Source organism: Pomacea canaliculata, linkage group LG7, assembly GCF_003073045.1.
Source record: "Pomacea canaliculata isolate SZHN2017 linkage group LG7, ASM307304v1, whole genome shotgun sequence".
Taxonomy (NCBI): Eukaryota; Metazoa; Mollusca; class Gastropoda; order Architaenioglossa; family Ampullariidae; genus Pomacea; species Pomacea canaliculata.
In genome coordinates this window covers 14,517,710-14,801,948 of record NC_037596.1, presented here as the reverse complement: position 1 = coordinate 14,801,948, position 284,239 = coordinate 14,517,710, and the positions used below count along the sequence as shown (strand labels likewise).

The 284,239-nt window shown below is 37.9% G+C and overlaps 23 protein-coding genes, 6 long non-coding RNA genes, 1 other non-coding gene and 2 pseudogenes across 48 annotated transcripts; 16 read left to right on the top strand and 16 right to left on the bottom strand.

Moving 5' to 3' along the window:
* Window positions 1–2,954: 2,954 nt before the first annotated feature.
* Window positions 2,955–10,286, bottom strand: LOC112568485. 2 transcript variants are annotated; one of them, XR_003100109.1, is made up of 7 exons: window positions 10,032–10,286; window positions 9,739–9,859; window positions 8,543–8,719; window positions 8,158–8,260; window positions 7,233–7,517; window positions 5,296–5,370; window positions 2,955–4,928 (listed from the first exon to the last, which is right to left on the bottom strand). It is a non-coding gene; the product is annotated as an uncharacterized LOC112568485 (long non-coding RNA). The 2 variants fall into 2 exon arrangements; XR_003100108.1 differs by lacking the exons at window positions 9,739–9,859; window positions 10,032–10,286 and having other exon boundaries at window positions 8,543–8,801.
* LOC112568483 (ornithine decarboxylase-like) lies at window positions 8,813–12,218 on the top strand. Its single transcript, XM_025245791.1, has 4 exons — window positions 8,813–9,137; window positions 9,248–9,375; window positions 9,651–9,862; window positions 11,759–12,218. Exons 2-4 carry the CDS (start codon window positions 9,262–9,264, stop codon window positions 11,847–11,849), a joined length of 417 nt encoding a protein of 138 aa, XP_025101576.1. The 5' UTR covers window positions 8,813–9,137; window positions 9,248–9,261; the 3' UTR covers window positions 11,850–12,218.
* A 7,711-nt stretch (window positions 12,219–19,929) lies between these two features.
* Window positions 19,930–29,469, top strand: LOC112568480 (ornithine decarboxylase-like). Its single transcript, XM_025245788.1, has 11 exons — window positions 19,930–19,974; window positions 20,781–20,972; window positions 21,715–21,811; window positions 22,147–22,223; window positions 22,373–22,545; window positions 23,122–23,259; window positions 23,586–23,751; window positions 24,002–24,155; window positions 24,276–24,403; window positions 24,673–24,884; window positions 28,401–29,469. The coding sequence occupies exons 2-11, from the start codon at window positions 20,832–20,834 to the stop codon at window positions 28,456–28,458; spliced, it is 1,344 nt and encodes a 447-aa protein (XP_025101573.1). The 5' UTR covers window positions 19,930–19,974; window positions 20,781–20,831; the 3' UTR covers window positions 28,459–29,469.
* An 8,110-nt stretch (window positions 29,470–37,579) lies between these two features.
* On the bottom strand, window positions 37,580–42,909 carry LOC112569216. Its single transcript, XM_025246940.1, has 5 exons — window positions 42,865–42,909; window positions 42,366–42,410; window positions 41,953–42,204; window positions 38,365–38,398; window positions 37,580–38,194 (listed from the first exon to the last, which is right to left on the bottom strand). Exons 2-5 carry the CDS (start codon window positions 42,385–42,387, stop codon window positions 38,092–38,094), a joined length of 411 nt encoding a protein of 136 aa, XP_025102725.1. The 5' UTR covers window positions 42,388–42,410; window positions 42,865–42,909; the 3' UTR covers window positions 37,580–38,091.
* Window positions 42,910–51,752: 8,843 nt separating this feature from the next.
* LOC112568600 lies at window positions 51,753–53,071 on the bottom strand. Its single transcript, XM_025245975.1, has 3 exons — window positions 52,907–53,071; window positions 51,981–52,334; window positions 51,753–51,820 (listed from the first exon to the last, which is right to left on the bottom strand). The coding sequence occupies exons 1-3, from the start codon at window positions 52,983–52,985 to the stop codon at window positions 51,753–51,755; spliced, it is 501 nt and encodes a 166-aa protein (XP_025101760.1). The 5' UTR covers window positions 52,986–53,071.
* Window positions 53,072–54,167: 1,096 nt separating this feature from the next.
* LOC112568437 lies at window positions 54,168–57,332 on the bottom strand. Its single transcript, XM_025245738.1, has 4 exons — window positions 56,818–57,332; window positions 56,138–56,482; window positions 55,861–55,911; window positions 54,168–55,384 (listed from the first exon to the last, which is right to left on the bottom strand). Exons 1-4 carry the CDS (start codon window positions 56,879–56,881, stop codon window positions 54,993–54,995), a joined length of 852 nt encoding a protein of 283 aa, XP_025101523.1. The 5' UTR covers window positions 56,882–57,332; the 3' UTR covers window positions 54,168–54,992.
* A 4,954-nt stretch (window positions 57,333–62,286) lies between these two features.
* LOC112568658 lies at window positions 62,287–63,900 on the bottom strand. The gene is made up of 3 exons (XR_003100136.1): window positions 63,760–63,900; window positions 63,093–63,227; window positions 62,287–62,690 (listed from the first exon to the last, which is right to left on the bottom strand). It is a non-coding gene; the product is annotated as an uncharacterized LOC112568658 (long non-coding RNA).
* Window positions 63,901–65,506: 1,606 nt separating this feature from the next.
* Window positions 65,507–70,815, top strand: LOC112569435. Of its 4 annotated transcripts, none has more exons than XM_025247200.1 (6): window positions 65,507–65,715; window positions 65,970–66,305; window positions 67,583–67,921; window positions 68,544–68,905; window positions 69,273–69,306; window positions 69,558–69,601. In XM_025247200.1, the coding sequence occupies exons 1-4, from the start codon at window positions 65,619–65,621 to the stop codon at window positions 68,735–68,737; spliced, it is 966 nt and encodes a 321-aa protein (XP_025102985.1). In that variant the 5' UTR covers window positions 65,507–65,618; the 3' UTR covers window positions 68,738–68,905; window positions 69,273–69,306; window positions 69,558–69,601. The 4 variants fall into 4 exon arrangements, 3 of the variants coding, with proteins under 3 accessions (XP_025102985.1, XP_025102987.1, XP_025102988.1); XM_025247202.1 differs by having other exon boundaries at window positions 65,511–65,715; window positions 67,583–67,636; XR_003100431.1 differs by lacking the exon at window positions 67,583–67,921 and adding an exon at window positions 70,298–70,815 and having other exon boundaries at window positions 65,515–65,715.
* Window positions 70,816–73,762: 2,947 nt separating this feature from the next.
* Window positions 73,763–76,791, top strand: LOC112569191. Its single transcript, XM_025246917.1, has 6 exons — window positions 73,763–73,941; window positions 74,299–74,418; window positions 74,928–75,015; window positions 75,162–75,329; window positions 75,787–75,900; window positions 76,182–76,791. The coding sequence occupies exons 1-5, from the start codon at window positions 73,918–73,920 to the stop codon at window positions 75,852–75,854; spliced, it is 468 nt and encodes a 155-aa protein (XP_025102702.1). The 5' UTR covers window positions 73,763–73,917; the 3' UTR covers window positions 75,855–75,900; window positions 76,182–76,791.
* Window positions 76,792–77,815: 1,024 nt separating this feature from the next.
* On the top strand, window positions 77,816–121,485 carry LOC112569661 (mammalian ependymin-related protein 1-like). Of its 2 annotated transcripts, none has more exons than XM_025247529.1 (7): window positions 77,816–77,847; window positions 114,277–114,445; window positions 114,645–114,767; window positions 118,951–119,038; window positions 119,546–119,713; window positions 120,498–120,610; window positions 121,114–121,485. In XM_025247529.1, the coding sequence occupies exons 2-7, from the start codon at window positions 114,293–114,295 to the stop codon at window positions 121,168–121,170; spliced, it is 702 nt and encodes a 233-aa protein (XP_025103314.1). In that variant the 5' UTR covers window positions 77,816–77,847; window positions 114,277–114,292; the 3' UTR covers window positions 121,171–121,485. The 2 variants fall into 2 exon arrangements, with proteins under 2 accessions (XP_025103314.1, XP_025103312.1); XM_025247527.1 differs by lacking the exon at window positions 77,816–77,847 and adding an exon at window positions 113,330–113,486.
* On the top strand, window positions 78,317–86,333 carry LOC112568599 (mammalian ependymin-related protein 1-like). The gene is made up of 7 exons (XM_025245974.1): window positions 78,317–78,478; window positions 78,742–78,861; window positions 79,389–79,476; window positions 80,031–80,195; window positions 81,321–81,433; window positions 85,654–85,773; window positions 86,316–86,333. Exons 1-7 carry the CDS (start codon window positions 78,338–78,340, stop codon window positions 86,331–86,333), a joined length of 765 nt encoding a protein of 254 aa, XP_025101759.1. The 5' UTR covers window positions 78,317–78,337.
* LOC112568598 (mammalian ependymin-related protein 1-like) lies at window positions 92,594–95,361 on the top strand. Its single transcript, XM_025245973.1, has 5 exons — window positions 92,594–92,734; window positions 92,964–93,083; window positions 93,547–93,634; window positions 94,094–94,225; window positions 95,180–95,361. Exons 1-5 carry the CDS (start codon window positions 92,594–92,596, stop codon window positions 95,359–95,361), a joined length of 663 nt encoding a protein of 220 aa, XP_025101758.1.
* Window positions 106,141–111,681, bottom strand: LOC112569658 (piggyBac transposable element-derived protein 4-like). Its single transcript, XM_025247518.1, has 2 exons — window positions 110,064–111,681; window positions 106,141–108,000 (listed from the first exon to the last, which is right to left on the bottom strand). The coding sequence occupies exons 1-2, from the start codon at window positions 111,027–111,029 to the stop codon at window positions 106,966–106,968; spliced, it is 2,001 nt and encodes a 666-aa protein (XP_025103303.1). The 5' UTR covers window positions 111,030–111,681; the 3' UTR covers window positions 106,141–106,965.
* Window positions 121,486–123,811: 2,326 nt separating the features above from the next.
* LOC112569659 (transcription factor A, mitochondrial-like) lies at window positions 123,812–156,073 on the top strand. 8 transcript variants are annotated; one of them, XM_025247526.1, is made up of 8 exons: window positions 150,292–150,410; window positions 150,558–150,620; window positions 151,753–151,886; window positions 152,142–152,212; window positions 152,515–152,664; window positions 153,466–153,561; window positions 153,888–153,944; window positions 155,229–156,073. In XM_025247526.1, the coding sequence occupies exons 3-8, from the start codon at window positions 151,784–151,786 to the stop codon at window positions 155,379–155,381; spliced, it is 630 nt and encodes a 209-aa protein (XP_025103311.1). In that variant the 5' UTR covers window positions 150,292–150,410; window positions 150,558–150,620; window positions 151,753–151,783; the 3' UTR covers window positions 155,382–156,073. The 8 variants fall into 8 exon arrangements, with proteins under 8 accessions (XP_025103304.1, XP_025103306.1, XP_025103307.1 ...); XM_025247524.1 differs by having other exon boundaries at window positions 150,558–150,634; XM_025247525.1 differs by having other exon boundaries at window positions 150,558–150,664.
* LOC112569663 (transcription factor A, mitochondrial-like) lies at window positions 132,259–139,029 on the top strand. Of its 4 annotated transcripts, none has more exons than XR_003100497.1 (7): window positions 132,275–132,467; window positions 135,115–135,248; window positions 135,490–135,654; window positions 135,851–135,897; window positions 136,765–136,860; window positions 137,174–137,230; window positions 138,764–139,029. XR_003100497.1 is itself a non-coding variant. In XM_025247533.1 (6 exons), exons 2-6 carry the CDS (start codon window positions 135,146–135,148, stop codon window positions 138,896–138,898), a joined length of 462 nt encoding a protein of 153 aa, XP_025103318.1. In that variant the 5' UTR covers window positions 132,366–132,467; window positions 135,115–135,145; the 3' UTR covers window positions 138,899–139,029. The 4 variants fall into 4 exon arrangements, 1 of the variants encoding a protein (XP_025103318.1); XR_003100498.1 differs by having other exon boundaries at window positions 132,366–132,467; window positions 135,490–135,560; XR_003100496.1 differs by having other exon boundaries at window positions 132,259–132,467; window positions 135,851–136,860.
* On the top strand, window positions 139,958–148,103 carry LOC112569662 (transcription factor A, mitochondrial-like). Of its 3 annotated transcripts, none has more exons than XM_025247530.1 (7): window positions 139,958–140,073; window positions 143,367–143,488; window positions 143,741–143,811; window positions 144,113–144,259; window positions 145,559–145,654; window positions 145,995–146,051; window positions 147,124–148,103. In XM_025247530.1, exons 1-7 carry the CDS (start codon window positions 140,000–140,002, stop codon window positions 147,256–147,258), a joined length of 702 nt encoding a protein of 233 aa, XP_025103315.1. In that variant the 5' UTR covers window positions 139,958–139,999; the 3' UTR covers window positions 147,259–148,103. The 3 variants fall into 3 exon arrangements, with proteins under 3 accessions (XP_025103315.1, XP_025103316.1, XP_025103317.1); XM_025247531.1 differs by lacking the exon at window positions 139,958–140,073 and adding an exon at window positions 141,398–141,833; XM_025247532.1 differs by lacking the exon at window positions 139,958–140,073 and adding an exon at window positions 141,398–141,917.
* A 375-nt stretch (window positions 156,074–156,448) lies between the features above and the next one.
* LOC112568832 lies at window positions 156,449–158,639 on the bottom strand. Its single transcript, XR_003100201.1, has 2 exons — window positions 158,480–158,639; window positions 156,449–158,250 (listed from the first exon to the last, which is right to left on the bottom strand). It is a non-coding gene; the product is annotated as an uncharacterized LOC112568832 (long non-coding RNA).
* Window positions 158,640–158,747: 108 nt separating this feature from the next.
* On the top strand, window positions 158,748–164,440 carry LOC112568831. Its single transcript, XR_003100200.1, has 7 exons — window positions 158,748–158,883; window positions 160,684–160,862; window positions 161,093–161,213; window positions 161,786–161,873; window positions 162,060–162,233; window positions 162,739–162,848; window positions 163,187–164,440. It is a non-coding gene; the product is annotated as an uncharacterized LOC112568831 (long non-coding RNA).
* An 896-nt stretch (window positions 164,441–165,336) lies between these two features.
* LOC112568804 lies at window positions 165,337–169,599 on the top strand. Of its 2 annotated transcripts, XR_003100188.1 has the most exons (8): window positions 165,337–165,351; window positions 165,605–165,712; window positions 165,952–166,124; window positions 166,795–166,915; window positions 167,315–167,405; window positions 167,830–167,991; window positions 168,294–168,416; window positions 168,698–169,599. It is a non-coding gene; the product is annotated as an uncharacterized LOC112568804 (long non-coding RNA). The 2 variants fall into 2 exon arrangements; XR_003100187.1 differs by lacking the exon at window positions 165,337–165,351 and having other exon boundaries at window positions 165,696–165,838.
* A 3,707-nt stretch (window positions 169,600–173,306) lies between these two features.
* Window positions 173,307–176,103, top strand: LOC112568670 (arylsulfatase J-like). Its single transcript, XM_025246077.1, has 3 exons — window positions 173,307–174,408; window positions 174,654–174,850; window positions 175,027–176,103. The coding sequence occupies exons 1-3, from the start codon at window positions 173,408–173,410 to the stop codon at window positions 175,290–175,292; spliced, it is 1,464 nt and encodes a 487-aa protein (XP_025101862.1). The 5' UTR covers window positions 173,307–173,407; the 3' UTR covers window positions 175,293–176,103.
* Window positions 176,104–177,168: 1,065 nt separating this feature from the next.
* On the top strand, window positions 177,169–178,578 carry LOC112568669. The gene is made up of 3 exons (XR_003100141.1): window positions 177,169–177,332; window positions 177,969–178,088; window positions 178,345–178,578. It is a non-coding gene; the product is annotated as an uncharacterized LOC112568669 (long non-coding RNA).
* Window positions 178,579–180,427: 1,849 nt separating this feature from the next.
* LOC112568668 (lysosomal protective protein-like) lies at window positions 180,428–189,718 on the bottom strand. The gene is made up of 14 exons (XM_025246074.1): window positions 189,630–189,718; window positions 187,189–187,383; window positions 186,769–186,880; window positions 186,423–186,473; window positions 185,937–186,023; window positions 185,015–185,170; window positions 184,506–184,597; window positions 184,001–184,097; window positions 183,572–183,754; window positions 183,127–183,278; window positions 182,742–182,811; window positions 182,304–182,390; window positions 181,737–181,841; window positions 180,428–181,248 (listed from the first exon to the last, which is right to left on the bottom strand). The coding sequence occupies exons 2-14, from the start codon at window positions 187,350–187,352 to the stop codon at window positions 181,165–181,167; spliced, it is 1,440 nt and encodes a 479-aa protein (XP_025101859.1). The 5' UTR covers window positions 187,353–187,383; window positions 189,630–189,718; the 3' UTR covers window positions 180,428–181,164.
* A 2,204-nt stretch (window positions 189,719–191,922) lies between these two features.
* LOC112568597 (deleted in malignant brain tumors 1 protein-like) lies at window positions 191,923–200,211 on the bottom strand. The gene is made up of 8 exons (XM_025245972.1): window positions 200,058–200,211; window positions 199,670–199,776; window positions 198,982–199,269; window positions 198,430–198,571; window positions 197,842–198,023; window positions 193,522–193,809; window positions 192,727–192,868; window positions 191,923–192,151 (listed from the first exon to the last, which is right to left on the bottom strand). The coding sequence occupies exons 2-8, from the start codon at window positions 199,731–199,733 to the stop codon at window positions 191,971–191,973; spliced, it is 1,287 nt and encodes a 428-aa protein (XP_025101757.1). The 5' UTR covers window positions 199,734–199,776; window positions 200,058–200,211; the 3' UTR covers window positions 191,923–191,970.
* A 1,890-nt stretch (window positions 200,212–202,101) lies between these two features.
* Window positions 202,102–204,246, bottom strand: LOC112568663 (deleted in malignant brain tumors 1 protein-like). The gene is made up of 5 exons (XM_025246071.1): window positions 204,069–204,246; window positions 203,724–203,830; window positions 203,023–203,310; window positions 202,702–202,843; window positions 202,102–202,311 (listed from the first exon to the last, which is right to left on the bottom strand). Exons 2-5 carry the CDS (start codon window positions 203,785–203,787, stop codon window positions 202,128–202,130), a joined length of 678 nt encoding a protein of 225 aa, XP_025101856.1. The 5' UTR covers window positions 203,788–203,830; window positions 204,069–204,246; the 3' UTR covers window positions 202,102–202,127.
* Window positions 204,247–210,143: 5,897 nt separating this feature from the next.
* On the bottom strand, window positions 210,144–214,027 carry LOC112569426 (arylsulfatase J-like). The gene is made up of 4 exons (XM_025247190.1): window positions 213,807–214,027; window positions 211,480–212,484; window positions 210,777–210,973; window positions 210,144–210,599 (listed from the first exon to the last, which is right to left on the bottom strand). Exons 2-4 carry the CDS (start codon window positions 212,442–212,444, stop codon window positions 210,334–210,336), a joined length of 1,428 nt encoding a protein of 475 aa, XP_025102975.1. The 5' UTR covers window positions 212,445–212,484; window positions 213,807–214,027; the 3' UTR covers window positions 210,144–210,333.
* A 646-nt stretch (window positions 214,028–214,673) lies between these two features.
* Trnan-guu lies at window positions 214,674–214,747 on the bottom strand. Its single transcript has one exon. It is a non-coding gene; the product is annotated as a tRNA-Asn (tRNA).
* A 1,187-nt stretch (window positions 214,748–215,934) lies between these two features.
* On the top strand, window positions 215,935–219,038 carry LOC112568596 (annotated as a pseudogene).
* Window positions 219,039–222,208: 3,170 nt separating this feature from the next.
* Window positions 222,209–223,524, bottom strand: LOC112568310 (annotated as a pseudogene).
* Window positions 223,525–233,338: 9,814 nt separating this feature from the next.
* Window positions 233,339–239,516, bottom strand: LOC112568595 (arylsulfatase I-like). Its single transcript, XM_025245970.1, has 8 exons — window positions 239,338–239,516; window positions 237,146–237,208; window positions 236,294–236,638; window positions 235,832–236,032; window positions 235,157–235,313; window positions 234,193–234,380; window positions 233,809–234,036; window positions 233,339–233,534 (listed from the first exon to the last, which is right to left on the bottom strand). The coding sequence occupies exons 3-8, from the start codon at window positions 236,596–236,598 to the stop codon at window positions 233,339–233,341; spliced, it is 1,275 nt and encodes a 424-aa protein (XP_025101755.1). The 5' UTR covers window positions 236,599–236,638; window positions 237,146–237,208; window positions 239,338–239,516.
* A 5,164-nt stretch (window positions 239,517–244,680) lies between these two features.
* Window positions 244,681–245,734, bottom strand: LOC112569579 (arylsulfatase B-like). Its single transcript, XM_025247401.1, has 2 exons — window positions 245,512–245,734; window positions 244,681–245,237 (listed from the first exon to the last, which is right to left on the bottom strand). Exons 1-2 carry the CDS (start codon window positions 245,667–245,669, stop codon window positions 244,847–244,849), a joined length of 549 nt encoding a protein of 182 aa, XP_025103186.1. The 5' UTR covers window positions 245,670–245,734; the 3' UTR covers window positions 244,681–244,846.
* Window positions 245,735–245,931: 197 nt separating this feature from the next.
* Window positions 245,932–251,230, bottom strand: LOC112568594 (arylsulfatase J-like). The gene is made up of 6 exons (XM_025245969.1): window positions 251,016–251,230; window positions 248,843–248,905; window positions 247,991–248,335; window positions 247,533–247,733; window positions 246,858–247,014; window positions 245,932–246,081 (listed from the first exon to the last, which is right to left on the bottom strand). Exons 3-6 carry the CDS (start codon window positions 248,293–248,295, stop codon window positions 245,932–245,934), a joined length of 813 nt encoding a protein of 270 aa, XP_025101754.1. The 5' UTR covers window positions 248,296–248,335; window positions 248,843–248,905; window positions 251,016–251,230.
* Window positions 251,231–257,999: 6,769 nt separating this feature from the next.
* On the top strand, window positions 258,000–260,691 carry LOC112568426 (arylsulfatase J-like). Its single transcript, XM_025245727.1, has 3 exons — window positions 258,000–258,027; window positions 258,806–259,791; window positions 260,029–260,691. The coding sequence occupies exons 2-3, from the start codon at window positions 258,827–258,829 to the stop codon at window positions 260,288–260,290; spliced, it is 1,227 nt and encodes a 408-aa protein (XP_025101512.1). The 5' UTR covers window positions 258,000–258,027; window positions 258,806–258,826; the 3' UTR covers window positions 260,291–260,691.
* Window positions 260,692–284,239: the final 23,548 nt, after the last annotated feature.

Below are 284,239 nucleotides of genomic sequence, written 5' to 3'. Positions count from 1 at the left end.
AGGTCTTAACGTACATGTGTTTATCTATGCATGTCTACTTCAACTCACACAGTAATGCACACGTTGTCTGAGTATTCTCACTTTTTGTTTCAAGTACACGCACAAAGTCGCACACATACATTCATTTATATATGTAAACAAAACACGGATGGATGAATGGAACTTTACCGCACCTTGGCAGGCACCTCCAAGCCGCCTGAGGTTTCAATGCAGCCTGTGGGGGCCCACGTGTACCGGACTGGATCTGATCCGTGACCAGGTGGACCTACCTGAGATGAAGGTGGGCGACTACCTGTGTGTCCGTAACATGGGTTACTACACCACCAGCTTGTACTGCGGCTTCAACGGCATGCCCTTGCCTGAGGTCTTCCTTTACTGTGCTGAAGACATCTGGTGAGATGTTCTATGGTTTTCTTTTCTAGTCCTTTGCCTTTTTTAATTTCTTTCGCATTTATTAGTATTTACACCTGGTTGCGTTAATGACATTAGTTTTAAAGAATATCATCCTTATTGTATGATTTGATGTGTCCGCTGCAAATTAAATATATTTGTATATATATGTATACTTCCTTTTTTTGCCTCTAAGTACATGAGTCGCTTAATCCATATCTAAATTTGAAATGTTGGTGCCTAATGACATCATTGTTTTAATAGAGTACAGATCAGAAACCAAATGTACATTTCAGACATTTTAAACAATAAAAAATTAAAACCATTTATTTAATATTAGTTTAAAGCAATACAGCACACAACACAGCTTTAGAACATTTTGTAATTTAAAAGAAAGAGGTGGACTGGAAAAGTCATATTTTGTTCCTGTCGGAAAAAAAATTCATTAGTTTATAATAGGCGTAAGAGCGATTTTTAATTTTTTTTTAAATTTAACCCTGACATTTTAAAAATGTGTCGTGCAACCAGCCCCTGAACGATAAATCTAGCACCTTGCTCCGAAAAAGGGACACAAGACGGAGCAGAAATCTCTGAGCATCCCTTCCCCTCTCACTCCACAGGACGGCCCATCCACCTTTCCCCATGTCATATCTCTAAGCCAGGGGTGGGCAATTAATTTACCCAAGGGGCCGCATGAGAAATTGGGATGGTTTTAGAGGGCCGGACTAATATAGTTAACTCAGTTTTACCCAATGCTGTGTATATAGAAATACTGACGGGCGGGCCAGCGGGCGGGCCGGTCAGAGACAGGAGGCGGGCCGCCCCTTGCCAAGGTCTGCTATAAACTCTACTCATTCACCTCTCCCCATGTCATATCTCTAAGCTCTACTCATCCACCTCTCCCCATGTCATATCTCTAAGCTCTACTCATCCACCTTTCCCCATGTCATATCTCTAAGTTTCACTACTTTTTAAACCCATTGTGCTTGCAGACAAGGGAAGTAACAGGCTGATGAGGTGTTCATAACAATAACACATTAGTGAATATAATTTTGTGTCTAAAGTCTTTTTCTTGTATTTTTGCAGGCTGCGCGTTTTTCCTGAGAAGAAGAGTCCCCATCCCACAGGTTCTCTGTGTCTGCTGACGTAATTTACAATCACAAACTTTATTTGAATGGAGATGAATAAAGCCCGGTGATGGATTCATAGACAGATGACCACTGTAAACACACTCAGCAAAATTATCCATACAAACTTTTTCTTAAAAACCAGTTTCTAGATATGACATGATTTTATTAATTGCTTTGAACAAATAAACTATGTGGCTAAGCTTGCATTGTAAATGTTTGCCTCGATCATCGTTTTCGATGTTTTTAGAGACCTTATACTTGTTGGGACACAACTCCTTATTTTGTTTCGTATCTGTAATTTAATAAAATAAAAATAAAAAGGGGGGGGGAAAGCTTTGTTGTATTTATTATATTTTACTTGTCTTTGATTTTCATGATACCCATCTAAGTAAAATGTGTGAAACTCTGTAATACAATTGTTGTTAATATTAATGTTTAAATGAAGCTTTTGTTTGGGTGGAGTGAATAACTACCTCTATATTTTGTTAAGGAACCGTAAATTTTCTTTACAGGCTTTGGGTGTGTGGCACGGGGAAAAAAATAAGATTTAATATATTTCACTATAGGAACATGGTAAAAGAGTTTCTTTGTAGGAGTCTGTTGTGAATTCAAATATATTGTCTTATTTTGTGTTGTGTTTTATGATGTACTTTATTTTGTCTCATTTTATTTGTTCCCTTTTGTATTGTAAGGCTTTTGTACTTTGTACTCCAGTTTTTGCTTTGCATTGTCGTGATATTGTAGTTGGTATTATATTTTTATTATTTATTTATATTTTTATATTTGTATTATATTTCATTATGTATTTTGAGAACTCTCTTCAGAAGGTATGTGCTTTTAAGTTTTTACCTGTTTTTGAAATTAAATTTATGCACATAAAAAGCTGTTTTCCTTTGCTAAACAAACGTGATAAAATCAGCTACATTACTGCTAAAATAGACTGTTCTATAAAGTAATAAATGCATAATGGACGGAAACACAACACAAAATATTAGATAGAAGGATGAAACTGAAGAAAAGATGAAAAATGAATGAGAATAAATGACATTCTAAATCTCAGACAAAATCTTTCTGGCACTTAAGAAAGAAGAATCCTATGTAGTAATCAACTGTTTGAACACAATGTTAGTAAAATACTAAATATGTGTACTTAGCAATAGAAATAGGTTAAATCAATTTTACCAATGGTCATCAATTTCGTTTCAAATAATCCTTCTTTTTAAAGTTTGAAAGAAAAAAAATTAGTTTTTCACTTCCATCTGTTTATAAACGTATTTACGAATATAATATAAACTACTGTCATTTGAAGAAAATATTTTTTTTAACTAATCTGTGCCAGATCCTTTATACTCACACTTCATGCTAAACCTAGCGTCACATATATCTGGGGTAGACAGCTAGCGGTCACACAAACCTTGTGTATGCAGCTGGAGGTCACATATATCTTGTGTATAGAGCTCTTGTCACACAAACCTTGTGTATACAGCTAGTGAACAGTCTATGATTTTTGTCTCCAGTACTCCCGTCCGAAATTCCTGAATAGAATCTGGCTATATCTTAGTGATTGTAAACTATCCTGAGAATCTTACTGCTAGAATTCTCTCTTTCAGTATTATTATTATATGACAACTTCTGTAGAATGTGCTGCAAAGAATTTTGTTTATTATTTTGTGAAGCGCTTTAAGCTTAGGGTCGATATACGAGGCTATAGAAGCCACTTCTATTGTTATTTACGTTTTCACTCGCATTGTTGTCCTGCTGTCATTTCGAATTCTACAGTTTGTGTGTGTTTGTATGTGTTTGGAGGTGCTAAACGTACTTTCGTCGGTGCTAGTTTTCTTTTTTTTCTTTACTTCGGTTGTCATTTTAATGACCATTTGTCTTTGTTAAAAGCAAAAGAGCACAGAAAACACAAACGTACCACCGCCACAGAACAACACAGTTCAGCCGCTTTCTACAAAAGTGATTACATGAGAATTTATAGTAGAGCCCTCACCAGTTGTTTTGGCTTAGAGCCATTTTTATTACAATTGTATTGAAGATTTAAGGAAAAAATTGAAAACTCAAGCTATAATCAATGTCTCACAAAAAGTTTTAATCCACCCGCACAGACAGGAGAAAGTGTTTTTTTAAACAGACACAACCTCTCGTTCATCCAACTCCTGTTCAGAAATTCTAACCCTTGCAGAGTTTTAGAATGATAACAAAAACAAGTTTTAGGAACCTTGAAGTTATGCTTCAGCGAACCTCACAGCCTCTAATTAGCCTGACCTCATTTTAAATGTGAGGTTAACTTGACACAAAAGAACAGCAAAAAGATCGTGACATGACCTTTTTTTTCCTCGTCATTATTCAGCGCTTGCTATTTGTACTTTTATTTTATTTATTTATTTTTTTTTTATTTTTTTTTTTTTTGTTGGCAGACTGGTGGAAAGTGTCTCCTTGACACAATTTTCTGAAAACGGTTGTAGACATTGGTCCTAATTTATCCCCTCTGTAGCCTGTCCTATATTACACTCACCCAAGTAAGAAAAAGCAATTGCGCTTAAATGTTTCCCGTCTAGTAACCCTGTTAATCCCGTTGAATTCTTTACCTTAGCGACAGCATAGATATACAACTCAGATAAAACATATTTAGTGTGTGCTTTTATATATGAGTTGAAATTGCAGATAGAAATAACCCTTAGGGTCAGGTTTGTATTATCAGAGTAAATGTGATCATAATCTCCTTGTTCACTTGTGTTCAGTCATTTTACTGACCAGCATTCCACAATTTAAACAGTAAAGTTGCATAATAAACATAGGCTTACATATTATCACTAGTCATGTTTGTCGTGGCCTTTCTCAGGACTCAGCAGATTTGCATTCGTTAGCGCACATGCAGTCAAAACAATTAGCAGTCATTCGACAAGTCCACAGACAATGCCAGTCGATCCGTAAAGAACGATTTTTGGTGACGAAGGAACATTATAACTTAGGTGAATGTGCATCACGTGTAGCATTCTTCCTTTCACACCTATAGCAGAGGCTTAGTCAGATTTTTTTCCCCGTCGCCTTCTCGTCTACAGACGTCACCAGGCGTGATTGTGACATGATTAATACTAAAGATTATTATATACAACTTTAACGGATCCCCTCGCCCAATGGAATGTTTTGGTAAGCTTTACAGTCACTAACTCAGCCACTCTTTACCACTTGTATCAATACAAGCCAAAAAGACAATATAACTGAGGAACTTCTTCCCACTCAGTACAGAAGAGAGAAAGATGAGGTTGGTATTCATCCTAGGTACTCACCCCAACCAGTCCCGTCCCGTCCACCAAAGCCACCCTCCCCGTGTCCTGAAACTCTTCCCTTCTACTTCCTGCTTGTTAGCTGGTCACTGTGCCCTCGACTGATGGGGCTTACCTGCAATACAGGTACAGAAAAACTAGAGTGATTAAGTTAAGAAAGTGTCCTCAAAATGTCACTCTATAAAAATATTTTTTCTAACATTATTTTTCATTAAAAATAAAACAGTATGCCATTGTTGCGCAACTCCATCAGTGACTGCGCCCTATTTATCTGTCTAGTTCACTTTATAGCAAAACTGGACTTGGGTCATATATAAGTGGGTGTCTCTTGTTATTGCCTTGTGATACATCAGACACATGCACATACTCATATGCAGCACGCACAGACTCTCCACACACACACATCGATCCTTTAAACACACACAATTTGCGGATTGCTAGTATCGTTAGATAATATCTATATTATGCTGATGTCATCTCACCTTCGTCGTTAGGTGAGGCATTTGGTGCACAGAGTTCACTTTCTTTCAGTGTTACTCCGTCTTCCGTGTGCAGAGCTGCTGAAAGGTAGGCTTCACATCACCACAGGAATTCACTGCTTTTGTAAAGCTAGTAGTCAACTGAACGCTTGATCGAGTTTGGTGGTCATTTTCTCTACTAAGGTGTTCACTCAATGGTTAGAGAGTAGAATATATCTTGGTCTGCGCATTGTAAGTACTTATTATTATTTTCTCTCATTCCCTCTATCTCACACACACACACAGACACACACTTCTATTTCACTCTATACACACGTCCTCCTCCTTTCTCTATCACACATACACAAAAGCATCCACGCAAGCACAAATTATGAATATGTCTCAAAATTGTAACTATCAAGATGATAATGATTGCCCTCGGTAACGCAGTAACAGTGACGTCACGAGATGTTCATAAAGGTGTTGCAGTCAGACGTAGTCACACCTGTCGTACACCTGTAGAGAAGTACCATGGACTGGGTTACCCTGGGTGACAGGCCCGACGAGAGACTATGTCAGGCCAGAAATACCTACAAGGTGAAGCTGGTCCCTGGTCACACGCTGCCTACCACGGAGGTGCTGCGGGCAAAGGCTGAGGAGATGCTACAGCAGGTGAGACAGGAACAAGGCTTAATATTTGTCACAATATTTGTGTTTTCTCCTCAAACAGGAAAAGTGGCCACGAGCAAGGAGGAGGGGGAACTGGGTAGATGAGTAACAGTTATGACGAAACAAAATGGTAAGAAAGTCTTGTACTTACAGTTGCAGAAATTTTGCTCCTAAATTCAATTTTTATAGATAAACGTAAAAGATAGCTATTTTAGATACCAGTATAATCCAACCTCATATAAGTCTCCCCTCCCTCAGGGTTGAAATACATGTAGAAGTCAGTATGTGTCCAGTCTAATCTTTACAAATAAAATAAAAAAAAAGAATGGATACACAGAAGGATTGTTACCGTTACAGAACAAAACGAGCTTCGAATCCCTAAACTTCTCTCAGAAATCGAATGCACTAAATACTCGACTGTCACAAAAAGCTGTCTCGATGGTTATTCTTTATTATTGCTCAATCGACACACCTAGCGATGTATACTTCTAATATTTATTTACGCACATACTCGAAAAATTTGATGTATAAAACTAAGGTTTATTTGACTATTTGAGACATTGTCTGATAATCTCTGTTTATTCTGTCTTTTAATAGCATTTTCTCTTTATTTTTTTGATGCTATTTAATATCCTTTTACTAAGACTTAAGCATGTAAAATATAAAAGTTATGAAAGTGCTGCCTATCTTAAAAAAAAGTTAAGTATATTTGCGTGTTATTGATAGCACTCAAACCTGTGTTACAGAAAAAAGAAGATGCTTTTTATGTCTTTGATCTTGGGATGTGGTAAAAAAGTACGAGAAATGGCTGAGACTGATACCCCGGGTACAACCTTTCTATGGTAACAATCAACTCTTATCTGTTTGCTCGCTTTCGGCTTTGAACTCATGTATCGTGTCGATGCTCGATCTTTTAGTCATAGGAAAAAACTACGAGTCAATTTTTTTAAAACTAAGATTCATTAGTTTATTTTGCGGGAGCCTTGTGGTTGTGAAAGTGTTGTATTATTACTGTTGTGACCTTTCGGCATGCACAAATTAATCAAACTTGTTATCTCTGTCTGCAAAGCCGTCAAGTGCAACCCTTCTCCACTTGTGGTCAAGCTGTTGGCGCATCTCGGAGCAGGTTTTGACTGCGCCAGCCAGGTACTATTATGATGGATTGATCGATTGATTGAAAACAATCTTTTGTTGTTTCGCGGCTGATTTGAAAGAAGTAACATGTCGATGACGACGACGACTACGATTATGATGATAATAATTTTTTTTCCAGAAAGAAATAGACCTCGTACTTGCGATGGGTGTTGAACCTTCCCGTATCGTGTTTGCCAATCCATGCAAACAAACCTCCTTCATCCATTTCGCTAACTCTAAAGGTGTGGAGATGATGACTTTTGACAACGAGGCTGAGCTGCAGAAAATCCAAGAAGCTTTCCCACGATCTCGGTTAGTAGTAGACACCACGTGACCTCACTAACCTCCTCAAATGTGCATCGATACTAAACAGAAGTGGCTTCACTGAAAATGCGACCACACTTTCACACACTTCGTACTGCACACAAGTAAACATACAATATCTAGTACACGTGTACACATATACACACATTTATGCACATATATACATGAACACATACACATCAATACACTTAAACTCATTATGCACATATAGATGCAGTTATACACAATATCTAAGATTTATACATATTTCTACACAAATACGCATTTATACACACATATTCACACATATCTATTATCATACATATACCCTAAAACAATGGGTATAAGCGACAGGGCATGTTTCTGAGTAAAATGCGAGTTTTGGGTTTTAAATTTATTCATTCATTAACCTCTTTACTGGAGCTACTTTGCTAGCCTTCTTATACTTTTCGGAAGTAAATAAACAAATGAAGCGGTTGACCAGGCTCGCTATTCAGACTTGTCTTGAGCGGTGGTCGTCATGTCCGTGTCGGTTTATTCTTCTATGCCATAGAACTCTCTGGATAAGGGTAGATACCCGATCTCATGTTCTCGTTGACCAATTTTCATATTGTATATGCTTGATTTCGTCATAGTTTATTCTAGTTCGAGATAACAAATAGTCTGCAGTGTTTACTGACTAAAGTATTTTGTGTCCTGCGACCAAGTCTGCTCCTGAGAATTCTGCCCAAGTCCGGATTCAAGCATCATGGGGAACTAGGCAACAAATATGGCTGTCACCTTGAGGATGTTCCACACCTGCTTCTGAAGGCACAGCAACTACAACTCGACGTCATCGGCATCAGGTGAGCGGTCCTTAGGAGAGAGGTGATCAAGTGTGGGCCTATCAAGCGATCTATAGAAAATGCAGTTAATTTACTCGAGGTATTGCCACTAGACACTTTAGACATGTGTGTTTGAAACTAAGAAAAAGACAGACAGCGAGTTTGACGAATGTTTGCTAGACAGACAGATAAAAAGACGTGACTTACGGGTTGCAGTATCTTGTTATCTATACGAAAAGACACGGGTGAACGATCAGAGAAAAAAGTATTAAAAAATATACACATCATGACAAACATACAGACAGAAATGGTAGCAGAACCATAGACTGAAAAAATAATACCCAGACACTTTTGTTTTACAGCTTCAACGTCGGAACCGGTGTGATGGAGCCTGAGGCCTACTCAGCCGCAATCACAATGGCAGCAAAAGCCTTTGACATGGCAGAAGAGCTCGGCTTCTGTTTCGAGCTGCTCGATATCGGTGGAGGATTCCTGGGGTGCTCAGATGAAGCAGAACACTTTAAAAGGGTAAGAAACAAATAAAAATTGTTACCAAAACAATGTCAAAGTGGAATCTTCTACATATGTAATACCACCACCACCACCTACTTCATGATCGCACTACTGTAAGGTTATATATATATATCTATGTGCATTTTCTAATTATTATTCTGATGTGTTAACGTGATTGGAGTGACACGAAACACCAGACAATCACACGTTCTTTCTTCCGATGTTTATTACATATACATTTTTTCAGTCATTAGTTCTTTTAATTTACAGACGCAAAGATCGTAAACGAGGCTCTACAGAAAGTATTTCCCTCAGAAAGAAACATCCGCCTCATCGCAGAGCCAGGAACATACTTTGTTGCTTCTGCCTTCACCCTCGCCGTCAACGTCATAGGGAAACGTCTCGAGTCACGTGACACACCAGGTAGGCTGATTTTTTGTATTTATTTCTTACATGCTATCAATCTTTCGTTTTTTTCTTTTTATTATATTTGTTCGTTTATTTATTTGTTTGCTTATTTTCCTATTTTGCAGACCAACAAAACCACATGGTAGAGAACGGTAACAAAAAATTCAGATATTTCCTGAACGATGGTGTTTTGGGGTCGTTCCTGATGTATGTCATCCTTCCGACAGTAAAGCTGACTGTAGAGCCTCTTCATGTGAGTTTAGAGCAGTGCGTATCATCGTTGCGGTTACAGCGGACAATATTAAATCATACATGAATGACCTTACACAAGTAAATTAACTGAATTCATTGCATATGTTTTAACGTACATGACATGTGTGTATCTATGCATATATGCTTAACGCACACCATAATGCCCCATTCTCTCCCTATTTTTTATTTCTGTTTCACACACACAGAGAGACATATAAATATATATGTTTATATATAAAAAAAAACGATGGATGGATCTTAATCTCACCTTGGCAGGCACCTACAAGCCCCCAGAAGTATAAATGCAGCCTGTGGGGACCCACGTGTGCCGGCATAGATTTGATCCGTGACCAGGTGGACCTACCTGAAATGAAGGTCGGTGACTACCTGTGTTTCCGTAACATGGGTTACTACACCATCAGCTTGTACAACGGCTTCAATGGCATGCCCATGCCAGAGGTTTTCCTTTACTGTGCTGAAGACATCTGGTGAGAAAATGTTCTTATGGTCTTTATGGTTGCTTTGTTTTGTTTTTAATTTCTTTTGGTTTTTTTTTTATATTTACACTTGGTAAAGCCGATGACTTTGTTTAAATGAATGCGTGATTGCTATTCATTTTAGATTTAGTTACCATAAATATTGGTCTGTTGAGCGCACCTGTACATAAGCCGCATCCACTTTTTTTTTTACATCTGTCTTTTTTTCATCAATTAGCCACACTGTAAAACTGCATATTAATCATTTTGTCTCGTTTTGGCATGATAAGAGTGTGTACTTCAGCAACTGATTTTGATGCTTGAAATTGTCTGTGAACAGGTAACACATGGAGCTCAGGGTTTAAAGCTTGGAAGAAATTCGCGACTTTAAACCGAAATTTACTGTAATCTTTGTGTCAAAACTCAGCACACCACATCATAGCACACAGACTTAGGCATCGGCACTGACAAGTATTCTTTCATTCTACAGACAATAAATATATGTCAGTTGGTTAGCTGTAGATATTTTAAAAGTTATCCTAGTCTAATACCGACTTAATACTTCTTATGTTTCCTTAGTTTCTTCCTTGTTTATTAAATTTTTACTGTGAATGGTTCAAACAAAAGCATGCTATTAACGACATATGACACTGTTATATATATATCTTCCCTACATTTGTGCAAATAAAATTTAAACATTACTACTATAATTCAAACTGGGGGCCGGCATGTTGACTGACAGGGGAGACAATCCTAGACGATGTCTAGATCTACCGTTGATCAGATCAAACGGTGTCAGCGCCTCTCGCCAAAGGCAGCTTGGATTGCAGCAACTCCTCATTCCTCCCCCTAAAAAATTCCTAAGAAATTTATCTGTAATCATTTTTCTTCGCGCTACATTTAACTGCCTCGATCTCAAGCGCCAGTTAGTCAACTACGTCTTATCGCTTCACGGATTTCTCCACACATTAAATCTTTGAAAAAGACAAAAAAAACAACACAGGAGTAGAATAAAATAAATAACAAATAAGTTTACAAATTTTACCTGATCTAGGCAAGGATTCACTGCTTAATCGCTGATTTCTGAACTTCTCTAAACATACGCCAGCTTCCTTCAGTCGTCATGTCAGCCAGTGTCGTCTGCGTTGTTTTTATTTTGATAGAGTGAACTCCCCTTGACCGATGTTATTTCTACTTCCACGCTTATTACCTTAGTGACAAGTGCTCTCATACGCACCTAAACTGCATCCCTGATAGTTTGTGTGTCTCTCTCCCGATGTTGGGAGATATATATACCGATATATCTATATTTTCTTCTTTTTCTTTTTTTCTCGCGTATCAAGAAATATAAGCATGTATACTTCTGCTCTTTGTCAGTATTTTAAACAAAATTTGTATTCTTTCAGATGTAAATCTTGTTAAAAGGTAGTTCGTGGACTATTTAGGTTTTTTTTTCTAACTTTAGTTTCTAAATAACAGTTTCATAATTTTATGATTTCATATGTGTGCAAGTTGAAGTATATATTTTAACACTTTCCTTTTCAGCCATTAGTACATTGTCCGTTTAATGCATAAATAAATTTCAAATGTCGGTACCTAATGGCATCGTTATTTTGATGGAGTACAGGTCAGGGGCCAAATTCACATTTTAAACATTGGAAACAAGCTTTAAAAATATTTATAGATCAGTTTTATAGAAACAATGCACAACACAGCTTTAGAACGTTTTAGAAAAAAAGATATTATAAATGAGATAAGCTCTTAAAGCCAGATTTCGTTCCCGTCAGCTCAAGTTTTCATCAGCTCATTATAAGCAGAAGGCCATTTTTGTTTCTAGTCAAGTGTTCATAACAATAACACATTACTGAATATAATGGTCTGTCTTAAATCTTTACTTGTTACTTGCAGGATGCGCGTGTTTCCCGAGAAGAAGAGACTCCATCCCACAAGTTGTCTCAGTCTACTGACAAGAGAAGTTTATTTGAATGGCGTTGAATAAAGCCAGATGAAGGATTCATTGATAGGTGACCACTGTGAACGCACAGAGCAAAAATATCTATTACAAACATTATTCTGGAGAAACTAGTTTCTAGATGTGAAATGCTTTTATTAATCGCTTCAAACAAAGGAAATAATTGTAGCTAAGCTTGCATTGTAAATGTATATCTCGGTGATTGCTTTGGATGTTTATTAGAGACCTTATATATGTTAGGAGAGAAATCTTTATCTGTTTGTTGTGTATTTGTAGTCAAATTCACTGATTACGGATTGGGTTAAAAAGGGAAATCTTTGCTATAGTTATAATATCTGACTGGAGTTTTTCGTTTTGAGGATAATGAAATTTACCCAAAATTTACCTCTAGCTTCTTCTTCAGGTTATAGGAATGTGATCCGATAGTAAATACTGTTTCCATGAGAGCAGCGTTGCAGCCCTATGCTCCACTTCAGGTGAAAAGAAATAATAATAAAAAGATGATGAAAGCAGTGTCTCTTTCGGATTCAACATAATGCCTCGTTTGGAAGTCTGAGAAATTGAGGATATCATTGAGGGTTATTGACGAAATCACTCTACCTGATTTTCAGCAAAGCTTTGTGGACATGTATTTCTTGGTTTTCCACTATGAACTTTAAGTCACAAGTTTCCTGAGGAAAAAAAAACAAACACTAAATGAGAAGGGTCTTGATACATCTCTCTCTCTTCTTATTAATCTTTTTGAATAGACACACATTTTCTTACAAAAATTAAAAAAACCCTATTTTCTCAATTTTTCATAACATCTTAACCTTTATCAAACATTTTTCTAGACATTTATATTTAGATGTATGGTGAACAGATTGAGTCTTTGTTTTTCTCAGTTCAGTAACTCTAGTTATAGAGACCCAGTTTCTCACTCAAAACTTATCCGCGACAAAGGTAAATAGTTGAAGTTCTTAAATATTATTAATCTTTTATTAGCGTGATAAAGACCGGTTTCCGTGGGCATGTTAAGTGCGTTCGTACTTTGACAAATGCTCAGCACACAACCGTATTTCTGGAAATTATTGTGAAAGTGTCAGTAGTTTGTATATGAAGTTGTGGATATCTACACAGAGAGAACGAGGAAGATGTTAAGCTCACGGAAATTAAAACTGATAAGACTTCAGGTACCATGTAGCACTAGTGCCGAGAGATGAAGGGAAGTTGCTTCTATGCTGCATGTCCTACCATGTCTTTGTATGATAAATACTCCTCACTACAGTATTTACGTTTTATTGGTGTATTTGGACATTTTCCTACATTATATACCAACGCTAGTTGCAAATAAGGTTTATTTATTTTAAGAAATTCATGTGTTATTCAATACATATTTGTATATCTATATTATCCTTGCGAATATTTTTCTTCCATTAAAAGATTTCTCTTCCCTTAACTTCGTCTCTATATTTTGTTTTCCGGTTATGCTTTATAAACATTTTAAAATCTTATTTATCTGAGATAACATTATACAGTAAAACATATTTCAAAATGCAGTTCAATATTCAATGCTATTCTTTTTTTAATACTATAAAATGTCAAAGGAGACTAAGCAAAGGTTTTATGTATCACAGAATATTGGTGTGAAAGTAAAATACGAGTCGGCAATGTCAAAGTGAGGTAGACGTGGGACTGTGTGGAAGAGACTGACATGAAGTTGTCGGTGTAGATGTCAAGTTTCCCCTGTTTGCTTTTCTCCTATTATACCAACACATTCATTAGCAGGACTTCTTTCATCGGCCTATCTCAATCTCTCTTCTTACCCTATTTTTGCATCTGCCATCAAGATATGCATTTATTTGTCCATCCATGGTTAGGTCATTCATTTTCTTTATTCCACACTTAAACGTCCCTTTAATGAAGTAAATAATTAAGACCACAAACACTTGCAAATATCTGCCATGTGAACTCCTGGAAATCCTGAAAAAAATGAGAAAAAATTGTGTGTGGGTATTTCTCATCTGGCTAAAAGTCACCTTTGTTAATAGGTCGTTAATAGTTAGTATTACCTTTTATTTACCTTAACTATAAGTACTTGTATATATGAGTAAGACATGAGGACTTTAACCATTAATGTACGTGTAATTTTACTATTTTTATTCACAAGATGAAATATTAAAATGGCTTACACACGAGTATTTCCGAGTTCCATCTCTCCAGATGGACGTAGGCGCACCTCCAGGTTGTGCAGACAACGACAAAGCCAAAGACAGCGATAACGAGGCAGGTGACGAGAACGATGATGGCAATCGCATGACTTCATTACTAAGATTGGTCGAACATCGCCTCTAATAAATTTCTTTTGAAGATAATGAACTTGACACAATGAATGAGAGGTGTATTTGTACGTGTGTGTGTGTGTGTGTGTGTAAAAATGAAATATTTAATTAAATATATCATCTGCTGCCATCAGAAAATGTCCCATTCAAAGTAAGAATGCACTTGTCAGCAGCTTACTTGCAAGTCTTTTAAGGTTTCGTCTCTCCAAGTGAACGTAGGCGCATCTCCAGGTTGTGCAGCCGACGACGAGGCCAAAGACAACGATACCAAGGCAGATGACGAGAACGATGATGACGAAGGGCCAGACGTTCGGAGATCCACTTGCTGGAGGGCTGGAAGAACTACCTGTTGTATTTATATCTGTCGGCATCGCATTTTGCGTCTTTACTGCTGCAGGTGTAAAGGTGGTCTGGCGAGATTTTTGTGAACCTGTTTCTGTAAAAACTTAAAGATTGTTATGCAGTACTATTCAATCAACAATATTGAGATCAATATAAAATGATAAATACATTTATTGATACCTTCATACCTACATACATTCTACTTAACAAGTAACACACAATACATCGCAGCAATCACTGATAGTATTAATAGCCATCCGCTATTGAATACATTATACTCACTACTCTTTGTCGTTTCCGTTATAGAAGACGGAGCAGAAATCTCTGAACATCCCTTGCCCTTCCCTCCACAGGATGGCTCATCCACATTTCCCCATGTCATATCTCTAAGCTCTACTCCTCCACCTCTCCCCATGTCATATCTCTAAGTTTCACTACTTTTTAAACCCATTGTGCTTGCAGCCAAGGGGAGTAACAGGCTGATGAGGTGTTCATAACAATAACACGTTAGTGAATATAATTTTGTGTCTTAAATCTTTACTTGTTTTTTGCAGGCTGCGCGTGTTTCCCGAGAAGAAGAGTCCCCATCCCACAGGTTCTCTGTGTCTGCTGACTTAATTTAAAATCACAAACTTTATTTGAATGGAGGGGAATAAAGCCCGGTGATGCATTCATAGACAGATGACCACTGAGAACCCACACAGCAAAACTATCCATACAAATTTTTTCTTAAAAACCAGTTTCTAGATATGAAATTATTTTATTAATTGCTTTAAACAAATAAACTATGTGACTGAGCTTGCATTATAAATGTTTGCCTCGATCATCGTTTTCAATGTTTTTAGAGATCTTATACTTAGCTGTAGACTGCAGCTAAAATAGACTGTTCTATAAAGTAACAAAGGCATAATGGACGGACGGAAACACAACACAAAATATTAGATAGAAGGATGAAACTGAAGAAAAGATGAAAAATGAATAGGAGTAAATGAAACGAAAGACATTCTAAATCTCAGACAAAATCTTTATATATCTATGGGCACTTAATGAAGAAGAATCCTAAGCAGTAATCAACAGTTTGAACAAAATGTTAGTAAAAATACTCAACATTTGTACTTAGCAATAGAAAAAAATGATAGCGCTTTAAAATAGATACTTGGATATTAGAAATTTCTCCAAAGTCGGCTCTAAGAAGAAATTTTCAAACAACTATGACATACAGTTATCTTTTTTTAAAATGTTTTCTGTATTGTAGATTGTTTGCTTTGCTTTTAGTCAAACTACGCATGCGCAGTCTCATCCATGTTGGAAGATTCCTGTTATGTTTGTCGGTTAAGGGACTTCTCTTCGTAACTTATTCAGGAAATGGAAGTTTGTCTTTTGGATTCAGTTTTCCTATTCAGGTTAAATCAATTTTACCCAATAGTCATCAATTTTGTTTCTAAATAAATTTTTCTTTTTAAAGTTTGAAAGAAAAAAATTGTGTTTTTCACTTCCATCTGTTTATAAACTTATTTACGAATGTAATATAAACTACTTTCATTTGAAGATAATTTTTTTTTAAATCTAAGTCAGATCCTTTATACTCACACTTCATGCTAAACCTAGCGGTCACATATATCTGGTGTATACAGTTAGCGGTCACACCTACATTATGGATATAGCTAGTGGTCACACATACCTTGTGTATAGAGATAGCGGTCACATATATCTTGTGTATAGAGCTAGTGGTAGCATATATCTGGTGTATACAGCTAGCGGTCACACACATTGTGTATATAGCTAGCGGTCACCTTCATATGGTGTATATAGTTAGCGGTCACATATATCTTGTGTATACAGCAAATGGTCACATACATCTTGTGTATAGGGCTAGCGGTCACATACTTTGTGTATATAGCTAGCGGTCACCTACATCTGATGTATCTATTGTTTAGAGCTAGCTGTCACATATATTTGGTGGATAGAGCTAGTGGTCACTTATTTGTGTATAGGGCTAGCGGTCACATGTATCTTTAGTATAGAGCTAGCGGTCACATATTTCTGGTCATAGAACTATGGGTCACATATTATTATATCTTGTGCATAGAGCTAGAAGTCACACAAACGTTGTGTATAGAGCTAGTGGTCACATATATCTTGCGGGGTGTACTAAATGCTTTGGAATACTTGCCTAACAAAGATGTCATACATATGAGTGTGAAGGGTAGCCATCATTTAGTAGCGGACAGGTGTCTCTCATTGACCTCTACAACTCTCTCTACAGTCGTAGGAGTCCAGCGCTTGTAGTCTAAGACTACCCCGACATGCTGTTACTTGGAATTCTACAAATTTTGTGTTTGTGAGTGTGTTTGGAGGTGCTAAATGTACGTTCGTCGGTGCTAGTTTAAATTTTTCTCTTTGCTTCGGTTTTCATTTTAGTGACCATTTGTCTTTGTTAAAAGCATAAGAGCACAATCAACACTAACGTACCACCGCCAGGGCACAACACAGTTCAGCCGCTTTCTACAAAAGTGATTACATAGCAATGTATAATAGGGCCCTCACTAGTTGTTTTGACTTAGGGCCATTTTTCACGACAATTGCATTGAGAAAAATAGAAAAAAAATTGAAAACTCATGATAACAATAATATCTGCTCGGTCTCGACTGTCTCGAGAAACATTAGATCCACTAACTTAACTGGTTCTGTTTCCTCTCCTGACCAATCAGGTCATTCGCGACCAGGTAACTAGGACGACCACTTCACAGCCTTTCTTGGAGACTGTGCCGACCAATCATAAGTACAATGTTGCAGGGTCAGCATGGCTTCTCCCTCCATTGACAACCGTCGTCATAGTTACGCTGTGCCAAGCTCACTTACGTCAACTTCATAAATGACGTAAAAGACCCCGCGCGCGACTGCCCTCCCCTGACATCAAAGGGAATTAAAAACAATAGGAATCTAATTAGATTCAGATAAGATAAGAGATAAGAGATAAGAGAATACTTTATTGATCCCTAGAGGGCAATTCAGTTGCAGCTCGATGATATATATTAAACCCACAGGCATTCGTGTTGCAGTCATTCATACCAGCTCGATTAAAGTCATACATGGTTGCATGCACAGCACATTCATAATCCATCAAAAGTCTGACGGCTGAAGCAACAAAAGACAGCCGCAGTCGGTTTGTCCTGCATGTAGGCACACTATATCGGCGACCTGATGGGAGCTGGACAAGTTCACCCGACAGAGCATGCCTGTCATCACGAAGGATGGCAGACACTTTCAGAAGAGTCCTCCTGTTATACAGATCCTGAAGAGAACTCTGGGTGGATCCAACGACTTTGGAGCAGGTGGATACCACACGATGTAGGCTGCTCTTGTCCTTCACCGATAAACTATTATAGAAACAGATGAACGAGAAGGACAGTACGCTCTCTATATGTGATCTGTAAAAAAGCTGAAGAAATTGGGGGGAGACAGAGAAAGACCACAGCTTCCGTAGGAGGAAGAGGCGTTGTTGAGCCTTCTTCACGACAGATTGAGTGTTGACATCCCAGCAAAGTCGCCTATCGAAGATGGTGCCCAGGTATTTAAAAGCAGAAACAATTTCCACCTCCATGTCATGGATGACACAGACGGGACATGGTGGAGAATGTCGACGAAAATCAAAGACAATCTCTTTCGTCTTACTCACATTAAGTTCTAGAAAGTTGTCATCGCACCAAACAATGAATTCATCCAAAGCAACACCGTGGGTGTGCACCGGCCCGCTAAGGAGAGACAGCAGTGCAGTGTCATCAGAGAATTTGACAAGATAGTGACCCTCATGACTACTGCGACAACTGTTGGTATACAGGATAAACAGAAGCGGGGATAGAACACATCCCTGAGGTGAGCCGGTGCATGTGGTGGTTAAGTCGGAAAAAGTGCCATTGACAAGAACTAGAATTAGATTCAGATTCGCCTGAGTCGCGAATCGTTACAACCCGCACAGGCAGGAGAAAGTGTTTTTTTTTAACAGACACAACCTCTCTTTCACCCAGCTCCTGTTCAGAAATTCTAACCCTTGCAGAGTTTAGTTGAATGATAACAAAAACAAGTTTTAGAAACCCTTGAAGTTATGCTTCAGCGAACCGCACAACCTGTAAATGTGAGGTAAAATTTGACATAAAAGAACAGCAAAAAGATCGTGAAATGTCCTTTTCTCCACCTCGTCATTATTCAGCGCTTGCTGTTTGTATTTTTTGTGTGTGTGTGTGTGTGCTTCGTGTTTTCAAAATGGTTTCGCCAGTGCGAGGGAAGTTAGGGTTCACGGTGGTGTACCAGCGGTCAGTTTTCCCTAATTGCTACCCTGGCCCCAAAGCAGGATGGCGATCACAGGCAATAAACCGAGCAATAAAACGTCTTTCTCCGGGTACAGTAGTAATTTGAGACGACTGGACACAAATAGTCAGCACCGCGTGTACTCCTACCTTCCCTCGCACGGGCGATACCACTGTCTTCCGTCCGGATGGTAAAGTTCGGCCTGTAAGTTTCCCTTTGGTATTTTGTAAACTATGCAAAGACCCGTCTACACAACGTCCTTTGTAGGAAAATATACTGTAGGTTGGCAGACCTAATGAGCATCACGTGTAACATTCCTTCCTTTCACACCTACAGCAGAGGCTTAGTCACTCAGATTTTTTTTCCCGTCGCCTTCTCGTCTACAGACCTCACCAGGCGTGACTGTGACATGATTAGTACTACAGATTATGTATACAACTTTAACGGATCCCCTTGCCCAATGGAATGTTTTGGTAAGCTTTACAGTCACTAACTCAGCCACTCTTAACCACTTGTATCAATACAAGCCAAAAAGACAATATAACTGAGGAACTTCTTCCCACTCAGGACAGAACAGAGAAAGATGAGGTTGGTATTCATCCTAGGTACCCACCACAACCAGTCCCGTCCCCATCCACCAACGCCGCCCCTCCCTTCTACTTCCTGCTTGTTAGCTGGTCACTGTGCCCTCGACTGATGGGGCTTACCTGCAATACAGGTACAGAAAAATTAGAGTGATTAAATTAACCTAAAAGAAGAGGAAAGTGCCCTCAAAATGTCACTCTATGAAAATAATATTTTTCCTAACATTATTTATCTTTAAAAATAAAGCATTCCATTGATTCGCAGCTCCCTCAGTGACTGCGCCCTATTCATCTGTCTAGTTCGCCTTATAGCGAAACTGGACTCGGGTCATATATAAGTGTGGTGTCTATTGTTATTGCCTTTTCATACATCAGACACATGCACATACAAATATATCCAGCACGCACAGACCCTCCACACACACACACACACACCGACCCTCTAAACACACAATTTGCGGATTGCTAGTATCGTTATCTAATATCTACATTATGCTGATGTCATTTCACTTTCGTCGTCAGGCGAGGCACATTTGGTTCACAGATTTCAGTTTCTTTCAGTGTTACTCCGTCTTCCGTGTGCAGAGCTGCTGAAAGGTAGGCTTCACATTATCACAGGAATTTTCTCATTTTCTCTACTAAGGTGTTCACTCAATGGTCATAGAGTACGATATATCTTGGTCTGCACATTGTAAGTACTCATTATTATTACTAGTAGAAGTATTCGAGAACCCTCGCTACATTTTGAGTAAGCTTTCTTCATACTTAACAGTGAAACATTCAAGCAGAGCTACTATGAGACTAGTTCGCACTTTTTTGTATAGGTGAGAGTAGTTAACTAAAACAAAAAGACTAATTGTTCACAAAGAGATTTCGTTAGTATGTACGTTTGTTGAGTCAAACGCAGATGTTCTTTTGTTGCTGGCTTAACGTGTTTTGTTAGTTTTATAAACTTTAACAATTTATTCCTTTTCTTTTCCTCCGTAATTTCTAATTAACGATCACACCTAGCTTTAGAATTAGGATCATAATGTGTTTGATGTCTAAGGTCTAATTTTAGCAACGGGACAAGAGAATTCCACTAATATTGCTGATAGGTGTTATGGAATTAATTTTGTTGATGTAATATGCGCTGCTAGAAAAAACAAATGAGTTGTGGCATAAAGCAGCTGAGACTGGACTAATCTTTTCTCTCCCTCTCTCTCTCTCACACACACTCACACAGACACACACGTCTATTTCACTCTATACACACCTCCTCCTCCTTTCTCTATCACGCATACACAAAAGCATCCACGCAAAGCACACATTATGAATATGTCTCAAAATTGTAACTATCAAGGTGATAATGATTGGTGATAATAATAATGCAGTAACAGTGAGGTGACGAGATGTTCATAAAGGTGTTGCAGTCAGACGTAGTCACACCTGTCGTACACCTGTAGAGAAGTGCCATGGACTGGGTTACCCTGGGTGACAGGCCCGACGAGAGACTATGTCAGGCCAGAAATACCTACAAGGTAAAGCTGGTCCCTGGTCACACGCTGCCTACCATGGAGGTGCTGCGGGCAAAAGCTGAGGAGATGTTACAGCAGGTGAGACACTAACGAGGCTAATCGTCACAATATTTGTGTGTTTTCTCCTTAAAGGTGAAAACTGACCACGAGTAAAGGGAAGGAGGAGGGAACTGTGTAGGTGAGTAACAGTTATGACGAAACTCAGCTACCTAAATGGTAAGAGGGTCTTGTACTTACAGTTGCAGAAATTTTACTTCTTAATCCAATTTTTATAGGTACACGTAAAAGTTAGCTATTTTAGATACCAGTATAATTTGACCTCATATAAGTCCCCCTCGCATGGGTTGAAATACATGAAGAAGTCATGTGTCCCGTCAAATTTTTGCGAAAAAAAAAAGAAAGAACGCATACAGAGAAGATTTGTTATCGTTACCGGTCAAAACGAGCTTCGATCGAATACCAGAACTTCTGCTTAGAGATCAAACGCACTAAATACTCGACTGTCACAAAAAGCTGCCTCGCTGGTTAATCTTCATTATTGCTTAATCAGTACATCTAGCGATGTATATTTCTAATATTTATTTAAGCACCTATTCGTAAAACTCGATGTTTAAAACTAAGGTTTATTTGACTATCTGAGACATTGATAATCTCTGGGGGGGGGGGGGTTTTTTCCTGTATATTTTTGGTTGCTATTTAAATCTGCTTTGCTAAGACTTAAACATGTAAATATAAAAGTTATGAAACTGCTGCCTGTCTAAGAATGTTTCAAGTTAAGTATATTTGCGTAACATTGATAACACTCTGACCTGTGTTACAGAAAAGAGAAGATGCGTTTTATGTCTTTGACCTCGGTGACGTGGTGGAAAAGTACGAGAAATGGCTGAGACTGATACCCCGGGTAGAACCTTTCTATGGTAACAGTCACCTTATTTCCGTTTGCTCGCTTTCGGCTTTAAACATATGTAACACAGCATTGTGTCAATACTCGATCTTTTAGTTTTAGCACATCAGAGGATAAAGTTCATTAAAGAAACTTTTTTGCTTGCACATTTTTGAACAAAACTTCGTCTCCAAAAGACTGCTTGAAGTAAACAGTTATAGGCAGAAGCTACAAGTCAAAACTTAAAAATAGAAATTAAGATTCATTAGTTTATTTTGCAGTAGCCTTGTTGTTCTTGTGTTGTATTATGACTATGTTGTCCATACAACATGCACAAATTAGTCAAACTTGTTATCTCTGTCTGCAAAGCCGTCAAGTGCAACCCTTCTCCACTTGTGGTCAAGCTGTTGGCGCATCTTGGAGCAGGTTTTGATTGCGCCAGCCAGGTACTATTCTGATTGATTGATCGATTGATTGAAAACAATCTTTTGTTGTTTCGTGGCTGATTTGAAAGAAGTCACATATCGATGACGACGACGACGACGACGACGACGACGACGACGATGGTGATGATGAAAATGATTGCTTTTTCCAGAAAGAAATAGACCTCGTACTCGCGATGTGTGTTGCACCTTCCCGTATCGTGTTTGCCAATCCATGCAAACAAAACTCCTTCATCCATTTCGCCAACTCTAAAGGTGTAGAGATGATGAGTTTTGACAACGAGGTTGAGCTGCAGAAAATCAAAGAAGCTTTCCCACGATCTCGGTTAGTAGTAGACACCACGTGACCTCACTAACCTCCTCAAATGTACATCGATACTAAACAGAGTACGTGGCTTCACTGAAAATGCTACCACACTTTCACACACTCCATACTGCACTCGAGCAAACATACAATATCTAGCACACGTGTACACAAATACACATATTTATTCACATATATGCATAAAGACATAAACATCAATACACTTACACTCATTATGCACATATAGATGCAGTTATACACAATATCTAAGATTTATACATATTTCTACACAAATATGCATTTATACACATATATATACATACATCTATAAACAAGCTCATACATATACCCTAAAGTAAAACAATTGGTATAAGCGACAGGGCATATTTATGAGTAAAAGTAGAGTTTGGGGTTTTAAATTTGTTCATTCATTAATCCCTTTACTGGAACCACTATGCAAGACTACTTATACTTGTCGTCGGAAGTAAAGAAACAAATGAAGCGGTTGACCAGGCTCACTATTCAGACTTGTCTTGTTCTAGATCCAAATAGTCTGCAGGGTTTAATGACTAAAGTATTTTGTGTCATGTGACAAAGTCTTCTACTGCGAATTGTGCCCAAGTCCGGATTCAAGCATCATCGGGAGATAGGCAACAAATATGGCTGTCACCTTGAGGATGTTCCACACCTGCTTTTGAAAGCACAGCAGCTACAACTCAACGTCATTGGCATCAGGTGAGCGGTCCTTAGGAGAGAGGGGATCAGGTATTTGACTCTGAAGTTGATCCATATACAATACAGTTAAACTACCGGACACTAGACATGTGTATTTGAGACTAGTAAAAGACAGACAGCCTGTTGGACGAATGTCGGCTAGACAGATAAAAGACTTCACATACGGGTTACAGTATTCTTGATAACGGTACGATGTGAAAAACACAAGGGTGAAGAAAGGGAGAAAAAAAATATAAAAATAAGATACACATATCACGACAAACATACAGACAGGAAAGGTAGCAGAATCATAGACTGAAGAAATAATACCCACTTTTGCTTTACAGCTTCAACGTCGGCAGTGGTGTGCTGGAGCCTGAGGCCTACTCAGCCGCAATCACAATGGCAGCAAAAGCCTTCGACATGGCAAAAGAGCTCGGCTTCTCTTTCCATCTGCTTGATATCGGTGGAGGATTCCTGGGGTGCTCAGGCGAAGAAGAACACTTTGAAAGGGTAAGAAAAAAATTAAATTTGTTACCAAAGTAAGGTCAAAGTGAAATCTTGGACACATATAGTACCAGCAAGCTACTTCATGAGTAGTTCAAGGTAATATATAGATATTGTGAGTGCATTTTCTTATTATTATTCTGGTGTGTTAACGTGATTAAAGTGATACAAAACACCAGACAATTGCACGTTTGTTCATTCGATGTTTCTTAGACAAATATACATTTTTTTAGTCATTAGTTCTTTTAATTTACAGACGGCTGAGGTCGTGAACGAGGCTCTACAGAAGTATTTCCCTCCAGAAAGAAATATCCGCCTCATAGCCGAGCCAGGAACATACTTTGTTGCTTCTGCCTTCACCCTCGCCGTCAACGTCATAGGGAAACGTCTCGAGTCACGTGATACACCAGGTATTCTTTGATTCTTTGTATTGATTTCTTACATCCGATCGATCTTTTGTTTTTCTTCTCTTTTTTATTTTTCCTTCAGTCATTTAGTTTTTTGCTTATTTTTTTTTTTCTGTTTTGCAGACCAACAAAACTCCATGGTAGAGAGCTGTCACAACACATTCAGATATTTCCTAAACGATGGTGTTTTTGGATCGTTCCTGATGTTTGCCTTACTTCGTACAATAAAGCCGACTGTTGAGCCTCTTTATGTGAGTTTGGAGCCGTGGGTAACGTCGTTGCGGTTACAGCGGACAATATAAGTGATATAAAATTATATATGAGTGACTTTACACAACTAAATTTACTTACTTCATTGCACATCTTTTAAAGTACATCACTTGTGTGCATCTATGCATATATTCTTCAGAGCACACCATAGTGCACCGTTCTCTCACTATTTGATATTTCTGCTTCACACAGACATATTATATCTATATATAAATAAAATGATGAATGGATCTTAATCTCACCTTGTCAGGCACATACAAACCCCAAGAAGTATAAATGTAGCCTGTGGGGACCCACGTGTGCCGGCATAGATTTGATCCTTGACCAGGTGGACCTACCTGAGATGAAAGTCGGCGACTACCTGTGTGTCCGTAACATGGGTTACTACACCATCAGCTTGTACTGCGGCTTCAACGGCATGCTCTTACCTGAGGTTTTCCCTTACTGTGCTGAAGATATCTGGTGAGATGCTGTTCTTATGATCTTTATCGCATGCTTTGTTTTGTTTTTAATTTATTTTGCTTTTGATCATGTTTACACTTTGTCAAGCTGATGACTTTGTTTAGATGAATTTGTGATTGTTATTCATTTTAGATTTAATTACCATAAATGTTGGTCTGTTAAGCGCACCTGTACATAAGCCGCACCCACCATGATTTTTACATCTCTCTTTTTTTCATCAATAAGCCACACTCTAAAACTGCATCGTAATTATTTTGTCTCGTTTTCACCTTGATAAGGGTGTGTACTTCAGCAACAGATCTGGATGCTTCAAATTGTCTGTGAACAGTTAACACTTTAACATGGAGTTCATTGAAAATTCAATTTGAACTGAATGTGACAAATCCGGAAACATGCCGCTGGGTTTAAAGCTGGGCTATGCTCCGAAATGTACGATAGTCTTTGTGTCAAACCTCAGCACACTGCGTCAAGGCACACAGACTTAGGAACAGGCACTGACAAGTGCTCTGTCGTTCCACATACAATAAATATATGTCAGTTTGTTAGCTGTAGATATGTTAAAAGTTGTCCTGGTCTAATACCGACTTAATACTTCTTAAGTTTCCTTAGTTTCTTCCTTTCTTATTAAATAGTTTCTGCAAATGGTTCAACCAAAAACATGCTCTTCTTGTCTTGTTTCCTATTCGCCCCAAGTGGAGCATAGGGCCACAACCACACCCCGCCATCGGACCCGGTCCTGGGCGTCCCTTTCCAGTTGGGACCATGTCATGCCAGGTGTCTCTGCCTCTCTGTGGACTGATCTCCTCCCCGTCTGTCTGGGTCTCCCAACCTTGCGCCTCCCCTGTGGGTTTCAGGCCATAGCTTGTCTCGTTAAATTGTCGGCTGGCTTTCGTAGAGTGTGGCCAATCCAGCCCCACTTACGCTTCTTGATGTCTTGGCTGGCAGGCTTTTGGTTGGCTCTCTCCCACAGGTCTGTATTGGAGATCTTCTCAGACCGTCGGATATTAAGGAGTATCTTTCCTCCGTCAATTTCTCGCTGAAGGTAGTCCGCTGGGGGAAACACCTTGACACCTGCTACTTGGAGATTCCACACGAATCTTCCGATGAGACTACGACTGACCACTGGCGTAGTCTGCACTGACAGCAGCTGGAAACCGGCATGTTGACTGACAGGGGAGACAATCCTTGCGACGAGACGATGTCTAGATCTGCATTTGATCGGCTCAGACGGTGTTAGTGCCTCTCACCAACGGCCTGCACGCCTCGGTTACAACAACTCCTGAAATAATTCCCAAGAAATTTATCTGTAATAATTCTCTATACATACTTTTTCCTTGTCGTTCGCTCTACACTCTGTTCACTTAGTCAACTATACGTCTTATCGATTCAGAGATTTCTCCACACATGAAATCGTTGACAAAGCCTTAAATAAAACATTGGAGTAGAATAAAATAAATAGCGAAGAGGTTAACGAATGTTACCTAGTCTAGACAAGGAATCACTGTTTAATCGCTGACTTCTGAGCTTCTCTAAACACACGTCAGCTTCCTTCAGTTGTCATGTCAGCCATGTGTCGTCTGCGACTTTTATTTTGCTAGAGTGAACTCCCCTTAACCGATGTTTATTTAGAGAGTAGTGACGGAGTTGCGTCCCTTCGCTAAGTGATGCTACGCGCAGTTGCTACTATCAAGCACTACTAAACAAAGTCGTCGCTAGCAGTGTTTATCTTTGGAGTAAATGTCTAGATGTTTGCGATATGAAATGACGTTTATCTAAGAACAGATTTTTGGGTCTTTTATTGATGAGAATTGCTTAGATGAGGGTTGTTTGGGAGAGTTTTAATACAAGTATGACAGCTGACTATATTTAAAAAGGATAACTTTTATAAATTCAAACAGCACATCCATGAGCACAAATTTGCATTTATTTAAAATCCATAAAAATCTAATTTATGAGAATTTAGGAATATGAGAAAAGCAGTAAAACAGACTTACACATGAATATAAACAAACCACATTCAGAAGACTTGCTCACATACTGAGACATATAGATTTCTGTTTACATGCAAGCATGGGCAATAAATTCTCACACAAATCATCATAATCATAATTAATAACAAATCATAATAATACTATTAATAATAATGTATATATTTATATACATTCATATCCCTTATTGTAAGAACATTGGTTGACAATTTAAAGATAACAGCTATGCTTACTATGAAATATACAGCAAATAGATACTCAAAAGGGATCATTCACACATGTACTTTAAATAAAGATTTATAACATTTTCTTTCACACTGTTCTAAAAAAAGTTTAAATTACTTTAGCTTAAAAGCTACAAATGATGTAACTTCAACATTTTTCGATTTTTTTTTGGTTCCTTTTTCAAAGAAGACACAGAGTTATCTTTAAGAGAAAAATGAAGGCAAACATTGATTAATCACACTTCCTTTCAGATCACACGCACCAAGTGGACAACAGAGGTCATTGCTTTTCAGCTCTTCCCACAGAAGTTGAATCAACTGAGATTTAACTTTTTTCCCAGGAATTAACTGGTCAATATTTTTACAATAGGCACACTCCAATATCTTAACAGCCTCTTAAGACTTTTTTGGGGGGTTGGACAGTTGTACTGACTTTCCTCGAAATGATCCGAGCAGAGATAGTATCCTTTTCTATACACATCAAATGGTGTAAGATGGTCAAAATCTTTCCTTCTCGTAAAGTTCATCCATATTTTGGACCTGTTGTAATAATTTTTTCAATATATTAATAACAAATATTTTTATAACACCTCACCCCAGAGACGAATGCCTTAAATGAAAATACTATAACAAATTTAAATAGGTTTCTAATCAGATAAGTGAGAATTCATCACACAGTTTCACAGTATAATCAGTAAAGTCGTTTTAATAATCATAGAAATCGAGCAAACGCGTTGTAGTAGACTGCTCTCAACTACAGTACACTTAGGGATCGTAATTTGAGAATAAATTTGTAGCTTACCTCTCTTCGTCCTTTGGGAAATTGTGGAAACGTTTTTCTTTTGAGGTTAATTTAAATCTGGCAATCTGACAGTTAATTGCAGAACAATTTCCCCACCTTGCCTCAAACGATCGCCTTGTGCCGTGTTGTTTCGTAGCATCCCATTACGAAAGATAACTCTAACCAACGAGTTTTACCCGCCGGTCGCGAGTGCACCCTCTCTGTATCTAATCTCTCTGGTTTATTTCTGCTTCTACATTTTTTTTTTCATAGCGACATACCTTCACATACGCCCCTAAACTGCATCCCTGACATTTTTTCTTTCTCTCCTAATTACTTCATTTACTTGAAGTGAAGGCTAAATGGAAAAAAGCATTTTCTTGCTTATTTTTACCTCTCGTTAATAAAGAATTGTCATTGTCATTGTTATAGTCATTGTCTCCAGATGTTGTTGCTGATGATGTATCTAGACCAATATATCTAATATAAAGGCGTGTCTAAAGTCTTCACTTTTTACTTACAGGTTGCGCGTGTTTCCAGAGAAGAAGATTCCCATCGCACAGGCTGTCTCAGTTAACTGACTCAAGCTTTTACAAGCATAAACAAGCTTTATTTGAATGGAGGTGAATAAGGGAAGGTGAAGGATTCATAGACAGATGTAAGCCCACACAGCAAAAGTATCCATTACAAAAAAAAATTTTTCCAAGAAACCAGTTTCTATATGTAAAATTATTAATCGCCTCAAACAAAAGAAATAATTGTAGCTAAGCTTGCTTTGTAAATTTCTGTCTCTGTCACTGTTTTGGATGTTTATTAGAGATCTTATATTTGTTATGGAAAAATCTTTATCTTTTTGTTGTGTAGTGGTAGTTAAATTCAATGATTAGGGATTGGGTTAAAAAGGAAAATCTTTGCTATAGTTATAATATCTGACTGGAGTTTTTCGTTTCGATGATAAAGAAATCTACCCAAAATGTATCTCACTCTGTTATACATTTTTGTTATATTCATGTTTGGATAAAACTCTTGTTTTTGAGTGGATTGCATAAGTACTTTACCTCTTTGATAAATACCCGTAAATTTCTTTATAGGCTTTTTGTGTGTCGGACAGTGAAGAATATAATATGTAATATATTTCACCCTAAGAACATGGTAAAAAATGTTCTTTATAGTAGCCACTACTTCGTGAGCATAAATACATTATTTTAGCTTTGTATTGTATTTTTATTATATACTTTGTAATATTTCTTTTTTTGCCTTTTGTATTGTAAGGTTATTGTATTGTATTGTAATTTGTACTTTATTTTGCATTTTAGTTAGAAAATTTCTGCTCTTCTGGTAGGTTAGGTCACTTCTTTTACTCACAGTCTCAAAAAATGGGAGATTGTGTTCAATTTAATTACTAGTTTCCTGCACAGGTTATATGAATGTGACCCGATAATAAATACCGTTTTCCTTTATGCAGATTCTCCTACAGATTTAATATAATGCCACGTTTGGAAGTGTTTCTCTATAGTGCTGAAGATGTATGGTGAACTGATCGTGTCTTTGAGTTTTTCTCAGCATTGTAACTTACTTGTTTGTACTTACAAGTCCGCATGGTCTTTACTCGCTGAAAACGCGCGAAATACTGAATTTCTTGCAAATGTTGAGCATTTCTAGTATAACAGCGATTTCTCTTGTTGATCATCTTTTGTCTCTCTCTCTCACACACACACACACGCACTGATACAAACCCAGAGAGATACCCTTGCAATACCCCTTCCCGCAAACACACACAAGTGTATTGGTGGAGTACTCGTTAATTGTGGCTGTCACGATCAGAGTACAACCTGGGGCCTGGTTTGTCAAGGAGCAAGCACCTCGAGACTGGCCGGTAGTTGAGTGCCGAGAAAGAGCACCGAAAATCAGAATCATTAACACTCCGGTAAGGTGAGAAAACTGTGAAGAGCCACTGGACAACTAGCATGACGGAGACCAGGGCAACGGGAAACCAGCCTACAGGTGCAAGGCAAGAGTTTACTACCGTGTGCTGCCAGCGACCACGGAGACACACTAGGGGGGCAACTAGAGCGAAACCTGGGGACAGTCACCGTATGCACCAACTGGAGAAGTTAATTCATTAACGCCCTGCTGTCGCCGGAGACGGCAAAAACGCATCGCCACAGATGTGCGTCTTGAACGGAGTTTTCTCCCAAAACGAAAATCAAGAATGAAATTCATCGAAAGATTGAGAGATACCCCTACGTACGGATAAATACTTCTTCGCCCCTTTTTCTCGCTTTTTTTTTTTATTTTTTTTTTTTAAGGTTTGCTTTATTACTAACATGCCGATTTCATGAACTGTGGGCAGAAGCTTCGCGGGCCGGATATGGCCCGCGGGCCGTAGGTTGGGCATCCCTGGTCTAAAATATTGGAAAGTAGACCGTGACACAAGGCTTACTGGAAAACTCTGAGCATCCCTTGACCTCTTAGTCCACACGGCGATCTCATCCCCCTTTCCCCATGTCATATCTCTGGGTTACTCCTTTGTGAAGCCCATTGCTGCCAAGTAAATTTCTAGTCAGGTGTTTATAATAACAACATATTACTGAATATAATGGTGTTTCTAAAATCTTTACTTGTTACTTGCAGGCTGCGCGTGTTTCCAGAGAAGATTCCCCATCCCACAGGTTGTCTCAGTCTACTAACTTAAATCTTACAAGCGCAAACAAAATTTATTCGAATGTAGGTGAATAAAGCCTGGTGAAGGATTCATAGACAGATGACCAGTGTGAACGCACATAGCAAAAGAATCCATTACAAACATTATTTCAAAAAATCAGTTTCTAGACGTGAAATGATTTCATTTATCGCATCAAACAAAGGAAATAATTGTGGGTTTGCTTACATGTATGTCTCGGTCACTGTATTTGAGGTATATTAAAGATTGTCGTACAGGTTCCATTCAACTTCTAGTTTCTTCTTCAGATTATAGGAATGTGATCCGATAGTAAATACTGTTTCCATGAAAGCAGCGTTGCGGCCCTATGCTCAATTCAGGTAAAAAAAAAATAATAATAAAAAGATGAAGAAAGCAGTGTCTCTTACGGATTCAGCATAATGCCACGTTTGGAAATATTTCTTTGTAGAGCTGAAGATGTATGGTGAACAGACCGTGTCTTTGTGTTGTTTTTCTCAGTATAGTAAGTCTAGTTATAGAGACCCAGAGCAGTAGTTTCTCACTAAAAACTTATCCGCGACGAAGGTTAATAGTTGAAGTTCTTAAATTTAATTAATCTTTTATTAGTGGGATGGAGACAGGTTTCCGTGGGCATGTTAAGTGCGTTCGTACTTTGACCAATGCTCAGTACACAACTGCCGGATTTCTGGAAGTTATTGTGAAAGTATCAGTAGTATGTGTATGTCAAGCTGTGGATATCTTCACAGAAAGAACGAGGAAGATGTTAAGCTCACGGAAATTAAAACCCATAAGACTTCAAGTAGCATGCAGCATGAGTGTCGAGAGACGAGGGGAAGATACTTCTTTGTATATCTATAATTTCTTTGTGAATATTTTTCTTGTGTTATTCAATACATATTTGTATATCTATAATTTCTTCGTGAATATTTTTCTTCCAGGAAAAGATTTCTCTTCCCTTAATTTAGTCTCTATATTTTGCTTTCCCGTTTTGTTTAATAAAACATTTTTTAAATATTATTTAAGATAATATTATACAGTAAAACATACTTCAAAATTTAGTTCAATATTCAATGCTATTCTTTTAAAAAAAAGACTCACAAATGTCAAAGAAGATTAAGCAAAGGTTTTATGCATCACAGAATACTGGTGTGAAAGTAAAATAGGAGGAATAATGGAAAACAGCAAACAAAATTAATTTAAAAGTTTAAAAGTCGGGAATGTCAAAGTGAGGTAGACGTGGGACTGTGTGGAACAGACTGACATGAAGTTGTCGGTGTAGATGTCAAGTTTCCCCTGTTTGCTTTTCTCCTATTATACAAACACATCCATTAGCAGGTCTTCTTTCATCGGCCTGTCTCAATCTCTCTTCTCACCCTATTTTTGCATCTGTCATCAATATATGCATTTATCTGTCCATCCATGGTTAGGTCATTCATTTTCTTTATTCCACACTTAAACTTCCCTTTAATGAAGTAAATAATTAAGACCACAAACACTTGCAAATATCTGCCATGTGAACTCCTGGAAATCCTGAAAAAAATGAGAAAAAATTGTGTGTGGGTATTTCTCATCTGGCTAAAAGTCACCTTTGTTAATAGGTCGTTAATAGTTAGTATTACCTTTTATTTACCTTAACTATAAGTACTTGTATATATGAGTAAGACATGAGGACTTTAACCATTAATGTACGTGTAATTTTACTATTTTTATTCACAAGATGAAATATTAAAATGGCTTACACACGAGTATTTCCGAGTTCCATCTCTCCAGATGGACGTAGGCGCACCTCCAGGTTGTGCAGACAACGACAAAGCCAAAGACAGCGATAACGAGGCAGGTGACGAGAACGATGATGGCAATCGCATGACTTCATTACTAAGATTGGTCGAACATCGCCTCTAATAAATTTCTTTTGAAGATAATGAACTTGACACAATGAATGAGAGGTGTCTTTGTACGTGTGTGTGTGTGTGTAAAATGAAATATTTAATTAAATATATCATCTGCTGCCATCAGAAAATGTCCCATTCAAAGTAAGAATGCACTTGTCAGCAGCTTACTTGCGAGTCTTTTAAGGTTTCGTCTCTCCAAGTGAACTTAGGCGCACCTCCAGGTTGTGCAGCCAACGACGAGGCCAAAGACAGCGATACCAAGGCAGATGACGAGAACGATGACGGCGAAGGGCCAGCCGTTCGGAGATCCACTTGCTGGAGGGCTGGAAGAACTACCTGTTGTATTTATATCTGTTGGCATCGTATTTTGCGTCTTTACTGCTGCAGGTGTAAAGGTGGTCTGGCGAGATTCGTGTGAACCTGCTTCTGTAAAAACTTACAGATTTTTATGCAGTTCTATTCAATCAACAATAATGAGATCAATATAAAATCATCCATACATACATTAATGCCTGCATACTTACATACATTCTACTTAACAAGTAACACACAATACATCGCAACAATCACTGATAGTATTAATAGCCATCCGCTATTGAATACATTATACTCACGACTCTTTGTCGTTTCCGTTATAGAAGTTGTAGAACTGTCTTCAGCTAAAATAAAACAATAGAAAAATGCTTGATGTTTTTTACTTTATAATTTACTATCATTTGTCTTATTTATTCTTTCGCTCTCTCCATCAACTCTCTGGTGTCTTATTCTTTCTTTTGATTACTTTCTTTTTCTTAATTTCAGATTTTCGACAAACATTAAACTTTCTGTTCTAAGGCAACACTTCTTACTAGTGTTGTTTTATTTTACGCAAAAATATTTCTTCAGCACTTATTGTACTTATTGCAGTTATTGTTCAGCACTCAGCATTATTGTAACTGTTCTAAGTTTAAATAAATACCTATCATTGCTTAATCTTACTATTATCCATGTGAGAAAACAACGCATGATTTCATTACTAAGACTGGTCAAACATCGCCGTCTGATAAATTTCTTTTGAGAAAAATTGACAACAGACTAATTAAAAGGCCTATTTGTACTTATTTGTGTGTGAGAGAGAGACAGAGAGAGACAGAGACAGAGTCAGAAACAGTGAACAAAGGCAAGTAGACATTAACAGACAAATATTGAGGGATACTCACGTGATACAACGGTGATATTTATTGATTCATTAACAAAGACTCCTTTACCCAAGGCGACAAAAGTCCAAACTCCACTGTCTGCTACTTGAAACACTTTCTTCAGTCTATACTCATGTCCAGCAGTTTTATTCAAACATTCACAGTCTTGCGAGCTTGAAGTGCAGTTTCTAGTCGTTTTGTTCAAAAGACATTTTAAACGAGACACGTTTGTTCCAAGAGCCTTGTGATTGATAAAGATTGTGTAAGTCAGAATGTCTTTACTAACATCTTCAAGTGAGAAGTAGACTTCAGATGTAGTGTTTTCTTTAAAGGTTACTGGGTCTGAAGCGTTGATAAATATCAGATACGGAGATCCTGAATGTGAAAAAATATTTCCCAACTCAGTCTTTCAATACAGCTTTCAGCAAGCAAATAGCGAATTAACATAAGGAACAAATGTTTGCAGGCGGATTTATATACAAATTGTCACATACTTAACGAAAGTAGGTTCAACATACAGTTACAAGAAAAGGAGAGGGTGAACTGGTGATTTACACAAAGAATGAAATAGTCTCAATATCATAAATAAATATAGATAACAGCACGGATGCTGCATATGAACAGAAGACATAAACAAACACAAAATTCAAAAACATTACACTCTCATTACTCGCCGTGCAACATTTCCTCGGTACATTTAGTTTACACTGTGATAATAAATTTATTATTATAGTTGATTACCTTGTGACATGGCTACATACAGTTGTAAAACTTGGCAAATGACAAAATAGTGACCATGAAGTAGCCCTGTCTGCTCCATGACATGTACACATCTTCAACAATCCGTTAATGTACATCACACACTTGTCATCTGTTGTTGGCGAATGTTCGAAACTCAGCCTCACTTCCTTGGCAGAAACAAACGATGTCAGTGATAGCAGAAGGAAATAAAAACAGGTTTACAAATAACTATTTGCTATAAAAACAGGATAATTTTTTTGTTATTTTTTTATTTAGAAACTAAACATCTCCTTGGGATCCATGATCCGTGTGGTAAGATCCACAAAAGGAACAGTTTTTAATTATTTTGCCCAGCCTATATCGAAAAATTAAAGTGTTTCAGAGCATTTTAAATGACAAGAGTTTGATCACATACATCTGTAATTGATGAATAATTATATAATTGTGCAGAGTGTCTTTCCCAGAGTCTTTTAATTAAAAACTGGCTTCAGATAAAGTGTTTATTCGAATCTTTTCTGAATCGTTGATCAATCGAATGTTTGGAGTCCCTGGTGATAAAAATATTTACTTATGCTCAGACTAGTACAAAAAAGGACGAAACCAAACAGTGTATTTTCTAGATGGCCTATGAACATACATTAATAGTCACATTGATGGTCACGGGTTACTGCTAAATTTTAAAACATAGACACAAGATTCTGTCACATACTCCCAAATGTCAAAACAATATTGTGTATATTTTACAACCATCAAAAGACACACATGGGATAGTTGACAAAAAATTACATTTTCTTATTTAAATTTTCTAAAACTTACAGCAGCTTTGAAGATCACAACAGACTCAGCTTGTGATGTGATGAGGAACATTGATAAAAGATGGCAAACAACAAAATGGTGATCTTGTAATTTCATCTTGTTTTTCTTAACACATAGACTTCTCGACAAAACCTTCAGTGACAACATACATTACATACGTCAATTGTTGGTCGTGCCGGTTCGAAACTAAGGCTTAGTTCCTTGTTTGTGGAAAAAAAAAACAATCATAGCGTTTGTTCTCCCTATTTGTGTGTGAGTGTGTGCTGTTCTCTCTTTGAATTAATATTTCCTTTTATCTCAGTTCCTCCTTCTTTTCTGTAATCCCTCATTTCCTTTGCCAATGTATCTCTCAACTGTCGTTTACATATTCCATTTAGGAGAATATATCTCATTAAGAAGAAGACAAACAAGCTTCTTTTAGAGTGTTTAAGTCAAGGACCAGGCTGACCTCAGAATCAAGCTCACTAATCACCAAGTTTCGGAATGTCACAACTATAGGGAACATAATTGCTTGAGTGGGCACCTTAAATTCATTGCAACTTATTGATATTTATAATTCTGCGTTAATAGTATACAAATATCAAATATGACAAAAATACTAATAGTCTGAGCTGTCGTGAAGTAGTTATGATGGAGTGATGAATGTACGAACATTCTGTGCACTCATAGTTTTGTTATCAACAAACCCGGCTCCTTCGGTGATGTGATGTTATTCTGAATGTTCTGTATAATGTGTACTGATGGTCAAGAGAGTATAAGCATTTAAAAATAAACACAGGTTTATTATGGTTGTTAAGCACACACACACACACAGGCGTGTGTGTGAACCTTGTTGACATTATTGTCAGTATGTGAAGTTCAATAGGTTTAGGATTTTATGTCAAAATATGTTTCGACAGTCCCTGTCTTCTCACCTGTTTTCTTATCTCTTTATATCTGCTTCTCTTCCTGTCTGTAACACCCACACTCACACACACCCATACAAAACTTAAATTATGAATCAATAAATAAAAACAATAAAAAGCAGCACGGAAGAATAGATGAATCAATACAATCACTACCTGTATACATTAACATGGTGGTGTGAAAAGTGTGTTCAATCAATGAAAGAACTCCATTTAAAGGAAGATCACCGTGTACATGCTCACACTCTCTCCCATTTTCCTTTCATTTTAGAAAAAAAGCATATCTTGATTGTATAGATCAATGTGTATCCTTTTGTGTAGCATTAAACAAAAAAGAAATTCAAAGAGACAGAGGGAAAGCTTGCCGGCAGTCTTTAAAAAAATTAAAAAGTGTAAGGAAGACTGACCATAAAACTGGTGCTCAAGAAGAAAAAAAATCTAGCACGGAAGGTATGTCACTGTCAAGTTCAGGACTTGTAGATGGGGGACGGAGGTAGAGCTACCCATATATTTATACCCCTCTGAAGCAAGAAAAGTGTAAAAGTCGTGATTCTCGGATATTTCGTGATTAAGAAACGGCTCCGGCTGTGCTCACCCGTTGTCCAGGTGGATAGTGGTGGGTGTTTAGGCCCTACCGTTAACAGCCAGAGTGTCGCTGCTGTTCTTGTGGAACCTGTTGCTGCTTTTTGGTAGGAAAATTCTTTCTGAGAGGTTGTCATCTGGAAACCGCTTGCTGCTTGTGTGTGGAAGCGTAGCATCTGTTGGAAGCTGAGGACTTGTGCGAGGGCACAGGACCATCGGAGGGAGCCCAAGCGGGAAGCCGGATTCTTTGAAGCTGGGACTGATGCGAGGTACAAGACAGCTGATGGGGTGTAAGGCAGGCAACAAGAGACCAACAACCTGGTGTTGAGGAAACGTGATCCACCGTCTACTGACAGCACACGGAGACGCACCTTGGAACGTCCAGCCACTTACAAACCGAGGGAGGAACTGGAGCAGATCGGACGAGTGCAGGTGCAGTGATTTACAACGAATAAAGCAAACCATTTGGGCGGTGTATGCCACTCTAGTCATATTTATTTGACTAATGTTGTAAGTGAATTATAAATAAATTTTCATGTTTGCAGTTAGTTCCTCTCTTGATGCATTTAAGCTTCTATTCTTCGAGTTTTATGTTTTCAGACAGTTCTCGACTCTTGAAATCCCGTCTCTGAGGTTATCTACACGAAATGGTGTATAGTAACAGTTTCTCCAACATATTTAAATATTGCTTGTTATTAGTGGGATGCGGATACGGTCCCGTGTACATGTTTAGTGCATTTGTACTTCGACAGATGCTCAGCATACAATTGCCGTATTGAAGTAAATAATTTTTCCTTTTTATATCCAATAGGAAATATCAGTAATGTGAAACATCAGGTCAAGTTGTGGATATCTATACAAAGATAAAGAATGAAGAAAATGTTTAGCTCACGGAAATTCAAACCGATTATATTTCAATATGGAAGCCGGAATATCGGGTGTTGGATGGCGGATATCATTTATTCTTCTACTCGAAAATACAGTCAGACTTTCTTACCATACAAATAGATTGGACATTTTCCCGTATTATTATAGTAAATAAAAATAATGTTTATTTATTTCAAGAAATTCATTTGCTGTACAATACATACATTTTTATATCTTCGTGAATTGTTTTCAGGAAAAGTTCCTTCCTTTTTTTCGTCTCAATTTTACATTTTCTTTTTTATTTTATAAATCTTCTTCATTTTTTTTAGATAGAGGTTTGCAGTAATGGATTCTTTAAGACGCTGTTCAACACTCAATGCTACTTTTTGATGAAGAAACGAACTATGGCTCAGATGGCTAAGAAAAAGTTTGATATATGTATATAAGGTGACGATGGAAGATTTTGAACAAAATATGTTCCAACTTCAGAAGTCAGTGGATTGCTGGGATGTTGAGGTGAGACAGACTTTGGACTGTGTTGAACAGACTGTCATGGAGTTGTCGGCGTTGATGTCAAGTGATCTCTGTTTGCTTTTCGCCACCAACGGGAGTTTGTTGGTATGACATCATAGACAGGATCCATTGTCAGTCTCCTATTACACAAACACATTCATTAACAGTTTCTGCTTTAGTAGACTGTCTCTCAGTCTCCTCTCTCCCTATCTTTGCATTTGTCATCCACATAGGCATTTATTCATCCATCCATGGTTATTTCATACATTTTCCTTCTCCTGAAGTATATCATAAGACAAAAGCCACTTACCATTGACTGTCTGCCATATCTACCCCTGCTAAACCTAAACAGAATGAGAAAATATTGTGTTTGAGTATTTTTCATCTGACTAAAAAAAATAATTAAATTTTTTTTAATATTACTTTCTACTGAGTTTTCTGATATGTCACATGTGGCCAAGTGGTGAGGTATTTTTCTAACCACGACAACCGTCCATCAGTAAAAATACAAGCAGGTCTTGTATACAGGTGCAACTCTTTTACTGCGCGGCTAAAACAATCGCCACGGCTGTGCCACCCGCCGATGCTCCCTCACTCATCGCCGTTGTTCGTCGTCTCGTCTTTTTCTAACGTCCTCCGTTTGTCGTCACCTTTTTGTCGTCACCCTTATCTTGACGTCATATTTTATGACGTCATACTCCAGCCCATCACATCCCCGCCGACTCTTTCTCCAACAGCGTCCTCGCTGATGAGCTTTAGCTAGCAAGACTAGGGCTGAAATACAAGTTCACCTAATTATGCTTGCCTTGGGGGGGGGGGTGCTCCAATATTTAAACCTCGAAAACCTCGAAAGAAGATCTGTTGCTGCCGCAAGCAACGCCTAGTCATACCAGCAGCTGGTACTATTTACCTAACAGAGTACAGAGTTGCCTTGTAGAACAAACATCTGTACTTCGCCTAACAGCTAAATCTAACCGACTGATTATTCTTCTCCCTGAATAACTGCTACATGGGCATTCCGTCCATCTGTCCTGTGTGTAATTGTCCAGTCAGAATAACATTTCGTAGGCACAGCCGTGGCAAAGCAAAAGGCATATGGATAAAATAATAGATAAACAAACTAATCAGTGATACAACATATTGCTCGTTATCCACAGTGTCAATCATTACCGCGAGCTAAAATATGTCCATCGTATTCATATGGTCCTTAGACAAGATGACCGTAACTTGTTTCTTCTTTTCCTCTTTCCTTTTCCCAAGTCGACATCTCAGATACACTTTCCTTGCTTTTCTCTCATCGTATGTTTCTTCAAGTTCCGTGATTTGTTTTATCAAATCTTTCTCTGTCCCATGGGTGTCACGAACGCGGTTTTGTGTCTGTCATCTGGGTGCATCGCTATCTGGTGGTAGCCGCTGGCAAGGTCAAGTGTTGAAAAATACTGAGCCCCCACCAGCGCGTCAAAGGACTCCTGGATGCGTGGTAGAGGGTAGGCATCTTTGACTGTCTTTTCATTGAGCCGTCTGTAGTCTACACATAGGCGCACACTGCCGTCCTTCTTCCGCACAATGACGATGGGTGCAGCGTATGCACTGTGGCTCTCCACAATCACCTTCTGGTCTAGCAAGTCTTTTTATATGATCTTGCACTTCCTTTAGCTGGTGCGGAGCGATACGACGGTAGGGCAACGCTACCGGCACCTCGTCCGTGGTACGCAGACGATGGAAGACAGCGTCCGTGTATCCGAGGTCCGTCGAGTCCTAGCAAAACCAGACACATGCTTGTTCAACAGCGCCTGCAGTCGCTGATGCTGACTGACGGTGCCATCAAAGTCTGGACACGTGACGACAGGTGTGTCAGTGACCTTAACCTTAGGGGAGCTGCTGGACTGATTGCAGATGATTAACTCGTTCACACCGACATCCACCGTGACACCTTGTTGGCAAACAACATTGTCCACAACTTGTAAAGTTGCGACGACAGTAGCGCCGGCAACGTAACGCTGCTGCTGGTCAGGTTTGCCAGACGCACATAGCGGCTGGTGTGATGTGCTCCTGTGAGGGTGGGGACTAGCACCAGCCCCCCTGGTAATGGTTGTGCTACGGGGGCGGCGAGCAGAGGGCGATGGTACGGCACGCTCGTCACTTTAATTGTGACCATTGAAAATGCAGGAACATACGTGTTGACAGCGGCCCTAGCCAGTCCTTTTGTTGACACTGTCCTCTCAAGGTGAGCCTCACGCACTGCTACCTGTACTGCATGCGGCACATCTGCGGTGGCGTCAGGTATCCGATCAAGGACGTTCATCCCTAGTAGAAGTGGTACACGCCTCCTGCGCTCTCTTGTGCCCGCATCGACAGGATCATTGACAATTAGGATAGGAATGTCTTTCAGACACTGGTCAAAAACTTTAATATCCACCAGCGCTACTCCTGAATATGGCACTTCCGCTCCGCCGGTCCCTCTCAAGGTGATGGGGAGATGATTTAATTGTAAATTCTGTATATGCCCTCGGGCCCATTCATCAGTGACTGTCGTCACCTCACTGCCGGTGTCGAGCAGCGCCAGTACTCGAATTCCTTGAATTTCCGCCTCCACCGTCGGACACTTTCCAGTCAGTCCTGCTACACCTCCTTTCCCCGTCATCCTGTTACAGACGACGGGGACAGTCAGTTTTTCCTGACCGGTTGGGCTGCTGTCCTCCGAGATGTTGTTAATCGCTGCCGCTTGGACGCCGCGCCGCCTCTCTCCTCGCCTGTAAAAGCTGTTTGTGATAGGGCTGAATCTTTGACCATCTCGTTGTCTCGCCTGCTGTCGTCGCAGGTATCTCTGTTTATGCTGACAATCAGCCTCCCGGTGCCCCTCTCGTTCGCACCAATAGCACACAAGTGCCTCCGGTCGTGCGGTGCGGGTGGAGAGGATATTACTTTGTTGGATCCTATGAGGCTGGGAGGCCGTTTCCATTTCCAGCTGCCTGACTCGTGCAGTCAGGCGATCTATCTCGTCCTCCCTGTCTTCATTGCCCTCCTCCTCTCTCTCTACACGCTTTGCCGTCTTCAGTAGGTCGGCAAAAGAAGAGGACTCATTGTCAGCCAGGTGCCTGGACGTTTCCCGTCGAACATGGCAATTCTTCAGCCCCTTCACCAACTGGGCCGCCAGATGGATATTTGAAATAGCGCCGCTCTGCAGGCTGTTTGCTTTTGCCTGCAAATTGCGAAGCGTCGTGGCATACTCATCAACGGATTCTTCACGCCGCTGTCGGCGGTTATAAAAACTGGCGATTACATCGATGACATCTTTCCGTTCGCCGTACGCCTCGACCAACACATCCAAGATTTTTTGGGTGTGTCGACAGCGTCATGTGGTAGCATCAATACTCGCCGTCTAGCCGGTCCCTCCAGCGCGTTCAAGATATACCCGCACGCTGCGTTCGGCGGCATCGGGTTCATGGTGAGAGCCACGAAACTTCTCTTTGGAACTCCTCACATTCGGTGTGGGTCCGCCGGCAAACTTTTGGAGGCGAAGCAACTGATATGTTCGTAAAGCTCTACTGGGCTGTCTCCCTCTTCAGCCATTGGACAAATACCTGCTCGCAAGCGCCAAATGTGGCCAAGTGGTGAGGTATCTTTCTAACCACGACAACCGTCCATCAGTAAAAATACAAGCAGGTCTTGTATACAGGTGCAACTCTTTTACTGCGCGGCTAAAACAATCGCCACGGCTGTGCCACCCGCCGATGCTCCCTCACTCATCGCCGTTGTTCGTCGTCTCGTCTTTTTCTAACGTCCTCCGTTTGTCGTCACCTTTTTGTCGTCACCCTTATCTTGACGTCATATTTTATGACGTCATACTCCAGCCCATCACACACATTTGAAATAAAATCACTTGTTAGCAGCTTACACGCCAGTCTTTCCGAGTTCCGCCTCTCCAGGTGGACGTAGGCGCACCTCCAGGTTGTGCAGGCAACGACAAGGCCAAAGACAGCGATAACGAGGCAGGTGACGAGAACGATGATGGTAATGTGCCAGCCGTTAGGAGATTCACTAGCTGGAGAGTTGATAGAATTACCTGGAGTATTTACTTTTGTTGAAACTGTGCTTTGCTTGTTTACTACTCCGGGTGAAAAGGTCATCTGGCTAGATTCTTGTGAACCTGTGTGTGTAAGAACATTGACTGTTATGCAATGCTATTAAATTAACAACCTTGAGATCATTATAAATAAAGTCTACTCCAGCAAACAAGACATAAAATGTTAGCAGCTATCACTAATCATATTATTACTAATCATGAGTCACTGAGTAGTATATACTCACTACTTTTTGTCATTTCCGTCATGGAAGTGGTAGAATCGTCTTCAGCTAAAAGAAGACAATATAAAAATGTTTGTTTTTGGTTAATGGTTAACAATTTATCATCATTCATCTTATTTACTCTTTGGCTCTCTGCTTTAACTCTCCTCTCCCATTCATCCTTTTGAGTATTTTTATTCTCTGATTTTCGGCAATAATTCTTTTTATTTTTAACAGTGTTCCTTTTTTACACAAAACTATTTATTTAGCACATACGTTTTATCGCGATTAAGGTTACTCTACTGTAATACATATTAATCATCGGCGAATATTAATTTGACAAAACAACGCATGACAACATTACTATAAAAATTGCAGTATAATAAATTTCTTTGATAAAAAATGGACTTGAAATAATGAAGGAGATGAGTGTTTGTATATAAGTGTGTGTGTGTGAGTGAGAGTCAAAGACAGTGAACAAAGGCAAGTAGACATTAAAAGTCAAATATTATGGGATACTCACGTGATACAACAGTGATATTTATGGATTCATTAACAGAGAATCCTTTACCCGCTGCGACAAAAGTCCAAACTCCACTTTCTGCTACTTGAAAAAATTTCTTCAGTCTATATTCATGTCCAGCAGTTTTATTCAAACAATCACAGTCTTGTGAGCTTGAAGTGCAGTTTCTAGTCGTTTTGTTGAAAACACATTTTAGACGAGACACGTTTGTTCCGAAAGCCTTGTGATTAACAAATATTGTATAAGTCAAAATGTTGTTACTAACATTCTCCAGGGAGAAGTAGACTTCAGATGTAGTGTTTTCTTTAAAGGTTACTGGATCTGAAGCGTTGATAAATATCCGATATAGAGATCCTGAACGTGAAAAATATTTCTCAACTCAATCTTGTGATACAGCATACAGCAAGCAAAATAATGAATGAACATAAGGAACAAGTTTATACAGAGAGGTTTATTCACATATTGTTACCTACTTAACGATGGTGGTTTGTACACACAGTTACAAGAAATGAAGACAGTGAACTGTTGATTTACACAAAGAACTAAATAATTTCCCAGTACACTAGTTGAAAATGGCAACTACATATCGACAACAACACATACTCTACTTACCAACAGAAGACATTGAAAAACACAAAACTCAAAAATATTCCACTCCCATTTCTAGCCACACATCATTTCTCATGTCAAACAGTTTACACCTTGGTAATAAGTCGAATATTACAGTAGATTACCTTGTGACATGGCTACATACAGTGGTAAAAGTTGGCAAATGACAAAATAGTGGCCATGAAGTAGACCTGTCTGCTCCATGACATGTACACATCCCCAACAACCCGTTGATGCACATCACATACTCGTCAACTGTTGTTGGTGCCTGTTCGAAACTCAGCCTCACTTCCTTGGTCAAAGCAAATTATATGAGTGATAGCAGAAGGAAATCAAATCAATCCTACAAATAACAAGTTGTTATAAAAAGTTTATAAAAATTTTAATTTTAAAAATAGAATCCCTATATAATTTATGATCCCCGAGCGGAGATGGGATCCACAAAGATCACAGCAGTTTTAATTTTTTTTTACTCAAATTTGTTTTACTTATGTCGGATGGTTCCGTTATTGCGATGGCAGCAAAAACAACAACTAACAACAGTTTTCCCGAGTAAGATATCGAGACAGGAGGGGTGGAGCGTTTTTGAGAAAATAAGATCATATGTACTTAAATAAAAAGCTCCACTGCTGGGAAAATTATGTTTTCCCTCTTTATTTTGTGTGTGTTTCGGAGTAGGTGTTCAGGAGGGCCTTTCATAAAAACTGTAACAAAAGTCTTATTTCATATATATTTCTCTATCTCTCTCCCTCTCTCTACAAACAGAGTGATTTGGCAAGAAAATGTAAATATAATAGGAGAACATCACTTCAAATTTCTCTTTTTCTTCTACGACTCGTTCATTTTACAAAGATACTGTGTGAAACCTTTATGGATATTTTTAGTGTATGTCTTGTAACAATAGTAAGTATTCATACTTCTAAGGTTTGCCTGACACTGAACACACATCTTGTACATTACTTGTCTCCAAGCCTGGTAAACAATTTCGAGTTTATACTGTCGGCAGTTGTTTTTTCGTTGAGGTGAGGCCTGTGTGCTGTCACTTTAATACCCACGATGTGGTATTGAGATTTAGTTGATTTAATACGGGTGTTTACTGCGGTCATGTAGTGAAATAGTGAAATATTTGCCCTCTTCCACCTACTTGTTGTCCCTAAACATGTGTACTCCTATACTTGCTGTTCCCTACATTTGTACTCTTGCCCTTGCTGTGTAAGTACATTTATATTCTTGTACTTACAGTTTCCGTACTTCTTGTTATCTCCTTGGGTATCCAGCTAATTTTAGATACTTTGTGATTACTGATAAATATCTTGTGTCTTTCTTCCTGCTTCCTTTTGACGAATTGATATTCTCGAAAAGTCTTTTAAGCTTCTGGCTTATTGAAATATGTATTACTTTAAAAATGTTAATTTGAAATTTAAAAGATGAAAAATAAATAAATATGAATCTCTTTTTGTTTCATGAACTTATAATACTAACATTGACATACCTCCCGTCGGTAAACATCATTGAAGACCTGCTGCTTCATGAAGCCAACGACTGGTGTAGTTAAGTCCTGGGTCTGTTTATCCCAGATTGTATTAATAATATTTGAGGATATAGTGGTATTACTTTAGTTGTTAGAACCTAATGTGACCAAACGCCTGTGAGATGGTGAAAGACCTAGCCAGTATCTATGTTCTGAAAGCTATCTGAACGAGAAATAAATAATTTTGTACTTCAGCATCTCAAACTCTGTTAATGTTCCGGTTCCTTTTATTTATTCAATGAATTTATTTTCGACCCTTACACTTAGGTGAATTATTTCTTACTTTCAAGAAAATAAGCGTAGTGAGAGTTTTTATCCAAATACTTTTTTGAAATGGACACAATAACGACCAAGCATCTTTCTGTAGCTAATTGTGTAGTTCATGTGTCAGTCTGAGTGTATGTGCAGTTTGGTCTTTACTTAGCAACATGATACTGATTTTCACATTTCAACACATGCAAATTATCTTGTAAGAGGATATATGTTAAATCGTATTAAGTGTTGAGAGCTAATGAGAGCAATAAGTTGCTGCAGAGGAAGAGATTTCTCCACAAACACGAATTTCAAAAGGAAGCAAATATTTATCCTTGCAGAAAATTTAATCTTTCTGTTCACAATGGCTGGTTTGCTATAATAGCCGTTTGCAACTATTCACGTGAAGTGGAGACATAATAAAACTAAGTGACCACGCTGCATGACAGGCTGACAAACACAAAGTCTAGTAAAATCTTTTCTCTCTTACATAATATACCATGTTGATTAAATGTTGCACAGTATGGTACGTTAAATATTCCATCGATCGAAACCAAGCAGAGTTAACAAAAACAAAATAACTGACATTAATTAGTCTAAACAAACAGAACTTTGAATACATGAATCTGACATGTCATCGTGACAGTAATAACAATATTTACCATGTCAAAACATTAAGATGCTGTACAGTTTTGATTGGCATGTCAAATCTTATCAATAAGTTTACCTTAGGACAGGTCTCTTTTTACATCAGCATCTTTTTTTAGAATATAAAATGGAGAACGACTATGCTGCTAAATTTACAAACAGCTTAATGCAAGCAGGAATAGGGAAGACCCTAAAAATGTCATGGCAAAAAAAAAAAACAATTAGGGAGAAGCATCGAAAAATATTTGAGGAAAATCCAAGGCAACGGGGATGAGATGAGGCTGCTGCAATCCTAGGATGTGGAGGTCTGACTGACATGAGAATAGCAGAAGGTGGTTGCCTTGGAGATTTTGACTCTTTGTTCACTGTCCGTGTCCGCCTTGCTGTAGGACTCCACCCCCGATGGGAGGTCTCCGGTAGGACATCATACACCGGATCCATCGTCAACCTTTCATTGCACAATAGATGTAATTTTTATTTCCTGCTTTATTAATTCTATAACTTTTTTTATCTATGTATCCCTCTCCATTTTTACTGTCTGTAGTTAACCAGTCCATTTATTCATCTGTCCATCATTATCTCATCCATCAGTTATCTGAATACTTATCAACCATCAATTATTCGCTGTTGTGTATTCATCCTTCTCTTTCTCTCACAGTTACCTTCAATTTTATTTCCAGCATGTGTGTAAAATATAAAATCTACTTACAAATAACTCTCTGTCATGTCGGCTCCTTCTAAACCTGAACAGAAAGACTTTAGTATTTTAACTTAAGATGCTCTTTCCTACTTGGAAAGAAATTAAAGACTTGCTTTACTCAGTAACATTGTAGCTTACACGCGTGTCTTTCCGGGTTCTTTCTCTCCAGATGAACGGAAGCACACCTCCAGGTGGTGCAGGCGACGACAAGGCCGAAGACGGCGATGAAAATGCAATATTGAGAACGATAATGGCGATGGGCGATACGTACTACCGCCTGTAATATGATGAACTGGCACTTGGCATCGGCATTAATATTTGTGTATTTGTCCTCGCTGGGTCCTCTTAGACCGTTTGCAGACCGTGGTACAGTAAATAAACGGATATGAATATCAAACATTAAAACGCGCGCGCGTACACACACACACAAACACATGACGCAAAAGACCATTTAATTTTTGTTAAATAAATTTATTTATGCATTCCTAGATTTCCTAAAAACACAATAGAACGCTAATTTTGGTACCAATGGTGCACTTGTAATGATTATTAAAATAAATCAACTTTGCACTCAAAAATTTAGTAACATAACTGTATACACTTTACAACTATGAAAAAAATATTAAATTATTTCTATTCTTCATAAATTCTCCACAAAATCGGTGATTACAACAGACTCACCTTGTGACAGTAAAGAAACAATGATAAAAAATGGAAAACGACAAACTAGGGATACTTTAGTTCCTCATATGTTCCAAACTATGTGTACATCTCGACAAAACAATGAATGGCAACACACATTACTCATGTCATTCGATTGTCATGCCTTTTCGAAAGTCAGCCTCACTTCCTTGATTAGGAGTTTTGAAATGTATGATAGACAAAGAAATTATCATTAAAGACCATCATTAACATTGATGACAAAATTGCTGCAAAGAGTACATCTTCTTCAAGATTCCTTTAGAAAAAGCGTTTGTTCACAGGGTGGGTTTAAAATATTAATTTGGAATTCTTTCTAGCTTAAGGAGTTAAACATTTGTATTTTGGTGTTGGGTGCAACGGCACAACTGTACACATAATACACAAAATGAAAGACACAAAATCAAAGTCCTTGTTGGCTGCATGTTTCCATTCAAGAAATTCTGATTAGTTGATAAATGATTTTCTCGATGGATCACTCACTGGCTCACTCACAGCTTACATCCTTGTATTCTGTGAACATTAGGGAAATGTGGCATTGCGCATGAGCAGCCATAAACGAAACCCACGTGCACTTGATCTCCTTTGACCTCTGACAAAACCTCGATGACAGCGATAATGGATTTCCCATTAAACTTCCGGGGATGAAGTTTTGAGTCCATTTCCACACAAGTACTTCAGGTTAGTGAGACCTCTGGCTACTTCCTCACTTATCCTTCCAAACTAATATTTCCGGTGGGTAATTTGCTGACACTTGACCTCTGGTGTCCCTTCCTCATTGTGTATGACAATGTATGTGAATATGTGTCTGTTAAATTAACACTTCTTTGTATCTCTCCATCAGAGTCGCAGTTTCTATCTCTTTCCCTTTCTCTCGAAGCACCACCCTATCATTTTCTTCATCAATCTTTCTCTCATCTTTTGTTTGCCTTTATCTTCTGTAAACATGTCTCAATAAGAAAAGGACAAGGATATTTTCCTCCGACAGTCAGAGTGTTGTCCTTCTTGTCTTTATCGTTGACAACTCTGATTTTCATCACATTATGTCACGTGACAAATCATCGAGTCAACAAATGTCATGCACAGTCCAAACCTCGCCTGTACTTTAACATTTTATTTAAAAGAGTAGGAGGTGTTTTCCTGTCGAATACCAGGTAGAAGTCGAATTGGTGGCCTTCTGCTTTGATGACGAGCTCGCAAATCACCAGGATTCGCAGTGTTCCAAATATAAGTACATATAACCTATAGCTTTGAAATAGCAAACTGAAACAACTTGTCAATATTTACACTTCTTGTTGATATTTACATTTCTAAGTGTATACTATACAAATATAAAATATTACAAATAAACCAATAACCTGAGCTGTCGTGATAGATTGATGATATAGAAAAGAATGTAACAATATTTTATGCACCCAGAATTTTGTTATCAACATACCTGGCTCCTTACTTGTTTGAAGGTTCGGTGTAGCGGTTGTCACTGACGTTTTCAAGCATTAAAAAAAGAAACATAGATTTTTATATGACTCTTTTAAACACACACGCATATATACACTCAAACACATATACACAGGCGCACCAACTTACACTCACTCAAAACGTCTATTTTTCTTGGTAGATATCACATTCAAATAAAATGTTTTGACAATCAGTCTTCACGTCTCTCTTCTCTACTTCTTTTATCTGGTTTTTTCTCTCTATTTCTCCTTTTCTCTTTATCTTTATCCTTCACCTCTATTTTTCACTAATTTACTCTTTATAACTGATCGTAATTAAGAGGAAAATTTAGACCGTTTGTATAGTATTGCTCTCACCTGTTATCTTAAAACCTTTTTTTAGTGCCAGTTAGTAGCATGTAATTTTTTCTTTAACACAAGATCTATATATAATACTTTTAAAGGTAAACGAAAAAAATAAAGATTTGTTTACAATATTATTTACAGCTGAAACACGCATATTCTTGGTAATGTTTATTATAATTTCCTAAAGCTAAAATATTGCTCTGTTGTTTGTATGTGATAAATAAGTAATTATCAATCATTCTTTTTAAAAGCACAGGATTGGAGTTAATGAATGATACAAACGGCATCACTATACTCACTGGATGTGACAGAGATATTAAGTCTCATTTTATGAGAGACTCCTTTCCCCGGGACGTAGAAAATCCATTCTCCAGTGTCATTTTCTTGAAACACTTTTTTCAGCTTGAACTGATGTCCAGACTTTTCATTCTCACATACACAGTCTTCATTCTTTGAAGAGCAGTTGCCAGATGTTATGTTCAAGGTGCATTTTAAAGCAGAGATGTTTGCTCCAGGATATTTATGATTGATAAAGACTTGGTACCACAAATTGTCATCCTCCACATCTTGTAGTGAGAAATATATTTCAGATGTTGTGTTTGCATCGACAGTCAATGGAGCTGACCCGTTGACCAGTATTACTTTCGGGGCACCTAATAATAAAAACACTGTGTTTTTAACAACTTTGAAAATGTGTACGCATCAATAAATATAAATATAATTACTGGTATAAAGAGACTTAAGTTTATTATTTTGCCAAGGACAAGATGATACAATATACTCTCACCTCCTTACACACTACGTGCATTCAACATTCAGGCAATCAGTTGAAACCCACAGACTCACACACCCATCAAGGCAACCATGTTCTTATTCTCATTTTCCCTGAAATCAGTTCCTCACAAATTCCATGTGCTGCTTACATCTTCTGTAATACATCGCAAAGTTTGCAACAATTTCATTTTCCTTCCATCATACCTACCTTGAGACATCGCAAAGCACAGGGACAAAACTTGGAAAACGATCACATGTCGACTGTGAACAAGTCCTGTTTGGTCCATGGTGTGAGTCCGTGTGTTCAGATGGCACAGACGGTCTTAACAAACTTTACATTGTCCCTGAGGTCTTATTAAAACTATTTCTTATTTCCTTAACCATGCCTAGTGATCTGTAGGAAAGCAAAAGTATTTCGACGCACTTTGATCTTTCACTCAATTAACTGAAGTACAAGGAAAGACATAAGAAAACTGAATAATCAGGTCAGCGTGGTCAAGAAGGTTAGAAGATCTACTATTTATCTGATAAGCTGTTCTCCAATTTCGAAGAGACTACATGCGCACTATTTGTAAGTTCCCAAGTTCTCAAAATCGGTTGCACTGTGCATGCTCGCTCCTTTATTTCACATCGGCAAACGGATTCTTCACAAAGAGCAGACGAAAGCTATGACAAGTTGATTATACTTAAATAATGAAGACCACACCAACACGAAGCAGAACCATTACCAGATGTCGTCCTATAGCAATCAAGGCTAATAGGGACGTTGCGGACAATGGATGACTAAACCCAAAGTTTATTTCTGTGAATCAAGACTTGTATCTCTTGGTCACATTTTTATAGTTAGTTTTCCTATACAAACTTCAGGGAAATTTGCCGTGGGATAATTTTTTCTAATAACACTGATTACAAAAACCATCCAGGAAGTGTCGAAGTTACTAATATCACTAAAAACACAGGGATTTAAAACTTATAATCATAAAACTGCTATAAATGTTTGTCAGCAACTTGGTAAATGAGCAAAGTATTACATAGATATATGTATAGCATATCAGATCAGCATAGTCTTAATCCATAATTTAAGATAGAAGGAGGTCTAGTTGGATATTTTATTGTGTTAGTGAGTCCGTATGTTAGTGAGTAAATTGGAAGAAGGGAAAGGTAAAGAATGATAACTCATGACCTATTATAAAACTTTACACGAGTCTACATTTTTATCTGCATGCACTCAGTTCTGTAATCAGTGACTCAAAGGAATGCGCGTGAGCACCATACACGTGTATCCTTCCACTTCTCAAGCAAGCGCACAAGCAAGTAGAATATTTAATTGAACGAATATACTTCATAAGTTGTACTCTGCCTTTACACGAAATTTTCATTTCTCAACAAGGTTCTGATTAGTAGTGGATGTTCACAAGGCGGCTTTATGATGGAAAATCAAGTATAATTTCTACGCTCCATCTCAGATGAAACGGAAGAACTGTTAGTCACGTGACAGACGTCCTTGTCATGGGACATAAACGGCTTACAGGCTAATTTGTCACATTAATCAAGGAATCAGAATTTTGTCTAATCTTTGCATGTTTGTCAGTCAGTAATCTGCACTTAAATGTGTGTCATATGATCTTGAGAAAAGCGTGGACAAAGTTTTCCCACAGAGAGAGAGAGATTTTCATCTCTATTTCACAAAAAACAAACATTTTTTGTCACTTGGATAACGGAACATGTGTGAATTTAACACGCAGAGTCCTCAGAGTGAGAGGAATCAAAAACAACAAAGAATTAGTTACAATATACTCACCAACCCAGCCACAGAGATTCAAAGTTAGTCGTGTAGTCAAACAGGATGCAAGAAGACATAAAGATAAAAAGGTCATACTGATTCCAACTCACCTTTTCTTGATTTGACGACCTCGGTAGTGTTAATGGCAACTCTTCCTCCTGAAAAATAAAATCGTCTCATTGATATAATGAATTCGTACACACGAGTGCCATTATAAGGTTTTTACATATATATAAGGTTCTCTTTTCATAAATATATTAAAATAAACAGAATTTTGCAGAACTAATATAAGAGATGAGCCAATCATTCGACACTCACGTGACAAGACAGTGATGTTGATAGCAGTCTGCTCTGTCATTCCTTTCCCGTTGAGGACAAAGATCCACTCTCCTCCATCATCCTCCTGCATGTGTTTCTTCAGCTTGTACACATGTTCAGGAGTCTGTTCCAGACACTCACAGTCTGTACTGCTTGAACTACAGGCATCCGGGGTTTTGCTCAAATAACATTTTAAACGCGAGATGTTTCTTCCTACAGGCTTATGATTGATGAAGATTTTGTAAGACAATTTGTCCTTCTCGGCATCCTCTACTGAAAATTGGACCTCAGATTCCGTGTCTTCCTCAAAAACAAAATAATTTGATGAGTTGAGTATTGTCAGTCTCGGTGATCCTGAGAATGAAATAGTTTTGTAATTAAATTTTTATCAGCTTCACAGAAAACAAAGGTCTTAGCCATCGGTAGGGTAGAACTTTATGTCGAGGAGTTTAATGAATATCAAACGTGCCGTCCCATGTTCCATCTCTGTGCATATTTTAGTGAGGGGGCGTATCATCCCCTCTCCCTCTTGTTCCCTTTCTTTCCCCAACCGTGTATGACACAAAGTGCTAACCAAACACCAAGATCAACTTGTGGAAGTCACCTGCGCCACAAGAATGTCAAGCTGGCTGTGTTCCTTGAACCTCAAACCCCACTTCTCTAATAGCTGGGATATCTGATTCGCTAACAAATATTTGATATGGGATTATTCCTTTGTGTATTTCTTGTTAATTGTATTTTTAATGACCCTTTAGGGTGGCAAAATATCTTAAAACTTGAAAGACAAAAGTGAAAGGTCAAATGCATACACACACGTAGATTGACAAACATGTGTAACACCTTATTTTAGCTTATTTCAATTAGTTATATTAATATTTTATGACTTGACTCATAATTGTAAGGTTTGGCTTTATCTTAGCACCCACCTTGTGACAAGAGAAAGTGCAGCGATAAGACCAGGAACTTGGCAAAATGTTGGCCATCTGGTAATCTGGTCTGCTCCATGGAGTCGATAGCGACAGTCTGAAGACATAAAACCAGCTGTTGATAATACTTTATTGAAGTTCACCCACATTTCGTCGACAATGTCAAATGGCAAAAGTGTGCCACAGCGGAACCACTTCTTTGTGAAATCTCATTAACCGACTGTAGAAAGGAAGAGATGGATGTAAGATGCATTTCCCTTGTAGGACATGGGAATAGTTTAACACAGTGTAGTCAGAAGTGACTGTATCCTACGTGACTCCTTTTTCATTAACACACCTGATGTCACGAGGTGTCTGTCTTTTCTTTTTACTTGTTTGTTTGTTTGTTTGTTCGTTTTGGTTACTTTCTTTTTTATTTGCTTCTTTCTATTTATTCCTTTGTCTCTTTTTTTGCTGTTGTTTTTGTTTTGTTTTTACTTTTTTTCTCTTTCTTGTTTATTTATTATTTCTGTATTTATCACTTAGCTTGCAATGCTTTATGAATAAAAATAAATTCACTTGTTTGCAGTACACAAAAACGTATTGACTATTGTGGGTAATTGTGCATTTTTCTAAATTTTAAACAATAAGTCTACAACATAGTGATAACTTACCACTTGTTAGTAAACTTCAGCTGTGTTTCAATTGATTTCTGTCTACAAGAATCGTCGAAATTCTGTAAAAATGCAAATACACACAGATGTAGATACTGTTTGTTCTATTCCTATTTCTTACATAAAATTAGACTAAAAATGCGAACTACTTACATACTTGCATGCCTGGGCCATTTTCTTTGCAGGATTTTCACATCTGCAATGCTGGTGAAACTTGACCAGAAGGTAACGTCCACGGTCATAACTCAAGGAGTGTCACGTGACTTTAACAGACATTCTGTAAGACTCTCCATTGACACAAAGCAATTAGTTACACGACACCACTGGTCATATGACGGACCACATGCCAGAGCATCAATCTAGTCTGATCAACAACAAAATATTCGATGATTTGTCTCAATATAATCTGCGGAGGAGCATTCGCTGTCCTCGGCGACCTTTATAAGGGTCATCGATGTGTTTCTCGCGAGCTACGGAGCGTGTGAAAACGCTACACCCAGGCGCCAACGGTTTGAACACACGGAGAGATGGACCGTTTGAAGGGACAAAAGAAGAGATTATACGGAAAACAAGATAAAAAAACCAGCAAAAACAACATCTTATTTATACTTACTCCCTACTTAATATTCACAAACAGAGAGAGAGAGCGTGTCTGTTGTATTTGTTCTTGCTCTTGCACCCATGTAAACACCACTATGATGTAAGAAAGTTCAAGCAGGTCAACTGCTGAAAGCTAAAAGTATTCTACGAATCTTTTGGTTAATGTAGTGGAAGATGGTAAGACTGTACTTTTCTATGGACCAGATTTATGTAACAGTGTACCCATCTTCTTTCGTTTGTCGCCTTTTCTTCTACAAACTTTTCTAAGGGGTTGAGTTCTGAAGTTGGGTCGGCTGGAAAAATCTTTTGCTGCACTACACTGTCATCCTTAGAGTTCAGAATTAAGGGCTCTAATCAGTTATTAGCTTCCCTGTGTGTATGACACGAGACCACAGACAAACATGTGATGTGTGTAGATTGCGTTAGCAAATCTTACTAATACAAATTAAATTTTAGCGAAAACAAATACAGATAAAATGTCCACATAAGCACGTTGATTGCTCGATCTACTTGGGGCAGATCACCCAAAGGACCATGTGCAAACAAAAGGAATGGGTTAATCTCCCTTGTCAATGTTGTAACTTGATGGATTTCAACATCATTCAACAGTCAGACATTAAAGTTTGTGAGTTTGTCAAAGCAGTGTAACCACGAAAGAAAATTCAAATCTCGCTTCCCTCACAGTTTACCGATGACGTGTAAAAACCGTTTTGAACTAATCGTTTTAGAGAAGACCGTGTGGACTGAGTACAGAGGCATGCCAGTGTTAATCCATTCAAATTACCTACACCTGGTGGTCACTGACTTGTCTGTCCTGCTGCACTTGGAGTCCGTCAGTCATGTAGACAAACATCTACATAATACTCACCTGGAATAACTGTGATGTTTATGGCTCTTTCAAAGGACAGTCCTTGTCCAGATAGAGTGAAGGTCCACTCCCCACTGTCTTCGTAGTCAAAAACTTTCTTCAGTCTGTACTGATGATGCCCAGTTTTTTCCGTCAGGCACTCACAGTCCTCATTATCTGAACTGCATTTTCCAGGTGTTTTGCTCAGGTAACATTTCAACTGAGAAACGTGGGTTCCAAAAGCTTTGTGATTGATAGTGATAGTGTAAGACAAAAGCTTGTTCTCGACATGGTCGACTGAGAAACAAACTTCAGATACTGAGTTGTGTTCAATGACAAAAGGACCTGTTGTGTTGTCAATTGAAAGCTTCAACAAACCTGACCACAGAAGAAAATGCGATTCTTAGTCGAGACCGATTGAAACCAACAAAAATGGTGGAGGAATTATTTCCCAGCCGATGGCCAATACGCGTACATAAACACACGCTTCTATTCTAGTAACGAAAAACTTTGTCAAGACGGTTGTGGTAAAGATCGGAACAGAAGCAGCATTTGACAAAATACTCATATAGCTTGTGAAATACAGCATTCCAATCTCACCATACCTGTTTGACCATTCCTACAAACTCAGAGCTCATCACAGTCCCCACCAAGACGAGTTTAGACAAAGCCTTAAAAAATATATTCGCTTACCTCCATATACTGATAAAGATACATACGTGAACACATTTATTCACAGCCATCCGCACATACACAATTGTGAACTTATCAACTTGCATACATATATGACATATGTACCTGCAATGCATTCACACGTAAAAAAACGCATGCACGTTTGTGCAACATCTACCTACTTCTTTCTGGAAGTTTGCAAAGCTCAACAGACTGATTAGTTTCAGGTGAGTCTGAAAGAAAATTCAAATAATAATTAGTCTCTGTCCTTCAGTGATGTACACCTATTAGCTTTCTTTCTTTTTGTCAGTTTCAGTTAATTGGATTATTATTATTATTATTATTATTATTATTATTATTATTATTATTATTATTATTATTATTATTATTATTATTATTATTATTATTATTATTATTATTATTATTATTATTATTATTATTGGCATTCTCTATACTTACGTGCAACAATAGAGATGTGCACACCATTCTTAACAGAAAATCCTATTCCAGCTACTGAAAAATTCCACTCTCCACAGTCCTCTTCACGAAAAGCTTTCGCCATTTTGTACTGGTGTCCATGGAGACATCGACAGTCTGGAGTGCTTGACTTGCAGGTTTCATCTGTTTTGGTCAAAAAACATTTTAAACGAGAGATGTCCGTTCCTGGAGCTTTGTGGTTGATGAAGAGAGTGTAGCTCAGGATGTAGCTAGCGACGTCCTCCACTGAGAAGCGAATCTCGGATGTTTTGTTTGCCTCGAACTTAAAGTGTCCAATAAGGTTGCCAATAATTAGTTTCGGCGGTCCTGATGAAATAAATAAATAAGTTTGTGTCTGAGGTTTCCTTTTCTTGGTGTTACTTGATTCATCAACAGCAGGTAGCAAACGGAGTTATATTTGGTCTTTAAAGCACGTGTCATCAGCATTATTGAAACATTAATGCACACATCTAACATTGTAACGATTATTTCAAAGCTAAAATAATTAACTCTGAGAAAAATATGAAAAGAATGACATTTGCAAGACATTTATCAAACTGATTTTATGAGGAATATATATTTCTGATGACTGTTTCAAAGTTAAGATAGTATCATGGTGTTTATGTAAATTTTTTCCTTTTTATATTAAAAAAAAAACTCACGTGGGACAACAGAGATATTAACAGTCTTGTTAACAGAGAATCCTTTCCCAGAGATGGTAAACATCCACTCGCCACTGTCGTCTGCTTGAAAATCTTTCCTGAGCCTGAATGTAAGTCCATCATCTTCATCCACACACTGACAATCTGTGTATGTCGCTCGACTGGAGCAGCTTTCTAGCGATTTGTTCAAAAAACATTTTAAACGCGAAATATTCGTTCTTGGAGGCTTATGACTGACTACAGCGATGTAGTTCAGGGTGGTATCTGGGATGTCAGAAAGGGAGAAGTAGACCTCCGAGGTTGAATTTCTTTCCACGACGATAGGATCCGTAGAGTTTTTAATTATTACTTTCAGGGATCCTGGAAAAAAATACGTGTACAACTTTATTTTTATCTAACTCGAATAATATAGTTGTAGATAAGATTTTGTGTATTTACTCTTTATTTTAAAAAAATATAAGATAAGAAAATTTTTTTTAATCGTAAAGAAACATTTTGTTACAATAAATGAACACTCACGTGTCAACTACTTATAATCACAGAGACAGACACACAAACAGACCAGCACATAGACATATCAAATATAACTCAATAAGTACTTAGGCATTGAAAACTAAGAAATAATCCTGTTTATGAACATGAGTACGGTAGTTAAAGAATGGTATAAATTAATTTCTCAGAAACGGCCTAACCTGAGTGTAGACAGAAATACTTGGATAGTTTTTTCAGTAATAATTCACACTTTCTATCTTCGAACTTACCTTGCGAGGTGGCAAGAGACTCCACTAGTATACAGCAAAAAATTAAAGATAAACCAGAAAATAAACCTTTCTGCATCATAGCTTGTTCCTTATTGACAGGAACGATGATTAGAAAAAACTTCAGTTAAAAACTGTGAAGCTGTTGATAAATCTTCGTCTAAATTGATACATTTACCAGAAGGTTTTGTCAAAAGGTGACAGTCACTTGATTTGACACGAGCTGTAAAAATTGTGAAAAGGGAAGATATCAAAGACAGTTATATTATTTCTGTGCTTCCTACCGGAAGTTAACAACCCATGAAACACGTGCTGTCAAGGAAAAGATCACACTGACCTGTACTTATTATTATTATTATTATATCCAATTTAAATAAACTTAATGCCAGTTTAAACTCCGAAGCCATCAAAGTTTTAACACACTTAAATATCGGCGTGGTATTGCAAACACTCTAATCGTTCTCGTATGGTGGTCGACAAATCAAAGAAAAAGAAATATACTTTTTTCTGCATATTTTTTTTTTACTTATTTTATTTGTTTTCTTTCTTTCTTTCAATTTGTTAAAAAGGTATTAATTTTATGGTGTAATAAAACAGAAGATAAGAATGCCGACGGTATTTTTAATTATCTTCTTGTATCTTGAATCTCTAGTCTATAGCTCTCAGCTTCTTCCACTCCTCTTTCTTTTCTTATGAATATACAAAAAGAAGATGGTGTTAAATATTTTTAGTATATGCATGTAGGTGATGTTATTATTGACACATGTATTAGCCAACCCCCAATATAGAGGTAAAGCTGTCGAACTAAAACCTCATTGTTTCTTGGCGATCTTCCTGTTTCGTTTCCTGTTCTTCATTCAATCTTTTTTGGCTTAGAGTTCAAAAACACACAGAACATCAAACAATACGACCCACGGGTGAACATATACATACTTCAGTGAGAATTTGTCAGGAAGTTGTTATTGGGAGGACTTTCCTTAATTTCCTTTATTGCTTCTAGAACTGTTAACAAAATGTTTGAAGATCCGCATAAATATCACTTGTTTATTCAAGATAACACGAAGTTTCCTTAACATACGCGTAAAATAAAACAGTTAGACCTTTGTCAAACTTATATTTTTCATTTTCTTTTTTTCTTTTTTTTTCCTTTTTTTACTTCAAAGTCTTCAAACGTTCTTCGAAGAAATGCATTTCTACCAATGGTGGTTCTGCTATTGTCATGGACAGTGTAATAATATTCTTCTCCGCAAATTATGAGGTATGGATAGTAAATATACAAACCTTGTCCAAGCCTCTTTGACAATCTCATCAATCCACGTATTTATGTGTATATTTAAATATTTCTGTCATCCTGTTTGTCTATTTCCACTGTACAGTGAGACATCACTGTCAAAATCTTTTATTAAACTAGGATTTTAATTACACTCTATTTTTTGTTCTCGTATGGCGACTATAAATCGGTCGACGTAGAAAGTAATTCCAGGAAAAAATGCAGTCAGAGCTAGTGTCGAGCTTTCTAAAAGAAAACGATATTTAGTGTTTTCATAGTACTAGGACAAAACAATCGACTATCTACCCTATGACATATCCATTATGAGGTATATCAGCGCTGAGATTTGAACCCACGACCCCCAAGTGTCACTGTCGTGGTGATACACATGTTTTCCACCAACCACCTCAATATATATATAGAGAGAGAGACAGAATTGTTTTCATCGCTGCAGACAGAACTAAGAGATGGAAAGAACATTAACAGGAAAGGGACAAATCAGAAAGAAACACAAGCAGAAATATTTGTTTACACTGGTGAATAGTCTCTCTCTTTTATTGTTTGTATTTCCACTCGTTTCCGTCATGGAAACAATAGAAAATAACTGTCAATAATCAACAAAACAATACATCAGAAAGCACATTGTTAGAAACACCCTAAACTAATCTTCCTTATTTGCACTAATATTTCCGTACATTGATGATGTTCAAACTGATAATATCAGATGACAGGTAAGTGCATCAGCAACACTGACAAAAGATAATTCTTAAATACATACACTCATCCATCCATACTTACATCTTTGCTTTCATGTATCTGCACATATTCCCAAATATATCGACATAAATGTAGATACAGACAAAAATGTACTCACACGTATACACATATACTTTGTGTACAAACAATCTCATGGTAGTTCATGTTAAAAGCGTTGTGTACAAGAGGTGTTCACGTGCCTTCTGTGTTTTTTTAGAAGATGTAGAGAAATGGAAGTCTGTGCTAGACAATGGTCAACATTTGTTCAACTTTTTATATAAATTTTGTCAAAAGTTTGACGCTTCTTTCCTAGACAAAGTTTTGACTAAATCCTCTTCTACCTTCTTTGACTTTTCCTTCTGAAGACTTGTTCACCCTCTCCTACCTGTAGCAGAAGTAGGTAGTGATTGTGTAGTTTATAGACTGATGACCTTTGCACTGGTGTCAAGAGTCAGTAACGGTGGTTCACACATCCAAGTAAAGATGACTCGACACTCGACACTAGGTGAGTATCGGAGCTTCCTCCCTCTGGTCGTCGTCTGCAGGTGTGAGGTACGTCCCGTGGTCGTCGTCGTTGATGCACATGTAGCTGATGTTGTCGCTGGAGTCGTCGAGGGTAGCCGACCGTCTTCTCTTGCGTGGCCGCGAGTACCTGCCTGATGCACGGTTCAAAAGGATAATTTTATCTGTTTTGATACACATCCCAGGTATGCTTTCATATATATAAAGATAGATGCAATGCATAGAGACGGGGCAATTACCAAGAAAATGAGTTTCATTAATATGAAATAGAGAATCTAAAGATATCAGTGAAAACACAGTTTCAATAGCAGGCGAGAAAATTCGTTATCAGAAAACGCTGGATGGATGGATGGAGGGAAGGATGGATGGATACTCCTTACAAAAACTAACCAAGCAATACCTACTTCTGCTAAAGCTTGTTTCCGATTGGAGACGGTCTGTAAGAAGCTCGCACCTGTTCCAGTAAGCAATCGTCATAAAGCATCTTTAACTACATGTGTGTCTGTATGTCTGTGTGTGCGAGAGAGAGAGAGAGAGAGAGAATTGTGGAAAGTACCTGTAAGAAACTCTATTGTGTAAGAAAAAGAATGCTAATATTTCCTCGATATTCTCTTTTTTACTGATAGTATCCTCGATGTCAAGTAGCAGAAGCTAAACAAAGTGTAACTAATGTCAATATTAATCTAATGAAACCACCAGGGCGACAAACAGAAAGATGAATGAACAGTCAAGCAGGAAGGAAACAGAAAAAACAAGCAGGCCAAAATGGAGTTTGTGTGCTACATCGTATCTCTATTGACTTCTTGTCATTTTAATGTCTGTAGAAACACTAGCGTGTGTTTGTTTGTGTGTTTGTTTGTTTGTTTGTTTGTTTGTTTGTTTGTTTGTTTGGTTGGTTGGTTGGTTGGTTGGTTGGTTGGTTGGTTGGTTGGTTGGTTGGTTGGTTGGTTGGTTGGTTGGTTGGTTGGTTGGTTGGTTGGTTGGTTGGTTGGTTGGTTGGTTGGTTGGTTGGTTGGTTGGTCAACATCCTGCAACTGTTGCATTAGGTTTTACTTACAGACTATCTGCGTGATGTTTGACCCCGTCTCTACCTGCTCACAGAAAAAAAAACAGACATTTTGTGCTAAACGACATGATTACCTATGTAGCTATGTAATAATGTAACGATGTAACATCACTCTATTTAGTTATACCATGGACTGTTTCTCAAAAATCGTGCACCCATATTTTGCAATCTAATTATAAACACTTACTTTGTAGACATTAAGACATTGCTTAATTAAGGGGAACCAGTCTCAGTTGACTGTTGCCTTGTATCGCAATGACAAGCTCACACTGAGCACTACTCACTCAGTAGACAGTGACGATGTTCCCACAGGAACCTGTTGATGAAATAGCGCACGCTGATGATAAGCAGCACGCAGGCCAGCGAGACGACGATAACAACGACGACACAGGTGATGACAATGATGAGGAAAATGTCGTCACAGTCTTTGTTGCTGCAGCATTGCCATCGATGTCATTGGAGTACTTTGTTGTTGTTATTGTTGTTCCTCTCAATTTTTCTAAGAAACCAATTCACGACTATACCAGCCTGTGATACTATCAGAAGTATAGGTAGATTTAAAAAAAAACTGTACATTCTTAAATTGTGTTCAGTAAACCCCACACTAACTCCATGGAGCACAAACATTTAAAACAGTTGTAGTAATGAGGAGTGGATTCTTTATGTAATTATATTTCAGAACATCTTTAATAAATTAAAAGTCATAGAAGTTTATCATGCAAACACAATTGCATTCATAAAAATAGAGAAATGAGAGAGAAAGGGTGGGGATAGAATCAGTTCAGTTCTGAGTGAGACCGAAATCGAGGCTGAGAAAACGGAGAGTATAAGGATTAAACAAACGCACTCATTGTCGAAGTCTGGACATGTGAGAAGAAATCAGTCTTCAGTACCGGCGCTGGAACTAAATACCAACAACAAGTGGGATGAATCGTATATTTGCTACAACAAAATAAATAAAATAATATCCCATCTGCTAGTTCAGTAGATTGACCAGAAACCTTACAAGACTTGGTCCTTGGCTGAAGTGATATGATAGACATAACAATATTTTTTACATAACTCTTCTTCTAATAATTATTTTCTTCATTTTTTTCTTCCTTCCATTGCTCTTCACTCGTACTCTGTCAATATAATATTATACTCACGTGACATGACGATAACATTTATAGTTTAATAATAGATATTCCTTTTCCTGAGACAGAAAAAGTCCATTCTCCGCTATCCTCTTCTTGAAAAACTTTCTTCAGTCTGTACTGGTAGCCAAGTGTTTCGTTCAAACATTCACAGTCCGTGTTGCTTGAACTGCAGCTGTCGTCTGCTTTGTTCACAAAACATTTTAAGCGAGAAACGTTTGAGCCGAGAATTTTATGATTGATGAAGATAGTGTAGGTCAGACTTTCATTCCCAGCATCCTCAAATGAAAAGAAGACTTCAGATGTAGTGTTTGCTTCAAAGATAAAAGGACCTGTGCTGTTGGCAATTATTAGTTCTGGGGACTCTGAGCACAAAAGAAAATTTAAAAATCTTTACTTCCGATGTTGATATGAGCATCAAGTTTAAAAGTAATAACAATAAACATGTGACTACACTTTATTACCTTAAAACTTACTTATGTTAATTTACTACTACTATAATAGCAGAACCAAATATTAGAATGAGTAAAGATGAACAGTCTTATAGTCTAGTAGCTTTAGATGCTGTAAGAGTAAGTGGTCCACTGTGTCTAAAACAGAACCTTTCCTTCTGCTGTTTTTATCTTCCCTAATAGATAAGATACTTGGAGGACATGGGCCTGGATTAGTTTAAATCCCATACCTACTGCAGGACAGACAGTAACCATCATGGAGAGCCGGAATAAAGAAAAAAAGAAAGAACTTGTTAAAAATACCTGCATACCTACCCCTCGTGGTTGCAGACAGTAGCACAATTTGACATACGATGGCAAGAGTTTTCAGTGGCATGGTGTGGAGATCTTTCTAGAAGTTTTTATGAGAGAAACTTTGCAATTGGTCACGTGGATGTCTGGATACCTGCTCTTAAAACCGGAAATTTGTCGGAAGAAGACAATATCGCATTTGCATATTATTTCGTCCAAACATTTGCTATTGTTTTATTTTTATTTTGTTTTCCTGTTTCTCTTCTGTTACTATAAGTAACAGCAGTTGTAGTAATAGAAACAGTAGAGTGAACATTAGTATCAGCAGTGGCGAAGGCCAAAAACCCTTAATAAAAGCCTTTACATTCGATAGAAAGATAATTACAAGAAAGACAGACGATTTTATGGTTGATTCGTTTACTTATTTATTATAAAACATACATGTGAGGCAACCATAAGTATCTTCGGTCCATAGATTTTTAATTAACTTGTTAATCTTCATCTGAATAATTCAAATGTTAGTTCAACTTTAACTTTATGCCCTTAATTAAGTCATTGAGAAACTCGTTCATTAGTTCATTCATTGGTTGTTTAATTCGTCGATTTATTTAATAAATAATATGTAAATAGACAGAGAAGGAAAGCGAAAGAATTAGAGAGACAACAAAGAGGAAGGAATTAAAATACGAACCATGAGTCGTGGTTAAACATTGTAGAAACCTTTGAAGAGGACGGAGACGATGACGAGAGTTTACCTTGACTGATTAATAGACCTTCACCTTTTGCTCTTGCTCTTCATTCTTTTCCTCCTTTAATCTTCGATTAAACTGTTAATAAGGATTCAAGGATTGATGTTGGAACAGTTATCTATGTGAAACAAATGTCCTCCCACTTGGAAAACTAATCCCGCTGCTGAAAAAAAAAAACCGTATTGAAGTTACATCTTCCTGGTAAAAAAACATGATTGTTATAATTAAAGCAAACACACGGGAAAGAGGGAGGGCCAGTATCAGATGATAAGTTTCCGCATGTTAATTTGTTTATAGGCTGAATTTTTTGCAGAAGATGAACCCCTCCCTTATCTGACCATCCGACTGTTAAACCAGGCTCAAGCTAACACACCAAACAAAACGAGTATTCATGAACTTTTTCGACCGGTCTTCGTTGGTCATTAAAATCAAAAACTAAAAAGATCTTGTTTAAAATCGGATTTATCTTCGGTGTGTAGGCCAGGATGATATTCTGACATTGTACAACCCATCCGTTGTCCATGATTTATATGTATGTTTGCAAATATGTCCATAATGGAGTCGCATCTAAAAAATATCACCAATACAATGGAGATCATGGGTTCAAATCTCATCTCGGGCACGCTGTTCTTTCTCTGTATGTTGCATTTGTTTATAAGGCTGGCTGCTTTACGTGGTGTAGCCTTAATTCCTCGTTTGTAGTAAGACACTTCCCTCCCCTCTTCCATCAACTCCCACCTAAACAACAGAACAAAACATTTTCCTGAAGAAAATGATTTAAGGGGATAAAATCAAATGGACATGACACATTAAGATAAAAATCTGATGAGAGCGATCTTAAAAGGAGAGAGGAAAGAGCAAAATGATGGTGCCTTGATGATGACGGTAATGAGGAAGACGATAAGGATAATGACAGGAAGAAATGGAATAGGGATTAGGGCAGGGGTAGTAATGGTGGCGATACCCGCTTGTTTCTCATCCTCTCTGGTACTTGTGCACTTTCTTTTCTGGCGGCAGTTAGCGTGTGACAGTAAAATTAGTTTCTATGATATTGTGCAGATGTGCAGATGTGCAGTTAGCATGCAGTGTAATTGTCTGTAATATGTGATTCTTGTTCCTCAATATGTTTATGATTAAAATGTTTTCAGTAAACGTCTACTTTAAAATAATGTGTTTAGTGCAGGTGACTGATCTGCCAAATTCATATCACGGTGATATAAAGCAGTATGAAGGGTATCAATCATAAAGCTTGTCGCCCTATGCTTCTCGAGAACTTACAGGAGTATAATAAATTAAACTAATAATAAAGCATGGTATATAATGGTCGATGCAATTAGAATAATGACTGGCTGTTCAGGAAGACCAGAGGTGGCATTGTCGGCTTATCTGGTTTCCTCCTCCTTCTTCTTCTCCTCCTCCTCCTTCTCCTCCTCCTCCTTCTTAACCTTCACAGGTAACTCGTCGACTCATTTTTTTAATAAATCATTTTACATTTTTAACACATACATCATGATATTCTACTTCTAAACTAAACACTAAAGTTGTAAATTATACTGTAATGCTTATCTTGCAGTATTATTTAATCGTTACCATTTTTTTGAAGGAAATATTAATTTTATTTTTAAGATAAATTTCAGTAAATATTTCCGTCACGATTTCCTGTTAACTCAAGATGGAGACAAATAAGCAATGTCTCTGTTTTCTAACATTAGTGGTCAGGAAGGTGACTTCTACTTTCGAACAGGCATCAGAGCAGATAAAAAATGACATTGGTGAGTGGAGTTAATTACTAGATCATGTAATGAGATGTATGAGAGCCATGGCTGTGAGAGGGAGGCCTTGTGGAGGATATCTTGTCGTCTGCAAGGTTTTATTCCTATACTTGTCAACATCGCAAGGTGGGTACAGCAGACCATGGTGTTCTTGTAAGATCTTAAGACTGTGAATTCTGTTCTGTTTGAAATTTTCTTTGCCCATATTTTACTGTAAGAGGAAGCAAAGGTTCACAATGCAATGCAAAACGGGCTTTTTCAACTCAAATTACATCCTGTACATTGAATTTAGCGAGTAGAGACCTACTTTCATCTACAATTTTTATCCTGTTTGACTTCAGCTAAAACTAAAAGTTGAAACTTTAACTTTCTATGTCTAGGGTCACCGACACTTACAATACTCAACGCTACAGACCCGTTGGTGCTTGAACCAAACACAACATTGGAAGTCTTGTTCTCCCTAAAGGATGTCGGGAGTGACAATCTTACTTATGCAATCTTCGTCAATCATAAAGCCCCTGGATCGAACATCTCTTTCTTAAAATGCGTCTTGCAAAAAACACCCGAGAACTGCAGCTCAACCAAAAAAGAGTGTAAATGTAGTGGTGGACATGAGTACAGCCTGAAGAAAGGTTTTCAAGAGAAAGACATGGGAGAATGGACTTTTACTACTTCTGTGAAAAAGGTCTCTACTACAGCAACAATAAATATTGCACGTGAGTTTCTCATGGCTCCTTATGACACCAAGTTATCTTCTCTTTCTTTGCTCATTTAACGGGACTTGCAGCTACTGGGAAATACATTTACAATAACAAGAGTAGATTACTGCTCTAAATGACTGATGTTCCATCCATTTTTTCTTAAATCACTAGAATTTACTACAAAGTATATTGCTAATCTTAATTTCTACAATAAAATGCATTTTCAATCTTTTAGAAAAAACAATTTCAAACTATCCATCACCAAATATAGTTTGGGTTCTAGGGGTACCTATGTCGTCGAAATCCCAGGTGTTTGCATTCGGTGTATACTCGTAAAGATGCTGACAGAACCTGTTTAAAATGTACCGGAAACAAATCCACAACGGGAATTAGAAGACATTTGCACTCAGTTAAAGAATTAACAAGCAAACGTAGGTACAAACATCTCCATACATTGCAAGGCATACAGATTGTGACTAATTAACCTTTAGTTTTAGCTCTTCAGCTTGCTAGGGTCTTCAAAGTGAACTTATTCCTGATGGCTTATTAATTCATCCGCCTTCGCACACCCAGGCAAGGCCTGCTTGCTAATCCATATTAAGGCTATGATCAACAGTATGTCAAATGGTCTACAGTGTCATCAGGATTAGGGCAGATAGTCGTGGGAAAATAGTCTAGAGTATGGTGAGAAGCAGGTGGGATATGATGAAAGGAAGGCCAAGCGTATGTCTAATAGTCTGTGGTATAAAGACAAGGCGACGAGGCCAATCGCATTATAAAGTGGACTTTACTCTTGAATATCAGATGGACTTGAATAGATCAGATAATCTTGAGTAGGATGGAGAATAGGTTAGACAGTCTATGATTCAGAAGGTCAGTAGAGGAGATAACCCAGTGTAGATCAGCAAGATGCATGCTCTATTTCTCTTCATGGTAATGATAATCCTTTGACCTCATTGTCAGTCATTTGCTTTGCTCACATAACACCAGCATATTGGATATATTATTATTATTATTATTATTATTATTATTATTATTATTATTATTATTATGCGATTTTTGTTCAGCATCACAGTAGGTGTAGTTTTTCGATTTCCTATTTAAAGGAAAACAAAATTTGAAGAGGCGAATATGTTCTTCCTCATTTCTCTGTGTGTGTTCTTCCCTTCCCTGCATCTTTCTCGTTCACTTGCCTTTTTTCTCAATGCATGTCAAACCAAAACAATCTCATCTCTCATCACATTCCTTCTTTGAAGCACTGGTCTCAATTTCACAAGTCCTTTTCATCACAGGCCAAGGCCACTTGACCATCGACAACCACACGGACCCCATCGTTGTTCAGGAAGGTCAGAAGTTTGACATTCTCTTCTCACTTCACGAGGTTCCACTGCCTTACAGAATAATCATTTTGCACAGAGCTACTAACTCTAACGTGCCCCACCTAACATGTGTGCTGTTTGTGTCACGTGACAACTACACGACCAGTGATAGCGAAACCTGTCGACCTCTGACCCAGGAAGCGCGCCGCCATGTTTACAAGCTGACAAAGACTTTTAGTTTACACGAGAGCGGGGAGTTGATCTTTCAAGTCATGAACAAGCTGAAAAAACAACAAAACATTATTGTAAAGCGTGGGTATTAAATAAATGAAATGTAGGCTTGTATTTACTCCGGAGTACTGACTGTTGCATTGTGGGCTTGTATCTAAATGGCTTCCTGCTTGGCTTAGAGCTTATACCTAACAATATATACTAATTATAGGTTTGTGGGTTGTATATAATAATGAGTGTTGATTATTAACATGTAGATTTTACCTAACCCCAGGGTTACTTTATTTAAACATGAGGAAGTGTACTTCATCCTCAATAATTGAACCCTACGCAAAATTATTTCTATTGTTGGGAACTGCATTGGATAAAAGACAGTAAATACTAGTATTTACAAGTAGTATGCAGTATCTTTGTTTTGGATTTTAAAGGTGAGTACATGGGACTGTCTTGGGCTTGAATTTAATCGCAGGTATTAAATACTGGTTTGTGGATTTTTTTTTATCCTGTTAACTTGTTATTAATTTACGTGCTTATATGTATCAGAGGTACTTGTTAAAAATAATAGATATAATCAGATAAAACATAAGCTCGACACGTTTCTGTATATCCGGTTTCTCTAAAAGTGTTGGGATGTTTGTTATTATGCTCGCATAATATGTGTGTGTGTGTTTGTGTGTTTTGTGTGTGTGTTTTCATTTTACAGGAAGTTTAACAACTCCAGCTGAAGAAGAAATCAGGGAACCCTCAAACGATGTCACCTCACCAGGGAAAGCTAGTATCCAGACCTCACCAGAGGCAACTTTTATTCAGAGTTCACCAGATAAAACTGTTGGCCTAACCTCACCAAGGAATCTCCTGTCCAGACCTCATCGCCCAATAGTTGCAGTCCCACTGTGACAGAAGCTTCTTGCCCTCCGACAACTGCTGCAAATGGTGAATGCCAAGTCATTGTCTTCATCGTCGCCGGCACATGTGGTCTGATGATCGTCTTCAACATCATCTCTTGCTCTTTCTTCTACGCCATAGCCAAGCAAAGTCGCCGTGTCCTGGCTGCGCCTGCTTCTGGTGAGTTGATGCAGTTTATTTTGCATTCTTATATCAACAGCAGCAGGACAAAGAATCCATGTAGCAAGAACACATCTTTCAATGTACATCCGGGATATAGCAGGTCGGGTAAAGCCGGTGTCACCTAATTCTTATTAAAAAAACATTTAAGAAAATCCTCGATCTTGATTTACTACAGGCCTTGTAAAATCTACGCCTCCTTAAACTTTGAAGAGCTCTAATGAATGGCCGACAGTTATATACTCATTTGTGAACTATTAGAAATGTAAAAATTCAACAATTTGATCCTTTCTTCAATCTCTTAACTTTATTTTTCGGATGTCCGTGGGCAGTCTGTGCTATAACAAGGTTCTTTTGTGTCTTCCAGGTCAGTCAGAGAGCAAGACGAGGAGACTTGACATGTATGTATCTTTGCTGCACACCTCATAGTGGTATTTCTTGAAAAAAACTGAAAAGATGAATCGGACAAAAGGGTGCGTGTATGATGTACAGATGGTCGAGGTAGACGTCTGGCTGGCTGCAAGGATGAACATACAATATAAAAAAATATTAAAAAGTATACAAATCTGGACATTTCTATGGCTTGTTATTGTTATTTTGAGTTGTGTTTCTGTTCCGCAATACAAGCGTGATATCATGTGTTGTGTCACAGGGATCCTATACAGAAGCCACAATTCAGCTGTAACTCCTGGAGAGGTGGGTACGATGCTAAGGGTCTAGTGGAATGCAATTTGTCTTCTTATGGCGGGATAAATAAGATAATAAAATTCCTAAATCTGGGTTAATAACTCCTTTTTATTCTTGAGATACACGGAAATAGAAATGTTCATGCGCAGATGCCAAAAATCCTGATGAATTAGTCTATAATGTTCCATTGGCTTAGGTCTTCCCATTTAAACGGTTTTAAGGAAATGGTATCTTTTTTCTAAGTATTGCTAGTTATTAGAAAAATTGACACCTTGCTAGGTCTTTGACTGTTTTTTTAACTTTTCTCAATTTCTCTTCTTTTCTCTTTCTCTCTCTCCCCATCACTCACTCTGGCTCTTGTCGTGGACCTTTAGTTCACACTCTTAAGCCATTTGTCTGTCTCTGTGTATCACTTTGTCTCATTGTCTCACTCTTCCTGTTTCACTGTCTCTTTGATTCTCTCTCTCTCTCTCTTTCTTTCTTTTAATTCATGCATCAGTTTATACTGACACTTCCTCAAAAATTAATATTTTTCTTTTTGTCATTCTTTTCATCCCTCAAATGCTTATATCTCGTTTTATCGATGCTTTAAACATTTTGTCTTTGTGGACATTTGTACATCTTCGCTTTGATGTTCGATCATACAACTTTTCATGTGCTTTTTACCCCCAAGAACTTGTCTTTCCTTTTTTAATCATTTCTCAGAAAAGAAAAAGCTCACAGCCCGCCCTTCGACCTCCAGCTCCGAAGATGACGTCAGCTACGCATGCGTCTACGTCGACACCGGACTCTTCCCGATCTTTGACGAGTAGAGCGACAATCAGAACGAGGCTATTAAATAATACCTGAGCAAAGAGAGTATTTTCATAAACGGGTCGAAAACCAGGTACAATGCGGAGGAGAACAAAGGTTCCCACCTACAGGTAGTTCTGTTTTCCGGGAAACTGTCAGAAAATGTTTTTCTTTTTTTTCTTCCAGGAAGCTGTCTTCTAAACGATTTGTTGTAGTTTTGTTTTGAAGAGTGAAGAGCAAGTGGAACAAGAGCTTTTGCTTTATTATTTGATGTAAAACAGCCACGCCTCTTCCTTGTATTATTGTTCTCTCAGAAGCATTCAAAACTGAAATCAAGTTTTATTACATCATTCTGATTTCACACTTATTGACTTTCATCTGCTGTCGATGGAGCTTTCTTCTTTATTTGCTTTTTTGTTTTGTTTTGTTTTGTTTTGTTTTGTTTTGTTTTCGGTTTGTTTTTAATTAGTAGAAGCAAGCGATGTTGTTTTCAAGTGAAGTTAAGTTCTTGTAGATAATTAGTAAAGGTGTACATAACACAAAAACTAATACCATCGTCTTTCTACCAATTCATGCATTTATGAATACACAGACACGCACGCACACAGGCATGGACACAGGTAAACAGTAAAATACTTTTATAAGACATTTATCGTCAAACTCCTAGAAAAGAGGCAACAGATTTGATACTTATGGAGCATGTACCTCTAGTCACCTATCAGTAAGCCTGTGTCCAAGCCTCTGTGTTGAGCTACACAAGTGACGGTCATGTGACTGCGAGATATGTCAAGGCTCAATCAGTCTCAGTGACTATGTTATGGAGTTTCTGGACCGTCCCCGAGATTAAGACTTGTCCTGTGAAGCCAAAGTGTCCAGAGAGATTGAAAAATCGTCCCCAGACACAGTATTTGATCATTTGTTCTTTTTAAAATGAGGCAAATGTAAATACAGGTGATTTCAATTGTTTGCTTCCTGGGTAAGCCTAGCAATAACCTATCCACGTGACTTTATGCTCTTGCTTCTAGAGCAACAGTAGTTTCTCACATAAAGATAACACACACTTGAATTTCTTTGGAATTCTAGGATATTTGTGTGAAATATTGTAAATGCTGAAAATTTTGTAGGATTCAGCTCACTGTTAGTAGGATTATGACTGCTTACTTCTATTGCTTCTTGTTTATTATATTTGTGGTTTTCTCCAGCACGAAGCTCTATGCGATCTTTAATTTCAATACTTTTTACTACAGAATAAAGATTTCAGTAAACTGAATTTATTTGTGTGTGTGTGTGTGTTTCGCGTGCGGGCATATTCCTGTAAAAAATTGAATAATGCAGATTACCGACATCATGAAAGTTTGATGGGTGAGGTTTCATCTGTGACCCACCCTACCCCCAATCGTTCACACCAATCAACAAAACAACACACACAGATATACATATCACACACACTAGACATTGATACAAGTTATGTTCCTTGAAAAATCAGAACGACCTGTCACACGGAAAACTTAATGTTGATGGAGATGATCACAGGACGAAATGAACGCCAACGTGATGAAGACTGCAGCAATAGATTGACAGTGGACATGGTGATAGGTAACAGAAGTATATTCACAGGGACAGAGTGCAATGTAACAGAGATATATTCACAGTTATGTCCAAAATAAAACATGAGACACAAGGAAACGAAAACTTGTCTTTGTCCTTGCACTGCAGGCTGTGTCCTGTGCTTCGTCCTGTTTACTTTATTTTCTTTTTTGGAAAAGATGGAGGTTGGGGGTGGGATTAATTACTATGGTTCGATGCTACTGTCACGTGTATTATTGCGGAAATTGATTAATTCAAATCACTGACCCCTTGAAACTTTCCTTGTTCATTTTCCTTTTCCGTGTGCCTGGAAGAGAGATAACTGAGGTTAATTTGTATCCACTTGACCCCCTCCCAACACAGACATGCACACTCACAAAACACCACACACACACACACACACAGTTACATAAACATGCATGCACACGAGTGCACACACAAGAGCTGTTAGAAGTTGATATAACATAGGATTCTTGGCTGTACAAGATCGACATTTCAGTTATGTTTGGATTTCAGCTTAATAGTAAACAATATTATGATATTCAATATTAAGCGATTATAAGCGACAATGGTTATGATGGTTATGTCAGTGGTAAAGGAATAGACAGGAGCAATATCGCATACACGCAACCTTATGTTTGATGCGCATACAGACACCAAGCCATTGCAGCTCCATCATTACTAAACTGAGGGGATTGCTCAGAGGGTGCATTATGGGTGTATTCAAAATTTTTGTCAAAAACAAAAACAATGAGACACACAGGGAAACGAAAAATGGTCTCTGCCCTTGCACTTCAGTACAGTGTTCTGTGTTTTATCACGATCTTTTATTTCCTTGTTTTTGATTGGTGGAGGATGGGTGTGGGGTGAATGATGCTCAGTGCTACTTTGTTTGGGGTTTGTATGAGGACAACAAGTCCTTTCTGAGCACGCGAGTGTGTGTGGTGATTAATACTAATTACTCACCCCGTGAAACCTTCCGTGTCTACTTTCCATTTCCGTGTGCATGGAAGTGAGATAGTTCAGGTCAATCTTTGTCCACTTGCCCTCCGACCTAACACACACACACGAACACAAAGCAACACATACACAAGTATCGTTACATAAACACACATGCAAGCGTCCATACGCACATTCGTGTGTGTGTGTATGTGTGTCTATATGTGTGTGTGTGTGTGTATTTGTGTGTAAGTGTGTGTGTGTGTGTGTGCGTGCGCACGTGTCTAATGTGGTGTATCACAGGAAATCCAAGAAGATATCAGTTCCTGATCAGAGTGCATATGCTTTCTTCTGTCAAGGAAGTATCAATGTGGGATTGCATGTAACGTTAGCTTTAAAAGTCTATACTTACATAACCTGCAACAGTTTCGATTCGGTAAGCCTGCTCGCTGTTACAAGGAGCTACTGGGTCTTGGTTGACAAGAGTGAAAAAAGGTGGGTTTGCTTCTTATGAGTGCTTGCGTTTTTCTACTCGCGTAAAAGTGAATATTTTCAATACTTTATATGTCAGTTTTGCTTTATAATTAAGGAGGCATTGTCCCCACTCTTTTACCTGTCTTTAAAAGCGATATTTTTTGAGGCAAGAGTAAGTCGTTGCCATGGAGCAACCTGGGGAAAACAAGGACAAACGTCTTGTTTCCGAAGTTTTAAAGCGGAGTCAAGACCTGGGATGTGTTGTAGCAGTGAAGATGATAAAATGGAACGTTATAAGACTTAATCAAATTTCTAGCAAAAGTTAATAAATGTGTTATAAGCTCTAACATTATTACAAATATTGTTTCCTTCGTTTCAGAAATTCTTTCTACAAAACTCACAAATGGATCGTAGTCAACTCCTTGGCATGGTTCTTGTGGCTGTTCTCGGACTGAACACAGTCCAAACTAAGAACTGTTGTGCCCCTGATCAGTGGCAAGGTTTACTGAGTAAAACTTCTGGTGTTAGCAGAAATGGACCAGGGAGGCTTAACTATGGTATTTATATCCATGAAAACAGAATTACTGATCATGGCTCCATGTTTGAACGAATTTTATTGCTGAATTTGTTCTACTGTAATTGTGAAGAAAGCAATATTACAGCTATTAATTTGCCCACAATGGCCCTACTTTTGTGTTTACATTTACTTAACACTTAAATCATTTCAGTTACATAGACTGCTAACTAATTATTTGCTGCTTCGTATTTCTTAGTCTCAAAGTTTGATAACTTTTTGAAATCTGTCTGCTGTTTTTAGTATTTTAGTAAAAAATATTGATAACTATTTTCTGTCTTTAAAAGTATTTTTAGTCACAAAGATTGCGAACAATTTTGTCTGTTTTCCGACTGACCAGACTGAATCTTACATCTACTACGACTACACCAACCTACGCAACGCTGCTTTTATGAACTTCACCAACCCAGCGGGACAAGTGTTCTCCTATGAAAATCTTCTGCTGTACAACAAACCAAATGTATGTAATCAAAGACAAAGACTTTCAGACTTCCTTCTTTTTATTTCTGCTTTAGATTACTTAAAATACTAATACAAGATCAACAGATATAATTTTAAGATTACATCTCTACAAATGGTGTTGGTTAGCACTGAGTACAAAATATGTTATTTTTTTCTCTAATTCAAACATTTAAAAAGTTGATTACTGTGGCAGTTAAATCTCTTTTATTTAAATTTATGGAAGTACTACAGAGTCAAACTTAACAGTTTATTCATTCTATTGTCATCAAGATGCCTTGAAATGTAGTGTACAGCTTTATCTCTGTGTTTAATAACGATAAACAAGTTTTTAAAAGGTTATTAATTTTAGTGTAGTTGGAGAAAATTCATTTGCAGAATTTCAGAGTAACTGTGGCCAATATTATAAAGCTTTGTGATAATTTTATTGTCAAGCTTCATTAAACTTCTTTTTTGTGATTGACAACTAAATTCAGCATCATTACTGTGTTTGTTTTTTATCACTTGCAGAATGGTACTTTGTATCATTTGGACTTGAAGACCAGGAAGTGCTTGGTGAAGAAAGTGTCTTCTCCTTTTATCAGATATTGTATTCCAGGTAAACTTTCAGAGTAAATTTGAGTCTTATACACATGTCAAATTTTTATGCTAAATTATTCTCTCGAGACACACACACACACACACACACCTAAGATAGAAGTTAGTCATTTAACTGCTCCCACCTATTAAGATATTTTGTTGCAGACACTGCTCAGAAGGTTGCTGACTTGACCTTAGGAGCTGCAACTGAGTCTCTGCCAGTCACTGTATATTCCCTAAAGGAACAAAATGCAACTGTTCACCATTTTATCACAGTCACTCAAAAGCAGTGCATCCCTGTTTCTCAAGTAATCCTTGAGAATTCTAAAGTAGGTAAGTAAATCATGTAAACAAAATTCGTACCGGTATAACTGTCTTTAATCATGGTTCATAAATGTTTGTACAAAACATATCAGTAATTAGAATTTCTGGGCCAATTTTTTTTATATCGATGCCCATTTCTTCTCCCTTATTTTCCCATATCATGTGAAAGTAGTTAGGTAGCCACTGTACACATTAGTCAACTGTAAAAAAAAAACTGCGTCAAGCGGGTATCGAACTGACAGGAGTTCGTTCTTTGAGCTTTCTCATCGTTGCTCTACCTTTAATGTTATTCCCTTCTCTATGTCGAACCTGGAGATCAGAAAATATGGTTTTACAAAAGAGTTCATTTCGTAAACAAAGAAAATGCACATTTGTGACCTACTATTTTTCAAAGAATAAATAAGAACGAAAGTGGATTCGATGCCTAATGATCACCATCATCTAGTTGTTTCTATTGTATGTGCAGAGGAAGCCATGAGTTTCACTGGATATGGCAACATTCAACTTGAAAATATCACAGCCCTCTGTCTTTAATGTGCCTCCAGAGTGTAAAGGTCCAAATCCATTGGATTCAGAAAAGGTACTAACAATAATGACTCGGGAGGGGATGAGAAGAATAAGGGGATGAGCCAAGAAAGGATTTTTATGAGTTTAAAGATCATGCAAAGATATGAAAAGTCGTCAAGCATCATGCTTAAGTATAAAGAAGTTTATAAAATATCATTATATTATATAAAGCATTTAATTAAACATCATGCTGAGATATGAATCAGTTGAAAAGTTTTTTTAATTCATTCTCAGTTGAATTTTAATTGTTTGATATTATGCAGCAATGTCATCATATTTTCTGTTTCAATTCAGATTTTTCCAGAGCTTTTCGTCAAAACGTCCATTACCAGCCATTTTCTTTACATGTAAAGAGGATGTGTCGCAGCCTGGTGTAAGAAGCATATATTCTGAATAATCAAACTGTTGGATTCATCCATAAGATTTGATGTTGGCATATAAAATTTTGGCTAATTTTCTGACTGCGATGTAAATTTCTTTCTCGCAGGCAACAATTATTGTAGACTGTTTAGCGCCATTGTTTGTGTTTTTAAATAATCGTTTTGGACAAAGTTTTTCACTTGTAGATAGTAAAATGACATTACAATACATCAGAGGTTGATAGGGAAATAACCCATGTGATGTGGTAGCCAGTCTGTTATAACCTTATGTTTATTTGTTTCTCATTTTTATCTTATTCTATCAACCACAAATATTTTGATCGGATCGAATGATGAGATATTGGCACACGATTATCATTTAGTACAAAGACAATACTGTACAGATGTACTACAAATCGTTTGTACTTTGGCTGTTTTCATAAATTCTGATCTGAAACTATCAGCCGATTGTCTTTCTTTTGTGAGTTAAATCGGGTAATCATTAACATTTGTTATTTACATTTCTGAAGTTTATTACTTATATTTTGTGTTGAGACAGACAGACAGACAGACAGACAGACAGACAGACAGACAGACAGACAGACAGACAGACAGACGTTTCATGATGTTGCAATTTTTTCAATGTAACTCATATCTGCTTATACACGGATGTTATTTTCATCCTCGTCACCGGTCTCGAAGGATAAAGGCCGAGAAGGAGGAAAATTACAAAGTTATCTCAGATTCGTGTGAAAATAGAAGATGGACTCAGAGAAGGAAATGAATATTGATTATGCCTTTATACTAAACAGTTTGTTCTGTTGTTGATTCAATTTACTTTATTTCCTTGTATTGAACAAATTGGAATAAATGACTAGAATTCTACACTATTGCTCGCCGTGTTATCAGCCTTAGCCGATCCTCCTCACCATCCGGACTTCTGTCGAGTGTGTTCACATTTGACTGCGGAAGAATATTTCTTTACATTCTGCCTTGACCTCTCTTTATGTTTAAGTTGGAGATGCAAGTTTACCATCAATATTTTCCATGCTTCCCAAATGTGAATTCACAGGACACACACACACAGTGGGAAAGAAGAGAAATACATTAACTTATTATAAACTTTATCTAGACTGTGTTCCTGTAGCCTTTTTCTCACACCTTGGGTGGTTTGAACAAAAGAGTGAGTGCGCTTGTTTTTCTGTTCGTTTCTTTGTTTGTTTGTTTGTTTGTTTGTTTGTTTGTTTGCTTGCTTGCTTGTTACCAGCAATATTTGCATCTTCAGGGAGGGGGTTGCGTGTTCATCACCCAGTAATTTTAAGCTGGTTTATATATATGTATAATGTCCTGATGTACCTGTAAATCACAGAGATAGAGAGAGCAATGTGTGCGTGTGTTCGATCACTAATATGTTTTATCTCCGAAAATCCCATATTTAGTATTGTCTTTTCAGGGAAGTAGAATCAAGGTGCTCACACCAACAATCTCTAGGCTGATAACAGTAGCTATAAAAGTGAAGAAGTTTAGTTCCCACAGCAGTTTCGAGTTCTCTTCAGGCTGTTAGAAAAACTGTTGTGTCTTGGCTGAGAACAGTCTGAAAGGTGGGCAGTCCTCTCTTCTCTATTTGTTGGAAGCATTTCAGATGTTTCTTCAATAACTAAATGAGTTAAATCCGATTGTAATTACTCTGTACATCGGTAACAATGATTTCGACAACTCTTTAATTGGTGTTGTAATACACAAGACTTTAAAACGAGAAATCCTCTAACAGCCGAGTGAGACTCATTTCTAGTTACACAGAAGCCTGCTAAGTTGTCCTGTTAAAGCTGAAGCTAGACGATTGCTAATGAGATAAAAGAAAATAAGCAGCCATCTGCAAGTGTCAGTTCATCGGAAACCTTCAGTGTGGTATGTATATTCAACTCACAATGATTAAGTAGACAGTAAATGAGAAGGTCATTAGGTGACAGGCTGTAGAATCCTACAATCCTAAAAGAGATGAATCATGAGTTTTGCAAAAAAACAAATGGCATAGAACTCTGTATTTTTTTATTTTTTCATTTCAGAAATTCTTTTTACAAGAATTACACAATGGATCGTTTTCTACTTTTTGGCATCATTCTTGTAGCGGTTCTGGAACTGACTGCAGGCCAAACCAAAAACTGTTGTTCCCCCGACCAATGGCAAGGTCTTCAGAGTGTCACCATTGAAAGACAATGGGGTCCAGAATATGTATTAAACTTTATATCTCTAGAACAAGTGGTATTCAAAGTACCTAATATACCTGTAGTTTGATGTTTTAATTAGAAATAAATGTAAGTTCTATCTAATTTTATTCTTTAACTTCTGTTTAAAGGGTTTTAGTGAATGCATGAACACTGGTTGTTTGTACGCCTACATGTGCACATGGTTGTTTGTATGTTTACATGTGCACATCCTAAAAGCATCTTTTCAATGATCACTTTTTGTCTCTGGTTTGTTTTGTTGCTACACAGAAAGTCAATTACTTATCTTATGACTACACTAACCAACGTGTGGCTTCTTTTGTGAATTTCACTGACATATCTGGACATGTTTCTTCCTATGAAACTCTTGAGCTGTACAGTGGACCAAACGTGAGTAATCAGGCACATGATTACTGCTTTATATTTACTCCAAGAAACCAATACCAGATCAGCATATGTACTTCTCAGTTTGCATTTCTTAGAAAGACGTGTGTTAGTTGCGACAACGTGCACTCTTCTTGTCTATATTGCAAAAAAAAAACTTTATGACACCTCTTTAAATTTTCCTTAAAGAAGCGCTTACCGGTAGCTAAATGAATTATTATATGCTTATTAATTCCACACTGGTTATAATGACGTGTGTAGTCTTTTATTTATACAGTCTTTTACAATAAATTTCTAACATTGCTGGAAGTGTTTGAGTGAAATTCTTGAGAGTGAATGATTTTTTAGTGTATTTGTGGTGTATGCAACCATTGAGACTTTACCCCATGCAATTTTTATATCTTCACTACACTTGTCTCTTATGCCGAAAATCGATCTTTTTGTTAAACTTCAATAAACCCCTTTTGTGGTTCACTTTGTTCCTTTAAGCCTGAAACTAAAAAATTATTCTTGTCTTTTTCTACTGTTTGCAGAGTTGTACGCTGTATTATCTCGACTTGAAGACCAGGAAGTGCTTTGTAGACAAACTGCCCCTTTCTTTTAGGAGATTCTGTGTTCCAGGTAGACTATCATAATTAGAAGTTATAGATCCCAGATCCCACAAAAACAGCATTAATACAAGCATTTACTTCAACAAAAACACAGTTTAAGATTGAAAAAAATCAGAAAACATCCTTGAAAACAACATGGCAATAAGAATTAATTTCTCCAGTAAGGGAAATAATCAGGAGAGAACAATACCATTTAACCTGTCTGGTACAGTCTTAGTTTCACTACAGGTTTTATTTTGTCTTCTGTTTCATATCGTCTGCATATATGTGTTCATTCGTAGTAAAATTTCTAGCAGTCCACTTATTCCCGAAGGTATTTTATACTTTGGTAATTGATTAGCATTCAAAGCAAACTCCTAGTGTATGCTGTTACATTCCCATTACAATAGGTTCATACATGTCCTTATAGTAGTTGTCTCTTACTAAAGGTGTTAAAATTTAATTTTTAATGCCAAATATGCACTAACATTCGCGTATACACACACAAACACACACACATACCTATGGAGTTGGACTCATGATAATCTACTAGATATTTTCATGGTATATGTGTTTTTTGTGCAGACTTGGTTCAGAAAGTTGGCGATTTTACCTTAGGAACTGCAACTGAGTCTCTCCCAGTCACTGTATATTCTATCACGGGACAAAACACGACATCTCAAGTCTTTATCACAGTCACACGCAACTTGTGCATTCCTGTTTCTCAAGTGAAAGTTTCAGATATTAAAGGTGAGTTTAATATAAATAAATGTTATGTTTGTAACTGTCTTTCCTCCTTGTTCATAAATGTTTAAGTAAATCCTAAACGTGGTCATCATACACTTAAGTTTTATGCTTTGTGCTTTGTTGTTTTAAAGAATAGATAAAGTAACATTGATAGTTTTTATTAATTTCAGACACTAGTGTGTTAAAAAAAAACTTTATTGGCCCATTCTTTTTAAAACAATTTTGAAAGGTTACATTCACATTCATATAAGAAGGATCTTTTGATTTTTTTAAACTTATATACTACTAATATCAGAGATTCATAGAGTGAACACCACACAGACATACACCTAGTCTTTTACACCTGTTTTTTCACTCTACAAACAACAGAACAACTAAGGTTCTCTCACTCACACGTTCTCCATTCTCAAAAGTTCTAGGCCCTGTGAATACAAAATGTCTTTATTTCTTCCCATACGGACAAAGTCTATAAGATATTCGGCCACCGGAACTTGGTACAATATGTTTTGTGATACTGTGAAGTAAATTACAGTTTCTGTTGTCAATACTTGACCTTAGTCTTCAGGCAGGCTTATTTCCCCTTCTACGCTCGGCGGAGAATTATTTCCCCTGACTCGTACACAGAGAAGGAAATTCTTTGGAGGAACAATTTTTACAGAAATTACTTGAAGATTCCACAGCAATCGTCCGAGTGACCTCTGTGGCTGTATTCGGTAAACAACTTCCCAGTCTTACGGTGGGCAGGCGAAACTTCTTCGGGGTAAACTCTCCTCTTGTAAACTCTTGTTCCCGGTTGCACACAGCTTCCCTCAAGCAGACGACATGCTAGTTACCTCTCCTCTCCCTTTTCTCCCATAGTGCGAAATCACCTCAGGGTGGAAGCACTTTCCTCCTGAATCAACCAAGCAACTAACCAACCAACCAACCAACCAACCAACTAACCTGTTAGCAAAGCGTCTGGTTTGGACCGCTGTTATGGCAGGAATGTAGACTTTTGTTCACTCACCCCAGAGCCCAGGAGTAAGCTGCGCTGACAACTACTCACGCTCATATAAATCATGTTTCTTCACTCGTACACACTTAGTACACTTAATTTTTGTTTGTTTTATGTGTTTGTTCTGTGTGCAGATGTTTACATGAGTGTAGATGGATATGCTGACATTCAACTAGGCATAAAGCAGCCATCCGTCTTTGATGTGCCTCCTGAGTGTAAAGGTGCAATACCATTGTATTCAGACAAGGTAATAGCAATGATGACTAGGGTGGGCTTTTGTGGGTGGGGAGGGAGAGGTTTAGCCAGGAAGGGATTTGTACAAGTTGATAAAGGAGTCCATAGCTTGCGGAAAAGCAGTTACGTAGTTAACACATTGACCACAGCTATTGACCATGTGTAATAATAAAACTTTTGGTCAATCTTTAAGTTTTGTGGTCATAATTGTCCAATAAATAAATAAACCTGTTAACTCAGTATATATTGTCTTCTATTTTATCTGGTAGTTATTTTTTCAAGATTTTTCTATTTCATTCAGATGTTTCCAGAGTTTTCAGCCAAAGCATCCTTTACCAGACGTTTCTTTAACCTGTAGCCACTGGTCACAGATATGCTCTGCCGGTGGCAGAAACACATTTTCAATTATCAGTCTATTGGACATCCTTCAGATTTCACATCAGCAGAAGCAATGTTTCTACTAAATCTGTCATTCCAATATGACCTTTTTTATCTGCATCAGTTTAATGTTGAGCTTGTTTTACTATTTTCTACACAAGGTTGATTTTGTACTTTTAAAAGATTCAATTGTCTTCACATGTACATGATTTATTGGATAATATGATCTAAGGATGTTAAGTCAAAGGAAATGAAACATGTGCCTGTATAACCCAGCTGCTGTAAACATGTGGGTTTTTTTCTTATTCTTTTAAAAGAATATAGAGCCTACTTATCTTTGAGAAACGTTGCCAGCATGAAAAGTATGTAGAGTATCCAACCAAGAAGTAGTGGCATAAGATCATTTCTTCAGTTTCATCTTTCGACCAGGCTATTCAAATTACAAAACAAGGGGAAGGAAATTTGTCCTTGTTAGTCACACAACATGAGACCAGAGAAATTATTATAATCCACTGTGTGATCTATGTACAAAACTCATGAGAATAGTCTTTTGGTGCGAATAAACTGTTTTCTGAAGACGAAAATCTGGTTACATAACACAATTAACACATAAGACTACATGACCAGAGTCGATTTCTCACTTGCACATGTCACAGAGAAGAGATAAAATAATGTTGATTACCATAATACTTGAGCCTAGACGAAGGAAACCATGAGTTACATGTGCAAAATATATACAAAATATATTTGTATTAGTATTTTTTTTTTACCCATCTAATCTAATCAAGTTTTTCTTTTAACAAAGACATTTCTCTTTCCTTTAGGCATCGTTTTAATATTAGATACACAGTTTATCTCATCCTCTACATCGAAATCAAAAAGGCCTTCTGTAAACTTTATGAGTTTTATCACTCATTCTAACAAGTTTCAAACAGCAACGAATACATCTAATCACAGAATTGTTATTAATATTGTGTAATTCATAACGATCTATATTATTTTGAGTGCGCCAATAAAAGTTTTATAACACAAACGTGAATTTGTTTACAATTTTGAGATGCTTTATCTAATCCCCATAGTTCTGCACCATATTGTGACATAAGAACATCAAAAGCTTCAAAAATAAGCCTGAAGTCTATTATTATAAAAGCTCATAGTTTTTATTATTCAAAATAAACCTTTTTTCTGTTGTGTGTGTGAGAGAGAGAGAGAGAGAGAGAAAGAGAGAGAGAAGGAGAGAAAATGAGGGGGAACAAAAAAAAGAGTCAATGCATCACATGATGTAAACAATTTGTTAAATGTGACTCAGATGGATTTAGTTTTCCGTCCTCGTTACTGGTTTCGACGGATAAAGGTTAATGCTAAGGAGGGAAAAATCACAGGGTGATACTTAAATTCACGTGAAAACAAAACAGAAAAAAATAACGGAAAATCTCCAACGCCTTTCCACTAAAATGTTTTTCCTGCTGTGTAGACAATTAACTTTATTTCCTTGTATCGAGTGGGTTGGGTTTTATGATAGGAGTTTACACCATTTTTTGCTGTGATTAATCCATTGTTGCTGACTAGGCGTTAAACACTAATTACCTCAGCTTTCTACACCATTGTGACCAGTGGAGCAACTTCAGATTTGTATAGAGGCGTGTTCGCATGCATGCGTGCGTGCGTGTGGGGTAGGGGACACATCCGTGCATGGGCGTGGGTGAGTTTATCTCAAAATTTCTGCCTTGATCTCCCTGTAAGCTCAAACAGGGGATGCAAACTTACGATTGACATTTTTCATACTTCCCAAATGTGCATCTAAAGGACACACACACACAAAGTTAGAGAGAGGGTAGAGACACACCTACTGTACAGTTTATCTGTACTGCCTTCCCAAAGCCTCTGTATCACAGTTTAATAGTTTGACCAAGTCCCTCTTCGACACCGAATTTTTCATTTCACACTCGAAAGTCCCTCATGCTATACCCCTTCCAATCCTTTTTTTATAATAGATGAAACTATGGTTTAGCTCTGTTCCTAATAAATGGTTTTTCAAATGTTTTCATCTGTGCTCATAAACTGTTTGTTCTTCACTTAACATCTCCTCAGCAACAAAGTTGAGGTGATTCTGGATCACCTACATTACCTTGCTGGGTGGCTAATTAAATTTATAGACAGTCATTTTAAAGACAGGTAATTACATTTTTCCTCAAGAAGTGTAATAATATATCATTCGGACACCAACGTCAGACAGAAGCAATGAGCATCGTGGTCCTGGGAAACTGGCAAACACAACAAAATCGTCAACCTCGTGTCTGGTCCAGCATATCTTTTTTTATTTGCTTGCTGATAATAGGTGAGGGTTGGTGTGTGTGTGTGTTGTATGACCGGAAAATTTCAGTTTTGGAAGTGTTTTTGGAGGGCGTAAAGAGAACCAAGGTGCCCCACCAGCAATTGTTTGAAGGTTTAGGTTGCTGACTGTACCTATAAAAGTGTAGATGTTTAGTTCCCACAGTAGTTTCGATCCTGTTCGCCTTCGTGCTTGTAGGCAAAGCTGCTGTCTTGGCTGAGAACAGACTAACAGGTAAGCAGTCCATCATCCTCATTCGCTAGCTTGCTTATGCACAACTGACTGGGCACCTAGGTGTCATTGTGCAAAATGTGCATCAGTTTACTTTTAAATTAAGAAAATTGTGCAATGTCACTTGACAGAAAGCACATATTTGTAATTCCTCTTTTGCCAATTTTGTTTTAGAATTGAGGAGACCAGGGCCTCCAAAGAATATTAAAATATTGAATGAAATATGTTAAATGACGTTTTTTGCCAGCTATGGTATATCAACAATATTAATATCATCATCATCATCCATCATCCATCATCCATCATCATCATAGTACGTGATTTATACATATGCTCGGAAGGAGCGTGCTCTAAACGTTTCAAACAAGAACGAGACATGAACAGCATCCAAAGGACGGAGGATAAGCAACCCTACCACAAACTACGTCCATGACCCAACTGATGACAATAATTAAGACACGAATGTAGAAAATGCAAAGAAAATCCGGGTTACAAGAACTACGACTTTCCTGGTTGTCCAGAGGAAGACGAAACTTATGTATAAGAAGGAACATACAAGGATTAAGCAAACATAGAATATACAAAAGGTCATTAGGTGACAGGCTGTAGAATCCTAGCAATAAAGGAAAAATTAAATCCTGAGTCTTGACATAACAAATAGTGTAGATGTGTAAATATTTTGTTATTTTCTTTTATTTCAGAAATTCCTTTATACAAGGATTCTACAAATGGATCGTGTTGTACTTTTTGGCATGATTCTTGTAGCGAGTCTGGACTGAATGCAGCCCAGAGCTGCTGTTACCCTGACCAGTTTCAAGGTCTGCTGAGCACTACCAGTGGAGACGAATCGGGCCTATCAACTGTACTTGAATTGTATATTATAAGAATAAGCAGAAGACTTGTATACCACACACTCACACTTCGAAGGAACATGCTTGTAGCGATTAAGAACAAGACGAGACATGGACAACATACAAGGGACAGAAAGACAAACAAATAACATATAAAAGACCGGTGGATAAACACCAATACTGATGACCAATAAAAGACAAATACAGAAAAAGTAAAGAGGTACCAAGTAAACAAATTTCATATCCATAGAAATAAGCGATTCATAGTGCTCTATCTGCATTTTGCTGTTTAAACTAAAAGTAACTATATAATGTTATATATATATATCGTAACAATGCACATTGGTTATTTGTATATTTACATGTACACATGTTTCAAGCATCTTTTTCAATGATAATTCTTTGTCTGTGGCTTATGTTGCTTTCTTTTTCACTGAGCAGTATACCATCTACTACTATTATGACTACACTAACCAACGTAGAGCTTTTTTCTGGAATTTCACTTACTCAGACGGCGAGGTTTTGCCTTATGAAATTCTTGTGCTGTACAGTGGACCAAATGTGAGTAATCAGAGACAGAAGATTACATTTACTCCAAGAAACATTTAAAAGATCAACATAAACATGTATGTTTGTATCTCTTTGTGTTGGCAAGAACTCAGAATAAACTCTTTTTTCTCTGCTGCAAAAGGTAAAAGTTGGCGACTCAATCTCCTAAAATTCGTTTTTTAAGAAACTCTTATCTTCATTACACCTTATTTATTTTACATTGTTTATAATGAAGTTGTGTATACTTTGATGTCTAGAACATTTTATAATAAGAATTTGAGTTTCGTGATTTTTTTTTTAAAATATACTTGGAGCTGTACATTCAGAATTTTTGTCATAAAATATCCATATCTTTACAACACTTTTCTTGAATGTTAAAAAGTAACCTGTTAAACTTTAGGAAACTTATTCTGATGCTGAACTGTTTCTTTAATTAAAAAATACTCATTCTTGTGCTCTCCTGCAGAGTGGTATGCGGTACACTTTAAACTTGAAGACCAGGGATTGCTCGGCAGATAAACTGTCCTATCCTTTTACAAAATTCTGTGTTTCAGGTAGGCTATTGCAATTAGAAGATCCCAAAGTCACAAGAACAGCGTTTATACAAGCATTCAATATAAAAACACAATCTAAGATTTTTAAAAAAAAACTCTACCTTTTAAAAAAGACATGGAGTTAAGCAGAGTCACTGTGCCAGCAATGGAAATAATTAGTAAAAAGAGTAAAGCTCTTTAACCTGTCAAGTGCAGCTTCATTTTTATATCTACAGGTTTTTGTTGTTTCTGGTTGTTGTTTCACATCATTTGTAGCTTACATGTGTTTATTTAGTCTACAATGCCTGTATGTTACTAATATAGACACTCACACCTGTGTTCATGCACTTGTGTTAATCACCTAGATATTTTCATGGCATTTAAGTTTGTTTTTTTTTGCAGATGGTTTTCAGAAAGTTGTTGATTTGACCTTAGGAGCTGCAACTGAGTCTCTCCCAGTCACTGTATATTCTATGACGAATCAAAACAGAACCTTTCAATACTTTACTACAGTCACACGAGACCTGTGCATACCTGTTTCTCAAGTGACATTATGAATGACGATGGAGGTGAGTTCATTATTTTAATAATTGTTTATGTTTATAACTACCTTTCCTCCTTGTTCATTAAAAAATTGAACAAAACCTGAAAACAATCTAGTCATCAAACACTTAAGCTTTGTGTTTTGTTGTCTTAAAGAATTGATAAAGTAACAGATATTATTTCAGGCACTACTGATTTTTGAAAATCTGTTTAGGCCCAGTTGTCTTACAAAACATAAAAGGCTACATTCACACTTAGGATAAAAAAATGAGGAAAGGTCTAGAATAGAAAGGATTTCCTAATAATGTTCAGAAGCTGTGTTGTTTCCTTTTCTACATGCAGAAGTTTACACGTCCGTACTTGGATGGGCTGACATTCAACTGGGTATTGCAAATCCCTCAGTCTTTGATGTGCCTTCAGAGTGTAAGGATGCAAAGCCATTGCATTCAGACAAGGTAATGACAATAATGACTAGGGTCGGGATTAGTAGGAGTAGAGGGTTGAGCCAAGGAAAGGTTTTACACAAATTCATGAAGCAGCTTACAGATTTTGACTTTGTGTAGAAATGTAGCTTTTGGTCACTGCATAGTTTTAATAGTGGTCAGAATTATGTAGTAAATAAGCCAGTAAATCAATATATATATACATACATGTCTTCTGTTTACTTTGCTAGTTCCTTTTTCAAGCTTTTAATCACGTTTATTAGAAGAAAATGTTTTTATCTATTTTTAATTGGAATGAATTAGGGTGGAAGTGAAAAGGGTTGGCAGCAAACATCTGGTCCATTTATTTGTCTCTTACTAACATCGATTAAGGTAACTTTACTTAATATCTGAGTGGGGAAATGGTCATAAAAGAGATAAGGCATATTTAATGGACTGGTTTAATTCTTTATTTTCATGGTTTAATATTGGTTATTCGTTTTAATTAATAGCAATTATATTTTTTATTTCAATTCAGAGGTTTCAAAAGTTTTCATCCAAAGCATCATTTACCAGACGCTTCTTTCACCTGTAGCCACTGATCAAATGTGTGCTGTGGCAGGTGCCAGAAACACTTTTTTGATTATGAGTCTATTGGACATCTGTCAGATTTAACATCAGCAGAAAAATTGTTTCTACTGAATCTGTCATTCCAATATGACTTTCTTTTTTATCTGCATCATTTGATGTTAAACTGTTTTACTCTTTGATGCAACGTTGATTTTCTACTTAAAGGCTTAGTCTCTTCATGTTTATCGCTTTTTGTTAATAACATGATCTAAGGATGTGTTGGAAATGTCAAAGGAAATACGTCATGTGTCTATATAAGACAAGTTTTATAAACTTATATTTCCTTACCAAAAATTTATCCAAGAGTATCCAACAATGAATTAGTGGCACATGATTATTTGTTCAGTTTTATTTTTTGGTCTGGATGTTCAGGAAAATTTCAGAACAAGAAACACTATTTGATTTTGGTAGCCAAATAACATAGAGTCTATAGAAAACAATATTATAACCCACTCTGTGATCTACATGCAGAAATTCCTAAAGTCCTTTGGCTCTGGTATTTGCTTTTATAAAGATGAGATACAGAAGTTGTAATGAAGTTCAAACTGTGCTTGTGAATGCCAGAGAATAGAGTTGATTACTAAATATGCATAACGAAATATGCATTGCACATGCAAAATATGTACAGAAGGTATTAGAATATTTCTTTAAAAATAGTTTTGTCTTGAAGCATTTTACCTAATAGATTTTTTACTTCAATGCAAAAATATTTAACTTTTCTTTAAGCACTTCTGAACACCTCTGTAAGGCTTGATTTCTTTTTCTGTTGTTTTCGCATTGAAATTCTTTCTTTACTACTTTAGGACTGATATTTCTGAGGTCTAAAAGTGTTATTTCATTATATGTTTTGACATTTGTAATATTGCCATTTTCTAATAAAAGTGTTGATCTAATCAGATGCAGCTAAAATTAGTTTTGAACTTGGTATTTGAAGTGATCGAGTTGTCTTCATTAACAAAGCTCAAGGTCGTACATCGACATCGACCAAAGGTTTTCATCCTGATTCTTGGAAGGGAACAGAGAATTGAATTATTTATTTGGTGGGTCGACGACCCTTTCAAAGCATGGCGTGATATACATTTCGTCCTCGGCAGTAGAATATACACAGGTAGAATATGTAAGTTACATGAAGTGCAGAAATATGTTCGTATCGTTTCGACCACTCATTACCTAGCACTTACACTCCTACCAACCATTCTTCATTTGCCCTTTCTCTCTCTCATCTTTCACACTTATACCTACGCACGCACCACACACGCACACACCCATGCGCGCTCTCTCTTGGAAGGGAACAGAAATACACAGATGCTTGCTTGAAATGAAGCGAGTCCAGAGGTCAGAGTAGTAAGAAAGAGAGAAACCTGGTTTTTTTTTTAATAAAGCAGACTGTAACGGGCTTATGTAATGGACAGGGAGCCAGTGAGAAATGAGTTTTCCATGATCGAATAAGGGTGAAGTGAGCTTCTTGATGCTGAGTCGATTTAGAGGTGTAGATGTTTATTGACAGGACACAGAGGACACCCGGACATTATGAATGACACCAACTGGGTATTGATAAAATCAAAGGCACAGACAATGGTGTGGGCAGGTTAGAGGTCATTGTGAACGGAACACATTGTCCACAGTCGATACTACTTTCTATAACGACAAAGGACTAGCTTTTTATTTTAAATTGAAATTGTGCAACAAGGACAAAGACTGGAAAAAGTCTGAACACTTGGGTCAGAAAATCTTGATGTAGGAAGCTAGTCAGTGAAAACTGACCATCAGACACACTCACATAGACACACTGTCTTTCTCCCTTATTCTCCATCCCTCACTCTCTTTCACAAAGACTATACACTACCAACAAATACTAAGCATTATCACATTGTCAATACACTACTTGCACACACTATACGCTAACCCACATGGAAATGCACTTCTCACACTACACTACACACATACACTAACCACATTATGCATTACTCACATATACTATGCACTACACACATAAGCCATACACTACTCACACATTTTAGAAATAATCATATTTTGCAGACAGTGCATGAGGGAAAGTGTGGCACCGTCAGAAGATAAAAATAAAGCTGAGGGAAAACTCGCACATTCCCCCTCCCCACAAAAGCAAAAAATTTTTATATTCCCCCTATACACCTTCTGCATTTTCTTACTGAGCTTAAAAGGGCTAAAGGGCACAGGAGACTAATGTGCGAGTATTTTTCTGTGACAAGAGACAATATTCTGTTTATATACCGAAAGGAACAATGCAGTGGCGCAGTAACAGGGAGGAAGGGGAGTGGGGGCAGACGCCCTCTCATTAAGATACCCAGGGTGCACAAATAATTGTTTACCCCGCATTAAAACTAGGAAAATGAAATAGGGAAAGCGTGTATATGTACGAAGATGGGGATGGATGATTTATTTAACAGGAACGTATTACTAGTGAATAATTTCTAATTTACGATTGCGAACATCATTCACTGTCAGCATGAAGTTTATCACCAACCTCCCTACCCCCCAAAAAATGGAACAAAAAAGAAAAAACAGCCAAAGCAGAACATCTTCCTACACTACTACAGGGAAACTGATGTTCACTGTTACAGACTCGGGTGTGGTCCGATCGAAAAATAAAGGATCGCAAATTTTCTCGATCACAAACTGTTTTATTTGTAATTCTGAAAGATATAAATACCTTTTACCAGTTGCTCTCTAGCTTAAACTTAAACTAGCACTGTGTAAAGATTTTTACATTGTGAAACATGAATTTACTCTTTTCAAAAGTTTTACATGAAGCTGACTTGTTATCTTTGTTATCAAAAGATGCTAGCATCTAGCTACATTCTCTGCACCTTGCCCCAGTAGTCAGTGCGACAGAATAATTGGAGTTTCGATGACAAATTTATTTTACACTCGAAAAGAAAAACCATTTATAATGACTTGAAGATTTCTTAGGAAGTCATCGAGTGAGTGAGTTCCATTTTAACTTATCCATCCATTCTGGTGTACAAGTAAGCGAGAAAGCAGGTTCGACGATTCAAATTATAATTCAACATAAAGAATGTACCACTCGTTAGAGATTTTTATTTAATCTGAATTCTTCGTGTCTTTGGCATTCAATTTTCCGTCCGTTTTTAAGAAAGCGTCGAGGTCAGGGGTCACAAGTCTTAAGAAAACCAGTCGCAGGTAAGTTTTTGCGCAAATGCAACCCAAAGCAATGGGTACTGTAATCCGGAAGAGGTACATGTTTGACGGATGACTGGACGTGAAAATACACCGGGTTAATTCACTCTTTCTGTGCTCATAAAATGTACACACGCATTACTAGGTAAATGCACGCAGGCGTGCACACTTACCTACACGCACGCATACATGCACACAAGTTTACACAGAGACAAGTGCATGCATAAAGAGAGGGGAAAAAAGAAGAAAACGATCGGAAAAGGCGCCACTCGATCTCTGCACATCAATCATTCTGTCTTCACAGTTTGTTCATTCACCCAAACTCGTCTTGTCAGCAAGCTGAGCCAACTAAACTGCAGTCACGGTTGGTCGAGGACAAGGAATGTTGATTCAGTTTACTGATCACGTGATATTATGACTAGGGGAGGGGAAAGGTCAAGGCTAATCCACGTACCCGGTAGTTATAAAACAGATTAAGTATACTGTATATTTACTTCTTCTGCTATAGCTTCATCCTGGTTTACCTGCATGCTGTTTTGTTTGGGTGATACACTGAGACAGGTGAGCACTTTCTCTCTCTCTCTGTTTTGCTCTGTTCTGCGAGCTTAAATTAAGAAATAACATTTTTAATGAAAATCGTGATATAGTTAAATAGATAATGGCGACTTCTACAGATTGTTCTAGAAGTTTCGAAATCTTATATAAAAACGTATTTCTTTCATCTGTCTGTTCCTTAATTGTTTATTTTGTATAAGGTACACAAATCTGTTATCGCTTTACGATTGTGTGTTGAAGGTTAGCGGGAGTTGAGAGTGTATACATGTCATTGTTTGTGTGTATGCACTGCCTCTATATAAGAATTAAAGCCTATTACGATTAATTTTTAGTCACACCTGTCAACACGAAAGCACATCGCTACTAGCACAAGAAGCCACAGTAGGACAATCCCTAAAACGTTCGCGGACATTGACCTCTCATACCCAGATTCTACCCTCTGTTGTTGTTGTTGTTGTTGTTGTTGTTGTTGTTGTTGTTGTTGTTGTTGTTGTTGTTATTATTATTATTATTATTATTATTATTATTATTATTATTCACCCCCAGTGAAGCTTAGGGCCGCAACTACCTCCCCACTTGGGACCATGTCATGCCAGTTACCTCCATGTCGCTGTGGACCGATCTCCTCCTCTCCTATAGTTCTTGTTTCCCACCTGCCGCTCCAACTTCCCCTTTGCCTTTTTCAAAATTCACGGTCTGCTGCTGCTTGTTGTATACCTGTCAAACCCTTACATAGCATAACAGTGACATGACCCGGATGGTCGTGCACACAGAAACTGTTTGCATAATTCATAGGCTGCGAACTACAGTGATATCGCCGATCAGAAGGTGTCGAGGTGATTAGTTATAATGCTTTTAGACTTAAGGTAAGAAGCTCCGAAAAAAATAATAAATTTAGCTCTTGCAGTGACAAATGTCATTGAATTTTTTTTCTTTATTTCAGAAATTATTTACACAAGTATTCCAAAAATGGATCATGGTGTTCTTTTTGTCGTGGTTGTCGTGGCCGTGCTGGGACTGAGTACAGCCCAGACGAAGTACTGCTGTACCCCTGACCAGTGGCAAGGCCTGCTGAATCTCACTGTTGAAGGACAAGGGTTTCGAGAATATGTATTTAACTTTATAATTATACAAGTGATAGTGCTTGATATATCTGTACTTTGTTGTTGGAATTAAAAGTAAATACAAGTTCTGTTCCATTGTATTCTTCATAGTGTTATATTTAAAGTGTTTTAGTAAATGCATGCACACTGGCTGTTTTCATAATTACATGTATACATCTTAAAAACATTTTTTTCAATGATACATTTTTGTCTCTGGTTTAATTTGTTGCTAACAGGGAATCAATTACATATCTTATGACTACACTAACCGACGTCTGGCTTTTTTCTGGAATCTCACTGACTCATCAGGACAGGTTTCCACCCATGAAACTCTTGAGCTGTACAGTGGACCAAATGTGAGTGATCAAAGACAAAAGATTTATATTTTACATTTACCCCAAAAAAAGCCATTAACTGATCGGCAGAGTAAACTTTTCTTTTCCCTACTGCAGAAATAAAACTTGATGACATCTCTTCATACTTCTTTTTCCAAATAAAAAACTTTTACGATTATTAAAATACCTTATTAAACGGTTATTAATTCCACGCTGATTTTAATTACTTTGTGTACTCCTGTATATCTATAGTCTTTTACAATGAATGTTGAACATTGCTGGAAGGGAATTATTTTTAAAGTATACTTGGGGTATATTTAACCATTCATAATTCGCACCAGATGATTTCCATATCTTCACAACACTTGCCTCTGCTGCTAAAAGCTGATCTTGTTGCTAAACATTAATAAACTCTTTTTGTGGTTGACTTGTTCTTTTAACCCCAAGTTCAAACCTCATTATTGTATTTTTCTGCTGCTTCCAGAGTGGCATGCGGTACACTTTAGACTTCCAGACCAGGAAGTGCGTGGTTCAAAAAGTGTCCGGTCCTTTTACAAAATTCTGTATTCCAGGTCGGTTATCACAATCAAAAGTTATAAAATCCTAAAGTCACAAAACAGTATTAGTACAAGTAATATAAGTATTCCCTTTAACAAAAAAAAACCCACAAATCACCCTTGAGAAGAACATGGGAACAATAAGTATTATTGCTTCAGAAAGAGGATATCAGTGCTAATTAGCCTGCCATGAACAGTCTTTTTTTCATATTTTCAGGTTTTATTATGGTTGTTTCATATCATCTGTAGCTTACATGTGTTCATTTGAAGTACAGTTTCTACTAGTCCTACTAATCATGTAATTGATTAGCATTCAAAGCATACTCCTAGTGTACACCTGCTGTTATTATTATCGTTGCAGCTTGCCCACACATGTGTGTGCATGCACTTATGTTAATCTCGTAGATATTTTTTCACAGTATATATATATTTCTGTGCAGACATTTGCTCAGAAAGTTGGTGATTTCACCTTAGGAGCTGTGACTGAGTCTCTCCCAGTCACTGTATATTCTCTACCGGGACAAAACACATCTCAAACACTTGTCACAGTCACACACGACCTGTGCGTTATTGTTTCTGAAGTGAGTGTTATAGAGGATAAAGGAGGTGAGTTCATATTATAAATAAATGTTTATGTTTATATTTTGATGCTTCAAGAATTGATAAAGTAACAGACCTATAATTGTATTAATTTAAGACACAAGTGTGTTAAAAAAGCTCTTTTAGTCCAGTTGTTAAAAACAATTTTGAAAGGTTATATTCACATTTAGTATTTAAGAAAATAATGCGGACCTGTTGTTTGTTTTGGGGTTTTTTTGTCTATTCTAATAGTAATCATGTCAAAGACACATTGGGTGCAAACCACACAGACATACGCCTCGTCCCTTACACCTGTTTTTTCACTCTTTCTGCCATCAGAGTAGATACACTACAGCTCAGTTCATCTACCAAAATATCCCTTTGTAGCCTTACCTTCTTCTCTGGTGGTATCTGGACGTGCAGCTGGAATTTTGTAGATGTAGTAGTATCAGTGGAAATATTGTAGTGGTGGCGGTGATGGTGGCAGCAACATACTTATAGCTGTCCATGGAGTTGCATCAACACAATGGCAGTAAAGAAGCAGGAGGAAGGATTGATACCCGGGTATCTTGCGCCCATTCGTCCCAATTTTCACGAGTTTTCGTGATGATAGTCCAGTCGCAGCTTCTTTTACACAAGTTCAGAGGATCAAGTCCACGACTGTTGACTCACGTCCATCCAGAATCTAAAGCAACGGTAAAAAGGTTGCGAGGAAAATGGACCATAGAGCAGACAGCATTAAACAACTGCCGGAGGCAAGAATTAATTCAGCAATGGGGCGAGTTTAGGATTAGGAACAATGTTACAAGAGAAGTATTGGATGACAAAAGTGCACATTACATTTTAAAAGAATTCACATTCTCTGCAGTCTTTCTAGAAGGTGAGAACTAAGAATTCTAGACACGAGGACAGGAAGCTGTGTTCGTATTTTTGTTTGTTTGTTTGTTTGTTTGTTTTAGCTTGTTTTTGTTCTGTGTGCAGATATTTCCACGAGTGTATCTCGATTTACTGACATTCATCTCGGCATCATACAGCCCTCTGTCTTTGATGTACCTCCAGAGTGTAAAGATGCAAAGCCATTGCATTCACAGAAGGTAATGGAAATTGATGACAATGGTGGGGTTTGGGAGAATGGAGTAGAGACAATGAAGGGATTTGCATAAGTTTATGAAATAGCTTACTGGTTTCTGAGAAGCAATTCATGTAGCTAACACATTGATCACAGCTATTGACCATGTGTTATAACAAAGCTTTTCAACAATGTTTATTTTGTGTTTTGATCTCATTTTAACTGGCCCTGGTTAGGATAAACAGGTGGTAGGGTAAAGGGTTCCCAGTGAACATTTGGGGTATTTATTTGTTTGATATTTTTATGTATTAAGTACCTTTAATTAATAGCTTTGTGGTGAAAAAGATTATATGTTTTATAGACCGGTTTAATTTTTTTTGGTGAGTTTAGTTACTTGTTCATATTGATTAATGGCCTCATATTTTTTTCATTCAGATGTTTCCAGAGTTTTCAACCAAAGCATCCTTTACCAGACGTTTCTTTTACCCGTAGCCACTGGTCAAAGATATGCTGCCACAGGTGCCAGAAACATTTTCAATTAAAAGTCTTTTACACATCAATCAGATTTTATATGAGCAGAAACAATGTCCTTCTGCTACGCCACTTGCTATCTCCTGGATTGTTCTTTGACATATAGCTTATGTTATGTTATGTTATGTTATGTTATGTTATGTTATGTTATGTTATGTTATGTTATGTTATGTTATGTTATGTTATGTTATAATGCACATAATTTGGATTTATTTTATCGCTTTCATTAATGTAAGAACAGTTTTGTTATAACCAGTTTACAATAACATATGAATGAAATAAATTTGAGATAGATAATCCATGCAGGTATTGAGACGTAATTGTATTGTGATAGTGCCAGCTAGTATAATTAGTATGAGTATCTCTATAACTGGACTTGCTTGCCCTAAATTAAGGAAAGAATGTGGTCTTGAGTAATTAGGGACTGTCCTTGATTAAGCAGGACACAATGCGTTGTCATTTATGCTTCTCCTGACATCGACACTGCGATGATAAGAGATTGTATACCCCGTGATATGTTAGGCCTTTTGCATTGTTTAGTGAGACTAATTACACTTCTTTCCTCAAGTGTCACGAACGTTTACAATGAGCTAATTAGTCATGATAATAGGGACATACGACGAGGAGATCATGTGACTACCTTGTTTATCACTGATACATATTGTTCCTTTACTGCTCCCTTGTTTTTCTTTCTTTTTTATTGTTTGCCAGATGTCTGCTTTGACGGATTGACGTGCTACTATTGTTTCATAATTTCTTGTTCGAATTATCTTAGTCGATCACAAACTGTATTCTGAAAGCTACAAGTACCTCGCCAATTGCTCTGTAGTGTGAACTTAAATTGGCATTGTTTACTGGCATTGTCATTAATTTTACATTGCACGACATGAACTTACTGTTCGCAAAAGTTTTACACGAAGCTGGCTTCTCCTCCTATCTCTGGATTTTATATTGTGTAAGAATTTACATTAGTATTAAGAAGCATTTATTGATTCTATACAAAACATCTCCAAGGATTTGACTACCAAACTTCGCACTTACACATTATGGCACCAAAAAGATTGGCCATTGCGAAGTATTTTCATAGAGGACTACTCTAGTACATGGCATAGGAAACTACGATTTTTCTAAATTTCATGGGTAATTATACAGACTGTAAGAAGATGAGAACATTACTGTAACTCGTTTCTAACTTCTTGCTTACAAAAAGAAAAAAAGGCCACGAACATCACACACCACACAGGACCTTGGTGCATAAAAATGTCGCTAGGTGCTAGATCGATGTCTGACATGTAAGTGTTATCTTAATTAGTGATAATATTATGTCCTTGAGCCGACTCTCTTGTCTTAGTAGTTCTTCTAGAGCCTAGCTACTGGACTTTGCCCCAATAGGAAGAATGACTGCAGTTTCAAGGACAAAAACATTTTCCAAAACAAAAACCAATTGTACTGACGTGAAGATTACTTCGGAGGTCATCAAGTGAGTCAATATGAGCACGCTTCCATTATAATGTATCCATCCATTCTGGTGCATAAATAGTAAACGAGAAAGCATGTTCGACAGTGCAAACTATAATTCAAGATAAATACGTGTAAGACGGTTGAGATTTTTTGTGATTCTGAACTTTTTGTTGTGTCTTTGCCATTCCATCCGTCCGTTCTTAAGATGGCGTCGAGGTCAGGGGGCGACAAGTCTTATTTTAGTAAGACCTTGATGATCATCTTTTAAACCTTTACCTGTAGCATGTCTTGTAGTAAAGATGGTCAGATTTCGGTAACAAATGGGTTCATCGAGAAGATGTCTTCTCTGGTGTTTTGGTTCTTCTTCTTGCTACACTCAAGAGAACTGTCGTTGTCTTTGGAAAGGTGAATCAAGGCAAGGAAATGTACACTGGTCGGAAGTCTTGTGTACCAACAGGCTCTCTCTAGCATACCTTACGTTAAAGAATCCAATATAAATCCTTGAAAATGAAGCTTTTAGTCAGAAACTCAATAAAGTTCAATAAATTCTTGCAATAAAGACAACAATGTGAACAAACTGTAATAATTCTTTTTAAAATATAACCGGTTTTGTGTTAATTTTCCCATTACATATCATCTGGCAAGATATAGTACAGAGATAAGTAATAAAATTAATAGATGCGATTTATTATCGGACACGTACGTTGGGCGACTGGCATAAACACAGCTGGTACCATGAATGACAAGAACTGTAGTTGTCCTTTCTCTCTCCCTTTGAACTACTGCTATAAAGACATCAGGTACCAGGCGAATACTGACATAAGCGTGCGCACGCATACATGCACACAAGCTTACATAGAAACAAGTGAAAACGATTCCTGACAAAGATTGTCATGTTGGGAGCATGTCTGGAATATTGTGGTCAGTTGTTTCGAAATAATCGTTGATGGGGGTGTGGTGTAGACTAACTGTGTCATGAGGGAATCTAATCGTCATAATATACACCATGATGCAGAGTACCTAATAACAGTCTCTCAAGAATGACTACAACATTAAGTGTTGCATTGATTTATACCGGCTAGTTATGATTTAAATGGATAATGAAAATTTCTACAGACTTTTCTAGCAGATTAAAGCAAATCGTCTGGTTTTTTTCCTTAACTACCCTCATGTTTCTTTAGTATATCGTGGAAAGTTCTCAGGTGTCGCTTTACGAGTGTGTGTGTGTGGAGGGGGAGGTGAGAGTGTATCTACATGGAATTACGCCTGTATGTGTAGCTTGTATGTGTAAATGTTTGTAGGGAGTATGTGTGATATCATCATTGTTTGGAGAGAGAAGCAGTTATAACTTCTTGTTGTTGTTAAAAGACATAACATGTGACATTAAGGCGTCGTCGGCATCCTCATTCCAGTGGTGTCACCTCGCTCTCTATCAACCGTGTCACATTAAGCTGATATGGTTTGCTCGGAATCAGAAGGTGCCACTCGATCTATGAATGGATGTGTAATACAAGTTAGTGATCTTTATACATCGATCATTATGTCCTCACATTTTGTCTACATGTCCATTCAATCAGCTCGTCTTGTCCACATGCTGGGCCAACTAAACTGGTGGTCACGGATGGTAGGTAACAAAGAATGTTGATGACTTCAGCTTTCTGAACACGTGATGTTTTGACTGGGGGAGGGGAAAATTTGTGTCGTCACAACATAGGTCAAGGCTGGTCCATGTCCCCGGTATATATGTACTCACTTCTGCTGCAATAACTTCATCCTGGTTCGCCTGCATGCTGTGTTTTGGCTGATACACTGAGACAGGTGAGCAGTTTCTCTCTCTCTCGCTTGCTAGGTTCTGCGAGCTTGAATTAAGAAATAACATTTTAAATGAAAAGAGTTAACTCGTTGCATAAAGTCATAATTATTATCATAATTATGATGTACCGTCTTTACTAAAGCGATTGCTATGTAACAAAAAAGCCATTGCTTCCTTGTTCCAATTTTTTTTTAATTAGGAAGGCGATGTATTTCATAACCTTGAGACAGAATGAACGACTTTGCTTACAACAGTATTACGAATGAATGCCATGATCTATAAATTGTGTTAAAACTGGTTTGAGTGGAGTGTACTTCGTAAGAGTATTAAGTATTATCACGATATTCTCCATGACAAAGCAGGGGAGGTAATCGACCTTTCAGGAAACGATTGCATTTTCCACAGTCTAAGCACACTTCTAAACGCTGCGTAATAGTTGTTTACATCGCTGATTGTGATTGTGGCAGACTGCACTGGCATTTTCTGGTCATATAAATGCGTATCAGACTATCATAGCTCGCACACTCCATGAAGGTTGATTTTATGCACCTCCGTGACAGAAGAGCTGCGTCGTCTGCTCCCGTCTTTGTGCTGCTCACCGTAGTTCACATAAACTGGCTCGTGATTGACTCGCTCAGCGACCTGACCTACATTGCCATCCATGCATAAATTGTTTGACAACTGTCTGCTTTTGTGTGTGTTTAAGCGTGCGTAGAAACCCTGGGCAAGTGTACATCACGTGGATATGGGTGTGTGTTGGTGTATTACTGGAAAAACCTAGAAACTAGTTTTAACCACTGCGCATGACGTTGACTTGTCAAGGAACTGTTATGTATACAGAGGATATTATGTATACAGAGGATATTATGGGTTCAAGGTGTCTCACTGACAAAGGTCAAGGTTGATCTGTGTACCGGTTGCTATAAGCGTGTATGCAGTACATGTATTTACATTTGCTGCAACAGTTTCTACCCTGTTTATTGTTTTTGTGTCTGCTGTCTGATACACTGTAAAAGGTTAGCAGCTTTAAATCTTTTCACTCCCCAACCCCCTGCTCCCTCCCTACTCGTCTGTGTGCACCTATAATGTTATGTATTGGTGCATTGGGCAGTCGGGTTACTAAAAGGGTTAGTGTAAGAGAGTATTCACAGCATATCATTTGCCATTTTTTTTATACTTTTTTGCAAGTGTATAGCATTGCCTTAAGCCCACACCTATATCATGAGTGAATTTGATAGTCATAGTACACACCATGTTTCAGAGGACATTATTTGTCAGGACTGACAGTTCTAGTACAATATCTTGACTAAAAAGTATATCTTTAGTCTGCCTTTTCCTTAATTATTTTCCTTATTATGTTTAACGTAAACAGTTTTCAGTTCTCGCTTTACTTTTGTGTGTGTGTGTAAAGGGTAGGGGAGGGGGTTAGGGGAGAGTGTTTACATGGTATAGTCTGTGTTGCCATTGTGTGTATGTTTGTTTGTGTGGAGTGTGTAGAGGGCGTTGAAAGAGAAGTGCTTTTTTATTTATCATCTGGAGGAGGGAGGTGAGAGTGTATTCATGGTATAGTTTGTTTTGCTATTATGTGTATGCTTGTTTGTGCAGATTGTGTAGAGGGCATTGAAGGAGAAGTGCTTTTTTATTTATCATCATTTACTCAACTAATACAACCATGTGACTATCACAGCTTGTGACAGTTATAGCCCGTGATGATTAATTTCTAGTCACATCCGTCAACAAGAGAGCTCATCCCCAGCAGCACCACTTGCCTGTCGGGGCGGGTGCAACGGTTAGCGCCTGTCACCAATACAGTGAAGGCTGACTGTCTTGGGTTCAGTTGTCATCTCATTCAAGCTGTTCTTTCTCTGGCATAGGTTTACAGGGCTGGCTGCCTTGCAGTGATATAGCCTTAAAACACCAATTCCCTCCTTTCCCACTTTCTTCTCCAGTTTATAATGTCACTTCACCTTTGCCGTTTTCAGTGTTCACAGTCTGCTGCTGTTTCTGTAAAGAATACCTGTCAAATCCCTACTTAGCACTACAGTGACATGACCCAGATTATCATGCACACAGAAGCTGTGTTACTCATAAGTAGTAAGCAACAGTATGCATATAGTTGATCAGGTCATCAGTCAAGGTGGTAGGGTATAACGCTTTTAGACTCAAGGTAGGAAGTTCCTGAATAAAAATAAATGTTATATTGGAAGATCTTGCAATGATAAAAGTCATAAAAATATCTTTGTGTTTTTCTTCTCTTGATTTCAGAAATTCTTTTCACAAATATTCCAAAAATGGATGGTGGTGTACTTTTTGGCATGGTTGTTGTGGCGGTGCTTGGACTGAGTACAGCCCAGACGAAGTACTGCTGTACCCCTGATCAGTGGCAAGGCCTGATGAGTATTACCACCGGTGTCAGTGAAAGAGAACATGGAAATCTAATTTCGGTATTTAACTTATATCCATAGAATAAGTTATATTAATCATAATGTCAAGTGTGTACTTAGGTATTGCCAATAGAAAAGAAAGAGTTAAGGTGCCTATATTCTGCCTATATATTCTATATGTTTATAGTGTATTAGTAAATTTTTGCACATGGGTTTTGTGTTTATGTTTACATGTGTGCTGTTTTTAAGTATCTTTGTTGCAAATTGACATTTTGTTTAAGGTTTCTAATTTCTTTTTTTTTTTTTTTTTTTTTTGCAATCCAGGCAGTCAGTTACCTATATTATGACTATACTAACCAACGTTTAGCTTCTTTGATAAATGTCACCGATTCAGCTGGGCACGTTTTCTCCTTTAAAAATCTTGTGCTGTACAGTGGACCAAATGTAAGTATTGAAAGACATAAATATGTTGAGGCATACTTTTGTTTTAGATCACCTTTGAAAACCAATTTTAAAAAAGTAACAATTACTATTTGAAGTTTCCATCTCATATAAATGTATGTGTTTGTTGGGTCTGAGTATAAAATACAATCTTTTTTTTCCTGAGAAGCTTTGAAAAGTATTTACCAGTGTCAAACTTAAAAGCTCATTCCTTCAGTGATGGTAAATCTTTCATTGTGACTAAGATGATGTAAACTAAGTTTTGCACATTTTATGCCTTTAGTCTTGTACAGTCAGTGTTTAGTATACTTGGTATTTTTTTTTTTTTTTTTTAGCCCCTCCTTTTCTTAATTCTGGTTTATTGGTGACAGGCGCTAGCGCTAATGCGCCACTTGGAGTATATGCAACCATGCAAAACCTCCTTCATTTGATTTGCGTATCTTCACAACACTTGTACTTAATGAAGCAAAAAACCTTTTTCGTTAAACATTAAACTTTGTGGTTGATTTATTTGCATAATTAAACTCAAGCTTCATTTTATTGCTTTTTAATTTTTTTTTTCACTTGCAGAGTGGTACAGTGTACAAGTTAGATTTAAGGACCAGGGAAGTGCTGGACACAAAAAGTGTCTGCTCCTTTTAACAAATTTTGTGTTCCAGGTAAACTGTTTCAGGTCATTTATGTATTGTATGTGCTTGCTGTTAGCAGTTTACTTTTCACAGAGATGTTTAGTATTAATGCTCATTATAAATTGTACATGTTTTTATCCCTGTACACTCATTTACATATACACTGACACAGAGGTAACTTACACATACAACAGAAGTGAGTCTTCTAAACTTTTCCCAGCGTTTAAGTTTTTATAATTATTATTTTTGCAGACTCTGCTGAGAAGATTGCTGATTTCACCCTAGGAGCTGCAACAGAATCTCTCCCAGTCTCTTTCTATTCTTTCAAGATACAGAACACAAGCTTACAAGTTTCTTTGACCGTCACCCGTGAACTGTGCATTCCTGTTTCTGAACTGGCAGTTGGGGAAATAAAAGAAAGTAAGCCTATGTAACATTTGTAACTGACCATTTTTTTTTTTTTAGTCGAAAAGAGTTTCAACAACATATAAATCATGGTTTATGCATTTATAAAACAAACTTTCCTTGTTTTGTTTTTTTAATGGATCAATAGGTTTATATTTAAAATACTCCTTAATTTTCACTTTTATGTCTTCATTATGAAGTTATTTGTCTCGACTGCAAAGTCCCTACATAAGTAGAAATATCAGATCTTCTTTTCTCCATACTGATACTTAGAAAAAAATTAGAGAAAAGTAAAAAACATATAAAAGCTAGCAATAGTCCTGTGACAATCCTATCACAGGGGAGTGAAGTGTTAGAGCCCTTGTTTATCACAGGTCCTGCTTTTCTGAAGACAGTGTCCATCTTCTCTCCCTCAGAGTCTGACAGTTTACAACCCAGTATTATACCCACTCCACAGCTTGGTCAACTGAGGCAGTTTACACTGCATCAGTCAGATGTCCATGTCCCAAATCTTACGCTAAAACTGTTATTCTATTAGGCTATCCACCCCCGTGAAAATCAACTTGGAAGTACTCAAGAGCCACCCTGTTTAAACATAACAGCTCCATAACATATTGTGACCCCAACAGCGGCAGTGGCTAGATTTGATAGTTTGGTGCAGCTATAACATCAGGTTTACCATGAAGTATGATCTATACAAGCGGCCCTATGCTCCTCAAGGAGTAACAAGAAATAAGCTATGATCTATACAAGTCCCCAGTAGTACCTGTGTTACGGATGTGAAACATGGACTCTGCCGATGCAGACAAGAGAATCCAGGCTTTCGAGAACAAGTGCCTGAGGAGGCTGCTTTGGAAAATGTAAGAGAACATAAAATCAATGACTGTACAAAGCAGGCCTGCCACACACCTATGATGCCAGGAACCCCCAATTGCAACAAGTGGCACAAGTTTGTCTGGTTTGGCCATTAGATCTGGCACAACACTTTGTCAAACACAGTCCTTCAAGATACCTTGGGTGATTTACGATGCAGTGGCCAGAGTAAGAACATAAAGAAATGGACTTGTTGTCCTGTGCAGGACAAGCTCACTCACTCAACGACGGCCCTCTCAATTGCCATGTCTATCCATGAGCTTCCCTCAGCGACTGGTATATTAAGGAGCAAACGACTAACTGAAGATTGAGAAAAATGTCTTTTCCTTTAAATCAAGAGAACACATATTTATGTGTTAAATCTTTCTGTGTAAATATGAGGAAGAAAGCATCCAGAAACGATTCCCTTATGATGATAAGCACCTCGATTTTTTTCTGTGTGCAGAGGGTACCATAATTATCACGGGATTTGTTGACATTCAGCCTGGCATATCAGATCCCTCTGTCTTTGATGTGCCTCCAGAGTGTAAAGGTGCAAAGCCTCAGTATTCACACAAGGTAATGACGGCAATGATTCAGGCAAGGTTGGGGAAGAGGATTACTTGGGAAGATAACACAGGGGTGGGGGAGTTGGGTTAATCCAAAATTTTCATTCTTATGATGCTTGTTTTGGATTTTTTTTTTTTTTTTTTTAATAGTCTTAAAATAAAAGGTTCGATCCACTTTAGAATGGCTCAGATTAGGTGAATGTGTAGATGGAAGCATGGAAGTGCAATTAGATTAACTGGCTTGTTCATCGTCCATTAGCTTAATGGCTGTTAAAAATGAACAGAAACAGAGGCGTGATAGTACTTGTTGGGATTTAATTCCTTTTTTGGTTGGTTAGTTTGGGTGATTATTCCTAATGATCACTGTCATCATATTTTCTGTTTCATTTCAGATGTTTCCAGAGGCTTTAGCATCTTTTTCCAGCAGTTTCTTCAACCTGTAACACCTGAAGGATTTGTTGCAGCCAGGCTTCAGAAACATTTGTCTTGGATCATCATTCTGTTAGGCTCATTAATTAATGTCAGTAGACAAAATGTTTTTCCTAATTTTCTGACAGTGATATGGTAGTCTTTTTTTAAATCTGCACCTAGTTATATTAATTTTTATTTATTAGGGTTTTTGTTTGTTTTAATTGTTGTTGTTTTGTTGTTTTTTTAAAATCACGACTTGACAGGAAGCTCTAAGGGAAATAATTCATATAACTCTATCTTGAAGGGCTATAACTATGTCTAAAGTTCTCTCATACTTGTGATTTGAAATCGATATATTGATCTTAAAGAAATTCTGCCAACATCATATGTCATTTAAGGATTCAGAAATGAAGTAATTGCCAATATTATCAGGTTGAATAACATGGCTGTCCCTAAAACAACAAAAACAATTTTTTATAAAGGTATGGGCACTTGACCTGGCTACATGTTGGCTAAGACATAGCAGACTTAACTTTCTTGGCTATGTACTTAAATGTTCAGAAAATTGTGGCGGTTCTAGCATCTGATTTTCATTAATCATGAAGAAACAATTGTAGTTAAAATACAATGCTTTAGGCACGAATTAATATCTCTGGACTGCTGGCAGACGATTTTTTTTCCTGTTAACTACAAAAATGAGGCTAGTGTATACAAAGCTTCCAGTTTAGCCACATTCATTGTTCAGGCTCGCCTAACAGCGGAGAACTTCGCAAGAGGCTAAGCGTTGGTCTCGGTTGGTCTACCAATACATGTCTGTACTATAAGTGATTGTGAAGATAAGCGAACAAGGCGTGTTACTTACTATGCGAGGAATGCACACTCAAAATTAATTTTTAACTGATGCACATTACGAAACAAAAGAAGAATAATGCTGTTCACCATAGAATTATATACTATGAGGCAAGAAATCTGTTTGTATATATCCTGCTCATACTCAAAATATGTATAGAAGTACTTGTATTATTTTCATAAAATTGTAAATTTTTTTTCCTTTTCAGTCATTTAATTTAGCTGCATTTTCCATTAAATATTTTTAGACATGGCAAAATTGTTTTCTCTACTTTATTACCTGTCATTTTTGTACTTAAAAGTTTTATATATAGCTAGTAATCTCATATATATATATAGTTAGTAATCCCATATATATAGCTAGTATAACTATACTTTAAGGCACAAGCCAAGAGCAGAAATTTGTCTTTGGCCCTCACAAGAACACTTAGAAATAAAGACACGTCACATGGTTATACATACATATAAACACTCGCACATACTCATTTCCCCGACACAGATACAAAACAAAATAATACAACATAATCCTATGACCTCTTATTGAGAAATACCATTAATTCAGAATATTCTATATTGATAATTCTTGTCTAAAATAGTTATTACATTTTGATATTTGTACAATGCGTGATTTAATAAACATTTGATTTAATCTTGTGTGTCTAAAATTTATCTTCAGTACAGCGAGGAAACAATGTTTTTAAGTGCTAAAGGCTAGATATGTTGATAATATCATTGCGACAATGTAAGACAGCATGGGTATATTAAGGTATTCTAGTCCATCACCTTTAACTGGAAATTGATAGAAAAGAACACTGAAAAAAATGTCAGTTTCAGTGGCATTTACTCTTCTCTATCTCACTGTCACACAAATGAACACATTCTTCAGTGATGCTTGTACATGAATGGATGAACCTTTTCTCTCTTTCTTCACACACAAGACATTATTTTAAGTGTGTAAGTAAACCTACCATCCACACGTAAATGAAACCTATGCAAAGTATTATAAAAAACAGTAAAGTATGTAACCAATAAAAATAGCCACCTGGAAACCCCCCAGGTAACCTACTGGTCCCAAGCCCAGATGAAAGAGGAGGGTTGGGCGTAGGGCTAACAACCCCACTATGTAAAAAGACCTCTGCTACAGAAACCACAAATACAACATGAAGTTGCAGCACTATACTTTACTGGAGGTGGTTAAGAATAAGAAGACGTAACAAAAGTGAAAAACCATACATAAATACATCATACATCATCTTTACCTTTCTCGCCCTCTCTTTCATGCACGCACACACACAGTTCTTGAAGCCTCAAGTCATGAAGTTTTTCTACCCTTTGTTTCTTCCACTCTGCATTCTATTTCTTTGCAATATCTTTCTCAGTATGGTAAATTTCCATACAAGGGTAAGGACAAAGTGGTTTTTTGCACTGCCTGCACTGAAATTTTGTGCGCTTAACCATGTTTGTATGGCACTTTGTGTTCACACCTTCAGCATTTGCTTTTGCTGAGCACACAACACAGATTCTGTTCGGACAAGGTTCAATGAAATGTCTCTCAGTCCGGTGAGGGTGGTCTCTGTCAGTAGAGGTTGCAGTTTCTGTGATGTTGCCACCATTTTCCTGACCTGGAAGGTTAGCAAGGTCTTCTCCTACAGACAGTATGAAGTCCTCTAAGCACATCGCTGGTTCTCCAATCTGTTTTTGTACCTTAGTGTACAGGATGTGAGCTTGTGTCACAGCGAGAGTAAGAAGATAAAAGGTGAGCTTTTTCCACCACTTGATGCTTTTGTGCCGCAGAGGAGTGTAAGAATTTAAGTTGATGGAACCAGACATGTTCTTGGCATAATCAACAATTACTGTTGGCTTTTTATGTTCTCCAGCTGCGGTCTTTACAGCCACCATCTGGGGTCGATGAAATGTGGTGATTACTGATACTTTTGACTTATCGTTCCAGTTTAATAGTACAGCATTTTTAAAGCGTCTAAACTGAACTTCCCCTGTGCGAATGAATCCTTCCATAAAGTGTTTGGGGAGGCCCCTTTCATTTGGTTTTACTATACCAACTAGACCTGTGTTTTTTGAAGCCAGGCTTTGTGCCACTTTCAGGCTGCAGCAATGTTCATCAGCATAGAGACAGTACCCTAACGATGTTAGAGGTTGCACCAAACGATATACTATATCAGAGGGTTTGTTGCTGATCCCAGAACGATAACAAAAAACTTCAAAGTTGTATACATAGCCTGATTCACTTTCACACAATTCATATAACTGGATGCCCTGCTTCACAAACTTCTCTTTCAAGTGCACGTCAAAATCAACCCTGTCCTTCCAGGAACACAATACCTTTTCAACACGAATCTGTTGTTTGGGAATGTACACAGACTTGAACAGCTGAAAAATGAATAGCCATTAAATCAGATTATAATCCTTCCATGTAAAATTTCATTACAGGTAATCAGGAACAATAATGAGAAAGGAAACACATTATCAACTGTAAGTAATTATTAAGAAAATGAATGTAATAGAAAAGTAACAAAACAAATACAAATATCAAAGGGGGAGGGGGGTAGGCTGCAGAAGAATGGGGACTTAGAGACCTATATTGATCAGCTTAGTGCAGAGTATTTCTGTGTTATGATAGTGATAGCCAAATATATAACCTGGAAAACTTGATTTGCAATAGCCATCATAGAAGTTATGGTTGATTTACATAAATTTCTCAAAAAAGTGTATGTATGTATATAAAATTAAAAGGTCAATGATACCAATTAGCCCTCTTTTAATAAACCTACATAAAGATTGTTTAAAACATGCTTTGGTATCAGCTCACTGACATATCCTGTAACAGATCTAACAAATGTTTTAAATAAAACCACCAATAGGTTTTATCATTAATTATAATTACATGATGATATAATTTTAACTCTAACACCTATATGGTCTGCAAAATAATGATTCAAAGACACATGTAAACATAAAGCTTACAGGAGATAGTCTAACATAAGTACAGTAACTACAATACTCTATTCCACAGCTGGAACCATTTTACATTGGACCTCAATTAGCCAATCTTTAATTAACCCTATCATTAATTATCCAGTCTTCAATTAACCATGCATTAGGTTTTTCAGGATTCCTGCTGCCCTTTTCCCTCCTACAAAAAAATAAAATAAGTAAAAAAGACTACTCCATATTGCCATGGTCCAAAGGGACCTTTAGCAACATACATGTACTGCAGTACTAATCCAGAAAGCCAAATAGGAATTTAGAATATGGGTTTACTACTACTGGAAAACTCAACCATTTACTAATTTGACCAGGTGGATTTGACCATGACCTTTAGTTGATTCGGCCACAGCTGCAGTTGATTTGACCACAGCCCGCAATCAATTTGACCACTTGCTTCTTCCAGTTCAACCATCATGAACTAAAAGTTACTGTTCAGTATAATGATATATTCATTGTTCATTGTATGTAAATAAAATGAAATGACACTTTTTCTTTACAAATTATTTATGTGTTATACATATTTATATTGACTTGGATCACTTTCTCTCTCTTATATGCACACAGAGCAAATGCACAAGCATCAAGCAAGGACTAAATTCACTTATTTCAATGGCCCTTCTATCCTCCTAGCTTCTAAACAAAGTGTATAAAGAGATAATATGTCTGCAGCTAGAGAGCACTTGAATAATTATAGAGGCCTTGTGTACAAGATTTAGAGAGACAAACGGCCATCAGTCATCAGAGAGTTGTCAAGCAAAAACACCAGCATTGACAGGTGTGAGTGTTGGCTAGAGCAGAGTCAAAAAGCCGAACCTACCGAGAGAGAAATAGTCTACCCTCCCTCCCAACCTCCCTGTTTTAAATAAACGTATAAAATGTTAAAAGTGTGCAAACACTGATTTATATTGACTTGAGCCTTCTCTCTCTCACACACACACCTATGAAATTAGTGAATTTTGTCTATCTCAAAAATGATGATTTAGTCAAATTGACTATAGGCAGGGGTTGAATAAACTATGGGATGCAGTAAAACCAACAACGGAATTTTGAATTGGACTTTAGGATGTGGTCAAATTAACTGATGGCTAAACTGGCAAATGGTCAAATCATATGGTTCCCTGGTTTTCTTAAATGATGGGGGGGGTTGGGTTTTTTTTTTAGAATTTGCTTAAGACAGAGGTGAAAGGGTTGAAGGCAGCACCTGTTCGATTTTTTTTTTCAAGAAAACTTTTTAAAGTCAAACAAAAGAACTTCAGCGTAAAGTACCTACAGAACCATCTGCATTTTAAAAAGTAAATATTTCAGTTATCCATAATTTGTTAATGTCAGGAGTTGGTTTGGTCATTACGAGGTTCTACTGTACTGGACATCTACATTTTTCACAAACAAATAAAATAACTATAATTACCAAGACAAGACATATTGTACATGAACATAAAACTTACATGACTGAGATGGTCGATTAGAGGCCTGACTTTGTACAGAGAGTCATAATCTGGATGTTCCCTTGGCACAGATTTACAGTTGTCGTTCAAGTGAAAGAAGGCTAAGATTTGTCTAAACCGACTGTTAGTCATTAATTTTGACACAAATGAAATCTGAAACATGGGTCGGGTCGACCAGTAATCGTCAACTCTTGGTTTTCTCACAATGCTCATGTGCAGCAAAATAGCAAGGAAATGGCTTATTTCCTGTACAGTCACAACCTTCCAGGTGTTGACATTTGATAGCCTTGACATTGCTGTACTTCCTTCTCTCTCAGTATCCAGCATTTGTTTCGCGTACCTGTTAGTCTCATTCGTGATCAGTTCCAGAAGTTCCTGATCGATAAAAAGTTTGTAAAAGTCTACAGGCCTGCAGGCGTCCCAAGAAGGAAGGTAAAGCGGGCCTTGCATTCCTGGGGTGGCACTGAAGGTTAATGCGGGTGGGAAATCCTCTAGATTTTTGCACCAGTCAGACTTGTAATCACCAAATGCTTCATGTGGAACATCTTCTGCGGCGGCGATATCGATTTCCATCTCGTCATCATCAGTATCATTTACTGCTACATCTCTTCTACCATTATTTTCGTTATCTATGGGAATCGGAGAAGCCTCCCTGAAATTCTCGTTCTCATTGCTGCACACTGGGTCATTAGGATTATCATCATACACATCGTCTTGCCGATCATCATCAAGTACATCGTCGAGACGATCGTTATTATCGAAATCATCATTGTGCACATCTTCTTGCTCGTGACGATTATCATCAACATCGATTCGACTTTCATCACTTTCGGATGTGATATCCCTTTCTTCTTCATCCACTGGTGCTCCAATGTCAAATTCATCGTCTGAGTATGTATCGTGGAAGAATTCTGCCACCTGTCTTGGAAATGTAGGAGCTGCATGCGCTTGATGTTTGGAAAACATCTTTTTTTCAAAACTGGGGATCTTTCCCGCACACCTAGGTAAAGGGAAGCCACTCCATAGTTGAGAAGAACATACTTCCGCTTCCTGCTGTCTGCTATTTTGCTGCCCAGCGATGCGGAGAATTTCAGTCTCTTCCCCATAACCTCTTACATTATTCTTACACAATTACTATTGTAGCGGGAGCGCTTTTTTAATCAGCGTGTACCGCTGAGAGTGCTTGTTCCCTCCACCCCTCTTGGTCCCGCTGGAAAGCGGCTCACGTCACTCAACCATTCCCTCTAAGTAAAACCATACTTAGTACAAGAAAAATACCTATTTGCCACAAGGTGCTTTGGTCCAGCTGGAAAGCGGCTCACGTCACTCAAATAACCCTCTTTCTACACCCCAGAGGTTCCACACTAGTGAGGTTTTAGTAGCTTGTCACGGCACGGGTGGCTTAACAACTCAGCCAGACAAATGTGCGTTCTTTCAAAACACAACAAAACGATTGCCTGAGGCTGCCCAAATCTTCTTCATTTCATTGTCGAGTGGCTCAGGACTTTACAGACTACAACACAAATACGCGTTAATAAAAACTCGCCTCAACACCTCGTTTTAAGGCGACAAACATCTAACTAGAGATGCAATGTTTACATCCTGCATGGGCACTTCCCCGATCAGTCACAACGTGAAGTAAGAATAAAACCTTAATTTTTATTTTTTTCCAAATGGTATACAGATTAGAGTTGACCAGGGCTTAAAGGCAGGCTTATTTTAAAAGCATCAATAGCAACAGCATCCATCGTCGTCGTCATCATCATCGTCATGGAGATTATTTAACGCGAAAACATGCAGTCTCACTGAGCTTTAAAATAATTATTTAATAAGTACTCATTTTAGATTTTTCAAAATTGTAAAGAAGTATGATCAGATTTTGTTTTTGTGTGTGTGTGCCAGACGTCCTCAGCGTAAAATGTACTTCTTTGACTTGAAGACCAGGGAGTGCTTGGTACAAAAAGTGTAAAAAGGGTAAAAATCTTCAAGGGCAGGAATATGTGTTACCGTGTTACCTTATTATTTGTAGAGACACTGCATGACAGCATGGTACATTTATATTTGAGAAATTCTGTCAAGCAGAAATATTTTTATCTGATCAAATGATAAACCAGTGGCGCACGATTTTCAGTTCAGTTTGTTGTCCTAAACTAGATAGCACACACACACACATATATATGACAATTTTTCTTTGAATTCAGCTCTACATTTTCTCTCAAGTATATAGTCAGACATTTTGAAACTGTTTGCTGCCTAAAGGTCCGTGTCATTACTTGACATTTTCATACTTTAATTCTTTTTCCTTGTCGAAGAAAAATCATTCAGATATTATAAACTTAAAATATATTGATATTTCTTTCGTTCTGAGATAGGTACTTTTTGATATTTGTAATATTGCTGTTATCTAATTAAAAGTACGATTTTTTCGTAATTAAAAGTTTAAGCTAATCAAATGCTGCTAATGAAGCACTTCTTATCTATATGTCTGAAATCTATTACTTATTGCGTGTACGTGAGAAAGAGAGAGAGGGAAACATCACATGATGTTGTAAACAATTCTTTAATTGTGACTCGTATCTGTATTATCACGGATGCAGTTTCCATCCTCCTTACAAGAGCACTGACCTCGACGGATAAAGGTTAGCGCTGATCGAGAAGGAAGAAAATCACAAGGCTATCTCAAAGTCATGAGAATATAAAAGATGACACACAAAAGGAACTGAATATCTCATATGACTTTGCACTAAAGAGTTTGTCCTGCTGTTCGTTCAATTTACTTAATGTCCTTGGTTTAAATGACTTGGATTCTATACCATTGTTCGCTATTATTTCCTTTGTTGCTGTTAAACACAGATCCTCCTCGTCCCCACCCCTACTACACCATTGACTTCAGTCGATCAAGAGTGTTCAGATTTGCGTATAAACATAATAATCTCTTTTCTGCGTGAGGGAGAGTTTTTTTTCCCAAATTTGTGCCTCGATCTCTCTTAATGTTCAAGGTGAAGATGCAAGCTTCTGATCGATGTTCTTCAGACTTCCCAAATGTGAATGTAGAAGAAGGACACAAACGCACGCACGCGCGCGCACACACACACCAGAAAGTTTATCTGTACTCTGTTCTAGTAGCCTATTCATCACAGTTCGATAGTTTGAACGAGACCTTTCCAATGTTGAATGTGCGTGCGTGCGTGCGTGCGTGCGTGCGTGCGTTAAAATATTGTATGACCGGAAAATCCCAGATTTGGGACTTGATTTGGAGGTCGGATGTAGCATCAAGGTGCCTCACCATCAATTGTTCAAATCGCTAGGTTGCTGTCAGTAGCTATAAAAGTGTAGATTGTTAGTTCCTACAGTAGTTTCGATCCTGTTCTCTTCGTGCTGTTAGGCAGCGCTGCTGTGTCTTGGCTGAGAACAATCTGAAAGGTGGGCAGTCCTCTCTTCTCTCTTTCTCTCGTCACTCTCTCACTTATGCTCAACTAGCTGAGTATTTATCTGTCCTTGTGCCACAACATGCGTATGTAGTCAACATACTAGTAGTCACATTTTTAAATCAAGAAAATCGTGCGATGTCACTCGATGCAAAGCAAATATTTGTAATCCCTCTTCTATCATTTTTGTCTTAGAATCACTGAGACAATTTAAGATTCTCCTTAGCTGAATTATAATATTGAATGAGATATGATAACTGACATTGTTAACACACGACTGTGTAATAAATAATATTACTATGGTCATCATAGTACACTCCATATATTATTGGATGCATTGCCGGTGTTTCTTAATAACTATAAATGAGTTATATCCGACTATATAATGACTCATCAATTAATTGAACGATTTATACATGCTTTATATTTTTTAGTTTACATCGGTATCGGCGATTTCGACACATCTGTACTTGCTATTGTACTGTACAAAGCTTTAAAACATATATATATAATAGAAGAGTGAGACTCGTTTCTAGGTGCACCAAAGCCTGCTAAGCTGTTTGTTTATTATTTATGCAAGAAGCCCTGTTCTAAGTTGAAACTAAGAGTTATGTATAAGCAAAAAAAAATACGGGGTTTAAGTAGACAGAGTAAATTAGAAGGTCATTAAATGACAGGCTGTAGAATCTTATAATTCCTCCAATTACGAGTCATGATCGAGTTTTGCAAAACCAAATGACATATAAATCTGTCTTCTTTTTTTTTTTTCCTTTTCTTCATTTCAGAAATTCTTTTTTTACAATGATTCTACAAATGGATGGTGTTGTACATTTTGGTATAATACTTGTAGTAGTTCTGGGACTTACTGCAGGCAAGACTCAAAACTGCTGTTTCCCTGACCAGTGGCAAGGTCTTCTGAGTTCTATCGCAGAAGCACAAGGGAATCTAGAACAAGTATTGAACTTTATATTCATAGAACCTAATGGTAGTCATATATAGTGCCTAATATATCTGTATTAAATTGTAACTAAATGTTCCGTTTTCATAGTGCTATGTTTAAAGTGTTTTACTAAATGTACACCTATTGTTTACACGTACACATGTTTTTCAATGATAACTTTTCGTCTGTGGTTTCCGTTTTGTTGCTAAACAGGCAGTCAGTTACTTATCTTATGACTATACTAACCGACGTTGGGCTTCTTTCACGAATCTCACCGACTCAACAGGATCACAGGTTTACTCCTATGAAACTCTTGTGCTGTACAGTGGACCAAATGTAAGTGATCAAAGACACAAGATTTCATATACTTGTTTCATACTTGCTCCAAAAAACCATTAACAGATCAGCAGAGTTCTGACTCTGCATTTCTTAAAGATAAATGTGTTGCTTGGGACTCAGTACAACCACGGACATGCATAGGTGGATTGCTGTCGGACGAAGCCAACACTTACAGCCTTTTGCAAAGTTCTCTGCTGTTAGTCTCCGCGGGCCTATATAAGCAATGAATATGAGTAAAAACCGGAAACTTTGCATACACCAGCCTCTTTTTAGTAGTTATGTCATTACTTTCTCCAAGTGGCATAGGCTGTGTTGCGTGGTGGTGTGGTTATTTCAGAGTGCGCCTTGCGGCCCACCACCTCCGACTTCAGCACTCGTGGACCACTCTTTGTCTGGTCTCTACCCTTCGACCTGTCCGACTTGGGTGACCCTGCTAGGAGCTGATGCTCCTGTCGGCATAGGGTCATCGAGACACGCAAGCCCCCGACCGCGGCAAGGTGGTGATCCAACAGGGGGTAGTTATATATATACAGTGATACCTCGGTTCTCGAACATAATTCGTTCCGGGAGGACGGTCGAGAACCAAATTGTTCGAGAACCGAAGCAATGAAACCCAAAGGAAATAATGGAAACTGGATTAATTCGTTCCAAGCCCCAGAAAATGCCTATTTACTGGCCTAATTTGTATATAATATGTAGAAAAACATGAGTCTCAACAAGAAATAAGAAATAAAAGTGTATTTATTAAAACAAAACAAAAAACAAAACAAAAATGTACTGTACAGTACAGTAAATGGTGTTTCATTTACTGTACCTGTACCAAACTTTATGGCAGGAGGGAATAACAGTGGCGTAGGAAGATGTTCGGCGTTGGGGGGGCAAACTCCCTGCTGACAGTGAACGGCGTTCGCACTCGCACGGTGATGACCGTCTCCTCTCTACGTTCCCCTACCTTTCTTCTGTTCTTTGCTCTTTGTGAGGAATTACGTCTCAAATATTGGGTGGGCAAAAGGATATTCCTGCCCCTCCTGTATTTTCCTTGGAGGGGCGGCTGCCCCCGCTGCCCCCCTGGTTCCTACGCCACTGAATAAATGTGGAGGGAGGAGGGAAGGGGGATGGTTATTGTCACTGATGACGCAAGCAAGGCGCGCTGGGCAGAATGAACGCCATTCGGCTCAACTCGGCTCATCTCGGACGTTCGGATGTTCGAGTTCCAAATATTTGTTCGAATTCCAAGACAAAATTTTCTCGAATTTCCTGGTCGAATACCGATTTGGTCGAAAGTCAAGGCGTTCGAGAACCGAGGTATCACCAGAGAGCTTAGATGTAGAGAGGGTGCACTCCTTCTTTATCCTTACTTGTTAAGAAAAGTAGTGACGGAGTTGCGTCCCTTCGAAAAAAGATGCTACGCCGCAGTTGCTACTATCAACCACTACTAAACAAAGTCGGCGCTAGCAGTGTTTATCTTTGGAGTAAATGTCTAGGTGTTTGCGATATCAAATGACCTTTATCTAAGAACAGATTTTTGTGTCTTTTATTCATGGGAATTGCTTAGATGAGGGTAGTTTGGGAGATTTTAATACATGTATGACAGCTGACTATATTTAAAAAGGATAGCTTTTATAAATTCAAACAGCACATCCATGAGCACAAATTTGCATTTATTTAAAATCCAAAAAAATCTAATTTATGAGAATTTATTAATATGAGAAAAGCAGTTAAAATAGAATTACACATGAATATAAACAAGCCACATTCAGAATACTTGCTCACATACTGAGACATATAGATTTCTGTTTACATACAAGCATGGGCAATAAATTCTCACACAAATCATAATAATCATAATTAATAACAAATCATAATACTACTATTAATAATAATGTATATATTTATATACATTCATATCCCTTGTTGTAAGAACATTGGCTGACAATTTAAAGATAACAGCTATGCTTACTATGAAATATACAGCAAGCAGATACTCAAAAGGGATCATTCACACATGTACTTTGAATAAAGATTTATAACATTTTCTTTCACACTTTTCTATAATAATTTTAAATTACTTAAGCTTAAAAGCTACAAATGATGTAACTTCAACATTTTTTTATTTCTTTTTGCTCCTTTTTCAAAAAAGGACACAGAGCTATCTTTCAAAGAAAAATGAAGGCGAACATTGATAAATAGATTAATCACCCTTCCTTTCAGATCACATGCACCAAGTGGACAACAGAGGTCAATGCTTTTTAGCTCTTCCCACAGAAGTCGAATCAACTGAGATTTAACTTTTTTCCCAGGAAGTAACTGGTCAATATTTTTACAACATGTACACTCTAATATCTTGACTGTCTCACTCAGAATTTTTGTTTTTTTGGTGGTGGTTGTATGGAGAAAATAGTTAGAGGGTCACTACAGTTATCATCAAAATTATTGAAAGTGATATTTACTTTATCAATAATGTCTTTGTCATTTAAACAATCACTGTCATGGTCATAGTCATTCTCATCAATATCTTCATTACATATCATTATGTCCTGCTGTTTGTCAGTGGTCACAGATGTCAGAGTCAATAAAGAGCTGTCATTGTCATTCTGGCAATTAGTTCCACTACTGTGATGAAACAGGTTCTCAATCATGATCTGACGGAAGAATAATCTAAACTGTTCTGCAGTGGGATTATGTAGATGCTCCTGAAAGCAAGAAAAAAAAGTCTTCTAAGCAGTCTTGATTCAGTTTTTCTGTAAGAAGTAATGAAATACCATGATTTGTCTGAAGCTCATCAAAAAGCTCAAGCAGAGCCTGCACAGTCATCTTCCACCCTGTCAGACAAGGTAGTGCATTGGATGAGGGTGTTTCAACAGTGTGCAACCATTGCAAAGTGTCACAGAGAAACTCTTTATGCCCAGATGCAAGCTATGATCATCATTAGCCTTATGTGCCAGTTAGAGTGATCTCTCATGATAAATGTTAATTAAAAAATAAAATATGACAGAAAGAAAGGCCCATGATGGTAAAATGTGGCTTAGTAATATATATTGGAATATATCATTATCTAATAATCATAAGTTATCAACCTTGCATGGTGGATTTGGAATGGAGAAAATTGTGGGGACTGCATTCCAGACAAGACTTTTTTGGGGGTTTGACAGTTGTACTTACTTTCCTCGAAATGATCCGAGCAAAGACAGTATCCTTTTCCATATACATCAGATGGTGTAAGATGGTCAAAATCTTTCCTTCTCGTAAAGTTCATCCATATTTTGCACCTGTTGTAATGATTTTTTCAATATATTAATAACAAATCTTTTTATAACACCTCACCCCAGTGACGAATGCCTTAAATGAAAATACTATAACAAATTTAAATAGGTTTCTAATCAGATAAGTGAGAATTCATCACACAGTTTCACAGTATAATCAGTAAAGTCGTTTTAATAATCATAGAAATCGAGCAAACGCGTTGTAGTAGACTGCTCTCAACTACAGTACACTTATGGATCGTAATTTGAGAATAAATTTGTAGCTTACCTCTCTTCGTCCTTTGGGAAATTGTGGAAACGTTTTTCTTTTGAGGTTGATTTAAATCTGGCGTTCTGACAGTTAATTGCAGAACAATTTGCCCACCTTGCCTCAGACGATCGCCTTGTGCCGTGTTGTTTCGTAGCATCTCATTACGAAAGATAACTCTAACCGACGAGTTTTCCCGCGGTCACGAGTGAACCCTCTCTACATCTAAGCTCTCTGGTATCACTGTATATAAATATCGTCTTCTAGCAGCCTAGAATACAAGTTCGTTCTACAACATACATTTGTCTTTTCTGCAAAAATAGAACTTGACATCTCTTCGGATTTCTCCTTCAAGAAACACTTACCAGCATTAAAATTAAAAGCTTATTAATTTCTTACTGGTTTTAATGACGTTGTGTACTCGTTTGTATCTATAGTCTTTTACAATCAATTTTTAACATTGTTAGAAGTGATTTTTTTTTAAGTACACTTGGGGTGTAATGCAACCATTCCGAGTTTTCTCCATAAGATTTATATTTCTTCACAACATTTGACTTGCCTCTAATCCTAAAAGCTGATCTTGTTAAACTTCAATAAACTCTTGTGGCTGACATGTTTCTTTATGCCTCAAAGTCTAACCTCCTTACTGTGGTTTCTCTCCTGCTTGCAGAGTGGTATGCTGTACAATTTTGACTTGAAGACCAGGGAGTGCTCGGTACAAAAAATGTCCGGTCCTTTTACGAAAATGTGTATTCCAGGTAGACTATCACAATCAGAAGTAAACAGATTCTGAAGTAACAATTAAAAACAGTACTAATGCAAGCATTCACTTCAACAAAAACAAAGTTTATAAGACTAAAAAATCCCAAAACACCCTTGAAAAGAACAGCAATAAGCAATGTCATTGCTCCAGCAAGGGAAAATTTTGGAGAGAACAATGCTATTTATCCTGTCAAGTACAGTTAGTTTCATATCTACAGGTTTTATTTTGACTGTTATTCCATATCGTCAACAGCTTACATGTGTTCGTTCGTAGTACACTTTCTACTAGTCCTATCATTCCTGTAATTGATAAGCATTTAAAGCATACTCCTTGTGTACATCTGCTGTTGTTACTGTCATTAGAGTTTGCTGATAGTTGTTGCCTTTTACAGCGATGTGAAATATTAATGCTTAATGTCTGTTAATGTCAAACTTACACACACCATTCTATCCATTCACCTAATCTCCTAGATATTTTCACAGATATAAGGATTTGTGTGCAGACATTGCTCAGAAAGTTGGTGATTTGACCTTAGGAGCTGCAACTGAGTCTCTCCCAGTCACTGTATATTCTATAACGGGGCAAAACGGAACCTATCAATCCTTCACCACAGTCACACGCCAACTGTGCCTTCCTGTTTCAGAAGTGAACACTGAAGATTTTGAAGGAGGTGAGTGTTATATAAGAAGAAATGTATTTTAAAGCAGCCATTTTTTTCATAAAAGTGTACAAAAATACTAAAATCAGTGTAGTCATCAAACGCCTTATGTTTTGTTGTCTTAAAGAGCTGATAAAATAACAAATGTAATTTTTTTCTAATTTCAGACACTAGTGCGTTAAAAAAGCCCAGTTATTTAAAACAATAGTGAAAGGCTATAAAAAATAATGAGACTCTTTTGATATTTTTTTCATTTATATACTACACTAGTAATTTTAGAGGCACATCAGGTGCATACACAAACATACTACTCGTATCTTACACCTGTTCTTTTACTCTACGAACAACAAAACATCTATATATATATTCAGTTGTATTATGGTTTGTATACATGTATGTTTGTATTATGGTCGCCCACCCGACAACTCCCCAAAAAAGCCAGTTGAGGTATTAAAGCCCTCACTTATCTTACTCCAGTACATGGGTGGTGCCGTGTTCATCTCGCTCCACAGCTTAGGGAAGAACTGTCCAGTACACAAAAATCAAATAATTACCGCATGTGCCTTGGCATTTTTTTACACTGATACTCTAACCATTAAGCTATCCACTCCTACTAGCTTAGACACCAGGAAGTGTTGGATGACAAAAAGTATACATTACATTTTATTTTTAAATGCACATTTGTGATTTGAAGTATTTCATAGAATATACAAAAACTAAGGAGTCTAGACAGGATGATCAGTAGCTTAGTTTATGCAGTTGTTTTGGGGTTGGGGGTGTTGTTCTATGTGTGCAGATGTTTACATGACAGTATCTGGATTTGCTGACATTCAACTAGGCATAACGCAGCCATCTGTCTTTGATGTGCCTCCAGAGTGTAAAGGTGCAAAGCCATTGCATTCAGACAAGGTAATGACAATGATGACTAGTGTGGGGTTGGAGGGGATCAAATTGAACAAAGGAAGGAATCTGCCCAAGTTTATGAAGAAGCATTTCATGTAGTTAACACATTGACCACAGCTATTGACGTGTAATAATGCTTTTGGTCAGTATTTACTTTATGGTCAGAACTATGCAGTAAATAAACCAATTAACACAGTACATATTTGTCTTCTAATTCTTTTGCTAATTATTTTTTAAGCTTGTCCCAATTTTATTTAACAAAAATGATTTGATTTTTTTTTATTGACCTTGATTAGGCGAACGAGTGGAAAGGAAAAAGGCTGGCTTTCAACATTTGGTGTATTTATTTGCATGTTATTCGTACATGCAATGTACCTTTAATGAATAGCTTTGTCAGGAAAATGAACAGAACTATAATGGAATGTTTAAAGGACTGGTTTAATTTTTCCTTTGTGGGGTTTTGTTACTTACTCATATTTAATGGCATTATATTTTCTGTTTCAACTCAGATGTTTCCAGAGTTTTCAGCCAAAGCATCCTTTACCAGACGTTTCTTTTACCTGTAGCCACTGATCAAAGATGTGCTTCTGCAGGTGCCACAAATTATCAGTCAATTAAACATCTGTCAATTATTCAATTATCAGTCGATTAAATATCTGTCAGATTTCATATTGGCAAAAACAATGTTTCTACTAAATCTGTCATTCCAATCTGACTTTATTTCCTTATCTACATCTGTTAATGTTAAACTGTTTTCACTCTTTTATGCAAATTTGATTTTGTGCTTTTAAACGACTTAATTTTCTGCACAAGTATGACTGGTAATAACACGATCTAAGGATGTCAGAAAACTCAAAGGCAATAACTAACATGTCTGTTTAAATAAGGTGACCAGACGTCCCGCTTTAGGCGGGACAGTCCCGCTTTTGACCTCGTGTCCCGCCTGCTCATCGGGCGGGACGCCCAATGTCCCGCTTTCTGGCTTTCTGGCAAGTCCATCAAATGTCCCGGTTGTCTTTAAAAATCACTTTTTTCGGCGTTCTTTGACGGTGACGACACCATCATCGGCACGTGTCCCGCTTTCGCCCCGGAAACGTCTGGTCACCTTAGTTTAAATAAACGTAGTTTCTTTCTTATACTTTTGAGGGAATACAAAGTCTATCTTTGAGAAATTCTGCCATCATGAAAGAAAATGTAGAATATCCAACAAAGAAGTAGTAGGATAAGATTCTATTTCATCTGTTGACCTGGCTCTTTAGAAAAATAGCACAAGATAGTCTATTTGTCCTTGCTAGTCACACAACATGAAACTAGAAAAATTATTATTATAATCCACCCAGTGATCTATGAACAGAACTCATGAAAAAAAGTCCTTTGACTCTGGTATTTTATTTTTTTTTAATTATGGTGAGATACAGTATTTGTAGTAAAATTCAAACTGTGTTGGTGAAGACCAGAGAATGGAGTTGGTTAATAAAGATGCATAACACAGCACAAATCTTAGGACTGCACGGCGAGTCAATTTGTTACTTGCATTTGTCACATAGACGAGAGAAATATAATATGTTGATTACCATAATATTATAACATAGAAGAAGGAAAATGTGCACCACATGTGCAAAATATGTACAAAATGTATTTGCATTATTTTCTAAATAATTAGCTTTTTCTTTACCCATCTAACATAATGGAAGCTTTGTTTTTATGAAGTATATTTACCTTTTCTTTAAGCTCTTTTGAACATTTCGAGACTGTCATCTGATTAGGGCTTCATAACATGTCATTTTCATACTGATATTTCTGGCTAACAGTTTTTATGTTCATTTTATATTTTGACATTTGTAATATGGATATTTTTAATAAACCATTTGATCTAATCACATGCTTCTAAAATTAGTTTTCAGTACTATGAGGAGAGAATGTTCAAAGAGTGCAGTTTTCTAGGTCTTTTTAACTTGAAAGTTCTAAAACAATTTTTTCTTTAATGGACCAGTCTCCTCACACGAAACATGTCTGGAGATAAGCAAACTTTCACTAAGCATCTTAAAACTGTTCCTTGAATCTGAGGAGGTGCATTCTTCTATTGTCACACCTTTCTCCTTATCCATTTCGCAAATAATTTCCATTCTCTCCCAGACAAGCCTGCAATCAATCTTAATCTTTCTTCACCTCTTCGAGCATTTATTCATGCTCATCCATTTTTTAATGCAGGTCCCTAACTTTTAGTGTAATGTAGACTAACAAAGCAATATTCGATCTGCAGGGTGAGCAGTTTACTGAACGGTTAATAAATATGTACCACAACATTTGAGAACATCCTCTAAATTACTATTAATTTCTATCAATAATATGAACGGTAACAATAGCACAACGAACAAACAGTGAAAGCTACGTGTGTTAAGGAACAATAATCGTTTAAGAGCCTGTGGCCTCAACCTTTCTTGAGCAAATGGGTTTTAGGGGAAATTGTTGTAATTATATTTATGAATAGACAACATATGTCTTCACCAGAAATTTTTCTCTTGATTCCTGGAACGGAAAAGAGAAATGCACAAATGCCTGCTCGAAATGAAGTGAGTCAGGAGGTCAGAGGATGAAGAAAGAGCTGAGGATGTAAACATAACACTTGACCTTAGAAGCTGTAACGGAGACTCTCCAGTCACAATTCTACAAAGGGACAAAACACAATTTTTCAACACCTAAGATAACCATCCGTCCCCGTTTCAGGGGTCAGTCCCCCTTTTCGAACAACTGTTTCCACGTAGAAACATGTCCCCGTTTTAAGATTATTCACTGGTTTCAGCTGTGTACCTTATCACCACGATAATTTGAACTCGGCGCGCGTGCGATAAATCACGTGATGAGCTATACTTTCGCTTTGTACTCTACCTGTAGTGTTTAGAGTCCCTTGATTAATTAAAACTCTCATCAAATCTATTTCCGACTGTTTCTATAAACATTCTCAATGCGATTGCAGCTTTTATTCTCGCAGCGTAGGTGACACTTTTAAACTGTGCATTAAAACACTAGTTATTGTGTAAAATATGTTCAGGGAGGTCTCTTAGTTCACCACAAGATAACTCTGTTTAATTTTTGTATATACTTAAATTATGTTTAAGCCTTCAAGGACTCTACTCTGAAACATTCAATACTTTCTTTTAGAAGTGCTTTACTGTTGCTAAATAAAGTTTTGGCCTATTTTTGTTATTTATCATAAAGATAACAACGATTACTCTGTCAAAGCGCGCTCGGTGTTAAAATGGCCGTCGTGTTGCAACGTTGTGGAGCTATTGCTGATGTTTTCGTGAAGCATTTGGCATTAACAACTCTTAGGTATGTTGAATGTGTCATAGCTGATAATTCTAAACTAGTTTTCCGTTTCAGTATTTGATTAATCTCTAGATACTTCATTCGTCACTGGATTAGTGGTAGTAATAATAATAAGCGCGCGCTTGATGATTACGCTCACGAAGGAATATTCTTTCAGTGCATGAGACAAAATCAAGACATGGACAGTAAACGGAGAACGGAAAGATTAGCAGCAATACTGGCAAGCAATTTAAGACAAGCATAAAAGATGCAAACATGCATCAAGTAAAAAACAATAATAAATGACAAGTGAGTTGCGTGACTTAAGAGGAAGGCAAAAAGGCGGACTAGTCAATATACGAAATAAAAAAGACCTAGGGTTGAAAGATGTACTAGCATTAGACGAACTGTCGTTAAGACTATGGTTAGGGAAGCGATCTGTATTTAGTGCACTTTTCAAGGATTCGATGGTAGGTTCAACATGCTTCAAGTTCATTACATATTTTACATCAGGCAAAGATGCAAAGGAGTAAGTGCTATACAGAGAGGATGGCATACAGCATGAACCAATGCCAAGTGAAAGATTTGTTCAGTCGGTTACAACCTTTATAACATTTCTATTTTGCTAGTTTCTGAATGGAGTGTTGTTGAATTTTGAATCCTACCACGGCAGTCTTCTTTTTTGCTTTCTTATGTCAATATTTTTTACATGTATTTTTGCTTTTAGTTCAGATTTTGCTTTAATTGTTAACATTTCTAAGTAAAACTTCTACTTTCTGCATAGAATACAAATGCACAGCTGCATTCAGCATTGCTTTGAAAAGGCTTAGATAAATTTACTGCTGGAGAGGAGGGGGAATAGGTGTTTTATACCGAGTAAGCAAATATGGCTGTATTGTGGCAAGGCAGCCAGTCCTGGAAACAGATGCTACACGCTGAGAAAGAACATTGTGCCCCAGATAAGAGCTGAACCCAGGAGAACCCACTGCATTGGTGACAGGAGCTAACTGTTGTGCTAACTGTCGGACCGCTCTAATGATGGGTAGTTAGGAAGCTTGTGAATAACTTTTTACTTTGCTGTATCTCTGGGTAGTGCTGAAGTACTAATCACCACTCAATGTTTCTGAAGGAACATGGTTGAGAAGACTCTAATTTTGTACTGCATTATGTTACTGTTACAGATAATGATATACTTAACATAATGTGATAAAAGCAAATTATAGATTTGTTTGTATGATTCAGTGCTTAATACCAGGTAGAGTACTTAAAGTGAGTTAACCATTTTAAACATCTTGTGTCCACAGACCAGTTGAAGATGCACGATGCTTGATCAGCATGTCTCGGTCTATCCAATCCCCTGATGCACCCAAGAGGCCACTTCGCCCTTTTGTGAAGTTTATGACTGAAAAAATGTCAGAAATTCGACAAAATAATCCAGGTTTACTATGGGCACATATGTCAACTATTATTTATTTTCATTTTTAAACTTTAGGTATCATTTCAATTCCTTGTTTCCATTACAGTAAGAATTACATCTTTTATGAACAAAACAATAACCTGAGGATATTGCATATTTTTAAGCAATATTAACATTTTTTGTATTACTAGAAATTTGATAATTTTTTATATAAATATTGAGGTATGAGATATAGAACAATTTGCTATAGTTTTCTTTTCCTGCTTTTTATCAAGGTGCCAATGCTCCTAAAATAAGCAAGATTGCAAGTCAGCTGTGGAATGATCTTGGCACAGAAAAGAAAACTGTGAGTTATAAATAGGAACTGGAGGGAACGTATGTTTGAGTAACATGGAATGGCCTCAGTATCTACTTGTTTGAAATCACAAATCTAAACACAGGTAACTGATGTGAACATTGCCTTTCAATTTGTCTACTTATGTCTAGGACAGGATGAAGGAGCCACTTCATCAAAAAACACTCAGATTTTTATAAATTTAATCTTCCAAATTTTATAGCAAGTTACTTTGAAAGAATATAATTTTTAAGTACCTGTACATGCAAGGTGTTACCCCTTTACTGTAGCATATTTTCTTTGGTCTTAACAGGCATACAAGTTACTTGCACAAGAAGAATATTTGGACTACAAACGGAAGTATTTGGTGTTTTTAGATGGACTCAGTGAGCAAGAAAAAGCCCAGCTTCATGATGATAAATCTGCAAAATTGGCATTCCGTAAAAGATTGAGAGACAAAAAAGTTAGTGAAAGATGAGTTTCCCATGGAATCCAAGCGGGATATATTTGGATCAAAAGTCTGTATCTTATAAAATTGTTTGCACCTCAGACAGAGAAATTAGTCAAGCAGCAGAGTTTTGCCACGAGTAAAGTACCCATGAAGAACATTTCCAATTTGTGATCAAAAGTAACGTACAGCTTTTCACAATTTCACATTGAATTAGATCCAGCCAGGAAGGCATTTCAAGTCATCCTAATTCATTGAAAAAGCAGCTTTTTGAACACTGCAAATATGCCTGCCTTTCGAGCATGACAGTTCCCCAAAGAAGAAAGAAACAAAGTAGATGGGTACCCAGAAGTTTGAATGTAGTATTTGATCACATTTATTTAACTCTCATCAAATATCAAATGCAGGTACTTTTTAATGAACTTTTTGGCAGACTTGTCATGTTCACCTGATGAACTTTTCTGATTGTTTAGAGGCTATTTCTATTTTCAGACTCAGAGTTTTGTTCTTGTGGGTGACTTTTACCTATCCTCTTGTTACACGTTTTAAGTCATTTTTAATGGTCTCATCAATAGTTTTTACCATCCTTTTCACAGAATCTCCATTATTGTTTGATTTGTGATCTATCACAGCACAGAGTTTACTTTTTTCTTGTCTTGGTATTTCTGTACAGTGCTGGCATAAAGTAAAACATCAGAATTTTTGTTTTTTCTCTCCCTCTCTTATATCATAATGGATTCATTTGAACAGCTCAATGCTTTACACCCTACACAACCATTCATGTACAGACAAAAAATGCACTAACAGAAATGAGTAATATAATTAAAAGATAAAAATAGATGATAATGTTAATAAACTATATACAACTATGCACAAAGAAACTATGGCATAACTCTTTTTTTAAAAAATCTCTCTTGACGTTCTGGCTGTCTATTCCTGATCCTATGACTCAACTACCCTTAGCACATTTATTACTACTATTCCCTGCTAAGCTATCTGTACTAAGCTGGCACATCTGGTGGCCCCTTTGTCCTGCAGCCTGATAGCAGCAGTGTGCACTTTCAGTAGCACACCTGCGGGTGGTAAAGTGTTTGCTGGGTTCAAATAGAAAACTAGTTTTTTACAATCATATGAAGATCAGCCAGATATGTCTTTCGTTTCAAATTTATATATACGGCACCAGGAACCTTTGAGTTGTTCATTGGTTACATCATATTAAAAGATGCTGAGTTCTTCATCTCAAGATACATTTATGACTTGAGAATAAAATTTGAAGAAATATGTTATCTGAAAAAAAATGTAAATTTGTACAGCAACATTTTTTTATAATAATGATTTAGCTTGAGATTTAAATTATGAAAGATCTGTAATTTAATTATAATCTGTTATCTAATTATAAGAAGATCTGTAAATTATTTTTTTGTACATATTTTCACATATCACATAATCTTTGCACTGCAGGAGTTGCGCGATCTGGGAAAGCCAAAAAGGCCATCAAACCCATACATAGCATTTGTTAGATCATCTCTGCACGAACGGGGTGGCGTACCTCTGAATGTGAGTGGTGAAAAGCAAATAGGATAAGGACCATCTTTTTTAAAAAAAACCCAAAAGTTATGCACTTTAAAAAAAAAATTCTCTCTTTTTGACCATGTTATGCAATGTTCACTTAAAACAGCCTCTGTTGCATTTTGATTTACATACTAAGCAGAAAGTACAATTTATGGTTAAGACTTTAAAATGCTAAGTGTTTATGTATTTACATATTGTTGATGAATTGTGTGTGCATGCAGAATGCTTTTTTATGTACTGATGTATGGTAGTCATTCTGATAAGATCTCGAGAAGACAGCATCTCCAGTATTATATAATTAATATTGTAATCCTAGGGCTTAAATTTTTTTTCAGCAATTTATGAAAGAACTTGCAGACCACTGGCATAATATTCCCAATGAGAAGAAAGAGGTAGTTGAATTTTTATAATTTTCTTTATTCTCATGTTTACATAGTACAGTATGACTTTTGTGGTCTTTTATTCAAACAGCTTCTTGATTTTTTTTTTTTTTTTTTAAATATTTATTTTGATGAAATTTAGAGTAGAGATCTTATGTTTTGATAATTAATAACTTAAGAAGAAAGTAAATATTTTTTGTTTTGTCCTTAGATGAAATGGATACATTTTATGTTATCATTTTAGATAGGGGTTTTGATATTATTCCGTTCACAAGAGCCTCGTGTTTAGTTGTGCACACCCAGTTTTAGATCGTTTAAAAACTTGTGGGATGTAGTTCTGACTACTGCTGAACACACCCCAAAGATGCTTAGCTGTGCAAGAGACAAGCAAAGAAATCTTAGATGTAGCCTATGACTTGATTTTTTTTTTTTTTACAGGCCAGAGGTCAGTTAATATTACCATGCATAATAATTATTGCAGATTATAAAAAAAAAAAAGACTTTAGCCAATTTTGCATTTTGATTGTCATATTTAGGTTGGGCACATAAAAGTAGATAAGAAGTGACTAGTTTTATTTCAGTATTATACTGTTTATGCTAAACAGTAAAAACTGAATGTCCTTCTAAAATGATTGTTAATAAATGTATGTTAAAGAAGTTTGCGCATATTTATTTACAGATATACGAGAAAGATGCCAGGGTAGAAAAAGAAAAGTACAAGAAGGAATTGGAAGAATGGGAGAAGAAAATGATAGACATTGGACGTGAAGATGTTGTTCGCAAATCATCTCTTGCAAAAGCCAAAAGAACTTCTATTTCCAAAGTAGCAAAGAAATCCTCCTCATCAGGCCCAATACAAAAGACGGTCTTGGTATCACCAGCATCCAGAAGGAAAGTCACAAAGAAGTCACACATTTTAGGAGAATAACAGATTTTTGAAATGTTTTGATGCATTTGTTTCATGTAAATGTCCCATTGTTTTCGTGTAGACCTCTTTGACAAATGAGTTTCTTCTTAAATGTTTGCTTTCCAGTGAAGGAATTTTGGTAATTTTACAAGCGCATTGAAATGTGTTTTGCCAAACAACATAAAGCAGAAGACGGAGGGTTTTTTTTTTTTAACAAAATATTTCTTTTTGCCTTTCTTTTTTAAACAGACATCAGCTCTACAAAGAGTTGCGTTTTGGGGTCTTTTTTTCTTTTTTTTTTTTCTTTTTGTAATGAACTGATCAGAGTAGCTTGTCTAAGTGAAAGGTGTCGGCTGGTTGCAGTGTTTCCTCGGAAAGCAATACTTTATTTTTTTTCCCATGTGTTTCTTTGGTTTTATCGGGGAAATGGCAGACGAAAAGATTTTATTAAGCTGGCTAATTTTATATTCCATAAAACTTGAGTGATTCGTTAGTGCCTGTGTGTGCGTGCAGGTGATATGCATGTATTCAAAAAAGGAGAATGTGAACTGGGTCCTTTTATATAATGATTGTAGTGTGTCACTGAAATGTAGAAATGTGTATGAAAAATTTAAAGGACTTTTGACAGCTATTGACATTGAACTTTTTATTGGATGTTATATTGTACAGATATCATATGAGAACTTCTTCCAGCATTATATAAGTAGACGACCCAAGTTTTATTTATGATGAGTAATAAACTGATTAGTTGATTAGGTTGAGTGAAAGCTATGATAAAATAAAAGTATTTACAGTTTTGTGAAGCTTATTGAATTGTGTACTTCACACTTTCCTCTGGATGTAGATGAATAAGATTTGAAGGCAAATTACTATTTTTTACTCCCAAGGAGTGCTGTACATATTAAATTTATTTACTTCCACCCATCCCCTGCTGCAGAAAATTTGGGGACAGGAGCAAGTTCCAGCTGACTGGAAGCTTGGCTACCTCGTAAAGCTACCCAAAAAGATGACCTGACAGAGTGTAGCAATTGGCGTGGTATTATGCTGTTGTCCATTCCCAGCAAGGTGCTGACCAGAATCATCCTGGAGAGACTGATGAATGCCTTAGACAAGAAACTGATGCAAGAACAAGCAGCATCTCGGCAGGGTAAATCATGCACAAACCAAATTGCTACACTACAAAATATTATTGAACAGTCCATCGAATGGCAGTTGCAACTATATATAACTTTTGTGGATTTTGAGAAGGCTTTTCACTCCGTGGTCAGGAAAACCATTGGAAATTGATGCAGCATAACGTATTTCCACCAAAGTTCGTTGCCATCATCCAGTAGCTGTATGAGGACTCGACATGCTAGGTGATCAACAACGGAAAGCTGACTGACCCCTTCGCAGTGAGGACTGGAGTTCAGCAAGGTTGTATGCTCTCACTGACAATCTTCCTGATCGTCATAGACTGGATCATGAGAAGAACAACCTCTAACAGCAACACGGGTGTTCCATGTACCTTCGCCAGGGAACTTGCGGATGATATCAGCCTGTTGTCCCATTAGCAGCAACACACACAAAGCTCATTCGGCTTGCAGAAGAAGCAGCGATGACTGGCCTGACCATCAACATAAAGAAGACATCAAGCAAGAAGCCCCACTACAACTACATGGGGAATATATTACAGAGTCTGACCTTTTCATCCCACCTTTGCAGCATAGTCAGCAAAGATGGAGATGTAAGAAGCCGAATAAACAAAGCCAGGCTTGCATTCCACACCCTGCGACCTATCTGGAACTCCAAGGTTTTTTATCTTTACACACCAAGATACGCATCTTTAACACAAATGTAAAGTCAGTCCTTCTGTGCGGATCTGAGACATGACCAATGCCATCACTAACAAATACAGACTCAACAGATGTCTGCAACAGATCCTCAACATCAGAGAGCCCGAGAAGATCTCAAATATAGACCTGTGGGAGAGGACCAGCCAAACAGCAAGAAGCGGAAGTGGGGCTGGATATGTCATACCTTGCCAAAGCCAGCCGACAATTTAACGAGATTAGCTCTGAGCTGGAACCCACAGGGAAGGCGCAGGGTTGGGAGACCCAGACAGGCATGGAAGAGATCAGTCTACAGAAAGGCGGAGACAGCTGGCATGACAGGCTCCAACTGGAAAGGGACGCCCAGAACCGGGTCCGATGGCGGTGTGTGGTTGCGGCCCTCCCTATACGCCACTGGGGGCGACAAGGATTAAGTAAGAAAAAGAACCCATCTCAATATACCTCACACCCGCCGACCACCCCACACACACACACACGCACACTCGCGCGCGAACAGAGATGTCAATTACATACGTTCGAGACGCTAGCATTCGTTCGGATTGACACGCTTACACAGGTAAATAAGTTCAAAGGCATATATTTATTTACATAATTTAAGCAGACAACTACTATATCTACTCTAACCTACCTAGTCTACTAAAACCTAGCACCTTACTCCCTGGGGTGGGGAGGGCTGTCCGGTGGCGTAACGGTTAACGCCTATCACCAATACACTAAAGGTTGGCTGTCCTGGGTTCAGCTCTCGTCTCGGGCACGCTGTTCTTTCTCTGCAAGTGACACCTGTTTACAGGGCTGGCTGCCTTGCCGTGATATATCCTTAGTTGCTGACTTGGCGTCAAACACCAATTCCCCCCCACACACACACATTAGGGAAAGAGGGGGTTGAGCGATGTGAGCCGTTTTCCAGCGGATCAAAACACCTTGCGGCAAAAATTTAATGGTACTTCTCTCGTACTCAGGGTGGACAGAAGTTTACATAGAAAGTGGATGCTGATCGAGTGACGTAAGCCGCTTTCCAGTGGGACCTTAGCAGCTTGCGGCAGAACTTCACACTTGTTCAGAACCAATGTTTTACTGCTTTTCCAAGCAACACCACCCGCCTTTCGGTAAACAGGAGCAAGCACTGACTTTTGCTATGTGTACTGGACAGTTCGGGTGCTACATCTCCCGCTTTTGTCCGTCTCGCGCGACCAAGAGATGGGGTGGAAGGGGATGAGGGATGGAGGGAACCAGCAATGAAAGCGGTCCCAACACGCTGCCCCAAACAAGCGATTCAGCTATAAACATTATTAAAGAGATTGCGGATTGTATTCTCGCAGCGTAGGTGACACTTTTAAACTTTACATGAAAGCTCTATATAGCCATTGCGTCAAATATGTTCAGGGAGGTCTCTTAGTTCACCTGAAGCTAAATCCGTTTTATTTTTGCTGATACTGATATTAATTTTACGCATTCATAGAATATACTCTAAATATTCTATTTTTCTCTTCAGAAGTGTTTTATTGCTGCTATAACAAGTTTTGGCCTATTTTTGTTATTTATCATAAAGTTAATAACGATTACCCTGTCAACACGCGCTCGGTGTAAACATGGCCGTCGTGTTGCGAACGTTGTAGAGCTACTGCTAATGTTTTCGTGAAGCATTTGATATTAACAACTCATAGGTATGTTGAATGTGTCCTAGCTTACAATTATAAACTAGTTTTCCCTTTCGGTATTTGATTAATCTCTAGATACTTCATTCATTCGTCGCTGGATTGGTTGTTATAGTAATAAACGCGCGATTTATGATTACTCTCACGAAGGAATATTCTCAGTGCATGAGACAAAAACAAGACATGGACAGTATACGGAGAACGGAAGGATTAACAGCAATAATGGCAAGTAATTAAAGACAAGCATAAAAGACGCAAATATGAATCGGATAAGAAACAATAATGAATGAGAAGTGAGTTGCATGACTGCAGAGGAAAAGGGAAAGGCAGACTAGTCAACAGATGAAATAAGAAGTAATAACAACGGCTGAAAGATGTACTAGCATTAGGGCAGTGGTTCTTAACCGGGGTTCGGTGAGTCGGTCTCAGGGGTTTGGCGGAGCCTCCGCCGCGGAGGTCAAGACACACCCGCAATTCATGATGACACTAAAGAAGGGTTTGGTGCATGTGCATATGAAACTTATGGGTTTGGTACCTCAAACAAGGTTTGGCCAACTGTCGGTGGGACTTATACTCAAGGAAGAGATTTGCATTTAGTCACTTTTAAAGAAATTGATGGTGGGTAAGTAACAGATATGGAAGGAGAGTTCCACTGTCTTGTTGCACAGTAACTAAAACTCCTATGCCCATGTGTCAATCTGGTGACAGGAATAGTTGGTATACCGTCGTAAGGGAAAGAGCGGAGCTGCCTGGCTGGGATACAGGGAAAGAGAAGGTTCAGAAAAATCGGCTGGTCAGAAACCATTCCTCATGGGATGTCTCAAAACATCCAGATTTGTAACAGAGATGCATAGACTGCAAAGGTTATTTGAAACAAAACTGCTAGGAAATGTCTGTTCAAGACCCAGAATACATTTTCTTTAAAAAAAAATAGAAGAAGCTATATGTTATATACATATATATAAATATAAATACATAACAATAACAAAAATGGAATAATCCAACAACATTAGAAAAGAGCAGTTATAATCACTATGCTGAAGGACAGATACCCTAAAAAACTTTGTGTACCAGCCTACACAGATAAGCCACAGAATGCAAGAGTAGGACCAGATGTATACATTGAATGTTGAGATGATCAGAGACAGCAGCACTAGGATTCACTGCTGTAACTATCAAACAAGCTGAAGCAATCATTCATGCAGCATTCATTCATTCTCTTGACTGGTACTTGACAATGCCAGCCGCTCAGGTCTGTCTTGAGCAATGGTAAGTAGGTCCATATGGGATGACCAATCCACATTTGTAAACCAATTATTCGTTTGGCCACATTGTTGTTGACCACCTTCCAAGGTAACTTGTGCCAGTTCATATGGTCAAAGCAGACTTACGCCACTTGGCTGTTGTGTGGCAATCATGCTTCCTACAAAGTCATCGATTTTATGTCCCTTCTATGAGATCCAAAGCAGCTTCTAGAATTGTATCAGCAAGTAGAGTCCATGTTTCACATTTATAAAGCAGGATCTGTACTATGAAGGACTTGTGTGGCTTATGCTTGTTATGGCTGTACCAGACCCTCTCCAGTCTAGCCATTACTGCGCTGAATATTTTAGTTACTGTTGTGGAGAGCTTAAAGGGCTGGAGAAAGTCTCAATGATCGCATTCCATTCTAAAATAATCAGTTCACATGTTTTTGATAAGTCAGTCTTGTTTTTTATGTTAATTGTAGCATTGCATTTCTACTATTAGTGTAACATTTTTGTCAGCAAAGTGCATTAAAAGCTACATAAGCCATGCCCAGTTGGAGCCTGGTGCACATCAAAACATGTTGCTTTGGGTTGTCAGTGATGTGCATTTCATCCTTAAAGGACCAGTCAACTATTTCTCAACATGACTGCTTTAAATTCATAACATACTTTACTTTGGGCTAGGATGCAAAGGAGTAAGTGCTATGCAGAGAGGAGAGCACGACATACTGCATGAATCTTGAACCAATGCCTAGTGAAAGATTTGTACCATTGGTGACAACCTTTATAGACCATTGGAAACAGTATAAGTATCGTCAATAACTTAAGCAGTGTGTAGCACAGTCACTACTGAGAACATATTTATTTTGGAGTGGAAAAAAAATCACTTTCTTCCTTTATCTGCCATGTCCTCTTGTGCTAACCATGGCGGTCTCCCTTCTGCTTTTTTAAATGTAAATAATTTTAATGTATTTTTTTTAGTTAAGATTTTGCTTTAAGGGTACACATAAATTTATTGATGGAGAGGAGGGGAATGGGTGTTTTCTGCTGAGCAAACAATTAAGGCTACACTTTGTCAAGGCAGCCATCCCTGAAACAGATGCCACATGCAGAGATAACATTGTCCCCAAGATAAGAGCTGAACCCAAGAGAGCAAATCTTCTCTGTATTGGTGAGAGGAGATAACGTTTGCGCCACCGAACTGTGCTAATGATGGGGAGTTTGGAAGCTTGTGAATAGCTTTATACTTTGTTGTATCTTTGGGTAGTGCTGAAGTGCGAAGCACACTCAATGTTTCTGAAGGAACATGGTTGAGAAGACTCAAATTTTGTACTACATTATGTTACTGTTACAGATAATGATATACTTAACATAATGCGATAAAACATCTAAACATCTTGTGTCCACAGACCAGTTGAAGATGTACGATGCTTGATCAGCATGTCTCGGTCTATCCAATCCCCTGATGCACCAAAGAGGCCACCTCGTCCTTTTGTGAAGTTTATGACTGAAAAAATGTCAGAAATTCGACAAAATAATCCAGGTTTACTTTAGGCACACGTGTCAAATTTTATTTATTTTCATTTTAAAATTTTAGGTATCACTTCAATAGCTTGTTTCCATTACAGTAACAATTAAAAACAATAACCTGAGGATATTGCATATTTTCTAAGCAATATTAACATTTTTTTGTATTACTACAAATTTGGTAATTTTTGATATAAATTTGAGGTATGAGATATAGAACAATTTTATATAGTTTTCTTTTCCCACTTTTTATCAAGGTGCCAGTGCTCCTAAAATAAGCAAGATTGCAAGTCAGCTGTGGAATGAGCTTGGCACAGAAGAGAAAACTGTGAGTTATATATAGGAACTGGAGGAAACGTGTGTTTGAGTAACATGGAATGGCATCAGTATCTACTTGTTTGAAATCACAAATCTAAACACAGGTAATTGATGTGAACATATCCTTTTATTTTGTCTATTTATGTCTAGGACAGTATGAAGGAGCTTGATCAAAAAACATTCAGAGTTTTAGGAATTTAATCTTCCAAATTTTATAGCCTGTTCCTTGAAAGAATATAATTACTGTGCATGCTAGGTGTTACCCGTATAACTGTAGCATGTTTTCTTTGGTCTTAACAGGCATACAAGTTACGTGTACAAGAAGAAAATCGGGACTACAGAAAGAAGTATTTGGTTTTTTTAGATGGACTCAGTGAGCTAGAAAAAGCCAGCTTCATAATAATGAACGTGCCAAAATGTCATACCATAGAAGATTGAGAGACGAACAAGTTAGTGAAAGATCAGTTTACCATGGTATCCAGGGCGGGATATGTTTTGATCAACAGTCTATATCTTATGCCTTTCGAGCATGGCAGTTCCCCAAATAAAAAAGAAACAAAGTAGATGAGTACCTAAAAGTTTGAATGTAGTATTTGATCACATATATATAACTGTCATCAAATATCAGACGCAGGTACTTTTTTATGAGCTCTTTGTCAACTTGTCATTTTCAGCTGATGGACTGATGGACTGACTGTTTACAGGCTATTTCTGTTTTCAGACTCACAGTCTTGTTCTGTGACTTTTACCTATCCTCTTTTTTTTTTTTAGTCATTTTTAATGGCCTCATCCTCAACAGTTTTTACCATCCTTTTCACAGAATCTTCATTATTGTTTGATTGTGATCTTCCACAGACACATATTTTACTTTTTTCTTGCTTTAACGTTTCTATACACAGCTGGAAGAATGAAAAACATCAGAATTCTTGTTCTTTCTCTCCCTCTCTTATTATATCATTATAATGGATCCATTATAATGTGACTCTATCACAACCACTCTTGTACAGACAAGAAATGCACTATATAAATTTATGACAAAAATAAAATTTGAAAAAAGTATGTAATCTGAAAAACAATGTAAATATATACAGCAGCATTTTTCATGATAGTGATTTAGCTTGAGATTTAAGTTATGAAAACATTTTGTGCATAAGAAGATGTACATGTTACTTTATGTACAAATTTTCATATATTACATAATCCTTGCACTGCAGGAGTTGCGCGATCTGGGAAAGCCAAAAAAGCCACCAAACGCATACATGGTGTTTCTGAGATCTTTTCTGCCTGAACAGGGTGGTGTACCTATGAAAGTGAGTGGGGAAAAGCAAAAAGGATAAGGACCATCTTTTGAAAAAAGAAAGAAAACAAATTATGCACTTTAAAAAAACTTCTCTTCATTTTTGATCATGTTATGCAATGTTCACTTAACACAGCCTCTGTTGCATTTTGATTTGCACACTAAGCAGAGAGTACAATTTATGATTTATACTTTAAAATACTAAACATTTATGTATTTACATGTTGATGAATTGTGTGCACATGCAGGATGCCTTTTTATATACTGAGCTATACTCCAGCATTATATAATTAATATTGTAATACTAGGGCTTTGAACTTTTTCAGCTATTTCTCAAACAAGTTGCAGACCACTGGCACAATATTCCCAAAGAGGGGAAAGAGGTAGTTGAATTTTTATAATTTTCTTTATTGGTGTATTCTCATGTTTACATAGTATGACTTTTTTGTGGTGTTTTATTCAAACAGTTTCCTGATCCTAATTTTCTTTTTTGAAATTTTTATTTTATGTTATCTGATTTTAGATAAGGGTTTGGGTATTATCCTGTTCACTAGAGTCTCATGTTTAGTTGTGAACACACATGCACATAGTTTTAGATCGTTTAAAAACTTGTGGGATGTGGTTCTGACAACTGCTGGACACTTCCCAGAGATGCTCAGCTGTACAAGAGACAGGCAAGGAAATCTTAGAGGTAGTCTATGACTTGTAAAAAAATTTTGATCAGTGTTTCTTTTGTCTTGAAACATCGAAAATTTAAGGACAACTTTATTTATCCCAGAGGCCAGTTAAAAAGTTCTGTAAGGAAGCAGTGAAGAACTACACAGCACAACCTCAATGATCAATATCATCACACATTCAAACCCAGCACACCAGGCAGACCTGCATGCAATCACAGTTTACACCCTCACATAATCACAATTCATTCTTTCATGATATATGAGTGTATTGAGTAAATTGTCATTAAATGTTACTAAAATTCACACAGCCAAAACAAAGGACAGCCTCAATCTGTTTGTTCTGCATGCAGACACTCATAATTGATAGCATGATGGAATCTGACAGAACTCTCCTGATAGGACACACCCACCGTCCCATAGAATTGTGTTCTCTCCCAATAACTTCTGAGTAGGTTTGTAAAACTTGATTCAAAATGTTTGTGTTCTTTATTGCTAAGTGTAGTGACAAATAGACAAGAAGATAGCACACTCCTTTATGGTATTTATAGAATAGCTGAAGAAATCTGTGGGAGACTAAGGAAGACATGAGTTTCCAGAGAAGGAAGAGGGCCAGAGGCAGTGAGTGTTGTTATCTCAGACAAGTCTCCTGTCAGAGATGGTGCCCATGTTTTTAAATGTCTCCTCATAATGGATGACAGTTACTGGACTTGGTGGAGAATTCTAACAGAAATTAAAGAGAATCTGAATGGTTTTGCTGGCATTAAGTTGTAAGAAATTGCCATTGCACCAAGTGATAGATTCATCCAAGATTACACCATTAGCATCTGCTGAAGAGAGAGCAGTGTTGGAGAATTTGATGAAATATTTTCCTTCATGGTTACTGCAACAGCTGTTAATATACAGGATGAACAGAAGCAAAGATGAAATTATAGCCTTGGGGTGAGCAGGTGTATGATATGATGTAAGAAAAGGGATCTTTGCAGACTTTTAACCATGAATGATCCATGACACCAGCTCATTGCCTTCAGTTCTTTTATGGTAAACACATGCAGATATAGGATATGGCTTAGTTTTGGAGTTTTAAAATAAGTGTAGGAAGAGTATTGGAATCCAAACTAACCCTTACATCTATTGTCTGTTACACTGTTATGTTAAATAGTAAAAACATGAACTTAATGTCATTTCTAAAATGATTATTAATAAATTATGTTAAAGAAGTTTGCATAAATTTATTTACAGATATACGAGAAAGATGCCAGGGAAGAAAGAGAAAAGTACAAGAAGGAATTAGAAGAATGGGAGAAGAAAATGATAGAAATTGGACGTGAAGATCTTGTTCGCAAATCATTTCTTGCGAAAGCCAAAAGAACTTAAGTTTTCTAAGTAGCATAGAAATCCTCCTCATCAGGCCAAATACAGAAGACAGTCTTGGTATCACCAGCATCAAGAAGGAAAGTCACAAAGGAGTCTTACTTTTCATGAGAATAACAGATTTTTGAAATGTTTTGATGTATTTGTTTTATGTATATGTATCAGGGATCTAGTCAGAATGCTAGGACTGAGCACATGTGTGGATGAAAGGGTGTAAATGATGGACATTTCCTAAATGGTCGAGTGGTCTGTGTGACTCCGCAAGCGCCAGCGCCTTATGCTGGCCTGTAGACAGCTCAAGGAGCTTCATAAATGTCATAAGGTGACGTCAAATGGAGGTGACGAAAGGGAAGGGGGAGAGTGTTAAAGAGAAAGAAAGAACGAAGTGAGGAGAGAGGTAAGAAGACGAAGAAGAGATGGTATTCGGGGAGAGGTGGACGCATCACTAAGATTAGAGAGCCTTCTCCATCTACAGGAGTCTTCCACCATGGAAAAGAGATCACGCACTTTCCTGTGACCAAAAAAAAAAAACCACACAAAGCACCCTGGCATCGTGAATTAGGCACTAAGATATATCTTACAAGAATATATTAGCTATCCTGTATTTGATCTGTAAAACACTTCTAGACGAGGTCACTGATCATTATATAATGAAAACCCCAACCTGTGATTACATCGTCAAACCATGCATGCAGTTGTACAATCATATAGCATAAAGGGAAGGGGGTTGGGAAACCGGGTAGGGAGGGCTATAATTAATAAATTCATCTAATTTATTTATGGCTGAGTTTGTATAAAAATTATAAATGAGATTGCAGATTGTATTCTCGCAGCGTAGGTGACACTTTTAAACTTTACATGAAAGCACTATATAGCCATTGTGCCAAATATGTTCAGGGAGGTCTCTTAGTTCACCTCAAGCTAACTCCGTTTTATTTTTGCTGATACTTACATTAATATTACGCATTCATAGAATATACTCTTAATATTCTGTTTTTCTCTTCAGAAGTGTTTTATTGTTGCTATAACAAGTTTTGACATTTTTTTTGTTATTTATCATAAAGTTAATAACGATTACCCTGTCAACACGCGCTCGGTGTAAACATGGCCGTCGTGTTGCAACGTTGTAGAGCTATTGCTAATGTTTTCGTGAAGCATTTGATATTAACAACTCATAGGTATGCTGAATGTGTCCTAGTTGACAATTCTAAACTGGTTCTCCGTTTCAGTATTTGATTAATCTCTAGATACTTCATTCGTCGCTGGATTGGTTGTTATAGTAATAAACGCGCGATTGATGATTGCGCTCACGAAGGAATATTCTTTCAGTGCACGAGACAAAAACAAGACATGGACAGTATACGGAGAACGGAAGGATTAGCAGCAATAATGGCAAGTAATTAAAGACAAGCATAAAAGTCGCAAATATGAATCCGATAACAAACAATAATGAATGAGAAGTGAGTTGCGTGACTGCTGAGGAAGGGGAAAAGGCAGACTAGCCAATAGGGGAAATAAGAAGTAAGAACAAGGGTTTAAAGATGTACTAGCATTAGGCGAGCTGTCGTTAGGACTCATGCTCAAGGAAAAGATATGTATTGAGTGAACTTTTAAAGAATTCAATGGTAGGTAAGTAACGGATATGGAATGAGAGTTCCACTGCTTAGTTGCACAGTAACTAAATATCCTATGCCCATGTGTTGATCCGGTGACAGAAATAGTTGGTATACCGTCGTGAGGGAAAGAGCGGAGCCCCTGTACCAGGGGAAGAGAAGGTCAGAGAAATATGCATGGCAGGAGCGGCAAAGAAATCAAAACAAATCTTAGCTTGTAATGAATGCAAGCACTGATGGTAGCCAGTGCAGAGAATGAAGGGGAAGAACGACATGGTCCTGTTTCCTAGCCAGACCTGTAGTAAAGTTCTGTAATTTCTGGAGTTTATAAACAAGGTATGTGGGGCAGCCTGTAAGCATGGAGTAACAATAATCAAGCCTAGGTAGAACAAATAGTGAGAATAGGTAGACAAGAGTGCTGGCAGTGTGTGCAGAGAAAACCTGGCCCATTAGACTGATCTTAGGTAGCTCGCAGCAGACTGACAGCTATAACTTGCCTATCAAGGGACCTGTCAGCAGTGATCATGAATCCCAGATTCCTGACAGAGGATGTAAAGGTGTGATTGGTTTTGTCCACCTTGACATATTCAAGTGGACTGATGAGCGATGATCAATTCTTCTTGAGAAACCAAGCACTGAGTAACATCACTTGCCAAAAGAACAACATCATTAGATGGAGCAAACAACAGATATCACCCCACTGAGTAAAAGAAGAGAATGTACAGCACTCATACAAGCTAATAATATAGACATCTGAAAGCCATCTCCTGGGCGCAGAATTCTTCATGGGATATCTCGAAAGATCCAGATTTTTGAAAGAGATACATAGACTGCAAAAATTATTTGAATTAAAATTGCAAGGACATTTCTGAAAGAGATACATAGACTGCAAAAATTATTTGAATTAAAATTGCAAGGAAATTTCTGCTTAAGAACCAGAATAACTTTTCTTTTAAAAGAAAAAAAGTCAGGGTATATTTTATCTCCATATACATAACAGTAATGAAAAAGGGAGAATCGGACAACATACGAAACAAACAGTCATAATCACTATGCTGAAGGACAGATACCATAAAGAACCTTGTGTACCAACCTACATAGATCAAGTACAGAGTGAGAGAGGTGGAGCAGATATATACATTGAATGTTGAGATGATCAGAGACAGCAGCACCAGCATTCACTGTGGTAACTACAAAACTGAATTTGAAGCAATCATTCATGCAGCATTCATTCATTCTTTTGACTGGTATTGGTCATTGGAGGGAGGACATTGATAGACATAGCAGCTGACAATGCCAGTCACTCATGCCTGTCTTGAGCAATGGTGAGAAGGTCCATATTGGATGACCAATCCACATTTGTAAACTAGTTATTCCTCTGGCCACATTGGTGTTGACCACCTTAGAAGGTAATTTGTGCTAGGTCATATGGTCAAACCAGATAAGCTTTTTGCACTTGGCTGTTGTGAGTAGGGGGTTTCTGGCATCCATTCAAGTGTGGCAATCATGCTTCCTACAAAGTCATTGATTTAATGTCCCTTGTATGAGATTCAAAGCAGCCTCTAGAATTGTATCAGCAAGTAGAGTCCATGTTTCACATTTATAAAGCAGGATTGGTATTATGAGCGATTTGTGTGGATTATGCTTGTTATGGCTGTATCAGACCCTCTCTAGTCTAGCCATTACTGCACTGAATGTTTTAGTTACTGTTGTTGAGAGCCAAAAGGGCTGGAGAAAGTCTCATTGATTGCATTCCATTCTAAAATAATCAGTGCACAAGCTTTTTGTGAGTCAATCTTGTTTTCTTATGTTAATTGTAGCACAGGCATTTCTACTATTAATGTAACATTTTTGTCAGCAAAGTGGCGTTAAAAGCTACCTAAGCCGGTTGGAGCCTGGTGCACATCAAAACATGCTGCTTTGAGTTGTCAGTGTTGTGTAGCTCATCCTTAAAGGACCAGTCAGCTATTTCTGAACATGACACTGCTTTAAGTTTATAATAAATTTTATATTGGACAAGGATTTTAAGGAGTAAGTACTATGCAGAGTGCTACTTGAACCAAAGACCAGTGAAAGATTTGTATCATCAGTGACAACCTTTATAGACCATCAGAAACAGTATAAGCATCATCAATAACTTAAGCAGCGTGTAGCACAACAACATCTGAGAACATGTTTATCTTGGAGGGGGAAAAAAAATCCCTTTCCTCCATTTATCTGCCATGTCCTCTTTTGCTTGTGTGTGTTTGAGAATTTGAAACATATTTGTAACATTTCTGTTTTGCTTGTTCGTAAATAGAGTGTTGTTGAATTCTCAACCCTACCATGGCAGTCTTCTTTTTGTTTCTCTTATGTGTTTTGTATATATTTTTTCCTTTTAGTTCAAATTTTACTTTAATTGTTAACATTTGTAAGTGAAACTTGTACTGTCTGCATAGAATAGAAATGCACAGCTTCATTTAGCATGGCTTTGAAAGGGTACACATAAATTTAATGATGGAGAGGAGGGGAATTAGGGGTTTTTTCGCTGAGCAATCAATTAAGGCTATATTTTGTCAAGTCAGCCATCCCTGGAAACAGATGTCACATGCACAGAGAGAACATTGTGCCCAAGATAAGAGTTATACTTTGTTGTATCTTTGGGTAGTGCTGAAGTGCTAAGCTCCATTTCATATTTCTGAAGGAGCATGGTTGAGAAGACTCTAATTTTGTACTGCATTATGTGACTGTTACAGATAATGATATACGTAACATAATGTGATAAAAGCAAATTATAGATTTGTTTGTGTGATACAGTGCTTAATACTAGGTAAAGTTGTTAAAGTGAGTTACCCATTTTAAATATCTTGTGTCCACAGACCAGTTGAAGATGCACGATGCTTGATCAGCATGTCTCGGTCTATCCAATCCCCTGATGCACCAAAGAGGCCACCTCCCCCTTTTGTGAAGTTTAGGAAGGAAATTCAACAAAAATATCCAGGTTTACTATGGGCACACATGTCAAATTTTATTTATTTTCGTTTTTAAATTTCAGTGTCATTTCCATTGCTTGTTTCGATTTCAGTTACAATTAGGTCTTTTATGAACAAAACAATAACCTTAGAATATTGCATATTTTTAAGCTTTATTAACATTTTTTGTATTACTACAAATTTGGTAATTTTTGATATAAATATTGAGGTATGAGATATAGAACACTGTGATATAGTTTTTTTTCCCCTTTTTTGTCAAGATTTCAGTTTTTCTAAAATAAACCAGATTGCAAGTCAGCGTTGGAATGAGCTAGGCCCAGAGGGGAAAAATGTGAGTTATAAATAGGAACTGGAGGAAACGTGTGTTTGAGTAACATGGTATGGTATTCATATTTACTTATTTGAAATCACAAATCTAAACACAGGTAACTGATGTGAACACTTCCTTTCATTTTGTCTATTTATGTTTAGGACAGGATAAAAGAGCCACTTCATCAAAAAACACTCAGATTTTTAGGAATTTAATCTTCCAGATTTTACAATCTGATACCTTGAAAGAATATAATTTTTAAATACCTGTACATGCAAGGTGTTACCCTTTACTTGTAGCATGTTTTCTTTGGTCTTAACAGGCATACAAGTTACTTGCCGAAGAAGAATATCAGGACTACAAACAGAAGTTTTTGGTTTTTTTAGATGGACTCAGTGAGGAAGAAAAAGCTCAGCTTCATGATGAACGTTTAAAAATGGCACGCCATGACAGATTGAGAGACAAACAAGTAAGTGAAAGATGAATTTGCTATAGAATCCAGTGCAGGATACATTGGATTAGATCCAGCCAGGAAGGCATTTCAAGTAATCCTAATTCATTGACAGCAGCTTTTTGAACACTGCAAATATGCCTGCCTTTCGAGCATGGCAGTTCCCCAAAGAAGAAAGAAACAAAGTAGATGGGTACCTAAATGTTTGAATGTAGCATTTGATCACATATATTTAACTCTTCTCCCATATCAGATGCAGGTACTTTTTAATGAGCTCTTTGGCAGACTTGTGATGTTCACCTGATTGGACTTTTTTTTACTCTTTAGAGAATATTTCTGTTTCAGACTCAGTGTTTAGTTCTTGTGGGTGACTTTTACCTATCCTCTTTTTTCTCATTTTTAGTCATTTTTAATGGCCTCATCCTCAACAGTTTTTACCATCCTTTTCACGGAATCTTCATTATTGTTTGATTTGTGATCTTCCACAGCACATATTTTACTTTTTTCTTGCTTTAACGTTTCTATACACAGCTGGCATAATGTAAAACATCAGAATTCTTGTTCTTTCTCTCCCTCTCTTATTATATCATTATAATGGATCCATTCGAACAGCTCTATGTTTTGCACCCTAACACTACCATAAGTGTACAGATAAGAAATGCACTAACAGAAATGAGTAGTATAATTAAAGATAAAAAGAGATAATAGTGTTAACAAATTATATACAGCCATACAACTGTGTTCATAGTGTTAGCAAACTATATACAGCAATACAACTGTGCACAAAGAAGTTATGGTATCACTTTCTTTTTCACAAAGTCTTTACTGACATTGTGGCTGTCTAGTCCTGATCCTCTGACTCAATTACCCATAGCATATTTATTACTACTATTCCCTGCTAAACTATCTGTACTTAACTGGCACATCAGCTGGCCCTTTTCTCGTGCAGCATAATAGCACCAGTGTGTACTTTCAACTAGCACACCTGTGGTTTTCTGGTTTCAAGTAGAAAACTAGTTTCTTACAATCATATGAAGATTAGCCAGATATGTTTTTCATTTCAAATATATACATATGGCACGGGAACCTTTGAGTTGTTAATTGGTTACATCATATTAAAAGATGCTGAGTTGTTCATCTCAAGGTACATTTATGACTTGAGAATAAAATTTGAAGAATTATGTTTTCTGAAAAAATGTAAATTTGTACAGCAACATTTTTTATGATAGTGATTTAGCTTGAGATTTGGTGCATAAGAAGACGTGCAAGTTAATTAATGTACATATTTTCGGACATTACATAATCCTTGCTCTACAGGAGTTGTACGATCTGGGAAAACCAAAAAGGCCACCAAACGGATACATGGCTTTTGTGAGATCTTCTCTGCATGAACGGGGTGATGTACCTATGAAAGTGAGTGATGAAAAGCAAATAGGATAAGGACCATATTTTGAAAAGAAAAGAAAATTTATGGACTTAAAAGATTCTCTCGTTTTGACCATATGCAATATTCACTTAAAACAGCCTCTGTTGCATTTTGATTAACACACTAAGCGGAAAGTACAATTTAAGTTTAAGACTTTAAAATACTAAATGTTTATGTATTTATATGTTGTTGATGAATTGTGTGTGCATGCAGAATGTCTTTTTGTGTACTGAGCTATGGTGCTCATTCTGATAAGATCTAGAGAAGATAGCATCTTAAGGATTATATAATTAATATTGTAATGCTAGGACCTTGAACTTTTTTCAGCAATTTATGAAAGAACTTGCAGACTGCTGGCGCAATATTCCCAAAGAGGAGAAAGAGGTAGTTGAATTTTTATAATTTTCTTTATTGGTGTATTCTCGTGTTTACATTGTATGACTTTTTGTGGTGTTTTATTCAAACAGTTTCTTGATCCAAATTTTTTTTGGGGATATTTTTATTTTGATGAAATGTAGAAATGTTTAGTAAAGAGCTTGTTTTTAGATAATGATTAGTACCTAAAGAAGACAATAAATATTATTTGTTTTGTCCTTTGATGAAATAGATCCATTTTGTGTTATCTCATAAAGGTTTTGGTATTATCCCATTCACTAGAGCAGGGGTGGGCAATTAATTTTCCCAAGGGGCCGCATGAGAAATTGGGATGGTTTTAGAGGGCCGGACTAATATAGTTAACTCAGTTTTACCCAATACTGTATATATAGTATATATACTGGCGGGCAGGCCGGCCTTTGCCCAAGTCTGCACTAGAGCCTCATGTTTAGTTGTGCACACACATGCACACAGTTTTAGATCATTTAAAAACTTGTGGGATATGGTTCTGACTACTGCTGGACACTCCCCAGAGATGCTCAGCTGTACAAGAGACAGGCAAAGAAATCTTAGAGGTAGTCTATGACTTGATTTTTTTTTTTTCACAGGCATTAACCAGAGGTCGGTTAATGTTAGCATGCATGTTGCAATGTACACAATAATTATTGCAGATTGTAAAAAAAGATTAGAGCCAATTTTGCATTTTGATTTACTGCAACAGCTGAAAATATATACAGGATAAACAGAAGCAAGGATGAAATATAACCTTGGGTGAGCAGGTGTATGATGTGATGTAAGAAAAAGTATTCTTTGCTGACTTTAAACCATGAATGATCTAGGACACCGGCTGATGGTGAATAACTTCAGGTCTTTTAAGGGTAAACACATGCTAGATATAGGATATGGCTTAGTTTTGGAGTTTTAAAATAAGTGCAGGAAGAGCATTGAAATCCAAACTAACTTCTTACATCCATTGTCTGTTACAGTGATATGTTAAATAGTAAAAACATGAATTCAATGTCCTTCTAAAATGATTGTTAATAAATGTATGTTAAAGAAGTTTGCATAAATTTATTTACAGATATACGAGGAAGATGCCAGGATAGAAAGAGAAAAGTATAAAAAGGAATTAGAAGAATGGGAGAAGAAAATGATAGAAATTGGACGTGAAGATGTTGTTCGCAAATCATCTTTTGTGAAAGCCAAAAGAACTTAAGTTTTTAAAGTAGCAAAGATATCCTCATCAGACCAAATGCAGGTTTATGTCTGATTCTTTTTGTGTATACCTCTTTGACAAAGGAGTTTCTTCTGAAATACGTGTTTTCCAGTGAAGGAATTTGGGTTATTTTACAAGAGCATTGAAATGTGTTTTGCCAAACAACATAAAGCCAAAGAGGGAGGGGTTTTTAGTCTGTTAATGAAGGATTTCCTTTTACCTTTCTTTTTTAAACAGACATCGGCTCTGCAAACAGTTGCTTTTTTTTTTTTTTTTTTTTTTTTGTAATTAACTGATCAGAGTAGCTTGTCTAAGTGAAAGGTGTCGACTGGTTGTTATCAGAACTTACTGGGAGAGCAATAGCTTTATTTTTTTTCTCCATGTTTCTTTGGTAAAATGGCAGACAAAATGATTTATTAAGCTGGCTAATTTTATGCTGCATGAAACTTGAGTGATTCGTTAGTGCATGTGTGTGCGTGCAGGTACATTTGTATGCATGTATTCAAAAAAGAGAATGTGAACTGGATCTTTTTATATAATGATTGTAGTGTGTCACTGAAAGGTAGAAATGTGTATGAAAAAAATTAAAGGACTTTTGAAATTGACCTTAATATTGGCTGTTTTATTGTACAGGTATCATATGAGAACTTCTACCAGCATGATATAAGTAGACGACCCAAGTCCTTACTGGGTTAGTTTTTATTTATGATGAGTAGGAAGCCGATTAGTTTGAGTGAAAGCTAGAGACTTACTCTTTATAAAAGTCCTGACAGTTTTGTGAAGCTTACTGGATTGTGTGCCTCAGACTTTCCTCTGGGTGTAGATGAATAAAATTTGAAAGCAAATTACTATTTTTTACTCCCCATGAGTGCTATACATATTAACACACTTCCATCCATCCCAATGTTCAATATCTCACACCCGGCCACCCCTCCACACACACATACATACACGTTGTTAATTCCTGTTTGTGTTCTTGCACTTTCTCTTTATCCGTTTTGCAAATGATTTGCATTATCTCCTAGACAAGCCTATCATTCTGTAATGTATTCATAGTGTAATGTAGACCAACGAATCAATAGGCTACAGTTGCGAAGTGAACTTACTGACCAGTTAATAATACATGTACACCACTCTACCACAACATTTTAAGATCATCCTCTAAATGCTTTTTATTACAATAATATGAATGCTAACAATAGCACAACATACGAACAGTGAAAGCTACGGGTGTTAAGGAACAATAATAGTTTGAGCCTGTGACCTAACTGTAGAAGTTTCTTGAGAAAATAGTTTTTAGAATTATCTGCTGTCTTATGATGGCTGAATGGACAAACATGTTCACCAGAGATTTTTCTCCTGCTTCCTGGAACGGAAAAGAGAAATGCCCAAATGCCTGCTCGAAATGAAGTGAGTCAGGAGGTCAGAGGAAGAAGAAAGAACAGAGGCTGTAAAAATAACTTGACCTTAGAAGCTGCAACTGAGACTCTCCAGTCACTGAATATTCTCCAAAGGGCCAAAACAGAACTTTCAACACCTTATCTAAAATGACCATCCCCGTTTGAGTTATAAGCTAAGCTTTCGCTTTGAATTCTACCTGTAGTGTCAGTCCCTACTCGTGATCTGTAGATTCTAAGAAGGGCGAGTCGTGCTCTGCCTTTGCGTGTGGCTTGCTTCTGGATGCGACAGGTGGACGTGTTAAAATTATTATTTTACAGAATTTCGAAACACCACGGTGTCAACTTCGACATTTTTGAAGATGCCAGGGGAAAAAATGTAAATTATCAGTAAAATGATACAGACTGTTTCATGCACTCATATATGCACTGCCAGACGAGCACCACATATGGTGTCAGGAGTGGCATCTACACATTTGGAACAATTCGTTGTGCTGGCAAAACGAAGAATTTATAGTTCCTGACGGTGTTGTGCATAAGACACTGTTATGTCTTAGGGCTGTTTATCTCCACAGTATGCAGACAAATTTACCTGTAAATAACCCATCGTTTAACACACACACAAGGTTATACACATTCTATTGGTGTTAAGAAAGATTGTTTGAAAGTCGACCAGCTGTTTCGTGAGTCACTATCAAGCAGAATCCCACAGCGTCAAAACAGCGCTTTGGTCAATCCTTTACCTAGACCCTGATGGATTACAAGAAAATATAAAAGAAATAATATATATTCGATATCGAACAGCAGCAGCAGCCAAGATACTTTACTGCAAATGTACCTACACCAACAAAATTTGACGTGCAGGGGGATATCGAGCAAAACTGGAGACGATTCCGGCGTCAGTGGGAAGAACATTTGGACACTTTAATTATTATCTGCTGTCGATCAGCAGCTGTGAGAGTGTTGAAGAAGTGGCCGGAACTGTGAAACAGCAAAAAAAGTTATTATGGAATGATCAACGTTGATTATATCACCTACGATACTTGGAAAGTAGATGTACAAGTAAACGAAGGGATGAATTTTAAACTACACACATGTGCAGATGTGACAATATAGTATACCTATAAGAATGTATAGTACTTTGCGCACTCAAACATATCTTAAAATGATGTTGAAGGACTGCTGTACTTGATCTATAAAAAAAAAAACCCACCTCTTTATGAGGTCACTGGTCATTATAAAACGAAAACGCCAAACGTGTGAGTACATCGTCAAACCATGCAGTTGTATAAACTTCATAGTACGAAAGCAGTAATTATATGGGAGGTTATTTTCTCTCAATTTTGGCAGGGAAGGGAAACGGGTAGGATAGATAATTAATACTCTCATCTTATTTATTTCCGACTGCGTTTCTATAAACATTATAAAATGAGATTGCAGATTTTATCCTCGCAGCGAAGGTGACACTTTTAAAGGGAGGTCTCCTGGTTCAACTCAAGCTAACTCAGTTTTATTTTTGCTTTTACTTACATTAATTTTAAGCATCTAAAGAACATACTCTAAATATTCGATTTTATTCTTTAGAAGTGTTTAATTGTTGCTATAAAATGTTTTGGCCTAGTTTCGTTATTTGTCATGAAGTTAATAACGATTACCCTGTCAACACGCGCTCGGTGTAAACATGGCCGTCGTGTTGCAACGTTATGGAGCTATTGGTGATGTTTTCGTGAAGCATTTGGCATTAACAACACACAGGTATGCTGAATGTGTCATAAATGACAATTCTAAACTAGTTTTCCGTTTAATCTCTAGATGCTTCATTCATTCGTCGCTGGATTGGTAGTAATAGTAATAAACGCGCGATTTATGATTACGCTCACAAAGAAATAATTATTCTTTCAGTGCATGAGACAAAAATAAGACATGAACAGTATACGGAGAACGGAAGGATTAGCAGCATTAATGGCAAGTAATTAAAGGCAAGCATAAAAGACGCAAATATGAATCAGGTTACAAACGATAACGAATGAGAAGTGAGTTGCGTGACTGCAGAGGAAGGGGAAAAGGCGGACTATAAGTCAATAGAGGAAATAAGAAGTAAGAACAAGGGTTTAAAGATGTACTAGCATTAGGCGAACTGTCGTTAGGACTAATGGTCAAGGAAAAGATATGTATTGAGTGCTCTTTTAAAGAATTCAATGGTAGGTAAGTAACGGATATGGAATGATAGTTCCACTGTTTTGTTGCACAATAACTAAAAATCCTATGACCATGTGTTGATCTGGTGACAGGAATACTTTGCATACCGTGGTGAAGGAAAGAGTGGTGTTGTCTGGCGGGGATACAGGGGAAGAGAAGTTCAGAGAAATAGGCATGGCAGGAGCCTGCAAAGAAATCAAAACACATCTTAGCTTGTAATGATCGCAAGCACAAATGGTAGCCAAGAGAATGAAGGGGAGGAACAACATTGTCCTGTTTCCTAGCCTGACCTGTAGTGGAGTTCTGTACTTTCCGGATTTTATAAACAAGGTGTGTTTGGCAGCCTGTAAGCATGGAGTAACAGTAATCAAGCTTAGGTAGAAAAATAGTGAGGAATAGGTAGACAAGAGTGCTGGCAGTGTGCGTAGAGAGAACCAGGCAAAGTGGACTGATCTTAGGCAGCTCGCAGCAGACTGACAGACAGCTTTAACTTGCCTATCAAGGGACCTGTCAGCAGTGATCATGAATCCCAGATTCCTGACAGAGGATGTAAAGGTGTGATTGGTTTTGTCCACCTTGACGTATTCAAGTGGACTGATGAGCGATGATCAATTTTTCTGGAGAAACCAAGCACTGAGTAACATCACTTGCCAAAAGAACAACATCATTAGATGGAGCAAACAACAGATATCTTTGAGTAATGCTGAAGTGCTAAGCACCACTCAATATTTCTGAAGGAACATGGTTGAAAAAGACTCTAATTTTGTACTGCATTATGTTACTGTTACAGAGAATGATATACTTAACATAATGTGATAAAAGTAAATTATAGATGTATGATATAGTGCTTAATCTCAGGTAAAGTTGTTAAAGTGAGTTAAACATCTTGTGTCCACAGACCAGTTGAAGATGCACGATGCTTGATCAGCATGTCTCAGTCTATCCAATTTCCTAATGCACCAAAGATGCCACCTCGCCCTTTTGTGATGTTTATGAATGAAAAGCTGTCAAAAATTCGACAAAATAATCCAGGTTTGCCATAGGCACACATGTCCAATTTTAATTATTTTCATTTTTAAATTTTAGGTATCATTTTATTGCATGTATCCATTACAGTGACAATTACATCTTTTATGAACAAAACAAAAACCTGAAAATATTGAATATTTTTAAACTATATTAACAATTTGTTTGTATAACGATAATTTTGGTAATTTTTGATATAAATATTGAGGCATGAGATATAGAACATTGTGATACAATTTTCTTTTCCCCCTTTTTATCAAGGTGCCAGTATTTCTAAAATAAGCAAGATTGCAAGTCAACTGTGGAAGGAGCAAGTCCCAGAAGGGAAAAGTGTGAGTTATAAATAGTAACTGGAGGAAATGTGTGTTTGATTAACATAGTATGGCATAAGCATCGACTTGTTTGAAATTGCAAATTTATACACAGGTAACTGATGTGAACATTGCCTTTCATTTTGTCTGTTTATATCTAGAACATAATGAAGGAGCCACTTCATCAAAAAACACTTAGATTTTTAGGAATTTAATCTTCCAAATTTTATAGCCTGTTACCTTTAAAGAATATAATTTTTAAATACCTTTGCATGTTAGGTGTTACCCCTTTATTTGTAGCATATATTCTTTGGTCTTTACAGGCATACAAGTTACTTGCACATGAAGAATATCAGGACTACAAACGGAAGTATTTGGTTTTTTTAGATGGACTCAGTGAGCAAGAAAAAGCTCAGCTTCATGATGATGAACGTGCAAAAATGGAATTCCATGAACGATTGAGAGACAAACAAGTAAGTGAAAGATGAGTTTACCATGGAATCCAGGTGGGATATGATTTGATGGGCAGTCTAATTCTTATAAAATTGTTTGCACATCAGCACTGAGAAATTAGCCAAGCTGCAGAGTTTTGCCAACAAGTAAAGTACCAGGGAAGAACATTTCTAATTTGTGATCCAAAGTAATGTACGGCTTTTTACAATTTTACATTGGATTAGATCCAGCCAGGAAGCCATTTCAAGTCATCCAAATTCATTGACAAAGCAGCTTTATGAATGCAAATATGCCTGTCTTACGAGCATGACAGTTCCCCCAAAAACAAAGAAAGAAATAAAGTAGATGAGTACCTCATAGTTTAAATGTAGCATTTGATCACATATATTTAACTCTTCTCTTGTATTAGATGTAGGTATTTTTTATGAGCTCATTGGCAGACTTGTCATGTTCACCTGATGGACGTTTTTGAATGTTTTCTGTTTTATTAGACTCACAGTTTAGTTCGTGTGGGTGACTTTTATCTATCCTCTTTTTTCACATTTTTAGTCATTTTTAATGGGACCAGGAAGATTTTGAGTTATTTATTGGTTACATTATATTAAAAAATGATGAATTGTTCATCCCAAGTCAAATTTATGACTTGAAAATAAAATGTGAAAAATTATGTTATCTGAAAAAAATATAAATTTATACAGCAACATTTTTTATGACAGTGATTTAGCTTGAGATTTAAATTATAAAAACATTTGGTGCATAAGAAGACGTGCAAGTCATTTTATGTACATGTTTTCATATATTACATAATCCTTGCACTGCAGGAGTTGCGCGATCTGGGAAAGCCAAAAAAGCCACCAAACGGATATATGGTGTTTGTGAGATCTTCTCTGCATGCACGGGGTGGTGTATCTGTGAATGTGAGTGATGAAAGCAAATAGGATAAGGACCATATTATGAAAAGAAAACAAAATTTATGGACTAAAAAAAATTCTCCTTTCTCACTTAACACAGTCTCTTTTTCATTTTGATTTACACACTAAGTAGAGAGTACAATTTATGGTTTAGACTTTAAAATACTAAATATTTATGTATTTGCATGTTGTTGATGAATTGTGTGTGTGTGCATGCAGAATGCCTTTTTATATACTGACATTTCATGGTCATTCTGATAAGATCTAGGAAGATAGCATCTCCAGGATTATATAATTAATATTGTAATACTAGGACTTTGAACTTTTTTCAGCAATTTTGTAAACATCTTGCAGACCACTGGCGCAATATGTCCAAAGAGGAGAAAGAGGTAGTTGAATTTTATAATTTTCTTTATTGGTGTATTCTCATGTTTACTTAGTATCACGATATTATTTGTTTTGTCCTTAGATGAAATGGATACATTTTATGTTATCTGATTTTATATAAGGGTTTTGGTATGATCCTGTTCACTAGAGCCTCACTATTAGTTGTGTACACACAGTTTTAGATCGTTTAAAAACTTGTGGGAAATGGTTCTGACTACTGATGGACACTCATTACAAGAGACAGGCAAAGAAATCTTAGATGTAGTCTATGACTTGATTTTCTTTTTACAGGCATTAACAGAGGTCAGTAAATATTAGCATGCATTTTGCAATGTACACAATAATTATTGCAGAATTATATTGCAGAAAAAAGACTGGAGCCAATTTTGCATTTTGATTGTCATCTTTGTGTCGAGCTCATAAGAATAGATAAGAAATGACTAATTTTATTTTAGTAACATGACTTGTAAAAAAATTTTGATCAGTGTTTTTTTTTTTTTTTTTTTTGTCTTGAAACATTTAAAAGATAAGGACAACTTTATTTATCCCAGAGGCCAATTAAAAAGTTATGTAAGATAGCAGTGAAGAACTACACAGCACAACCTCAATGATCAACAGTAGCATCACACACATTCATACCCAGCACACCAGGCAGACCCACATACAGTCACAGTTCACACCCACACATAATCACAATTCATTCTTTCATGGTATATGAGTGTTTTGAGTAAATTATCATTGGATGTAACTAAAATGCAGAAGTCACATGGCCAAAACAAAGAGCAGTCTTAATCTGTTAGTCCTGCATGCAGGCACTCAGAATTGGTAGCCTGATGGAAGCTGGCAAAACTCTTCTGATAGGACACACCCGTCATCCCATAGAATTGTGGGCACTTTATACAATGTTTACATGTTACAGAGATTGAAGTTCATGCTGAGCTATACCAAAATTTCTGAGTGTTTGTACAACTTGATTCAAAATGTTTGTGCTCTTTATTGCTAAGTGTAGTGACAAATAGACAAGAAGATAGCACACTCCTTTATGGTATTTATAGAATAGCTAAAGAAATCTGTGGGAGACTAAGGAAGACTTGAGTTTCCAGAGAAGGAAGAGGCAGTGAGTGTTGTTATCTCAGACAAGTCTCCTGTCAGAAATCCAAACTAACCCTTACATCCATTGCCTGTTACACTGTTATGTTAAATAGTAAAAACGTGAACTGAATGTCCTCCTAAATTAATTGTTAATAAATGTATGTTAAAGAAGTTTTGCATAAATTTATTTACAGATATATGAGAAAGATGCCAGGGTAGAAAGAGAAAAATACAAGAAGGAATTAGAAGAATGGGAGCAGAAAATGATAGAAATTGGACGTGAAGATCTTGTTCGCAAATCATCTCTTGCGAAAGCCAAAAGAACTTTTGCTTCCAAAGTAGCATAGAAATCCTCCTCATCAGGCCCAATACAGAAGACAGTCTTGGTATCACCAGCATCCAGAAGAAAAGTCACAAAGAAGTCACACATTGTAGGAGAATAACAGATTCTTGAAATGTTCTGATGCATTTGTTTTATGTATATGTCCAATTCTTTTTGTGTAGACCTCTTTGACAAATGAGACAAATGAGGTTTTTTTTTCTGAAATACGTGTTTTCCAGTGAAGGAATTTTACAAGAGCATTGAAATGTGTTTTGCCAAACATCATAAAGCTGAAGAGGGAGTAGTTTTAAGTTTGTTAATGAAGAATTTCTTTTTACCTTTCTTTTTTAAACAGACATCAGCTCTGCAAAAAGTTGCATTTTTGGGGTTTTTTTTTTAATCAACTGATCAGAGTAGCTCGTCTAAGTGAAAGGTTTCAGCTGGTTGTAATCAGTGCTTTCTGGAAAGCAATAGCTTTATTTTTTTCCCCCGTGACTTTTTTTGGTGTTAAAGGGTGAAATGGCAGACAAAAAGATTTTAAGCTGGCTAATTTTATGCTGCATGAAACTTGAGTGATTTGTTAGTGCATGTGTGTGCATGCAGGTGCATTTGTATGCATGTATTCAAAAAAGAGAATGTGAACTGGATCTTTTTATATAATGATTGTTGTGCATCACTGAAAGGTAGAAATGTGTATGAATAAAATTTGAAAGCAAATTACTATTTTTTACTCCCTTGAGTGCTGTACATATTAACACACTTCCACTTCCCCCAATATACAATATCTCACACCTGTCCCCCCCCACACACACACACACACACATACACATGTTGTCAATTCCTGTTTGTGTTCTTGCACTATCACACCATTTTCTTTATCTGTTTTGCAAGCGATTTGCATTATCTCCTAGAGAAGCCAATCAATCTTCTGTCTTCACTTATTCAAGCATTTATTCACGCTCATCCGTTCTTTTATGCAGGGCATTTGACATTTAGCGTAATGTAGACGAAGCAATAGGCTACTGCTGCGAAGTGAACTTACTGACCAGTTAATAATACATGTACACCACTCTACCACAACATTTTAAGATCTTCCTCTAAATGCTTTTTATTACAATAAAATGAGCGCTAACAATAGCTACGGGTGTTAATGAACATTAATAATTTGAGCCTGTGGCTTGAACCTGTAGATGTTTCTTGCGAATATGGGTTTATGGGAAAATTGTAATTATCTGGTGTCTGATGATGGCTGAATGGACAAACGTGTTCATGAGAGATTTCGTCCTAATTCCTGGAACGGTAAAGAGAAATGCACAAATGCCTGCTCGAAATGAAGTCAGGAGGTCGGAGGAAGAAGAAAGAGCAGAGGCTGTAAAAATAACTTGACCTTAGAAGCTGCAACTGAGATTCTCCAGTCATTGAATATTCTCCAAAGGGATAAAAACATGTACAGCATTTCAACACCTAATCAATCGCGAGAAATCAGTGCATTCATATTTCTCAAGTACCTATTTTGAAGTCTGAAGTTGATAATTAAATCATGTACTAAAAATTATTGGCTTAAATTTTTTTTCCTTATTCATAAAAGTTTGAACCAAAGATGGTGATTCAGCACATACACAGATTTCAGCTGAATCACTCCCAGAAATTGTTCTTGGCAGATTCCAGTGACCGTCTGCCATCTCCGTGTCACAGTTCCCCAAGATACCTCTCTCATCTTATGCTTTGAGCATACAATTCTGCTTGTGCTTGAATGACTGATACAAAGTTAGGATTTGAACCGTGAATCATTACAATAGTGCCTTATATATATTGCCGTTTTGATTGGAAGTAAATATAGGTTCTTTTATATTTAATTCTTCATAGCGCAATGTTTAAAGTGTTTTAGTAAATGTGTGCTCACTGGTTGGTTGTATGATTACAGGTACACACATTTAAAGCACATTTTTCAATGATGACTTTTTGTCTTTAATTTCTGTTTTGTAACATATATTTCTATGACCATAGCTGAATATACTGACATTCAATTAGGCATAACGGAGCCATGTCTTTGATGTGCCTCCAGAGTGTAAAGGTGCAAGGCCATTGCATTCAGACAAGAAAATAGCAATGATGACTATGGTGGAGTCGGGAGAAGGAGGGGTTTGAGCCAAGGAGGGGAGTTGCTGAATTTTGTAAAGCAGCATACAGTTTGCTGAGAAGCAGATCATGTATGTACTTAACACATTGACCACAGCTATTGTCCACATGTAATAACGAAGCTTTCCTCAACCTACCCTAATGCACATTTTCTTTCAGTGAAGGATATTTATCTTTCCTTGAAGTACTTTTCAACATCGAGAGACTGTCAACTGAGTAATGCTCCATTTCTTTTTCTGTCATTTTCAAACTGAAATTTATTCTTTATTTTGCTAGTGTCATGCAAATACTGAATACTTATTGAATGTCTTTCTTTTACTGATGACAGTGGCAGTCTTGCAGACCAGGAAAATAATGATGATGCCTCTAATGAGTTGGTGCAAGGGACAACACAAGATGCCAGGAAATGCGTTCAGACTTTGATCCGCTTTTTTCATACAAGAGGGAAAGGAAGGTAGTCCCATTGCTGCGTTAGATGTTTGTGTTGATTGTGACTGGTGACCAGAAACATCAGATTAAGCGTCATCCAGGTCCCTCGGCACTTCAAACATTTAACACCATCCGGATCCCTCATAACCAAACGTCTCGTTGTACCTGACAAAGGCATCGGTTGTTGCCTTCTCGGCTTCAACAAAGAGGCACAGGAGCTTTTTCTTTTGGCGAAGAAATTTCTTCATCTCGTCCACTTTGGTCGGGTTGAGGTTGCAAGGTTGTAGATCTCCTGGGGGTCTTTTTCGATGTTGAAGAGTAGAACTCTAAAAAATGGAAAATGAAAGCATCGTAACAGTAACAAACTACAATGTTCACGAGAAAACACTGACACGAAAAATCAGCCACCTTAGCTTACTAAAAATTTAAATTGATGGAACCAGACATGTTCTTGGCATACTCAACAATTACTGTTGGCTTTTTACGTTCTCCAGCTATGGTTTTCACAGCCACCGTCTGGGCTCTATCATCACTATATAATTATATATATCTCACCTCTCCTCCTCCTCACCTCACCTTCACCAAAGTGTGTTCTGAATGAACAAAGATGATTCAATAGCACACACATATTTTAAAGTTAGCTTTATTATCATCATTAGCGACATCATTGTCGTCATCATCATGTAGGGATGTGTGTGTGTGTCAGAGAGAGAGAGACATGTATAAAGTACATTACTAAACTGGTGGTCACGGATTGTTGTTGATGACTTCAGCTTTCTGATCACGTGATGTTTTGACTACGGGAGGGGAAAGTTTGTGTCGTCACCAGTAAAGGTCTAGGCTGATCCATGTACCCATCTGTACCCATGTACCCTGTGTACATAACACAGTACATCCTGGTGCAATAGTTTCATCCTGGTTTGCCTACATTATGTGTCTTGGTTGATAAACTGGGACAGGTGAGCAGTCTTTCTCTCTCTGCGCGCTTGAATTAAGAAAATGTCATTGCCTCCTTGTTTCAATTTTTCTTTAAAGTTAGGAGAACAATGTGCTCGATAACCTATAGCATAGCTTGAGACAATATGTATGACGTTGTACACCACAGTATTGTGAATGAATGGCTTCATATACAGATTATGTTATAACCGGTTTGAGACGAGTTCACTTCATTGGAGTATCAATATCATGATAGTCTCCAGGACAAAGAAGGGGTCGTGTACGACCATTCAGGAACAAATTACATTTTCCACGATCTGTTCACACAATTCTAAACGCTGCGTTATATTTACTTACACCTCTAATGATGCTTTCAGAAGGAAATAGGGAAAGAAATACTTGAGTTGTTGATACACAGAGACAAAGAAAAGTATGACTCAGAAATTTCTTTGCACAAGTAATTAACAGTTCGATCAGTCGTATCATTTGTGAATCTGATCGTCACCATGATGAAGAGGACATTACCGCGGGGCATGTGTCTATAACCTGTGGGGCGCGAAGACGGTTATTTAAAAAAAAAGTTTTTTTCATATCTCATATGGGTAAATATAAGTGAAATTGTTTTGCATTGTAAAATTAAGCTTTCACTTATATTGCTAATTTTGCTAGCAAATTATTCCTTGAAACATTGATTAAATTATTCAATTAAGAGACGCATTTTTACCTTCCTTGTCTCCCAGACCCCCCCTACCTGGTTGTGGGGCGCGCGGACCTTTTTTCGTCCTGGGGTGGGGGGTGTCAATGTGAAAGGTTGAGAAACGCAGATCTTTGACATTATGTGTCTCATTGATTTACACTGGGTGCATATAATTATAATTTAAATAGATAAAGGCGATTTCTACAAATTATTTTAACAGTTTGACGGTTATGACAGTTTCAAACGAATCTCAGCTAAAAAAGTATTTCTTTCAACTGTCTTTTCCTTACTTATTCTCATGTTCGTGTTGTATTATCAAGTCCATACTAATGGCAGGCAGACGATCGAGGCATCTGCCTATATAGGGCCCCGCGCCCGCGTTTTTTTGATAGTCGTCGAGGGCCCCGCACATGCCCTATGCCTCGGGCCCCACGGGAGCTAAGAACTGGCCTGAGTATAACATATAAAGTTTTCAGTTTTCACCCGATTTGTGTGTGTGTGTGTGAAGAGGGGAGGTGAGAGTATATATATATGCCATTGTCTATGTGTTGCTTGTATGGCGTTCATTTTTGTGGGGAGTGTGTGTCATCATTGTAGAGAGTATTGATGCTTGGAGGGAGAAGCGCCATTCTTCTATATTATCATCATCTACTCAACTATCACAAACACGCGACGATTAATTTTAGGTAACACACAGAAAGCTCATCCCGAGAAGCACAGGAAGCCAAAGTAACTCTAAAAAAGGTGGCGGAGACAGACTTCTGATACCCTGGTTCTACCTGGTCTCCTTTAGCTCATATTTTCCCACCTGCTGCTCCCATTTGTCATGTCACTTCACTGTTTTCAGTGTTTACGGTCAGCTGCTCTTTGCTGTATACTTGTCACACCCCTACTTTGCATTACAGGGACATGACTCAGATTGACATGCACACAGAAACTGTTTGCATTATTTATAAGCAGGAGCGTCAGGGATATATAGTTGATCAGGTCATCAATCATATAGGTAGGGTATATCGCTTTTAGACTATAGGTAAGAAGTTTCTGAACAAAAATAAACTTTGTATTTTTAGCTATTGCGATGATAAATGTTATAGAAATATCTTTTTTTTCATTTTCTTTATTTCAGAAATTCTTTACACAAAGATTTCATAAATGGATGGTGGTGTTCTTTTTGGCATGGTTGCTGCGGCCGTGCTGGGACTGAGTACAGCCCAGACAAAGCACTGCTGTACCCCTGACCAGTGGCAAGGCCTACTGACGGTTACCACTGGTGTCACAGAAAGAGAACATGGAAAGCTAGCTCAGGTATTAATATCCGTAAGATAAGGCCTATTAAATTAATCATGATGCCAATGATTATTTAGAATAGAAAACGAGTAATGCACCTGCATATTCTGTCTAAATTTTTATAGTGTATTAGTAAATTTTTACAGATTGGTTTTGTTTTAATGTTGACACATACATGAGTGTCATTTTAAGTATCTCTTTGTTACAATAGGCAACATTTTGTTTAAAGTTTCTATTTTTTTTCCTAGGAAGTCACTTACGTATATTATGACTACACTAACCAACGGTCAGCTTTATTTGTAAAGATGACCGGCCCAAACGGGCCACATTGAATCCTATGAGGATCTTGTGCTGTACACTGGACCAAATGTAAGTGTTGAAAGATGTAAATATGTCGAGGCATACTTTTGCTTTATATTGCTTCTGAAAACCAATTTTAAAAATTAACAATTGTTATTTCAAGTTTCCATTTCTTAAGAAGATATGTGTTGGTTGGATATGAATATAAAATTATCTAACCTTTGTTTTTTTCTTGCAAAGTTTTGAAAACTTGATCACTGCAGCTCCTAAAATTTTCAAGTTAGCGGAGGATATGTTTATGAGTGTCAAACTTAAAGGCTCCTTTTTCCAGTGATGGTAAATCTGACTGATTTTGTGACCAAGATGCTGTAAAATAAGTTTTACACACTTTTAAACCTTTAGCATTTTACAGTCAGTGTTTCCTATTCTTGGATGCTATTCATTTTCTTATATTTGGAGCATATGCAGAAATGCAAAACCTCCTTCTTTTGATTTGCAAATCTTCACAACATTTGTACCTTATGAAAAAATGATAACTTTTTCGTTAAATATCATTAAATTTCATTTTGTGGCTGACTTGTTTGTTTAATTAAACTCAAACCTCATTTTTATGCTTCTTGATTTTTTTTTTTTGCTTGCAGAGTGGTACATTTTACAAGTTAGATTTGGAGACCAGGAAGTGCTTTGCAATAAAGCTGTCTGTTCCTTTTATCAAATTTTGTGTTCCAGGTAAACTGTTTCAGCTCATTTATGTATGTACTTCCTGTTGACAGTTTACCTTTTACAGAGATTTTAGTATTAATGCTCATGATAAATTGTACATATATGTCTTCTGTCCATGTACACACATATACACTGACATACAGGTAACAGAAGTTTGTTTTATTATTATTACTGTTGTTGTTGTTGTTGCAGACTCTGCTCAAAAGCTTGCTGATTTCACCCTAGGAGCTGCAACCGAGTCTCTCCCAGTCTCTTTCTATACTTTCAATAAACAGAACACAAGCTTACAAGCTTCTTTGACCGTCACCCGTGACCTGTGCATTCCTGTTTCTGCACTGGAAGTTGGGGAGTTTAACAGAGGTAGAGGTGAGCCTATCATATACTGTTTATAACTGCTCAGTTTTCTCAGTCTAAAAGATTTTCAACAAAATAGAAATCAAGATTTATGCATTTTAAAAACAAACTATTCTTGTTTTCTTTTAATGATCAGGTTTGTGTTTGAAATCCTCCTTAACTTACGCTTTTACACCTTCAGTATGAAGTTATTTTTCTCTTACGGAGGAGGGTATGACACTACAGTGGCCAGAGTAAGAACTGGCTTACGAGCATGAAGGAATGGACTTCCTGTTATGTGCAGGACTTGCTCACTCACCCATCATGTGATTGGAGGGTCTTCTCAGTTACCATGTCTATTCAGAAGCTTACACCAATGAATGGTCAAAGGATAAACGACAGACTGAAGAGACAAAAGTGTCTGTTCCCTTTGATATATATTTATGACTTAAGAATTTCTGAGTAAAAGTCAGGAAGGAAGCATCCAGATTTGATTCCATTATGATGATAAGCAGCTAAATTTTTTTTCTTTGTGCAGATGGTATCATGATGATTATGGGATTTGTTGACATTCAGCCTAAAATATCAGATCCCTCTATCTTTGATGTGCCTCGAGAGTGTAAAGATGCAAAGCCTCACCCAGAGAAGGTAATGACAGCGATGACTCAGGCAAGGCTGGGGAAGAGGATTGATTGGGAAGATGACAGGGGTGGTGGAGGTTGGGTTAATCCAAAATTATACTTTTTTCATTTGTTGTTCATAGTCACAGAATAAAAGGTTTGATCCACTTTAAAATGGTTTGGATTAGGTGAATGTGTGGAAGGAGGCTGGGATGGACGTGCGATTATATTCAGTGACTTGTTTTTGCATTAAGATGGACAGAAAGAGAGGCATGGTGGTACCTTTTGGGGTTTAATTCCTTGCCTAGTGAGTTTGGATGATTATTCATAATGATCATTTTCATCATATTTTCTGTTTCATTTCAGGTGTTTCCAGCGTCTTTAGAGTCTTTATCATTTTTTAACATCATGATCCTTTACAATATCGCTTGAAGAAGGATTTGTTGCAGCCAGGTCTCACAAACATTTGTCTTGAGTCAGGCTCATCGATTAATGTCCACAGATAAAATGTTTTTCCTAATTTTCTGACAGTGATGTGGTTGTCTTTTTTATTTGCAACTAGTTATGTTCAATTTAATTTTTTTATTTGTTTTTTTTAATCATGACTTGTCAGGAGCATATAAGGGAAATGATCAACTTAGCTATGCATGTCCAAGTGCTATAACATTGTCAGTTCTCTCATACTTGTGATCTGAGATACATGTATTGATCATAAAGATATTCTGGCAACATTAAATATCTGTAAAGGATTCCACATTGAGGTGATTGTTAAGATCATCAGTTTGAATAACCAGTTGCAAAAAAAAAAAAAAATATGGGTGCTTGGCATAGTAGACCACACTTTTAAGGTCATGTACTTAAATGTGCACGAACGTTTTGAAGTTATAGCATTTAATTTTCATTAGTTAGGAATAAACAGTGGCATTTAAAATACAGAGGTGTAAGTGATTGTGAAGATCAAAGAGCAGGGCATGTTACTTAATATGAGAGGAAAGCATTCTCAAAACTTAAGTTTTAACTAGTGCACTTCAGGACACAGAAGAAAAATAATGTTCACCATAAAATTTTACACTATGAGACAAGAAATCTGTTTATATATCTCCTACTGATGTTCGAAATATGCGTGGAAGTACTTGTATTATTTTCATGAAAGTGTACCTTTTTTTCTTTTCAGCATTTAACTTCATATTTTAATTAAGTTCAAAATTTTCAATCAAGTACCTTTGGACATTACAAAAATGTTTTCTGTGTAAGACTTTACTACCTGTCACGTCCATATATATATATAGCTAGTAATCAAACTATAAAACTGCATAACTATACCTTAAGGCACAAGCCAAGAACAGAAATTTGTCTTAGGCTCTCAGAAGAACACTTAGAAATAAAGACACCATGTCACATAATTATACATACATATAAACCCACACACACATGCATTTATCTCCCCATCATACATACCCTAATAAACAAAATAATACAATATCATCCCATGACATGTTGTGCCTCTTATTGAAAGATATTTATTCAGAACATTCTTTACTGATTATTCTTGTCTAAAATAGTTATTACATGTATTTTAATATTTGTAGGATGCCTGATTTAATAAAAGTTGGATCTAATCAAATACATCTACAAATGTGTTCAGTGCAGGAAAGGGACAAATGTTTTTAAAGGTATAGTAAAGGCTGTGGCGTGCTGTGTGAGGGAGAGGAAGTGTCGGTCATTGTTAGGATTTGAACTTAAGTGATCAGTGGTGTGTCTTTAGTTTTATTAGCGATATATATTAGGGATAACAATGAAGATGGCTATGAGCAATGTCCAACCACTGTGTGTGTTAAATGTCTGTATGAGTATGTATGCCTGCCCATGTGAGCAAAAGAAAAATTTATGTCTGGGGTCTCCTCGACAGACAATAAAGTCTGATTTGATTTGATTTGATATTATGTCATCAGCTCACACTGGGATCGAGTTGAGGTCATCGAAGGATGAAAGAGACAAAAGAGTCCCGTGTAATTTCTCTTAGTAAACACTTAACATCCTAAAAAACATTCAACTTTTTCCACATGAAGAGACACGAAAATAGACGAGATTCAAACTTATTTCCACTCTTTACGAGATTCTAACAGTTTTATTTTGCCTTTACAATCCCTTTAAGTGCAAAAGCCTATCTATATATATTGAGATATGTAAGACAGAATGCATGTGAAAAGTTTACACCGATACCTGCAGGCAGTTCTATTTATTTGAGTATGAATATTACTTTTAAAAATGTTTTTGGCAGAGGAAGGGTAGAAGTGATGTCCTAAGTTTACCATCCACATGTCTATTTCTGTGCACAGGATGAATGTCGCTAGTGTGGAAAGATTTATTTGCTCACATTTGAATCAGAGATATCTTGTGATGGACTCCCACAAAATGCGTTGAAATAATATTTCACATGGACTTAAAACACCGATAGAAACGGTGATCACAAAAACCCAACAAGGGGTGTTTAGTGTCATTAATTGTGTCTAGACCCAGTGGAATATGGAGTAAGTGTAAGATTATCAAAGGCTAAAATAACTTGGTAGGTTTTTCGTGTGTGAGTAATGTTTGTGAGTGTCTGTGCTCCAGTCTGGACAATCGAACCTTTGATCATCTTTCCCATGTGAAACTGTACTGCGCTTGTCTGGGTTCGAGTGATGTGTGTTCCTTTTTGGACAATAATTAGTACCATTTGGGTGACAGTCGCATGACAGAAACCTTAACCCTGTCCTTTATTGATGGAGTGTCATTGCCATGCAGGACAAGGTCGAGGCTGACAACAGGATCCAAGGTGGCGCCACTCCGGACGTCTTCGTTACTGGACGCCAATTGTGACAAACAGGACAGACTACCACGAGATGCAGCTGGGTATATAAGCATTAGCTTTCTCCTTCTCTTTCTTCTTGACCATCCTGCGTTAATTAAACACATTGATAACATTTTATTTACAGTGTGTAGGAGTGACGGGCAATCAGTGACAGTCATTACAGATCAGTAAGTAAATTATGTCTATTGAAATCTTTTCTAATATATATATATTATGATAAACATTGTCTGGGAGATAGCTACATAGTGACATGAACCGTAAACAATTTTTGTGATTTCAGTTGTTCTCGGAGTGAATTTAAACAAAATGGAATACAATACTCTCTTGGTCCTATTGTTTGCCGCTTCTCTGGGTTCGAGTTCAGCTCAGACTAAGTACTGCTGTGCCCCTGCGCAGTGGGAGGGACTAATGGCCACCACTTCCAACCGTGGAGGCCAGACCGGGCAAATCAGGGTATTTATTTAATATTAAGTCATTATAAGCTGTTATGGTTTGTTTTGATCGTTGAAAGATTATGGTATGTTCTTGTGTTGTTGAAAGGCGATTTGAGTTAGTCTTTGAAATAACCAAGTGGAAACGCTCATAATAAATTGATATATTCAGATATATTATATCTGTTCCACTTTCAGCCTGTTTTCTATGTTACATGCTATGCACATTATATTGTACAAGAGCTTGAAATTTGTAAGAAGGGTTATGTCCACGTGAGAAAAGAACTAAAGAAGTTATTGCAAAAACAAACAAACAACGAACAAACAAACAAAACAAAAAAGAAAAACAAACATGAATAAACTGTTATATCTTTACGATCACATTGTTTTAAGTAATGATAAATGCTGTAAAGTGGTGAAATATAGGACATGTCGAAAGCTTAGTTCTAGATAACACATCTAGTTGCATGCCCAGCAGCAGAAGACGGGTGGGTATGTTAACGTTTCCGCCCAGGAACGTAAAATGAACGTAAAGATTTTTCCTCAACATCTGACGATTGGAAAACACAATTTGGACGTGTACTTAAGCATGCACACACACACATCCTCTCAAGCCTCATTTATAATATTTTCAAAATATACTTTCATTTTATTACGCTGTGGCTGACAATTTTCATTTTTGTCCTTTTCAGACGACCTCGTATGTGTTTAAGTGACTACACAAACCAGCGCACTGTTGTTTTCTTTAATTCCACCGAGTCATCAGGGAAACAATATTTTTATGAAGTTCTGACGATCTTCAACGTGTCGTCTGTATGTAGGCTGAAGTCCTGTTTCGTTAAAGCTCAGCATTTTTATCTTGATATTTAAAAGAGTTTATTTAGAATAATGTAAACTGTGTGTGTGTGTGGGGGCGTTTGATGCATCTTTCTCAGCCTCCTTATGGATGCAACATACTTACTACCTGAATCAACAGTCAGTCCTGTTGTTTCTTCAGCGTATTAAATAGGTTCATTTTTTTTATCCTTAAGTTTTACAAATTCTTTTCTTTCCCTTACTCATTTTTCATACAACGGGAGAAACAAAACCTGTTGCGGAATGAATGAGTGAACTAATTTATTTTATGATGCTACTGTATATTCGAAGGATACGTACAAGTTATTGATAACTGGTACCCTGATTTTTACATACTTTTTTTCTTGCAATATACAGAGTACTGGAAAGCTGTACATTTTAAATTTGATAACGAAAGGCTGCAGCGTTATAAATACAGACGTGCCAATATCTAAATACTGTGTGCCCGGTAAGTTTATTCGACCATCTGATTAATGAAGAAATATTTTGTTTGGTCTCAGAATTTGTGTTTACTTATCTCTTATCCTGGAATAATTTGTTAATGAATATGTCGAGGAATGAGATATCCAGCATCAAACATGTACGCGCACAAACAAACAGAATAAGCGTGAATACTTGCACTATCCCCATACAAACATGCAACTACAAAGACACACACAGACCCCTTCTCTCACTCACTCAGATATACAGAACGGTGACGGAACACAAACAAGGAAACGAAGGAAGGAAAGAAGGAAGCCTTCTCTGACCCTTTTCCTACAACGCAAATATCCGGGTAGAATATGTCAACAGGAAGTTAGCTTATAGTTAGATAACCAAGCTGTCCTAGTTGCTGTCCGTTTGTTCATTACAAACACGTCCTCCTGTTGCAGACACAGCTCAGAAGTTGGGTGATGTCACCCTGGGAGCTAACAGCGAGTCTCTGCCGGCGTCCGTCTTCGCCAACATCTTCGACGATCTGCTAGTGCAGTTTACTTTCACTCAGAAACTATGCATCCCCGTCTCTCAGCTGACGATTGCAAACGAGGGACCAGGTACAAGATTCTCACCTCCCGACATTCACAATAAATTTCACATCCATGTGCTCTGCTTTCAGGTCTGAGGAGCTGTGCTCACTATACCTACTGAGTGTTTTCTGCTGGCTCTACTGACAAATGTTGTATTTACTCTCTGACATACTTTGACTGCTGTACTGTTGATGCAGTTTTTTTTAAAACCATTGTTTTGGGCACAGTTTCTGATACAGAATTGAAATGGGGCTATCTTCAAGTATAATTATTAACAGAAAAGGGGCCCTTGTTATAAACTTTAATATTGCATGTTGGTGTCTGTGCAGCGACTTTGGTGAATGTAGCGGCATTTGCAAACATAAAGACTTCATCTCCCAACCCTCAGTCTTCACTGTACCTCCTGAGTGCAAAAGGCTAATCTGATGTTTGCACCTGAAGCGAGCTTCATGGTAAGTTTGAATTCCCAAATTGTTTAACCTGTAATAAAGCAGTTAACTGTCAGGTTAAATGTGTTTGAGTCATGATATCCGAGGAAGAAAGTAACCGGGGTGTAAGATTATTAGAGAATAGGGCAATAACAGTGTTTGATGGACTGGAGAGATGTGCTGGGTGAATCTGAGAGACTAATAATAAATAAGAATGTGCATATTGATAACTTGGTTGACTGATTATAATTATTGATAACTTGGTTGACGGATTATATTATACGATTTACCATGTCTTGTTTCAGCCGCAGTTTGCATCGATGCCGCCAAACATGTTTTCCATCATAAGGCCTTTTCTCTAGTTTCCACCTGATAACAAGGCACTTGCCAGATTCAATCTGGAACCTGCCAGAATACCTTGGATGAAAGCAGTATTTTAAGGATACAAACGTTATTAAGCTCGAGTTTATAATTTGCTTTGTATTTTTCTTTTTACTTCTTCAATTTAGTCATACTTCATTTTGTTTTATTTATTATCTTCTATACAACATAATATTTATGTAAGGTATGAAACACTTATATACATTTTCAGTTAATGTCTGAGATGCTAATGTAGGGGAGGGGTGTTTTACTCCGAGTCAGCAGCTATGTTATATCACTACATCATGGCAAAGCGACTGACTCTGTACACAGGTATGTGCATGCAAAGGGATGCTAACAAAAGTCTACTCTGTTGTATGCTTCAATATATAACATTGTTGACAATTATTATGAAGTTGCTCAACCCGTGTTTTAAAAAACCGTAAATCGATAAAGTATGGGAATTCTTTAAACCCTGCTCATCTATTAGTTTCTAATTTCCATTTTGTTAAAAGAACAAACTGGCTTGAGATAAAAATGCTTTCTCATGCTTCAGAGCTGAAGAAAATTGATGAATTAATACAAGTTTGGATGTGCTTTCATTATACCGTCTGTTTGGGGGGATTCCTTCGACAGAAAGAAACATTTGATCAGATGGCTTCAGAAAATATCCGCTTTAAGAACCATTACCACCTTCCTCCATCATTATCTCTACCGAGAGTTGTATATATCTGTCCTTACAGACGTAAGTTCACGATATACCAAATATCATTATAATAAATTATAAACATTTGCATACGCATAATGTATGTGGTTTCAACTGAATGAGTCCTTGCTGCTTTCTTAATAAAACCATGATTGTATTTTATCACAAGTGTTTGTAATCAGTGAAGATGATAAACCGAAGTTGTTAAATGCATTTCACGAAATAATAACATACACTCCACACTCACCACACTCTTATTTTTGCAACAGAAACCAGAGCAAAGAGCGGAAGTCGCCGTAGGGAAACATTAGCTATGATTTGATTCATGCCTAGAGTCAAGTCAAAAATTGAAAATTAGTTTTATCTCAAGCTGGATGTGAGTACAGATCAGACAACTACGAACTTGTTGGAGGGTCTGATGAGGTATCACGTATAGGACTGTAATGAATTTCAAACTAGGCAATTTACAGACAACAGAGTTACAAATTCATGATACAAAATAATCAAGACCAGATTGCTCTGGTGATTGCTATAGCAAGCTATAAACACTAGCAACAAAACAAACAAAATTTATAATTTAAAGTTTTGCTGTTAGACAATTAGCTCGAAACAGATATTTGTTTCAATACCTTTTCATTCCCTCCACCTTGTCGAGACGAAAGAAATAGTTTGCAGCCATCTGTTTGAAACTTGCGAGTTACAGACAGATTTTGGTGATGTCGGTTCACCATAGAAGAGACGAGACCGGCGCACGATGTCTGTCTGACGATGATCGACGACCCCGCACGTGCAGCATCTGTTCTCGCACCTTTGTGATAACAGACAACGATAACGACACATCTTCACACCACTCCCTCGTGCAAACTTAACTTCTCTGCCTCTGTATCACACTGAGCAGCTTCTGCAGCTTGAAATGGCCAGGACTGTCAGACTGAGGAGATGAACTACAAACCTGTTTGCGCATACATAAAAATGTCCAAATAATAGTCCACAAGAAATGTTTCTATATAGAAAAGAAAACAAACACTTTTTATGCCTAAGTGCAGATCCACCCCAGAAAGAACTTGACAATTAAAAACCATCGATAAGAGGCAAAAGCAGAAATCATTTCAAGTGCTCTTTCATGAAAAATTCCAAGAGAACTCATGAAGAATAAACTGAAATGTAAATATTCTGCGAAAAGAATAATTTAGTTTTATTTCATAAATAAATGGTGAGACAAAACCAATCAAAACACACAAAATTTTGCTGATGCATTTTTCTTAGTTTTTTTTAAAACCAGAGGTTGTGTAGTGTTAATAAAAAAATAATAACAATAAAATCAGAACGCACTACTAAGTTTCTTAACAACGAAACAGGACAAAAGTTTATTATAGATAAAGTTAGCGTATTTAGTGTGTTTGTGAGTAGATAAGGGTTAGGGTTAGTCGGTCAGTTTAAAAAATCGAACACATTTTGTGTTTCCTTGATGAGGGAGGATCTTTTTCCTGAGTTTTTAGCCAAGCTGTAAGAACATCCGACTGTTTATTAACACAGGAAGGTAATCCTTGAGCCACCTGTGTCAGCATGTTTACATTGCCCACAGAGATTAATCAGGTTGGTTATTGTCAAACTATATCTACACTGTGTTCGACTGACACAGATATTGATGAACCTGTGAGGTGCTGGAGAGGGTAAAAAGAAATAGGTTACGAGGCCTTAATTAATTAATTTATTTAATTAACTTAAATTCATCAAATGGGGAACAGAAATTTAACAGATAATGTTTTAAGCAGCGCAGCTAAATAATATTTCTTCATTTTGTTAGATTTTTCAAGAAGGATTTTATATTTTGAGGAAGGGCAGTTCTAAACAAGAAAATGTCCTAATGTTATATCTTTAGCAACTTTAGCAGGATTAAAAAAAACTTTTTTTATAACTTTTTCAAAATTTTGTTTCTAAATATGTGTTATTATTTACCCACATTATTTGTGCTACTTTATGTCAAGTTTAAAACGCCTAAGAAGCGTTAAAGTAATCAAGTGTAAAGTCAATATGTTCTTTTTTTGCTATTCGGTCAAAATTGGAGTTGAGGTGACTGACAACATTTGATAGTAAAGAACATGTGGCGCCCTTTGCCACATTAATCATCCATCAAGTGCAGGGCAAAGATTTGGGTCGTCTTTTAACAGCTGCAGACTAGTAATTTAGAGGATGAAAATGGCTGAGGACAATACTTGTGTACATGATAATCGTAAAAGGCGCTAGTCAGCTTTAATTAATTGTCTGTTTCTGTCTTGGTTCTTCATCTGTGGTTATATATAACAGCTTCCCTTCAAAAAAGTTCCTTTATCAATAATCTTTATTGGTCGTGACTTGTCAGTGACCTTGCTGATGTACATTTTTATTAACATCCTGTTATCCTAACCTCCAGTAGTGGCTGGGTGGCAAGAGAAACAAAGGTTTGTTCTGTCAAAGATCAAGCAAACTTTATTTTATCTGATTGATTCAAACATAGATGTGGAGCCACCACCACCACCATGTTAGGGGGACTAGCATAACTTAATTAAACTGTGTTGTGTTAAAAAAAAATTTATAATAAGATTATACAGCTGTTACAATGTTGTGAAACTACTGTGGCACAGAGATAAATGACAATTAATTTTTCAGCCAAGTTAATATTTTAGGAAATTAAGGAAAAAAAAAGAAAATTAAGATAAATAAATCAAGGGAAAAATACCTCTGACCCAAAACCACACCTAAGGACCTCATATGAATGTTATGCAAGTGTCTGTGAGAAGATGGACTAGAAAAGTGTCATCTCCACCACCTCGTCCCCCAACGACCTCAAACAGAAGAGGGAATAACCTTTACATTTTGTGACCTTCCACGTGTTATCTAAGACATCTGTCAGTTCGTCGCTTGTTTCCTTTTTTGAGGAGGTGGGCATGGTCTTTGTTTAGTAGCACTCAAGTTCTGACCAATCTGAAAGGACCTCATGATTATTGTCAGTTAATATTTGTGTCACGTGATCCACTGACGTCCAACTTTGCAAACAAATGTTTGTGTATAATGTACGGTTTGTACAGAAATTAAGGCGATCTGAGTGACAATCACCAGGAGAGTGGAGGAAACAAAATAGGTAACCATGTCTTAAATGTTTCACTTGATTCATTAGTATAGACAACATTTTGAAAAAAATGTTATTTCATGTAGAAAAATTTATTGTTTCTTCTTCTTGTGTAATTTCTAAAAAATAAACACTTCAATGTTGAAGAAAACTGTTAACATTAATAATATTATTATCTCCATTGACTGTCGGTAAATGTCATTAAAATGCCGTTACTTCATAGTGCGAGTAGCGCAGAGAAGAAAAAGATCTACAGTATTTTTTTTCTGAAAAATGTTTCTAAGTGTTCTCATTTACATACCTTATTCAAGAAACAGTGCCTCTGAAATCAAAATGCACTTCGGTACGAAAAATTTGAAATACTTCAGAAAGTTTGGATTGATAATATACCCAGAGGGATTTTTATTTCACTGCAAATATTATAGTCTATGATTGTGTGTATACAGTGCAATGAAAAAAGTATAAACGCACTTACACAAGAGTTTAAAATTTGATCAACTGCAAAAATAGTTTGAAGTGAATAATAATCAGAAAATAATACGGATTTTAAGAATACTAAGCAATAAATATGGAGACAATGAAAATAAAGGGTTTCTTTGAACACGTATAGATGGATGAAGAAAACCCTCTCATTCTGTCTTTAATTTTTGTATCTGTCGTTATTGCTCCTCTAATATCATGCACGCGCGCGCATTTGGTGTGTGTGAGTGAGTGTGTGAGTGAGTTAGTGTGTGTGTGTGTGTGTGTGAGAGAGAGAGAGAGAGAGAGAGAGAGATGTTGTAGTGTTTATAAGTTTTGTGTTGACCTTCGCACAGGAAACAACGAATAAACAGAGACAAAATGGTATTAGTGTGGACCGAATCCCGTTCCAATGCCGCCATACTTCTTGCCACGATCATCCTTGCAGTCCTTCCCCAGTCCCGCGCAACCTCCCCTCCTCATATCATTTTCATCGTCGCCGACGATCTGGGCTGGGCCGACGTCGGGTGGAGAGATCCTTCTATGTACACCCCGAACCTGGACCGCCTGAGGGCAGAAGGTGTCGAGCTGACCAACTCCTATGCACAACCGTCCTGCACCCCTTCAAGAGCTGCGTTCCTGACGGGTATCTACCCTTTTCGTATGGGCATTGAAGATTCTGTATTTGTTGCTCCTGAGAACATTTCCGTGCCGTTAGACAAGAAGATGTTGCCGCAGAGTCTGAAGGAGGTCGGTTACGCCACTCACATGGTGGGCAAGTGGCACCTGGGCTTCTGTCGCTGGGACATGACACCCACACGAAGAGGGTTTGACACCTTCTACGGCATGTACAACGGCTACGCCGACTACTTCTCCCACATTGGACACAAAAACGGCTACGACCTGGTCTTCAACGACACACCGGTTTGGTCTGCAAATGGCACCTACTCCACACATTTGTTCACTCAGAGAACCATCGACATCCTTAGGACCCACGACCAATCACAGCCTCTCTTCATCTACCTGGCGTATCAGGCCGTGCACTCCCCGCTCCAAGTGCCAGAGCACTACGTCAGCAATTTCTGTTCTCACGTAGATGCCAGAAACCACCGAAAGAAGCATTGTGGGATGGTGGCGGCTCTGGACGAGGGCATCGGTAACATCACGCGCGTGCTGGAAGAGCTGGGCTACATGGACAACCTGCTCATCGTCTTCACCTCGGACAACGGCGGGCCAGTACACACTGGCTCCAGCAACTGGCCGTTGAGAGGCTCTAAGCTGACTCTGTGGGAAGGAGGAACCAAAGTCACAAGTTTTCTGCACAGCAAGTCACTTCTGAGGGGCAAAACATCGTTTAGTGGACTCATCCACGGTGTTGACTGGTACTTATTATGCCTCGCTTAGAAAGGAATTAGTCCTTTTTAATTTTATTTTTAATTTTGTAGGCCTTCTAAGAAAAGGCTGAGATGTAATTAAGTTTCCATGACACTTATAATTTTGTCGGTCGGCCAGTCGATCTCCGTCACGTCATATAACTACAACCGAAAAGTTTCTTTAAGTCTTGGACAGTTTAAATTCTTCAGCAGCATCTTTTCTTTATAATCATTTTATCATGCTACGCACACAGGTACCCAACTCTCGCACGGATTGCCGGTACCAAGAAGCCCATCAGACAGATAGATGGCATTGACCTGTGGGACAGCATTTCCAATGAGGTCGACAGCCCACGGCAGGAGTTCGTGTACGATATCAATGACATCCAACAGAACGCCGCCATCCGTTTTCAAAATTACAAGCTCACCTGGAAAAAACCAGGCAGACCTGGTAAGGTATTGTGGGAATGTATCTGAACACGTGCATGCGTGGGTGTGGATTGCAATCTTTCTTCTTCCTCCCCCCATCTCTTTCTCTGTCGACATAACTGAGTGTAAGTAATTATACCTTTATGTTTGTTGCTTGCAAGATCCGTAAGTCAACAGCTATCTCTTATGTCTCCTCAGACGGATGGTACAATCCTCCACCCGGAGAGCAGGAACTGGAGTCTACTGATAGATTACAGGAGAATTACCAGTTGTTTGACCTGGACAAGGATCCATGCGAAAAAAATGATGTCAGTGACATAAAGAGCCATGAGGTTCTGATGCGCACGATGATCGCCAAGCTCAAGAAGTACAAACGCCAAGCCATGGCCTCTCTTCAACCTGATAAAGTAGATGAGAGTGAGCCTGCGAACTGGAATGGCGCCTGGACACCTGGGTGGTGCTGAACAAAACCAGTTCATTCATGCCTTCCAAAAGATTACTTGGCTCCTTTATCAAATGCTTCTTAGCGATAAATTTATGATTGGAGTATTACTCCTCTAGAGCCCATGTAATGTCTTCTAACCATATTCCTTCAGGGAGGTAAATATTCTGTACTAAAACTTCCTGTCAAACTTTTTTAAAAAAAAAAGGAGGCTGTAAGTGAATGAAACTGTAATGAAAACTGCTGGAATGGCATTTCATTGATTTACTGGTTTTTTTGTTGCAGATCTTCACTCTGTCTATTGTCATGATGCTTGTGAAGGAATGACATTAAATTGGTCGAGTCTTGAAAGTGTCGGGTCTCTCTCTTATTCACTCCCCTTCATTTGGCTGCGGTTATATTTCTTTGCACATAAGATTAAAAAGAATGTTCTTTTACTGGCTAACTGATGTGATTGTTACTACAACACTAAGAACAAAATACACTCACATTACAAGCGGTAACACCATACTCCATAACTATGTACTGCTCTGCTTAAGATGTAGCACTTTAATTTCTTAATATAAAACAAAAATGAAAGATTTGTTTGACATCATTATTTTCAAATCTCCACATCTTTTTAACCTTGTAGTATTGAGTAAAGTGTAGGTATTCAGATATCAACCTGAGATAATGCGTTTTTTCTTCCTTTTTTATCTTATCATGGCCAGATTCTAGTAAGACCCTCTTGGCGCCACTGACAAGTAAACTGTGGACAGATGACACAGCTTCAGTGACCTACATTAACCAGTACATATAAGAGCAAGGCACATATTTAATGTTTAAAGTTACAGACATGTTCTCATGATTAATAGTTGGTCTAATGAAATAATAATATAAGAGAAGCTTGTCAGCTGACCATTAGATGTGCATTTCATTATTTAACAATAATACAAACTTTCTGACTACTAATCTATTTAACACCAGCATAGTCAAAAGACCAGTCTTCATTAGAAATCATCTACAAAAATATGGATTATTTTGCCTAACAAGTATCAATTCCAAATTGCTAAATTACATTAGTGACATCAGCATCACAGCCATGTTCCATTGCAATCTATTTCTTGTGTGAGATCCATCACCGTGACTGAGCTATATCTATATGTAGACTATCTGATGGCCACAAGGTATGGATGCCATGAAACTAGAAAACACAAACCTAATCCAAACCTTAACCTCTCACTATAAAAACTGAAAATGATTTTAGTAGTTGTAACTGCAGGTAAGTATGTATTTTCTGTCTAAAGCAATTTTTAACTAAAATGTTAAATATAAGAGTAGTCCAAGAGTAAAGGAGATTTATTATACTAAGAATAAGACTACCTTTTGTAATTTCAGCAGAAAATTATGATAAAGTTGTATACAATTTTTTTCTTCTTCATCTCAAGTTGCAAAATTCAGGTCAACAACTGCTTTCAACTGGAATGTTTCAGTGAACATATTTCTGGTGAGGTCAACACGAGTACCACCTAAAAGGAGATAATCCTTAATGTTATACTATTTACTGCAGTTCTGAAGTAAATTCTGATACACGCAAAGCATAGAAGTGTCATAAAATATTATTCCTGACAGCAGCAACTAGCCGTAGTTATCAAGATATACACGGCAAGCAGATCTGGCTAAAAATGAACTTACAAGAGACTAATGGACTGCCTCCCTTTGGCTGTTGTAAAAACTTAGAGGAAGGTGACTACTTGAAGATATATATATATAGAAAGGTATAGGGCACAACAGACATCAGACATAATTTGTTTGTATATTGTTGTGTATCAATGGTTTAAGTCCTGAGACGTGTTGCATAGGCGTAGCGAATCGAGCGAAGCTAGCCAATCTAGCCGGAAGCGTAAAGAGCGCGCCCCTACAAGCTAGCGAACCTAGACCCCTAGCGTAGCAAAGCTAGCGGCCGCTGGAGGTCCTACGCTTGCTATTCAAAATGGCCGACATTGTTGTCGGTTTCAAGTTTGCAGATGAGAGTTTCTTTGATGCTCCCGTGAAAAAGGAATATTGGACCGGATACAAAGTGGTAAGTATCTTTAATGATAAGTAATAAAAATACTCTATTATTTATGTGGAAACATATTTATTTGTGTAGCGGGAGCAATTTTAGACAATGTGTAGTCGGATTGGCGTTTGCCGAGTACGAGCTTTACGATTAAGGCCGTGTACAAAGTGGTGTCTTTTAACGATTGCTATTTAAAATACCCTATTATCAAGGTTGACAAAATATTCACATGTTTAGCGAGAGTAATTTTATAACAACTTGTAGCCCCGACAGTATCCTCCAATCTGCAGTCTCCGCGTGTACCGGCCTCTTGTTTGTGTGTGTGTTTAAAGTTTTAGTTTTCTGCTTTCTAGTTCCAAAATTTATTATCTCAAGTTATTAAAATGCTGAAGGTGGTGATAAAGGTATTTTTTCAGTGTTATAAATTCCATGAAGAACTGTTATAATGGAAGGCTTTAATGATTTTAACAAATAACCCAACTATGAAAATATTGTGCACATTATTGAACTATCCTTCCAACAGAAGAAAATAGTACAATTACCCTATTCTTTGATGTTTAGAATCAAAGTTTGAATCTGATACTGTTGCATTTATTAAACATATCACTATGTTATGCTGGTTTTTATTCCTGATTAATTGATTTCATATTTTAACAGAAACGAATGTGGGAAATCAATGGACTAAGGGGCAGTACTTCTCCTCATGGACAATTATGCCAAGCATAAAGAACAATTTGCAATTCCAACTTGAAAAAATGGAGCAATATGAAAAATATGGTGAGTTCCTACAAAATCATTCGGCTTTCTGTCTTAGAGTGCAACATTTTTCCATAGATCTGAGAAACAAAACATCACAGGTTTTTAAGGTTCTGCAAGTTCTTATTTTATTTGTTACCACAATTCATTCATTTAACCTGTAAACAAGACCTCACCAGTATCAACCAAGCTTGAGTAGAGATTTTTGTAGCTGTGGGAAATTAGTCTGGATACATAATCATATATGCAATCATATTTGGTACTTGTGTCCCAACAGGTACAAAACTATAGTAGATTTCAACAAGAAAACGGGCCAGGGAAGATCACGATGGAATTTCTATTCCAGAATGGCTGAAATCTTGGAAGGAGACCCTTCATTCATCCCACCAGTGACATCATCATCACTGGGGGGTGTAAAAGGTGAGTGAACCATTTATAACATAAATAAGCAAGTAAAGCATACTTTTAGTATAGTCATATTTAGTAAAACATTTGACAGTTCAAGTATTAATTGTTTAATGTTTCTTTTCCTACAGGTATTTGGTGAGGGTAGTGACAAAAGTCTGTTCTGCACAAAGAGATGAGTCTAGATATGTAAAAAGCTCAGTTAGGAACTTTTTTTATGCATGTTCCAGCAAGAGCAGTTACCATGGGCATACAGGCCAGACATATTTGGGTTTCCATGCCCATATATTGGTCATAATTCATTCACTTTTATTTTTCAGTAACACTCTGTCCGAGATCTCCAATAACCAGCAATGTGCCACCCCTACAAAAGCAAGAACAGCAAGGAATGTCTCAGGAGACTCCTCACTCTCCCAATATCAGTTATTAGTACGACCCTACTGAATAAAGGATTGTCACTGTCTTGATTTTTAGTACTAAATAAAAAAACTTACACGCCCTTACAAATGTCTTTTTTTTTTTTTTAATGTGACCGTGAAAAACCAAAAATTCCTGATTTACCTGATAATCATGTACACACTAAAGCACACTTGTTTCTACCATGGATTAGTAAATCAAATGAAAATTTATTACATGATAAACAATTACATGATAATTAATGAGAAATTATAACTGGAAAAGTGTTGCATCAAAGCTAAACACAAAAAGTGACAATCTAGTTCATTTGAAAAGCACAGAACATGACATGCATCTGGTGACAAAGCAAATTATTAAGGATGGTGACAGGAATTAAAGACATGCACACTCCTCAATTTACACGAATAAAAACAAATCATAGTGGTGATGCAAATGCAAGAGATATGTATAAAAAATTCAAGTTATGCAATGGAAATAATAAAGGTTGCTGGGAGAGAACTGAACACAGTGATGAAAAAAATACACAGCCATAATGGTGCATGACAATGCTTTGCTGCTGCTGTGTCAACTTCAGTATGTAGACAACATATAAGCACAATGGCAAAATCACACCAATCATAAATATAAATGGTCATATCATATAATATATGCACATGGTGGACAAATTATTAATGATGGTGACACAAAGACATGTACACCTCAATTTGCATGGGGAAAAAAATTACACATGTTGATACAAATGCAAGAGATATTTAAGCAAAATATTCAAATTATATAATGAAATAATAAATGTTGGTGGATGAGAAAAGCAGACACTGATGATGGATGCTTTGCTATAGACGTGGTATGGCAAATATAGGTGAATATATTCTGGAGGGTGATTTTGGTGCCAGCAACCACAAGGTGGCAAGCAACTTTGTTCTATTGTTGAACCCTCGTTGCTGTGGCAGATGAGGCTCAATCCAACCCTGGAGAGCCTGAAAAATTTCACAAAAGATCTCTATGAAAGTTTGTGTTTATCGTGTGTGTGTGTGAGCATTATTATAGATATGTTTAGTGGATACATTTATGCATATATATATCTTGGACGTTCACATTCCTTAAAATTTGATTTTGGCATTTATATTTATATTTCATTAAGTTTATTACATTTTACTTTATTTTATTACGTTAACTTACATCAAAGGCGTCCGGGAACATTCGAAGTGAGATTTGAACTGGTATGTGGAGTATCCTGGAATGATGACTTCGACGAAACCCATCATGTGGGCATTGGAATTTTCATTATTGTCCTGATTTACTTTCAGTGGACAGGTGGGCCGCAAGCTCGATATTTATTTGCGACGGTTTGGCTACAGCACGGCGGGGTGTAGCTTGCAAAACAAATACTTCACTCAAACCTCGCCTTATGTCGGCCATCTTGAAACTCTGGCTTCCGGCTACACTGCGTTGCACAGGGACCGCTAGCTTTCGCTAACCGCTAGATTCGCTAGGCTAGCTTCGCTCGATTCGCTACGTGCTATGCAACACGCCACTGGTGTCCCTTTCTCAATAAGATTCCCCATCACAATCAAATGTTGCAAAGTTAATTTGTAAAAAATTTTCGATGCAGATTACATAGTAAAAAGAATCACAATTTTATAGAATGCAAAATGCCACAAGAACAGTAAAATGGATTTTATCGCATTTTATAGCAAAAAAAAAAAAGAAAAACAGCCACAAAATGAGAGTGATCTGAATTTTTGTAAGAAATTGTTTTTAAATGTTTGTAAGATCACTATTGAACATACACAGATCATATATTGTGCTGCTTCAATGACAGTATGTTCATATATGTTCACACATGCCTATATATGCTTGTTTTACCAAAGACTGATGAAGGTATGAAAACATACCTATCCATCAGAAAATACACATGAAGGATCAATGAAGTTCTGGATGCATGCATAGTTCTCAAAAGAGAAACTTAATGCTAAAAATCACAATCTCAAAAAAATGTTTTTAAATGAAAGCACTCCCAAAATAGTATATCCAGCTGTGTATTCTATGTACTAAGCAGGTTTTGCATTTTCTGTTTCGGGGGAAATCAACTTTTTTTTTTACGTGGGGAGTTTCTTAAAAATGGCCAGATCTTATTTATCCAGGTTTTGAGTTCATAGGTCGATAAAAAAATTATGGGCTTAAGTTATACTTTATCATAGTTACCAAATCAGTCTTTATATAATCCTCGGTTAGTGAACTGGAAACAATATAGGATCACACAATATGTCAAAAACTAGAATATTTGGTTTAATAAAAATTTGGTAAACATCTCCAAGGCTGGGCGAGGTCTGTCAGTTGGTACCATGTGACCAGCTCCCTAAGGAAAAAAAAAAAGTAGCCATGATCCATGTTCACTTACTAAACATCAGTGATCTACTACATAATTCTGATCATTATTGCTTAAGATGCTGAGATTAAAAAGTTGCATGAAGACTGGTAGCTTGCAGCGAAGATTGTGTTAAGCCCTTTAGATTTTTGCAATGACTAAGGAATGACCCCAGATGTCTGACACAATCCACCAAATCAATTTCAAGCACAAATGTATGCATGTTAATGTACACACATGCTTTTAAGACAGTACCTTAAACATGGATTTACGTTAATGGATAAGATGGAAAATAAAACCAAAGATGAGATAGATTATCTCCCTTTGACTGCGGAGGTGTGTCTCTCAGAGCTAGGTTGTGTGACTAGCTGAAGGAAACTAGTGTGTCTGATATAGACAATTTAAGAATGTCATATAACCAACATGTAAAAACTGCAGGAAAAAACAGATGTCAGACCATAATCCTGTTAACAACTTACTCTCACTGTTAGAAATGTAAGTCTTTCGAACTGCTTCACAAATCCTGCCACTTGCTTTGTCTGATGAGCATCAGTGAAGAACCATTCTGAACGTTCTTTCACAATCTGAGGCAGAAATGTAAGAATGTTTAAGAAATACCAAGAAACTTGCTGGTAGCTGCAAAATTTGATTATAACCATAAGATATCTAAAAATTGTATATATCACTTCTGAAGCTGCACTTTAATCAGACAGTGAAAGATTACATATTACATTTTTAAGTACTTTCATACAAGCTTCATTCCATCTAAAACATGCAGGCAACAAAATTACTAATAAGACAATTGACATATAAGAGACATTATAATTTAAACTGATTTTTTTGGGAGGTGAAATGTCTTCCTCGGAGAGAGGGTGACTAACCTTTAACAGAGAAAACCAGAAAACGATGTGATCCATAACTAATGACAAAACAACATAAAATGCTCCCAAAGAGCTACAAGTTATTTGTCAACTGAAACTTTGCAATATTTGCCATCAATATCCTCATGAGGACAATGGAGAGATGCTTTATAAAAAGTGACTTACAGGTCTGATTAGACGATCAACAAACCACTCATCACCAAGAAAATTGCAGGCCATGTCCACATCCCCATTGTAGACAAGTACACGTTTCTGTACACACATGGATGTATTCATGCACACACTATAAATGCCATCATCACACTATTTAAAAAAAAATTTTCTAACAACATGAATGGTAACAACAGGAGACAAGTATAGGATAGATATGATTACTGATCCAAGACTGTAAATAATAAGATCTGATCAGCTCACATCAAGAAAGCTAGTTGACTTTGCCATGAATAAGTTTTGAAATCCAGAACTGTCACAGAAATATATCCTAGCATAAAAGTTGAGATGGTGTACTTTGCCTATAAATGCTTGCCTTCCAGAGCATTAGAAAGTCTATCCTACAATGCTAATATCTATGAAAGTATGAAAAAGGAAAAATATTGCACTCACTCCACCATCCAGAATCTTTTGATACTGTGGACTTAGGTCATTGTAAATCATTTTGTAATGAAGGATATCACTGCAAGAGAAAAAGGTCCCTATTACTGTGCTAATTTACAAATCTCATTTTTTTTCCCATAGGGTATATGTTGGCCACACCTGCAAAAGTTGAACTTTTGGGTTTTTTACCCCTTCAGATTGAAAATATAAAAATATTGAAAGGCAATGTGAATAAAAGCTGTTTAAAAAAAATTAAAACAAAAGTAAAATGTCATAAATGCCAGCAGACAGCACAGGGAGGACAAATAAATAGAGCCTCTAAATCTCTGAAGAATAGCAAAAACCTCTCTTGTTGTCACCTAGTCCACTTGCTGCAAAAAAGACCATATCTCACCTGCAGACGTCCCACTTTGGCAGCTGAGGAGGAATATGCAGTGCCGTGCGTACATCAGCAGAGTTCATGTACATCAGTGGCCCTGTTGCATTAATGCAAGGAGGTGTCACAGACAGTCTCCCAGTCTCATCTCGGGGAAGATTCTTTATCCACTATCAACCAGAAAAATAAATATTATCAACATAAGAAGTAATAAGTACTTTGTTTTGGGTATCTTTAAAGATAATTGTCATAAGGGTAATGGAAGGAAGATTTTACTCATGCCTGACACAAATCTGTTTATTTTACTGAACAAACCACAAACCAAAGAAGGACAGACAATTTCAACTTCATAGTGTGTTCTAAAATCTTTTAATCTATAAAAAATGTTCAGTTATTGCATTACATTTTGAAGTATTTCAGTTTACAGACTCTTCACGATTTCTACAAAGAGAAAGCAACTCACTTCTCTTTCTTTTTGGACTCTGGGAAGCCAGGGAAAATTCCAGCCAAAATTTGCAGAAACAACACTGGTGCCGGTGATGTTGCTCTTTGAGACCATTGTTCTATCTACACCTCCAGCACAAGAACCATACAGGTTGTAAACATTCAGACCACTTGACCATGCCAGAGCCTGAACTTGCCCTATCTGAGTACACATTAGAACTCTTGAGAGAAAATGGCAGAAATATAAACATACATTTATCTCACACATGGAACCATTATTTGGAATGTACTGGACTTCACGTGTACTATCACACATTTGCTAGAATGCCACACACATATACAAACAAGACAGGTGTTTACTGCGACGATATGTTTACTTAAATAAAAATGTTGCATAAATAAAAAAAATTCACAAAATATGAAACTTGAGAAAAACTTTCATGCTCACAAACTGTGCACAGTCTGGTTTCCCCCGTGCATTTTGGGAAAATGTGCAATTTGTGGAATCTCCATTGCAGCAGATGTCTACAATATTGTCCCAGAGCCTATAAAAACCAAAGTGCAATGACTTTAGAACAAAATTGAAAATGCAAATCTTCCTTAAGCATTACTCTTAATACAATCCATACAGTGCTAGTCCTACTCTCAGTTCTCGTCATGATTCCTTTTTGTGCTTGCTATATTTGTATTTTATTAGTCATCACTACTGCTGTCTATCCTTCCATTGTTCATATGTTGTTTATCCTTCTGTCTCCTGTGTTCTCAGCAATCTTTAGAAGTTAGTCTCAATGATACAAAGGGTGGTTTATGTAAAGTACCTTTTTTAGTGTGCAGGAGCATGATTAATTTGAAAAATTAAATATTAAGATAAAGATGGAAAGAAGAACTGATGTGTGGCTCAGAGGCTGAATTTACAAATAACTTAGAATTTTTTTTTATCTTTCAACACTTACGTTTCCCCAAGTAAACCATGATAGTAAGCAAAATATATTAGTGAGTCATCATTCAGTTCAGCACTTGACAAACCATTTCCAACAGCAAATCCCTGTAAATAATAAAATTTAAGCTTAATTATTTTTGTTTTTTCCAAAATATGCTTTATAAATATTGCAAATTTCATAGATTAACAAACTGCTTTTCTTTTAAAAAGGATTTTGAACTGATAATAAGAAGTATGAAAACATGACAAGAAATTAGGGGCATTAAAAAAAATTATTAAACATTAATACTGGTAAACATGAAAAATAACAAGTGTCTGCATGAAAAAGAATAGGCTGTATGTCGGATCCTTGTAAATCTAGATGAGAATTATGATATAGGCAAAGCAAGTTGAAGATATATCTGTACAAACATTCACCTTCTCAACCATTTGCCCACTTTTGAAAGATTGGTCCACTAAAGATAGACGTTAATGTTACTGACACCAAAATAAATTCTAAATAAAGGTGACCTGAAAACTTACCTGGAAATTAATGTCCTTATCATCAAGCACGAGAACACTAAGGGTAGGTACATAAACACCTCCATAACTTTCACCTGTTATGAAGAACTCATTGGATGCAAATTCTGGGAATTTAGTAAAGAAGTCTTTCAATGCCAGGTAGTTGTCTTTGGCAGTCTGTTGACAATCAGCAATACATTTTAATGTCATAGACTCGAAGATGATCTGAGGGAGAGATATGAGGAGTGTGAGAGTATGAACGAGAAAGATTTTATTTTACTGGTTCAAGAGCATATAGCTCTAGCAAGGGTGTGAACATCTGTCAAAGTAACTACATAACATATTAAAATTGCTGTAAACATACTCCAGTCATAAACAAGGACAGCTACACACACTAACATACATGTATATAAACTTAAAAATACAGCACTTGAAATATTCCCACTCTCACACATGCACAAGACTCCTATATCATTACTGTAAGCATCAACACCTTATATGAACTCTAGAACTATGAGAGCTTTTCTCCACTCAAGTCATCTTACTGCATATGATATATTTGCTGTAGACATTAACCAACAAACTAATCTATTAAAGCTGACTTCTATAATCATATGTACACTAGGCTTTACACCAAAGTTTACATACACATCTATAAGCAGCATATGTGAATAAAAAAATAAAACACACTCAGGCATAAACACCCAAACACAACTTAAGAAACTCTCCACAGCCATAGGTAAGCAAAATGTTTCTACTTTTCCAATAATTTTAATCTTGAATATTACATAACTATTTATGGCCAAAATCAGAATGACATTTTTATTAAGCTTCTTTCGACATTTTATCATAGCTATTAACTTATCATACGATAAAAAGAAGATATTTTTAGACAGCAGCACTTTTTGTCTAAAATAAAGTTTATTGGTAAATTCATTCACACCTGATCATCATTTGTTGAGTAATCTCCATCATCAGAGTATGAATAACCCACGCCAGCAGGTGCTTCAAGATATATCATGTTGGCAACCTGAAAAGTAAGCAGGTTGTAAACAATCTAAACATGTTTTAAAGATTTTTACAGTTTTACTCAATGATAGGTTAAAATATTTAGGTGCTGTAAAAATATAGTCTTAAGTGTACAATCCTTCAAAATTAACATATCTAATTTGTTTAGTGTGCATGTGTGTGTGAATATTCTTAAATGTGTGTGTGAATATTGTATAACACTGTACAACAGGATTCTGAAGGCACAATTAGTCTCTCACTCTCTCTCATATGATTCTCACCACATACTAGATATGTGTCTTTTTGCAAGGATGGATGCATGTGCAACTGTGTTTGTGTAGGGATGCACTCAGGCACAAAACTTCATGTCTGTGCATGCACATGAAAACACACACTGAACAGAAAAATACCTAACACTCACATTGTTCCAGCTGAATGGATTATATAAAAGTGTTGCACCATCATCCTGGACCTGTTAAGAAAATCTCTGTTGCTAAGTTGAGGGTTACATTGTGTGGCTATGACATAAATTGTAAATATAGTAATGAGTAAATGACAATTTCAATGGTAAGATGAGGTGAAATATTCTACAGACAAATATTACTAAAGCAGAATTCAGTACAAAAAAAGGTTCTATTGTCAGATGCCTTTTCTCTTCAGAGCAAAATAACTACTATTTCAGACATCTCTCTATCTCTCTTACAAATACTGGTGAATTCTGACTAAATGAGCAAATCAAAAAGAATAAAGTTCCTAACAAAGCATACCCTAAATGGCCCATGTTCTGTCAGGAGACCTAGATCAGAGCTACATCCTGGACCACCATTAAGCCATAGAACGACAGGATCCTTCTTAGGGTTTTTGGCTGACTCTACAAACCTGAGAAAAACGAAGTACAAAAGTTTTAAACAAATAGCACCATTATAAGCAATAAACATTTGCATTCATTCAATAAATGAAGCTTGATTTGTTTTATACATGATGGCTTAAAATATTAATCTGCTTGTACACAAATATAAAAGTTGTAAAAATATAGTCTTGCTTTGGCAGTTGCACAGAAATTAGTTTGCATGCACATAAAGTCTACTTATTCCATTCAGTTATCTAATTTTGTGCTGAGCAGAAATTAAAGCTCGCAAAAAAGAAAACCAACAAAAGACGTTTATTTCTTTGTATCTTTGACCTACCAGTAGTGAAGCTTTCGTGTTCCACCTGCTGTAAGGTAGCCAGAGTACTGATTCCAGCTAGGTTGCTTGGCAAGGCCCGGTAAAACTTTTATCAGGTCATCTGCTGGTGCAGCCTGCGTTAAAATTAGCAGAAAACTTGCCCCGATTATCAGTGACTGCCACATGATGTATTGTGATGGATTTCTTTGTCTTCAACTGCAAAACCAAAATTCAACAATTGATATTTTATGACTGTCCTTTGTTTTGTTTTTTTTTGTTTTTTAACCCCTGAAATATTTGTTACTAGTAAATTATTACTAGAAGTACAACTTTGTGTATTTCCCTAAAGTAATATTCTGCACAAGGTAGAATATCGTATACATGCAATATATACAACATGCCCATGCTTTGAAGTCTGATTATATATAGGTAAAATTAACCACTGGATAAGTTGAATAATATCCAGCAAAATCAGTTATGCACACAGTGCTTGAATTATTATCCAGAAAAAGTCCTTCACAAAAAAATATATTTGTAAATTTTTAGTTGTTACGATTGTGTACAACATGATAATATTTACAAAACATAATATAGATTCTTCAAAGCTTATCACTGTGTCAGTGGACCTGTTGTCTAAATGTACAGGCCCGACGATAGTCCTTATCATAAATGTCATATACTTGCAAAGGTGGATAAGAGTACGTTCAGCATTCACCAATAGTGCATGACACAGCAAAGTACATGATGCACAACAGACAAAAAGAAAAACTTGAAGAAAAAAAAATCACAGCCTGTTTTGATATTGCTAGACTAATTACAGCTGCAAGTAAATCTCATGATGATGTAGCAGGCTAAAAATGTGGGTGATCTCCCAACCATTCCACAAGAACAAAACACAACACTTTTGTGGGTTCTGGATTGTTTTACTCCAACGCCAGTCGATAGTGCTGGCTATGGCAAAACTCTACACAACACACTCGCACTCTTGATGAAATGTGCTCCCACCTCTGTGCTCTCTCCTCACATTCTGACAACTCGATTTTCTCTTCACCTGACCTTCATGCTCCGCTTCCCTCCAAACACACCCGCACACCTACATCCTGCATCCTGACGCTAGTCGACCCTTCCCGCTCTCCTTTGGTTACCCGGGTTGTCACCCGGCCAGTAATTACCCCCCATTCCCAGCCTATACCTGCCCTGTGTGCATGTGTATGCCTGCCATCTTCCATCCTTCTTATATACAATGTTCTGTCCTACCATAGTGACTGATTCAGTAAAAATCAGTTGTTTAACTGTCTGTGTGTTACAAATACTCTTTCTTTTCTCTTTCCCTCCTCCAGTATCTCTAGATTTATACTTCAATAAGAATGAGTTTAAAAGAAGTGAATATTTTTCTATTTAGAATGCATAAGTTGCTATGCTTGTTGCTTTGTGGCTTTTGACATAAGACAACTGAAATACATTTCGATATATCAATCTTGCCTTTAACAGTCGATATTCTTCATGCTCATAAACATCATTTCATGTGATCTTCTGTGAAGAATAGGTGACATTTTAATCCTGTTTAAGGATGACTGATACAGGAAATTTACATTGTAAAATGTTTGCAAGAATATTTGTTGGAAAGATTCAATTTTGAAAAAAAGTGAAAATTTAGTTAAACAGAAAACAACCTATAGGCAGTAGTGCTATTCAGTTTGTTATGTGAAGCACACGCCAGCATGTTAAATCAATAACCAGCCTAGGTAAATATAGAAGGTCATAAGTAAAGATCGGAGACTTCTTCCAGTAATGTACATGGCTGCCAGATCTGCCTGTTTGTTCAGTGACTGCTAAGCACAATGCAGTTATAAGCAGAAATACCTGCTTCCTGCAGATGTTCAATACCTTGCTGTCCTATGTAAGAAATATATAGTAACATTTTTATATGGACAATATTTTACTATGATAATGCTTATAACTGTTATATATTGACCAACCCTTGCTAACTGTGATGGCCCCTTTCATACACATCACTACCAAGTCACCATTATGACAGTCGGCATCATCATTATACTAGTCTTCATTGGCCTAAACTTTACGGAATCTGTCATCTGCAGGCATGACCAGTATCTTAGTCACGTGTTTCGTCACCGATCGTGCAGACGCCCTGTTCATGTAAGTAGCTGTGATATTCTAACCCTTCCATGGAACTGCTACCGAAAATACTTTCGAATTGGCACATCTCTCATGTCTTATGCACAAACATGATAACAAGTTTCTACTGGTTCTGGTGTAATATACTTACTATAGCTGTTGCTTTAGCGGTAGGCGTTTATAGCAACGATCGTTATGGATTCTTTTCTTTGTTTCAAACACTTAAAGCAAGTGATATTACCTCCAGATTACTCACAAGTGAAATGAGAATGACGTTTTGAGAAAATCTGCGATGTTAGAACAAAACAATCTCTACAACAACTTACTGATCGTAGGTACTCCAGAAACACCTCCAGGCTCTCATGGGCGTACGTTTCGAATGGAGGGAAGAATCAAATCACATGACATTTATCACATGATACACGTGATCACAGTCAGCTGACTGACGCAACATGTCGTCTGCACTTCGATTTCGAGGCAGATCTTGTTATAACTTACCATGTTTTCACCGTAGTTTTTCTTCGAATCGTTTGAGGAGAGGGGTGGGAGAGGAAAGAGCGACATTCTATAAAAAGTATTTCCTTCGATCTCGGGGCGGTAAATTGTATATTTTTATTCAGTTTATATGTTTCATACTTACCATACATTTGATTTCAGCACGCTTTGTGACTACAAGCTGATCGAGGGCGCTTACTGCTTGTATACTGGAAGAACTGGAGACCTCGATTCACTATAGTTCGAAGTAATGTTCTCTACTGTTTTTGCGTTTCCCTGTAGTTTGTGATACTGGGTCAGACTATAATTGTTAAATACCCATCCCTCTCTCGTTCTCTCTCTCTCTGAGCAATTAAAGAATTGTCATTTATTTCTCTTTATTTCTCTCTCTTCCTCGTTGAATAATTCTTGACACATTTACAAACGTGACTACAGTCCCATAATCAAGATACAGTGGAACCTCGGTTAACGAACTTAATCCGTTCTGGAAAGCTGTTCGTTATCCGAAATGTTCGTTATCCGAAACAATTTTTTCCATGAGAAATAAAGGAAATAGATTTAATTGGTTCCCAGCCCCTGTTGACTCGCTAATATTTGAAAGTTACAGGCTATATAAGTATTTGTTTTAATGAGAACAGTTATAATGCAATATAAATGGAGTTAAATAAACATAAAAACATTAACGAAAGCATTTAAACATCAGAAAACTTGTTTTGACGGCGTGGTTGGAAACAGGTGTGGGGAGGAAGGGGTGGAATTACTGATTTGATTCCCCCTCCATGAACACACGTGACATTATAAAATCGGGGTGACTTCCCTTTTCTTTAACTTTGAGGTTAAAGGAAACAAACCTGTCCAGTGTCTGTTCCTTCTGCCTTTTTTGTAAAACTCTTCGATAATACGACATCACATATCCGACAGACGCATGCCACCTTCATACTTTGAAATCATTTCCTTTTTCAATTCATTTGTTGGCCGCTTCCTTGTCATTACCTCACTACTATTAATTGCTCTTAATCTTCTTTGGAGCCATTATTGAGGATTATCTTAATCAAATCAAATCAAAACAGACTTTATTGTCTGTCGAGGAGACTTATTAAAATAAAACACAAAAATCACTAAATAAGAAGGATGCGCATAGATAAGGAACGACCGATCGTAACTGTGTCTCGAGCGCGAATGATGACATGCTGGTCGGTCACGTGTGGTTCACGTACGTGGCTGTTCGTTATCCGAAATTTTGTTCGCTATCCGAGACAAACTTTTAACAAAATTTTTGTTCGTTAACCGAAATATTCGCTATCCGAGGCGTTCGCTAACCGAGGTTTCACTGTATTCTGTAAGAATTGCATTTATTGCGAAGAACGACAGTTATTAATTAACAAATGCATTCTTCTATATAAAATATGACTGAGCAAAGGAAGTTAAAAGTTTTAGAAAATCAGTCACAACTGACAAACACTGATCCGTCCACGACATTCATACAGAAGATAGCGAACATTTTAAAGACAATAAAATACTGGGACATTTTGTAAAAACTTTGGAGAATACTGATTTGTTGGTTGGATTGGCTGCTTGTTGATCAATAGATGAATATGAAAATTTTCTAACTATGGAAATGTCTTCTTTGCATTTTTCTTGTTTGATTGTCGTCACGAGCACAGTGCAATCAAATTGTTATCGAAGATTATATATTGATACACATGTTGCATGTTGTCAACTCGTTGCAGGAATAGCCACGTATATCAGTCTGATACATTGTCCTCTGAATGATCCATCTTTTCACACATGTTTCCATGCTTATAACTTCTTCTGCTGTCGGTTGGTCATTAATTGTCGCAAACACTTGTCTCAGGTAATACAATTGACCTTTCTTCTTTCACGTGAGCACCAGCAGAATCCAGGATGGTAAGAAGCAATATTCGGGAATGTATTAAGAACTGAAAATGTGCCTTTTCATCCGGTAAACCGAGTAGCATTTAGAATCCATTATGATATGCTTAAATGTAATATTTATTAATCACGCTGTATTTAGCTACATTCTTTACTTGATGATTGTCTTCGATATTCGTGGCTTTATGATCTCTTACACGTCCTCTCTAACTCATTCAGATATATATCTTACTGAGTTATATATATATATCTTATATGTAAATCTAATGGCTGTCTGAGCTAGCTCAGAGGACGACATATCACACCAGCATCCTCCGAATGGCTGCAGTCCCCTGTGAAAGGGAGATTCATGGGACAGAGCCTAAGGTCTAGTTCGTTGCCTTGACAGTCCACATTATCGAAGATGATCCGACCAGTGCCCATCCCAAATGATGCACCATGTACAGGCAAGGCGTATTCTCTGAAACATTTACAGTTTTGTACGTAAGTGGCAGCAGACTTTGAAATGTATTATTGCAACGAAAGAAGAGGGGATGGGTAGTGTTGTAAGTTAATGTTATGAGAGTAATTAAGCGACCGGTCGGTTGGTCGTTGGTTTAAAAAAAAAGCTAATTAATTTGAGATGTCTGGGCTTCTGATTTTTCTGCAAGTGAAACCATGAATTGCTTCACCCGTCACTCTCCGATGAGTGAAGAGAAAGAGAGACAAGTGACCAATGACCTAAGCTTCTGGGGACGTGTATTTATATGAGCTTACATTTTCTGAGTGTATATTTTATACATGTGTGTGCAGGGCCGTGCTTAGGGGCAGGCGGACGAGGCATCTGCCTAGGGCCCCGCGCTTCAAGGGGCCCCGCGCTTTTGATTGATATGTGACTTTAGATCCCAACTAAAACCGTGTGATCGTGGCGTGTGGGCCCCGCACATGCCTTTTGCCTCGGGTCCCGCGGGGGCTAAGAACGGGCCTGTGTGTGTGTAAAAGATAGAAAGGAACGAAATAAGAAAGAAAGTTGATGGAAACAAACTCGTCTCTCACCTGCTGTATCCCAGCATGCTGCAGACCACGCCAGCATCTTTTGTGTCCCAGATATCGTCACACACTGTGCCCCAGGCCTGCCCCTCCAGCACCTCCACGCGCCCTTCTAACGGGTTGCTGCCGTTGACAAGTCGGATAAAGGCTGTGAAACGGAATCAGCACGTACGTTTCATATGGCAGTTTGAAACAAAATAGTGCATTAGATAACATATTATAAATAATATGATAGATAGCATAAATGACACACATCTGCTTCAACATTTTCTTATCAATTTTGAGTGCCCTTAACATCTAATAAAAGATTTGGTTTTCTTGCCGATGGAACGAAAATTTACACAGCATGTCCTAGTAACTAAAGATATTCTCCAACACAAAATATGAAGTCAAGGAAACGCCTATAGGTACTTTAACTATTCCAGTCTCTTAATAGCTAATTTTTTTCTTGTTCTCGCGTATATGTCTTCTAGCTTTACGATCTGCATTTCAATAAATGAAAAAAATGTCTTTGGAGTGCCAAGTCATAGCTAAAAAAAAAATTATCCGAATACATACAAAAAATTCCTTTACTTGGATCAAAATAAATACTTGACGAAGAAAGTACAATATGAATGAAATAAAATAAATCCTGAAGCTCACCAAACCCGAGAGAACAATTTCATAAATATTTTAAGAAATTGGAGGTTTTCGCAGCTGACTGCTCAAAGAAGGAAATTGTCAGAGAAGTAGTCTTATTAATTAAAGTCTTTTTTTTTTTTTTTTAATTGGAGGACCGGGAAGATACAAAGGCAGACGTACCGTTGTTGGTTGCAGGTGTCGTAGTGGGAACTGATGGGGTGGTGGGGACGTCGCTGCCTCCTTTCAGGCGGTTCTGAATGTCGGCGATGCCTCTTAGAATTTCCACCTGCTGGGCCTTGACCTGCTCCAGCTGGTCGTACACGCGGTCGCGGAATGTGTTCAGGTTGTAGCCCACCTCGTTAATGAGCCTCAGGGCCAGCAACAACTCTCCTTGTTTCGCCAGTTCTTCCCCTTTGACTGCAGGTCCTGTGGCGTTTGTGTTCCTTCTCACGCGTAGAGGTTCCGAAGCTGTAATAATCAAAAACACAGAGGTTGCGAAGTAATAATAACAATAAAGCAAATGCTCAAATAAGGGGACATGTTTAAAATCGTTATTTTTTTTGGTAAGATGCAGTAAAAATAAATTCATGTCAATCCAAATAAAGTTAGAAACAATTAGAAATGCACTAACGTATCATAATCTTTCAATCCAAAAATTTTATTTCCATTTATTATTATTTTGTATCATAATGTTTACAGAAGTTTTGCTTATTTTATAAAGTAAACAAAAAATTCATATCTCAAATATTTCACCTTTTGTTGTAGACTTTTACATTTTATAGCTAGGTAATTGGTTTTTGTTTGAAATGATTAAATTACTCCGCTAAACACTTTGGCTGCTACTTACCAGCAATCGTGAGAAGAAGACAATACTGCTAACGTTGCAGTAATTGTGTGGTATGTCTCCATTATGTCGAGAAAGATTGAATATTTTGCGTAGAAATCACGTTTCTGCAGCAGGAAAGTTTAAGAAAATAATGTAGACAAAAATCTCGATGAAGTTGAACATCATGTGACCAGAAATACGTTAAACTTAGCAGATTAGATTGAGACAAAGACATTGATGACAATGATTGGATGTTATTGAGGACGGTTTTGATCACGGACAGTGAATACGAGAAGGCGGAGGAGAAGCTCGAGGAAAGCAATGGAGATAAGACAGAGAAAAAAGCAAAAAAAAAAAAAAAAAACCCTGTCTGAAACTGTAGCAAGTCAGCAATTATTGTTGCTTACCTTTCCAAAATAGAAGATACCTGGGAATGATTTTCAGCGTCTCTAAACGAAGGTTGGATGTCCCTATAGCCATGGTTTTATATTAATTTATACTAAAATAACATCTGGAACTTCTGGGACTGTCTTGCTTACCACCCAAGTGCTTGCATCACAAAGGGTTCGGTGAACCAATAAAGAGACGGATGTTTATAAGTCTGAAGACTTACATTGACAGAAGGAAATGTAGGTTATCGTAGCCTATATTTCCAGGGTATTTTGTAGTAAAGTTTTGGGTGGAAACGTAAAGGTGACTTGCCCTGTTGGAATGTGGATATCACAGGACACTTAGTACATTGGGTAGGCTTGGTTATGAGTAGTTCCGATTCTAAACGGAAGTGGACAGTTCCTGGACGTTGTTTGCCGAGCCTCATAAAGTAGAGTGCGTAAATTCCGTCCCGGAATTTTGTGACCTTTGCACCGAAAAACTGTGTTAACTCTCCTGCCAGCTTTAAATAGTACGAATATGATTGCTAAGGAAAACTAGATTTGTGTGCGTGTGTTTGCACGCCGTGCGTGCGTGGGTGTGAGCAGAAGTTCTCTTATTGGAGTGGGTGGGGTACGAGTGTGTTGTGACACAATGCTTGTCGCGGGGATTTATACCGACGCACTTTTATTTTTGTCATTACCTCCGTTGTCTCTAATCTGACTCACCTGTTTACACCTGTGTACCTTGTGCTCATCCCAGAAAGTATTTCTCCACGCAAATGTCAGCCGATTGTTATTGGCTTCCCTAACAATAGTACAGTTTGAGTTCGCGTGCAGGTCGTCAGCTGATAAAAAAAGGAGGTCGATGGCGGCCGCACAAGTTCTAGGACCGACTTCGTTACCAAAAAAAAAAAAAAAAATGTAGCGAGGCCACTGTCTCTGTATATATAAACAATTGTGACCAACTTTCTCGGTTTTAATTAAAAAAATTGTCACTGTCTTTCCTTTTCTCGTTCTTTAACGGTCATTGACTCATTTTTGTCCTCTTTTAACAAATAATTGTTATAGTCTCTCTCTCTCTCTTAATACAATCGTCATTCTCTGCCAATAAATAATGCTCATTTGTATTCTCCCTTTTATTATTGAATTGTCATTGTCCCTATCTTTATAACGATTTGTTTTCATCTTTCTTTTCTTTTATCCCTTTCTCTCTAATATTTATTTTTAAAAGCCCACTTAATTTTGTGACCTGCATTATCTTTCGTTTGCGTATGATCCTGCGATTAGCATGTTCAGTATCCCCGCCCTCTTAAGAAAAGGAAACCACTGCAATTTTGTACTCTGGTATGTGTTCGTGTGCACTTGATTCGTGCCTCACTTCGTGTACTTTGTCCCTCTTTGATTGTGATGATTTAGTCAATAGCTGGCGAACGATGATTTACCTGTTCTGCCACCTATATTTATATGGATGTGTTCCTCTTGCTACGAGAATTACAACAGTGTTTATTTAGTGTACTTTCTTCAAGATTTGTGTGAAATTTTGAGACTTAGCAAACTTAAACTCAGCGGCCTGCGCTATGGGGATCGACACATATCAATATCGTCCTGTACCTGGAGGCTTTGTGTTTACCTGTGCTGCTGCTTTCGTGGTTAGACGCGTTTTTTTTTTTTTTTTTTCACAAATCCTGAAACAAGCGCTGCATGGTAGACTGTCACCACCAGCAGTGTCTATTCAAATCAGTTCAAGGTATTTTCCATACAATACATTCAAGATTCGTATTATTTTAAGCAGCTATCTTGCCTGGCTGAGACACAGAGGCATACTTGACAAAATTAAGAATGGAAATAACTGTCCTGAAATGCCATATAGTGGGTATGTGCAAACAAAGCTATGTTTTCACTGATTAAGAAGTGTAAAAAACTTAATTTTCCTCTAGACACTCAAATTGACTTCTTTGATAGTTGTATAAAACCTATTTGGTTGCATGGAAGTAAAATCTGTTTATAGTTTTGTGATAGGCTGCAACTGGAGTTTCTGAAAATGATGTTAAATGTTAAAACTAGCTCACCATCATGTATGGTGTTGGTTGAAGTAAACATTTTTCCTGTGTAAATTTTTGTAAAATGTAGGTTTCTGTGCTTTTGGTATAGGTCATGTTTGGAACATAGCTCTCAAACTAAAAAATTATCTGTTTTTTTCTTCAACTTGTGCAACTTTCTATTTGATAGTCCTGCATGCAAACTATCCTGGTTTAGTTATGTATGCTCATTAGATTTCTTAGGTCTTTCATTCATCTGGAAATTTGGCTGTAGTTTTTCTCCCACTCATTTAAAAAAAATATTGTAACGCAATGCTTAATGGATAGATTTATTCAAAAATGAAAACAAGACATATATACATATACAAGTAAAATCGGCACCACTTACAGTATGTTTGAAGAATATTTTGGCTTAGAAAATTAATTAATAAATTTTTCCCGATGAATATTAAATACAAAAGTATGGCTATTGATACAAGCAAATTTATTTGAATTGCATTATCATTGTATAAGTAAATCTCCATATATTTTTAGCATCATGTATTCATCTATATATTTTGCCATTTTGTCACCATCTGCTGCACATATGAGATTGTCATTGTGTGACTATTATATAATTTTGTGGCTCAAAATGCCCCCTGGGATTATAGCAAATAAATACAAATAAAATAATAAATGTAAACAACCATAATCTGTTCGTGTAGGGAAAAAAACCTGTCCAATTAGAGTTACTTCAAAATCAATGCTAAAATATACTTGAAATGTTTCTGTTTCTGTTTTTTTTTTTCTTTTTCTTTTTTCTTAATTAGTAAAGTTACACGTTTGAAAAATGTTTTCAAGCTCTATTTTTGGAAAGTATGAAAGCGAGCACGGCTGATGTGTGTGTTGCCAGTATACCATCGCCATAACAAAGGCGAGGCATGACTGCATCTAGCGACGTGCACTCGTCTAAAAGGGACGTAGCCGCGGTCTGACTTCAAGCTCTCACATTGCAGTGGTCGCCCTTGCTATCCTATTTGATTGATATCTCTGTATATAATTATATATGCATGATTGTCATGCTTTGATGCATGATTGTATTTATACCATGCGTATTATGCGTGCAGGAATGAAAGTTTGGTGGTGAGCATGATTAAATGCCTGCATTATATATTTTGTATTATAGAAATATGGGCTAGAAAGAAGCCTGAGTCCTTAAAAATATCATTGTCATATTGCATCACTCTGTGACTTAAGGTAAAAGTGAATGGAACGAAGGAGCTCTATTTCAGAGGACGACATATCACACCAGCATCCTCCCGATGACTGCAGCCACCTTGGAAAGGGCCATATGCCATGGGGCAGTGCCGAAGGTCGACTTCGTTGCCTTCACACTTTGCGCCAGTGAAGGTGATAGGACCAGAGCCCAACCCAAATCCTGCACTTGATACAGGTATGGCGTTTTCTCTGAAAGACAATTTTTTGTACCTTAAGTAGCAATGTACAGTTGCAACCGAAGAAGTATGTGTATTGGTGGTGGGTGTAAGGGGGCAAGTTAATGTCCTGAGAGCGATTAAGCGTCGGGTCTGTTGGACAAGTTGGTTTGTAAGTAAAACCATGAATCGATTCAGAAATCAGTTAATGACACCTATCTACACCTTCGTGAGAACTACTTTTCGATGAGTGAGGCGAGAGAGAAAAATGACAAATGACCTCAGCTTCTTTTTTGAGACCTGTTTTACGCGAGCTCACATTTTACATTGAGTGTATATTTTATACATGTGTGTGAGTGTGTGTAAAAGAAAGGAAAGTTTCGAAGAAAGAAATCACTTAGTTGATCTTATTTTCTCATGGTACAAAGCTCATGTCTCACCTGCTGTATCCCAGCATGCTGCAGGCCACGCCAGCATCTTTTGTGTCCCAGTAATCGTCACACACTGTGCCCCATACCTGCCCCACCAGCACCTCCACGCGCCCTTCTAACGGGTTGCTGCCGTTGACAAGTCGGATAAAAGCTGCGAACATGACAAACCAGACATAGGTGAAGTGATCAGTCTGTATGTATCATTCTGCACAGTTAAAAATAATAACAAACAATGTACACTCGTCTGTTTAGTCATTTTCTCGTGTGGTTTAATTGCCTGAGATTAACGTGCATTAGATTTGATTTTCTTGATGATGTAGTGATAATTAAAATAACATATATTATACATAGCATACATAATAAAGATATATCTGAAGACATTGTCCTACACATTGTCAAAGTCAGTGAAAAGGCCCATAGACACCTGGACTAGTCCAGTCTTTTAACAAAAAATGTCTTTCTTATTCTCCCATATTTATCTTTTATCTCTAATAACTGCTTTTATTCTTTTAAATTGCATCCCTTCTTTTCAATAAATGGAAACCAAAGAGTCAGTCGTACAGTTGTTGGATGCAGGCGTGGTGGTGGGCACTGACGGGGTGATGGGGACGCCGCTCCCTCCTTTCAGGCGGTTCTGAATGTCGGCGATGCCTCTTAGGATTTCCACCTGCTGGGCCTTGACCTGCTCCAGCTGGTCGTACACGCGGTCGCGGAATGTGTTCAGGTTGTAGCCCACCTCGTTAATGAGCCTCAAGGCCAGCAACAACTCTCCTTGTTTTGCCAGTTCTTCCTCTTTGACTGCAGGTTCTGTGGTGTTCGTGGCCCTTCGCACGCGTAGAGGTTCGGAAACTGTAATAATCAAAAACATATAGCTGTTCACAAGTAAAAATAACAATAAAACAAATACGCAAGTAAGGAGACATGTTTAAAATCTTTATTTTTTGGTACGCTGCAGTAAAAAATAAATTCATGTCAATCCAATAAAGTTAGAAGCAATTAGAAATGCATATACGAATAATAAACTTTCAGTCAAGAATTTCTATTTTATTTTCATTTATTATTATTCTGTATAATTTTACTACGTGACCCATACTGTTTACAGAAGTTTTATTTCGTTTATTTTCCAAACTAAACAAATTCACATCCCAAATATTTTACCTTTTGTTGTAGACTTTTACTTTTTCTAGCTAGGTTAATGTTTGTTTTATATTGTTAAATTACTCCGCTAAACACTCTGGCTGCTACTTACCACCAATCGTGAGAAGAAGACAGAATACTGCTAAAGTTGCAGTAATTGTGTGGTATGTCTCCATTATGTCGAGAAAGATTGGAATGTTTTGCGTAGAAATCACGTTTCTGCAGCAGGAAAGTTTAAGAAAATAATGTAGACAAAAATCTCGATGAAGTTAAACATCATGTGACCAGAAATACGTTAAACCTAGGGCTATGGAAGACTAGACTGAGACAAAGACATTGATGACAATGATTGGGTGTTAATGATGACGGCTCTGGTCACAGACAGTGAATACGAGAAGGCTGAGGAGAAGCTCGAGGGGGAAAAAAATAAGAGAAGACAAAAAGAGAAAAAAACAAAACCTGTCTGAAACTCTAGCAAGTCAGCAATTATTGTTGCTTACCTTTCCAAAATAGAAGAAGATCCCTAGGAATGATTGTCAGGGTCTCTATGGCTTTATATTAATATATACTATCGTAACATCCGGGACTTCTGGGACTGTCTTGCTTACCACCCAACTGCGTGCGTCACAAAGGGTTCGGTGAACCAATAAAGAGACGGATGTTTATGAGTCTGAAGACTTTTACACTGACATAAAGGAAAGTAGGTTATCGTAGCCTATCCGATGCTACATGGAAGTGGACGTTTGCGGATGTTGTTTGCCGAGCCTCAATAAGTAGAGTGAGTAAATTCCGTCCCGGAATTGTGTGACCTTTGCACCGAAAAAACTGCGTTAACTCTTCTGCCAGCTTTAAATAGTACGAATATGATTGGTAAGGAAAAGTAGATTTGTGTGTGTGTGTGTTTGCACGTCGTGCGTGCGTGGGTGTGAGGAGAAGTTGGGGTGGGTGGGGTACGACTGTGTTGTGACACAATGCTTGTCACGGCGGTTTATGACGACGAACTTTTATTTTTGCCATTACCCCTGTTTTCTATTGCGTATGATCCATTATCTATGCTATCTTGCTATCGGAAACACAGAGGCAAACTTGATAAAATTAAGAATGGAAATAACTGTACTGAAATGCCATATAGTGGGTATGTGCAAGCAAAGCCATGTTTTCACTGATTAAGAAGTGTAAAAAACTTAATTTGCCTCTAGACACTCAAATTGACTTCTTTGATAGTTGTATAAAACCTATGTTGTTGTATGGAAGTGAAAGCTGTTGATATTTTTGTGATAGGCTGCAACTGGAGTTTCTGAAAATGAGGTTAAATGTTTAAACTAGCTCACCATCATGTATGGTGTTGGTTGAAGAAGACATTCTTCCTGTGTAAATTTTTGTAAAATGTAGGTTACTGTGCTTTTTGTATATGGAACATAACTCTGAAACTAAAACATTATCTGTTTTTCTCTTCAATTTGTGCAACTTTCTATTTGATAGCCCTGAAAGTAAACTATCCTGGCTTAGTTATGTATGCTCATTAGATTTCTTAGGTCTTTCCTTCATCTGGAAATTTGGCTGTAGTTTTTCTCCCACTCATTTAAAAAATATTGTAACGCAATGCTTAAAGGATAGATTTATTCAAAAATGGAAACAAGACATATATACTTATACATATACAAGTAAAATCGGCACCACTTACAGTATGTTTGAAGGATATTTTGGTTTAGAGAATTAATTAATAAATTTGTCCCCTGCTCTTAAATAAAATTTAATAAAATTAAAGTTAATCTGAAACAAATTCCACATTCAACAGTTAAGATATAGTGATATATCGAGATATTTAAGAAAATGTCTGTTGTGTATTCTAGATGAGATAAGTGATGAATCTCATTATGTATTTCTGTGTGTTCCCCTTTTGAATAATGTCACCATCTGTTGCACATATGAGATTGTTATTGTGTAATTATTATATAATTTTGTAGCTCAAAATGCCCCCTGCGATTATAGCCAATAAATAAAAATAAAATAAGGTATGTAAACAACCATAACTGGTTCGTGTGAACAAAAATCTGTCCAATTAGAGTTACTTCAAAATCAATGATAAATATACTTGAAACGTTTCTGTTGTTTTGTTTCCTAATTAAAAAAGTTGCACATTTTCAAAAAAATATTTTCAAGCTCTATTTTTGGAAAGTATGAAAGCGTGCGCGGCTGATTGTGTGTGTTGCCAGTACACCATCACCATAACAAAGGCGAGGCATGACTGCATCTAGCGACGTGCACACGTCTAAAAGGGACGTAACCGCGTTCTGACTTCAAGCTCTCACATTGCAGTGGTCGTTCTTGTTATCCTCTTTGATATCTCTGTATATAATTATATATGCATGATTGTAATGCTTTGATGCATGATTGTATTTATACCATGCGTATTATGCGTGCAGAAATGGAAGTCTGGTAGCGATCATGATTAAATGCATAGATTATGTACTATGTATTATATAGAATTGGGCTAGAAGACTTGAGTCTTTAAAAATATCACTCTGTGACTAAAGGACAAAGGTAAAAGTGAATGGAACGAAGGAGCTCTAGTTCAGAGGACGACATATCACACCAGCATCCTCCCGATGACTGCAGCCACCTTGGAAAGGGCTATTGTTCATGGGGCAGTGCCGAAGGTCGACTTCGTTGCCTTCACACTGTGCGCCAGTGAAGGTGATAGGACCAGATCCCGAACCAAATCCTGCACTTGATACAGCTATGGCGTTTCCTCTGAAAGACAATTTTTTGTACCTTAAGCGGCAATGTGCAGTTTCAACCGAAGAAGTATGTGTATTGGTGGTGGAGCTAGGGGGCAAGTTAATGTCCTGAGGGGGACTAATCGTCGGGTCGGTTGGACAAGTTGGTTTGTAAGTAAAACCATGAATCGATTCAGAAATGAGTTAATTGACACTAGTACTCGATCTATACCTGTCTACACCTATCATCTTCGTGAGAACTACTTTTCGATGAGTGAGGCGAGAGAGAAAAAAGACAAATGACCTCAGCTTTTTTCTTGAGACCTGTTTTACTCGAGCTCACATTTTACATTGAGTGTATATTTTATACATGTGTGTGAGTGTGTGTAAAAGAAAGGAAAGGGTTACAAAGCTTATGTCTCACCTGCTGTATCCCAGCATGCTGCAGACCACGCCAGCATCTTTTGTGTCCCAGTAATCGTCACACACTGTGCCCCATACCTGCCCCACCAGCACCTCCACGCGCCCTTCTAACGGGTTGCTGCCGTTGACAAGTCGGATAAAAGCTGTGAACCAGAAAAACTAGACATAGGTGAAGTAATCAGTTCGTATGTATCATTCTTCGCAGTTAACAAAATGCCTTTCTTATCCTCTCATATTGATCTTTTAGCTCTAACAACTGTTTTTATTCTTTTAAACTGCATCCCTCCTTTTCAATAAACGGAAATCATAGAGTCAGTCGTACAGTTGTTGGATGCCGGCGTGGTGGTGGGAACTGATGGGATGGTGGGGACGCCGCTCCCTCCTTTCAGGCGGTTCTGAATGTCGGCGATGCCTCTTAGGATTTCCACCTGCTGGGCCTTGACCTGCTCCACCTCGCCGTACACGCGGTCGCGGAATGTGTCCAGGTGGAAGCCCACCTCGTTAATGAGCCTCAAAGCCAACAGCATCCCTCGTTGTGTCGCCAGTTCTTCCCCTTTGACTGCAGTGTCTGAGGCGTTTGCGTCCCTTCGCACGCGCTGAGGTTCCGAAACTGTAATGAATATGATGATGATGATAATGATGATGATAATGATGATGATGATGATTATGAAGATGATGATGACAAAAGAAATAAGGGGATACATATTTAAAATTTATTTTTTTGCACAAAATTCATGTCATTCAACAGTAAAGAAACAGAAATGCATATACTATCAAAATGATTCAGTCAAGAATTTATTTTATTATTATTTTTTATTAATTAATATTTTATATTATTTTACAAGTGATCCACACTGTCTTCAGCAGTTTTTGCTTTTTCCATTTTGCCACAGCGAACAAATAATCCATATCCCAAATATTTTAATCTTTTTTGGTCGACTTACCTTTCGTATGTTACTTTTGAAGAAGAGTTTTGTTTGTAATGGTCAAATTACTCTTCTAAACAATTTGCCTGCTACTTACCAGCAATCGTTAGAAGAAGACACAAAACTGCTGAAGCTGTGGTTGTAGTATGGTATAACTCCATTATGCTTAGATCGATTTGACTGTTCCACGTAAAAATCACGTTTCTACAAAGGGAAAGTTGGAGAATATAACGTAGTTTAAAATATGGAGACACACTTCGTGACAGCAGAAATTCTTAAAATTGGTAACATTGTAAACTGAAGATTGCTGATGGTTTTGGTGACAGTGAATATGAAAAAGCAGAGAAGACATATGAAAACAAAGAGAACACAATTCAGAAAAGCTCTGATGCTCAGGCCTGAAGAAAACAGAATGAGCAAAGCACAAATTATTGTTGCCTACTTTTTCAAAGGAGAAGAAAGTCCCTTGACCGGTTGAAATATGGACTGGTCACACGAGGACAGAGTGGGCTGAGCTTGGCGAAGCTGTTAGGAGTAGTTCCAACGCTGGACTGAAGCTGACAGTTCCCGGATGTTGTTTGTCAAGAAGCGCTGAGCATCCTGAATAAATTCCGTCCCGGAACCTTCGCTCGACATATAGCCTTTCCACCATGTGACATGTGACAGGTCACTTCCGTAAAGACCTTTCTTCTAATCTAGAATATCAGCGAATGGTCATTAGCGTAACATATAGTTAAATACTGTCCTGCCATATGAGCAAATAGTCTCTCACAGAAGATTACTTCGTTTTTGTTTTTTGTTTTTTGTGTGTACTGTTTCAGAATAATTAATAAATGATCCTCTTAATGGATCGAATGGTTAAAGTCAAGACATAAACTTTATTAGAATACGAGCGAATGGAACGTCTGACAACACATTAAATCGTTAAATTCAATACATACACTGTCCTAGCATATGAGCGAATGATCATCTCAGTCAATCGCATCGTTAAATTTTAAAAAAGTGCTGTCCTTACTTAGTAGTGAACGAATTGTCGTCGTTCTAGTTTTTCTAAAGATTTGTCATAGTTTTTATCTTTTTTCTTTCCTTCTTACTACTTTAATTTCATGGAGAGGGGTGTGTTGTGACACAATGCTTGTGACAGCGGTTTATGCCGAAGCACTTTTATTTTTGCCATTACCTCCGTTGTCTCTAATCTGACTCACCTGTTTACACCTGTGTATCTTGTGCTCGTACCTGAAAGTATTTCTCCACGCAAATGTCAGCCGATTGTTATTGGTTCCTTAACAATAGTAGTTTGAGTTTGCGTGCAGCTCGTCGGCTGATAAAATTAGGAGGTCGGTGGTGGCCACACAAGTTCTAGGACCGACCTCATTTTTAAAAAAAAAGGTAGCTAGGCCACTCTCTCTGTACATGTAAACAATTGTGACCAACTCTCTCGGTTTTAATAAAGAATTGCCACATGTCTTTCTTTTTCTCGTTCTTTAACAGTCATTGTCATCCTCTTTTCACAAATAATTATTGTATTCTCTCTCTTTTTCTATCTCTCTTTTAATACAATCGTCATTTTCTGTCAATAAAGAATTTTCATTTGTATTCTCCCTTTTATTTTTGAATTAAGGTAAGGGATGAATCTCATGTTTCTGTGTGTTGTCCCTTTGTTAATTTTTTTCATGGAAAGCCCTGCTCCCTGTATATTTTGTGCATTATCCAAATGAATTTAAATTTCACCAGCTAATGAATGTTAAATCCAAAAAATATGCTTGTTAATATAAGCAAATTTATTTGAATTGCATTATTACTGTATAAGTAAATCTACATATATTTTTAGCATCATGTATTCATCTATATATTTTACCATATTGTCACCATCTCCTCCATATATGAGATTGTTATTGTGTGATTATTATATGATATTATAGCTCAAAATGCATCCTGGAATTATAACCAATAAATAAAAATAAAATAAGTTATGTAAGCAACCATAATCTGTTCGTGTGGACAAAACAAAATGTCCAATTAGAGTTACTTCAAAATCAATGCTAAAATATATACTTGAAATGTTTCTGTTGTTTTTTTTTCCTAAATTAGAAAAGTTGCACGTTTAAAAAATGTTTTCAAGCTCTATTTTTGGAAAGTATGAAAGCGTGCGCGGCTGATTGTGTGTGTTGCCAGTACACCATCACCATAACAAAGGCGAGGCATGACTGCATCTAGCGACGTGTACACGTCTAAAAGGGACGTAACCGCGGTCTGACTTCAAGCTCTCACATTGCAGTGGTCGCCCTTGCAATCCTCTTTGGAATCTGTGTATATATACATGATTGTCATGATTTGATGCATGGTTGCGTATTATGCATGAAAGAATGGAAGTTTGGTGGCGATCATGATTAAAAATGGTTGCATTATATATTATGTTTTATCATATAAAATTGGGCCAGAAGCCTGAGTCATTTATAATATCATATCATATTGTATCACTCTGTGACTTAAGGTAAAAGTGAATGGAACGAAGATGTTCTAGCTCAGAGGACGACATATCACACCAGCATCCTGCGAATGACCGCAGGGACCTTGGAAAGGGCTATATAACATGGGGCAGAGCCAAAGGTCGACTTCGTTGCCTTGACATAGTAGTCCAGTGAAGATGACAGGACCAGAACCCGACCCAAATCCTGCACTTGATACAGCCACGGTTTTTTTTCTGAAACACAGTTTTGTTTTTTTTTTACCTTAATTGGCAATGTACAGTTGCAACAGAAGAAGTCTGTGTATTGGTGGTGGGGGAAGGGGGCAAGTTAATGTCCTGAGAGCGATTAATCATCGGGTCGGTTGGACAAGTTGGTTTGAGATGTCTGGGCACTTTTTTCTGTAAGTGAAACCATGAATCGATTCAGAAATCAGTTAATTGACAACAGTAGTGCTAATCAGAAGTCGATCAACATCTGTCTACACCTATCACCTTCGTGAGAACTACTTTTCGATGAGTGAGATGAGAGAAAAAAGACAAATGACCTCAGCTTCTTTTTTGTGACCTGTTTGACGCGAGCTCACATTTTACATTGAGTGTATATTTTATACATGTGTGTGTATGTGTGTAAAAGAAAGGAAAGTTTTGAAGAAAGAAATCAGTTAGTTGATCTTAGTTGATTTTGTCATGGTAGAAAGCTCATGTCTCACCTGCTGTATCCCAGCATGCTGCAGACCACGCCAGCTTCATTTCTGTCCCATCTAAGGTCACACACTGTGCCCCATACCTGCCCAACCAGCACCTCCACGCGCCCTTCTAACGGGTTGCTGCCGTTGACAAGTCGGATAAAAGCTGCGAACATGACAAACCAGACGTAGGTGAAGTAATCAGTTCGTATGTATCATTCTTCGAAGTTAAATATAATAACAAACAACGTACACACGTCTGTTTAGTCATTTTCTCGTGTGGTTTGATTGCCTGAGATTAACGTGCATTAGATTTGATTTTCTTGTTGATGTAATATTTAATATAACAGATCCTATTTAGTAAAGATATAACTGAAGGTATTGTCCAACACATTGTTAAGTCAACGAAAAGGCCTATAGTCGATTAATCCAGTCTTTTCACAGAAATGTCTTTCTTATTCTCCCAGATTTATGTTTTAGCTCTAACAACTGTTTTTATTCCTTTAAACTGCATCCCTCCTGTTCAATAAACGGAAACCAAAGAGTCAGTCGTACAGTTGCTGGATGAAGGCGTGGTGGTGGGAACTGTTGGGATGGTGGGGACGCCGCTCCCTCCTTTCAGGCGGTTCTGAATGTCAGCGATGCCTGTTAGGATTTCCACCTGCTGTGTCTTGACCTGCTCCAGCTCGCCGTACACGCGGTCGCGGAATGCGTCCAGTTGGAAGCTCACCTGGCTAATGAGCCTCAATACCAGCAACAACTCTCGTTGTGTCGCCAGTTCTTCCCCTGTGACTGAAGGTTCTATGACGTTTGTGTCCCCTCGCACGCGCAGAGGTTCCGAAACTGTAATGATGATGACGATGACGACATCAGAAATAAGGGGAAACATATTTAATTTTTTCGCACAAAATTTATGTCAATCAATAGGAAAGAAACAGAAATACATATACATATACTACCAGAATCTTTCAGTCAAGAATTTTAACATTACTTTTAATCAATTAATATTTTGTATTATTTTACAAGTGATCCACACTGTCTTGAGCAGTTTTTGTTTTTTCCATTTTTCCACAGCGAACAAATAATCCACCTCCCAAATATTTTAACCTTTTGGTAGCTTACCTTTCGTAGGTTACTTTTGAAGAAGAACTTTGTTTGAAATGGTCAAATTACTCTTCTAAACAATTTGTCTTCTACTTACCTGCAATCGTTAGAAGAAGACACAACACTGCTAAAGCTGTAATTGTAGTATGGTATATCTCCATCATGTCGAGAAATATTTGACTGTGTGTCGTAAAAATCCCGTTTCTGCGAAAGTTTTGAAGACATAGGAAAACAAAGAGAACACAATTCAGAAAAGCTCTGATACTCAGGCCTAAAGGAAACAGAATGAGCAAAGCAGAAGTTATTGTTGCCTACTTTTTCGTAGGAGAAGAAAGTCCCTTGACCGGTTGAAATTTGGACCGGTCACACGAGAACAGAGTGGGCTGAGCTTGGCGAAGCTGTTAGGAGTAGTTCTAACGCTGGACTGAAGCTGACAGTTCCCGGATGTTGTTTGTCGAGAAGCGCAAAGCATCTTAAGGACGTAAACTCCGTCCCGGCATCACGATTTGAACCTTTGATCGAGATAGAATTTCCACCATGTGACAGACCTTTCTTCTAGAATATCAGCGAACGGTGATTACCTTAACATATCGTTAAATTCAATACATATGATGTCCTGCCATGTGAGAAAATAACCTCTCACAGCAGATGACTTCGTTTGTTTATGTACTGTCCTAGAATAATGAATAAATGATCATGTTAACGGATCAAATCGTTAAAGTCAAGACATAAACTTTATTAGAATACGAGCGAAAGGAACGGCTGACAACATATTAAATCGTGTAATTCAATACATACACTGTCCCAACATATGAGCGAATGATCGTCTGAGTAGGATTTGTGAGGAAAATTAATTTAGCATATGGGTGTGTCTGTGTGTTAGCGCGTGTGTGTGAGTTGAAGTTTTCTCAGGTTGAATGTGTTGTCACACAATCATTGTTACATCGCCTTATCTTGGAGGCAATATCGTCATGCCATTTTTTTCTCTATGTGCCTCTGTCAATGGAAAAAATTCTTTTAATAACGAATTGTCATCGTTCTAGTTTTTCTAAAGATTTCTCATTGTTTTTCTCTCCTTTTTCTTTCTTTCCTTTTTCCTCTTTAATTCAGAGTTGTGAAACTCTGTGAATTTTGTGACCCGCATTAACTTTTGTTTACCATGACCCTGTGATTAGCATGTGCACTCTCCCCAACATTCCCCCGCTACGGATTAGGAAGGTGAGACCACTGTACTCTCGTCTATATGCACGTGCACTGACTCAAGCCTCATTTGCATACAGTGTCTTTTCCCTGATTGCACTGATTGAGTTAATAGCTGTCGAACGTGTGGTTAATGATGTTTTAATCGAGTTATAATAAAGATCATCTTTGATATTAGACATGAAGCTGTGGAAGCGGGAAGTGGTAAATATGCTACAACATTGATATCAACGTTGTCTTTGCTGTTATTATATCAATAGCACTCTCAGTCTCTCTACTTCTATCTCCTTTTCTTTACAAATTTTGCTTATTGCATATATATATATATTTTAAATATTTAATTTCGTTGTTGTGGTGGTGGTAATGCTGCTGGTGTGTTTTGAAAGGAAAAAAGCTTCTACCAAAAGGCGATTTCGAACTGTTAGGGGATGGGGATCTTCAGTTTTCTTTCTCTTCTACGTATTAATTTTTTCTGCCGAATTCTTCTTTAAATTGAAGCAGCTGTCTGTCAGTAGCAAAGTGCGATAGTCTATCCAGCTAAATGCCATTCTCCCACACTTTGTCCACAGCAGCACGTGACCGGTTTCTGTTAATTCCTCATCTTGTGACCTCTTCTTTCGGAGATAATTACCATGCCATCTGAATCATTTATTCCTAAACCTGTAATATCCTTTACACATTCGTGGTCCTTCGGGTTTTGAAAACTTGTTTCACGAATATTCGGAGTGAAAGTTGGTAGATTAGGTGTATCTTACTCCATTTTACATCCTAGCTTCATCTTGTCCATGTGTCTAGTCTCTGGGAGGTGCAATGGTTACTTCCTGTCACTAGTACAGTGAGGATTAGATGTCCTAGGTTCAGATCTTGTCTCGGGCAAACTGTTCTTTTTCTGCCTTTGACATCTGTTCACAGGGGTAGCTGCCTTTGTTGCTGGCTCGGTGCAAAACACCAATCGTCCTCGTCTACTACAGTCTCTATCTCTCTTCACACTCACACCCTTACCAATACCCATATATATATATACCTTAACATCAATATAAATAATAAAACAAAAGTGTATAACCCCAACACTTTATTTTCATGCAGTTGAACGATTTTCGAAAGTTTTTCAAATACTTACACCAGAGAAAGCTCAAGAAAGTCTCTTTATCAGGCTTCTAAAAGTCTGCTCTACTCTAGATATCTGACAAAGTGACTGAATATTGAAGCTAAAGTAATATCCACATACACCTCCGACGTCATCGGGGTCAGCACCATCCGGGTGTCCACGCCCCACCCCAGCGCTGCGGCCTACCCGCGCGAAGAGTACGAGGCCGTAGCGAGGGGGTCACGAGGCGTCTGTAGCCGTCCAGCTTCCGCACCATGGAGGCGTACACGCTGCTGACGTCGGCGCGAGAGCTGATGTCGTTCCTCTCCGTCGGGTCGGCATTGAGGTCGTACAGACTGTACTCCTTTCTCCCTGGTCTCGGCTCCGCGGGTGCGTTCACCCCAGGTGGCGGATTGTACCAGCCCCCTAAGACACACGGAATGTAAGTAGATGTATATATATATTCACATATTTCCAAATAGGGTTCTTCATGACTTCTAAAAAAATGAATATTGTGTTTAAGGTAACATATTTATCTCTCTCTCTCACACATACACACGCACGCTCTCTTTTATTATCTCAACCACTAACGCAAGTTCATACCGGGGTTGCCCGGGTATTTCCACGTCAACTTGTAATTTTGGAAGCGGAGAGCAGCACGGTCCTTGACATCATTGATGTCGTAGACAAACTCCTGCCGAGGGCTGACTTCATTGCGGGAGATGCTGCCCCAAAGGTCAAGGCCGTCAATATTCTCGGGGAGATTCCTGCCACCAGCTGCTCGCACCAAAGTCGGGTACCTGCGCATGTGCATCTTACGTGTCGGTAAGATCAAACACTATAAAAACTACACCTCCAATAAAAACAAAACAAAGCGAATTCTGCAAAAGTGGATGTCACATTGTGATTGGTATTGATGGCTGGCAATGTTGTGGATGGTGTACCAACGTGACGTAGTACACTTTTACCAGCAGTCGTTGATTACAGGTGCTAATCGTAGGGGATAATTAATTAAGGGATGGGTTTTGGAAGCTGAAATTTACAGGTTAGGTTTATATTGCCTGTATCTACCTATATCGGAAAAAAACCAAACAAACAAACAAACAAAGCAAAAAAACAAAAAAACAAAAAATAAAAAAAAAAAACAAAACAAAAACGCAAACCATTCAGGATGGTTTTTAAATCTCAGCTTAAAATAAAAAGTACTGCTTTTGCCTTGTATTCACAAGAATTCCAGGAAGAATAGGAATGGCAGATTATCAAAGCTTCTTCAAAATTTCTCAAAATAAAAAAAATCGTAGCATACCAGTCAACAGCGTGGACAAGACCATTGTAGGATGTGTTGCCCCTCAGCAGTGTGTTGCTGTGTAGGAAACTTGTGACTTTGGTTCCTCCTTCCCACAGAGTCAGCTTGCTCCCCCTCAGCGGCCAGTTGCTGGAGCCAGTGTTCACAGGCCCGCCGTTGTCCGAGGTGAAGAAGATGAGCAGGTTGTCCATGTAACCCAGCTCTTCCAGCACGCGCGTGATGTTACCGATGCCCTCGTCCATGGCCGCCCCCATTCCACAATGCAACTTCCGGTCTTCAGATGTGGTGACGCCAGAGCAGAAATTGTTGACGTAGTGCTCAGGCACTTCAAGTGGCCCATGAACGGCCTGATAAGCCAGGTAGATGAAGAGAGGCTGTGAGCGGTTGTGGGTCCTAAGGATGTCGATGGTTCTCTGTGTGTACAGGTGTGTGGAGTAGGTGCCATTGGCGGACCACACCGGTCTGTCGTTGAAGACCAGGTCGTAGCCGTTCCAGTGTCCAGTGTGGGTGAAGTAGTCGGAGTAGCCGTTGTACATGCCGTAGAAGGAGTCGAACCCTCGTCGTGTGGGTGTCATGTCCCAGCGACAGAAACCCAGGTGCCACTTGCCCACCATGTGAGTGGCGTAACCGACCTCCTTCAGACTCTGCTGCAACATCTTCTTGTCCAGCGGCACGGAGATGTTCTCCAGGGCGCTGAACACGGAGTCTTGAATGCCCATACGAAACGGGTAGATGCCTGTGAGGAAAGCAGCACGAGAAGGGGTGCACGTGGGCTGTGCATACGCGTTAGTCAGCTCCACCCCTTCAGCCTTCAAGCGATCCAGATTTGGAGTGTACATGGAGCGATCCCTCCACCCGACATCGGCCCAGCCGAGGTCATCGGAGACGATCATCATGATGTGAGGAGGCGACGTGGTCATCGACAACGACATTAGTGTCGAAAGGAAAAACGCTTGAAGTAGCATGCTACCGACCGTCTCTACCACAGGCTACCTCTGGTGTACTCTGGTGAAATAAAACAAGATAAACAAAAGATATATACAGGATAGAGTACTTTCTTCGGGGTCATTGTCAAGGCTGGCACTGTGATGACTTAAACCAGAAAGCGGAAAAATAAGGGAATTTTTTTTTTTGGTGGGGAGGAAGGGGATGCAATGCATTTTTAATTTACCCCCATCTTTTATCGTCAACATCTTGAAAGCCACAATATTAGGTTAAGCGAATATTTTCAAAAAACAGCTTAAAGTACGAGACCCCTTAATAGCAATACTAAGTGATCCGCTTGAATGATCAAAGTATTTGCCAGCGGACCTTCAGGGGCGAATCTGATGACAGAGTTGTTATTGTTTGCTTTTTATTCAAGCTCCAGCGTAAACAACTTTTCGATGTCAACTCCGACATGAGTTGTGTTTCCTTCATGTGTCTTCACAGACATGGTAAGGACACTCTTTACACAATAAGACAATAAGTAAAAATATTAGTCATCGTTTTTCTTGATCTACATCGGTTCTAATTGTATTATTTTTGAAAACTGTCGATCTGCTATATGAATGCTGTTAGTCGAGATCAAACTCTCAAGGGCAGTAACAATAATGATGATGTTTTAATTCTCTGGAACACTGACAGGAAGTTGTTATAAACTATTTTCTTTTGGACTCAAAAAATATTGTTGCGAATGAAACAAAGCTTGATCCTGTATCAGAAATTATGACCAGATACTGAGTAATAAAGTCGTTTCCCGAGGGTATATAGATATATCTCCCGAATATTAGAAAAAAAAGATGTCGCCTCTAAAGGAGAGAAGTCGTAAACACTCGCGCTGCCTCTTGGGGACAAGACCAGGCCCCTTCTATCTTGCCAATTCTTGGATCAGCATTTTTTTTTCTTTCTAGGATAAGGGCCAAATACTGCACTGAAATTAATAAGCGGAATCTATATAAAAATCATAAAAATTCAAAAAGAAATTTGTAAAACTAGCTTTTATACACTTATTTGAAATTTTTTTGATTTTTTTACAAACTGTGATGACTGCACATTGCTAGGGAAAATCAGCCTCAGATCCCCCATCATCAGTGTCTCTGAGAAGTCAAGCGCTAGGTGGTGACCGTTAATTATATCGTCTTTCTATTCCATTCTATTATTTTCTAAACTACAATTTTGTTAAGAAAAAAATGACTCGTTATTCATTTAATACGTGCGGTTGGCCTGATGAAAAAGCACGTTGGTAATGATAGTAATTATTTTTTTTTAAAAGAAAGTCCCCAAACAACAGTCTGGTACATTGGTACCTGTCTGACACACCGACACCTTCACACAGTGGTACCTACCTGCAGGTGCTTGCTCTCAAAGTCCGGGGAGATATGGCCGAGGACCAGCCAACTCGACCGTCTTCACAAGCTGAATGCTAACCATACCTCGCACTGTTTTTGTCTCTATATGTCAACCACTCCACCTCTTAAAATGTCATGGCTTCCACGTTAATAATTTATTCGACTGTAATGTGTCAGCTGTTGTATAAAATTATATCCCAGGCCCACTTTCTCCGCCTCGCAACTTCCTATCTCCACTACCCACCCCTTTCTGTCCCCCTCCCTACAACATATCTCTCTGTCTGTCTCTCACACACTCACACATTAAATTAATGTATCCTTGTTAAAACTTAGCCTCTCGGCTGTCAGAAGCTATCTGCAGTTACTTATTCAGGCCAGGAGAAAATAAACCCTGGGGATTTACTTCTGCTTAAGCGGGTATTACATAATAAAGAATTTTCATTGCAGTTTTCATTGTCCTTATACACGTACTCTGAAGACTAAAGACAATCTGGAGATATTCAGTATTGTTTATACGACCATTAAAATAGCTATTACCTATCTAAAGCTAAAAAGGTGTTTTATGGAATAGGATGTGCCGTTCTATCCAAAAAAATGTGCTTCTAATAATTCTTTTAAACAACAATGAGTGCTCGTCTTTGATCGCCCCAGGGCCGCAACCACACCCAGACATCGGACCAGGTACTGGGGTCCTTTCCAAGTTGGGAGCATGTCATGCCAGCTGTCTTCGTCTCTCTGTTGACTCTCCATGTCTGTCTGGGTCTCCCAACCCTGGGCCTCCCCTGTGAGTTCCAGTCCAAAGCTTGTCTTGTTAAATTGTTGGTCGGCTTTCACAAGGCGTGATCGATAAAAAAAATCACTTGTCGTCCCTGGGTGGGCTTGAACCACCAACCTTTCGGTTAACAGCCGAACGCGCTAACCGATTGCGCCACAGAGACTACTTACTTTCCGTAGTTATCAGAACACAGATATTTGACCTCAGGACAATGTGATACAAATCTCCAAAACCAGAGCTAGCATTTCTGTCTCAGACCAAGTTATTGACACACACATTCTAGATACGAGAATATACTGAGAATTACCAGGAATTTAGAAACAGAAATATCTTCGGCCAAACGAGGACTATCACGAGAAAAGATCACCATGAAAAATTTCTCTGTACAGTAATGATGATTTATATAGCTTTACCCTAGAAGTTTCTCCTACAAAATTGCAAATAATTTTGTCTGGTTTTACCTTCTGATGATTATTATTGAGTGTTGTAGTAAAATTTCAAGGTGTACAAGAGCACAGCATTTTTTTTTTTCAAAAGTCTGGGCTGAGCACAGCACAATAATATGCTCCACAATTTCCCAGTATTAACTTGACAACTCCTCAAAATTTGAATGAATAATCTCTACCCTTTCTTAATTCATTTAAGCCTACCTTCATCACCATCACAGAAAAACATGTTTACTACAAAGAATTGTATTAACATCGCGCATGTGTTCAATCAAACATGGAGACTTGTTTATAAAATAATACTCGTGAAATACGCAAATCCTGCCTGCCCACGTGGTCCTCAAAGTTCTACAAACCAGTTGAGAAAGTGGGTAAGTGAGACTGTTCCCCGTGTCTCTGTTTTCCTCCCTACTGTCAGTGATAAACAAACAAGTCAGACCACAACAGACACGCTCTAGGTACTCCACACTCACATCCTGTTTCATTCAGATTTTCATACCTCAGTCGCAAAAATAACCAATCTTTAAACTTGGAAGGTTGACAACACAAAGAGAAATAATGGCCACTTCAATGTGTACTCTAAACAGGAAAACAAGATTGTAAATAAAAACTCTTTGCGGTCTGTCGAGAAATTTGTTGCTCCTAACAAACCGTGAATACGATAATCACAGCAATGTCATCTCACAGTTTTTCTTCCACAAACCTACTGAAATATTTATATAAAATTTCCCTAAGAAAAAATCCAGGAGTAAATTAATCTATGTTCACCCACTTCCGCTTATTTAAACAGGCCACTCCTTCTTACATTATTTATCTGTGGGTGCAAATTCACCGGGGAGAAAAATGAACCAGGGGACAGTCTTTCCTAAACGCAGGTATAAATAGGAAAGAGAAAAGCTGGTGGGAAGGGTGAGTGGGTATCAAAGATATTACTTGATAGAATAATAAACTAACAGGATATTAAGAAAGGATAAAACATCGTTGGTTGGTCAGTTTGGCAAGAGAGAGTGGGAGGAAGGCTCTTTATTTATTCAGCTCCTGCGTTGGTAGTTCTTATTGGAATCGCAAGCTTCTGACAGACCAACAGACACACCAGGTGGGTAGGTATATCTAGCTACCCGGACATTATTACTACATGTTGTTAAGAGTAAGTTTTGTTGAAGTTCTGTTTGTAAAATATATGTTTGTCAGTGAATCCACTGCACATCTATGCTCATTTATACAAAAAACTTAGTTCAATCCAGAGTTTACTTCTTCTCTTAAAATTCATCTATACAAGTTTAAGATAGATAATCTACCCTGATGTTCTAATGTATTTTTTTTCTCCAGACAGCAGCTCGTGAGTTCGGCATGACAGTTCAATCATTTTTCATCTTCATGGTTCTGTCGTCGTTGACGACAGCATCTCCTCCCCACATACTCTTCATGGTTTCCGATGACCTAGGGTGGGCTGACGTCGGGTGGAGAGATCCTTCCATGTACACTCCAAACCTGGATCGTCTGATGGCGGAAGGGGTGGAGCTGACCAACGAGTATACACAACCGTCCTGCACCCCTTCAAGAGCTGCTATGTTAACGGGTATCTACCCGTTTCGGATGGGAATTCAAAATTCCGTGTTTCAGACTCTCCAGAACATCTCCGTGCCGTTAGACAAGAAGATGTTGCCGCAGAGTCTGAAGGAGCTCGGTTACACCACTCACATGGTGGGCAAGTGGCATCTGGGCTTCTGTCGCTGGGACATGACACCCACACGACGAGGGTTCGACTCCTTCTACGGCATGTACAACGGCTACGCCGACTACTTCACCCACACTGGACACTGGGGCGGCTACGACCTGGTCTTCAACGACAGACCGGTTTGGTCCGCCAATGGCACCTACTCCACACACCTGTACACTCAGAGAACCATCGACATCCTTAGGACCCACAACCGCTCACAGCCTCTCTTCATCTACCTGTCCTATCAGGCAGTTCACGGCCCACACCAAGTGCCTGAGCACTACGTCAACAAATTCTGCGCGAACGTCACTGCGTCTGAAGACCGGAAGTTGCGTTGTGGGATGGGGGCGGCCATGGACGAGGGCATCGGTAACATCACGCGCGTGCTGGAAGAGCTTGGCTACATGGACAACCTGCTCATCTTCTTCACCTCGGACAATGGAGGGCCCGTCATGAATGGCTCCAGCAACTGGCCGCTGAGGGGGAGCAAGCTGACTCTGTGGGAAGGAGGAACCAAAGTCACAAGTTTCCTACACAGCAAGACTCTGCTGAGGCCAAACTCTTCATACAGCGGACTTGTCCATGCTGTTGACTGGTAAGTTTTGTGTCCCACTTAGAAAATGAATCTTATCATTTCAATAAAAACTACTCTTGTTTAGTAAATAAAAATAATTTCTAACACGTGTGACAATAAAACCATCACCATATTTTATTACTACATACACTAAAGACAGTTCCCTGAGCTTGGATGGATATTACTGGCGAAAGTATCTATTAAATTATGCTTTTACAGTATTGAAACGGTGTCAAATATCAAAATATCTTCTGAGTATGATGATGATGATTCTACTTCTCAAACATATCTCATTAACTCTTTATATTTATATAAGAGAGTTTCAGGTGTTAGATGTATGATATTTAACTAATTCAAAGTAGCTGGAACTTAAAGAAACAAGAATAAATAAATATCTCTTCAAATAGATCGTGATTTTTACCTGGCAAAAACAGGTACCCGACCCTTGTACGGCTGGCCGGTGGCAACGCAACAATTCCTGATATAGATGGCATTGACCTTTGGGACAGCATCTCAACCAATAAAGTCAGCCCACGGCAGGAGTTTGTCTACGACATCAATGACGTCAAAAACCGATCTGCAATCCGTTACAAAAATTACAAGCTGACCTGGAGGAACCCAGGCTATCCAGGTATGTGAGTGTGTGTGTGAGAGAGAGAGAGAAGAAGAGAGATGCAGGAGGAACCGTTTATGAATGTTAGTGACTATAAAAGAACTGAACAAATAAGATACAAATATTTGTTTCCATATATTTCTCTGTCTGACCGTGTCTACGTTGCGTGCTGTAGGTGGCTGGTACAACCCCCCACCAGGTGTACAGGAGCCTCCGCTGTCGAACTACACCAAGCTGTACAGACTGTATGACCTGGAGGTCGACCCGACAGAGACGACGGACATCAGCCCTCGGGAAGACATGAAGAAAGTCTTCCTGTACATGAAGAACAAACTGGACCACCTGAGACTCAACATGTCCCCGTCACTGCAGGTGACGAACGTAGCGGCCGGAAAGCCGCAGTACTGGGGTGGGGCCTGGACACCCGGATGGTGCTGACTGGAGGCAATCACACGCAGGAACAACCGTACTTCGGGATTCTTAGACATCTGATTAAGCAAACTCATTTAAATTTTAAGTTTGCCATTAATGCGAATGTGAATTATTATATCATTAAAAGGTCTGGTTACCACCAGCCTGCCGTCTAATGTTTAGGAACCTCTCTCTCTGCCAAGTGACTCGGAAATTCTGGAAAATGCCTATCCTTTAATTCTTTGGACACATTAAAAAAACTACAACTATTACAATTAACAAATCTCTAATCAAGTGGATCTCTAATCTACTGTCCTTATTTTACTTAACGGAAAGAAAAGAGTTCGCATCAATTGTTGGCCCTCGTTCTTTGAACAGAGCTGTGAGAATGTCCCATTTGTGAACCATATTGGTTTATGGTGTTTTGGAGAAATTTTTTTACATTTTTAAACTAGTACTTTGATATAAACTGAGAATTATCGAAACTAAGCTAAAACTGCAATTTGTTTTAATAATTGCATCAATCATCAACCATCAATCCTTATCATTCACAAATTGATGAAAAAATATGTACTTCTCGTGATCAGTCAGCTCAAAATAGGCAGAAAATATTGAAAGGTGACAGATAGGTTAACCACGAGTTGCATGTGATGAGTTTTACTGAAACGAAAAAAAAAAAAACATCTCTCAACTTTTATTAATGATATACACGTTGGAGAGTGGCAGGTGTTTGCTTTGTTGGGTTCAAAACTAGGGATGCAGTTTTCAATTTACTGTTCCTGATTTTCATTCGTTTTTAATGTGATATATGAGAGACTGTCTTCTCTGCTTCCTCTGCTAGCTTACTCAGTTTGGTTTGTGCGTGTTGTTGCCGATGAGATAGGAGACTAATGTCATCTGCAAAGTCCAGGTCCACTAGCTGTTTGGTGAAGGTCCACTGGATATTGGTGTTGTTGTCTTGGGTTGTCTTTCGCATAATCCAGTCTTTGACCATCAGATATGAGATAAATTGCTTCTCAGTGGGCTTCATAGAGGATGTACAATTTTTTTTATGGATTTTGTTATACAGCAGTAACGACTGATTCACAGCATCTGTTTGGTCTGACAAGTGACTGGTCATGACACTTATAGTATGGACAATGTTCACGGATAGAAAAGTGAGTTTGCCGTTGTGAATAACTTGGCAGGACGAGTCTTCGTTTATCCCCTGATTAATGTTTATGAGATTAGGCGGAGTGCCATAGTGGATCATCAGCCTCCAGATGACGCCACAGCGTCAAATGCCTTCTCAAAGTCCACAAAAGTTATATATAGGGATGACTGCCACTCGATAGATTGCTCAATGATGATATGAAGGGTGGCAATGTGGTCGACCTTTCCTGGAAAAACCCTGCTTGTTCTGGTGTCAGTCACTTGTCTAGAGAAGCTCTCGTTCTAACTCACATCCCAATCCCACTCCAACATACATTCTACTTCAAAATAATTCTAGAAATACAGGTTACAGATTTTACAAAGATTTTCAAATACCACACCTAGCTATGATACATAAAATTAAGTTTTAAAGAATACTTTTGTGACAATTATATGAAGAACATAATTTCAATGTTTTAAATATTTGTAATACAGTTAGTTAATATTTTTGTTTACAGGATGCGTTTGCAACGTGTACTTTTGTTCAAATGTTATGTTTCCTAAAAAAAATTTGTTTCCAAAATGTTTGAGTTTTAAAATATGTCTTTGGAAAATGTTTGTAAAATTTTTCGTCTAAACATTATTATAAACATTTTAGCGTTTGCGAAACGTTTAAAAATGTATATACAACACCCACACACACGCGCACACACGTTCTATATCTATGAATCATATCTATGAATCACATATCTACGAATACATTGACAATAAGCACGCTTTTTTTGCGAATTTACTGTGATTTTTATTTATTTGCGGTCTGACAATGTAACGGTAGGTCTTCCTGTAGATGCGTCGTTGCTACTCGTACGCATGCGTAGACTGCCGGAAGACCTCATGTTCAGCACCATCCGGTTCTCCAAGCCCCACCCCAGTACTGTGGTTTCCCAGCATCCACTTTGGTCGGCTGCATAGAAGGAGGCATGTTGAGCCTGAGGTCGTACAATTTGTTCTTCATGTACGTGAAGACACTCCTCACGTCTGACCGATTGCTGATGTCCGTCGTCTCCGTGGGGTCAGTGGCGAGGTCAAACAGCATGTACACCTTCGAGGTGTATGTCGGGGTCGGAGGCCAGGCGGAGGATAGTACCAGCCGGCTATGACACGCGAGATATACACACATGTATTAGGTCAAGAACAAGATGATGATGATGATGATGGATGGATGGTGACAGTGGTAATGATAAGGATGTGGAGCATGTTCTTCAGAGGAGGTGGGATGTCAGAGTTTAGAGAAACATCTTGGAGTCATTCGTTTGTCTGATTTTGTAGCTTTCAATCTAACGCCTGGTATAATATCCCTACGCAAGGGTTTGGGTTCTGCGTTGCTGTTCTTCCATTTATTCAATCTAAATGGGAGGCAATAAGAAATTTTTGTAACTGCCCCTTTTCGCTTTTTCCATGTTTCTCTGGCGAACTCTCAATAGATTACTTATTTTAAGACTTCATTTACAGGCGGACACATCATGCACTTATATCATGACACTTTGGATTTTTTTTAACGTACTTGCTTAATCACTTAAACATACATATACTTATACATACATAAACACAAACACATATACCCAGAAAAAGACAACACACACACGAACGCACACACACGCCTGCGTGTTTCCACCTCCCCTTCGAGATACATACAGAGGTCTGGTGCTCCTGGCCTGTTCCAAGTCAGCTTGTAATTTTTGTAACGGATTGCAGAACGATTTGTGATGTCGCTGAGGTCGTAGATAAACTCCTGCCGTGGACTCTCTCTGTTTTCGGAGATGCTGTCCCAAAGGTTAAGACCATCTATACCCTCAATGGTCCCGTTGCCACCAGCCACTCGTTCCATAGTCGGGTACCTATGTTTGTTGTTATACAGACTAATTAACATCAGATGATAGAGAAAAGAACCTGATCTTATGAATTAAAGATATAGCTATTAAAATACAAGTATTGTAATTAAAGGGCCCTCGACACTTTAAGAACGGCTGTCTCGGATATTGTTCATCTTTTAGGATAAGGTTTTGCTATAATTATGCTTGGGACAATCTAGCAAGCATAGGCGATCTGTTTGTCATCATATCCTGTGAAGTCACCACAGAAAGCGAAACGGAGAGAAGAAAAAAAGAGAAACAGAGGTTAATCCTGAAAGTTTTTATGGTTTTTAAATATACACTATAATATTTTATTCCAAACTAGGTAACATTATATTCGTCAAAGTCTTTTCATGTTTATTTAAGTACATGTTCCTAGGTTACATTAACTCATACCTGTAGTGCCGATGTCAGATTGAAAGCGTTTTTAAGTTTTTTTTTGTTTTGTTTTGTTTTTTTACTTTTGAAAGTGTTCCACAAAGTAACATAATTTTGAGGACATTTATGCAACGTGAAATTTGATGTTGTCATCTACCAATGTTAGACATTCTCTGTTGACAGAAATTGTTCTCCGGTGGATCACTTACTTTTCGTTACTGTAAAATATCACCTTTTACATTGAATCATAATGCAGAAAGATTTAAGGGAATCTTTTATCTCACTTAACTCACCGGTATACGGCGATTGAAAGATTTTTTTATGGTAGAATTGTAAGGTTGAATAATGTTCTTGTCCAAGCGTCGACTATGGTGAATATCAAACATGTGGAAATACAAGAATTTTGAAACGGTCTTTTAATAAAGGATCTGAACAAAAATGAACTCACCAGTCAGTAGCGAGAGCAATGCCGTTGTACACTCTGTTGCCCTTCAGCAGGGTCTTGCTGTAGAGAAAGCTTGTGACTTTGGTTCCTCCTTCCCAGATTGTCTTTTTCGAACCCCTCAGCGGCCAGTTGCTGGCGCCTTCGTTGATGGGCCCGCCGTTGTCGGAGGTGAAGATAATCAGCGTGTTGTTCATGTAGCCCAGCTTTTCCAGATTGCGTGTGACGTTACCGATGCCCTCGTCCAAGGCCGCCGCCATTCCACACCGTATCTTTCTTTCTTCTGATATGTTGACGTTTGCACAAAACGTGTTGATATAGTAATCAGGAACCTGTAGCGGATAGTGTATTGCCTGGTAAGCTAGATAGATAAAGAGGGGTTTAGACTGGTCGTGACTCTTTAGAATGTTGATGGCTCTCCGAGTGTGAAGGTATATGGAGTGAGTACCATTAGCGGTCCATACTGGACTTTCGTTGAATGTAAGATCGTAGCCGTTTGAATTAGTGGTGTGTGTGTAATGGTCTGAGGCGCCGCCGTACATGCCGTAGAAGGTGTCGAACCCTCTGCCAAGAGGCGTCATTTCCCTCCGGCAAAATCCCAGGTGCCACTTGCCCACCATGTGCGTGCTGTAATTGTATTCCTTCAGAGTCTGCGGCAACATCTTTTTGTCCAGCGGCACGGAGGCGTTCTCAAGACCGTCAAATCCGTCGTCTTGAATACCCATTTTATACGGGTAGATACCCGTCATGAATGCTGATCGGGACGGAGTACAGGACGGCCCGCATATGCGTTGGTCATCTCCACCCCTTCCTCTCTCAGACGGTTTAAGTTCGGGGTGTACATATCGGGATCTCTCCACTGGACGTCGGCCCAGCCCAGGTCGTCAGCGACGATGAAGAGGATATTTGGAGGCGAGGCTGATGTTAATGACGACATTATCGTCGAGATGAGAAACGCTAGCAATAGCATTTTTGATACAGATCAGGTGCCCTGCAGCAAAAATATATTAGTATTCCATGAACAGAATCCATGTCCTGTGCAAATACACAAGTTCTTTAAAGCGAAGTGTTTGGACAAGAGATTGAAACTTCGAGTTTACGGCCATATGATGGCGCAAAGCCACTTACCATAAGCTAATTTGAAAACCCAGTTGTGACAACTTTTACCTACGTAGGTTATTGTTGTTGATTTAGGCTGACAGTAGGGTACACAGAATGTGTTTACGACTAACAAATAAACCAGAAAGAGAAAATGGTACATAAAATACCATATATACCCATTGGTTAGGTAATTAACCGATCTTCTCACCAGCCAATTAGATGGAATTCTATTGGTTTCAATTAACCAGCTGATTCTATATTTAGGTAAGATAATTTTACCCGAGGGTTAATAGCCGATGTGTAAGAACACAGACCCCCACCAATGAGGGTGTTTTGTGTTTTTGCAACAGTCAACGCGACTGCAGTGCTAACTGATATTTGTACATGATCATCCCGAGAATCAGATTCCGTTTCAATCTTCTTCCATTTCTTAAGAGCAGGAAAATATTTGACTGTAATTACTATTGCATGTAATTAAGAGGTAGAAACAAGCCACATATTATGGTCCTTACTTCTTCGTACCCATGCGAGACGCTGTCCAGACCTAAAGGAGCTGTCAGTAAAATGTCTGTCAATGATTTACAGTTTGTTGTAAAGGGAAGAATAAAATTCTATCACCATTGAACCCAAGACTGCAGCAGGATTCCCTCATATTCAATAATACTTACCTCTTGATTCTCTGTAAGAAGGTCTCGAGTCCTGCAGGAGATGTCAGTCAGGTCGGAATAAATAGTTCTCACGACCCGCCTCTCTGGTCACGTGGACCAATCATCTCTGGTCCTGTCACAGTAATCCATCAGTTGCATTCTCATGAATAATGTATTACATAGGTGACTAGTCACCTACTTCTGCTAGATTGACCTATTAACCCCGTTATAACCCATCTGCTGCTCGATCAATCTTTTGGTTCTCCTCAACTCTCTCTCTTGTAATAAAAGTATTGACAAGATTGCTTACGCGAGAAAACTTGACAGGAAAATATCTACTATGAGTAAATCTAATCATGACCAGAATTGGGAGCAAAACAATAAACAGAAGCAATCATGTCCACGTAGCTCGTAGTAGGTTCTATTCAGACTAAAGAGTTCAGTATACGGGACCAAGAAATTGCTTGGTATACACCGTGTGGTCTCCGCGTGGAGATTACTAATAAACAAGACTGGAAAAAACAGCACCTGTGAAAAGCAATCTGTTACTTATTTTTGTTTTCCTCTTCGTACCAGGATATTGGGACAATGTTTGATGGTCACAGAAGTTTTATTAAAGCAAAATCACAGAGAAAAGTAATTTTCTCCAAACAACCCAGAAACTAACATGGATGGATGGCTCTCTGGTGTCACGTGATCCTTCGAGGTACTGGACTCTGTTTCAGTCTGCGTTTGAGCTGCGATGGTGCGTAAGACCCTCGTAGTTCTCATTATTTCGTTTTATACGTGCGAATTACTACTACTACTACTACTACTACTACTACTACTACTACTACTACTACTACAACACTACTACTACGACTACTTCTACTACTACTGGTAATTATAATAAGAAGAATAAGTGGGAATTTATAAAGCCCGATATCTCAGCCAAATATGGACTCATTGCTCTCATTAAGATAAATAAAACATGTCTACGAGCTGACGCAGATAAAGGTTTTGAGGCATTTAAATGCCTTAAGAAACTTTTGAAAAGTTAGTCGCTTTGTCGCCGCCATTGCTGTGTAGCTAAATTTCGTACCTGGGCTTTGGTCGTCACCTCCTGCTGTTAAACTACCCTAGACGTGCCACCCGAAATAGGGTTGAAAAGGAGTCCTGTGCTACAGGAGTAAAATGTCCACGAATTGTTGTCATGCATGAGTTCAATTTGTAAGATAATGATTAACAATGCATGATGCTGGACTACCAAAGATAAATAAATATCTGACTTATTCTGGGATGTTGGCTACTTTGTTCATACCTTGCTGTCGTTATCAAGGGTGTCCACACTTTACGGCGATATCCAGAAAATCAAACTTTCGATTAAGATTGGGCTTAATATATTTATTTTGGAGACAAATTACTTCTCATAGTACGCTTCATAGAGGATGTACAATTTTTTAAAATGGATTTTGTTATACATCAGTGACGACTGATTCATAGCATTTGGTCAGACAAGTGACTGGTCATGACAGTTATCGTATGGGCAATGTTCATGGAAAAGAACTGCGCACTTGAAAGATTTGTTTTCGTGCTAACCTTAACTTTAGAAAACAAACAACAAAAACTCTATACACCACGTCACACCTGTGGAATATCGTGTTTCTTTTGAAATAGTACCCTCAACATCTGTTTCTCACATGTGCCACATATCTCCACACGGTGCTGTCAGGGTTCACAATCCATACCGTCAGTCAGCTTTCTGTGTTGTTCTCCTGATGACGTATGAGTAAAATGCCTGAAGGAATAGCAAAAGGTATAAAATAATAATCATAATGAATTGTATTACAATCAGCGTATTTCTTTGTACTAATTTTACTAGTGAACTAACGATATCAGAGAGAGAGAGAGAGAGAGCTGACCCCATTGTTGGAGATGCTGTCACAAACATTGAGGTCATCTATTTTAGGATTTGTCGGGTCGTCATCAGCAATGTTGTAAATTCGCAGGTTGTCACACAGTCACCTTTGTGCCCAGGTGAAAATTAAGCTTGTGAATGTTAGTCTCTTGTAATGTTTCTCTTCATTTAAAATAAATCGAAATGACATGAAACTGAAAAATCCCATCACAGTCATTAATTAAATAGCAACAGCTATTGTAGGTTTCAGACTCCATGACAACTTTGTCCATGTTTTGATTAGTTCCCTTCATTAGCCTCGTGTTTGCTCTACTGTTGTGACAGCGTATGACATCATTTTATAAATTTTGATGTCATGAGTTGTGGTGGGTGTCGTCTTGTTTCCTGTATAGTGATGTCTTGCGTCCGACGTCTTGTGTGCGTCATTTGTTCCACGTCACTTGAAGCAGAAAAAGACGTCATATATAATAATCATCATCGCAGTTGCTCTCTAATGTCCAAGTTAGCGGGTGAACAAACATCAATCTTCGTCCGCCATCTTCTCTATATAACTCTCTCAGTGACTTTGAATTTCTGCCTCTTCGACTCGATTCACCAACAAGTCTCTTCATCCTCATCGTCATCAGGGTCAGGGTTGTGTGTTGTGTGTGTGTAATACGTCATGCACTGATACGTAGAACATCCATACATTGTCAGACAACCTACCCATGAGTTAGAATGGTTCAGGGAGGACATTGTGGGTCACATGACCAGACAGCAACGCACGAGGTCCAGAAACTCTGGTATGGTGTTGGACATGCCATTCACGAGCATGGTGATGGCATCCTCGCGTATAGAAAAGTGGTCAGAGCTGTAATCAGCTGTACACTCACATCCGGTTGGGTGATCTATATTGAAATCGTTGCCTGTACTTATAATGTCACCAGTGTCCGTCCCTCCACCCATGCCATGTGACTAACGTCTGTCACACGTTTGATTAACTACAGCTACTGAAGCATGTAACTTCAACAGAGGAAACATACGTCATAGCTGGGGTGTGGTGTATGGCGTGTATGGTATGAGAGCATGAAGCATGAAGAAATAAGAGAAATTCAGTCCCTTTCCCTTGTCAGCGGTATTCGAAAATCTTTAATGTGCACCCAAGGGACCTTCCCCAGAAAAGACCTTTCGCGACAATGCGTTTGTCTGACAGAATATGTTCTGTATACAGACTTCACTCATGAGATGTGGCTGGATGAAGGAGCTGTAAGAGTTGGCCAGTTGAAGCTCGTCTACCATACAAGCGGTCGGTGGTACAATCCTCTTCCAGGCGTTAACACAACTCTCCCCGAAAACGTGGAAGATTGCAGAGGGTATATGTTGTTCGACTTGGACAACGACCCTTACGAAATAAACGATTTGTCTCAAGACCCGCAATACACCCAGCAAATGAGCATCGTGATGAATTATTTTAACAAGGAGAAGGCGAGAAGAATACCTGCTCAGATCTCAGGTATGGATCCCAACATGCCTGGTGGTGGTGAAGACTGGACACCCGGGTGGTGTGATGCAGCCAATGCAGCCTAACAATGTTACTGACCTGACACCCAGGAAGAGTTAATACAACTGTCAATGTACCCATCAGTGTCTAGGCCATGAAATTCGTGATTACAAAATGCTCACTGAAGATAAATTACGATGAATCTGATGTTATATTGAATTGCTTGTGAAAGTAAACATACATCATAGCATCTACCGATTTTCCCTTTGATTTTTCAACTTGTATCTTGGGAATGTAAGGTATCCTCTCTTGCAGTCACAGCGCATGTCTGTCTTGAAAGTGTGATCGAACGTTTGTCTGTTTGTACAAGTGTTTAGGTAGGTGTTTCGAATTAACAATTTTGTTTTCTCCTAACACCCTAAGATGCTGTTTTAATGCAGGCTAAGGGAAGTAACCCCCTTACAGTTACAGATGTTCATTCACAGTAGGTTCCCTTGAGAAATCAAACGTCGATATAAGGAGGAACCCCCCCCCCAAAAAAAAAAAAAAAAAAATAAAAAACGATTATCATCAGAACCTACCAGGTGGAAGTACCGAGAAGTATCAAATAAATTAATGATTTAATTAATTTAATTAATGAATTAATGATACAAGAATACCAGGTGCTTGCGATCCCTTTCTAGCACAAACTCTCGCCCATAGAGATACTAGTTAAATTTCTGAATGCCAAAAATCACAGCCAAACATTCTTTCTCACATGTATCATTCGCTCTCTCAGCCTTACTCAGCTGCCCACCAGCGTACGTTACAAGAGACTAAGGTTAATGTTCACATGGGCACAAAGGTGACTGAGTGACAACCTGTGAATTTACAACATTGCTTATGGCGACCCGACAAATCATCAAATAGATGACCTAATGTTTGTGACAGCATCACCAACAATGGGGACAGCTCTCTCTTTCTCTCTCTGATATCGTTAGTTCACTAATAAAATTAATACACACAAACATAATTCATCACTATTTAATGTAGATCATTAATAAACTCAGTTTTTACTTTCTTCGCAGCAAAGATTTGATAATGACTTCAGTAAAGAGATACGCTGATTGTAATACAATTCATTATGATTGTTATTTTCTACCTTTTGCTATTCCTTCGGCCATTTTACTCGTACGTCAACAGGAGAACAACACAGAAAGCTGACGGACAGTATGGGTTGTGAACCCTGACAGGCTAATTGCTCATTGCACCGTGTGGAGATATATGTCACGTGTGTGAAACAGATGAGGAGGCTATTATTTCTATCGAAAAACGATATCCGACAGGTGGGACGTGGTGTATAGAGTTTTTGTTGTTTGTTTTCTAGAGTAAAGGTTACCACGAAAACAAATCTTTCAAGTTCGCAGTTGTTTTCCGTGAACATTGCTCATACGATAACTGTCATGACCAGTCACTTGTCTGACCAAACTCTGAATCAGTCGTCACTGATGTATAACAAAATCCATTAAAAAGATCTACATCCTCTATGAAGCGTACTATGAGAAGTAATTTATCTCAGAAATAAATATATTAAGCCCAATATTAATCGAAAGTTTCATTTTCTGGAGATCGCCGTAAAGAGAGGACACCCTTGATAACGACAGCAAAGTATGAACAAAGTAGCCAACATCCCAGAATAAGTCAGATATTTATTTATCTTTGGTAGTCCAGCATCATGCACTGTAAATCATTATCTTACAAAGTGAACTCATGCATGACAACAATTGTTTATTCGTGGAACGATCGTGTGCAAACATTAGTTATTTCTGCAGTCGTGTCGACAGACAAAGTTAGCTGTGCGGACTTGTAATGATGAACATTGGCAATTTACTCATGGGTTAAAAAACAACCTGTGCAGCTAGCAACCTAACAACTAAACAAAATCTAAAAATACACTTTAAAAATGATGGTAACATGCGGAACTAGATAACTCGACAATCGACAAAACCTTTATGAGGCACTAAGCAGGTGAAGTAACCAAAGAACACATGATCCTCCCGAATTCATCTGCTGGCCTTAGTTTGAAATATTTACCTTTGACAGGTAGCCAAAGGTCTTTTGAGGAAGTTCTTGGATTTTCCACGACAAAAACTGCATCAACAAACTTTGCATCAAAGTTTTCCAACTCATTATTTCTCCCGAGTCTTTGCCATCCTAGTTCAATCTTCTCAAAGTAGCTACTCGATCTTTTGTTTGTGTTTTTCCTTTCCTTCCTTATTTATCTTTTTAAGTTCTTTCTGCGCTGCCTTCAGTGCTTTCCTGTCCCCCATCCATACAACCTCTTTACATTCCTTAATACACGTCATTATTCAAGAATTATTGTTGGACATTTTACTTCTGTAGCACAGGACTCCCTTTCAACCCTATTTCGGGTGGCACGTCTAGGGTAGTTTAACAGCTGGAGGTGACGACCAACGCCCAAGTACGAAATCTAAGCTACACTGCAATGGCGGCGACAAAGGGTACGGGACACAAATCACAACTGACAACCCACCTGTAGATGGATAAGGTAAGAAAAACAAAAGACACGCAGTCACATTCTCACGTGACCAGTCTTGTATATGACAGGCAAGGCCGCTCCACACTATGTTCTACCCCTGGTGAAAGACATGTGATGACTTACACAACACCCTAGTCCTACACTCATGCACATAACAAATGTCAAGCAATTACAACACATTCATCAATTAATTTATTTATTTTAGTTATCAAACTGATACTTCAAATAAACTTGTATTTTCTTTGCCAGTCCCTCGAAGGATCACGTGACATCAGAGAGCCATCCATCCGTGTTAGTTTCTGGGTTGTATGGAGGAAATTACTGATACGCAAAGAAATGAGGCAGGAAATCCTTTTCCCTGTGATTTTGCTTTAATAAAACTTCTGTGACCATCAAACATTGTCCCAATATCCTGGTACGATGAGGAAAACAAAAATAAGTAACAGATTGCTTTTCACAGGTGCTGTGTTTTTTTCCAGTCTTGTTTATTAGTAATCTCCACGCTGCAGCCACACGGTGTATACCAAGCAATTTCTTGGTCCCGTACATTGAAGTCTGAATAGAACCTACGACGAGCTACATGGACATGTTTGCTTCTGTTTATTGTTTTGCTCCCCATTCTTGTCATGATTTGACTTACTAATCGTAGATATTTTCCTGTAAAGTTTTCTCTCGTAAACAATCTTCTCAATACTTTCATTACAAGAGAGAGAGAGTTGAGGAGAACCAAAAGATTTATTAAACAGCAGATGGGTTCCTGTAAATAAAACACTGGTTAATTAGTCAATCTAGCAGAAGTAGGTAAGTCTGTAGTCACCTATGTAATACATTATTCATAAGAATGCGCAACAGATAGACTATTGTGACAGGACCAGAAGATGACTGGTCCACGTGACAAGAGAGGACGGCTCATGAGAACAGTATTTATTCAGACCTCACTGACATCTGTAGGACTCGAAACCTTCTTACAGACAATAAAGAGTTAAGTGTTAATGTATATGGGAGCATCCTGCTACCGTCTTGGGTTCAATGTTCACAGAATGTTATTCTTCCTTTTACAATAAGCTGTATATTTTCTTACTTCTACAAACCAAGAAAACAATGTGACGGTCAGTCGGTAGGTCCGTCCGTCCGTCCGTCCACCCATATCCTGTGAATAACGTCTGTCACACGTTTGATTAACCACGGCTACTGAAGCGTGTAACTTCATCAGAGGAAACATACGTCACAGCTGGGGTGTATGGTATGAGAAATGAAGCATGAAGAAATAAGAGAAATTCGGTCCCTTTCATTTGTCAGTAGCGTTGGAAAATCGTTTATGGGCACTCCTTCCTTCCAACGGACTTTCCCCAGAGAAAAAAGCTTTAGTGATCACGCGTTTGCCTGACAGAGAATGTGTTGTGTACTGTATGAGAAATGAAGCATGAAGAAGAAAAAACAGTTATGTCCCTTTCACTTGTCAGCAGTAATCGAAAATCTTTAATGTGCAACAAACGGACTTTCCCCAGAAAGAGCTTTCGTGACAATGCGTTTGTCTGACAGAAGGAGTTGTGTATACAGTCTTCACTCAAGCATCAAAAACATTATTCAAGGAACGTATTTACAAAAGTCACATGTGGTGCGCAATCTAACAACAGTTATTTCGCTTACAGATTGGTTGATTACGCACAATATTGTCTTTTATTTTCCAGATATTGACATAAACAGTAAACACCTTTTGTGACGTCAGTGGGATGTCCATTGCTTTTCAAGGATGAAGGAATCATGGGATAAGCACGCCGTATGCACGGTAGGTGCGACTGGTTATTTCAAAAATACAGACATGAAGGTGTGTTACGACTGAGTTTCTAAAGCAGTAAATGTGAGAATAATGATATTAATAAAATATTAGTAGATTAATAAAATAAAGTCACATTAAACAACTCCGCATGTTTGTCCTCTCTAGGTCTGAATGACTTGACATCAAAGTTAACATCTCTTTTATCGCTAAATGACAAAAAACATTTAGCAGAAATTAATGTCCAGCGTTGAGAAACCCGACATGTTGCGTTCGTTAGAGCAAAGTAAAAACCTGAAACATCACTGATTTAACCCAAACCAGTCTGTAAATGTCTGATTTTTAAGAACCTTACACAGGCTAAGTCAGAAAAACCAAAGTTCTTGTTCGAACTTCACTAAAATTCGTAAATGACCTGCTAACAAATTATGGGAAGTGCAATTTGTGAATATTATTTTTGGAAACCACCTGAACTTCTTTAACTTCTCGGTAGATTTAACTGCAACTCGTATAAATAATTTCATTATATTCAAATGCAAGTGTGAATTAATGTAATAATTGGTTCAGATCTCATCTCGGGACACTGATTTATATGAACATTGGACCACTCGAAAATACTTAGGGTCACAAGCAATGTTCTTTTGAAGTTTTGTTAACACAATATTCTACGAAAGAGGAGCTCCCAGAAAAATCATCAGGAGTGTCTCAATTGTTAGGCCTCAAGAGTTTTTGGAATTCTTTGTCCCAACCATCTAGAGGTACTACATTTTGACTGATTTTCAAAATAAATAAGAGAAACAATCCTGACACATCCTACAAATTGTCATTGGCAAGAAGAGAAGGAAAAGTACATTTTTCAACATAAAGATACTTAAACAGCAAAGATGTCAACATTGAGGGTGTTTTTTTTTATCAAGATCAACCTTGTTGTCAGATATTTGTGTTTTGCAAAAGACAAGAACCTTCTGACGCGTTGTTTAATAACATGTAACTATGCTCCTAGTATCCTTCGCTAGAAAATATGCACTCTGCTTTAATTCGTTATTTATTTGTTAATTCTCAATACTTTTTCATGGTAGAATTCAAAGTTGATTATTTATTTTCGTTTCTCATGGGTAGTGGGTTTGCTCTCTTTCACTCGCACACCTTCTTAGGACATTAGGAGAATACAAAACTGTTAATTCGAAACATCTACGTAAACACTTGTACAAACAGACAAACGCTTAGTTCGAGCATACTTTCAAGACAGACATGCGCTGTGACTGCAAGAGAGGATACCTCACATTCACAAGATACAAGTTGAAAAATCAAAGGGAAAATCGATAGATGCGAAGATGTTTGTTTACTTTCACAAGTAATTCAATATAACATCAGATTCATCGTAATTTATCTTCAGTGAGCATTTTGTAATCGCTCGTTTCATGGCCTAGACAATGATGGGTACATTGACAATTGTAATAACTCTTCCTGGGTGTCAGGTCAGTAACATTGTTAGGCTGAATTGGCTGCATCACACCACCCGGGTGTCCAGTCTGCACCAGCACCAGGCATGTTGGGATCCATACCTGAGATCTGAGCAGGTATTCTTCTCGCCTTCTCCTTGTTAAAAATAATTCATCACGATGCTCATTTGCTGGCGTATTGCGGGTCTTCAGACAAATCGTTTATTTCGTAAGGGTCGTTGTTCAAGTCGAACAGCATATACCCTTTGCAATCGTCACGTTTTCGGGGAGAGTTGTGTTAAACGCTGAAAGAGGATTTTGCCACCCGGAACACGGACCTCTTTTATGGTAGACGAGCTTGAACTGGCCAACTCTTACAGCTCCTACATCCAGCCACATCTGATACACCATCTTGTCCCTTTTGCTCGACCCGTTCTGCCTAAGTGACAAAAATATTTAAATTTTCAGTCAAATTATCACAAGATTAATGGGATTATATATATAAATAATGTATTGGACAATATTTGTAGTGTTTATACAATTATTTGTATGGGTATTTTAGTTTTACTATTCTTACCCTTTATGGACACTTGAAACGGAGATGTACTTATTATATATTGTCGACGTATGATACTAAGATGATAATTGTAATGTGTACATGATGGCTGCACGTATTGTGCGGTGTATAAAGCTATGAACAGTGTAGAACTAACTTTATTGCTAGCCATTGATTTTTGCCATCTACGTTGGGGATGACCACTGGTGTGGTTGAGTTGTTTGCCAGGTTGATGATGGTGACAGGTAAGTCTGTGACGTGAAGCAGACCGTTGTAATCCCGCGGAGCATCAGGGAACAGAACTCTGCTGTACATGAAGGCCGGGACCAAGGTGCCTCCCTCAAAAACCGTGGATTTCTTTCCTCTCAGCGGCCAGTTGCTTGCTCTGTTCAAAAATAAAATACATGCACACTTAGACACGTATATATGTCTATGATATATGTATATATAACTAGGCACACAAAGAGCGTTACAGACAAACGCGCACACATGCACACACTGAATATCCACCCTGAATATCCACCCCGAATGAAACTCGCACCCATAGGGTGAGTCGCCGCCGTTGTCGCTCGTCACCATCAACAGCAGTGGCTTGTCCATGTAGCCAAGTTGTTCCAAGGTGTCGGTGATGTTCTTGATGCCATCGTCCACCCCAGCCATGGTGCCACAGCGATCTCTGAGCAGGGTGTCGTTGATGTGGGAACATCTCTTGCTGTAGTACTCCGGCACCTGTACAGAAGTGTCTAAGTACAGTTAGCAAGGTGTGCTTGAGGAATGTCTTCAATCCATGTATGTTACCATTAACTTTATCATTAAAGTGATCAGGCGTTGACACTTCTTTCTTATTAGTTTAAATTTCCTGAAAACCAAAGACGCTACATTTTGTATTTATATAATAAAATTATTTATATGATTTTTAGTTTAATCTACCGAGATGTTAAACAGTCAGGTTGTTTAGAAGAAAACAGTATACACAAATGGTACTTCACATAATTTGTAAGTACATGTACGAATTTTTTTAAGTGCGAACAAGAACTTTGCTTATTCCTGGACCAGACTGAGGCAGTGTACGGTTCTTAAAAGTCACATTGACAGACTGGTTCGGGTTCATTGACAGACTGGTTAAATTGGTGATGTAGTTTCAGGTTTTAACTTAGTTTGCTACAATCATTTTACAGTCTCCTAGACTGTTATTATTTGTTTTGCTTGCTGTTTTCAATTTTCTTCAAAAGTTAAGCACAAGAGCTTAAAGACATTTCGTCGACCCTTTCGACACGAGAGAAAAGTTCATTAAGTGCAGAGATTGATGATCAAACGATAAACAACTACACTGCCTGCTATTAAATATTTTTTTCATTTCAAATTCAGCTTAGTAGACCAAAACAATGGTATCATGTGTGGACCATATAGAACTATACAAAGCCACTCTGGCCAAACTAAAGAAGAAAATAAATCTTATGGTAGCCAGATTAAGTTTAATAATATTAATAATATCCAAGAACTACCGTTATGGGGACGTGTATGGCCTTGTAGGCCAGGTTAATAAAAAAAGGTTGAGTCGTCCTGCTCGTCCTGTGTTCCTTGATGACGTCGATAGTTCGTTGTGTTAGAACCTCGGTGTCGTATTGTCCACTCACTGAACGATCCAATGTTTCGTTCGTCCTGTGTGACGTCCAAAGATTTATATATATATTTATCTATTTATATATTATAAATAACAGACAAAACCATGCATCTTATGATAATAACGCGTGTAACTAATATAATATTGAATCTAATAGAAAAGTCTGCTCGTAATCAGTTGTTGTTAATTATTCTTACACTTCGCACATTTGACTTCCACTTCGTAACGCCGGTATGCCAATCCAACGCAATAGTAGAGTTTACAAGGTAAAGTTTACAGAGATAGGCACCAAATATCTTACTCTGACACTGAGGAATAGTATTTCGCCTATTTCACAGCATAATAGGTGCTGGTAATGAGTACTATGTTCGGGCTAGCGGTTAAAACCCACCTTTTAAACTCTACATCTGCGCAGCAGAAAAAGTAGGTGTGCTAGAGCTAGTCAGGGAAAGCTTAAATAATCTGATGAAAAGAACTGGATTCAGTGCCGTTGTATCTTTCTGCTATCTTTTTCCAGAGAGAGAGAAAAGGGGAGAGAGAAAAGTTATTTACTTACCAAAAATCGTACGGATTACCCTTAAATTGGAAGAAATGATCGCCGTTGCCAAAGAGACAGCCCGAGAAAGCATCAAAACCTCGTCTGGTTGGCGCCATGCTCCAGCTACACATACCTGAATGCCACTTGCCAATCATATATGTCTGGTACCCCGCATCCTTAAGGTACTGTGGAAGTAGCTTGATATCCACAGGTATAGACCTATTGCACAAAAACATCATCTTCACAAAAATATATCTGCTCTTTGCTCACGTGTTCCCAAATGTATATTTATATGATTTGTTTTTAAATTTTCTAAAGTGAATACGACGTCCGGGTAAAGCTGTCATAAATAGGTTTGTTTACCAGTCTCTAGTACAGACTAAGATTGAAAAACTTTCTCGTGTGAGAGTGGTACTGTCATTCCTACTGTGTTTGACACATAGTTTGGTAGCAAGAGAATACGACAATGACCTCCTGTACCTGTTATCATACCCTTGAAAGGGCTGCTCGATGCCCATCGTGTGAGGGTAGCGTCCGGTCATCCAGGCCGCCCGTGACATGCTGCAAGATGGCTGCATGTACATCCGGGTCAGACGCACGCTCTGGGATTCCAGTCTGTCCATGACGGGTGTCCGAAACTCGGGGTTGCGTGAGCTGCGCTCGTTGTAACCCTGATCATCAATCATGATCATGATCACATGAGGCTGAGTCCTTGACGCAACCCGGTGGATGAGGTGACAGGATAAGACTGCTATCCACAGCCACAGCTTCGGTGTTTGGAACATGACTCTGGAAGTCTTTGACTGATTAAAATACCAGGTTTACCTGCAAGGGATTATTTACAATAACACACAAACACTGAATCTCTGCTGGATTGTCTTACATATCTATATCCTCCCTTCTGTACGCATGTCAGTTAGGAAAGACTAGAAAAAAGGCAAAGGGTGGAGAAAAGGGTGGAATGGGCGAAAGGGTAGAAGAGAAGACAAATCCTGCAAGACATTTTAAATAATCCATTCTGCGACCATCAAACGAATAAAATATGGAAAGGAATTGTTCTTTCGTATGATGTTCTCTCAGTTTTGGCAATAAATATTGTTTTTCGCCAACAATCTTTCATACTTCAAGCAAAAACTTTGTATTTTCCATATTGCGGATGATGCATGTTAGGTTTTGATACATGTAATAATAAAAAGGTGAAATAAAAAATTCAAAGCATCTGGTACACAAAATATTCTTTTTCTGTTCGCAGACTGCTTTTGTCTCGGAATGAATCAACAAGAAGAAAACTTAAAGGCATGTTCAAACAGGAGATTAACCATGTACACACACTTTTCCAAACAGTTATAACTTTCTGGCTGTAACTCGAACTGGTGAACATGTGAGTAGAGATGGCTGGAGGGCAGTCATTTTATAGCCAAGCAGAGCAAAGAGAGACATGAGTCAAGTTTTACAACGTATCCGATGGAGAAGTCGTCTGAACTAGTAACCCTGTATCGTCTTATTCATTGTACAAAAATTCAGAACGACTTCAATGATATAAAAACCCGAAACCCTTTAGCCAAGCGTGTACGCTCATGCCCACTTGTACACTAACAATGTTTAGTTTATTAATATTGAAGAGTAAGCTCAGGATCACCCTAGGGATAAGCCAACATTTGAGTAAAATGCCGAGTTTTGTTACATATCGGCGATCAGAAACAAAATTAGCTAGAACTTGGATCAGTACAATTATTGCTATAAGTACTGATTGACTTATTTATTTGTTTGCGTAGTGACTGGTAATGATAAACCTATTGTTTTGTTGTTCCAATATTAAGCCTCGATTCTTTCTTTTGTCAAACTAAGCTTTTTTTTGTTTGTTTCGGTGCAAGAACTGAGGGAGATGGTCTGCAAGCTTTTTTTTTTTTAGCGACAAACGATTTTAGGAAAATATTTTTGTCAATCATATGCTTGCTAATCATAACGAGACCTTTAGGATAAGAGTTTTTCAAGATAAACATTTAATAATATACCTAGGATTATAAAATGACAGGGTACTCAGCTGCGGCTTGGTTTGCGACTATATTCACGCTTTTGTGCCAAATTACAAAATATCCGGTTATTTCTTCAGATACCTGTTATTATAACAAAGTTCACAAATGTTTGATATACCACTAGAAGTCTTTGTCACATTTTACAAACAGCTAAATACCTACGGAGCCATTGCTTTCTCCACTGTTGCCACGTATAATAATAATAATAATAATAATAATAATAAAATAATAATATAATAATAATAATAATAATAATAATAATAATAATAAAATAATAATAATAATATAATAATAATAATAATAATAATAATAATAATAATAATAATAATAATAATAATAATAATAATAATAACAACAACAGCAGCAGCAACAGCAGCAACAGCAGCAACAACAACAGCAGCAACAACAACAACGAACGCTTTTCATAAATCGTACATGGACTAAATCATTAACAGCTGTGCATCCATAATAGCATATAACAGACACACACACTTCTACAACATTCACTCACTCATACACACAGTACATTACAGACACACGTTGTACACACTCGGGGTCAGGACAGGGTCGCAGTGGAGTCGTCCTTATGACAAAAAGAATTTTCGCCTAGCATATGGTAGCCTCTACGGTATTGTGAAGACCGAATTAAAATGGTTTACCTATCGACAATTTATCGAAAACATTGTTCAATTTCACTAAACCATAAAGTCCACTTGGCGAATAACTGTTGACATGATCCTTGTACTTCAACTGATAATAAGCCTAAAATACAAAACGGAATGAGCCATTTAACATCGAACCCTTCGCTTTTCTTCTTTGATGAGAATGATTCTTAACAAACAGAAATTAAGCGTACAATGTTCGAGAACATCATTTGTTTAGAATAAATAACTATGACATGCAACTGATTGCTAATTTTCTATTTTAAAATTATTATTTGAGTTGTAGATTTCTTGCTTCAACCGTTGACCAAATATATCAGAGAAATGACATCTTTTACTGGAATTCCAGCAGTGCAGGCTAGCTAGGTAAGTGAAAGTTTTGTCGCTTGTCAGGTTAATCAGCTGCTTTCGCATATAAACGGATGCATCACAAGATTTGGTTAGGTTTTTAGGTTCACTTTACAGAGAATTTTCTGCACATGTTACGGTAGGTTTTACCCATAAGTAAATTACCGAGGGTTATAATTACAAGCCCGTACAGTTTCCACTGTTTGTCGGTTCGACTCCAAAACAAACAAATAAACAAACAAACAAACAAACAAACAAACAAACAAACAAACAAACAACAACAACAAAAACAAAAACTGATGTTTGCACACAATCATATTTCACGTATCAGCAAAATGTCATGATTGAGTTCAGTTTGTAGAGGATAATGATTTACAGTTTTTCAGAATCAAATTCTTCATATAAAGGGAAGAATGAACTTCTATGACCATTGAGCCCAAGACAGCAGCAGGATGCCCCCATATACAATAATACTTACCTCTTGATTGTCTGTAAGAAGGTCTTGAGTCCTACAGGAGATGGCAGTGAGTTCTGAATAAATACTTTTCTCACGACCCGCCCTCTCTTGTCACGTGGACACGTCATCTTCTGGTCCTGTCACAGAAGTTCATCAGTTGCGCATTCTCATGAATAATGTACTACATAGGTGGCTATAGACTCACCTTATTCTGCTAGATTGACCTATTAACCCTGTGTTTTATTTACCGTAACCCATCTGCTGCTCGATCAATCTTTTGGTTCCCCTCCACACTCTCTCTCTCTTGTAATAAAAGTATTGACAAGATTGTTTACGAGAGAAAACTGTACAGGAAAATATCTACAATGAGTAAGTCTAATCATGACCAGAATTGGGAGCAAAACAATAAACAGAAGCAAACATGTCCACGTAGCTCGTCGTAGGTTCTATTCAGACTACAGGCAGAGTTCAGTATACGGGACCAAGAAATTGCTTGGTATACACCGTGTGGTCGCAGCGTAGATGTTACTAATAAACAAGACTGGAAAAAACACAGCACCTGTGAAAAGCAATCTGTTACTTGTTTTTGTTTTCCTCATCGTACCAGGATATTGGGACAATGTTTGATGGTCACAGAAGTTTTATGAAAGCAAATTCACAGGGAAAAGGATTTCCTGCCTCATTTCTTTCCGTATCAGTGATTTCCTCCAAACAACCCAGAAACTAACACGGATGGATGGCTCACTGGTGTCACGTGATCCTTGGAGGGACTGGACTGTTTCAGTCTGCATTTGAGCTGCGGTGGTGCATAAAACCCTCGTAGTTCTCATTATTTTGTTTTATATGTGCGAATTAGGACTACTACTACTACTAGGGCTACTACTACTAGTAATAATAATAAGAAGAAGTGCGAATTGATAAAGCCCAATATCTCAGCCAAATGTTGACTCATTGCTCTGATCAAGATCACAAAATAAACCAACATGTCTACGAGCTGACGCAGATAAAGGTTTTGAGGCATTTAAATGCCTTAAGAAACTTTTGAAAAGTTTCGTCGTAAAAGACAGGAACAACAACTATGAGATGTGATTAGCTGTCATCTGCGTGGCAGGCCACCCACCCCACGTACAAGAAATTTTTGTAGCGACGGTAAACCGGTGAAAATGATGGATTGATAGAGTTGTAAGCTAAAGGCGCAGAAAATAAAAGTTTATTTGAAGCCTCAGTTTGATAACTAAAATAAATTAATTAATTGCTGAATGTGTTGTATTTGTGTCCCGTACCCTCCTGCTGTTAAACTACCCTAGACGTGCCACCCGAAATAGGGTTGAAAAGGAGTCCTGTGCTACAGAATTGTGCTACACCAATTGTTGTCATGCATGAGTTCAGTTTGTAAGATAATGATTTACAGCACAGGATGCTGGACTACCAAAGATAAATAAATATCGGACTTATTCTGGGATGTTGGCTACTTTGTTCATACCTTGCTGTCGTTATCAAGGGTGTCCACTGTTTCGGGAAATCTCAAGAAAATCAAACTTTCGATTAAGATTGGGCTTGATATATTTATTTCAGAGATAAATTACTTCTCTTAGTCCGCTTCATAGAGGATGCACAATTTTTTTAATGGAGTTTGTTATACATCAGTAACGACTGATTCACAGCATCTGGTCAGACAAGGGACTGGTCATGACAGTTATAGTATGGACAATGTTCAGGGAAAAGAACTGCGCACTTGAAAGATTTGTTTTCGTGCTAACCTTACCTCTAGACAACAAACAACAAAAACTCTATACACCACGTCGCACCTGTGGGATATCGTGTTTCTATTGAAAAAATAGCCTCAACATCTGTTTCACACACGTGCCATATATCTCCACACGGTGCTGTGAGCAAGTCTGTCAGGGTTCATAACGCATACTGTCCGTCAGCTTTCTGTGTTGTTCTCCTGATGACGTACGAGTAAAATGCCTGAAGGAATAGCAAAAGGTGTAAAATAACAATCATAATGAATTGTATTACAATCAGTGTATCTCTTTGTATTAATTTTATTAGTGAACTAACTATATCAGAGAGAGAGAGAAAGAGAGCTGACCCCATTGTTGGAGATGCTGTCACAAACATTAAGGTCATCTATTTTAGGATTTGTCGGGTCGTCATCAGCAATGTTGTAAATTCGCAGGTTGTCACACAGTCACCTTTGTGCCCAGGTGAAAATTAAGCTTGTGAATGTTAGTCTCTTGTAATGTTTCTCTTCATTTAAAATAAATCGAAATGACATGAAACTGAAAAATCCCATCACAGTCATTAATTAAATAGCAACAGCTATTGTAGGTTTCAGACTCCATGACAAGTTTGTCGATGTTTTGATTAGTTCCCTTCATTAGCCTTGTCTTTGCTCTACTGTTGTGACAGCGTATGACATCATTTTATAAATTTTGATGTCATGAGTAGTGGTGGGTGTCGTCTTGTTTCCTGTATAGTGATGTCTTGCGTCCGACGTCATTTGTTCCACGTCACTTGAAGCAGAAAAAGACGTCATATATAATAATAACCGCAGTCGCTCTCTAATGTCCAAGTTAGCAGGTGAACAAACATCAATCTTCGTCCGCCATCTTCTCTATATAACTCTGTCAGTGACTTTCTTCTGAATTTTTGCCTCTTCGACTCGATTCACCTACAAGTCTCTTCATCTTCATCGTCATCTGAAGGGGGCTCAGGCTTAGGGTTGTGTGGTGTGTGTGTAATACGTCATGCACTGATAGGTAGTACATCCACACGTTGTGAGACAAGCTACCCATGAGTTAGAAAGATTCATGGAGGACATTGTCGGTCACATGGCCAGACGATGTCCAGAAACTCTGGTATGGTGTTGGACATGCCATTCACGATGGTGATGGCTTTCTCGCGTACAGAAAAGTGGTCAGAGCTGTAATCAGCTGTACACTCACATCCGGTTGGGGGATCTATATTTAAATCGTTGCTTGTACTTATAATGTCACCAATGTCCAAGTATATTTTCTTACTTCCACAAACGAAGAAAACAATGTTTCGGTCAGTCGGTAGGTCCATCCGTCCGTCCACCCATACCATGTGACTAACGTCTGTCACACGTTTGATTAACCACGGCTACTGAAGCGTGTAACAAAGTCGTTTCGTGGTTACGACGCTCATTCCGACTTACGAGGTTTAGCGTCGTAAGTCGAACTGTACGTGCGGCGGAAGTCTGTTGTCTCTTTGGAATTGTTATCTTTGTTTATTACAGTACTGTGCACTGTTTTTTATTGTTACAGCACTTACAGTACAGTATTTCATTATTAAACGTACTGTACTGCACAATATTTTACTGTACTTATGTTTATTGATAATTATGTAGGGTACTGTGTAAGGATAGGTGTTTGGATAGGCTAAGTGTTTGCAGTACTGTACTGTTATTATGGTACAGTATGAACGTATGATCCGACTTACGTCGAAATTCGGTTTAAGACGCCGCGTAAGAAAGGATCAACGTCGTAAGTCAAGGACTACCAGCATATTAATACAGCTTTCTATTTAATAACGTGTCATTTCATAATATCTAATTAGCTTTTAGTATTTCTTAATAGATAAGGTGACCAGACGTCCCGCATTTGGCGGGACAGTCCCGCTTTTGACCTCGTGTCCTGCCTGAATATCGGGCGGGACGCCCAATGTCCCGCTTTCTGGCTTTCTGACAAGTCCATCAAATGTCCCGGTTGTCTTTAAAAATAATTTTTTTCGGCGTTTTTTGACGGTGACGACACCATCATCGGCACGTGTCCCGCTTTCGCCCCCGAAACGTCTGGTCACCTTATAATAGAAAATAATTAATCTATTCTAAATCATTAATTTATTTGATACTTCTCGGTACTTCCACCCGGTAGGTTCTGATGATAATCGTTTTTTATTTATTTATTTATTTTTTTTTTGGGGGGGGGGGGTTTCCTCCTTATATCGACGTTTGATTTCTCAAGGGAACCTACTGTGAATGAACATCTGTAACTGTAAGGAGGTTACTTCCCTTAACCTGCATTAAAACAGCATCTTAGAGTGTTAGGAGAAAACAAAATTTTTCTAAAGCAGTAAATGTGAGAATAATGATATTAATAAAATATTAGTAGATTAATAAAATCATTATTAAAAAGTCACATTAAACAACTCCGCATGTTTGTCCACTCAAGGTCTGAATAACTTGAGGGCATTGACACCAAGGCTAACATCTCTTTTATCGCTAAATGACAAAAAACAGTTAGCAGAAATTAATGTCCAACGTTGAGAAAGCCGTTGTTGCGTTCGTTAGAGCAAAGTAAAAACCTGAAACATCACTGATTTAACCCAAACCAGTCTGTAAATGTCTGATTTTTAAGAACCTTACACAGGCTAAGTCAGAAAAACCAAAGTTCTTGTTCGAACTTCACTAAAATTCGTAAATGACCTGCTAACAAATTATGGGAAGTGCAATTTGTGAATATTATTTTTTGGAAACCACCTGAACTTCTTTAACTTCTCGGTAGATTTAACTGCAACTCGTATAAATAATTTCATTATATTCAAATGCAAAGTGTAATTAATGTAATAATTGGTTCAGATCTCATCTCGGGACACTGATTTATATGAACATTGGACCACTCGAAAATACTTAGGGTCACAAGCAATGTTCTTTTGAAGTTTTGTTAACACAATATTCTACGAAAGAGGAGCTCCCAGAAAAATCATCAGGAGTGTCTCAATTGTTAGGCCTCAAGAGTTTTTGGAATTCTTTGTCCCAACCATCTAGAGGTACTACATTTTGACTGATTTTCAAAATAAATAAGAGAAACAATCCTGACACATCCTACAAATTGTCATTGGCAAGAAGAGAAGGAAAAGTACATTTTTCAACATAAAGATACTTAAACAGCAAAGATGTCAACATTGAGGGTGTTTTTTTTTATCAAGATCAACCTTGTTGTCAGATATTTGTGTTTTGCAAAAGACAAGAACCTTCTGACGCGTTGTTTAATAACATGTAACTATGCTCCTAGTATCCTTCACTAGAAAATATGCACTCTGCTTTAATTCGTTATTTATTTGTTAATTCTCAATACTTTTTCATGGTAGAATTCAAAGTTGATTATTTATTTTCGTTTCTCATGGGTAGTGGGTTTGCTCTCTTTCACTCGCACACCTTCTTAGGACATTAGGAGAATACAAAACTGTTAATTCGAAACATCTACGTAAACACTTGTACAAACAGACAAACGCTTAGTTCGAGCATACTTTCAAGACAGACATGCGCTGTGACTGCAAGAGAGGATACCTCACATTCACAAGATACAAGTTGAAAAATCAAAGGGAAAATCGATAGATGCGAAGATGTTTGTTTACTTTCACAAGTAATTCAATATAACATCAGATTCATCGTAATTTATCTTCAGTGAGCATTTTGTAATCGCTCGTTTCATGGCCTAGACAATGATGGGTACATTGACAATTGTAATAACTCTTCCTGGGTGTCAGGTCAGTAACATTGTTAGGCTGAATTGGCTGCATCACACCACCCGGGTGTCCAGTCTGCACCAGCACCAGGCATGTTGGGATCCATACCTGAGATCTGAGCAGGTATTCTTCTCGCCTTCTCCTTGTTAAAATAATTCATCACGATGCTCATTTGCTGGGTGTATTGCGGGTCTTTAGACAAATCGTTTATTTCGTAAGGGTCGTTGTTCAAGTCGAACAGCATATACCCTTTGCAATCGTCCACGTTTTCGGGGAGAGTTGTGTTAACGCCTGAAAGAGGATTTTGCCACCCGGAACACGGACCTCTTTTATGGTAGACGAGCTTGAACTGGCCAACTCTTACAGCTCCTACATCCAGCCACATCTGATACACCATCTTGTCCCTTTTGCTCGACCCGTTCTGCCTAAGTGACAAAAATATTTAAATTTTCAGTCAAATTATCACAAGATTAATGGGATTATATATATAAATAATGTATTGGACAATATTTGTAGTGTTTATACAATTATTTGTATGGGTATTTTAGTTTTACTATTCTTACCCTTTATGGACACTTGAAACGGAGATGTACTTATTATATATTGTCGACGTATGATACTAAGATGATAATTGTAATGTGTACATGATGGCTGCACGTATTGTGCGGTGTATAAAGCTATGAACAGTGTAGAACTAACTTTATTGCTAGCCATTGATTTTTGCCATCTACGTTGGGGATGACCACTGGTGTGGTTGAGTTGTTTGCCAGGTTGATGATGGTGACAGGTAAGTCTGTGACGTGAAGCAGACCGTTGTAATCCCGCGGAGCATCAGGGAACAGAACTCTGCTGTACATGAAGGCCGGGACCAAGGTGCCTCCCTCAAAAACCGTGGATTTCTTTCCTCTCAGCGGCCAGTTGCTTGCTCTGTTCAAAAATAAAATACATGCACACTTAGACACGTATATATGTCTATGATATATGTATATATAACTAGGCACACAAAGAGCGTTACAGACAAACGCGCACACATGCACACACTGAATATCCACCCTGAATATCCACCCCGAATGAAACTCGCACCCATAGGTGAGTCGCCGCCGTTGTCGCTCGTCACCATCAACAGCAGTGGCTTGTCATGTAGCCAAGTTGTTCCAAGGTGTCGGTGATGTTCTTGATGCCATCGTCCACCCCAGCCATGGTGCCACAGCGATCTCTGAGCAGGGTGTCGTTGATGTGGGAACATCTCTTGCTGTAGTACTCCGGCACCTGTACAGAAGTGTCTAAGTACAGTTAGCAAGGTGTGCTTGAGGAATGTCTTCAATCCATGTATGTTACCATTAACTTTATCATTAAAGTGATCAGGCGTTGACACTTCTTTCTTATTAGTTTAAATTTCCTGAAAACCAAAGACGCTACATTTTGTATTTATATAATAAAATTATTTATATGATTTTTAGTTTAATCTACCGAGATGTTAAACAGTCAGGTTGTTTAGAAGAAAACAGTATACACAAATGGTACTTCACATAATTTGTAAGTACATGTACGAATTTTTTTAAGTGCGAACAAGAACTTTGCTTATTCCTGGACCAGACTGAGGCAGTGTACGGTTCTTAAAAGTCACATTGACAGACTGGTTCGGGTTCATTGACAGACTGGTTAAATTGGTGATGTAGTTTCAGGTTTTAACTTAGTTTGCTACAATCATTTTACAGTCTCCTAGACTGTTATTATTTGTTTTGCTTGCTGTTTTCAATTTTCTTCAAAAGTTAAGCACAAGAGCTTAAAGACATTTCGTCGACCCTTTCGACACGAGAGAAAAGTTCATTAAGTGCAGAGATTGATGATCAAACGATAAACAACTACACTGCCTGCTATTAAATATTTTTTTCATTTCAAATTCAGCTTAGTAGACCAAAACAATGGTATCATGTGTGGACCATATAGAACTATACAAAGCCACTCTGGCCAAACTAAAGAAGAAAATAAATCTTATGGTAGCCAGATTAAGTTTAATAATATTAATAATATCCAAGAACTACCGTTATGGGGACGTGTATGGCCTTGTAGGCCAGGTTAATAAAAAAAGGTTGAGTCGTCCTGCTCGTCCTGTGTTCCTTGATGACGTCGATAGTTCGTTGTGTTAGAACCTCGGTGTCGTATTGTCCACTCACTGAACGATCCAATGTTTCGTTCGTCCTGTGTGACGTCCAAAGATTTATATATATATTTATCTATTTATATATTATAAATAACAGACAAAACCATGCATCTTATGATAATAACGCGTGTAACTAATATAATATTGAATCTAATAGAAAAGTCTGCTCGTAATCAGTTGTTGTTAATTATTCTTACACTTCGCACATTTGACTTCCACTTCGTAACGCCGGTATGCCAATCCAACGCAATAGTAGAGTTTACAAGGTAAAGTTTACAGAGATAGGCACCAAATATCTTACTCTGACACTGAGGAATAGTATTTCGCCTATTTCACAGCATAATAGGTGCTGGTAATGAGTACTATGTTCGGGCTAGCGGTTAAAACCCACCTTTTAAACTCTACATCTGCGCAGCAGAAAAAGTAGGTGTGCTAGAGCTAGTCAGGGAAAGCTTAAATAATCTGATGAAAAGAACTGGATTCAGTGCCGTTGTATCTTTCTGCTATCTTTTTCCAGAGAGAGAGAAAAGGGGAGAGAGAAAAGTTATTTACTTACCAAAAATCGTACGGATTACCCTTAAATTGGAAGAAATGATCGCCGTTGCCAAAGAGACAGCCCGAGAAAGCATCAAAACCTCGTCTGGTTGGCGCCATGCTCCAGCTACACATACCTGAATGCCACTTGCCAATCATATATGTCAGGTACCCCGCATCCTTAAGGTACTGTGGAAGTAGCTTGATATCCACAGGTATAGACCTATTGCACATAAACATCATCTTCACAAAAATATATCTGCTCTTTGCTCACGTGTTCCCAAATGTATATTTATATGATTTGTTTTTAAATTTTCTAAAGTGAATACGACGTCCGGGTAAAGCTGTCATAAATAGGTTTACCAGTCTCTAGTACAGACTAAGATTGAAAAACTTTCTGGTGTGAGAGTGGTACTGTCATTCCTACTGTGTTTGACACATAGTTTGGTAGCAAGAGAATACGACAATGACCTCCTGTACCTGTTATCATACCCTTGAAAGGGCTGCTCGATGCCCATCGTGTGAGGGTAGCGTCCGGTCATCCAGGCCGCCCGTGACATGCTGCAAGATGGCTGCATGTACATCCGGGTCAGACGCACGCTCTGGGATTCCAGTCTGTCCATGACGGGTGTCCGAAACTCGGGGTTGCGTGAGCTGCGCTCGTTGTAACCCTGATCATCAATCATGATCATGATCACATGAGGCTGAGTCCTTGACGCAACCCGGTGGATGAGGTGACAGGATAAGACTGCTATCCACAGCCACAGCTTCGGTGTTTGGAACATGACTCTGGAAGTCTTTGACTGATTAAAATACCAGGTTTACCTGCAAGGGATTATTTACAATAACACACAAACACTGAATCTCTGCTGGATTGTCTTACATATCTATATCCTCCCTTCTGTACGCATGTCAGTTAGGAAAGACTAGAAAAAAGGCAAAGGGTGGAGAAAAGGGTTGAATGGGCGAAAGGGTAGAAGAGAAGACAAATCCTGGAAGACATTTTAAATAATCCATTCTGCGACCATCAAACGAATAAAATATGGAAAGGAATTGTTCTTTCGTATGATGTTCTCTCAGTTTTGGCAATAAATATTGTTTTTCGCCAACAATCTTTCATACTTCAAGCAAAAACTTTGTATTTTCCATATTGCGGATGATGCATGTTAGGTTTTGATACATGTAATAATAAAAAGGTGAAATAAAAAATTCAAAGCATCTGGTACACAAAATATTCTTTTTCTGTTCGCAGACTGCTTTTGTCTCGGAATGAATCAACAAGAAGAAAACTTAAAGGCATGTTCAAACAGGAGATTAACCATGTACACACACTTTTCCAAACAGTTATAACTTTCTGGCTGTAACTCGAACTGGTGAACATGTGAGTAGAGATGGCTGGAGGGCAGTCATTTTATAGCCAAGCAGAGCAAAGAGAGACATGAGTCAAGTTTTACAACGTATCCGATGGAGAAGTCGTCTGAACTAGTAAACCTGTATCGTCTTATTCATTGTACAAAAATTCAGAACGACTTCAATGATATAAAAACCCGAAACCCTTTAGCCAAGCGTGTACGCTCATGCCCACATGTACACTAACAATATTTAGTTTATTAATATTGAAGAGTAAGCTCAGGGTCACCCTAGGGATAAGCCAACATTTGAGTAAAATGCCGAGTTTTGTTACATATCGTCGATCAGAAAAAAAAATTAGCTAGAACTTGGATCAGTACAATTATTGCTATAAGTACTGATTGACTTATTTATTTGTTTGCGTAGTGACTGGTAATGATAAACCTATTGTTTTGTTGTTCCAATATTAAGCCTCGATTCTTTCTTTTGTCAAACTAAGCTTTTTTTTGTTTGTTTCGGTGCAAGAACTGAGGGAGATGGTCTGCAAGCTTTTTTTTTTTTAGCGACAAACGATTTTAGGAAAATATTTTTGTCAATCATATGCTTGCTAATCATAACGAGACCTTTAGGATAAGAGTTTTTCAAGATAAACATTTAATAATATACCTAGGATTATAAAATGACAGGGTACTCAGCTGCGGCTTGGTTTGCGACTATATTCACGCTTTTGTGCCAAATTACAAAATATCCGGTTATTTCTTCAGATACCTGTTATTATAACAAAGTTCACAAATGTTTGATATACCACTAGAAGTCTTTGTCACATTTTACAAACAGCTAAATACCTACGGAGCCATTGCTTTCTCCACTGTTGCCACGTATAATAATAATAATAATAATAATAATAATAATAATAATAATAATAATAATAATAATAATAATAATAATAATAATAATAATAATAATAATAATAATAATAATAATAATAATAATAATAATAATAATAATAATAATAATAATAATAATAATAATAACAACAACAGCAACAACAGCAGCAGCAACAGCAGCAGCAACAACAGCAGCAACAACAACAACGAACGCTTTTCATAAATCGTACATGGACTAAATCATTAACAGCTGTGCATCCATAATAGCATATAACAGACACACACACTTCTACAACATTCACTCACTCATACACACAGTACATTACAGACACACGTTGTACACACTCGGGGTCAGGACAGGGTCGCAGTGGAGTCGTCCTTATGACAAAAAGAATTTTCGCCTAGCATATGGTAGCCTCTACGGTATTGTGAAGACCGAATTAAAATGGTTTACCTATCGACAATTTATCGAAAACATTGTTCAATTTCACTAAACCATAAAGTCCACTTGGCGAATAATGTTGACATGATCGTTGTACTTCAACTGATAATAAGCCTAAAATACAAAACGGAATGAGCCATTTAACATCGAACCCTTCGCTTTTCTTCTTTGATGAGAATGATTCTTAACAAACAGAAATTAAGCGTACAATGTTCGAGAACATCATTTGTTTAGAATAAATAACTATGACATGCAACTGATTGCTAATTTTCTATTTTAAAATTATTATTTGAGTTGTAGATTTCTTGCTTCAACCGTTTGACCAAATATATCAGAGAAATGACATCTTTTACTGGAATTCCAGCAGTGCAGGCTAGCTAGGTAAGTGAAAGTTTTGTCGCTTGTCAGGTTAATCAGCTGCTTTCGCATATAAACGGATGCATCACAAGATTGGTTAGGTTTTTAGGTTCACTTTACAGAGAATTTTCTGCACATGTTACGGTAGGTTTTACCCATAAGTAAATTACCGAGGGTTATAATTACAAGCCCGTACAGTTTCCACTGTTTGTCGGTTCGACTCCAAAACAAACAAATAAACAAACAAACAAACAAACAAACAAACAAACAACAACAACAAAAACAAAAACTGATGTTTGCACACAATCATATTTCACGTATCAGCAAAATGTCATGATTGAGTTCAGTTTGTAGAGGATAATGATTTACAGTTTTTCAGAATCAAATTCTTCATATAAAGGAAGAATGAACTTCTATGACCATTGAGCCCAAGACAGCAGCAGGATGCCCCATATACAATAATACTTACCTCTTGATTGTCTGTAAGAAGGTCTTGAGTCCTACAGGAGATGGCAGTGAGTTCTGAATAAATACTTTTCTCACGACCCGCCCTCTCTTGTCACGTGGACACGTCATCTTCTGGTCCTGTCACAGAAGTTCATCAGTTGCGCATTCTCATGAATAATGTACTACATAGGTGGCTATAGACTCACCTTATTCTGCTAGATTGACCTATTAACCCTGTGTTTTATTTACCGTAACCCATCTGCTGCTCGATCAATCTTTTGGTTCCCCTCCACACTCTCTCTCTCTTGTAATAAAAGTATTGACAAGATTGTTTACGAGAGAAAACGTTACGGGAAAATATCTACAACGAGTAAATCTAATCATGACCAGAATGGAAAAAAAACAATAAACAGAAGCAAACATGTCCACGTAGCTCGTAGTAGGTTCTATTCAGACTGCAGGCAGAGTTCAGGATCAGGAACCAAGAAATTGCTTGGTGTACACCGAGTGGCTGCTGCGTAGATGTTACTAATAAACAAGACTGGAAAAAACAACAGCACCTGTGAAAAGCAATCTGTTACTTGTTTTTGTTTTCCTCATCGTACCAGGATATTGGGACAATGTTTGATGGTCACAGAAGTTTTATGAAAGCAAAATCACAATGAAGGATTTCCTGCCTCTTTTCTTTCCGTATCAGTAATTTCCTCCAAACAACCCAGAAACTAACATGGATGATGGATGGATGGCTCACTGGTGTCACGTGATCCTTGGAGGGACTGGACTCTGTTTCAGTCTGCATTTGAGGTGCGGTGCTGCATAAGACCCTCGTAGTTCTCATTAATTTGTTTTATATGTGCGAATGTTTACTACTACTACTACTACTACTACTACTACTACTACTACTACTACTACTACTACTACTACTACTACTACTACTACTACTACTAGTACTACCCTCAGTAGTAATAAGAAAGAGTGAGAATTGATAAAGCCCAATATCTCAAAGCCCAATATCTTTTAAAAAGTTTCTTCGTAAAAGACAGGAACAACAGTTATGAGATGTGATTAGCTGTCATCTGCGTGGCAGGCCACCCCACGTCCAAGAAACTCAAACTTTCGATTAATATTGGGCTTAATATATTTATTTATGAGATAAATTACTTCTCATAGTGCGCTTCATAGAGGATGTACAATAGATTTTGTTATACATCAGTGACGACTGATTCACAGTTTGGTCAGACAAGTGACTCGTCATGACAGTTATAGTATGGGCAATGTTCATGGAAAAGAACTGCGCACTTGAAAGATTTGTTTTCGTGCTTACATTAACTCTAGAAAACAAACAACAAAAGCTCTAAACACCACGTCACACCTGTAGGATATCGTTCTTCTATTGAAATAGTACCCTCAACATCTGCTTCACACATGTGCCATATATCTGCACTGGGTGTGGTGAGCAAGTCTGTCAGGGTTCACAACCCATACTGTCCGTCAGCTTTCTGTGTTGTTCTCCTGATGACGTACGAGTATGACATCTATTTATAAATTTTGATGTCATGAGTTGTGGTGGGTGTCGTCTTGTTTCCTGTATAGTGATGTCTTGTGTCCGACGTCTTGTGTGCGTCATCTGTTCCACGTCACTTGAAGCAGAAAAAGACGTCATATATAATAATAACCGCAGTTGCTCTCTAATGTCCAAGTTAGCGGGTGAACAAACATCAATCTTCGTCCGCCATCTTCTCTATATAACTCTTTCAGTGACTTTGAATTTCTGCCTCTTCGACTCGATTCACCAACAAGTCTCTTCATCCTCATCGTCATCAGGGTCAGGGTTGTGTGTTGTGTGTGTGTAATACGTCATGCACTGATACATCCACACATTGTCAGACAACCTACCCATGAATTAAAATGGTTCAGGGAGGACATTGCGGGTCACATGACCAGACAGCAACGCACGAGGTCCAGAAACTCTGGTATGGTGTTGGGCATGGCATTCACGAGCATGGTGATGGCTTCCTCGCGTATAGAAAAGTGTTCAGAGCTGTAATCAGCTGTACACTCACATCAAGTTGGGTGATCTATATTGAAATAGTTGCCTGTACTTATAATGTCACCAATATCCAAGTATATTTTCTCACTTCCACAAACGAAGAAAACAACGTGTCGGTCAGTCGGTAGGTCCGTCCGTCCGTCCGTATACCCATACCATGTGACTAACGTCTGTCACACGTTTGATTAACCACGGCTACTGAAGCGTGTAACTTCAACAGAGGAAACATACGTCACAGCTGGGGTGTGGTGAATGGCGTGTATGGTATGAGAAATGAAGCATGAAGAAACAAGAGAAATTCAGTCCCTTTCCCTTGTCAGCAGCATTCGAAAATCTTTAATGTGCACCCAACGAACTTTCCCCAGAAAGCATCGTAAATGATGATGCTAACAAATTATTGAAACCAACTGTTTAACATCTCGGTAGATTTAACTTTAACTCGTATAAATAATTTCATTACATCCAAATGCAAAATGTAATTAGTCTGTAATCTTACAAGAAAATGTGTTAAAAATGGTAACAGACAAATCTTGAAAACAATCTAGCAAACATTTATCCTAAAAAAATGAACATTATCTTAGACAGTCGTTCATAAAGTGTCGAGAATACTTTCATGGTTCGGTTGTATTTTTAAATCATAAGATCAGGTTTTTTAAAAATCTTTCATCTGATATTAACTTAGTCTGCATCACAACAAACATTGAGGGTATAGATGAAATTAACTTTTGGGACAGCATCTCAAAAAATAGTGAGAGCCCGAGGTAAAAGTTTGTCTATGACCTCAGCGACATCACAAATCGTTTTGCAATCAGTTACAAAAATTACAAGGTGACGTGGAACAAGCCAGGAGCAACAGACCTCTGTATGTATGCGTTATACAAAAAAGCTACAAAAAATATATAACCGAATGATTCGAAGATGTTTCTCAAACTCTGCCATTCCCTTCCTCGCCCCCAAGGAACATGGAACACATCCATATCATTACCACCGTCTGTCATCATCAATCATCATGATGTTCTTGATCTGATACATGTATATATCTCGCGTGTCATAGCCAGTTGGTACCATCCTCCGCCTGGTGTACAGCAGCCTCCGACCCCGAAATACTCCTCCAAGGTGTACTTGCTGTTTGACCTCGCCACTGATGCCAGGTAAGGCAGTTACACACCACTTTGTATTTCTAGAATTATTTTGAAGTGGAATGTAGGTTGGAGTGGGGATGGGATGTGATGGAGGATTAAGCTACGAGAACTTGTTTTTTGTTTGAAATTTCGTTTAGTAGTTGTCGCTTGTGTCTGGTTGATTGAATGCAACTGAGGGATTTGGTCTGTTCCCCTTAATCATGCTTGGAGAAGATAATTATCTTGATAAAAGTGGGGTTTTTTTTTTAGCAAGAACCTAGCTGTAGAAACACGGTGAAACGTTTAAAATACTAATTTTTGGAATACTTTGTTCCACACAACTATCTAGAGGTTCTACATTTTGACTGGTTTTCAAAGTAAATAAAAAAAACCTATCCTAACACATCCTATAAATTGTCATTGGCAGGAAGGGAAGCAACATTTTTACATTTTTCAACATATAGATACTTAAAAAGCAAGGATGTCAACATGGATTTGTTTTTTTTTTTTTTGTTTTTTTTTAATCAAGCTCAACCTTGTTCTCAGATATTTGTGCTGTACGTGTTGTTTAATAACATGTATCTACGCTCCTAGTATCCTTTACTAGAAGATATGAACTCTGCTTTAATTCGTTATTTATTTGTTACTTTTTCCTGGTACAATTTATAGTTGATTGTTTATTATTTTCGTTTTTTTATGGGTAGATGGTTTGCTCTCTTTCCCTCGCACTAGCGCACCTTCCCCCACCCCAGCCCTCATTGTCTTTATTTATCTGTATATATAATATATAGCATGGTATTTAATAACGTGTTATTTCATAATATCTAATTAGCTCTTAGTATTCATTACTAGAAAATAATTCATCTATTTTAAGTCGTTAATTTATTTATTCGGTACTTCTGCCTGGTAGGTTCTGATGGTGATCGTATTATTGGGTTTTTTCCCCTCCTTATATCGACGGTTGACTTCTCAAGGGAACCTACTGCGGATGAACATCTATAACTCTAAAGGGGTTTCTTCCCTTTGCCTGCATTAAAACCGCATCTTTCTTAGAGTATAAGGAAAAAACAAAATTTTTCATTTGAAACTCCTACAAAAACACTTGTACAAACAGACAAACGCTTAGTTCCAGTCTGCACCACCACCAGGCCTGGCACATTCCTTACGTATCCATCACCGGCGTCGCCAAAACGGCTTCTCTCTGGTAATACGCATCCATCGCATAGGATGGATGCTATGGTGTCATAGTACAATTCGCAACCCTGCGCGTAAATGAACGAATAAATAAGGGAGAAAACACGGGAACCTTTAGGACTTGTTCCTCCAGCGATTACTTCCCTTTAAAGGGTGAAAAGGTCAACCAATCGTGTGTTACCTCGTGTAAATTCCACTATTATGTTTCGTTTACTAGGGCGCCATATTACATTCGTTGGGGGGTCACTCGATTTGACGTGGATTTGTTCTCAAACAACAGAAAATGAGAAGTAAACAGTAAGTAATATCTAAATTCTAATGTATATTCAAATAAAATATGATTTTGGTTGGTACTTTATGCTTGTATATATTATGTAAAAAATTTTTTCTTAATTTCTGTCTTGTGTGACCTTCCGATACGTTTGGAAAAAATCTGCCCAATACAGTTACTATCTTTGATGTGAGCTTACTACAAGAAATCAGAACCTATAATTCTTGAATTTAACACCACGCAAATGTTTTTAAGAAGCTCTTTTAAAAGGCGTATCGCATATATTTGTCGTTTGTGTAGTTTAACAGATATAATTTTTTTAAAACACCGGTGAACATTTGCTTTGTAGGCATTCGGTGCTCCGTCGTGAAGCGTCGTCACGCGGCTCTGTACCTTCTTTGCGTACCGATAATAATATTATTAAATGCATCAATCTGATTTTTTTTGGACAAGAACAATGTTTATTCATTTCAAGTTTATATGCGGTTATCAAAGTGTGATTCCTGGCAGTGTAACTTGTGCTAGCATGATATATCCTGCGCAACCCTGTTTGAATTTTTTTTTTAAATTCCATGATACCTACCTAATTTGCTTTGGATTACCTAATAAGTGACTGTTCATGAAGGATTCAAATGTAAACAGTTGTGTTTCACACTGTTTGATCTTGTATTTTTAGTTTAAATTTTTTTTCTATCTCTAACAGTTATTTTTTTATGATTTTTTGAAATTGGTGAATTTCCGTGCGTACGGGGGGAGTTGAGCTCCAAAATCGCCCCAGTAAGCAATGAGTTATATCGACGGTTGACTTCTCAAGGGAACCTACTGCGGATGAACATCTATAACTCTAAAGGGGTTTCTTCCCTTTGCCTGCATTAAAACCGCATCTTTCTTAGAGTATAAGGAAAAAACAAAATTTTTCATTTGAAACTCCTACAAAAACACTTGTACAAACAGACAAACGCTTAGTTCCAGTCTGCACCACCACCAGGCCTGTTGGGATCCGTAGCTGAGATCTGATCAGATATTCTTCTCGCCTTCTCCATGTTGTTCTGCATGTTGAAATAATTCATCACGATGCTCATCTGTTGGGCGTATTGCAGGTCTTTAACCAGATCGTTCATTTCGTGAGGGTCGTTCTCCACGTCGAACACTATAAATGCATACACAATTTATGGCAAGACTTTGTAAGTATAGTGTGGTTTATTTTAATAGAAAATATTTAATGAAGCAGTAAAAGCTTCATTTCGGTGTCGAATTTAGTTCTTTTTGTTCCTTTCATTTTGTTTGCTGAGTTGATATAACGGAACTTGGGGTTTTAGTTACAGAATGCAGTGACTACTAGCTAGATGTTTAGCAAGACGCCAGCCATCCTGATCTTAAAATATTAGCAAGAGATTGGAAAGCCCTCGTAAAGAAAGATATGAGTTTTTCATTAAAGTTCTTGGAGAGGTGGTTTGTTTATTTCTTTAATTAAAAAAAGAGAAGGTAGCTGTTCTCTATCACATGGGGTTCATTCTATTTTAATCTTGCAAGAATCACAGGTTCCCGACGGGGCTATTGAGGGTATAGACGACCTTAACTTTTGGGACAACATCTCCGCTAATAGCAAGATTTTGTATCAAGAAAAATCGTTTCGCAATCCGTTACAAAAATTACAATCTGACATGGAATAGACCATGATCAACAAATCAATGTATGTATATCTCTCTCTCTCCCACTGTTGATATGGTTGTGTATGGTGAAGCTGGTAGGTATCCCCTGTACATAAATACCTACAGAAAATTGTGGCTATACGTTCTTAACCTTCTCATGACAAGACTTTGTAGAAAAGCTGACGAATTGCTTCACTAAAAGCATGAGTCTGGGAAATCAACTTAAAGAGCATAAACAAAGTGGTATCTGAAAATGGATCGGGGAGAGTGTGGGTCAACCAGGGGTTTACTTCATTTGCTTCTTAATTCTGTGGCATCTACTTACACGAAACTCTGATGTTATTATCAATACATTTTAACCAGTTATGTAAAAGGGATTTATTCTGAAATGTAAAAATTTCAACTTTAAAAAGATATAGTGTGCATGTCCATCATTCTTTATGAATAAGACACATTGGATCCTTCTTGCTGTGTCTGCGTTTGTGTTGTCCTGGCTTGGTTAATACAATCTCTCTATCTGTCGATGTCCCTACCGCACAATCTTCAAAGATCTCAGAATTGTGTGTCTAGCAGGCGACAAGCAGACCATACTACCCCCTGCCTCCACGAACTTCATTGGCTGACAGTTCGAGGTCCCATTGATTTCCTGGCCACTCACCTCATAACAAGTAACGACTGAGAAGTATAAAGAGCATCAGTGCAAATAGCACGGACAGCACTGGAACTCCTTTTGGATGAGCCAGATCGTAAGTACATAGTTTGTAACCACTTGGATATTTATCAAATGCTATTTTGGGAGTTAAAAAAAATTAGCTCAGACAAATAAGAGAATAATAAGTGTTTATATGTAAGATACTGGTTCTCACGGGAAATTTGCAGTTTTATTAGCAACTACAATCTCTTACAAGGTGCGTGGATGATTTTCTTCTCTTTATTTTATTTTTATATTTTGGTCATAGATAGATGTAATACGTTTCTCTCCTCTGAAGCCTTTAAGTCCTTTTTAGTACCTATATTACAAAAGATTGATTGGCCCTTTGGCCCATTTTATGTACAATTTTATTTACAAGATTAGGAATGTAAGAACAATGCATGTCAAACAGTTAATATATCATCCACCCAGAGAATTTCATTTTTTTCTTCTGTTGAACTTAAAAATAGTAAAAAATATACTTGAAACTGTGCGTGCGTGTTTGTGCGTGTGTCTGTGTGTGTGGCTTTTGTTTTTGGGTGTTTTTGCGGGATGGTGTATTTTTGCGTGAACATTGTTACTGTTATTTGTATTTCTCTAAGATACAGTGAAATGAAATACATTTTTAAAAGTAAAAAGTCGTCATTCAAAAGTTTCGATAAATTTACGACCAGTAAGCAAATTTTATCTCCATGACAACATTTTAGCCACTATGTGTAACTTCGAAAATCCAGAGAGGGAAGTCGGACATACACACGACAGAATAAATTTCATTACCTAAAGAAGTCAACTCTCCGATGCAAAAGGTTAATTGATATTTGTCATTGCTCCAGGATACGAGTCTTTGATCTAACATGCAACTGCAAGCGTTTCTCGTCTTCATGGTATCCTCGTCATTAACAACAGCCTCGATTCCCCATATCCTGTTGATCGTCGTCGACGATTTGGGCTATTCCGACGTCGGGTGGAAAGATCCTGAGATGTACACCCCGAACATAGACCGCCTGAGGGCGAACGGGGTGGAGCTGACCAACGCGTATGCAGGGCCGTCATGCACCCCTTCCAGAACTGCATTCATGACGGGTATCTACCCGTACCGCATGGGCATTCAAGACGATGGATTTCGAGGTATTATGAACATTTCCGTGCCCCTTGACAAGAAGATGTTGCCGCAGAGTATGAAGGAGCTCGGTTACGCCACGCACATGGTGGGCAAGTGGCACCTGGGATTTTGTCGTCCGGAAATGACACCTATTGGCAGAGGGTTCGACACCTTCTACGGTATGTACCACGGCGCCTCAGACCATTTTTACCATAATAGTAGTTGGAACGGCTATGACCTCTCCTTCAACAACACACCTGCGTGGTCCGCCAATGGCACCTATTCCACATACCTACACACTCAGAGAACCATCGACATTTTACAGACCCACAATCTATCCCAGCCTCTCTTCCTCTACCTGGCTTATCAAGCCATACACGAGCCATTGCAGGTGCCTGAACACTACGTCAACACATTTTGCTCACACGTCATCACGTCAGAAGACCGGAAGACGCGTTGTGGGATTGCAGCGGCCATGGACGAGGGCATCGGTAACATCACGCGCGAGCTGGAAGACCGGGGCTACATGGACAACCTGCTCATCGTCTTCACCTCGGACAACGGCGGGCCCGTCAACGTAGCCTCCAGCAACTGGCCGTTGAGGGGGGGCAAAAAGACTCTGTGGGAAGGAGGAACCAAAGTCTTGAGTTTCCTCTACAGCAAGACACTGCTGAATGGCAACACATCCTACAGTGGAATTGTGCACGCCGTTGATTGGTAAGTTTTAATTGGAGAAAGATTTAACAATTTCCTTTTTGGATGTATTGATATACAGTTATATAATAATAGAATAATTTCCTTTTTGTATGTGTTGATATATATTAATAATTGATAACTATACGTTGATTCAGGAATTAAAATTAATATTTGGATCTGTACTGCCTTTATCGTTAATCAAATAGAGAACGTGGCTGTTTCTATATTAAAAACTGTTTTACCTTGACAAATACACAGGCACCCGACTCTGCAACGAGTAGCTGGTGGTAAAGGAACCATTCCGGGTATAGACGGCCTTAATCTCTGGGAAAGCATCTCCACCAATGGAGCAAGTCCACGGCAGGAATTTGTCTACAACCTCAGTGACACCACAAATCGTTCTGCAATCCGTTTCAAAAATTACAAGCTGACATGGAACAGGCCAGGATCACCCACTCTGTGTACTAACCTTTTTCGTTCTTCCAATCCTTGTGTGTGTGTGTCTCTGTTATTTGAATAACATACTTGTGAACCTTACTGTATTCTGTAGCCGGCTGGTACAATCCTCCACCTGGTGTAGACGCCCCTCCTTCGTCAAATTACTCCAAGGTGTACTTGCTGTTTGACCTCGCCGCTGACCCCACGGAGACGACGGACATCAGCAATCGGTCAAACGTGAAGAGTGTCCTCACGTACATGAAGAACAAACTGTTGGACCTCAGGCTCAACATGCCACCTTCCCTGCACCCGACCACACTGGATGCTGGGAAACCGCAGAACTGGGGTGGGGCCTGGACAACCGGATGGTGCTGACCATGAGGACTTACTGCAGTCCTACGCATGTTCCCGTGGCAGCACCACTCGCATGTGGAATCTGATAGACTTCTGAAAATGAAATAAAAGTTCAAATAAAATATTTGTTTGTCAACATTGAAATTACCTTATGTGTGTGAGTGAATGGGATAGTTAAAAGACAATGAGCAGCAGCAGGAAGAACACACATTACAGAAAGCGTTGTGCAAAAGTTTAAATGCATAATTTGTACATTTTCAACTCCATGTTTCAAGCAATCACTTATGTAAAATGAAATTTATTAGTCAAGCCAATACCATGAATTATGATTATTGAGTTAAGGTCATCACTGTTTGGAAACATTATGACTTCTATAAATAACAAATACCTTTCCAGAAAAGTTCTTTCAATTCATTAATGAGGTACCTCCTTTCAGTCATCACAGATTGCAGGCACCCATGGATATCATACTGTGGACGACATGAGAAAGCTTAAATCGCCACAAATGCCCGGCCAACTATCATGACAACGCGGCACTGCACGTTAGGGAACCAGCAGTCTATAACAGATAACTGTACTCACCACGAACTTGTATTACTGGACTGCTGCCAGACGATTTTTTTCCAGTTAACTGCTGAAACGTAGCATTAGACGAAAAAGCTTTCGGTTTATTCACATTCTTCGTTACGGCTCGCAGACTAACAGCATATATCTTCGCAAAAGGTTGAGAGTTGGTCTTGGCAGACAGACAGCAGTCCACCTATATACGCCCTTGATACAAAGGAATAAACTTTGATGCATTTTGCATAAAAATTGTGTAGGTGAGAAACTTTTAGGTTCTGTTGAAAGTATGTATAGAGTCGTTAAGAATGTCTAGCCAGAATTTTATGTATTTATGTACAGGGGATATCTACCAGCTTCGCCATACACAACCATATCAACACTGAGAGAGAGCGAGAGATACTGGCCTATTCCATATCAGACTGTAATTTTTGTAACGGATTGCAAAACGATTTTTCTTGTCATTGATACAAATTCTTGCAATTAGCAGAGATGTTGTCACAAACGTTAAGGCCGTCTATACCCTCAATAGTCCCGTTGCCACCGGCTACTCGTTGTAGAATCGGGTACTTGTAATTCTTGCAAGATTAAATTAGTATGAACCCCATATTATAGAGAACAGCTACCTTCTCTTTTTTAATTAAAGAAATAAACAAACCACCCCTCCAAGAACTATAATGAAAAAACTCATATCTTTCTTTATGAGGACTCTCCAATCTCTTGCTAATATTTTAAGATCATGATAGCTGGCGTCTTGCTAAACATCTAGCTAGTAATCACTGCATTCTGTAACTAAAACCCCAAGTTCCGTTACATCAACTGACAATTTATAGGATGTTTCAGGATTGTTTCTTTTATTTATTTTAAAACCAGTCAAAATGTAGTATCTCTAGTTGGTTGGTTGGGACAAAGAATTGCAAAAACTCTTGAGGCCTAAGAATTGAGAATTCGTAGAATATTGCATTTTGCATTTGGGTATAATGAAATTATTTATACGAGTTATAGTTAAATCTACCGAGATGTGAAACAGGTGGTTTCCAAAAAAATAATATTCACAGATTGTACTTCACATAATTTGTGAGCACATCATTTACGAATGTTAGTCAAGTTCGAACAAGAACTTTGATTATTCTGACTTAGCCAGTGTAAGGTTCTTAAACATCAGACATTTACAGACTGGTTCGGGTTAAATCAGTGATGTAGTTTCAGGTTTTTACTTTGCTCTAACGAACGCAACATGTCGGCTTTTTCCCTGTTGGACATTAATTTCTGCTAACTGTTTTTGTCATTTAGCGATAAAAGAGATGTTAGCTTTGGTGTCAATGCCCTCAAGTTATTCAGACCCTGAGTGGACAAACATGCGGAGTTGTTTAATGTGACTTTATTTTATTAATCTACTAATATTTTATTAATATCATTATTCACACATTTACTGCTTTAGAAACTCCGTCTTACCACCCTTTCATGTCTGTATTTTTTGAAATAACCAGTCGCACTTATCGTGCATACGTCGTGCTTATCCCATGATTCCTTCATCCTAGAAAAACAATGGACACCCCACTGACGTCACGAAAGGTGTCTACAGTTTCTGTCAATATCTGGAAAATAAAAGACAATGTTGTGCGTAATCAACCAATCTGTAAGCGAAATAACTGATGTAGGACTGCGCAACACATGGGATTCTTTTGTAAACCCGTTCCTTGAATAATGTTTTTATGGTTGAGTGAAGACTGTATACACAACACCTTCTGTCAGACAAACGCATTGTCACGAAAGCTCTTTTCTGGGGAAAGTCCGTTGGGTGCACATTAAAGATTTTCGAATACTGCTGACAAGGGAAAGGGACATAATTGTTCTTACATCTTCATGCTTCATTTCTCATACCATACACCACACCCCAGCTGTGACGTATGTTTTCCTCTGTTGAAGTTACACGCTTCAGTAGCCGTGGTTAATCAAACGTGCGACATACGTAAGTCACATGGTATGGGTGGACGGAAGGACGGACCTACCGACTGACCGACACGTTGTTTTCTTCCTTTGTGGAAGTGAGAAAATATACTTGGATATTGGTGACATTATAAGGACAGGCATCGACTTCAATATAGATCACTCAACCGGATGTGAGTGTACACAGATTACAGCTCTGACCACTTTTCCATACGCGAGGAAGCCATCACCAAGCTCGTGAATGGCATGTCCAACACCATACCACAGTTTCTGGACCTCGTGCGTTGCTGTCTGGCCATGTGACCCACAATGTCCTCCCTGAACCATTCTAACTCATGGGTATGTTGTCTGACAAAGTGTGGGTGTTCTAGGTATCAGTGCATGACGTATTACACACACACCATACAACCCTAACCCTGAGCCCCCTTCTGATGACGATGAGGATGAAGAGACTTGTAGGTGAATCGATTCGAAGAGGCAGAAAATCAAAGGAAAGTCACTGGGAGAGTTATATAGAGAAGATGGCGGACGAAGATTGATGTTTTCCCCTCTAACTTGGACATTAAAGAGCGACTGCGATTATTATTATATATGACGTCTTTTTCTGCTACAAGTGACGTGGAACAACTGACGCACACAAGACGTCAGACACAAGACGCTAGTCGTACGGAAACAAGACGACACCCACCACAACTCATTACATCAAAATTTATAAAATGATGTCATACGCTGTCACAACAGTGGAGCAAACATGAAGGTAACTAATGAAAACATTGACAAAGTTGTCATGGAGTCTTAGACCTACAATAGCTGCTGCTATTTAATTACTGTGATGGGAGTTTTCTATTTCATGTTTTTTCGTGTTATTTTAAATGAAGAGAAACATTACAAGAGACTAACATTCACAAGGTTAATGTTCACATGGGCACAAAGGTGACTGAGTGACAACCTGCGAATTTACAACATTGCTGATGGCGACCCGACAAATCCTCAAATAGATGACCTTAATGTTTGTGACAGCATCTCCAACAATGGGGTCTTTGTCTCTCTCTCTCTCTGATATCGTTAGTTCACTAATAAAATTAATTCATATAAATATAATTCATCGCTATTTACTTTAGATCATTAATTAACTCAGTTTTCATTTTCTGCGAAGAAAAGATTCGATAATGACTTCAGTAAAGAGATACGCTGATTGTAATACGATTAATTATGATTATTTTACACCTTTTGCTGTTCCTTCTGCCATTTTACTCGTACGTCATCAGGAGAACAACACAGAAAGCTGACGGAAAGTATGCCTTGTGAACCCTGACAGACTTGCTCACAGCACCGTGTGGAGATATATGGCACATGTGAAACAGATGCTGAGGGTACTGTTTCAACAGAAACACGATATTCCACAGGTGGGACGTGGTGTATAGAGTTTTTGTTGTTTGTTTTCTAGAGTTAAGGTTATCACGAAAACAATTCTTAAAAGTGAGCAGTTCTTTTCCGTGAACATTGCTCATACGATAACTGTCATGACCAGTCAAGTCTGGCCAAACTGTGAATCAGTCTTCACTGACAAAATCCATTAAAAAAAATTGTACATCCTCTATGAAGCGCACTATGAGAAGTAATTTATCTCAGAAATAAATATATTAAGCCCAATATTAATCGGAAGTTTGATTTTCTGGGTATCGCCTGAAAGAGAGGACACCCTTGACAGCGACAGCAACGTATGTTGAAAGTAGCCACTCGGCGAATAACTGTTGACATGATCGTTGTACTTCAACTAATAATGTGCCTTAAATACAAAACGGAATGAGCCATTTAACATCGAACCCTTCAGTTTTCTTCTTTGATGATAATGATTCTTAACAAACAGAAATTAAGCTTACAATATTTGATAACATCATGTGTTTAGAATAAATATGACAGGCAACTGATTGCTAATTTTCTATTTTAAAATTCTTATTTTAGTTGTAGATTTCTTGCTTCAACCTTTGACCAGAAAACGAAGAGAAATGACATCTTTATTGGAATTCTAGCAGTGCAGGTGTGTTAGGTAACTTCACTTGTTTAGTGGCTCGTGAAAGTTTTGTCGCTTGTCAAGATAATCAGCTGGTTCCGCATATCTCTTTAATTTTACAGGTGGATAACAAGATTTGGTTATGTTTTTAGGTTCACCTTACAGCTAATTTTCTGCACAAGTTAGGATAGATTTTACCCGTGGGTATATTGCCGATGTTTATAATTACAAGCCCGTACAGTTTTCACTGTCTGTCAGCTCGACTGCAGAAATAAGTGATGTTTGCACACAATCACTCCTCGTATCAACAAAAGGTTGCCATGATTGAGTTCAGTTTGTAGAGGATAATTTTTTACAGATAATTGTAAAGGGAAGAATAAACTTCTGTGAACATTGAACCCAACACGGCAGAAGGATGCCCCCATATACATTAACACTTAACTCTTTATTGTCTGTAAGAAGGTCTCGAGTCCTATAGATGTCAATGAGGTTGGAATACATACTGTTCTCATGACCCGCTCTCTCTTGTCACTTGGACCAGTCATCTACTGGTCCTGTCACAGTAGTCCATCTGTTGCACATTCTCAAAAATAATGTATTACATAGGTGACTTCAGACTTACCTACTTCTGCTAGATTAACCTACTAACCCGTGTTTCATTTACAGTAACCCATCTGCTGTTCGATCAATCGTTTGGTTCTCCTCAACCCCCCCTCTCTCTCTCTCTCTCTCTCTTGTAATAAAAGTATTCAACAGATGGCTTAGGAGAGAAAACTTTACGGGAAAATGTCTACAATGAGTAAATCTAATCATGACCAGAATGGGAAAAAAAAAAAAACAATAACAGAAGCAAACAAGTCCACGTAGCTCGTGGTAGGTTCTATTCAGACTGCAGACAGAGTTCAGTATATAGGACCAAGAAATTGCTTGGTATAAACCCGTGCTGCAGAGTAGATATTACTAATAAACCAGACTGGAGAAAAACAGCAGTGAAAAGCAAGAAGAAGTAGACGAAAGAAGAAAGGGTGGAAAGAAGAAAGAAGAAGAAAGAAATAAGAAATACAAGAAGAAGAAGAAAGAAAGAAGAAAGAAGAAAGAAGAAGAAGAAGAAGCAATGAATAACAAACTGTTCGACCTCAGGCTCAACATGCCTCCTTCCCTGCACCCGACCACACTGAATGCTGGGAAACCGCAGAACTGGGGTGGGGCCTGGACAACCGGATGGTGCTGAACATGAGGGCTTACTGCAGTCCTACGCATGTTCCCGTGGCAGCACCACTCGCATGTGGAATCTGATAGACTTCTGAAAATGAAATAAAAGTTCAAATAAAATATTTGTTTCTCAACATTGTAATTTTCTTGTGTGTGTGTGTGTGTGAATGAATGGGATAGTTAAAAGACAATGAGCAGCAGCAAGGACACACATTACAGAAAGCGTTGTGCAAAAGTTTAAATGCATAATTTGTACATTTTCGACTCCATATTTCAAACAATCACTTATGTAAAATGAAATTTATTTGTCAAGTCAAAAATCCTCACAAGAAATATCTGGTAACAATATGTTCTGGAGTTAAGGTCATCACTATTTGGAAACATTATGACTTCTATAAATAACAAATACCTTTCCAGAAAAGTTCTTTCAATTCATTAATGAGGTACCTCCTTTCAGTCATCACAGATTGCAGGCACCCATGGATATCATACTGTGGACGACATGAGAAAGCTTCCATCACCACAAATGCCCGGCCAACTACCATGACAACGCGGCACTGCACGTTAGGGAACCAGCAGTCTATAACGGATAGCTTGTATTACGAACTTGTATTACTGGCAGACGATATTTTCCAGTTATCTGCTGAAACGAGGCATTAGACGACAAAGCTTCCGGTTTATTCACATTTCAGATTAACTACTAAAACGAGGCATATTACTACAAATATATGCCCATAGAACTAGTACTCAGTCTTGGAATCGGAGTACAAAACTATAAGCATGTTAGAAAACAGAAGCAATATTTATTGAATGACCAACTGCTTAACAGATTTACCAATAAGATACAGTCTTAAGATGTGAAAGAGTGCTTTGACGATGCTATGCAACTCATTACAGCAGATAATAATATTTTGCTAGCTAAATTTATGGATGGTATATACAAAGCAGGCAATTGTATGAAAAGACAGATATAGCTATAACAGACAGTTATAAAAAGAACTATAACTATAAAAGACAGAAAAAGGCAGATTTGGCTCTATCTTGAATGTAAGGACAGCATAAAAGTACTTCGAAAACAGCTCAGAATGTTTGATATGCAGCTGACGACAGATTGATCTATATGTAAAAATGAAAGGAATATAAAACCTTATTGCATAAAAAAATGTAGCTCATAGAAAACAACTTCTAAATACACTTACGAATGGTCTAAAGGATCAAGACATTTTTGGGGGAGTCGTTAAGTTAACTCAGAAGAAAGGTTTATATATATATTAACCCTATCCCCAAGGAAATTTGGTATAACTATCTTTATAAGATGTTTAACTTATTTCCCTCAATGTATACAGTCGAACATGAACGTGAATTGGCTTTCATTGACACAGTGACAAAAAGTAATCACAGATGCAATGATAGCAACTGGCTTAATGACCCAATTACTAGAGAAGAAGTGAAATGTGCCATCTCCTCATTTAAAAATAAGAAAGTAGGAGGTCCCGATAGTTTAACTGGGGAATTATTAAAGTATCCCAATAACACAGCAATCCCCTTTCTAGTTACATACTTTTATTTGTTTAACCTAGTTTTTTCCAAGTGCGTTGACAGAAGCCATAATTCAATCTCTGCATAAGAAAGGTGATATAAGCCAGCCAGATAACTGTAGAGGTATTTCTCTGTTGAATATTTGTAGTCTACAGTTCTGTATTAAATAAATAATTAATAGATGCATAAAAGTAAATAACGCAGTAGGGGAAGAGCAGGGGGGTTAAGAAGTATTTTAGCACATTAGACCATATCTGACCCTCAACGACGAAATGAGTTAAGTCGCGCGGAACAGTTTTGTGCTCGAGGCCCCGAAAGGTGATAGGAGTCAATTAGTGCAGTTTGACTTTTCTTTAAAAATGGATTCCTTGGTTATTAAACTATCAGGAAAATACACTGCTATGTTAAAATAAAAGTTGCAAATTGACTTAAAATACGTTTTAATCGAGGTACCCTACTGCGATCCGTACTGCTTTCAGACGAAATTCAAACGCTGTTTCGATACTGTTTCCCTGTCATAACCCCATCGTCTGATGCCTTTTCCAGAAAGCCCGGAGTCTCTATGTTCAACTACATTAAAGAACGATTCAAATATAACCCGCTTTTCTCAAAATGGCCGCAGTCGTACTTTCACACTTCAAACGTTTATAGCTCACTCAATGTTAATGCTAGAAGAACAACAACTTTTGTATCAAAAGAAAGTTGAGAACCTGTACTTTTTAAGAATATGCAATTTGGCAAATGTGAAATTCGCGACTTAAGACTCATTTCGTCGTGGAGGGTCACATGTTTTATTAATGATACAAAAACAACTAGTTAAACATAAGAAACTGTATGTCTCATTTATCGATTTTCATAAGGCATTTGATTCTATACATACACGAACTAATATCCCTGGACTGATGGCAGACGATTTTTTTCCAGTTAACTGCTAAAACGAGGCATTAGAGCAGACCTGGGCAAAGGCCGGCCCGCCTGCTGTCTCTGACCGACTCGCCCGCTGCCCCGCCCGCCAGTATATATACTATATATACAGTATTGGGTAAAACTGAGTTAACTATATTAGTCCGGCCACCTAAAACCATCCCAATTTCTCATGCGGCCCCTTGGGAATAATTTCCCATCCCTGCTTTAGAGGGTATAGCTTCCGGCTACATTTCAGATTAACTACTAAAACGACGCATTAGACGACATAGCTTCCGGTTTAGTCACTCTCTTTGTTACGGCTCGCCGAGACTAACAGCTGATCACTTCGCAAAAGGCTGAGCGTTGGTCTTGGCAGACAGACAGCAATCCACCTATACACGTCCTTGATACATAGGAATAAACTTTGATGCATTTTGCATAAAAATTGTGCAGGTGAGAAACTTTTAGGTTCTGTTGAAAGTATGTATAGAGTCGTTAAGGCAGTGTACATTAGGAGCTGATTTGACTGAATGTTTCGATTGCCCTCGAGGTCTCAAACGAGGTGAAACTTGTAGTCCCGCACTTTTTTCCTTGTTTATTAATGATCTAAATTATGAAATTAGAAATAAGGGATGTGTAACATTCTGTATAGGCCTATATGCCTTGTTGGATTGTATTACACACGACTTAGCTGTTTTGAGAAGTAAATTTGTAAATTCACTCATAAATCATATTACATATATAAAAGATGGATCTTGGTCCATAGCAATAGTACAACGCTTGATCACTATCCGGATGAAATTATTGATGAAACCTCGCATTTTTTAAGAAAGTTTTTCCTTGCTGACCATAGAGACGTATTTTCCCACGCTGTATCTCAAATAGACATTTTGGAATCTACAGGTCATTTTACCCCTAAATATGTCAGAATGACTAAACTAATCTGCATACAATCCTTACGGTCCTCAAAGGGTTGAGAGCTCGACACATGGTAGGTTACCAATCAATGCCCATGGGTCACATAGCATTATTGGTAAATTTGATTATTTAGTGAATTGCAGAATGCTCATAAATTATCGATTACTGTGGCGAAAATGTGTATAGAAATGGAAGAATGCTTTGACATACCGGAAAACTTGAAGGACCGGCGGGTCACCCAAAACTATAAATTTCTAGAAGCACAACTTTCATGCCAGATTGTGTTTGTTAATGCATATCAACTGATACATGATTCAGCACTCCAAAACATTTTCCCCTTTATTGAGTTAATTGATCGTAATCGCTTTTCGGGATCTCGACTACAAAACTGTACAACTCATTTCGTCGTGGCGGGACACGCATGATTTCAGAACACTCATCTTCTTTGAAATAATTCCTTATCTTTTTATACGGCCATAAACAAAAATCGTTAAACATGTTACACACATGCCAATACACCTCACACACCTACCTTTCATGTATTAATATCATATAAACACATTGACAATGAACACATTTTATTCAGACTTTATTAAGTCATTTCATCTGTTAGCGGTCTGACAGTCCGCAAATGCATGGTAGTTGCTTGTACGCATGCGTGCTACTCCCGGAAGTGACTAGCTTCAGCACCATCCGGTTGTCCAGGCCCCGCCCCAGTATTGCGGTTTTCCAGCCATGACCAGGGGCGGCTCCACTGATGGCGCCATGTTGAGTCGGAGGTCGTACAGTCTGGTCTTCATGTACTTGAGGACACTCTTGACATCTGACCGATTGCTGATGTCCGTCGTCTCCGTGGGGTCGGCATCCAGGTCAAACAGCATGTACACCTTGTAGTAGGTCGACGGTGGAGGTGCCTCTACACCAGGTGGAGGGTTGTACCAGTCGGCTGTACAATTCGCAATATACATGACTATGTTAGGTAAAAGACAAAGACATCTTTCCTACCTAATCATATTTAGAAATAGAGAAATAATATTGATAATGGGTGATGGATGATGGATGATGATGGATGATGATGGATGATGATGATGATGATGATGATGATGATGATGATGATGATGATGATGATGATGATGATGATGGTGCACCCGATGCGACCAGCGCTCATGCTCTTTGTAAGAGGTATAGCAGCATGCCTAGCAGGCTTATGTAGAATACTACCGTTGTTCTGCCGCACCTACATACTGATTCAGGCTTACTGTATCAAGAAAGACCACAATATTTAGTGGATTACAAAAAGCCGAAAACAGGATCTAACGACAGTAAATATGGTTTTTAAATGCTTTTTATAAACTTAACAGATTATTACGAAAGCAGAAGGAACAGGGAAAAAAATTAGGGAAATACCATCGAATTGCATGCTTATTGTGTTTACCAAAGGGTCAACATCACAGCCTATAGCATTGAGAAAATCTTTACTTTTGTAAATAATAAAAGGAAGAGCTTTGTGAATTTTTGTATGGAAAAGTCGCTAAAATGACGTTATACCGTACTCCCATCATTTTTGATTAGAATTAAGCAGGATCGAAGGGGATCGAGCAGCCAATGATAGGGCGTCATTCCGTGTCGATTTGATTTCCTTTTCCAAAAAACCTGACTAGAAAAGGTCGAATCAAGGATAGAACGTCAGAAAATACGATTTTTAATTCTTTTTAAAAATTCAGCAGATGTTTTACAAAAGCAGACGCAAAAGGAAACATCGGCAACACGAAATTGCCCGAAGTGCTTATGACGTGGTTCGACGAAGGGTCTACATCGTCAGCCAATAGCACTGGGGAGAAAAACTTTAGAGTTATATATATAAAAGTCCAGAAAGCTTTACAGATTTGTTAAATATGTGAAAGTCTGTGTTGTTATCATTTGATGAGTAGTAGGGTGGGGGGACGTCAGTCAGTGTCACTTGTTTTCCTTTTCCAAAAAGTTCGAAAAACCCGTCCAGAATGCGATTTAAGAAGTAAAGAGACGTGCCACAAAAAACAGAAGGAAAAGGCGCAAGCGATATATTTTATGCACTATAATAATATTTTTCCTAAGTCTTTAAATTTGGATTTATTCCGGTACAAGTTAGCAGTATTTTTAGAAGGGAGGGGAGGAGTCATTTCGTTGTTCTCCTTTTAGAACAAAAGAAAAAAAAAAAAACAAACAAAAACGTTATTTGGAAAAGTAAAAATTGATCAATAAAATGATACAAATAGAGAAAACATTTATGATAACATAAAGAAGAATAACGTCAAAGATAATGAACACGAGAATCCAATAATGCGTGTCTCCCTTTTATGAGCTTTCCATTAAGTCTCAGTGCTTCCACGTGCGCATATTGAGTAATATTATCGTAAGCAGTTACGTGATTACTTTGCAGATAAATTTCTTTTAATGCATATGTATTGTCAGAGAGTGGTTTCTATTTCAGGAATGTAGATCAGCTCAATGGAAATGCCGTTCTTTCTTCGAACTGTTGTCATAAATTAAGATTGTATATTCCCACATTTGCATGAAGAAGCGTCTCTAGATCTAAAGTCTGTAATGAGCATCGTACATGAAATAGGAATAGTAAGCGTTTATTTAAACTTACGTCACAGCTTAGGCTCCAAAGTTATCATGTACATGTTCTCCGCTCAATCTCCCGACCCTATTTTTCTTATTTAGAGGTCAAATGTGATTCGCCAGTTCTCGTTATTAAAAGAATACCACTAAAAAATACCACTAAAACACATGTTTAAATGTCATTGATGTGGCCTTTTTCGAAAAGATTCTTTTCTTCTGCTATAATTACCATATATAGTGAAATGGTCTGTTTTTTTTTGTAATATGAAAGCAATGCTTATATATGTATAGCATATTGAATTAGAAGAAAATAATTGAATAGACATAGAAACTTACTAGCCATATCCCTAGTTCCAAACACAAAACCTAAACTTCAATTTTATAAAGTGCCAGGTAACAGTTGATGATAGCTTGCACTTTAATAAGAATTGATAGCTGTACATTATAATTGTAGGTGAATGTGGGTGGTCATGCTACATTCACTACAAATATATAGTAATGGAGTGGGACTGAGGCCAACAGCAGAGTATTGCTGGCTCTGCTGCTGACACCGTCGACCACTGCCAACTGCTGCAAGCAACAACCTGTTCTAAAGTGTTAGATTGATGAGGTATTATTAGAGCTATCATCATATCAGGTCTAACCCATTCAATAAACAAAATGACATACTTTGTAACATTGAGATATATATATAGCTATAAGTTCAGACAAATATTGCTTTTTTGTGTAGAAATGGAACCAGTGTACAAGCGGACAACTGCCTTTAATGTCTTCTGCAGGCGAAAGCAGAAGGGTAGGTTTATTTTTATCTTAAGTATGTACAGTAGCTATTTATACTACAATAAATTGCTTGCATTAAAGCACCGTTCTATTCTACTTATGTATGTCATAGTCTTCAAAGTTTTAGTATGTTAATGACCTAATTCTACATTAATGTATATATATAGCTTATAGATAGGATGCATTATCACCGATTGAAGAAAAAGAAGTAACAAGCTGCTAAAGTAAGCATGAAAGAATATAACTTGAAAGTTATTTAATAATAGCTTAAAGTGGTAATTATGAGAAGCTTTAGGGATGGATTCAGTAATCAGATTAGTTCATGTCAGGTGATGCCTGAGTGTATTGTATGATAATGAAAGCTTTTAATTGGCTAGACAAAATTCATATAAGTATAAATTCTACTAAACTCTCAGGCACAATCCTGGTTGAATATTTTTCTCTACTTTCGGTCTGCTTTGACTTAAGCAGTATTTAATTAAATATGAATCCTGTTCCTGGCAGCTGACAGTGTTTAATTTCAGAACTGTATTTGAGTGCATATCATCTGTTTGACAATGTCCATGCAGTGGTGTGTGTATGTGTTTTTGGTGTTCCCAGCCAACTCGCAAGGTGGCTTTTCAGCCAGAGCAATGGGGCTTGAATGGCGTAGTCTGCCAGATGCCTCCAGAAGGAATATGAACCAAAAAGCTCTGGCTGAAAGAGCAAAAAATATTGATGTCAAATCAATATTTAAAAATTCAATAGTATGGTAAGTAATCAATATTATTACGCTTTTGTGCTGTTTTGTTTAAGTGTAGATAGATTATAGTTTTTATTCTATGACAATGGAAAAATGAAAAGTTAGATGCGTTGTATTTTCTTTCAAAATAGATGACATTTTATTGGATTATTCGGTTTAGATATGTTGTTCATTTGGACATAGTCTACTAAAACTGATAATTATCACACACTGCAATTATTTAACCACTGATTATCCTGTGGGGAGTATTTTGTTTGAGTATTGCTTATTTGAAAAAAAAACTCTTTTTCTTTTAAAAACTAGATTTAATGCTGAATATCTCATTCTTTGTAAGTGCCCCATTAAACATTCATGTGAATATAATAATTATATTGGTTGTGGTGGATATTATAGCAATACAGATTTCCTTTTACAGTTTACCTCCTGAAGGAAATAAGGAGGCTGTCAAATCCAGTGGAATAGAGGGGTGTTGCTTATCGGGTCAAGACAGATCCCCCTATTTCACTGATTGGCAGCCTTAAGGAATTAGCAAGATGCCAAGCTCATAAATTCAATTATGAAGCATTCAGCCGGAAAGCTGGACAATGGTACTTGTCGGAATGTCATTTACGTTGTTCAACTATTACTGTTTTGTGTTTTACGTAAAAGATATGTATAATGTCGAATATTGAAATGTTCACTCGTTTTTTATAAAAAAAGAATGTTGCATAATCATAATGTTAAAAGAACATTATATGCAAGGCTTTAGTTTTCATGCTTTGCTTGCTAAAAATGAGAGTACTGGTATTGTTCTTTAGTTCAAGTGTCTGATCTTTAAGGTGTTGAACAAAAATGTGTGCGTTGAAGTACCTAGTCATCACATTTATTTTTAACTTACTTGTCTTGCAGTGAAACGGGCTTGCATTCAGGACTTGCGAGACAAAGTGATCGCAAAAATGTCCAAATCGCAAGTATGTGAAATATTTTGTTTCATGAGCTGCCAGAGGTGTGGTTTCTAGTACATATTTTACCTCTTTGGTGATGAAAACAATACAGACTTAGCATAAGTTTTTTGCACATTATGTAAGGGTGGAAAGCTAATACAAACAGTGAAGTAATTGGATCTATGGTAATACGTTTTTTTAGCACAAGCTATCTATGATTCTATCTCAGTAGCTGTAACATATTCGTTTTGTGTTGGGTTTGTTTTTCAGCAGATATTGTGAATTTACAGGTATAGAAATATTGCATGACTGTATTGACAAGGATTTTATATTAACAGAATCAGAACTTGGCCTAAACCAGTTCCCGTATGAGAGGGTCAAAAAGGGGAATCATTTATACAAGGAATTCCCCATCCTTATTGCCCTTGAAGCCCCCTGGGAGGATGACTCAAAAGAACTGATGCAAGTCCTTGACTGCACAGTCACTGTCACCAGGTACTCAACAACTTGGGCATGGTCTATAGGTAAACTAGATTAAATAACTCATCTGTAGCTCACTGTTCTCTTTTCTTCTAATGAGAGAAGTTCTGTTGACAATGTTTTGTTGAATTGCATCTGTTCTACATGCACTTTAACTTTGTGAAGATGTATTGCTTGTTTGGTGTAATGATATGTTATTATTATGAAGTAATATCTTTAATGGTTATTGTATTATTTCTTAACTTTTTCTTTATCAGTAACCTTGTGTCTGGGTTAGGAATTTCAGTGCACTTTATTTACATGTGTAGTGTGCATGTGCCATAAAATTTCAAAAATATATTTAATGATAAATAAAGGATACATGTAATGTAAAACCTACTTAGAATAGTGAAGCATTTTTTCTTCTCATCTGAATCTTTGGTTTCTTCAGTTTCACAATATGATTAAGATACAACGATTGTATTCCATCTATACAAATGTCATTGTGCAGAGTGGGCGGAAGACCGAGTGCTGTAGTGTCATGCAAGCACCAGTGGTGGCGGATAGGTGATTTACTACTGTGGGACATGGAGAACAAATGCAATGTATGTGGAAATAGCAACAGTGGATCTTATTTTCAATATATTTTACAGAAGCGATCAGTTTAAACAGTATAGGATCTGTTTATTTTGAACGGTATAGCACAGAATGAGGTCTCATGCTTACCTCTTTGGTTTCTTCAGTTTCGTGGCTTTCAGACCCACCTGCATCTCAAGTGGCACCAAACATGTTGGTGCAGGATATGTGAGTATACTTTAATACATACAGGATTTTTTGTTGTTGTTGCTCAATAATGTGTACAAAAGCAGATTAGTTTAACCTGTACAGCATTCCAATGGATATGTTACTTCTGGAAGCAAAGCACAGCACAGTATGAGGTCTCACGCTTACCTCTTTGGTTTCTTCAGTTTCGTGGCTTCAGACCCACCTGCTTCTCAAGTGGCACCAAACATGTTGGTGCAGGATATGTGAGTATACTTTAATACATACAGGATTTTTTGTTGTTGTTGCTCAATAATGTGTACAAAAGCAGATTAGTTTAACCTGTACAGCATTCCAATGGATATGTTACTTCTGGAAGCAAAGCACAGCACAGTATGAGGTCTCATGCTTACCTCTTTGGTTTCTTCAGTTTCGTGGCTTCAGACCCACCTGCATCTCAAGTGGCACCAAACATGTTGGTGCAGGATATGTGAGTATACTTTAATACATACAGGATTTTTTGTTGTTGTTGCTCAATAATGTGTACAAAAACAGATTAGTTTAACCTGTACAGCATTCCAATGGATATGTTACTTCTGGAAGCAAAGCACAGCACAGTATGAGGTCTCATGCTTACCTCTTTGGTTTCTTCAGTTTCGTGGCTTCAGACCCACCTGCATCTCCAGTGGCACCAAACATGTTGGTGCAGGATATGTGAGTATACTTTAATACATACAGGATTTTTTGTTGTTGTTGCTCAATAATGTGTACAAAAGCAGATTAGTTTAACCTGTACAGCATTCCAATGGATATGTTACTTCTGGAAGCATAGCACAGCACAGTATGAGGTCTCACGCTTACCTCTTTGGTTTCTTCAGTTTCGTGGCTTCAGACCCACCTGCCATCTCAAGTGCACCAAACATGTTGGTGCAGGATATGTGAGTATACTTCACTAAAAATAACACTGTAAAATATGGTGAATAGTATACAATAGTATGAAAATATGTAAGTCTTATGTAACTGTCATTATTGTGCACTACAGCTGAAGAATGTAGCAACTGATTATAATTCAATATTACCCCAGAATGTTGGCTTTATCAGGATCACATACAGAGCTGTTGATATTCCAAGTCATTTAATTTTTATATTTATTGGTATTGATTAATTTGTTTTCTTTTCTGACCAGGGAAGAGGCGCCTACAAGCACTTTGCAACTTAGTAAGACAACTGATTTTCTCATTTAATGCATGCAACGAAAGCGAAAATTATATATATATCTGTGATATGCAGTGTCTCTATGCAAACATTTATTCTCTTTGTGCACTATTATGCAAACATAAAAACAACCTATCTAGATTATGTTAAAGCAGAGACATATTTGCAGGATGCAGTATATGAGATAGCTGAACAGATTGCCATTTTGCTGCCTGTCATCTGTCCCAAATTCTGTGACAACACCAAATGTACAAAAGAAAAACCCTGTTTGTAGTCATGACATTACCCAGCCTATGTAAATCAAAACCGAGTTTTGTAAGACATTGCTCAGGGTACTGTTTGTTCCCTCATGAAATCGAATTTTGAAAGGTCTCAGTTGAGTGAAGCAGATTGGTCATAGACATAGTCATAGTGAAGGCAGACACTGATTAAAATTTTTCACTTGTAAGTTTGGTCTATTCATTTGTGTCCAGGCACAGTAATGAAGAAGTCTGCAAAGCAACACCAGGAATCCAGGGAGAAAAGCCAAAAGAACAGGTGATAATTCTTTGTTAATAGATTTGATAGGACATAGTTTACAACTGTTCTGCTTTTCTGGCTGACTGCATTGTTAAGTGTAGTGATGTTTATGTCTTGTCCATAGACATTGTCCTTTGAATGAGAAGTCACAGCCTTCTCCAGTATAATCAGATTTTCCAATCAGCTAATATATATTTGTGATGTCAGCAGTAATTTTGTTGATGTGGAGTCACAACTTACATGTACTGTTATTATGCAGGAATCAAATCTCTGTGGACAGCAGCAGAAATACTTGTTGTCCAGCAACACTTCAGCCAGGAGTTGGCTGGGCTGAAGCCAGTGACACGCAGCAGCATAGACAGTTTTTTGGCCCAACAAACAGTGGTTAAAAGAACAGCTACTGCACTGGGAAATTATCTATTAAGGAACAGGTAACTTCAACACTTACCACAGTTAAGGGCATCTGTCAACATGATCCTCCATAGCTAGAAGAAAAAAGAGTACGATTTTGTCGTCTCCAATATCAAGGCGTTTGGGAGGGTTAGAGGAACATACCACTAAAGTCCCACTAGGCAACTAGGGTTGGATAAGACACACCTTGTGCAAAGCACTTGACACCAGTGCCAGGCACGCTGGAAATATCAGGGGAAGAGGAAAGTTGTGAGGCCAAAGCAGACTTGGAAAATATCAGTAGAGAGCTAGACAGTGGATGCCAAAACCATATGGGCCCAGTTGAACTAAATGAATGGTGGTGGTGCCAGCTGCACTTACAATTTATAATAATGGGTTATGATATTCATTTCTTCTTGTAGAGCTCGAAACATAAATTTTTTTAATCATACCTATAACTTCATGTTTCAGGAAGAAAATCAGACCTAATGATCAGTAGTGAATCTAAGCACCTCACCCACACTGAAGACGCTTGAGATGTTGGATTGAGTCTGATGAAGGGCATTCTGTACTTTCAAGACACAAGTCACAGAGCTGACTGATGTGGGGGTTCTTTCTGGGTACTCCAACTTCTTTATCACCATCCACCTGTGTGATGATGTTGCATGATACAGCCCAACAAATTCAAGACATTCAAAAATTGCAATTTTTCATTCTTAGTAGCTGTCAGTTGCATGGAGCTATATGCATTCTTCATTGTGTTGATGTCTTTGCAGACAGAAACCATTTGCCCAGTGATTTGGTTTTAGCCTAGTACAGAAAAAGCACATGTTGTATGATTATGTGTACTAGTAAAGTTGTGACACACGTGCAATGTAATTAATATGTTGCTGTCCATGCGATTTTGACATGGTAGGGGGTTTTGGTTGTGTGGCTATTACTAAGCTTCAGATCTTATGAACTGACTATTTGATCTACACTGTTGGTGTTTCTATTGTGGTTATGCTGTAACTGAGTATATAACAATGCAATTTTTTTTTTTTTTTTTTGTCGTTCGCCTCTTTCACACTTGGAGACCAGCTCTTGATATGAAATTGGTGGTCTTCTGTAGAGACTCCACTGGCCCGTACAGCTTGTTGTGCAGGGTCTCCGACTGTGGCCACGTCTCTTTCCTCAGGGTACGGAGATTCCTACAGTCCTGTAGGATGTGTTCTACAGTCTGGTCTGCCTCTCCACATGAGCATCTCGGGGACGGCACGAGGTGCAACTTCCTGTGTAGGTGGTGAAGCAGCCTGTTGTGCCCGGTCCTGAGGCGGAAGATAGCGACCTGGTCCGGTCAGGACAGCTGATGGTAACTGTCCAGTGGTTGCTGTGGCCTGTACAGAGACTTAATGATGGTTTTCATCTCTGACATGTTGACTGCATTGTCTTCATGCTCGTCCTCTGCACCCAACTTAGCCATCCTGTCAGCTTCCTCATTCCCATCTATCCCGCAGTGTGATGGGATCCACTGCAGAGCCGTTCTGAGGCACTTGATGTTTAGCAGCGCGGCTTCCAGGTCTGGCAGTTTGTTATTGTTGACTGCCTGCAGCACCGACAGAGCATCGGTCAGGAAGACGACCTGGCTGTCATGGTCTGCTCTGCTGCTGATGATGTTTGCTGCGTGGACCAGGGCTTCTACTTCTGCTCTATAGTTTGTACAGTGGAGGCCAGTTGGTATTGCTGCTGCCTGCCACTGTCCATTTGGGAACTGGATGTACACGCCGGCCCCTCCCCTCTGGATAGCGTCTGTGGCTGACCCGTCTGTGTAGGCCGTTATCCATGATTCCTGGGGGTACCTTTCTTCTAGCATGGCTAGCATCAGGGCTCTCTTGCTCACGTCGCTATGCTCATCCTTTGTTGTGAGGTGAGGAACTGTGGTGCAATGCAATGAAGTGGAAGATTATAAGTTTTTTTAATTTGTCTGTAAGATTAAATTCATTGCTGGCATGTGTTTGTGCAACAGTGATCCTCAGGATTCATCATAAATTTAAAACAATTATTGACATTTTGATGTTTTGATGCAATGAAAAAAAAATTGTCTTTAGTATTGGTTTATAGTTTGCATTTGAAACTTAACAATAAGGGATGACCAATTTTATGCCATGTCAAATAAAACCAAGCATACTGTATCATATATTCTGTCATTTCTTAGCTTCGTTTCATGGTTCTTTGTGCTCAACTGTTGTGTCATAGGCTGAGCAGTTCTTAACTGAACCTTGGGCTTCTCCCTAGAAGTTTGGGGGACATATTATTGGGTTGTTGCCATATCTGGAGCTGATGGTTGAAGAAAGAACATATTCTGGTGTCTGGTCTTCACAGCAGCACTGAGTGTTTTGTCTGTCTTCTGCACTAGCACTTTAAGGCATCAATGTTTTGTTTATAGACAAAAAGCTTGCCTTATGAATCAAGTGGGTTTTAATCTGAGATTGGCAATTTACCTGGTGCAATGACAACTTCAACAGAAATGGTAATTATTTATGATGGGAATCCATCAACATGCCCAGGACTGTTACAACCATTGTATGTCTAGAAACTGCTGTTGGTCGGATTCACTTTCATATCCTGTTAGAAAACACAAAAAAAGTATGTACCAATGCCGTCCGTCAAAACCATACGCAACCACCACCACCCCCACCCCCAAAAAAAACCCACCAACAAATATTATCAGCCACCCAAGTAAAAACATGCTGAAGTTCATACAGAACAGCAAAAGAACTGCTGGCTGAAGAACAGGCTGGCTTCAAACTACGCAGAAGCACAGTTATGGAGATTGCAACGGTCGCATTCTTATTAAAGAAGTATCTTCAGAGGGACCTCTATCCAAAATTCGTGAACGTCAAACATGCTCAATAACCAAATAAAACCTTAATTTCGCACCGCAGTACGCGTACTTCAATATCTACATGAACAGGGTGCAGATCGAAGAGGTCAGTAGCGTCCAATACTTGGGGGCCACGCTCTCCAAGGACGGCAGTTCCTCTTCAGATATCCACATAAGGATCACAACAGCAGCAGCTGCGATGGCTAATTTAAGTAAGATATGCATAGAAATAAAAGAAGGTTCACTACCAAGTACGAGCTGTACAAAGCCCTGGTGGTGCCGAACCTGCTGTACGGATGCGACACGTGGACTTCGCTCGCCGAGACGGAAAGGAGAATGCAGGCATTCCAGAACAAGTGCCTGAAGAGGGTGTCCGATGCCGCGGCGGCCAAAGGAAGAACTGACTTACGAACCTCTAAGACTGGACTGGTCGTCCTGTACAGGACCTGTTGACTACCTTCCCAATAGCCAAGGGTAGTGGCCTGTCAGCTGCCGCATCTATGCATGTGGTCTCTCAACGACATGTGCCGGTCAAGGGACGACTGACTGAGTGACACTGGCTTTCATCCAGTATGCTCACCCTCCAATTTTATGTAATCTTCATCGAAAAAAAGGAACAAAGTTGGGAGCTGGTATTGGCTGTTTTATGCAACTCTTGCGGTGTAATCTCTTTGGATTTTGTTGTGAAGTTTTGTTATGTCTGACATACGTATCCCTGCATGTGGAGCACAATCAAGGCGCTTGATAATAGGTGGTGTCAAGTCGAAATAGGTTTAAGATAATGACGAAGGTTGTACTCTACGCCAGTAAATATAGTGTAAACCACATTCCGTAGAACACATTTCAAGCAAACTGGAAGACAATAGAGAGTGAACGCCAGAGTTTAAATGGAGAAGAGATGGAGGAAGTTGACAGTTTCACCTATCTTGGGTCCAAAATGTCAAACACCGAGGATGCGGAGGTGGAGATTAGAGCCCGACTTCGCCTCATTCATGAGCACATGGAAGGCAAAAAACATCAGTTGATGAGAATCTTCAAGTCAAATGTGATCAGCACCCTACTTTACGGATCAGAATCATGGAAGATGACCAAAACCATCAGTAACAAGCTTGAAGTCTTCCAAAACAGATCCCTCAGGCGCATACTTAACATCTTTTGGCCAAATGCCACCACCAACGAAGAACTCCACCGAAGAACTGAAACTGAGTCCATCACCACGCAGGTTCAACGAAGGCGTTGGCGATGGATTGGACATGTGCTCCGCCAGCAGACAGCAGACCTCTCCACAGTCACCCTACGATGGACTCCAGACGGCCGAAGAAAACGGAAACTTGGAGAAGAACAGTGGAAAGGGAGATGAAAGGAAAGGGATGGACATGGGGCCACCTGGAGCGGGTTTCAGCCGATCGACATCGGTGGCGGACTCTGGTTGAGGCCTTATGTGCAACCTGATGCACGAAGAGGAATAGATTGTCCAGCCACGACAAGGAGGTGAACATGGTACCTACATTCAAATGCATGGGCACCATCTTTGATGTGAACTTTGCTGGGAATCAAAACTAGCTGCCGTGAAGAAGGCCCAACAGCTGTCTCCCAGCAAATTCTTCAGATCTTTTATAGATCGCACATAGAGAGCGTGCTGTCCTCGTTGATCCGTTTTTACAAAAGTTTATCAGTGAGGGACCCTACATCGTTCTGTATCCAACTGCTACACAGGCACTGGGACAGTCCGGAGTGCTCTTCTATCTCTGCAAAACAGGCAGACACTTCTGAGTGTCTCAATTTCTTCGTGCAGACTGGCATGTCCTGTCATTACAATTTTGCCGACTCCCATCGGCCAACCTTTGTTGTTTCGACCGTGCGACTTCTGAACGCTACTGTGTGCGAATAATGGTAGTAGCTACCATGTACCCCTGAACCATGAGGGTAGGAGTCCGTTTGGCGGATATGAATATGTTTTGATAATCTGTGGTATTATTTTGTGCTTCCACGAGCTCGACAATACTGTCCGAAACCGTCCTTCATGATCTCTTAGATGGGGAAAGGGGAGCGACACCAATGCGCACCGGGGAAGACATGGTTGGCAAAGGATCAGATCAGTCGTGCAGGTTCGGCTCACCATCACCTACGACAGGCTGAAGGAATAGATACAGTAGCCGCCGCAAAAATCCAAGAATGTATGGATAATATCCGCGCTGCGCCCTTCTTCCCCAGTATATTTACAAAACCTCGCACAGCTTAATGCATAGAAATAACCACCCCCGAACCACCTTCCCCCCAGAGTACTGATCCATGAAAACGAACGCTGGATTAATGATGTGTGCAATTGCATAATCCATACTGTGTCGAAGTATGACATTAACTTTTATACCGCATACTTCCTGTGACTGTACTCAAGTTTGTGTTGTCAAGTTTCACAGAGTTGCCAAGTATAATTTGTAAAAAATAAAATAATGTTTATGCACTGGTTGGGTGCTGTAATGGACTGAATGTGGACCTTGCGCGCAATGGATAACTTTTGCATTCATGCATTCGCCTACACACCTAATTACAACACATTCATTCCATACAAGTACTTTAGTATGAGGTAAAAGAATATAATGAAACAAAGAGTTCATATATATATATAAAGGAATATTTCCAAGTATTATTCAGATATAATATTAAAACTTAGCTTTCGGTCGCTTCTTCTCATTACTGTTCATCATGGTGATGACTCCAATTTTCACAATTTCCACAGTTAAAGTTCACACTTCACTAATAAAGCCAATGTTCACAAGTTCACCAGCTACAGTTCATAATTCCCTAATAATTCTAATGTTCACAAGTTCGTCGGTTAAAGTTCACGATGCACTAATGGTTCCAAGTCCCGCGGACCCTTAACGTCTTCTACAAGACTAATCAAAACCTTACCACAACATTAATAAAAGTAGAAAATAGATTTTCTACAGGTTCAAGCTCAGCAGGCATTCCACCGAGTTTACGGACAAAAGAAATTAGAACACTGTGCTCTTGGTATATTGTGCAGTACACAAGTTTATTTCTTCACCACCATGTCCACATTTTTCAAAATGACTGTAATCAGGGTTCCCAGGGATCAGGGATGGTGCCAAAAAAGGACCTTAAAAAGACCTTTCATGCATTCGTAAGTGACAGTCATAGATGCTTCAGTTTTTCTCTTGTGTGGTCGGAAAGATGTATTATTTATGAATCTGTGGTCTTCTCTATGTTCTCAAATACATGTATTTCTAGTAATAAATAATCAAAGAGTTAATTTTAATGCCTGTCTGCCATATTTAGATTCGATAACTTAAAAAGTG

What these genes read in the sequence shown, in the direction of transcription:
- LOC112569658 (XM_025247518.1), bottom strand. Translation starts at nt 111,029, where the DNA reads ATGTTTTCCAAACATCAAGCGCATGCAGCTCCTACATTTCCAAGACAG. An exon ending in TAATCGACCATCTCAGTCAT is followed by an intron (nt 108,001 to 110,063) that starts GTAAGTTTTATG and finishes TTCATTTTTCAG; the next exon opens with CTGTTCAAGTCTGTGTACAT.
- LOC112568437 (XM_025245738.1), bottom strand. Translation starts at nt 56,881, where the DNA reads ATGTTTACCATCTCTGGGAAAGGATTCTCTGTTAACAAGACTGTTAAT. An exon ending in GCACATCTCTATTGTTGCAC is followed by an intron (nt 55,912 to 56,137) that starts GTAAGTATAGAG and finishes ATTTTCTTTCAG; the next exon opens with ACTCACCTGAAACTAATCAG. An exon ending in TTGCAAACTTCCAGAAAGAA is followed by an intron (nt 55,385 to 55,860) that starts GTAGGTAGATGT and finishes TTCTGTGGTCAG; the next exon opens with GTTTGTTGAAGCTTTCAATT.
- LOC112568598 (XM_025245973.1), top strand. Translation starts at nt 92,594, where the DNA reads ATGGATCATGGTGTTCTTTTTGTCGTGGTTGTCGTGGCCGTGCTGGGA. An exon ending in GACAAGGGTTTCGAGAATAT is followed by an intron (nt 92,735 to 92,963) that starts GTATTTAACTTT and finishes TGTTGCTAACAG; the next exon opens with GGAATCAATTACATATCTTA. An exon ending in TGTTATAGAGGATAAAGGAG is followed by an intron (nt 94,226 to 95,179) that starts GTGAGTTCATAT and finishes TTCTGTGTGCAG; the next exon opens with ATATTTCCACGAGTGTATCT.
- LOC112569435 (XM_025247200.1), top strand. Translation starts at nt 65,619, where the DNA reads ATGAGATGTATGAGAGCCATGGCTGTGAGAGGGAGGCCTTGTGGAGGA. An exon ending in ATACTTGTCAACATCGCAAG is followed by an intron (nt 65,716 to 65,969) that starts GTGGGTACAGCA and finishes TTCTATGTCTAG; the next exon opens with GGTCACCGACACTTACAATA. An exon ending in AGCAACAATAAATATTGCAC is followed by an intron (nt 66,306 to 67,582) that starts GTGAGTTTCTCA and finishes TTTTCATCACAG; the next exon opens with GCCAAGGCCACTTGACCATC.
- LOC112568595 (XM_025245970.1), bottom strand. Translation starts at nt 236,598, where the DNA reads ATGTTCCAAACACCGAAGCTGTGGCTGTGGATAGCAGTCTTATCCTGT. An exon ending in GGCGGCGACTCACCCTATGG is followed by an intron (nt 234,037 to 234,192) that starts GTGCGAGTTTCA and finishes ATTTTTGAACAG; the next exon opens with AGCAAGCAACTGGCCGCTGA. An exon ending in AATCAATGGCTAGCAATAAA is followed by an intron (nt 233,535 to 233,808) that starts GTTAGTTCTACA and finishes TTTGTCACTTAG; the next exon opens with GCAGAACGGGTCGAGCAAAA.
- LOC112568670 (XM_025246077.1), top strand. Translation starts at nt 173,408, where the DNA reads ATGGTATTAGTGTGGACCGAATCCCGTTCCAATGCCGCCATACTTCTT. An exon ending in CTCATCCACGGTGTTGACTG is followed by an intron (nt 174,409 to 174,653) that starts GTACTTATTATG and finishes CTACGCACACAG; the next exon opens with GTACCCAACTCTCGCACGGA. An exon ending in GAAAAAACCAGGCAGACCTG is followed by an intron (nt 174,851 to 175,026) that starts GTAAGGTATTGT and finishes ATGTCTCCTCAG; the next exon opens with ACGGATGGTACAATCCTCCA.
- LOC112568663 (XM_025246071.1), bottom strand. Translation starts at nt 203,787, where the DNA reads ATGGAGTTATACCATACTACAACCACAGCTTCAGCAGTTTTGTGTCTT. An exon ending in TCTTCTTCTAACGATTGCTG is followed by an intron (nt 203,311 to 203,723) that starts GTAAGTAGCAGG and finishes TATTCATTACAG; the next exon opens with TTTCGGAACCTCAGCGCGTG. An exon ending in AGCATGCTGGGATACAGCAG is followed by an intron (nt 202,312 to 202,701) that starts GTGAGACATAAG and finishes ATTGTCTTTCAG; the next exon opens with AGGAAACGCCATAGCTGTAT.
- LOC112569663 (XM_025247533.1), top strand. Translation starts at nt 135,146, where the DNA reads ATGTCTCGGTCTATCCAATCCCCTGATGCACCAAAGAGGCCACCTCGT. An exon ending in AGGGTGGTGTACCTATGAAA is followed by an intron (nt 136,861 to 137,173) that starts GTGAGTGGGGAA and finishes GAACTTTTTCAG; the next exon opens with CTATTTCTCAAACAAGTTGC. An exon ending in TTCCCAAAGAGGGGAAAGAG is followed by an intron (nt 137,231 to 138,763) that starts GTAGTTGAATTT and finishes ATTTATTTACAG; the next exon opens with ATATACGAGAAAGATGCCAG.
- LOC112568597 (XM_025245972.1), bottom strand. Translation starts at nt 199,733, where the DNA reads ATGGAGACATACCACACAATTACTGCAACTTTAGCAGTATTCTGTCTT. An exon ending in CACGCCTGCATCCAACAACT is followed by an intron (nt 198,572 to 198,981) that starts GTACGACTGACT and finishes TCATGTTCGCAG; the next exon opens with CTTTTATCCGACTTGTCAAC. An exon ending in AGCATGCTGGGATACAGCAG is followed by an intron (nt 198,024 to 198,429) that starts GTGAGACATGAG and finishes ATTGTCTTTCAG; the next exon opens with AGAAAACGCCATACCTGTAT.
- LOC112569659 (XM_025247519.1), top strand. Translation starts at nt 123,864, where the DNA reads ATGGCCGTCGTGTTGCAACGTTGTGGAGCTATTGCTGATGTTTTCGTG. An exon ending in TTGGCATTAACAACTCTTAG is followed by an intron (nt 123,938 to 125,217) that starts GTATGTTGAATG and finishes TTGTGTCCACAG; the next exon opens with ACCAGTTGAAGATGCACGAT. An exon ending in GGGGTGGCGTACCTCTGAAT is followed by an intron (nt 127,670 to 128,019) that starts GTGAGTGGTGAA and finishes ATTTTTTTTCAG; the next exon opens with CAATTTATGAAAGAACTTGC.
- LOC112568480 (XM_025245788.1), top strand. Translation starts at nt 20,832, where the DNA reads ATGGACTGGGTTACCCTGGGTGACAGGCCCGACGAGAGACTATGTCAG. An exon ending in CGAGTCACGTGATACACCAG is followed by an intron (nt 24,156 to 24,275) that starts GTATTCTTTGAT and finishes TCTGTTTTGCAG; the next exon opens with ACCAACAAAACTCCATGGTA. An exon ending in CGACTGTTGAGCCTCTTTAT is followed by an intron (nt 24,404 to 24,672) that starts GTGAGTTTGGAG and finishes TCACCTTGTCAG; the next exon opens with GCACATACAAACCCCAAGAA.
- LOC112569661 (XM_025247529.1), top strand. Translation starts at nt 114,293, where the DNA reads ATGATTCTACAAATGGATGGTGTTGTACATTTTGGTATAATACTTGTA. An exon ending in CACAAGGGAATCTAGAACAA is followed by an intron (nt 114,446 to 114,644) that starts GTATTGAACTTT and finishes GTTGCTAAACAG; the next exon opens with GCAGTCAGTTACTTATCTTA. An exon ending in CACTGAAGATTTTGAAGGAG is followed by an intron (nt 119,714 to 120,497) that starts GTGAGTGTTATA and finishes CTATGTGTGCAG; the next exon opens with ATGTTTACATGACAGTATCT.
- LOC112568483 (XM_025245791.1), top strand. Translation starts at nt 9,262, where the DNA reads ATGGTAGAGAACGGTAACAAAAAATTCAGATATTTCCTGAACGATGGT. An exon ending in TGACTGTAGAGCCTCTTCAT is followed by an intron (nt 9,376 to 9,650) that starts GTGAGTTTAGAG and finishes TCACCTTGGCAG; the next exon opens with GCACCTACAAGCCCCCAGAA. An exon ending in TACTGTGCTGAAGACATCTG is followed by an intron (nt 9,863 to 11,758) that starts GTGAGAAAATGT and finishes TGTTACTTGCAG; the next exon opens with GATGCGCGTGTTTCCCGAGA.
- LOC112569426 (XM_025247190.1), bottom strand. Translation starts at nt 212,444, where the DNA reads ATGCTACTTCAAGCGTTTTTCCTTTCGACACTAATGTCGTTGTCGATG. An exon ending in CTTGTCCACGCTGTTGACTG is followed by an intron (nt 210,974 to 211,479) that starts GTATGCTACGAT and finishes GCACATGCGCAG; the next exon opens with GTACCCGACTTTGGTGCGAG. An exon ending in GAAATACCCGGGCAACCCCG is followed by an intron (nt 210,600 to 210,776) that starts GTATGAACTTGC and finishes CGTGTGTCTTAG; the next exon opens with GGGGCTGGTACAATCCGCCA.
- LOC112568600 (XM_025245975.1), bottom strand. Translation starts at nt 52,985, where the DNA reads ATGGAGCAGACCAGATTACCAGATGGCCAACATTTTGCCAAGTTCCTG. An exon ending in GCACTTTCTCTTGTCACAAG is followed by an intron (nt 52,335 to 52,906) that starts GTGGGTGCTAAG and finishes TTTCATTCTCAG; the next exon opens with GATCACCGAGACTGACAATA. An exon ending in CAACATCACTGTCTTGTCAC is followed by an intron (nt 51,821 to 51,980) that starts GTGAGTGTCGAA and finishes TTTATTTTTCAG; the next exon opens with GAGGAAGAGTTGCCATTAAC.
- LOC112568668 (XM_025246074.1), bottom strand. Translation starts at nt 187,352, where the DNA reads ATGTGGCAGTCACTGATAATCGGGGCAAGTTTTCTGCTAATTTTAACG. An exon ending in CAGAACATGGGCCATTTAGG is followed by an intron (nt 186,474 to 186,768) that starts GTATGCTTTGTT and finishes TTTTCTTAACAG; the next exon opens with GTCCAGGATGATGGTGCAAC. An exon ending in ATAAGGACATTAATTTCCAG is followed by an intron (nt 184,598 to 185,014) that starts GTAAGTTTTCAG and finishes TATTATTTACAG; the next exon opens with GGATTTGCTGTTGGAAATGG.
- LOC112569662 (XM_025247530.1), top strand. Translation starts at nt 140,000, where the DNA reads ATGGCCGTCGTGTTGCAACGTTGTAGAGCTATTGCTAATGTTTTCGTG. An exon ending in TAGGCCCAGAGGGGAAAAAT is followed by an intron (nt 143,812 to 144,112) that starts GTGAGTTATAAA and finishes TGGTCTTAACAG; the next exon opens with GCATACAAGTTACTTGCCGA. An exon ending in ACAGATTGAGAGACAAACAA is followed by an intron (nt 144,260 to 145,558) that starts GTAAGTGAAAGA and finishes CTTGCTCTACAG; the next exon opens with GAGTTGTACGATCTGGGAAA.
- LOC112568594 (XM_025245969.1), bottom strand. Translation starts at nt 248,295, where the DNA reads ATGTTCCAAACACCGAAGCTGTGGCTGTGGATAGCAGTCTTATCCTGT. An exon ending in TTTCAAGGGTATGATAACAG is followed by an intron (nt 247,734 to 247,990) that starts GTACAGGAGGTC and finishes TATGTGCAATAG; the next exon opens with GTCTATACCTGTGGATATCA. An exon ending in CCATACACGTCCCCATAACG is followed by an intron (nt 246,082 to 246,857) that starts GTAGTTCTTGGA and finishes ACTTCTGTACAG; the next exon opens with GTGCCGGAGTACTACAGCAA.
- LOC112568599 (XM_025245974.1), top strand. Translation starts at nt 78,338, where the DNA reads ATGGATCGTTTTCTACTTTTTGGCATCATTCTTGTAGCGGTTCTGGAA. An exon ending in AGCTGTACAGTGGACCAAAC is followed by an intron (nt 78,862 to 79,388) that starts GTGAGTAATCAG and finishes TACTGTTTGCAG; the next exon opens with AGTTGTACGCTGTATTATCT. An exon ending in TAGGAGATTCTGTGTTCCAG is followed by an intron (nt 79,477 to 80,030) that starts GTAGACTATCAT and finishes TTTTTTGTGCAG; the next exon opens with ACTTGGTTCAGAAAGTTGGC.
- LOC112569191 (XM_025246917.1), top strand. Translation starts at nt 73,918, where the DNA reads ATGGACCAGGGAGGCTTAACTATG. An exon ending in TGCTGTACAACAAACCAAAT is followed by an intron (nt 74,419 to 74,927) that starts GTATGTAATCAA and finishes TATCACTTGCAG; the next exon opens with AATGGTACTTTGTATCATTT. An exon ending in TATCAGATATTGTATTCCAG is followed by an intron (nt 75,016 to 75,161) that starts GTAAACTTTCAG and finishes ATTTTGTTGCAG; the next exon opens with ACACTGCTCAGAAGGTTGCT.
- LOC112568426 (XM_025245727.1), top strand. Translation starts at nt 258,827, where the DNA reads ATGCAACTGCAAGCGTTTCTCGTCTTCATGGTATCCTCGTCATTAACA. An exon ending in ATTGTGCACGCCGTTGATTG is followed by an intron (nt 259,792 to 260,028) that starts GTAAGTTTTAAT and finishes ACAAATACACAG; the next exon opens with GCACCCGACTCTGCAACGAG.
- LOC112569579 (XM_025247401.1), bottom strand. Translation starts at nt 245,669, where the DNA reads ATGTACAGCAGAGTTCTGTTCCCTGATGCTCCGCGGGATTACAACGGT. An exon ending in AATCAATGGCTAGCAATAAA is followed by an intron (nt 245,238 to 245,511) that starts GTTAGTTCTACA and finishes TTTGTCACTTAG; the next exon opens with GCAGAACGGGTCGAGCAAAA.
- LOC112569216 (XM_025246940.1), bottom strand. Translation starts at nt 42,387, where the DNA reads ATGACGGAAATGACAAAAAGTA. An exon ending in GACGGAAATGACAAAAAGTA is followed by an intron (nt 42,205 to 42,365) that starts GTGAGTATATAC and finishes TTACACACACAG; the next exon opens with GTTCACAAGAATCTAGCCAG. An exon ending in GATATGGCAGACAGTCAATG is followed by an intron (nt 38,195 to 38,364) that starts GTAAGTGGCTTT and finishes TTTGTGTAATAG; the next exon opens with GAGACTGACAATGGATCCTG.